The sequence below is a fragment of the Mustela putorius genome, unplaced genomic scaffold (assembly GCF_011764305.1).
Source record: "Mustela putorius furo isolate JIRA1106 unplaced genomic scaffold, ASM1176430v1.1 tig00003845_pilon_pilon_pilon, whole genome shotgun sequence".
Taxonomy (NCBI): domain Eukaryota; kingdom Metazoa; phylum Chordata; class Mammalia; order Carnivora; family Mustelidae; genus Mustela; species Mustela putorius.
The window spans coordinates 14458733-14747090 of record NW_025421998.1 but is presented as its reverse complement, the minus strand read 5'-3'; the positions used below and the strand labels follow the sequence as shown (position 1 = coordinate 14747090).

The following is a 288358-nucleotide window of genomic DNA, read 5'->3' as shown; positions in this document are numbered from 1 at the left end:
TGATGTAGTTAAGTCGTGTACCAAAAGGTACTATAGGCTTTCATTTCACTGAACCAAAGTGAAATGAAATTTTTACAGTGTCTTTGGTCATAAACCAGTAGTTCAGCCCTTAAAAATGCTATGAATAAAAATAGATAAAGGTCAGAAAGCCATCTAAACATTAGAACACCGTCTTCACCTCTTGAAGTTAATATATTTCTAGAGTAAGGTGCTTTGATTCCAAAAATTGTTTTTACTTCTTTTGAGCCATGATGGCTAAATGATGACACCAAGCACTGATCCATGGTTGGTTCATGGAATAATTACTCCAGAATGCAGGTAGTTCCCAAGAGCAACTGTCAGGAAATGTGGAGAAAGACTTTCAAGTGGGTAAAAAAGATTATTGGGTGTCATCTCTAACACATTTTTGGTTACCTCTTTGAATGAACTACTTTATAATGCTGCAAGTTGTAGCATATTTTTATAGCAAGGCAAGTCTTCCTATCCTTAGAAATGCAAATTTGTCCCTGGAAATGCAATTGAGAATTGTCATGCAGACATTGAGCTGCTTCTACCATTCCTGATACTTGTAAATATGCCTGTGTATGCTGAATTCTCTGTTTAACTACTTGTTACATTAACCTGGTTCCCTTGTGGGAAAAAAAACTTGGACACATGTTTATCTTTTTATTTACACAACAGTCACTATTTACCCCTTTCTTTTTAACAAAGTATTGCTTCACACAGCTGTCTATTACAATGTTGCCTTTGATCTTTGAAATGACACGGTCCGACTCTGGTATAGATGTAATTTAGATTTGTATGAGGAAACATTAACCTGCGGTGAATCAGAAAACAGATTCTCTTTGGTGCTTTAAACATGTCAAAACTAGTTCTAGTCCTTAAAACTGAATATCTAAGAGTCAAAGTCAGTAAAGCACGTGGAGGAGCAACTTGGTTTTGGGGTGGTGATAACAAGTGTCTTGTCAATCCACAATAGCGTGGCACCTAAAATCAGAGTCATCACTCATGTCCCAGTGTGAATTAGTTCAAAGCAGCTAACGGTGGTGCACTGGCCGCCTGCACAGTTCACCCTCGAATGAAACTGCTGGAGTCAGGTGTGCTCTGCTCCTCTCAACGCCCTGGGTGAGTGTTGGGCTGGGCAGGTGCTCCCACAGCTGCTCCCTTTGGCTGTTACAGGCTCACACAGTGTGTCCTTGGCCTTCCAGGGTCTGGCATAAGGACTTTGACAAATGGCTTGAAAGGCCCCGTTGGGCAAAGACAATTCAAGCACAGTGTTCTGGGTAATTTTCATTGTAATTTAATTTCAAACTTAGGGAAGAGTTTTGAGAGTAAGACAAAAAATTACTCTCTCCCCATATTGTTATTGCTAGTCTTTGTTTTCTGGATCCTAATGCTGTATTTGCCCCACTTCCTTTACATTCTTCATTGCATGTTTCTAAGGAGCATAGACATTCTCTCGCCCAACACTGTACCATTATCAAAATCAGAATATTTAACTCGATACAATACTATTAACTAATGCACTGTCCTACAGACATTGGCAATTGTACCAACAGTGTCCTTCATAAGTATTTAAGTTTCCTGTCCGGCACCCGACACATGATCACAAATTGTCATTATTTGTTTGCTCCTCTTCGATTCAGAAGAGCTCATCTGCCTTCCTTTGCCTTTCTTGACCTTGACATTTGCAAAGATCACAGGCCATTGTGCGGAGTGTCCCTCATGGGACGATGGTCAGATGTCCTCTCATGAGTGTCAAAATGTTATGGATTTTGGAAGTAACAGCAAAAGCCATGTGTCCTCCACAGTATGCCATATCAGAAGACATATTCTGCCCATCTGCTCCTGTTTTGGTCACTGTTGTAAGGGCAAATACATTTTATTTGTGTCATAAATACAGTGGAAAAAGTTTAAGGGTCTCATGACCAATCATCTTTATTGGACACAAGAAGTGATTATTGGACACCAAAAATGGCATTTGATGATAAATCCATAATATGCAAAAGAAGAGCTCCATCCCCCTGCTCTTGAGTCACGTGGACACATGTGGAAGACATGGCGACTGGGGAACTCTTCTGACCTCACGCATGCACACCCAGGAACACTGTCTGGCCAGGTTTAGGATACGTACAATGCCAAGCTGAATGGTTCCCTGTGTCTGTGTTGAATAACAACAGAGTAAATGAGACAATTTTTCACTGTAATGAAAGACTTCACAAAGCCGACTTCTTTTTTCTCATTTTCCTTTTTTTTTTCCTTAGGTTTCTTCCTTTTCCTGCCTTCCTGTCTTTTTTAGTCTTAGATTCTATTTATAGTTATTCCTTCAAACACTCTTAAAATACAATTACGAAATAAAAAATGCCACTTGCCCCACGTCTATGCAAATCCATTATAATTTGACTATAGATTGTTCTATAGTGTCTTTAAAAACAATTCTAAAGGTTTGCTGATTTGCACTGCATTTACTCTGCAAAGACAAATAGTGGTTGTATTAATTTTGATTTAAGGTGATGCATTTTGTTCTGATTTAATCTGAGAAGCAATGAGTCTCCCATCGATATGTATCTTATAAGAGTGTGATTTCACCAAGAAAGCCCAGCACAGCAGCTTTCTTCATATTGATGAAATATTAATTAAAAGTAGTCAAATATATTTTGCTTCCAACAATGTGTAGAGAGAGAATTAGTTTTCCAATGTACCAACTTCGAGCATGTTAAATAGCTAGATAGTCATGAAATTTTATGCAAATAATGGTTAGGAGCTAACTCATAGGATATTATATATGACATACCTAAAAGTGGATATAAATTACATTCAGCCTTCTGGTGGTATCTGGGGAATGAATTTCTTATTTAATTAGTTCTATAATTTCTATTTCAGAATTTATAAGTGTTGAAAATCATCCAATGGTGGCAGATAGCTTTCAGCTGATATAATTTTATTCAATTTAGCACCCAACATTTTGAAAAGAATTTTAAACTAAATATTATATAACCACATGAGTCCTCTTCTCTAAACTTTTTGCTAATAGTCTTTAAAGCACAAGTATTTGAAGTTGTAAGAGGAAACATTGTCCTTTATGTTATGAAGCATAAGGCATTTCTCATTAATTTCATGTAAATCGCATTCACTAATATTTTTAAAAGTCATGATTCATGGGAAACCGTGTCTTACAAAGTGAAGAATGTGCAGTTCAGCCTTTCTGATCCACACACACTAAGAAAACACTGTACTAGGAAAGACCAGCGTTGCAGTGACATTTCTCTTTGACACTGTGAAGGAGCACAAATACGTCTAGTTCAATTTAAATTGTCTCCGTCTCCTAACCACTGTGCTACTACAAACACACATAATATGTTTGGAGAAAAATCTCTTTGGGCTCTAGAGGAAAAGTTTGAATATCTTTCTGTAGTAGACAGAGTTATATACAAGCCTGACTCGGCAGTGACTTTGTCAGATGTGATAGAAACTCAGTAGGACTTGTCCGTCTTTCAGTGATGCCAACCTCTCATTTTGGAGGTACATTTCAGGTAAGGAGTCGCCCACCTTGTTTTTCTGGCTGCTATCACTCTCCCTTGGTCCCTCACCTTTCATTGGTTCCATCTGCTGTGTGACATTCTACCTGCCTCAGGATAAGTGGGTCCAGTGGGAGGTGGGACTTGAAGTTAGCTGCCCTTGTCCCCTGCCTCTGTCTAGATTTTTCCAACAAGCTGGTTAGCTGCTAAAAGTCACTGCATCACCTTGAAAGAGACAGAGAGAAAGAGAGAGAATCCTTGGCTCTGATGACAACTATTATTGTGTTATTTTTTAATAGCAGGAGTTACCTAAAAAGATTTTCCAGGGAAAAGCTATCTATCTGGTCATACTAGGAAGGCAAGGGCAGCCTGGGCAGCATAGAGGTTGGTGTCATCAGCTTGGACCCAGGAAGCTTATCCCTATGTTAAGCTGTGCACCCCAAGGGAAATGACTCCTGCTTCCTTCTCAGAGAAGCCAGCTCAGGAAGCAGCCATGTCCGTCCAAGTAGGCACATGTGCTCCTGTTCACTAATGCCTTGGGCAGATCCCTACAACATCTCCAATGGACCAGGAGGTATGGAGAACCCTGGGTTCACAGGGGCCTGGACACTACATGCCCTGTCATCCCACGGACCTGCTTTCTCCTGAGGAGGTGGACACTGACAAGAGAAAATGCAGATGACATTGTAGACACAAGGAGCCTGGGGGTCCGTCCAGAAAGGTCAAACCAGTTCATTCAGTCAGTGTGTCTGGGGTGTTCAGTCAAGGCGGGGATGAAGGATGCATGTGTGTGTGGGCGTGTGTATGGGTATGGGTGGGTTGGTGGGTGTAGGTGTGTGCTGTGTGGTGTGGGTGTACGTGGGGGTGGGGAGGCAAGTGGGACTGAAGGTGGGACCAGAGGACTGGCTTGTGATTCAAATAGTGAGCCTTTACTAAATTTGCCTGGTAAAGAGCTCTGATTTCTATTTTAAGCTGGTTTGTGACCTGTGGGGTTCAGGTTAGAGAATAAACATATTGTTTCTTCTCTGCCATGTTCTCTCCAGTACAAACAATGCCAGTTGCTCTGGTGTTACTGCTGGTAATTCTAATTATTCCACAATTTCATGCTCGTCCAGGCAGATGCAGGAAACCTCTTTAATTAAGTACATCCAAGGAAATTCAGTTCAGCAAAGTCATGACAGGTATAAGACAAGGGCCTCGGGGCTCCCCAGGTCGTCCACCAGCCTCGCCTCCTGGAGAACAGGTCTGACCCAGACCTTGTGCTTACAGCTCGGACATGCTCGAAGGGGATGGTTTGAATGGTTTTCTTTCTTTTTTTTATTTTTTTAAAGATTTTATTTATTTGACAGAGAGAAATCACAAGTAGATGGAGAGGCAAGCAGAGAGAGAGAGGGAAGCAGGCTCCCCACTGAGCAGAGAGCCCGATGCAGGACTCGATCCCAGGACCCTGAGATCATGACCCGAGCCGAAGGCAGCGGCTTAACCCACTGAGCCACCCAGGTGCCCTGGTTTGAATGGTTTTCTAACCTGTGTCTCCAAGTTCCTCTCCTGGAGGAACTGGCCAGCTGGGTTTGGGGCTAAGACCCGCCACTTCCCCGGGTCCCCTCCCCAAACAGAGCAGGAGAGCATACGAGTCCCTATTTCTCAGCCTCTTAGTTTAGCTTCTATTCCAACCAGGTCCCTGTGTTCACACATCTTGTCTCCAGGCATATGAAGACCATTAATTAGACTATGCTCTTTTTATAACTTATCATGACTTAATTAAAAATCTTCCTTGCTGTTTTGTCTTCTTTTCCCTGGGATAATGGGGGTGGGGATTTTGTGTCCTGTGGCTATCGGTATGTGACCTGTCACTCTTTGCTTGTGAACCCTGAAACAGTGTGAACCTCAGAAGCCTAAAGGAAGGCATGGCCTCCCCATGCACCCACCCCCACCCTCCGATACCTGGAAGTGAACCTCTGTCAGTTGGATGCCTCCAAAGCAGGAGGCTCACAGAGCACTTGGAATTCATGCTGGGGGCAGGGACGAGTCCAATCACTGTGGGGCTGTGCACCTGCCTCACCCTTGCCTGTGGCATTGCACAGACAGGTTTCCTACAGAACGGGGGGAACCCTGGCTGAGCCCTAGATTTCTCATCCACCTGTGAGTTGTCTATACCTCCCAGTTAATTTCTACCTCCGCTCTGGAGACTGTTTCCAAGGCTAATAGTCAAGAAGCCCCATGTTTGCAGAATTCGTCTATGCTGAAGGTGATGTCATCGCCCTGACGGCATCGGACTCCGCATTGGAGTCCTGGACCTGCATCCTACGAGGCGAACCCTGATTTTGCAGATTTGAAAATGTCTTGGTGGAGCCATGGAACTACGGAGCCTCAGGACCAGGGTTCAGACGTGGGTCTACCCACTTCAATTCAAGTCAAGAGTATTAACTCAGGGGCCCCTGGGTGACTCAGCCATTAAGGGTCTCCCTTCGGCTCAGATCATGATCTCAGGGTCCTGGGGTTGAGCCCTGCATTGGGCTCTCTGCTCAGCCTGAAGCCTGCTTCTCCCTCTGCCCCTCCCTCGACTCATATTTTCTCTCTCTGACAAAAAAATAAGTAAATAAAATCTTTTTAAACAAAGAATATTAACTTAAATCCTCTATTCTAGTTTTTTATGGGGAAAAAACATACAAGTTGTTGGAACTGTTTAGAAAATAGCTAGACAACTAGTGGAATGGAGTGCCGACAGAGATTTCATGCTTTCCCTGTCACATGTGACTTCCACCTGCAGTCACAAGAGTTCACACCCCAGCCCCACCCCAGATACAATGGCTCTGGAGTCATCTTCCAACCATAACGGTAAGCCTGGTTCTCACGGGCTCAACACATCACCATCTTGATTCTTCCGGCTCTTCCTACACTCTATGCCCCGGGGACAGCTAGTATCTGACATCACAGATGAGTCCACCTAAGCCTCAGGGTCATGCATGGTCTGTGAAAGAGGGAAGCAATAACCCACATGTGTCTGATTCCTGATCCTTGATGTGGCCGCCTCCCCACAGGAAGGCCCTGTAATGATCTATTCATGCCATGCACAGCCACTGCAGTCGTCCTTGGCCAACAGTTACAGAACAGGAGTGATCCCACTCCAGCAGTCCAAAACTTCCTCAGAAACTCTCCAAACAAAGAAGGATGGATGAAGTCAATGCGTTGCTACGCTCTCCGAGTTGTTGCTGTTTATCCTTATTAAGAAATGGTTGCTTGATGTCACTCATTCACTCAAATACACACAGACCGCCTTCTCTGTACCTGGCCCTGTCCTTGGTCCTGGGGGATGCGATGATAAACCAGAAAGAAACGGTCCCTTCCATTCTAGCCATGGAGCAAGGAACAGACTCTCTCAGTGTGGAAGGTGAAGGAAGGGAAGGTGCACGCTACAGACTGAACACTGCTTGGGACACTCGTGCAAAGTAAGAAACGTACACCGTAGATGCATACAGGGAAATACTGGAAAAAGTGTACATATCTGCTACAGGTAACACATTATATGTCAACCCAAAAAAAATGTCATGAGTCTTCCAGTCAATGCTTAGAGACAATTTCCATTTGACTCATAAGCAAAATAAAGGCAAAAATGAAGATAAACTTTGGGGGTAAAAATAAAGATGTGAACGTTGACCAAACCCATGAGCACAGAAGAGCAGAGACAGTCTGGGAAGAGAACAATTCAATTTTTCTTACAAAGGGAAGATAATGTCAGGACTCTACAGTTTGTTGACACTGGAATGATTTTCCTAGAAACAGGAGGCAGTGAGGGATTCACATCTGCAAGGCTTCAAAATAGCTTTTTTTTTGGTCTGCTTCTCGGGAGTCATGTCTGAGTTGGCCCCAAATGCAGCTTAATTCCTTTCTTATTGTTTGTGCTGCTCTGTGAGCTGCATCATTTTTTGCATTCTTACAGGGCTTTTGGCCTTATCTTTGTCGACAAGGCACAAAATGAGAGGACTGCACATGCGTGGGCAGAACCTTTCTAGCCTGCCTGGATACTCCCAGCCACTCTATTGTTGTCGATGACCCTGGCCAGTGGAGCCTGGTGTTTGTTCTGTCCAGAAAGCATGTGCACCAGATAAGGTCCCTTTAATTAAACTTGAAATCAAGAACTGAAGGAGACGCTTACACTAAGCCCAGCACGGATGAGCTCAAAGCTGTTGTCTTGAGTGAAGGAGCCTTACACATAAATTCATCCTGGATGTGCCCATGCCTACAATGTTCTAGAACCAGCGAGTAAGGTCAGGGCCCCGGCTGGCGCTGAGGAGGAGTGGGGGGTCAGGGATGTGGCAGCTGCTCAGATTTGATGGAGAAGACCTGACGAGTGGGGTCTGTGGGTCCACACCCTGATGCGGGCAAGGCTGCCCCTCCCCCATTCTGCCCACAGCTGGTGATCAGGGCGAGGCTCTAGGGCAGACCATTGCTGCCCACTGGGAGTCTCCTACCAGAGCAGCTTTGGCTTCTGGACTCCCCACGGGGCTGGCCAAGAATCCCCAGCATGACACTGCAATGAGACTCCCACAACTCCCTACGCCTCTCGCAGGATCAGAGGGCACCGTGGTCGGATGGTGTCTCCTCCCTTCGTCCCTTCCCAGACCTTCACCCGGCAGGTCTCTTGCATGTTTGGTCCCATCCTGGTTCCTCTTCTCAGAAGCCCACACAGACACAGTGATGGAAGACAGAGCCAGATTTCTCATTAAAAGAAATGTTGTGACCAGATGCTGAGACCTGGGTCATTCTATATGCACGTGGAAGTCTGCAGGAAGTAGCAGGTGGACATTTGCAACTTTCTCTAAAAAGTATCCGAAAGGGACACCTGGGTGGCTCAGTTGTTAAGCGTCTGCCTCCGGCTCAGGTCACGATCCCCGGGTCCTGGGATTGAGCCCTGCATCAGGCTCCCTGCTCAGTGGGGAACCTGCTTCTCCCTTTCTCACTCCCCCTGCTTAGTTTCCCTCTCTCACCCTCTCTCTCTCTAAAAAAAAAGAAAGAAAGAAATATAAGAGTAAGAAAAAGCAAGGTTAGTGATGTTAACAGTGGAACCCAAGCAGAGAGAGTGATGGATTCTTTCGGGAGTGTTGGGAATGTTCCCCTTGGGCTGGGAGGCTGGTGCCCACTGGTCAGGACATGATGAAGCAGGAACACTTCCTGGCTGCTCACTCTCCAGCGGGAAGTAGCAATCACTTGCAGACCCTTGGAGAATGCAAGTGGTCCCAGAGTTGGGCTGAACCCTATCCCTCCAGAGGCACCCCTCTTGGGAATGATCCAGGAGGCAGAGGCAAAGCCTGAGCTCTGACCGTCTGCTTCTGATTCTCATCTTCCTTGTGAAACTCCATGCATATGGGATGAGGAGAGCAAGGGTCTATGCCCCTTTTTCCCATCCTCTTGGGCATTCTGCCTGTCAGGGCAACTCACCCCAGTCAGCCACAGAACTGCTGGCCATGGCTGAGGGTCCTCCAAGCTGAGCCCAGCCTGGCTGTTGGCGGGTAAGGGGCAGATTCTGCATGGGGTGTCCTGTGGGGTGTCTGGGGCCAGTGCAGGTCTTCTTTAGCCCAGGATGTGAGGGGTAGTCCTCTGTCCACAAGTTCTCAGGTTCCCTGACCATCTCACCTGTGACACACACAGGGCTGTGGGTGGCACTCAGCATTGGTCATCATCACAGTCAGGGGCAAGTTTGAAAAAAAGGAGAGCAAACATTGCTTCCTAGCCACACACTTCTTGTCTTTGCTTACCTGAGAGCCTGGGGGGATCACTCCCGGTCATGCCCAGTGCCGCTGAGTTGCAGGGTGGAGAGAGCTGGGGCCTCCCTCCATGCGGGGAACCCCCCATCCCGTGGGCAACACAGCCATTTGGGGGCATCTGCTGTGTATTTAAGACTCCCTGGCATCCTCGTAGCCTTGATCAGGATGCAGGACATGGTGCTCAAGTTGCACACAACTGAAAACAGGCTGTCCTGGAAACCAGGACCCAGCTCTCTTTGTAGTATCACTGCTGAAGGGCAAATCAACCTGGTGCAAAATTGACCCTTCGTCCTTGCTGTGGCAGCGGACACCTGCCGACTGGATGGCAGCTGTGCTCATGCCTGGGGCCCTTCAAATGTTCCACCAAGTGTCTCCACCAGCAACAGAGCTTCTCGGGGCATGAGCCCGTTCAGTGCCCCCCAGTGATCGCCCAGCAGGTGGCCCCATTCACGCATTTGAAATCAATAATCTAAAGATGGAAAAGACTCAGAAAACTGTCTGGGCTGGAGGAAAGGCACATAAAGGAAGGGGAGTCAGTTAAGGGTGGACAAATCTGTTAATCAGGATCTCTCCTGCAGAATTTATGCCTTAACTTTCTTTTATTTTTCTTTCCCTTTTCTTTTCTTTTTTGGTAAAATACCTGAACAAAGCCACCTTTGCACAGCAAGGAGATTTGGAGATAATAGGGAAAAGATTTCAAGCCACTGTGAACTGCTGGGAAAGAAAACTCATGCCAGCCACCTCTAACACACACACACTCACACACCCTCACACACACAGAGTCACACACACACTCACTCACACACACACTCACAATCCCAAACCAGCTTGTTGCCCCTGTAACTGCAGTGGGGCCAGCTTTGTTACACGGTAAGGAAGGAAGAACCATGGCATGTACCAAAGGGCTCTCCATGGCTGGTTAGGCCTGTAAACCTAAGCTCCTCCAACTCACAGGGCTGGAGTTCAGTGAGATGCTAGACATGTTTCCAAAAGAATACAGTTGAAAGACATTTACAGGATAATAACACCATTCCTGCACATTAGGCATTTGGCATGATTAAAGAAATTCATATTAGTGTATTCCCAGTACAAGACACTTTAAAGTTGGTGAGCAAATTTTCAGCTCTAATGCTAATAAAATATTTATCCTTCAAAATCTCAGATAAAATATGAAATAGATTAATGATGTAGGAGAGCACAGACTATGTATGATGTTCTGCTCTAAGCCTCCGGCACGTCCCAGCAAGGCTTGAATGTGATCATCACTCCTGTCAGTCACAGAGCTCCACAGGCAGCAAAGTCAGGCAGAGAGAAGTGGGGAGACTCAGGGGCGTGTTCACTCCTGCCAGGTTCAAGGGCACGTGTGTTGCACATGTGTCCCTCAGCCACTTTACCTGGGGGTGGTCTGGTGCTGCATGGCCATGGACGCCGGTGAGGGCAGACTGCTTCAAAGGGCTCTGCACCAGACGTGAGTTCCCGCCACTCTGTGACTCATCCCAAAGCACGCCCCTCCCTTGCGCTCCTCCCGGTAGTTGAAGGTCAACTGAAATCACCCTGTGCATCCAGCCCCGAGAATTCCGCGGATGGGAGCCTGTGAATTTCATAAGGGGTAACTCACTTGTCATGCTTGACCTTCGTATTTGCAGTAAAACCTTCTCTGTCTTTAAAATCAGATAGGGAGGCCTGGGTGGCACCTTGGTTAGGCCTTTGGCTCTTGATTTCAGCTCAGGTGAGGATCTCAGGGTAGTCTTGAGATCCAGACTATCCAGACTCCTGTTGGCGCCATGCTCAATGGGGGAGTCTGCTCTAAATTCTCTCTCCTTCCTCCTCTGACCCTCCCCACTGGGCACACACATTATATTTCTAAAATAAATAAATACATCTGTTAAAAAAAAATAAAAATAAAATCAGACCACAGTATTGGTTAATTCAGCACAAGGAGCCTCATTTAATTGAGCCCAGAGTGGTGCTGTACTCTTACAACTTCTGGTATCTCTTTCCTCTTCTTTTCACTTTTCACAGCATGTGCTAATCACCATTGAAAGTTGCTCAAACTTTTGTCTTAGTCATATGTAATACATTCCCTTGTTCGTCTAAAATTCAATGACATCCCTGCTCTGGGCCACTGTGGTTTGTCTTCTCTTCTCTAAATTTCTTGAAAAGTAAATTATATTTTATGATTAGATGGATTTTTTCTACATCTAAACATTTAAAATATACTTAAGTGATTTTATAAAGTACTGGATATGCCATCATTTTGCAGAGTTCCCCAGAAAAAGGTTATTTATATGAGCATAACATTCATAATATTTATATTTCACTCTATTAATACTATTTATGCAACCTGGATCTTAGCTTTCTGTCCAAACTTACAAGGATGGCCCTAGAAGCATTGGTTACCAACCTGGCTCTCCTAGATACTCCAGCTTTTTTTAAATGAGGAATTCTGCATGAATGATGGCTTCTGCCATGTGATGCTCTTTTATCTGTCAGTCACAGACATTGCTGGGGCACCCTGAATGGCTTCACTGTCTCCAGGGCTCCTCTGATGCCCACCTGCTCCTTCCTTCCAAAGTTGGAGGCAGTCGCAGGAGGCAGGACACACAGCCCCACCTCCAAAGCCAGCATGCCACTCACTGTTGTGCCCTCTCCTGGCCTGACCCTCAGGAGAATGCTACTACTACATCAGTCCCTCCAAGCAACTGTCCAGTGCAACATTTTTTCCTCCAAAAAGCTCTTTTCAGAGCTTACGCCACATTGCCCTAGGTGGATTCCAGAGCTGGTCTCTACATCGTGAGTCATTACTTTGTGAAGGGGGTAGATGGATGGTAAAGATTTGGATATATTCCTCTCAAATGTGTTACCAGACTCCATTCAGTTTTATCTGGTGAACATAATTTCAGTCAGTCCTCAGTCTAGGCCAATGTAGAGACAGCACAGAGATGCTCATCACAACAGTCAGTGAATACTGGGGAGATGCCCAGTATAAAGAAATTCTTAGTAGCATCAGCAGCTGGAGGTGAGAAGCAGCCCCAAGACTTAAGGGGATGGTAGAGCTGTCTTTTCAAACAACAAGCACTGCTCAATACCCTCACAGCTAACTTAGCACATAAATCCTGAGTGAAGATGAAGTACCTGGAAATATGACGTGGGGGGATGGTTCGAGAACACTGTTGACAGCTGCTCACCTCAGAGTGGGACAGCGGTGTGTGCGGGTTACAATAGCAAACCCACAGACTTCCCCTGTGGTGTGTATCTTGGTGCCAGGAGAAACCAGACAGCAGCTCAAGTTAGCATAAGAGAAAGATCCTCTGAACACCCGGGATCAGGGAGATGCCCGGGAGGCAGGAACGGGGTCAGGCTACAGCTCAGGTATCTCGCTCCCTGTTGGAACAATGCCTCCAAGAGCCTTGATTTTCTGTCCAACAAGCTGAGGTCAACCCAGCAGCTGAAGCCTTTTCTCACTTACTCCCAAGCAGGCATCGGAACAGTGAGAAGGACCTTCACTCCTCCCGCAGGCCCAACATAACTGAATTACTGTAAATTAACCCCACGCTTAGAAGAAAAGATTTAGAAAATACCTCCTAACCACAGGGACCATAGATGCACATTTCCCCACTCTCTGGGCTCAGACTCACATTCTGTCACATCCCAGCCAACCGAAGGAACAGAGGAGACCGTGCGGCCATCTGGGTATTCACTTACACTGGGCAGTTTCTAGTTCTCCGGAAGATCAGGAAGGAGTATCAAGAAAAGACAGTACCGAACCTGTGAGAATTATATTATCACAAAGAAAGTGAGAAATAATGGGCAGCCTTAGAAAATTTGCTTTCAAAAGTTTTGCTTTTAGAAGATATTCACATTTGGGTTAGACGTACTTGGCTTTTAAAGCTCCTTCAGCTCCTACTAGTACTATCCCTTAGATCAATGGCTGGCCCTATCCAAGTCTTCACAATATCCACTGAGGCACTTGGGGTCTGTTACTCCTAGAGGGTCTTCATGAGAAACAAATGACACTGTGTGCGAGGGCTACTCGGCAAAAGGCTTGGTCACAGTCTCTGAACGCACAGCTGCCAGCTCCCCATCCAGGATGACAGGTGGATGAGCTTGTGCTTTCCACTTTGGTCCTTGGAAGCAGAAGGCGTTCATCAAATTCAGCTTCCCGTCAGGGTCAAATCTGACCCCAATATTGCCTTCAAACACTATTGCCTTTAAACCAAAAAGCATCTCTGTATTAGACACATGCATACCAAGACAAATGATTACAATTAAACACACAGCAAATTTCTAGAATAAGACCACTGTTGGAAGCAGCTAACAGCTGTTAATACCATAAAAAGTAAGAAATAGAGGATGGGTCCAAGAAACGAGTACTGAAATGCAGAATTAGCTCCAAACTATTACACAAAGAGCCACCCATCTTCTACTGGAAATGTGCTTTAAGTTCACAGCATCACTGTTTGCTTAAGAGTTACAGAACACCATTGATGGTCAATAGAGCCATATTTCCTTAAGGACAGTTGTAGAATATTTTAAGTGAATTAGCAAATTGCTGAATACCATCATGCATGACTCATTTTAAAAACATGTGCACAATTGATTGTGGTGTGTGTGTGTGCGTGCGCACGAGTGAGTGTGTTGTGTGTGTGTGTGCACAAGTGAATGTGTTATATGTGTATGTGTGTGGGCACTCAAACCACTTTTTAAAAACTGGGCTGAGAATTCTGGATAGGTGCAAGGAATTGTTAATTGTATAAAGAGATGCTGAAATAGACTTGGACATTTGATTGAGAGGATATTGCCTTGGCCACAGTTACAATCAGATTAAACCTTGGTAAGATTCCAAGTGGGCTCAAGAAGATATTACCAAGGCAGAAGTATGGGAACGGTGCTTTGAATGTTACACAGAGATCCACTTTCCCTAGTATGCTTTTATGAATGGCAAACTCTTCTCTTTTAAATTCAGTTTCTTCTCTATCATTTTGCACACACAAAATCTTTTTAGTAGAAAGCCCTGGAATGAGAAGCTTGTTGAATACCTCATTTGATTAAGCAGAGAATGTGGTGACTACATCTTATAAATAATTGAAAAGCCATTTTTGGTAAGCTTAGTGAAAACAGAAATAACAGATGTGACCTAGTAAAAACATTGGGTACATACATGTCATAATTTAAAACTTATTAAATCCAAATGACAAATGGTGAGCGTCTTTTTGAAGCTAAACCTTGGTTTCCCAATTCAAAATAGTAAATTAAACACGTATGTGGACATGTGGTTCCCCCCCCCTGCATTTTCCTCCCAATTTCCTATTGAAATGACAGAGATGATGGACAGAGGGATCCAGTCTGCAACTGGGATGACAATTGTGGTATTGATGAATTCCTGGTACCCCCTGGATTTTGTAGCTAGATGGTTGGAGGACATAGTTGACACAGGACGCAGGCCCCATCCTCTTCCCCCAACACTCACACACTCCCGTACCTGAGCAACGGGGGTGGATTGTGCTAACGGGGAAGGGAAGGAACCATGACAGTACTAGAAGACTGATTTTAGAAGGTCCTTGCATCATGACCTTTGCTCCCTTCAATCCTGGCATAAATGTCAACAGAGGTATTTATAAGAAACCCAGAAAGCAAGCCAATCTATAGATAGCTAGGTAAGAAATGAGCCAAGCCCAGAAAAAAATGAGCCAATCCTAAGTCTTCTGGCTCAGGACACACTAAGGGATGCAGGTTCAAGCCTTGGGTTTGGGGTGCTTTGTTGCTGCAGCGATAGCTAATTCATACAGAATTTTGGAATCATGGAGTCATCATAACTTCACTGAACTCAGTAATCCCAGAGCCCTGAGCAGTGTGGCCTCAGGAACCTCTCTGGGTCCTCTCAGAGGATCCCTATTTGACTTTCTAGAAAATCCAAAATGTGTGAGCACACTGGGGCTTGTGCTGGTGTTAGAACATGCAAGGGCATTCAAGAGAAATACAAGTGAACAGAATCCACTGAAATAAAGAGACTCCCATGGAAAATTGAGCTCAGTTTGCTTAAAAATGTATTGACAATGGGCTAATGTCAGATTGTTAAAAATAACATCAATGGTTATTTGATCTCAAATGAATTTTTCATTTGTAGCCTTTATTTTATGCCCAAATTACAAATGTGTCTTGTAAAAACTGTAACTCAAAGAGAAAACAAACCAATTCTTAGTTTAAGGATCAGATCTTTCAGTGTAACAATTGCTGTAAGCAATGCATTTTACTTGCACTAGATGCCCAGGAACTGGGCACAAATCCATGTTCTCAATTTTTCTTTCCCTAACTCATGTTAATTAAGTTTAAACTGTCTTGACATCTACCTTTGGGGATGCAAGTTTATGGTTCAAGCCAAGTTTTCATAAATTGCAATTTTCCCTTGGCCATGAGATTTCTTAATCTTTCATGACTGACACTTTTCTTAATATAGAGCCCAGGCATTGTAGGTCCTTACTAAATCTATTCAAACTGCACATATTTATTTCTGTATTTTATATTAAATATCTTATAGGAGCTAAGTGTAGAGGACAGCCATGTGCATCCAGCCACAGCAGAATAATTCAGCTCATTTGATCTGTCCATGCCATCAGTCACAGTAAAGGCAAAATACAGACAGTCCTTTCTAAAACTAATTAGACTGCAACTCAAAAATGTTTCTACCACATCACTGTGGAATACCAATTTACATTATAAGATATAAGAGTAGATCTTTAGCTCTTGATTTTCTAGGAAAAAATGAGGGAAAATACTACAGTTACCCTTTCAGGAGTTTGCATGTTGGAATTAACCCAGCCTGAGAGGCTCATGTCCTGTCCCTGGAAGGGCTCATGGGGAAGGGGAGCGCTGGTGCTCCCCAGAGCACTGCTTCCATGAACAGCACCTGTCCATAGCAGAATTGTTCCAAGACAACATGACCTCAAGACCCTAGTTTTCCCTTGTGGGAAATGCATCGCTTCTCAGGAGGGAATCCTGTATCCCAGTGCCCAAGGATCCAGCACTCAGAGACACACAGAGACTGGCTTCCAGGGCACCAGTCCCCTCAGACTCTGCTGCCTGGCACCTGGCGGCGGGTAAAGGGTCTGCAGGAGACGTCTGAAACAGAAAGGTCCTTTCTTGAATAGAAGGGCCCATTAAACACATTTCAGAAACAATAATGTCCTTCAATAAAGTTTCTGTTTACTGGCTAAATGACAGGGGTAGAAGCAGAGAAGATATTATAGTAAAATTCTCTTATTTCCTCTCATACCATGATTTTTTAACAAAAATTTCCTATTTCCTGTATTGAAAATGTGTGACTTTTATGTATTCAGTTCCTTCAAAACCTATCTCTATTTCAGCTGTGTGGAGAGAGGATTTCTCCCTGTCTCAGCATTTATATTTCCTGCTTTTATGCGTAAAATATGCCCACTTAGCACCTTTGTGTCCTTTGAATGTCCTCTTCTTCATGTCCTGTCTTGTATTTAAACATCAACAACCCTCACACAAAGGATGATGATCTGACAAAAGTAAGGCAGACGTATAAAACACAAGATGGTGCCTGCTCTACAACGGGTGCAGAAGTGGTCAACTTGCCTTTCAATTTTCCAGAATTTATGGTGAAGAGGAGTCTCAGCTATACAGCTGACCTGTGATGTGACCAGGTCCTCAGGTGCTGGGTGTTTGGCAGGCTCTCAAGTAAATGTCCTCTGTCAGACCTCACAGAATGGACCTTGAGTACAATACTGAGCAACATTTTAAACAATTAAGTGTACTCATGGGGTTGTTTCCTTTCCTTCCTTTCCCTTCCTCTTTTTCTCTTTCCTTTTGTCATTGGACAAATCTGCTTTGTGTTCACGAGGTTCATAAAACATCCCTCTCCAAGTCAGGTGATGGCAATAATAATGCAAAGATGTATTCCAGAAAAAGCAGATCTCTATGGGGCCAAAGTAACCGGTTCCCATTTAAGCTTGCCCTTCACCCTGCTTAATAGAAAACAAATGATCAGATGCACAGAAATAGTTGAATTTTACATCCTCTAGACCATCCTGAGCAATTAATTATTCTTTTTCAATCAACTTTCATTTTGTTCAGAACAAGAGTGACTCCACAGTCAAGAGCCCTGGGAAGAACGTGGCATGCTGGTGCTCTGTCCTACAGCAGGGGGGACGTGACCAGATGACTCAGCAGGCGGCCAAGCTCAGGGAAGGATGAGGTCCTCTTATGAGAGGTGACCACCAGGGAAGAGCTCAGATCTGTGCATGGGTGGTCCCCTGGGAACCTGCAGGTAGAGTCTCATCAGAGCAGAATCACAGTCACGTGTCCCAGGGCCTAGCCCCTAGGGCCAGTCCTCCCAGACATATCCACATGCGGGAGAACAAACGTATAGTTATGAGGCTTTTTCCCCATAAAACTTCATGGAAGCAATGAAACTCTCTGGTTTATCCAGAATTAAATGTATGTAATCATTGCCTGCATCAGACTTTGGATTTCGGGGAGCTTAAAGCCCACACAAGCACAGAAACATAAAGAGCAGGCACACGCAGGAGAATCTAGTGTTGCCTGATTGGCCAGACAGGGCCAGAGAAGGCCGTTAGACACAAACAGATTCTCCTTACTGTGATCCCAGCTATTTCACAATGAAAAGTGCCTCAGCAGTTGTAAAATACAGAACAGACAGAAGAGTAAAAACAGGAGTCTTTAAAGTGGAAAATACCCAGTTGTGACAGTCTTCTTTTTTCTCATTTTTCTATGGATGAAGTTTATCCATATTTTGATCTTTTTGTCACTGTACCAGAGTCCGATAAGACCTGGGGAAGGTGAGTTAGATGCCTGCGGCGAACCTGCCATTTTGTGCGCAGATTTCCCAAAATTGTGTGCGTAATGGAACCAGATTCTTCAGATATATGATCATGTAATGACAGGCTTTCATACTGGATTTCCATTCAAACATGAAAGAATATTTTATTCTTAATAAAGTTTCATTTTCTTAAAATAGTCACAAAATTTCCTGCTGCCTACTACATGTGGATAAAATTTACAACCATTCCCTAATTTCAGAAGCTCACCAAAATCCTTATCAAGATGAATTGTTCTCATCTTGGTAGACTCTCAAACTGAGAAGTTGAATTCGGTGATGGGTGTGTAGTTTGAACACTTTGAAGACATGAAGTCTGACTTCTTGGTTGTGGCTCGAAGTGGACAGCATTGATCTCCCATGCGTCCCAGAGCAGTGAAAACAATGACCTGTTTTGTGGAGGGCACATTTCCTCCCCCTAGTCTCCTTGCTCCATGTATCACCTCAGACTATAGGTCCATCTGTGGCTCAAGCCATATGAGTCGGGTAAATTTGGCTCACATATAGGACATGGGCTCCCGTACCATATCACCCAGGCATAATCAGCTCCAGCAGTGTATGGACTGTGTCTGTGATAACCAGCCCTCCTTCCCCAGGAGTCAAAACAAAACAGCTGAACAGCTGAACAATATTTAACACTTAAAAAACTCTACGGAGTCCTCTAAGGAAAACTCTGCATGTAGCTCCCAGGCACAAACATAACCTCCTGGACATAAAGAGTCACTTCTCTCAAACGAACTTTAATAAATTGTGAATTCAAAGCTGCTATTCCAGAGAAACTATTGCCCAGGTCTTGGTTATGAAGCTCTCTGATTTCCATGAATGCAAGCAACTCTGAGTCTCGTTCCCCACAATGTGAATTCTCTAGCTTCCAGTTGCCAAATAGGCAAAGAAAGAAACTTGAAATGAGCAGCTCAGACCATGCATATATAGGGCGTCTGATGGGGTGTAACCGCCATGGGGTATGCGAAGTCTGGCTACGCAGCGATCATCCTGATGGTGTGGGAGAGACCACAGTCCGTGTTGTTGGAAATGACTTTCCAGTTTCGAGGCAAACTGTTTCTACAGCTGACCTTCCAAAGTTAATTTACATAACTTGCATCATCTTTTCCATGAAAATAATTTCTAATACATATAGAATTTAAATAGTAAATAATAATATTTTAATGTTCAGTAAATCCTAGATTCACATGTCCAAAACCAAATGAAAGATGAAGAAATGACACACATTACATTGTTCTCAAATCATCCCAGGTCAATGAGCTCCTGACCCTGGGGGAACACGGTGTGCTCCCTGTGCTCCATGCAGCTCCTCTCCCATGCCCCATTCTCCCCAGGGGCAGGCTCCAGGGTGCACACTGATGGCTCGGTCCTGGCAGCAAGGCTCAGGGTTTCACCCACTGTTCAGTTTGCTGGGCATCAACTTCTAGTGACTCAGTGCCTGGTTCTGGAAGTGACGGGATCATCCTTTGTCTCCATTTCCGTCACAGTGACTGGAGAGGGACTCTGGGACCATAGATGAAAGCTTCTGAGGGACTCAGTGGAGATTCAGTTGATGGAACCTGCTACTAGGCACTCACTTGAGGCTCTCTGAGTGTCTCTGAGGGCAAGAGTGCTCTTTGCCTTAAATGATGAGGCCTCAGCATATCATTTCTTCCCCACTCATGTTTGCTGTCCTAGGAAGATTTATTTCTTTGAAGATTTATTTATTTATCTATCTATCTATCTATCTATCTATTTATTTATTTATTTAAGAAAGAGTGAGAAAGGATGAGCAGTGCCACGGGGCGATGGAAGAGGGAGAGAACTATAAGCAGACTCCCACTGAGCATGGAGTGTGATGCAGGACTCCATCTTATGACACCAAGATCATGACCCGGGCTGAAAGAGTCTTGGAGGTCCAACAGACTGAGCCACCCAGGTGCCCCAGGAAGTATTTTCTCTTCTTTAGCTGTTAATATTGTTCTTACTAATTTCCAGGGCTTCCTTATGCTAGGTGGGAGCATTTATAGAAACTCCATACTTTCCTACACCAGTCATTCAAAAATCCTAAAGGGCAATATTTACAAATGAAAATATGACAGTTTTTGTTCTTCGGTTGAAAAGTCTTTGATATTTACCAAAGGAAAACATTATTTACCATCTTAAAAGTGGGGATAGTATTTAAACTCTGTAATAACACAGAGCCTAAGAGTTTCATCTGCAAACTCAGACTGCCTGGGTTTGAGACTGGATGTATGCTGGGGTTTACTAGATGCATGACCCTGGCAAGTCGCTGACCTCCACCTCCTGGTGATTGTCACCACGCCTGCCTCACAGAGCGGCTGTGAAGATCAGATCAAAGGAAGGAGCCCCCTCATGTGCTCAAGACAAAGCGGGCTCCCAGGGACAGATTCGAGACCCCCGGGTGCTGACAACTGCACATTTTCATGTTACCACATAAAGCATCATCAAGGGTCTGACGATGGAGAACTCCAGAAGGAAATCTTTGTGGACTTTAAGAGGGAGCATTTTAAAGACTCACTAATTCATTTATTCTTTTTATATATATTTTTTTTTATTTTTTTATAAACATATAATGTGTTATTAGCCCCAGGGGTACAGGTCTGTGAATTGCCAGGTTTACAATCCATTCATTCTTTGATCAAACAGTTACTGGATCCCAGCTCTGTGCTGAGCTTTAACGCGAGTGCTCCATAAACACAAATAAATAAAAATTTAATAGAAAACAACCAAACACGTAGTGCTGGACTTGAGTTGTGGAAGTGGGAGATGGCAGGTGATCAGAAGATGGGCTCCTGAAGGTCCTGGACAGGAACGGCCCCCAGGGAAGGTTCATACAGGGTGGCCTGGGGACACAAAGCTGTGGGCAAGAGCCATCTGCAGACACTCCCTGGAATGGGTGGGAAGAGCAAACCCCAGGTGCCCTCCCTGCTGTCATTCAAAGTCACCACACCACCCGCCCATCAGCTAAGGAGCTTCCAGTCGGAGGCCACTGTTAGAGGAGCCTGGAGACTCACCAGGGTCCCCTCACTGCCACATTTACTGATACACAGCCCAGCGCAGGATGGGGATGGTGACCTGTGCCCTCTGGAGAGCAGAGACTCTGACAACCACGTTGTAAGATGCTGGGACACCACAGAAAAGCCCCTGCCTCACAGATAGAACCATCTGGAAACTGGGCTACACACAATAAAATTATATCCTTATTAGACTCTGGGAGGAATTTGGGTTCAAAAGAAAACAGTTATTACCAATAGGAATTCGAGAGCTATCCCGACTGCCACTGTGCTATGTGCCGCACATGTCAATACTGATCAAGTGTAATGCACCATGTGTTATTATATATCAATTAAACCTCAACGAGACTGTCAGAAGTGAAGCTCTGTTCTATTAAGTCACCTGTAGAATTTGGGTTCATAGAGAGAATATAACATTTCCGACTAGTTTATGGCTTTGTTCATAGATTAAAATAATTGGAACTTTTTGTGATTTGATTGAAATTTCATGTATTTAGAACCACGTGTACCACAATTATTTCTACATATTAGGTAGCTCTTTTATTTTCAGAATTCAATGGGGAAGACATTTAGACCTTTCGTGCTGAGTCAATAAATATCACTGAAGCATTTTGATAGTATTTAAACTTATTTTAGCTTGAAAACTTTGGGTGTTTAAAATTATCTAATGTTTCAAAATCAATAATAAATTCTAGGGGCACCTGGGTGGCTCAGTGGGTTAAGCCTCTGCCTTTGGCTCAGGTCATGATCTCAGGGTCCTTGGATCGAGACCTGTATCAGGCTTTATGTTCAGCAGAGAGCCTGCTTCTCCCTCTCTCTCTGCCTCTCTGCCTACTTGTGATCTCTGTCAAATACATAAACAAAATCTTTTTAAAAAATCAATAATAAAGATGAAGAAACACTATGTTCTCCACATTCTGAGAAGCATCAGATTTCTTCAGTGCTTTGACTGTAGCTACGGCTCAAGGTGACTTTTCTGGTTGACCTGATTCCGCTAGGCAGCTGGTTGTTTAACAAATATTTATGAAATATCAATTATGTACAAAATGCTACAGACGGAGGGGTGAAAACAGATACACCCCTACTCTCCTGGGACATATATAATTCAGATATTAAAAGGAGATGACACTGGTTCTGTATCTAAAGAGCCTGGAAGTCATCCCTCCATTCTTGTAGCAAGTATGGAGCTGGATACGGTCACGCAGTCAGCTCTTCCCCACTAAATCTATAGATTTAATGTATTTCCAGACAAAATCTCAGCAAGTTATTTTGTAGATATTCACAAACTGATTCTAAAATCTATACAAGGAGGCAGAAAGCCCAGAACGGATGATGCAATACTGATGGAGAGGAACAGGTTGGAGGACTGATACTATCTGAGTTCAAGTCTACTACAAGGCTACAATACTCAGGACAGTGTCATTCTAGGAAAAGAACAGGAAACAGATCAAAGGAACAGAACAGAGAGCTCAAAAAGAGACCTTCATAAGTGTAGTCAATGGACCTTTCACCAAGAAGCAAAGGCAAAATCCAGTGGAGCAAAGATGGTTTCTTCAACAAATGGTGGACGTCCACATGCAAAAAATGATTCTGAACACAGACCTGTCCCCCTTCACAAATATTAACTCTTAATGGATCATAGACCTAAATGTAAATGTGAAACTGTAAATCTCCTAGAATATTGAGGAGAGAAAATCCCATACACACAGGCAGCAAACCCTCATTACACTACAGACGAAGAGTGACTGTCACACAGGGCTACGGATGCAGCACTCCAGCAGGGGATGTCAATCATGGGGAGGCTAGGGGGCTGTGGGGACTGGGGATTTATGGGAAGCCTCAGTACCCTCCCAGAAGCTGTGCTGTGAGCTGGAAACTCTAAAGAGTAGGTTTTAATTTAAAAAATGCAATGACACAAACAGCTGTGTATTTGCAAGTTATGACAAATGCTGTCGAGAAAAAAACTCCGGTACTCAAGGAATTTTCCCTGAAGGTGATCACACTCTAGGCAAAGAGCCAGAGAAGTGCATTTCCTGAAGCCGGGGCTCATGGGCCAAGGCTGGGGCATGAAGAGTCTGGTGATGTTCCAGGACCAGAGAGACCAGGTCCCAATTGAGATGAATCATCCTTTTTCGCAGACGCACAAGCACTTAGCTGTTTCTGAAATCCTGCCATTTGCTCCTGCTCAGTGTACAAGCCATGGGCATTTTGCAAGCAAGTGGTTGTAGCTTCATTCATCCTGAATTCCGGACTGTTTGCCTTCGCCGAGAAGGCAGCTGCCAGGTGTTTCCAGAATCACCCTTTCAAGATGGGCTCTTCATTAGTAACTGAAGACTTCTTAATAACTGAAGGTAAGTGTCTCGTAACCAGGTTGTTGAGCCTTAATGAATTTCCAGAACAGCATTATGGAGGATTTTGAATCTACATTACTCCTTCCCTGTAATCTCGAAGTCATTCTCTGGTTTATGAACAGGTTGAAGGCTTCTCATAACTGTCTCGGCTCACAGCTCGCCGGCTGCACACTTCTTTTCAGATGTCTCAGGCTCATCTGATTCTTGAGTTGTTCTCACATCAGTTCTGCAAAGGAAGTACCGTCTCTTCATTCCAAAACATAAAATAAAACAAACTTTAAGGAAGAATCGGAAGCTGTAGCTGGTGACAGATGACACATGAAGGGACCGGAGGTTAATTCCCTTCAGACTGTCCAGGAGGAGTCTGAGGCTCTCCCTTTGATGCGGGACAGACACGTCGTGTCCTGCCATGTGCTGTGCTCATGTAGGGAAGGGCGAGGAGATCAGTGTGCTCCCGTAGACATGAATAACTTTTTTAAAAAGCTTATTAGATTGTCTTAATGTATTTCCAAAAAAGTCTTCCATTCGATAACATAAGCAGGAAAGTTTATTATAACGACAATTAATTATAATAAGCAGGAAAGTGTATCAAGCAATCTCCTGAATGATGACAGGAAGTTTTTCGGACAGCCTGGCTTACCGCTGATTAAATCATAAATAGTTTAGATAGCATGTAGAAGGAGACGTTCCCCCTTCCCTTTACTGCAGCTCAGTTTTTGCTAGAAAAGCTCGGCTGACTTGAAATCTTTCAGATGCATTTTACATGGCTTTGGGTTCACAAGTGTGGGGCCCGTGGCAGGACGGGAGCACCGGGGCAGTGTGACTGGCGTGCCCCTTTGGCCTCAGCTGAGTGGAGGCTGACAGCTACTCTGTCAACAGCTAAGGGTGAAGCGTTACGAACCCCCCTTCCCACGAGCACAAGCAGAAACCCAGATGGAAAGACCAACAAAGCTAATAAAGTTTTGGGAGGTGTGCCTAAAGGCAGCTCATCATGCGTGTTAACAAAGCCATAGCAAAAGTGATTGCAGTATTTTAAATTCTGTAATAATTGTAATTCCATGGGTTAGTCTGTCGAAGAACATTTGTATCCATTACCTACTGCCCTGCAGTGAATCACCACAGACCCGGGGGCGCACATGTATTAGGTCAGAATATCTGGGGGAGCCCAAACCCAGCTGAGCTAGGCTCTCTGCAAGGTTACAGGACACCAGCAGGGCTAGTACTCTCCCCAGGACTCTGGGCCAAGCTAGGAAGGGCCTGCACCCAGGCTCAGTCTGTCTGCAGGCAGAATTCACTCCTTCACAGTTGTAGGAACGGGATCCCATTTTCTTGGTGGCTGTAAGCCGAAAACCCTGGCAGTCTGATGGCTAGAGTTTACATCTATTCCTCAAGGCCACAGCCAGTTCTTTGCTCTGTGGGATCTGTAATAATGCTGTCTGCTTCATCAGAACCCACAGCAGAAGGAATGTGAGTCCCTTAATTAGAGGAGTCACAATCCTATGTATGGATTTCTCAACGGGGAGTCACACATTCCCATCACCTTTGCCATATACTATGGATTATTAGCATGTGACAGGTCACATCCTTGGGGAAATGGAAGGAATCCCAGAAGGATGAGAACACCAGGAGGCGGGGGTGGGGGGTATAGGACACACCTTTAGAGTCTGTCTGCCTCTGCTAATGGTGACTTTTTCTTAAGGGTGAACACAATAATCGTGAAGGGCTCGTCCATCATCTAGAGTTGCATGGGCCAGTATCTGAGGTTTCTTGTCCAATACTGCAGCCACAAGCCACACGTGAATATCTAAATTTAAATTTAATTAGCTGGAATTAAAAGCTTGGTTATCTGATCGCACCAGTCACAGTTCAAGGACTCAATGGCCACAGGGAGTAGTGGTTAATGTATTCAACAGCCAGGTGACAAAATATTTCTGTCATCACAGCAAATTCTATGGGAACCAGTTGTCTAGAGTGACTTTCAAATTGGTCTATTTTGTTTACAGTTCTGGACAGATGACACTGCTTTTCACAAATTATGAAGATTCTTTATATTTTATATCTTATTAGATCTCTCTAGACATATAATTTTTTTTATTTTTTGACATATAATTCATTATGAAATTTTCTCTCCAATTTAAATGTATAATATAATAACTCTAAAATAATAAGAATAAATAAAAATACGTATTTTTTAAAATAACAAAATACCACCAACTGTGCACTGTTAGCATATATGGGTAGAAGAATTTTAAATTCTGTAATATTGTAATTCCAAGTAGATAAAGTTGAATTCTCTCGATTTTCCATCAGTATTACAAACATACATAAACATATATTCAAATATTTCCTTCCTTCCCTCCCTCCCTTTCTTCTCTTCCTTTTGCCTTCCCTCCACCCCTACAAAAATATTTATGTAAGATCTACCGTAAACCAAGCTCTGTTGCAGCTTGGGACAGACACATCAGAGAACCAAATGTGCATTCTAGCGATGAGTAAAATATTTTCTGAAATTCAATGTCTTCCCTACAAGATTATGATGGGAAATGACCAAATAGAATAGAGCAGAGTTCCTTCGCCTGTGTCCTTTTCAGCTTCCAGATAGGCATGTCCCCATGCACGGAAGGAACCCTTCCAGCCTATTCTTCATGGTGCCTGGCCTTGCCCAACTGGGGAGACTCCTAGGGCACAGTTAAACCCCATTTCTAATGTTATCCTTATTATAAATAAGCAAAACAAAAACCCAATGAAGACAAGCAAAGAAATAAACAAAGGAGGTTTAACAGCTAAAGAGAGTCGATTTCTCAAGCTGAAACATCTCACAAAGTCAATGATGCCAAAGTTTTCCAACTTCACCATCACATCCCTAACTTCAGATCTGAATGAACATTGAGAGTCACACAAAGACCATTAGCAGTTGGTCCCTCACGTTGCTATAATTACCAGGAGTATTCCAAAGTATATTGTCAGTTCAGTTATTTTTAAATGTTTCTTGCTGTCTTGGGATTTTTTTTTTAATGAATTGAAACATAACTTTGAGATACAGGGAAAGGCCGTTCCAGAATACAGATGCAGCCTCACTTCACTGAGAGATGGGGAAGGCCTTGATCACGAAGCATTCTGTAGCTCCTTTTTGCTTCTCTTCGTTAACTGGTGAAATGTTCAGTTAATTCACTCAAGTCAAAATAATTTTGCTTATAAGAACATTGATTAGGGGAATTATTATAAGCCTCCCCCAAAACACCTAATACTTAAATGAAATGTTCATTCTGTGTAACACATAACAACAAAATAATAATACTCCAGGCAGGAGTAGATCACTGCATATGAATCTGCTGATTTTTGTAGCTTTAGTTATCATGTTTCTGGGTGAGGAAGAAAACTCTCTGAGGATAAACACTTTATCTGTATTCATCCCAATCCCACATAATAAAAGCCATATCATTCTCATATCCATGGAAACTTCCATTCTCAACACCAGGGTTGTTTTTTATCCACTACTTTCCAGTTAGGAATGAGTACAATCCTATTAGATGCCTGTGGCCCCCAGTCAGATATGTGTGCAGTCAGATAAGCACGCCCCGCAGGCAGACATGTGAGCCCTCCAGCTAGACACCCATATCTGCCTATTGAATATGCACATCCTCCGCCAGACCAGCTCAGCCTTCTGTTACAAACACAAGCTCCCCAGTTAGAATGCTCTGTCCTCTGACTGTACACGGTGGCCCCTCTGTTAGCTCTGCCTGCCCTCCAGTATGACAGACCCAGCTGCAGTTAGGTGTGTCCTCCCTCCTATGAGACTGGCACACGCTTCATGAAGCCAGATGAGTAAGCTGTGTGGCACACACAGAGACTTGAACAACCCCAGTAAAAGACTAAGGGTATCCCACATCTTCAGATGGCTGCTGAGATCTTTCAGAGCCCTTCATCCCTATGCCGAGACCTGTCAGAGGAAAAACTCCCCCGTGTGAGGGGGCTCAGATTCTCCAGCAGCAGAAGATGGTAGATGCGGGAGTTACATCTTACAGAAAAGGTGAGCAGCTGCATGTTGCCTAGTTTGAAGAGGCTCGGTTGTCAGAAGGCAAAAAACGATGGGGGGTGGGGGGAGGGCTAAAACCAAATCACCAAATAACATTAGCCGGTGCTTGGAGCATTTAGTAAGAATGTCTGTTGGTTGCTGGCATGTAGGTGACATTTCTCCTGGTGCCTCATTGTGACCTCTGCTGGTCCTAGGAACTTTTGCTTTTGTGGGCCCCTTCCTCCATAAAAGATACTAAAATTTATATTTTGCGATTATATGGATTTAAGGGTTTATGCATTTGAGTCTGAATTACTTTTATTTTCCATGTATATCTGTTTATCTGTCAGTTTTCCACAGAAGTTGCCTCTATCAGATTCTTTGGGCTGCTGTGAAAAATCAGTAGTACAAAGTTGGTGGCTTCAAACATCAGAAATTCATTTGCATATTCCCGGAGACCAGAAGTCCGAAGTCAGGGTGCTGGTAACCCCTGCTTCCTCCAAAGCCTCCAGAGGAGGGTCCTTCTTTGCTTTTTTTGGCTCCTGGTGGCTCCTCGTGGCTTCTGGTGATTGCTGGTGACTCCTCGATTTCCAGCACATTATCCTTATCTCTGCCTCTATTTTCACAGGGCTTTCCTCCCCATCTTCATGTGTCTTTTCTCTGTCTCTTATAGGACACACTCATTGGATTTAGACTGTAACTTAAGCCGATTTGATCTCATCTCCATCCTTAATTACATTAACAAGGACTGTACCCAAATGGGGTCTTATTCTGAGGCTCTGGGTGGCCATGAATGGTGGGGAGACCCTGTTCAACCCCCAACACTGCACAAAAGAATATTTTTGACCTTATGATTTTAGATGATGGAATTGTTATCTTTTCTGTGACTGTGTGACAAAGTGGCTGAAAATCAAAACGGAGGCAATACAGTAAAATTGTAATCAAAAAGGGATTTGCACTTTTAATACATGACCTGCCACTGATGTAAACAAGTTCCATTCATTTTTCTCATGGCCGGTTTTTTCATGCAGATCTTGTTGCCTCCACCCATCTGTCCCTTCCCTCTTGCTTTTCAACCATCTCCATCCGACTCCATTCTGAGACCTCCTCCATCTTGGCCACTTGTCCACACCGTTCTGTGGCCTTCGTGTGTTCAGATCCCCTGGGGAACTATGACCCATTCTGAGCGCAGTAGTCGAGGCGAGTGTGCCCTGGAGAGGTGTTTCCCATTGTTGACTGCCATGAGTTCATGGAGCTCACAGAGGAACCTCCTAGGTCCACTTCATAGACTCTGATCACGTCATGTTTTCATACTTTGTGTTTCAGACTCAAGGGCAGGGTAAGGATGTGTGTTAATACAGTTCCCAACACCAAGCAGACATTTTCTGAGTTGCCCAGTGCGATGTGTGAGTGTGAGCTTTTTATGTGTAAGACACCAAAAATGTTTCCTAGTATAAACGTGAAAATTACATGGAGAGCCTGTCTTTTCTTCCACTCTCCCCACTCTTCAGTATGTTTAGTACAACCAACCTGCCCACTGTGGCCAGTGGCCCCTGTCATGGCCCGCTGAAGCCTGAGGTCCCACGTGCTGTTCCACCTGGCCGGCTTCTGGGGATGGGAGCCATTCCTTCTCCTCCTTGCAAAATTCCTGTGTCCCATTTTCTTGCAGCCCCAGGAGATAATTAATATGCTAGCGGCACCAAATCAACTGGATTCATGTCAGTGTTGCTAGTAGCTTAATGTTCTTCTCCTCAGAAAGTATCTGTGCTGTAGTCACTTCACTTTCACGTGGGTCATGGGGGGATTCTAGAAGGAATCGCAACTCTAATACGTGAGCGAAACCTCACTGTGCACGCACACAGCAGACCCACACACAGATCAAGCAGACGTGTTGTCAAACCTCCTCCTAAATAAACCCAGTATCTGCCATAACTTGCATGAAGTTTGTGATGGGTTGTATTCCACAAGATAAAGAGGTTCTTGTTCAATGAATACCAATGTAAAGGTTCAGAATCATAATTCAGTCTTTTAGGAAAAAAATCCACAATGAATATTTATCTCTCAAATATTCACTTGCCTTGACATACCTCATAATTGACTGTAAAGCAAAGTATATGAAGGAAATTGCTTGAAAGATAATTTAGAAAGAAAATATTAGCAAAGAAGCTCTGTTATCAGGGAAAAGGCTAATGTATAATGTCACTTTTTTGACAATTGGTCTTGAAGAATCAGATATTTTTAATAAGTTCCTCATTCCATCACACACAAAACATCTAGGTAAAAAATGTATTAGAGAAACCTGACACTAGCTCATGATTTGTGGTTTTGCCCTAGAAACTATTCTGATACAATGCGTAACTTGTGTTTGCCTAAAATCAGAGTATAGGTAGGACTACTCACAGCCACACATAAACACTCATCGATGTAAAGTGATGTAAACCATCACTGGAGTAGACTACAGGGTGAGTCGAGTGATCGGACTTGAACTGACCATTGGTTATATGGTGATAGAGTCTGCTAATCGATTTGTAATGCTCAACCTCAAAATGACTGACTTAGGACAGCTAATTTAGCCTCTCTTGGCCTCAGGTTCCTTACTTACATAATGCTAATAATTAATAAACATAGTAAGACCCCACCCCATAGAGTCGTTCACGTGAGTGAAGTGAGTCAAAATACAGCAAAGCAGCACCTAGGCTATTTTAAGCAACCTATCAAGATCTGCTGTTATCGGGGTGCCTGGGTGGCTCAGATGGTTGGGCACCTGCCTTCAGCTCAGGCCATGATCCTGGGGTCCTGGGATTGGGCCCCGCTTCTCCCTTTCCCTCTGCCTGCCGCTCTTCTTACTTGTGATCTCTCTCTATCTCTCTATCCAATAAATAAATAAAATCTTTTAAAAATGTGTTGTTATTATTTGTGACTGTATCTGTCCCCAAACTAGAAGCCCTAGTGCTAGCCTTCACATTGCTCTTATATGCTTAATGAAACCTCGAGAATCTGTTGGCTCACTGACTCCTGAATTGTCATTCTCACGGACTGACCTAAGTCACATTTTCATTCTGGGTATCTGAGTCCCTCATTCTGATGGAAAGATCACATGTCTACAGGATATTTTCATAAATGAACAGGATCGAAATGTTCCAAGAGCCTGCACTGAGGTTGGACTGCACAGATGATCTCAAAGACAAGGAGGCTTGAATCAGCATCAAGGAGCGAATGGCAGACAGCTGGTGGAAAATCTTAAAGAAGAGTTTGCAGAGCATAGTCCTTGTAGGGAAAGGGAGCAGGGAGCAACTGAATATGGCAGGTGGCCCATGAGACTGGGATGTCAAATCAGGGGTCTGGAGAGGCCCTGAACCAGGCTCCAATGCACAGTCAAACCAGGGTCTCATTGGTCAAAGATAGCTTGTGAGCTGCGTCTGCATTAGGGCAGGTATAAATATTCCTAACAGGCAAGAGTTTAGCTGAGCTGGGTGCTATCCATCAGATGTGACAAAAGAGGAAATGTAAGAACGCTAGAGCTTTGCTAAACAGAAGAAAGAAATTGTATATTTATTCCAAATCCTGACCTTTGGGCACCAGCATGTAAGCCGGCATCTGATATCTGTTCATACAATGCATGTGTTATCATTACGTGAGTAGATTAGGTGGTATGTTTGCCTTATATCAAATCACCAAGTTTTATATTAGAGTGGTGTACTTGTAATGCTTTGCTTATTAAACCAGAAAATTCATCACACAAAGTCAATTTTTCACAGCACGTCTGGGTATTTTTTTCCTAGCAACCAGCCTGACCATGCAATTCCTTTCAGCATCACTGCCAAGCTTGGAAATCAGAGCATGCCCTCCGGGAGTGCTGAGCGCATTGTGGTAATGGCTTTCAAAGACTATTTGTTTTTCCAAAGTTGAGATGCTAGTTACAAAACTGCGTTATAGGACACTAAAGATGTTTATCTAAAATTGCACACAATGGTTGTCTATTTATATCCAGTACGAAAGCCCAGGTACTTTCCTTAAACAATTCTTGAATAAAAAGCAAGTGAGGGTTTAAGTTTAATATCAGGGCCTGACATTAAATGTATTATGTATGTTGTCACAGAGAATGGACTTTATTCCATAAATGTCTCCTGACACAGGAATGTAAATTTAAGGAAACTGTGTTAATAAGTTGGCATTTTCCATATTTTTATTTTCCTGGAACTGAGTTCCCTATATATGCAACTACTTTCAATTAAAATATACAGCTTAGATTGGAAAGAACCAATTAGGAGTTATGGGTTTATTTTCAGAATAAATAAATAAGCCCAGAACCCAATAAAACATGTCTTTACCTGTAACAATTTTTTTCTCTTTTGCTTTTTTCTTAGTTGCTTAATATGCAATTATTGAAATTTCTGCAACTTTGATTAGATAGAGAAATAGGTAGATGATAGAGACAACTGATTGATAGAGATAGATGATAGATAGATGTTGGATGGATGGATGGATAGATGGAAGACAATGGTAGATACAGATAGATGATAGACAGATGAAAGATAGATGGAAAGATGATAGGTAGATGGATAGATAGATGATAGATAGATGATAGGTAGAGAGATGATAGACAGAGGGACAATGGTAGTTAGGTACCTAGAGAGACAACAGGTAGATCTAATTGTCACCTCTAACTGCCTACTGTGGAACTTCACCCAGTTTGTCTGAGGTCTCAGTTTGCTTGGAAGAGTAAGAACACCAGGAATGTCTCCAGAGGAAAGAAAGAGAGAGACTAGGGAAACTTCCAGCTCTTGCTCTATGTAATGCAACGGAAGAGCCCACAGGGCACTCCTGGGCACCTTGTTCCTGGGGACTAGGAGAGCTCAGCTCCTGAGCAGAGCCAGGTGGCAGCTCATCAAACAAGCTCAGTGCCAAACTTCACCAATTCCTTTCACCTGTAGTTTTAACTGGTTTCCATTTTTCCTTCTTAATAGTATTTTAAGGAACATTTGATTTGTCACTGCCTCCCTGACCCTGATTCTGGAGACTTAAGAATAGAAAGAGAGCTAGAGCCCTGAAATGTATTCACAAGATTATTGAATAGGATGAATGCTTAAGACTCTCTTTTTATTTTCATCAGAATGCATTCATATGATGCTCTTCCCGCTCAAGAGTGTACTGAGGATACATATATACATAAAAGAGAGTGTTCTTTGAGAATACATTCCTAATGTATACATTATCTGTGAATAAGGCCTATAACAAGCATTCATTGATGAGGAGAATATATCCATGGGAAAACTCCACTGAGAAGAAATCCTCTCATTCATGAACACATTCATGTGAATGCATTTCTCTTCCATCCCATCAGCTTGTCTCGTTTCGGCCTCCAGCTACAGCAGCAGGGAGCCGCTACAAATAAAGTGGACATTCTTTAATATGCTCTTAACCTGAAAATAAGTCAACCCCCAAAAACAGAAAGAAACACATTCTGCCAAAGAATCATTCAACAGATTGACCCCATGGTGACCTGGTTTTGTCTGCTGGCCTGGGTATGAGCATGTGGGCCCTGTTGCTGCAGGACCTCCCAGGTCTGGAAGAGATGACCCTGAAGCACCTGGGGATAGTTGGCCAGATGGAGAAGTGGCTAGGTCTCAGGGGTCTGAAACCAGCAAGAGGGAGAAGCAAGGGGAATCAGGAAGGATCTAGGGCAGGCATCGCCCAGGGACGTTCCCGAGTCCAAGAGCAGGCCCAAACTCCGGTGAAGCCCCTGACCACCAAGACATCCAGTGACAGGCCATGTCCAGGGCACATCCAAGGACACAGTGACCCTGGAGGCCGCTTCCCATATTCACAACCCCAGTAATCCAGGGAAGATCCACCTTCCTGCCTCAAACACCCACATGAGAAGAGGGAGGGAAACTGTCTTGAGTCCAAACATTACAGCATGGATGGCCCTTGGCTCTCTGTAATAAGAAGCAGACCAGAGGTGGCTTGCTTTGGCCTTTCAGCTACAGACTCTGACCATTCAGTTTCTAATTTTTTTGATTGGGCCTTTTGAAGGTGCTAATGTTTGCATTTGTTTCCAAATCCCTGGTGGAGGCTAAGATGACCCACAAGTAGGAAACAGATGGAGCAATGAGTTCATTCAGTGACCAGACCATGCAGGCTCTTCTGGACACCAGTCTGCTCCCTCCACGATGCCACACAGTCCTCTAAACATGAGAGAAGTTTCTGGAAGCAGAAGATGAATTATTGACTTTCCTGGTGCTTTCATTGTTGCATTTTACAATTGCCCTGTTTCCTTCCAAGTCCAGGCCATGAACATTTAAATGAATTTGTGATGATTGAATCACAGTAAACGACTTTCATGCAGATTATCTGCCTAGTTGGAAGTTAAAACTGTCTTTTCCATCCCACAGTAAGTCACCAATAGGCAGAGGCATGTTTTTTAAACTGTTGACCTTGTTATTTTCTTTCTTGTTAGGTTTCTTGGCCAAGATGCTTCTTGGAATTTGAGAGGGAAAAAAGTTTTCGAGAGGCGTTATTTAGCTTTATGTGTTACAATGAAATTGCAAAGATGCTCTGAAAACTATATTTAAAAATATAAAAATAATGAAGTGGATACCCGTACCCCACACTGCCCTTCCCTATGCATTATTGCCAGCACAATAAAGCAATCCGCACATTTCCACGCAGCTGTTAAACCATTAGTGCCTCGTGCCAAGGTCAGGTGCTTTCTTGGAAAATATAAACGTCTGTTGACACTATCATCTTGCCTGCAGACTGGTTCCGTATTTGCAAAACATGGTTTATACAGTGGTAATAAGAGTGTCAGGTAATCTGTGGTGGCAAGACTGGGCCCATGTGTCCATCTGTGGTCAGACCAACCAGCAGGAAGTTCTCACTCTTGTGCTTCTCTGTGTATCCCTTTTTATGTAAGGTTATGACCCAGCAAGCCCCAGTTAAGTCTGAACTCATAAATAGTCGAAATCACGCTGGAAGAGGTCTGCTTGAAATTTACTCTTATTTCTGCTCATGTTCAATAATTGCCACATTATTTTAAAGAAGTATACATTCTTAGATGTCATACATCGGAAAATAGTCTACCTTGAAAGAAAACTTAACCACAGAAACAAATATTTCTATTTCTATTATCTGTAGAAAAAGTACTCACTACTAAGTTTCTGACCAAAAAGATAAAACTGGTGTCTTTCCTCATTTTCCCATAATTTAGAGGACACATCAGTATTGACACAAGTGCATAAAGCAATGCATACTCATGAGACTACAATGTCTGTTTAAAATAAGTCACTTCAAAATAAAATCAAAACCCACCTAGATATATAGCTGGTACTAAAAAAAAAAAAAAAAAGTATTTTCTTTAAGACTTGAATTTCTAAAAACAGTATCACACACAAGCTTGAGGTGTATCATGCGGCTTAACTCAACTCTGGTCACTGACAGGAACACGCCATAAACAGAACATGGATGAGGTGTGTTGAGGTCTCAGAGGCAGCTAGTATGGACGTGCCATTGGCGGGGGGGGGGGTTGCAGGGTTCTAGCTGTGTTTCCCATTCATTCATCATATGGCATGCATTCCTAATGAAAGGAAGGCTCTTTATATTCTTGCCTTAACCCCGTTTGTCTGTTTACTCATTGACTGATGAACACAGCTATTTTCACTCCCTGTGACTATCCAGACTCAGGTCCAGTGTTTACACCCTTAGAATGCACAGACTTAGAAAGGAATCCCAGGGCTCCCTGGAGGGCTCAGTGGGTTATGCATCTGTCTTTGGCTCAGATCATGATCTGGGGTCCTGGAGTGGACCCCAAGCCAGGGCTCCTGCTCAGCAGAGAGCTTGCTTCTTCCTCTGCCCCTCCCTCTCCCCTGTGCTCTCTCTCTCTAAAGTAAATAAATAAAATCTTAAAAAAAAAAAAAAAAGGAATTCCATCTAAAAGGAAGTAGAAGGAAGTAGTTTATCTCACTTTCTATGACATTCCCTTTCTTGAAAGGTAATTATTTTTTTTAAGAAAGGTATAGTTCTCATAGAAACACAAAGTGAACAGATGGCAGAGTTTTTATTCATTGCATTAGTTGATGAGGGAGCCTGCAAGGTGTAATGACCAATATGAAAAAGAATCAGAAGGACAGGCTATACAAAAGGCTACTAAGAATGCTGAAAGAATGTGCTTAAGAGATGTGGACTCGGCAGCTTTCATGCCAGGGGAAGAAAATCAGTGGCATTTCCACCTGACAACTCCTTCGCCCGCCGTCCTTCGCCCGCCGTCTCGGCACAAGGGCCATTTGCATGGCTCTGCAGTTATTTACGATTCACAGAATTGTGGAACAGCTCAAAAGCATTGAAAAGCAGGAGGGAGCGCTAAAGGACGGGCACTGAAAATGCTCAGTTTGAAGTCCTTCATAATGTGTTTCTTATAACTATTAATTATCACATAGGCATACACAAATTACATCATTTGGCTGCATAAATGGGGGGTCTGACCGAAAGGTAAGTTTCAATCAAATAAGCGAGTATGTGTGTGCTTAAGAGCCCTGACAGAAGTTCAAGTGCGAACTGACCCTTGGAAGAAATACAGCTTCAATGCAGCACATGATTCCAAGTTGGCACCTCTCTCTATTATATTCCCTTTTATGAGCACTTTCGTTACTAAGTGAAAATTACCATCAAGCAGAATAATAACCCCAAACCATGAAGCCTATCCTTAGGCAGAATGGTGAGGCAAAGGGAAACTACTTTATGTGATGCATTTTCTCGTTCAAAGATGGAGAGTTTACACTAATACATGTTTAGGGAAGTTACAGGCAGCATGCAAGTAAGTCTCACTCTTCTGATTGGATTAGATCATGTTAATTCACACACATTGAAATGCACCTGCATTTATTGGTCTGTCTGTGGGATGCAAACCATCTCCTAGACCTGCTCCCACTGTGGACCCTAAGTGACCCTCCAATTTTGCCGTGAACTGGATATGATGAACCATACCCTTATCCAGTTACCTTTAAGGCGATATATCTTTTCAAGCTCTGAAAATCCCCTAAACTGCAACCCATAATGGGATGGCGGAGTCTACCATGTGGGTTCTCCAAAGCCGTGGGGTTGATGAATGTCTCCGAGTCCCCACTAACCCACGTTTGAAATGGATTTGATTATGGACGCACCCTCTGGACTGCTGTGCCATTAAATGAGATCACCCACTTTAAAAGGTGAAGGGGTTTAGAACAAGTGTCCCCCAAATGTGCCACTTTGTCATGTGAATTGCTTAGGGCTGAAGGCAATCAGCACCCAGCAGATTCAAGAAGAACATTTACCTCTCCCCTAAGCTACCTGAAAGAATTAAGATAGGGGACTTGGTCCAGAAAAAGAACTATGACTAAGAGATAAATTATTTTATCTGAAAGACCTATCTATATGGCAGAGCAAATACCTAAGTACCCAGGATCTGGTCTTCTTATCAACCTGTGAATAATCTCCCTCCGCTTTGAAGTGCCAGGCCCCCTCCCATTCCTCAGCTCCCTCCCGATGGCACATGACCTTTGACTGCCCAGGTGTCCTTAGGTCACATTGTCTTTGTGGAGTAATTCACATGTGATTAAATTTGTTTTTCTCCTTTCCATCTCTATTTTGTTACTTTGCCTATAAATTAGCCTAAGAACCTGGAAGGATAGAGTAAAAAGTCTTTTCCTCCTAAACAAAGGTCTTCAAAGGATTTGACATTAATCACTTAAGTATTGTTATTGTCATTATTATCACTATTGTCCTCAGCTGAGAGACTGAATATACAAACCACCAATGGCCAGATAATATAGGACAAGAAAACTCTGACTCCTAACTCAGCACCACGTGCCCACTTGTATCCCTCATATGCTTTCTGAACCAGTAAGTAGAAGGGCTTCCTTCTACTTAGCCTGCCTCTAGCTTCTCTGTGCTAACAAGCTCCAAGGACAGCTTACCTACAACCTGACTTGTTTCCAACACCAAGTTTTCCCATTCTCTTACCTCCTTTGAGTGTCTGCAGGCACAGATGATGGTGGCTGACCTTCTGCCTCTAACGAGGCCCAATGGCCTTTGGTTGTTTTCATTGGGGTGATGGATCTCAGATGAATTTGTTGTTGTCTGCTCCTTTTTTTTTTTTAAGACTGTATTTATGTATTTGACAGAGAGATCACAAATAGAAAGAGAAGCGGGTGGGGGGGCAGGTTCCCCGCTGAGCAGAGCCAAATGCAGGGCTCCATTCCAGGACCCTGAGATCATGACCTGAGCCAAAGGCAGAGGCTTTAACTCACTGAGCCCCCACGTGCCCCCATATCTGTTCCTCTTTGCCAGATGGCTTGTGCCTTCCTCCCTGGTGCCATGTCCCATTTACCTTTGCATCATTAATGCTTAACACTTGCCAAGTCACCACCAAATACAATTTGCTGAATGATGGAGTACATCCCTGAAAGTACAGAACTCTGCATTTTCCAGTCCTTTAGTTCCTGAGCTAGGACTCAAGAGACCAGTGGCCTGTTCTACCTAATTGATGTAAAAAGAAGAGAAAAGGAAGAAAAGAGCAGAGAAGTGAAAGATCTGTTCTGGGGATGGAAGGGATGGGAGGGGGTAGTTGATGTGACTGTGAGCTGCGAGCTGGGCTCTGAGTGAGGTGGGTCCAGAAGCTTAGTCACTTCTGTAAGGCAAACAATAGAAATTTAGGTACAAGCATTGGAAGAGGCTGGTGCAAATGGGTGCCTCAAACGTAAGCCGTCTTAGCTTCCACGTGAATCTTTCTCCAGGATCTGTGGATGGCAGAGGTTAAGTTTTGTGAAACTGACACGTCCCTTGTGGCTGACTTAGCTTTGATGTTAAAAACTGTTAAAAGTTAAACGGAGGCATATAAAACTAGCAAGGGTTTATCTGAGCAAAAATCGATTCCAGTCGGAAAGCATGCAGTGTAGCAGATAGAGAGGAGCTTCAAGGAGTCATACAGAATGAAAGACCTTTGCAGGCAGAAGGAAATGGGAATGAGGCAGAAAAGCAATTGATTGTTGTTTGCTGAATTTCTTTTGGGGGATGACAGGGCATCTACCAGGCTGATGACCTGACTAACACTGATCAGGTGATTTCCGTCTGGCTGGTTTAAGATTCCATTTCTGGGAGAGACAAACCTCCAAGTCTTGGTTCAGTGATGTCGAACTTAGAATAAGCCACCTGTCCTGGGCCTGTCATCTTATTTTTACAGACAACTGCAGGTCAACCTGGGACCCTGTGGAAAATGTCTAGAGTATAAGAGGAGGAAGGCTACTGTAAACTGAAGGTGGCTAGCACCCTGTTGAGGTCACCTAACTCCCTGTTTAGAGTCAAAGTCCCAGGGCACTTTTTTCCTAACCTAGACTGCTTCTTATACCTTTACAAAATGTCTTGCAGGGAATATTCAGAAGTGTCCTGGCGCTAGCTCCAACAGCAGAATATTCACCTGTGGCCTAGGGAGGGATGCCAGGCAGTGGAAAATGACACTCGGCTCCTGTGTATCCCAGTTCCTAACCTTGCAAATGTTATGGCTGCGTGTTCCTTGCTTCCTCGCTGTTGATGATAACGAGTCCAGAACTCAGCTGCAAGGACGTCGTTGCTCTGGGAGATGTTTGTTTTCCTTGGTGTCTGCTGGGTTGTTTAATTACTTAGGCACCAAGTTCACAAAACACAATTCTTCAGTATAATAAAGAGATGCTCAGGAAGCAAGGGGACCCAAGAAGGAGATATTTTTTAAATTCCATTGTTTTTGCTGAAGGGTTTTATCTCTATTCTTAATTGCAAAGGAACAGATAGGACAGCTAGGATCCAGGGGACTGGGAGGAGTTACTTAGAGCTGTTCCTATGCCAGACCTTTTGGTTGCAAAGACTAAGGTAAGGTGTCCATCCTATCCTATGTTTGACATTAAGGCTGTTTACATCAAATCTTTTCAGAATGACACACAAACCATAAAATAGAACTCATCTGCTTATAATCAAAAGCCAAGGCTCCAAGCGCCTAAGCTCCTGCTCTTGGCCTGTCCAGTCAGATGTACCCATCATTGAAATACATGTGCTTCTGTGGAAAATGGCACCGTGTTTGTGGGAAGCACACCCTTCAGGTCATCTGACACAGACCCTGTGTTTGCGCTGAGCCTCTTACTGCCCCTGAGCTATTTAACAACTGAGAAAATCTCTGACAACTGAGGCTATGCTGAGGGATTCTAGTCCACAGACACTCAGATACACTCTTTCCGGTGGGAGTCCATGGACTCCCTCATTCTGGGGAGCAGAGCAAAATATACCATCCCCAAACACGCTTCTTTGACATAAATTTTATCTTGAACTGATTATTTTTAAGAAATGGCAGACACAGAAGAAGCTCCGAAAACTGAACACAAAGAGCCTGGGGACCCCTCGACTATAATTGGTATGCGGAGTGCAGGGCTTGGAAAAATTCAACATTGTCACCTGTTAACTCGATCTCCTATTTTCCGGGTTTGGCCTTTTATTGTTTTTGTTGACCATGAGAGAACCTGAACAAGTCATTCGACTCATCTTGAAGCTTAACTATTGAATTCATATTTAAAAATATTTCCAAGGGTAATTTCAATTTCCTAATTTTTTTTCATTTTCTTATTATTTTTTCTTGGAAAGGGATTTTACATCTGCATCATTTTCTTGAATCCCTTTGAGGATGCTAATTAGAATTTTTAATAAAACCATTACTTCTGTTGCCTGAATTATTGATCCTTCCCTAGGGTTCCAGTCTCCACTTTCCCTACCTTACAATTTCTCTTACATCTTTTCTGCTTAGATCTGGTGATCTCTGGCTGCACATTTATTTTTAAAACTCAAGGATTAGCGATCAAAATGAAAGAGAGGGCTTGAGGTTACTTTGCCCGCATATTGTGAGATTGAAGTGGGATGGGGAAAAGAGCTGGCACAGGTCAGGGGGACACATGGCCCCTGAAATCCCCATCTCAGCGTTGCCTCTGAGTGATTTTAAGGGAGGCAGCTTGGGTGTCTGTGCTGAAGGAAGATGTTTTCCCAAGAATTCCCTCCCCAGGTTAGAAGTCTGCCTGGAAACCCCATGGACGGGACCAGGCTTTGTTTTAAATTCTGTGGCTGAGCCACTGCTTCTTCAGAAACCCTGGCCCTGGAAACCAAAGTCTGCCACCCAGCCCGGCGGATGGTTCACAACATGACTTTGCTCTTCCCGTCTTCACCGACATTGTCCCAAGAAGCTCAACCATAGGGACCAAAGCTGCAGCGACCCCAAGGCTCATTCCTAGCACCCGGAACAGCCTCTGACCTCTCAGGAGCAAGCATCCATGACTTCTTTGCCACCAGTTCTGGGGTGGCTGCCCCGCCAAGCCCCATCATTCCCACAATCCCAGGAACTCCAGTTCCTGGATCCAGTTCCAGTTCCTGCACAGTGGTCTCTGTGCAGAGTTACCCTCCTCTGGAACAGCTTGTCTTCCGTGAGACTCGGTGGGCGCTGAAGGGGAGGACCCGTCCGTGTCTGCTACCGTTTTCCACCAACTTAGTCCGTGATGGCCCCAGAGTTTGAAAACTTTCCACAAGTCAGATTGTACTTGGACTCTAAAGAGACAAACTTGTGTTCATGTTTGAAGATACCAGTTAGTGATTTTCTAACCCTGAATTCCCAAGCTCACACTTTTCAAAGCCTGTGTGTTGAAAAGCGTCTGCAGCTCCACGCAGGCCTGTCTCTGTGATTAATGCTGGAGGGCTGTAGCCTCTGTGCCACCTGCCTCATTTCTTGTGCCCCACTCTCTGCCCGAGGCCACCCTCTGTGGATGCCAGCTAGGAGCCCCATGCCCTCTGGCCAGCGGGGACTCTGGCAGGAGAACAGAGAGAGGGAGAGAGTGGTCAAGCTGTTTGTTTCCCTAGTTCCCTCTCGGTGTGGTCGTCCCCAGCTCTGTCCCCAACAAAGGTCACTGCTGCTGCCAAATGGCCTATTCTACAGAATCCTCCTCCTTCCAAACTCTAGTGATCTCTGTCTGTGTACCTTTGAACCTGGGGTGCTGCGGCCAGCCCTGGGCCCCTGCACTGTCCTTCCCTGAGACCTGCCCCTACTTTATAATTAGGCTCTTTGGTAAATAAAAGCTTCTTAAGGAACCTCCCTGGTGTGTACCATCTGTTTCCTGTTGTGCATCTGACTGATACAGCAGACCAGTGAGAATTAAAAAATACCATTTTCTGCACAAGGAGAACACCACGCCTTTGGGACTGTCTGGGTGATAGGTGCACCCCATTCATTGAATAATGACAGGCCCTTCGCTTGGCACAGCTGTGGACAGTATCCTGTGTGTCCTCAGCTTTGTTCAGCTTTGGTGTGCACATCAGCACTGGTCTAACGCACTTACATTTCATGACAAAATGATGATTCCTCAAGTATCTTAGTATTTAAGCAAACGGCCACCATTTGCACTCATTACAGCATGAGTTTTTGCCATTTTGTTATTTTATTTACCCCATTGTCCATTTACCCCACTGCCATACTCAAGATCCAGGATTCTGAACTGTCGAACAAAGGCAAGGACAGTCCTGATTCCTAAGGTCCTTCCTACCATTGTACGATGCTCTCCAGGGATTGGGTCTTGGCTGCCCCCCAAGATGGGATAGCAAGCCTCATTTCCTCCTTCCTCTGGTCCCCACCTTCTCCTGCTTAATTTTCCCCCCAAACATTTACAACCCCCTGGCATTTAACTTGTTTGTTTGTGTGTTTGAATTTCTGTGATTCCCCACAGTGGAATGTGAGCTCTGTGAGGAGGAGGCTTGGTCTGGATTCAGCTCTATCCTGGATGCTCAAGACAGTTTTCAGTGTTATCATTTCAAAATCCCCTATTGAATGAAAGAGTAGTGGATGTGTCTCTGGAGCTCTGGAAAGAGAAGTGAGTTTTTGGAGATGAGAGAGAGAGAGAGAGAGAGAGAATTTCATTATCATTAATGAAGAAATGGTGGTTGACTATCACTGCATAACTGGCCACTCAGAATGCCTCTGAAGGCTGAAGACAGAGGAGAAAGAATGCTGGAGGTGTCCTAAAATGGAGCGGCCGGAGTAGAAGAGGGAATCTGGGGGTGCTGAGTGCTGTCATAGAAAGCCATGTCATAAGGAAAAGGCGTGGAGAAAGGACAAGCCACCTAATGTTCAAATGCAGCAGAGAGCCCTGGTAAGGTCAAGGGACATGTCCATAGGCTGGGGCTGCCTCACTGAGTGTCCACTGGGCACAGTGTGCATGATTCTTGCACACTGACCCAGGGCCCCTTCCTGGGAAACATGCATCAGCACCATCTTCCCTGTTGTCCTGGGAATGGAGAGGGGCTGGTCTAAATCTACCTCGTGTTCATGTGTGGCCAACACCGACTATCTTCCAGGTCTATGCACAGCTATACAGAAGGGATGTGGGGTCCTGGGAATCTTCCTGTGCCATGGCTGGTGGATGTGAGCACCCCTGGGTCCTGACATGGAAGTCAGAGGGAACACAAAGGAAGGAGAGCTGCCACTGCTAGGCAGCATGAGTGAGAAATAAAAATCAGACGGCTGATGCTTACGACCAGCTCCTCACAGCAGCAAAGCTGGCTGGTACTCCTTAACATGCACAGACTCTTACTCTGGTACCCACTCGTAAGCAGAAGACCGTCACCGGGTCAAGAGCAAGCCAGGCTAATAGGGTTCAGGCCTACAGTCCTAGTGAACAGCATGAGCCTGATACGACCCCTAATCAGTGATTATCAAATATTCTGTGGCCATATATGATGGGCTGGTTACATCTCTCTATCATGGGCATTTTTGGAAGATGTCCCACTCTAGAAGGTGAAGTAAAGACGTGTGAGGCACGATCATAAATTAGTAAAAATATAGACTCAAAAACACAGTGACTGACTGGTCATATATTAATATAATTGATTCATATAATCAATTCATTTATTCCAAAACAACAATGGGCAAGTTTGCTCCTCATCCCTCATTCCTCCTTCAAATGTATTCTGCAAGTTTCTACCAAAAGGAGCTCTTCTTCCTATCTCATGCTGGCCCCAAGCAGCTGAATCTCACTGGGGAAGGTCACAAGGGCTAAGCGATGCTGCTGTATTTAGTTCACAACGGTCCCAAATGGGCACTGAGGAGCTGCCGGAAGTCCTACTGTGCTTCTGCAGTTAGCTCTGTCTCCTGTCTGTAAAGAAGACGCTGTGACATATTGTCAAATTTTTTCAATGATCTCAGCCCGGAGTCATACTTCCCATGGGAAAAACACTCTCAGAAACATTGTCATCTTTCCAGTGGTACAATAATACCTCTCCATGTGTCCTTATCTTCCATCTTTTTCTGACTTTTATCATAAAAAGGAACATCCCATCTCAGATCAAAGAGGGAACAGGACTCTCAACTCTCCTTCCTTCTCTGGGGATTTGGTCCCACCCACTGCTTTAGGAGCAGGAGAATCTCCCACAGACCATGTACCCTGTAGGACCTGAGGTCAGCAGCGAGCCAGATGCTGGGGGCAAGGGAAGGGTGGTGGCAGCCTTGGACTGCAATAACTCTGCAGATGGCAGTGCTCTGGACCAACATAGAACTTACCAGAGGAAGAGGGAATTAAGAATTCCATTTTTGTACGTCTAGGTTTCAAGTTGTCTCTGACCTAAAATGAACATGCTTGTCTGAGGAGGTTCCAGTGGAATTTATTGAGAGGCAGAGCCCGAGATGAGTTACCCATGGACACAATGGAGCTACAGGAGAAGATCCCGGAGTACTGCTGAGAGCCTCTGACAGCCTGCAGTCAGGTGATGGGGAGTCAGCAAAGTAGCCTTAGCAGGAGCTGGCAATCTAGAATAGAAACCAGAATCTGTTGGGCAAGTTCTTCTGGACATGCTGGGTTCAGATGATGTGAGTTATCATCACTAAGAATTGGCATCTCAGGCACCTGGGTGGCTCAGTGGGTTAGCCGCTGACTTCAGCTCAGGTCATGATCTCAGAGTCCTGGGATCGAGTTCCGCATCGGGCTCTCTGCTCAGCGGAGAGCCTGCTTCCCTCTCTCTCTCTCTGCCTGCCTCTCCATCTACTTGTGATTTCTCTCTGTCAAATAAATAAATAAAATCTTAAAAAAAAAAAAAAAAAAGAATTGGCATCTCTGCTGCCCTAACCCAGATTTCAGAGGACCAACAAGAATACTATTCAAGAGCCTCAAGAGTGTCCCTAAAACCCCATTCATCCACATTGCGTCTAACAGGCACATTATAAATAATGTATTAGAGCAGTTAAGATGTGGGAGTTTAATTAGAAATTATAGGCCTTTACTACTCACACCCAGGAATAGAGAAAGCATCAGAGATGTTGGAATAGAAACCATCCATAAAAAAAGTCAAGTAGGCCCAGCTGCAGTCAGCATGGGCAGGGAATACCGCCTGTACCGCGTGACCCAGTCCAGGAGCCAAGCAGGCTGGTCATGCTCTGTGGGGGGCTTACTGGACCTTGTTCAGACGCTGCTTCCTCTGACCCCAATAACGTGAATCTTACAGAGCCATGTGGGCAGGGAAGTAGCTCTGAATAGAAACTATAAATGATCTGCTTGTTAATTCACAAATTCCAAGATTTTTCGAAGCCTGACTAATATGGAAATATGTAAAGATTTGTTATATCTATACAAAGAGGGAGTATACAACAAAAAGTATATTTTATCTATTGCATCAGAAAAAAAAAAAAACATGGAGGGACACCTGGGGGGCTCAGTCTGTGAAGCATCTGCCTTCAGCTCAGGTCATGATCCTGGGTCCTAGGATTGAGCCCCACATTGGGCTCCCTGCTCAGTGGGGAACCTGCTTCTCCCTCACCCTCTGCTGCTCCCCCTGCTTGGGCTCTTTCACTCTCTCTAGAATAAATAAACAAAATCTTGAAAAAAAAGACTGTCTCAAAAAAGATATAATCATAACTTTTGTGCTATATGAAAATGAATCTCTGATTCCAGGTTTGGGTCTAGAATGGAAATGATAAAACGACCCAGGAAATCATGATTCCTCTCCATGCATTTGGAGATCAGCTTCTCTATAGCACAAAGTGACTCAGAGGTTTGGTAGTTACCCACTGAATTTAGGCCATATAACCTATCAAAATAAATAATTTAAGATACATTTATTGCAATAAAATAACAAATTATATTTTATTATTACTACTTTAAGTAAGTAGGTAAATCTGTACATAGAGAAATATTCAGGGGAATAACCACATCTACATCAGATTTAACAGTATCTCCTGATGGTTATTTTTTTCCTGTTTTATCGACAATTGACATACATCACTATATCTGTTTAAGGTATACAGTGTGAGGGTTAGATTTACGTACATAATAAAGTGACCATCACAGTAGGTTTGGTTAACATCCATCATCTCATATGGATACAGTAAAAAGAAAAGACAAAAATTCTCTCTGTGATCAGTTTTTAGGATCTATTATATTGACTTTTGAATGTTATCACACAGCAGTGCGAGCCCTGGTCCTCACATTGTACACTGCATCCCTCGTACTGATGCATCTCGCTGCTTTTTGTTTGTACGTTTTAGCCACCACCCCCGGGTCCCTTCCCCAGCCCCTGTCCTCAGTAACCACGCATTTGACATTTTTCTGTATGTGTTTAGCAGGATTTTTCTGTTTTACTCTGTACTTTTTTTTTTTTAGATTTCACACACAAGTAAGATCATGTGGTACTTGTCCGACTTATTTTCCTTAGCATGACACTTCCCAGTTCCATCCGTGTTGTTGCCAGTGGTAGAGCATGTATGTGTGTGCATGCGTGTGTGTGTGAGAGAGAGCAGAGTGAGAGACAACTGCTTTATTCATTCACTCACTGACGGACGCTTAGGCTGTTCTCATGTCTTGGCTATTACAAATACTGTCGCAGGGAACTTAAGTATGCAAATAACTTCTCAAACTAGTGTTCTCATTCTTTTGGCTATATTCCCAGAATGGAGTTGCTGGATCATAGGACAACCATTTTGCCGGACACTGTCACCAGCATGGGATAATATCCTATGTGGTTTAATTTGAATTTCCCTAGTGACTACTAGTGGTGGTGACCATCTTTCTATGTAACTTAGCCACCTGTATGTCTTCTTTGGAAAAATGTCTATTCTGGTCTTTTGCCCAGTTTTTAATTGGATTTTTTTTTCTGTTGAGTTGTATGAGTTCTTGAAGTATTTTGTCAACACTGGGTACTATATCCAGTAGTAAATTGGGGTATAAATAAGCTTCCTTCCTCATCACAGTCAGATTCTCAGTGGTTGAGCCCCACAGATTCTCCTGCAAACCCTGTGGTGTGATGTCAGAGAAAGTGACCCACAAAGTGATGCACAATGCTGGGAAGGCATCTTCCTTCTCTTCCCCCCTCAGGGTGGTCCTTGCCAAGGGGTGCTGCAGTGGCCTGGAGGAGGGGCAATGAGGTCAACGTGTAGCTGACCCACTGCCATCTGCCTTTGTCTAATTCAATCTGCCTTTGTCTCTGTGGTACAGGGGAAGTTTCACCCTCACGCCTAGCTCTAGGATTTTCTCAGCAGTGTCTTGATCATAAAGAGTTGTTAGGTGTTCTTGTGAGTGGGAGCAAAGTCAGGCATAACATATGATCCTATCTTGGTGGCATTACTTTCCTGGCAGTTATTAGAAATAAATTCCCAAAAAGGAGAAAATCATGACTCTCATAAACAAATAAAATAAACCTGTGTTAAAGATTTTATTTAACTCATTGGTTAAATGGAATAACCAAGCATAATGTACACATGAAGGCAACACAGTTTTGTTTTGTTTGTTTCTGCATTGGAGGTGGGGGTTCTCCTTCAGGACCAAATTCACCTGCACATCTCTAGACAAGAATTATTCTGTGCTACGGCTTATTAACTACAGCTTGCAGAACTCTAAAATAGCCCCTATGAAGTCAGCATCTGGTTATCCAGAAAGCGTGCTCCACAGTGAACGCAGACTTTCTCATTGAGGCACAGGTCTTCTCTACACGGCCCGCATCGCAGGAATGCTCATGAGGAAACTAACCAGGAGGCCGTGTGGCATGTGCTCTGCTCTGTCTGCTTCATGCCCAGCCAGCCTTGGCTGAGGGATGAGAAGGTGGCTAATGCAGCAGTGAGCAGTGTAATTCTGAGAAGGTCTCATCTGCCTGCCCACCATGCATTAACCATGACAGCCTGGTGCCTGCAGACTAAGAAGATTTCCATGGAGACCCTCCAAAACCTGCCAGAAGCTCCTGGGATCCCTTAGATGGCAGACGTTTGAAGAGTTCCAGAAGGCACATCAGAAGAGGGTCTGCTTGTAGGACTGGTCACTGTTACAGAAGACAATTCTTTTTTTTTTTTTAATTTCTTTTCAGCATAACAGAATTTATTGTTTTTTGCACCACACCCAGTGTTCCATGCAATCTGTGCCCTCCTTAATACCCACCACCTGGCTGCCCCAACCTCCCATCCCCCGCCCCTGCAAAACCCTCAAATTGCTTTTCAGAGTCCATAGTCTCTCATGGTTCATCTCCCCCTCTGATTTCCCCCAACTCCCTTCTCTTCTCCATCTCCCCATGTCCTCCATATTATTCCTTATGTTCCACAAGTAAGTGAAACCATATGATAACTGACTCTCTCTGCTTGACTTATTTCACTCAGCATAATCTCTTCCAGTTCCATCCATGTTGCTACAAAAGTTGGGTATTCCTCCTTTCTGATGGAGGCATAATACTCCATTGTGTAGATGGACCACATCTTCCTTACCCATTCATCTGTTGAAGGGCATCTTGGTTCTTTCCACAGTTTGACGACCGTGGCCATTGCTGCTATAAACATTGGGGTAGAGATGACCCTTCTTTTCACTACATCTGTATCTTTGGGGTAAATGCCCAGTAGTGCAATTGCAGGGTCATAGGGAAGCTCTATTTTTAGTTTCTTAAGGAATCTCCACACTGTTTTCCAAAGTGGCTGCACCAACTTGCATTCCCACCAGCAGTGTAAGAGGGTTCCCCTTTCTCCACATCCTCTCCAACACACGGTGTTTACTGTCTTGTTAATTTTGGCCGTTCTAACTGGTGTAAGGTGGTCTCTCAATGTGGTTTTGATTTGAATCTCCCTGATGGCTAGTGACGATGAACATTTTTTCATGTGTCTGATAACCATTTGTATGTCTTCATTGGAGAAGTGTCTGTTCATGTCTTCTGCCCATTTTTTGACATGATTATCTGTTTTGTGTGTGTTGAGTTTGAGAAGTTCTTTATAGATCCTGGATATCAACCTTTTGTTTGTACTGTCATTTGTAAATATCTTCTCCCATTCCATGGGTTGCCCCTTTATTTTGTTGACTGTTTCCTTTGCTGTGCAGAAGCTTTTGATCTTGATGAAGTCCCAAAAGTTTGTCTTTGCTTTTATTTCCTTTGCCTTTGGAGACATATCTTGAAAGAAATTGCTGTGGCTGATGTCAAAGAGGTTACTGCCCATGTTCTCCTCTAGGATTCTGATGGATTCCTGTGTCACTGAGATCTTTTATCCATTTGGAGTTTATCTTTGTGTACGGTGTAAGAGAATGGTCGAGTTTCATTCTTCTACATATACAGAAGACAATTCTAATTCCCTTAGATAGCAATGTCTTGAAGGAAAGCACCACACAGTTCCTTCCAGTATGACAGCCTCCTGCTGAACAAAAGATGGACTGGATTTGAGGGCATAGACAATGTTAGCAGCCACGTACCATCGGGCATGCATGGCACAGCTGTGGACTCTGCAGACGATGGAGTGGGAAGCAATCACCGCAGACAGACTGCATGTTAGCCTCACAGTGAACCCCTCAATCCCCAATGGATTACTGCTGACTCCTAAGTCACATATTCAGAAGGAATATTGTAAGATTTCTTTTAAAAATAAGAATTATTAACACATAAGTTCCAGGAGTCAAGGGCTAGGGGTACTAGCATTAAAGTTACACTTTACTTTTTCTGGTTCTGAGGTTCTAATCATTCTGCACCTGTTAAAACCAAGAAATAGATGAGATGCATTAGAGCATGGCTTTGCCTGGACACCTACTGTGTTTTTAAAAGAAAACAAAATTATATATTCAACCAGAAACTGGAAAATTTTCAGAAACCCTTCCAACAGAAAAGCTTTGTTCTCAATAAACAGTGCATGTGACCAGGAAACTTATTACACAAGCCTATGTTTAAGTGCTGTGAAACCCATTATGTAAATAAGGCAAAGTCAGTAATAATAATATTGAGGTCTAGAACTATAGTGGCCATTCCTTTGATTGTGGCTGGGGTCACGGCCACATAGATATAATTTGATCTGTGAGAGAAAATGGCTATTATGAGACATATTTTACAGACAAATGTAAAATGCCAATTCCCTAACAATGTTTGGGAGACACTGGGTCAGAAAGAGGGGAAATATAGCAGGTTTCCCCTGAAAGCTCCATGAATTGATATACTTTGCAAAGCAAAGGGCAGGACACCTTTTTGTACCATGGATGGACAGCATCTTAGTACCATGTTCCTGCCCCGCTTTGCCTGTTGCTAGGATCTAGTGGCTTCTTGGTCCTAGAAGGGGTCCCCTTCTCTCCTTCAGTAGGGTCTGGACTCTAAGAACCAGGTGCAGAGTAATGATTCTGGAGGCCAGTGCACAATGGCTTCTTGTAAAAGAAAGATGGCAGGTATTCAGAAATGAGTGGATGAACAAAGATGGAGATGTTTGTTGGAAGTTCCCAGGCTTGTTCTTGCTCTCCTTTCTGGTTCCCATGTCTGTTCATCCTGCTGTACAATATTTGCCATGATGGGAGTGGGGGAGGTCCCAGGACTCTTTAGTCAATTCTCAGTCACCTGGTGAGTCCAGATCATCCTCCACCACACCCACACCACACATCTCAGGAATGTTTCTCTTGCTGGAAGTCTTCACAGTGGGGCTGTTAAACTCATCTGACCCCCAAACACACTGAGATGCACTGTTTCTTCATGGCAGAGTGAGGACCTCAGCAAACCGCTCTTCCGGGGGAGGGGGAGGGAAAGAAAAGAAAACCAACAAAACAACAAAATGCCAAGCAAACAATTCAAAGGCCAATATATTTATGGATGCACAGAATTGCTATTTTTTAAAGTTATGCCTGCTGTGATGCCTTTAATGCCAAGCATGGCCACTGTCTACACACTTGGCTTAGCCCCTGAGAATCTGCTTTGTCTGCCAATGACCATGAGTTATAATTTCTTATTTCTGTTTCTATGTATAGCTCCTCATGAATTCAACTTCCACTAAATACAAATTATTAAGATACATGCTTGAGGGTGTACAATAATGAATGGTATTGCACAGGGTCAGCTCACCCACCTCCAGAGACCCGTTGAAGAGCACCTGAATCGTCGACAGAGATGACCTCCAGCAGCTCTTTCCAGGTGAGTCATGCTGAATCGTCGATGGGGTCAACCTCCAGTAGCTCTTCCAGGTGAATCGTGCTGAATTGTCGATGGGGACGACCTCTTCTTGGGCAGTTTGTGCTGAATCAGATGTCAGCTGATGTGAAACAGCAGAGGCAAAAGTGTGAAGAAATTTAACCTAAGAGAGGAAATGTGTTTTTTTCCTATTAATTAGGAAAATGCCAGTCTCCTCAAAGTTAGTTAGCAGAGCACTTCTGTGGACATCACAAAAAGTTAGAAACTGAGAGAACCAGGGCGATTTCTGGACTATCCGAGGAGGGTTGTTAATCTTCTCTAACCCCAAAATACACTGAGGTACAATTTCTTCAATGGCAGAGTGAGGACCTCAGCACACTGATCTTCCAGGAAAACAAAACAAAACAACAAATGCCAAGCAGATTATTCAAAGTAACTAGTTTTGAATTCTGGAAATGAACGCAGTCACAGAACAAACCAACAGCCGTCTGTCCAACAGAAGCCACTGACCTTTGTGAGACAGCGGCATCTGGAATGTTCTAACCCCCACCTCCTCGCACACTCCCTCATCCCACGTTCTGCTCAGCGGAACAATGCAAAGTTGGCTGGACGTGTTAACATTTAATAAGACTGGCCTCGTACTGAACGTTGATTAATGTCATACACCAGACTGATAGAAGGAAAAACAAACAAAAAACAGAAGAAGCGTGATAATCTCAATAAATACATAAAAAGAATTTGACAAAATGCATTACCCACAAATGATCATGCAATTAAAGAAACAATTACATTTCAAAAAGCATAACTGAGAATAAAATACCTAGGAATAATTTTAGCAAAAGAGGTGCAATACTTGTACACCAGAAACTATGAAGCTGTGTTGGAAGAAGTTAAAGCAGGTGTCAGGAAACAGAAAGACATCCCCTCTCGTGGACTGGAAGGCAGCATCATCAAGGCGGCTGTCTCTCAAATGGGGATGCGGCTTCACTGCACACCCTACCAAAATCCCAGCTGTCTTTCGTGCATAAATAGACAAGGATGATCCCAAAATTCACATGAAATGCAAAAGGCCCAGAAAGGAAGAATTAATCTTGAAAACAAAAACGAAAACAAAAACAAAAACAAAATAAAGGAAAATTTAAGGTCTTGTATTTCCCAATCTCAAAACCAGCTACAAAAGTACAGTGACCAAGAGAATGCAGAACATAGGTAGGGACAGACACAAAGACCAAGGGCACAGAACTGAGAATTCAGAATGAAACCCTCATTTTTATCAATCAATTTTTGACAAGAGTGCCAGGACCACTTGATAAGGAAAGAATAGTTTCCTTAACAAGCGGTGCGGGGAGAACTGAATATCCTCGTGCAGAAGAGTGCACCCCATCCCCCCCTCACACCATGCACAGAGACCCATTGAGATTGGGCCACAGAGTGACACACAGGAACTGAGACTGTAGCTTTCCAGAAAAAACACAGGAGTAAATCTTTGTGGACGTGGCTTAGGCAATGATGGGCACTTTCTTAGAAAGTTGAGCGTAGACTTAGCATGGGACCCCGCAAATGCACTCTTAGATGTACACCCAAGCTTACTGAAAACCTACGTCCACACACTGTGGTGTGGGGTCTGTGCACCAGTGTTCCCAGCAGCTTCATTCCCAACACCCAAAGGGTGGAAACTCCTCAATGTTCAGAGGCGGTCCATGGATACACAAATCCTGCATCCATCCAATGGGCTCTCAAAACTGGGCCACAAAACTGGAGGCCACAGGCACAGCCCTCTAGACTGCCCCGCCTGCCCAAAACAGCAGACACCAGCCCGAGTCTGGAAATCTCTGAGGCCCTGTTCACTTCAGAGCGGCTACAAGCTTGCGTGTCCCTACAGACGCATTCAGGTCTGGTCACTCTGCTGAAATGACCCACAGAACTCAGGAAAGTGCTCTACTTCCAGTTTTATTATAGCAAAAGGGTAAATCAGAACCAGCAAAGGAAGAAACATACACAGTGGGTCTGGGACAGGGAGGGTTCCAAGCGTCAAGTCCTCCGAGAGGTGCTACCCTCCTGGCATCATGTGGGCAGAGTGCACTTGGAGGACTGTCTGCCAGGAGGCACTCAAGCGTTGCTGTTCCGAGGGCTTCCTGGGGCTTTATCACAGGGACGTGATCGACTGAGCCACTACCGACGTGACTGACCTCATTCTTCAGCCCCAGTTCGTTTCCAGAGGTCAGGCTGACATCATCTGGCGCATCCTGTGAGCCCGTCCTGAGACTGTCAGTGCAGCCAGCCCTACCACGAGCTGTCTGGGAGCAAACTCTAGCAGCTGTGGTGTGAGGGGACCCACAAGGACCTTCTAATGCTTGGGAAATTCTAAAGATTGGGAGGTTGTCCCCCAGGAGCTGGGGACAAAGGGCAGTGAAATTCCTTATTACAGAAGCCGTAGGATGGAATGAACTACCAACTCATGCCACAACACAGATTCAGCCCAAAATGCATGATGGTAAGCGAACAAAGCCCGATGTCAGAAGCCACATGTTGTGAACCTCAGCTTCTATGAGATGTCCAGGAAAGGAAACCCATAGAGAAAGGCAGTAAATCATCATTGCCAGGGGCTGGGGGAAAGAGGCATATGGGGAGGGACTGCTAATGTGTCCATGGTTTCTTTGCTGGGGTGGGGGTGATGGAATGTTCCAGATTTAGAGAGTGGTGATGGGTGCACAACTCTGCGTGTACACTCAACACAGGTGATGTTCATGCACTTGAATTATCTCTATAGGAAAGAGCACATAATTCAACAATTCTGTATTTAAAATTTACCTATTCACTAAAACTTACTTGTCCCCCAAAGTCAATACTTACGCTGCTTTCAAGCCATTCATTCACAGACATGCGCAGGGCGTTGAAAAATTTGTCACCTAGCGCACGTGTTTCCAGCTGAGTGACAATGGGGCATGGACAGCTTTCTTGTCTTTGCTTTCAGACAGAGATGGACAGAAGACACAGACAGCAGGGAAAGCACAGTGTAAAGGAGGCACCATCCACTCTGACACCCGCTCGGGGGCGGGGGGTGGCCTCAGGCAACTCCTTAACACTTCTGAACCCTCCTTTCTCTTTCATTAAATAAAGAAAATCAATGCATTGCTCTTAGGATCTAAGGTTTTAATCTATGGGAGGGGGGTGTTTGTGTGCATGTGCACACATCCACAATTTTTCCTAGGGGAGATGTTTCAGTATTCACTAATGCAGTGTTCACTATGACTGTGTAGAACATGAGGGCTAGGAATAAACCAAATCCAATGTACGTATTGGGTTCTCTCTATATATGTATATATATAAAACCACATGTGTATCTTTACACACATGTGTCAGATATGTGTCTGTGCCCGGAAGTCTATTTTAGCTGATAGTGGACTGCTTCCTGCTGACGAACATGTGTGCGATGCAACATTCTTCATCCTTTTCTTTCCAACCTGCCTCTATTATTATATTGAAGATGAATTTCTTATAGACAGCATGTTTCCAAGTCTAGATTTCATTCCATTCTGCCCATCTTTTTGGCATTTGGTATTTTCATTGTCTTATTGTAACCAGTTATATAAAAATAATTCCTTTTGTTAGGGCTTAAGTCCATCATTTAATTTTTGTGTCCTGTTTCTTCTCTTTAATTTTAGTTTAGTTTTTTTTTTAACCCTTGCTCCTGCCTTCCTATGGGTTTCTTGAGCATTCTTCTAGAATTCATGTTGATTTATCTCATTAGTGTTTTGGAGAGTGTCTCCTGCATAGCTTTCTACTGGCCGCTCCAGGTGCTACATTTTTTTTTTTCATGATAAAGAGAGAATTTTATTTTATTTTATTTTATTTTATTTTATTTATTTATTTTTAATTTTTTCAATTTATTTATTTTCAGAAAAACAGTATTCATTATTTTTTCACTACACCCAGTGCTCCATGCAATCTGTGCCCGGATGTGGAGAAAGGGGAACCCTTTTACACTGTTGGTAGGTGCTACATTTTACACACATCAATGACTGGGGTCTGCTGTTGAAATGAGGTCCTTTTACTCTTCCCCGTTATACTTATCTCAGACATTTCCTAGTCACGCTTTTGGAAATTCATCACACTGTGTTGCGATTTTTCCTTTCACCGTCCAATGTAATTTAAATAATTCAAAGGGAGAACAAAAATCCCTTGATCTGCCCATATTTCTTTCTACTGTGTCCTTTTTTTTCCATCCTGGTGTTTCAAGGTTTCTTCTTTTGTCATCCACTGTGTAGAGCACTTTCTTCTGCCATCCCTTCTGCTGTCCCTAGTTCTGCTCTGACAGACAGTCCTGCTTTCTCTGTCTGAAAATGTCCTGATTTCCCCTTCACTCCTGAAGGACGTTTTGGGTGGACAGAGAATTCTGAGTGGACAAGTCTTTTCTTCCAGTACCCAGGCAATATTATACAATTTCCTTCTGGACCCCACGGTTGCTATAGGAAACCCCCCTGCTTTTGAAGTGGTGTTGCCCCGAGGGGAGGTGATGGTTCCCTCTTGAGGTTTTCTAGACATCGTGTCTTCTGTTTGGGGGAGATGGACGACATGTGGTGGGTTAGAATTCTTTGGGTTTCACTGGCCATCTTGTCTCTACAAGTTTATATCTTTTGCCAAATTTCAGAAGTTTTCTGCAAGCCACTGTTTCTTTTTCCTTGCTGAAGTGCAGTTGGCACATAGAATTGTGTTGGTCTCGGGGGTACCACAGTTGCGAGGATGCCCTCACCGTCTGTCACCGTACAGTCATTACGAAATTACCGACTATACTCCCTGCACTGTACTTCCCACCCACAAGTTCTTCCCTTTCTAACTGGAGGTTTGTACCTCTTGATCCCCTTTTTGCCCATCCCCCACCCCTCCACGCTGGCCACCGTGAGTTTGTTCTCTGTATTTAGAGGACCGATTCTGCTTTTTATTTGTTGGTTCATTTGTTTTGTTTTCTAGATTTCGCGTATAAATAAAACTGCACGGCCTTTGTCTTTCTCCGGCTGACTTAGCAGGTTACTTCACATGATACTGTCCAGGGCCATCTATGCTGCTGCGAGGCTGGTACTTCTTTGAATACTTTTTCAGCCCGACGTCCTTCTGTCATCCTGAGGCTCCGAGGACACATACACTGGAGTTTCTGTTACAGACCCACGGGGTCCTGAGTCTGCATGCATTTTTTCAGAATGCTCTCAGTCTCTTGTCCAAACTGGCTAATTTCTATTTTTCTCTCTTCCTATTCGTTCATCCTCCCCTCTGTTATTGTGCCATGCCCTGAGCTTTTTATTTTGATTGTTATATTCTGCACTTCCAAGTGTCTCATTCGGTTCCTCTATAAGTGGCCTATTTCTCTGCCAAGACTGAACTACGAGACCTAACTGTCTTCTATTTTGTTTCAAGGGGGCTCATAATTGCTTGTTGAATTTCTCATATGCTAGCTTATTTAACATCTCTGTTGGATAATTCTAACGGCTCTGCCACCTCGGCCTTGACATCTATTGACTGCCTTTCCTCATTCAGAGATCTCTTCTGGTTCTCAGCATGACAAATGGTTTTCTTCTGAAGCCTGGACAGCTTGGGCATTATATTGTAAGACTCTGGATCTTATTTAAAGCTACTCATCAGTAGAGGAAGAGGGGAATGCTAGATTATGTCTGCCAGGTGGGGGCAGAAGGGCAAGTTCCCTATTTGTCTCCCTTTAGCCCCCATCCCATGAGGGGGTCCTCATTACTTTTAGGCAGGGGTGGGAGATGTGGCCGTACACTGAGGCCTGTGTCATACTTCCCTGGCTGGGATAGGTGGTGGCGTCTTGTGACTGGTGCCCCATGGCCTCCAACAACATGCCTGGGAGGAGGGTTGGCCTTGTTGGATTTCCCTAGGCACCTAGGGGAAATTCCAGCCATTCACCAGGCCTCCTCCCCCAGCATCCCTGTGGGGGGAACCTTGCTGCTGCTGGGTGGAGGAGGGAATCCAGGCTCCCATGTGCTTTCTGCACTAGGATTTTGGAGGATGGAAGTCCTGACAGCTCAGCAGACCTTCGTCGACACTACCCTGGTCATGAGCCTGTGTTGGGACAGTGTATGATAGCCTCACGAGGGAAGTCTATGATCTGCACCTGACCCTGCTGGCATGTTGAGTGGGACTATGGGTTTCCCTGTGCTGTGATCGACAGTGGAACAGTTACCTGAAAAGTTTTCTTCCCCAATGGGATGCCCCCTCCCCGTTCCTTTGGTTTGAGAGAAAGCAGGATTTCATAAGGGCTATGTGTGTGTGTGTGTTAATTGTAATAAAAACAACACACCACATAAAATTTTCTACTGTAACCACTTTTAAGAGTCCTGTTCAGATCAATCATGTTAAGTATATTCACCTTGTCATGAAACAGGTCTCCAGAACATTTCCATGCTGCAAACTGAAACTCTGTACTCACTAAACAATTCCCCTTCCCCCCCATCTCATGGTAACCATAATCCCTAGCATTTGTTTCTATAAATGTGGCTACTCTAGGCTCCTCATACAAATGGAATCACACAGTATTTTTATTTTTTGTGACTGGCTTATCCCACTTAGTATCATGTCCTCAAGGCACATCCATGCTGTACCCAATGACAGCATTCTTCAATAAAACTGAGGGTTGTTTTTGAAAAGATCGACAAATTTGACAAATCCTTAGCTAGGTTAAGTAAGAAAAAAAAAAAAACAGAACACTCAAATAAATAACATCAGAAAAGAAAAAGAAAGAGGGGACATTATAACCAGTGCCACAGAAGTAAAAAACGGTTATAAGAGCATGATGTGAAAAATGGTTTGTGCAGTTTGCCATTTCAACTGGGTAATGAAAAGAAATGGAAAAATTCCTGCAAACTCACGACCTATCAGGGTTGAATCATGAACTGGAAGATCTGGACAGACCAATAAGTATTAAGGAGCTTGAATCTGTGATCAAAAACCTTCCCACAAGGAAAAGCCCAGGACCAGATGGCTTCACTGAAGAATTCTACCAAACAATTAAAGAAGAATTAACACCAATTCTCTTGAAAGCCTTCCAAAAAATTGAAAAGGCGGGACCACTTTGAAGCTCATCCTCAGAGGTCAGTATCACCTTTAGACCAAAGCAAGACAAAGAAACTGCAAGAAAAGAAAATTACAGCCCAGTTTCTCTGATCAATATCCCCCAGAAAATACAAGTGAACTGAATCCAACAGCATATTAAAGGGATTATACACCACAACCAAGTGGGGTTTTCCCTGGAATAGAAGCATGATCCGGCACATGAAAATCAATTGTGGTAACTCACCACACTCTCAGAGAGAAGGTCAAAACCACACAGCCACCCTGGCTGGTACAGAAAAGGCATTTGACAAGATTCCACAGCTGTTCTTGGTGTATAGTCTTGGACCAGGAACCTTCAAATCCCGCCTTTTTATTACCTTTGGCTTTATTATCAAGAATATGCCTTTTTTTTTTCCTTAAATATGTGGCTTACATTGGAAGTACTTACTCTTCAAGTAAGGGTAGAACTTGAGTCCACCAGGACTTGGACTTCGTGAGAGGAGTTTTGACTACTGATGTCTGGGGTCCTGGCTGGGATGCTTCCTCCAGAGAGGAAAGGGCCACCCAGTCCAATACACTCCACACCACCCACTGCTGAGGTTGTGAGGAAGAAACAGACATAGAGGATAGCCTTCCAATGCCTCTCTGTTCCCTGGGCCCTTGAACCCTGTAGAGGGAAGGATTGCTGGGCCCTTGGAGGTGTCACTCGCTAGCTGTCCGAGCTCAGCCCAGAACACCCGAGATAATCTCCCCTGCCACGTGTGCTCTTTTGGTTCACTACTGGTCTTCTTAGAATGGAATCTCTCTTTTTCAGTTACACCCCTATCCGGACTCTTGCTGCCAGTGTGAGAACCTAGAACAAATGAAGTAGAGCCGTATGCAGCTACCATGTCATTAATATCACAGTTTCTAGATTCACCAGCTTATCCACATGTTATTAATTCTTTTTCAAAATTCTACGGAGGTATCAGTATTATTATTTTGAACTATTTTCTTGCGGTTTATCCACATATTTAACTCTGTGCCCTTCCTTCCATCCTGCATCTCAGACCCTGCAGTTGCAACAATTGCTGTTTTTGTGCTCAGGACACATCCTTTGACCTGTGTTGACCCACATAGTAGCCGTTAGTCACATGTGGTTATTTAAATTTAAGGTGATTTTTTAAAAAGATTTTATTTATTTATTTGACAGACAGAGATCACAAGTAGGCAGAGAGGCAGGCAGAGAGAGAGGAGGAAGCAGGTTCCCTGCCGAGCAGAGAGCCTGATGCGGGGCTCAATCCCAGGACCCTGAGATCATGACCTGAGCCAAAGGCAGAGGCTTTAACCCACTGAGCCACCCAGGTGCCCCAAATTTAAGGTGATTAACATTAACATTAACATTAACATTAACAAGGGGTTCCCAAGTCAGATTAGCCACATCTTACATGCTTATTGATAACCACATGTGGCAATCGTCATAGAAATTTCTACTGAGCCAGGTTGCTTTAAAATGTCATTAATGAGGAGCGCCTGGGTGGCCTCTGGGTGGCTCTGTTTATATTGAAAAAAGATACCCAAATAATCACTTTCATTCCCATTTCAGTTTACTTTGTATGTATGAGATCTCCAAAGCCTTAGCTGACTCAACAGAAGCAGTAAACTAACAGACTCACTGTAGGTTAGGGGCTGCACCAAGCCCTCCCAAGGGTTAGGTCAGTGCTTATGAATATGTTTGTCCTCCCAAAACATTGTAATACCCATATGTGGGTTTAAGTAGCCCAAAGATCTAGCACTAATAACATTTTTGTTCAGCTGTAGTATTTTCAACATGTACAGAATCTTCCAATGCCCTAGAGCTTGAAAACAAGCCCATGGTCTACGGGGAGCCGTGGACACATATACAAACCAAGTCCATTTCCTCATTTGGAACGCAGACCACTTCATGTTTGTCACTCTCTTCCTAATCCTTCCTTCCACATTGCCATGCCTGACGAGCCAGGCTGGTGTAGAAGGAGACCGCCAGGACCATGGAGAGCACCGAGAGACTCCTTACCATGTTAGTTACATGCACTGCGAACAACAGATTAAGCAACCCTATAAACGTGTTCATTCACTATGGGTCCACGGCCCCCCGCATGGGAAGATGGTCCATGCCCCCCCGCCATGTGGGAAGATGGTCAAGCCCCCCGCCCCCGCCCCCGTGTGGCAAGACTATTTCAACATCCCAGTCGCAACGTCACCGTCAGTTTATACCCTATACAGGAAAGCACATTCATCGCCTTTGTCCTCCTTCAGGGCAAGAATCATGAACTTTATATTTTATCCTTAAAAAATCCACGGAAAACAATTATCCACCAGATGTTCTGTAAGGAAAGAAAACAAACAAACAAAAATTCCAGAAGTGCTGATTATTCTACACGCAGAGAATGCCCCAACATGTTTTTCTCTATGGCTGCATAATGCTGGGTGGTAGTGAAGGGGGCTTTACTTCATCATGAAGTAAGCAGGGGTTCTGAAGTTCTAGTCCCAAAAGTAAGTGTTAATTATGTACTATTTTCCTTTACCATTTTGAAATAAATCTTGGGGAATTATTATCTTTGAACATTTATTTCATAGAAAGATGTTATTTGCAAACTGGGATTTGTACATTTATAGTGCTCTAGAAACCTAGCTCCAGGAGGAAATCTTGTGTAACCTGTTTTGAGTACATAGTAAACATTCAACAAATAACTTACTGGATGTTAAATTATTGTTCTCTGGCAAAGGTATAAATACCTACTTTCATAGGTACTTTAAGTTGTAGTAATCAGTAAATACTAGGCACTTTATGTTTTACTTTGTGTTTGACGATTTAAACACCTTCACAAATCATATTAACAGAGCACAGTACTCTCTATATAGAGCAGAGATAAAATAATACACACACCACAACAGAATATATGCATTTGCACAATTTTTAATATTTTAGGAGAAAAACAATATAGTTTCATAGTTCAAATTGCATTTGATTTCTCTTAAAAATATTTTCCTAATTTAATTCAAAAAGGTTATTTCATTAACAAATAAGCAGGTAAAATTTACAAATCAGTAAAGTGGGTGATTTGTCACTGCAGTTTTGTACAAATATTTTGTTTTCTCTTTTAAAAAGAGAGCAGAATACAGTAAATTTCATGATCTATAAATCTGCAAAATGCCAGCTACCAAAGTGAGGAACATTTCCAGAACTTACCATGATCATTTGTTAAAGTCGTAGTGATTTCAGGGTGTTAACAGTCAGCTGTGCATTAACTAGAATCTATCATTTTTGTGCTGAATCCTTCACTCTGCATAAGACTTTTGGGGGGTGGGGGAAAGTATGTATCCTTCAGCAAAGTAGGTTCTTCATATATTACCCTATTGAGACCCTGGAAATCCTTCATTCTTCACTTAAAGAAAGTTCAATATAGTACTGTGGTAGATTAACCTTCACGTGACTCCCATGATCTCAGCCTGCTGGTTCGAGTCCTTCTGTGATCCCCTCCTCTTCAGTGTGGGCAGGACCTAGGACTTGCTTCTAATCAACTGAATTTGGCAGTGGGGATGGGCTGTCACTCCCATCATCACATTACAGTGTATAAAACTCCCTCTTGTTAGCAGACTTGCTCTAGAGTCTCTTTCTCTCTCTTTCTCTCTCTCTCTCTCTCTTGCTGGTCTCGAGCAGAAGCAGGCTTCCAGGAATATCCCAGCAGTAAGGAATGGAATGCTGCCCATAACTGTAAGACCGAGGACTTCCCCAGCTGAGGACACAGTCCTGGGTGATGCCTCAAAGCAGCCTTGCAGAAAACACGGTAAACCTGTGCCCAGCTCCTGATCCACAGAAACTATGAGATCATATATTGTGGTGACTCGTCAAACCTCATAGAAAACTAATATGAAACCATAAGAAAAAAGGGTTGGTGTTTGGTTTTTTGTGTTTTGTTTTTTAAGATTTTATTTATTTATTTGACAGACAGAAATCACAAGTAGACTGAGAGGCAGACAGAGAGAGGAGGAAGCAGGCTCCCGATGCGGGACTCGATCCCAGGACCCTGAGATCATGACCTGAGCTGAAGGCAGTGGCTTAACCCACTGAGCCACCCAGGCGCCCCTGTTTTGTTTTGTTTTGAGAAAACACTTAGTACAGGGAATATCTTTTTCTATTGTTTAAAAAAAATCAGAAAAATAGGCATATACTTAAAGGTCATAGCAAGGCTCAGTGTATGGAGTTCTGGGTGGTCCTGTTGTGGTCAAAGGAAGCAACGTGATTCCTGACAGGCACGTGGCAGGTGGCTTATCAAGACCGTAGCACATTTCACTTAGAAATGGCTAGTAAGTGCAAATGGTCAGCTCTGTGCAATTATCCTCTGACCCCTACCACAAAAGTCGTTACTGGAACAATTCCTGTGGTTAATACAAATTCTTTGTGCCCCGAATATGAAATGAACTGGTGAATTCTGGGCGCTCTGGTGGAAGACTGTGACTCCCGAGATCCTGGATCCTGACCAGCGTGATAGATTGGGTCCAGATCCCACAACCTGCACTTCCCCTGGCATCAGCACCCTTCCCCCGACATTCCAAACAGTGACTAGACTGAGACGGTATTTCAGGGGATGACTTGTCTAAATTGCTCAGAATTTAGATAAAAGAAATGGAGAGCAAATAGCATGGAGGACATGGGGAATTAGGAGGAGGGAGTTGGAGTAAATTGGAAGGGGAGGTGAACCATGAGAGCCTATGGACTCTGAAAAACAATCTGACAGGTTTCAAGTGGCGGGGGCAGGGTGGAGGTTGGGGTACCAGGTGGTGGGAATTATAGAGGGCACGGATTGCATGGAGCACTGGGTGTGGTGAAAAGATAATGAATACTGTTATGCCGAAAATAAATAAAAAATAAATTTAAAAAAAAAGAAATGGAGAGCTTTTGTTCAAAACAGGGCTTTCCCCAAGTAAATGAAAAGATAGTCACAAGACATCCAGTTGTTATGACAACCTTCAGAACAAGAGAACCACAAGGCTGCAAAGAATCCTGACCTTAGCACCCCACATTTGAAAGAAACAAATTTAGGATTAAGTTCATTCTGATGAAAGGGAGGAAGGATACATATGCAGTGTTAAGGACAGAATTTATACCTGGGCACTACTTCAGTTAGAAAATACACATGTTGGGGAGATCGTCAGCTGATCTTTATCATAATTTACAAAGATTAAAATGGTGAATTACAAAGAGAAAAAAGCAAAGTAGCACAAACTAGAATGCTCTACACGCTTTGCTACCTATGAATTTTTCTGTTCCTTAAATGAACCGAATACTACAATTTCATAGCTGAAATTCATTATTCATTTCATCACTAAAAATGTATGCAAACTGACTAAAAAGAGACAGATAATAAAAACAATTGGCAAAAAAAAAAAGTGTTTTTTTCTTGGTTGCTAGTGCACTTTTGGCCTGTGGGCTCTGGTTCACACGGAGATAGAAACGCACTCCAAGACCATCAAAGAAGCACTTCCCGGCTTAGAAGCATCTGCAGGTGAACGATAAAGGAGGCAAAACACAGATTTCCACACATCACACAACACTAGAGTCCAACTTTGACTTTTATAAACTTCCAGGTCTCATTTTTAAGAGAGTAGGACCACAGCTCACATCCTTGTTCTCACTTCAAACCCAAAGTCATTATGCAAACCACGTGTGAATTTTCGACAATGTGGCCAGACCGTCAAACACCGCCGCACAGGGGTTAATGGGCACAGCTGAGTCCTTCTACACACACAGGTCATGAAGCAGCACAGAGCAGAGCCTCCCAGGACCGCACTCGAGCAAGCTGATGGCACTGCAGGATTGCCACCTGTCTGGCGGGTGCGGGGGTGGGGGGCTTCGTCCGCTGGGAGCCCCTTGCTTAGCGAGAAAGTCCCATCACCAGAGCCTAAAGTGAACCGCCGCTGCCCTTCAAAAGAAGTACTCTCTCTGGCTCTCACTGACTGAGCTTTGCACATTGAGCTCACTCTTCAGAGCCGTCTCAGCGCTGTCTCCAGCCGGGGGAACAGTTGACTCGTTTTTTTGGTACAACCACCTCTGCTGATAAATGCGTGCAGCTATGGTGGTGAGACAGAGCAAGACAAATACCACCACCGCTATCACACCTGGTGAGAGAAGGAGGAGGCGCAGTCAGAACACAGACTTGTAACAAGCAGGACTCACGTAGCTGATAATAAGCTCAAATACCTCACACGCGCATAGTCAGGAAAGTGGGCACTGGCCTACTGGAACACTGCGTTTACTTCTAAGTCCACACGCTCTTTGGATATAGCAGTTTTACATCTTTAGGTTAAAGATCTACTGGCCTGGCTTTCACTTGGTGCCTGCCTGTTAAAATTCAGAACCACAGCATGGCCTCTAGGTCATGGCCCCACTTCATGCTAACAAGTGAGCACGTTTTCATTATTTTAAAAGTGTATAGACTTGCCATGGAATAATTAAATGCTTATGTACAAGTACATTAAGAAGATTTGCTGCTGACGTTCTGCTGATTTACAGTTCTGTGGTGAGTACACCAGTTCCTTCTATGAGGCTAGAAGAGTCTTACGTGATCTCTGCTGCTGGGGGCCATGTCTTGTGCGTGATCCCCTTCAAGTGCAGATGCTCAGAACCTCTGGAAAGGTTCTTAAATAGCAACAAGTAGAACAGTCATCACGTTCACTACAACCTGCACCTCACCTGACAACAAACAGTTGCAGCTTTAATTACTCTTAAGTTTTGTTATAGGACTTTGCTTTGAAGAGCTACACTGTATCCAATTTTAGTGTCAGGGACAGGAACTCAGTAACAGTGATCAGACCACTTGATTATCCAGTCACTGTCACCGTTGCCCTCAAACACCCAGGATGTTATTGTGTATGTAACTGAGTACTAGCTTGTTTGTTCTGTGAGACTTGGTAGGGTCCTATAGCAACCTCTGTCTTCATCCGCTCTCTGAAGAGACTGAGATGTTGTGACTAATGCATCCAATGCCTTCCATAACCTTCCTTTCAGCAATCCCAGTGTGAATGTGTTTGTGACAAGCACTTAGGTCTGTCTACCTCTCCATCCATCTACACATCTGTGTCCTTCTGTGCCTGTCCATCAACACGATGGATCTCATGGCAAGAAACACTCCCTGATCTCTGGTGTACGAGGTTTGAGCATGATTTAGGTTAATTCCCCTTCCTGTATTGTTCCTGGTGTTTGCAAGAGGAGAGGTGATGGAGGGCAGCACGTGGAGAAATCCACCTGCTGGGGTGGTTCTTTAACCCGACTAAGTACTTTACATGTGGTGCAGTCTGTGGTCATTCAGACACAGGGCTGAGGATTCCACCCAGGATTCTATACTGCAGCTCAATACACTTGGCAGCGGACACACTGCTCAGCACACAGGTCGAAGGCAGAGCCACGTGAGTTGCAGGGGCCGTAACCTGAGCTGTTACCTCCCTCACACCCATGTGCTCTGATTCTCCCTCAGTCTATCAGGAGTCAAGCAGGATTTCTCAGGGGAAAAATATAGGTGCAACTTACTTACTTTGAACAACTTGCCAGTGATATTTAACCAAAGGCGATAAAGCCCCAGAGACCATGCCTTCTGTTCTAGCACCAACCTGACTACCATCGTTGCTCTCGCTAAACATGGCACCAACTGTGACATTTTGCATTTTTGGACTTTGATTCCTATTTCAAAAATATGAATCACATTTAATTCCATTTATTTTAAATCAGCTTTTTGCTTTATACTGAAGTTTTCTCATTCAAAATAAGTGAGAACAGTTCAGGATTAAGACTTGATTTGTATTTTAACACAAAAGTATTCCTTTTAGGTGTACATTATAAATAACACATATGTTTCTTTGTTCCTGGAGTTGTGAAATCAGAAGATCATGTGCCTCATTCATTAGAAAAACAGAAGTGGTTAAGATAGGAATGGGCAAGTTCACATTCTTACACAGATTTGGTCAGCATGTGAAAATGTCTGAGTACCTTCCTAATAGTCTGGAGAAAACTGGCATCTTGATAAACAGAAACCCAATGGGCAGATGCAGTCTGGTCTGCTTGAGAAGCAGACACCCACTTGCATCCCACAGCTTGGGGACGACCTCCCTTATCTGGAATAGCCTTGGAACGGAGAGCAGCTCGCTCTCTCCTAGCCTGCAGAGTCTGCAATGGGCACATTCCAGTCGTCTAAGTAAATAAATGTAAGAATTCCCTGAATCATACAGATTAAAGCAGGCCTAAATAAATTCTGTTTCAGAGAATACAGTGGGAGATATTTAAGATGGAACTACCTGTACCTCTTCAAATATATGTAAGTACATAGAAAATATCAATATACTTATATGTGAATATTTATGTAAATACATGTATGGTTTATCTATAGGACTTTGCTTTAAAGAGCTGTGTTATATCCAGTTTTACCGTCACATGTATAGAACACATGCAACACTGAGCGTGTATATATAATACAAATATATGTGAATAGTTACATTTAGAAATACAAATAAATATATATAAATCTAAGATAAGACTGACACCAGGAAACAGTTCTGTATATTTATGTTTAGAAAACTCTTTAGGTTTTCTATCTTTATGTTTATGAAAATGACCATTTGCCTAGTTTAGGTCGTTCTAAACTCACTTAATGTTTTACTTTTAGTTTTGGGCGAATGGACTGAGAGGTTGTGGCTATTTTGGATCAAAGAAGTAAAGGTGAATATGTCATATACGTACATGTGTATATATGATCTCCTGAGATATATGAATGGGTATTTTCAAATGAGAAACCTTATTACTCTGTAGTTCAGCAACTATCCTTTAAAGAGTGTCTCGGTCCTACCATGGGTTCCCTCCACTCAGCCCCCCTGAGCCCCTGCAGAGGCCTACATGGGGGCAAGCCCGTGAAGAACGCCCGCAAAGGGGTGTCCTGCCATTGACCTCGCCCCTCAGCTCGGACTCCCGGACACGGGCTTATGCCCGCGGTGACAGCAGCGCAAGGACCAGGTTGTTCACAGCCCTGTTACCTCCGATGACAGCAGGGCCACTTCTGTCAGTGCTAACTAAGGGCTCTCCCCCGTCTGTCGGTCCAGAACCACCTACAGCAGAGAAAGGGAGAATGACAGAGGCAGAGCGAAGAGGACTTTGGTTACATTCGCAAACGTCCGACAGGAGAGCAGAGCCCTGCGCGGGCGGGAAGGAGCAGGAAATCCAGACCAGAGCTGGGCCAGGCGACCCCACCTAGGGCCTGGGAAGCCCTGGGGTGCAGACGGGGTGGAGGACCGCGGGCGGCAAGCGCGACCGCGGTCTGAGGGGCACGCACCTGCGCCACCTGCGAGAGGGCGGGTGGCCTCCCGCGCCGGGCCTCCCGGCCCCGCGGACTCCCCGCAGCTGGACGCGGCGGCCACGTGTCCGCGGACTGTGACCACTACGGGGCCGCCGGGGCGCAGCGCAGCCTTGAGCGGAGCAGCGGGGCCGAAGCGCACAGCCGACAGGCAGCCGGTGAAGCCACGCAAGCCGGCCCGCAGCGTGTCCGGGTCCGCGCCGGGGGGCTCTGCGGGCAGACAAGCGGGGCACGCGTTAGGGCGCGAAGGGCGCAGGCCTGGCCTGCGTCTGCAGGGCTGCCACCAACTGACCCTCCCTCCGAACCCTTGGCCCTTCCTTCTGTAGGGCAAGACAGGCAGGACTGTCCCTGCGGCCCCCGCTAGTGACCCGCGGGCGCCAGCTCTGCCTGTGGGCAGGCCGAAGCGGACCCCGGGTGCAGTCCCGCCCAACAAAGGATTCCACTCTCTGCCGTTGCAGAGATCACGTTACAGAGATCACGGCAGTATTTTGTAACAGGGTCTGTGGCTGGTAATGGAGGTGGCACAGTGAAATGTTACCCGCGCGGGACAACGTGCTCTGGGGCGTTCTAAACCTCCCCATTTACATTTGACTCTGGCCCCCTTCTCAGCCCCACAGAGGCCCCGCCCTAGCTGTGGCCACTGGGGAACCCCACCTCCCGCGGCCTTTCCCCCCGTCACAGCGGTGGGCTCTGTCCCCTTCCCGTAAATCTGGGCTGGCTCCCCGTCCTAGCCCCCGGCCTGGCTCGGATCTGACCAAGGGTGGTTAGCAGGAGAAGGGCCTCAACGAACCCACGAGAGCAGAGCACCAATCCCTTCACCTCGAGGACGATTAGCCCCTACAATGCACTTGCTCAGTGAGCCCCAAATCTGTCCGGGCGCAGTTACGTGCAGGCTTCGGACGTTTCATGGATGCGAAGGGAAGCAGCCTCAGTGTGGGGACCTGCGGCATCTGCCTCTGACTCCCTCCCTGCTTCAGTGTGTCCACTGGCCAGCTGACACCTTCTCTTACCAACCATACACAACAACCAAGAATTCACCCGGTGCTTTCCGCAGGCCGGCCACCGTATGGGGTCATTTTATTCCCGCTGGAAGCCAGTTCACATTAGACTTCAGAAATGTCTGAACATCTCTCACGTGGGGCGACCTGGATCCAGGCTGGTCACGGGAACCCCCTTTTCAACAGGATATTCTCTCTTTATCCTGCCAGTGGCTTTTGGACATATTGGTAATTGCTCACATTAAGGGAGGAGCAAATGGGGATCCTTACACTATTTTTAGAATGAATGCTATACCTTCCGCAGAAGAGATGCGCGACTCTACAAGTCTTTTTGGTTAGCACGACAGCAGGTCTTAAAGTTCACCCTGAGGATCTCAGCTGTGATCCGTCCCTCTTGATGTTGTGTATAAACTCTTAGGGGTAGTGTTTGCTTCCTTGGAGATTTGAGGGGCGCTCTAAATGCTATGGAAAAGACCTCTGAAAGCAACTAAAACGAGGGGCATGTTTACATTGCTACAGTCCTCATAAAGAACTCTCTGAAACACACAGCTCTTTTGGCTGGGCTGGTCATATGAGGCATCAAGGTGGCTTATGTATGATGAATTCCAGGTAGATCCTCACAGTGAAGTAAGCCAGCTAGAGACAACTCAGTTGAATGATCGTTTTAGATTGAAGAGCTCTTCTGGGTGGCTCCGTTGGTTAAGGGTCAGCCTTTGACTCAGGTCATGACCTGGGATTGAGCTCCTTCCTGCTCCCTGCTCTGCGGGGAGTCTGCTCTTCCCTCTCCAACTGACCTCCCCCCACCCGCAGCCCTTCTGCACTCCTCTCTCCCTCAAATAAAAAAAAAAAAAATTAAAAACAGAGTTCTTTAAAGATCACATTTTTTTTTTGCATTCAGACAATATATATTGCATAAAGAAAGGCATCCTTGCTTGAATATACTTAAGAGAATGTCAAGAAGAACTAAAACAGAAAACTCTGTGATAGTAACATAGGACTGCCACAACGCTAAAATACTAAAAACAAAAACAAAACACCATAGACCAATTGAAAGTCCCAGCCACTGATCAAAAAGAGGAACCGGACAACACTCGCTTTCCTGGTCAAAGTCTGACATGAGCGCTACCAGGCTAGGGTCACAGAATCAATCCTGGGCAGACATGTATCTTACTAATTAACTGGACTAACTTTGTGAAATTAATTTTAAAGATAAATTTAAAAATGTCTATAGGCAGTGCTATAATTCAAGAACGGAATGCTGGTAGAACACAGTATTTCAGTCAAGAACTTGTACTTGACATTTATACGTACGGTGGATTGTGGGTATGGGCATGTGTGGGTGGGCTCATGTGCGCCCATACCCTGTTATTAACCCCACAGCTGTAGCCATGACTTTGTATGCGTACGGAGTACCAAGAGGCATGCAAGTTTACTGCTCACTGCTGCCTGCTGCCTTCATATTTTCCATCGTGAGGTCATGCTTGTGATTCGTTCTTTGACTGGAATAATTCTCTAGTATTTTCCTCAGATGGGAGGCACAGTCCATATTTAATCTCCATCCTTCCTTGTTACCCAAAATATCTTTTTTTTTAACCTTGTCAAATACATTATATATTAGATGCTTGCATTGTGGCTTATTTCTCAGCCATACTAACGATAATCCACATCTTCTTTTTATCCTGCTGTAACAAATGAGACATTAGATGCTGATGCCACAATCATTATTTTTTCATTGTAGTAACTTCTGTCTGGAAAGTCTGGAGGATTTTTCTCTGTGGGTTTTGCAATTCAGAAATGTTCCCAGTTGCATGTCTTTTCTTGTCGGAATTGATGCTTTCTTTCAATCTGCAACTCCAGTTTTCCTTTAGCTCAGAGAATTTTTTTTTCATGCATAATTAATGTCTTTACTTCCAGTTCAGTTTCTGGACCTCTAATTATTCCCATTAGGTTTTTTCTTATTTTCCCTTCTAATTTCTCTCTCTTAATCTTTTTTTTTTCTCTGCGGTTTGAGATAGCCCATCTCTGTAATGTTCCAGATCACTGTCTAATGAGAGCCAATGATGATTCTCTCCTTCAGATAACCCTGTGAAATCGTGAAAACCTGTATTTGCTTTAACCCCCAGAGTTGGTGTGTGACTTTTTCAAGTGTCTTTGAGTGCCAAGTCTCATCGCAGTTGTGTTCTGTCTTCTTTAATGGCTCCATTTTGATGTGGGAATTGTAGCTGTTGTCTTCAGTCCTCCTCCCCATCTTCTTAGGGGAGACATCATCTTTTTAGCCATTGATTTATGGGTCCGCTAGTGAGAAATCTGTGGCTGAGAATCTTAGACAGTATGGGGGTCCTGGCAAGCTAGAGGTTGCATTTTTTCTGCCCCATACCCAGCAGCAGACCTGCAGGCTCATGATCTGGTCCCAAACAGAATGTAGGAAGAAGTCTCTCTCCCTTACCACAGCAGAAGGAACATGGCCCAACCATCCAGCCCACCCCCTGCTCCACAAGGGGCACTGAGGATAGGCATAACCATGCTTAGCAATGCTGACCTTCCCTCTGGAAGTCAAACCTTTTTATTTTTTTTTTTTTTAATTCTAGATAAATGACATAATTAGAAAAAGAGTAGAAGACAGACTTTTCCAGTCCATCTTTCCAACAATTCAGAGCCAAGGGGCCCTGATTTTCAGAGTGAGAAAGAAGTGATGAATTATTCCTTCCTCCCCAAAACACATGCTCACCAAGCACCAGGCTCTCCCAGCGCTTGCAGCTAACACCAGAGAAGAAATCAGGGGTAATATGGTGCCTGATGTGCCCAGAGCAAGCAATGCCAGTAGGCACTTCCTGAAGCACTAGTCCTTAGTACATAATACAGACTCTTCATGTAATGACATTTCATACAAAATAAGTCATACATAAGTCATAAATAAGTCAATATTTATCCTCATTTATCCTCATAAGTCATAAATAAGTCAGTATTTATCCTCATTTATTTAGTATCATGTTTTCACCCATTTGTAGCCTGTGTTGCTACTTCATTACATTTTATGGCCAATATTTCACTTTTGTTTGTGGCATACGGTGAAACACTGTCACAAAACCTAACACTGTATCACTTAGTTGATAGCCACTGGGGTTATTCCCACGTTGGGTTATTAGTGGAGAACACAGCTATGGGGATTTGCGCATACCTTTCATGTCTGGACATATGTTTTCAGTTGTCTTGGGTATATACCTAGGAGTGGTCATATGGTAACTCCATGTTCAACTTCCAGATAAACTGCCAAATTGTTTTTTCCACAGTGGCCACACATTTTACATTTCTATCACCAATGCACAAGCACTCAAATTTCTCCACCTCCTCCACTTGCTACGGTTTTTTAGTGATATCTTGTGGTTTAGATTTGCATTCCCTTGCCGGCTAATGATCTTGAGTGTCTTTTCATATTGGTCTTTGGTAAATCTTCTTCATGTCTTTGATTTCGGCCTTTAACCAGATCTTTTGCCCATTTTTAAATTGGGTCATTTGTCTTTTTGTTTGGTTGTAAAAGCTCTGTATATACTCTGAACAAAATTTCTTGTGAAGGTGGAGCAAACAATCCTAAAATTTATATGGAATCAGAAGGGACCCTGAACTGTTAAGGAAATGTTGAAAAAGAAAAACAAAACTGGGGGCATAATGTTGCCTGATTTCAAGGTTTACTACAAAGCTGTGATCACCAAGACAGCATGGCACTGGCATAAAAACAGGCACAAAGATTAGTGGAGCAGAGTAGAGAGCCCAGAGATGGACTCTAACCTTTATGGTCAAAAAATCTTCAACAAAGCAGGAAAAAATATACAGTGGAAAAAATACAGTCTCTTCAATAAATGGTGCTGGGACAATTGGACAGCTATATGTAGAAAAATGAAACTCGACTGTTCTCTTACACCATACACAAAGATAAACTTGAAATGGATAAAAGATCTGTGACACAGGAATCCATCAGAATCCTAGAGGAGAACATAGGCAGTAACCTCTTCGATATCAGCCACAGCAACTTCTTTCAAAATATGTCTCCAAAGGCAAAGGAAACCGAAAATGAATTTATGGGACTTCATCAAGATCAAAACTTCTGCACAGCAAAGGAAATATAGTCAACAAAACAAAGAGGCAACACATGGAATGGGAGAAGATATATGCAAATGACAGTACAGACAAAAGGTTGATATCCAAGATTTATAAAGAACTCCTCAAACTCAACACACACAGAACAGATAATCATGTCAAAAAATGAGCAGAAGATAAGAACAGACACTTCTCCAAAGAAAACATACAAAAGGCTAACAGACATATGAAAAAATGTTCATCATCATTAGCTATCAGGGAGATTCAAATCAAAACCACATTGAGAGACCACCTTACACCAGTTAGAATAGCCAAAATTAACAAGACAGTAAACACCATGTGTTGGAGAGGATGTGGAGAAAGGGGAACCCTCTTACACTGTTGGTGGGAATGCAAGTTGGTGCAGCCACTTTGGAAAACAGTGTGGAGATTCCTTAAGAAATTAAAAATAGAGCTTCCCTATGACCCTGCAATTGCACTACTGGGTATTTACCCCAAAGATATAGATGGAGTGAAAAGAAGGGCTATCTGTACCCCAATGTTTATAGCAGCAATGGCCACGGTCGCCAAACTGTGGAAAGAACCAAGATGCCCTTCAATGGACAAATGGGTAAGGAAGATGTGGTCCATATACACTATGGAGTATTATGCCTCCATCAGAAAGGAGGAATACCCAACTTTTGTAGCAACATGGATGGGACTGGAAGAGATTATGCTGAGTGAAATAAGTCAAGCAGAGAGAGTCAATTATCATATGGTTTCACCTATTTGTGGAGCATAAGGACTTGGGGAGATGGAGAGAAGGGAGTTGGGGGAAATCAGAGGGGGAGATGAACCAGGAGAGACTGTGGACTCTGAAAAACAAACTGAGGGTTTTGGAGGGGTGGGGGTGGGAGGTTGGGTCAGCTGGTGGTGGGTATTAGGGAGGGCATATATTGCATGGAGCACTGGGTGTGGTGCATAAACAATGAATTCTGGTACACTGAAAAGAAATAAAAAATAAATAAATAAAATGTTATTTGTCAAAAAAAATTTCTTATGAGATGCCCGACTTGTGAATGTTTATCCTCATTTTGTAGATTGCCTTTTTACTTCTTTAGTAGTATCTTTTGAATTACTAAGGTTCTAATTTTGAGGAAGTCTGACTTATCTATTTTCTTCTTTCTGCTTGTGCTTTCAATAAACGATGATCTAACCCAAGGCTTTTGAGAAGCCTTCTCTAAGAAACCAGTGCCTAAGCCAAGGTCACAAAAATGCACAACCATAGTTTGGTCTAAGTGTTATAAATGCAGCTCCTACATGGAGGAGTATCATTCATTTCGAGTTAATTTTTCTAGATGGTGTGAGGTAGGGTCAACGTCACTTTTTTAACCTGTTGGTTCTGTCTCATCTGTTTAAGACACTAGTCTTCCTCCACTGGATGGGCATGGCAACCATGTCTAATGTCAACTGACGATAAATAGTTTGACTTCTCAACTCTCAATCTACTTTGTTGGTCAATATGTTTGTCCTCATGCCAACAGCACACAGTTCTGACACCATGGCTTTGTACCAAGTCTTAAAATATGGGCAAGAACTCTAGCTTCACTCTTCTTTTCAAGATCATTTCAGCTAATTGCAGTCCCTCGCATTTCCATATGCATTTGGGATCAACTTGCCACTTGGACTTGGATCAGAATCGGATTGAACCTGTAGATCAATTTGGGGAGCACCACCATCTTAGCAACGTTAACACTTCTGGTCCATGAACATGGATGTCTTTCCATTTGTGTGAATCTTCCAAATTCCTTCCAGCAGTGCTTCATAGTTTCCAGCGTATGTGTCTCACACCTCTTCTGTTCAAGTTATTCCAAGGTATTTTATTCTTTCTGATGCTACTTTAAGTGGGATTTACATTTTGGTCTTCATTTCATTTTTGTATTATGCATTGCTAATATAAAAATACAATAAATTTCTGTATGTTGATCTTATATCCTTGCTCCAACTGTGTACTATCTCCATTGGCTTTTTTCATGGATTCCTTACAAGATCACATTCTCTACAAATAGAGATAGTTTTACTTCTTCCTTTTTATTCTGGATACTTTTTACTCTGTTTCTTACTTTGTAGCCCTCACTCAAACCTGTACTACAATCCTGAAGGAAGGTGGTGAGAGTAGACATCCTTATCTTATTCCTGATCTTAGGGAAAGATTTCCATTATTTTCCATTAAGTGTGATGTCAGGCATGGAGTTTTTGTAGATGTCTTTTTTCATGCGAGGAGGTTTCTTTCTATTCCTACTTTGTTTTTTGGTTTTATTTTTTTATGAAAGCACAGTGGATTCTTTTCAAATGCTTTTTCTGTGTCTATTGAGGCAACCATGTGGTTTTTGTCCTTTATTCTATTAATATGCTGTTTTACATTGATTGTTTTTATCTGCTTACCCAAACTTAAATTCCTAGGATAAATCTTATCTGGTAGTGTATAACAATTTGTTTATGTTACTGGATTAGATTTGGTAGTATTTTGTTTAGGATCTTTGCATTTGTATTCATATTGCTGAAATAATATAAACTTTTGGTGTCTTCCACCCTATGACTTTCCTCCCAAATGAGATAAATTCTTAGGCAGAGCACAGCAAAGACAAAACATACATCACAGAAGTCAATGGAGCTTTTAATATCTGAACTGTAGTCTGTCCATGAGGGCATCAGTAAGTGACTCCTACATTATTTATAACCCAATTCTCATATATGGAGTTCCATTTCAACACAAGATCCTTCAGTGGGTTTCTTTTCCCCACTAAGGTTTATCCGTATGACAGTACTGACTTGAACTACCTTCAACATATTGTACTCTTTCCCAGGAGGAAAGAGAAAGGCACATCTTTACTCTGCACCCTTCAAAACAGGTTTTTGTTTTGGTATTTTGGGGATATTTGCTGTTGCTGCTTTTTAATGCAAAAAAGACAAAATCCACAGAATACCATTTACACAAAAGTCTTAAGAGAGATAAAACCTAGTGAAAATGCCAGGACACCTTACTGGGTTGTTGTATTTTAAAGCTCTCATACTTCAGGGTTACAGGCCACATCCGAGTCAAGACTGGACAGAAAATTAGAAGCCTAACAATCTTCACTTAAACTAGGATTTTACTAAAATTATTTTATAGTAACCGGGAGCACTTGACCTGAGTAGTCGTCGTTAATAAGACTACTGAAGAGTGGGAAGAGCAAGAGCAGCCTGTTAATCTAGAAGATGACCCTGAACTGCTCCCCCCAGTGCGTATTAGGGTAAATAATAATGATGATAAAGGAGATCCGTCATGAACACTCCTTTATTCTTCATGTTCCCTATTGTCCTGACAGCACTTTGAGGGCAGGTACAATATGTCTTGTTTCTAGGATTCAAAATGCCCAGGAAAGTACAAGTGCACATCAGGAACCCTCAGAGCTTTTTTACTGAATGGACAGGTTGTTGAGTCGAGGGAGCTCACCAAAAATAAGCGGAGGACAGCCGTCTTTGGAAAATGAATGGTCTTCACTAGCCAGTCTGTTGGTCTATTTTACTGCAAGTTTACAAAAGGAAGCTCAGCTTCTATTTCCCAAATCTGAACACAAAATAGTCATCTTCTCATAGTTACTAACTGCTAAGTAGAAGTTATCCTGAAATAAAGTTACGCAAAACAGGAAAAGTTTTATTAGCCTTAGATCAAGATGTGTACCTCTAGGTACAGATGAGATGAATATTTATAATTTTATTAGACTCAGTTGCTTCAGGCAATAAACTTCATTGCTGAATTTCAACTTTAATTTCTACAGCCTGAGAGAGATGCTTTTTGACTAGACCATTCTTGAATAGAAACATTAACATCTTTGATTCCGTGCTACTGCTCTCTGCATATGAACTTGCAGGAATATAAAAATGTATATGATAAAATGTATTATTCTCCTTTTTATTAAAGTAATTCCCTTTAAATAAGGCAGTTTAGTTATTAAATCAGTTTCCATAATCCATGACCTATCATTTTACAGATAATACATCCAAAGCTAAATTGTCTTTAAAAATGTTTGTCAATTTCACACTTCCTGTTGGCAACTTCCTACCTGGTGCCACAGTCACCTCTGAACCTGCCTCATCTCTCCTGTCAGAGCCAGAGTCACTGAGGGTAGGCACTTGTGTGCGGTGTGTTCCTTTTGTTCCTTGATCCGATCTGTCCTCCTGGCTGGGAAGAGTGGCCACAGACACCTGCCCCAGCAACAAAGGAGGGATGATTCTGCTGGGGGCAGGCCAGGACATCCCTGCACTCACAGACCACACCTGCATGTAAGCAAGCTGAGCTCTGAGGCTTGCACACCCTTAAGATGATCTACTCCTCACTCTGTTCAAGCCATGAATGATAACTGTCAGGCCAGAGAGTGGAGCTCAACAGCACATAAAAAGGGAGTAAATTCTTTTCCACTTGGATATTAAAAATTCTTTTCCATTTGGATTGTATGAAAATTTACACTATTCAGCTGACAGCCAAGGATGGGGCTCCATCCCACTGTCCTGTGAAACTCAAAAAGGCTTTGACTTTTTAGGAACTTCAAAACCTCTTCCCGCTAATTGTATACTGTTATTTTCATGGGTCAAAGCCAGAGAAGAACCTTATCTCTTTCCATTGTTTTCCCAGTTCTTGTGGTTTTTCTATACTATGTCACTGTTTTTGTTTGATTTGGTTTGGTTTGGTTTTGGTTTTGGTTTTTAAATTTATTTGACAGAGAAACAGTGGGAGACAGAACACAAGCAGGGGGAGTAGGAAAGGGAGAAGCCAGCTTCCCACTGAGCCGAGAGTCCAATGCGGGGCTCGATCCCAGGACCTTGGGATCATGACCTGAGCCAAAGGCTGATGGTTAATGACTGAGCCACTCAGACAAACCTCAACTTTTTTTTTTTTTTTTGCCACTGTTCTAAGTAGAATTAAAAAAAAAAAAAAACTTACTGGGTGTTGTATCTAACTGATGAATCACTAAATTCTATACCTGAAATTAATATTACACTGTATGTCAGCCAACTAGAATTTAAATAAAAACTTTTTTAAAAAGAATTTTAAAAATCTACTCATATCACAAAAACATGGATGTCCAGAAATGCCTAGAAAACACACCTGAAGTCATACATTAGAGACTGAGCTGTTCCACTCCCTCTCCCATTGGCTGGATGAGCTATAGACTTCTCCCAGCGCTCTAGGGGAACAACTGTGCTCCTCTGCATTTCTGCAGCAGCTGCTGGAGACCCACTCTGCATGTGCGGAGGGGGCAGGAACAGCGAGCCACAGCAAAGCCTTTCTGCCAACACACCATGGGGCCTGACTGTTTATCCACCTAAAGCACAGTTAGAAAGCAGGACCACTTTGGCCCAAAGTTGGTGTCCATTACATGATGCCAAGACTATGTTTTCACAGCAAAGAACCCCGAGACCCTGCTTCACTGGCTTAACCTGCACATGTAACTCCCAGGACCAACACAAAGCTTCCCGTCCCCTCTACCATCTAAACGATATGCATCTGCATTTCAAGAACTCATAATTTTATATTGTCCATCATCTTTTAGAAAAATGTCACTGTTTTAATAGTTACTGTGCTTCTCACCCTATTTTGAACATGTGCTTATGGGCTGTCTCTAAATCTCCAGCATCTGTAGGATGTTTTCTGTGTCAGGGATGGAATAAATGATCAAAGAATCAAGGTACAAATGGTTGAAAAGGTAGTAAAGAGTCCATGAATTATCTCGGACTAAACACAGCCAGATGAGTATCACGTACCAGAGCAGGAATTCTACCCAAGACCACAAGAGGATTTCTCCCAAATAGCTTTAAATATCAAGAGCACATACAGTTTACAATATAAACAATCAAAAGAAAAAAATACCTTCCAAACTTTATTTTTATTTCAATTTAACTCTTGGTGACAAGAGGGAAAACAAAGGCCTAAATAATTTGATGCTTAAGCAGTCTGGTATGCTTTTACTCTGCTACTTTTATGGAGAATAACTCACAGCCCTAAAAACGGGGTCTTCAGAACCTGACCTTCCAAGGGTAGCTGGGAGCACTGAACACATTTCAGAGCAGGGCCCAGCCTACCACTCAACACGTACTCACTTGCTCAAAGAAAATGAAAGTCCCTTCTTCTCGTAAATATAAATCTCTATTTACTGTTGGGTGATTTCTGCATTTGACCGCCGATTAATATACAATTTGTGAACATGACACCTGCTTTGATTTTGCCTTTCCTCAATTGTTATAAAAATACCAAGTTTCATTCTGTTTGATTCCCAAGCGAGTAAGCACCTGTGGAGACACTTCTCAGGGGTCACTGTGGCTCACCTAGCAGACAGCCCTCACTGGTGATTACAGGCACACTTGGACAAAAGGGCTGCTTCTACCTTGATTGTCACTTGCTGGGAAACCATGAATACGACAAGGAGCTTCTTTCAGCCTCATGAACCCTTCCCGTGTTTGCAACCTGACACTTCTGATCCATGTCGGGGGTTGGGGGTGGGGGGTGGGGGGGACGATGCTCTTTCTGAGACTTACCTAAAATTGTCCCCAGCATAAGGGATTTGACAGCATTGAATTCTGTCCCTGATGACAGGACGACTTGGCTCCTTGCACTCTGGTCAACCTATTAAATATTCCACAAGAAGCAAACATCAAAATGGCGAGTAATTTTGGTGATAAGAGAATGGGGGTCTGAGGGAGACCAAGGAAAACAGTAAAAACGAGCCATAGGTTCGGCTGTCACAAAGATGAAACGGTTTCATAGCAATTTTTTTAATACCTCGGATTTCACACCACCCATTGCCTATTCTTTTCCCTTTATTTGTCTTCATGGTTTAGGGATCCGTAATTGGTATGATCCACAAAGAAATGCAATAAGCTATTTCAAACCTTAAAGCTTTTGCTTATTTCAAACAGAAATCAGTAACACAAGCCACAAAACGTATTACTGGCACAGAGTCAATATATAAAGGTTATTCTTCAAAACCCAGTGACAATGAATAATTGAAACATGGAGGCTTTTAAAAAATGTATTCCCGCTTTCAGCAAAATCTTGCTTTTCCCCTTGTGTTTACATTTCTGCCACCTTTGCTCTTTTGTAGTCAGATGGAAGTAGGCTCTTATTCTCGTTAGAACGTCTCCAGTAATCGCTGGGAAAAACTGGGCAACATTCCCCTATGGAGGAGGACACCTTGGCATTTTTGTGGTCAGATATTAACAGGAACCCTTTCAGCCTCTTGCTAAACAAACAAATGACACTGCTAAAGAAAACACTTTGACTACGTTTTCTGTCCCCAGGACTTTCTGGGAAGACTGCTGAACGTGCATCTCTTTTACTAGGATTTATTCTCAAAGCCTTGCTGGAGGTCATACACTGAATGCCACAAGCTTGGTTACTCTTGCTGCTGTGAATCTATCCCTTACCTCCACAAAGACCACTGCCGCTTCTCTGTGAATCGTCACCTGGTGAAGCTGCCCATCAGCGAAATTTTTAAAACCAAAGTTAAAAATATCAGGTTCTTGGTGCCTGTCCAGCTTATACCGGATCTGCAAACTTCCTAAACAAGATCAAAAAAATGAAATTTTTAACTAAAATGGAATTTTATAAAAACCACCAATACATGTTCTAAAGCACACTTTGTTTTTGTTTATTTCCTATAATTTGACTTTATTGAGCATTTGCTTAAGGACACTGTGTGTCTCTTTTCCTGGAAGAGGGATCATTTATGTGCTATTCCAGGGCTGAATTCGGAATCTGATTACACTATTTTAAAAGTCAAGCCCAAATGGTCTTTTCCCAAGTTCTTCCATTTTCCTTAACAAAAGGAAAAAAATTCTAAGTTAAGCATATGGGAACTCGGAGTTAGGCTCAAAGTTAATTATTCATGTGGGATTCATAGCATTTAATGGTAAAACCTCAAGTAATATTGCATTAACATTCAGTTTCTATAAGCATCACTTCTTTTAATGTGACTTATTTTAATGCATTTTAATGTATTGCTGGCATTTGCATTTTTTTTTTTTTTTTGCACAACTAGAATTTTTTTTCTAATGTTTCTGCCATAATCAAGAAACAGAAGAAAGACCAATGATTTGCTATGACATCTAAATCTCCTGATGTCCTTCACAGGGATGCCCACTGCCCCATAACCCCGTACTGCCTGGAGCAGATCTTCCAGAAAGTAGGTCTCTGTCCTTCCGCTCTGTGAAGCGAGGTTACAGCTTGGGCTAATGCTCCATTTGCAACAGTCTTGGAAAGACTTGGTGGCCATGAGTTGGGTACCTCTCATCCCACTTTTCTTCATATGTAGATATTGCCATGAATGGCTTCCCAGCCACCGATGAGTAAAGATCAATCCTGTGCATGTGATGTGTAGGAATAGTGGATTTTAGATAGTTTAATATACTTCTTTACTTTGCTGAGAAGGAGGAGGAAATATTTTCCATGTACAAAGTGAGCTATCTTGTTTCAAAGTGAATTGCAGAACTAATTTATTCACGTACAGAAGGAAAGACTTCCCAGAATAGCAAGAAACCTAGAGACACATCAAATACCTAAAATTATCAAATTTCCATGGGGGAAATGTATCTTAAATGTAATCATGGAAATGTGAACTTTAGTGATAAACTTGAGGGTTATCATGAACTAGTGTAACAAGCATGGCAAGCCATGAAATTGTGTTTCCTTCTCGTAGTTAAACACCTAATGGGTCCCCCTCATTGTGGTCCTTATTTTCTAATTCAGCCTCCTTGTTCTTATAGTCTTGACACTCACCGTTGGGGGTGAGGATCACGGACAGGTACTCCTCGTAGAAGGAGCTCACGTAGAGGAGTAAGCTGGGCATCCCTGTGGTCCGGAAGCTCAGCGTGGCCACTTCTCCAGCCAGCGTCAAACCCTCATGAAGTAAAGCTGCAAAGGAGCTTGAGTTCTTGCTGGCGGTGTAGTTAGAATGTTCCTGAAAGTCGTAGATAACCGACGAGCCAGTTCCAAAATACGCAGAAATCTCTGGAATGACACTCATTTTTGTTATGTTAGCACGAAGTCAAGGCAAGGCTCTTTTCTATGTGTATTTACACACCATCTCTAACCCTTAGTCTCTCAAGACAGAAAACAAGAATGTCACACTTTGCTGTTTTATTTTTAATTTAGAAATATTTCAGATTAAAAAGATAGTCAAGTATGGATAAAAAGATAACTTATCCCCGTGTATATTCGCATGATGTTGAACTTACTAACAATATTTTATTATGGCCCACAAAATGCTTCATCTCAGAGTTACACAGCATTAAATGCCAAGTGTGAACATATACTTAGAGTTATTGTCCATCTCATTGTCACATGAATGATGCTGAATCCAACAGAAGTCATCATGAGCTTCTCAAGAGCAGAATCATAAATGGACAAATTTGGGAGAGAAACAACTCTCCTTTAGCTGATCAGAGAGAACTGCCTTATCTTTTCATAGAGAAAGGGTCAAATGCCAGAAACACGAGGCAAACAGCCAAATGAGGTGCCTCCTTCTCCCCGTCCTGCCCAGGGTACACTCACCGCTCTTGCAGAATGGCCCGTCATACGCAGAGACGGCACAGTCGCAGGTGATACCCCTGGGTCTCTCCCTACATCTCCCTCCGTTGTGACACAGGTGTCCGTAGCTGCTGCAGTGTCCCGGGCAGCCTGGGTCCACGCCTGGAGTCATCGTGGCCCTTTCTTCCAGGTCCAGGGCCAGGCCGTTCAACCGCAGTGACCGAATGCACCCCAGGAAGCCTCTCTGTCTGGTGGCCGTCCCACCTACAAGGGAAACAACTACAGCCGTGCCCTGGGGTTCTTGGTGGCATTTCCACCGCACGTCCAATCGTGCTGGCTGACCAATCGCATCAGAAAAGGGACCCGCCGGAAGCTTTACAAACACACATGATTTTGAAAACCTAGGCTGTGACCACATACTAAGAATCATCAAACGATATCGAATAAACCATAGATGGAAATATTTTTGGAGTTGAGCTTGGTAAATATTTACTCTAAAAAGTACGTCTTCAAGTTCTATTTAGAAAGAGTTGTACATTTTTATGTTGATTTGTACATTTTTAATCCTTCATTTAAAAAAATCTCTCTTTTTAAAATGTATAAAGTTTTTTTCTCCTTCTTAAGTGTATAAACTGTGCTGGGCACCATAAAGTTAGATACTTGAAAATCTTTGCAATACAATATATATTACAAATTTGTAACATGCAATGTATATACATTGTAGAGAGTTAATATGTAATATATATTATAATTTGTATATGCATTTGTCATACATATTTTGTTACATATTTGTTATATATAATACATATATTACATATAATAACAAATTATATATGTAATACAATCCTTTCTTAGAAATGCTCCCATTAACAATGCCATGAAAAAGGAATTGAGGAGTGGGCAAAGAAACAAAGTAGTGTTGACATTAAAACCCAGGCTTGGGGCACCTGGGTGGCTCAGTGCGTTAAGCCTCTGCCTTCAGCTCACGTCATGATCCTAGGGCCATGAGATCGACGCCCACGTCAAGCTCTCTGCTCACAGGGGCCTGCTTCCCCACATCCACCTGCCTCTAGCCTACTTGTGATCTCTCTCTCTCTCTCTCTGTGTCAAATAAATAAATAAAATCTTAAAAAAAATTTTTTTTTAAATAATGATACCCAGGCTCAGGCCTGCCTCGCTCCAGCCTGCCACCTCTGAGGTCAGGAGGGTAACAGTCACTAAACACTGAGTAGCTCTCTCTCTTTCTATCATGCCTCACACAAGCCTAATCTCAAATCTGGGGGCGCGGGGGTCACCTGGAGCACTTGCTAAAACAGAGTTGGGAATCATTCCTAGGGATTCTGACTCGGTGGGCCTGGGGCACATAGATCAGCATTTTCCACAAACTCCTCACACTCTGGAAACCTTGTTTCTGTGAGGATATCAATTCCGGGTAGGTGTTCATGCCAACTTTGTTCCTAGAAATTCCATTCCTTGATCCTCGGGATTACGAATCAGAAAACAGAATTGTTTAATTTGTGTCACAGTTTGATGACTTGACGTGAAGCCTTGGAGTTTTCTGCATCATGGGTTGTGTGTGTGTGCGTGCGTGCGTGCACACACACACACACACACACACACACACCTCCCTGCATTGCACAGCCCCCAGAAGCTGTAAGTGTCCTCTGTAAAGCAGACTGCGGGCTAATCTGTGATTTAGATTAGTTCCTAATTGGACCAGCTCCTTATTTACTTGAAAACACATAAGAAATGACTAAGGAAGAGCTACCTCATTGGTTTGCTTGCTTTCCAAATTAGAATAGAGTTGTCTGAAAAGTAATGTAGCAAAACTTATCTCTCCCTTTGAGAAAAAGAAAATAGTCTTAAAAAAAATATAAGTGAGTAAATGAAACAGAAGACTTCCACTACCCAGAGCTTTCATCCCTGAAGCACCGGCAGCGAGAATGGAGCCAGCCCAGTTCTGAACCCGGTGTCTGCAAGGACCGGACAGCAGAGGAGGGAGACACAGCCATGTGAGTCCTCCTTCGGTCTGTGTTAGAGGGGACACAGGAGAACTCAGGGACAGTCACACGACAGCTTCTCCGACTGCACTGGGAAGTGAAGCTGGGAGTTCTGGATGAAATTTGTTAACCGTTTTATAAATAGCATTGATAAGAAGTCACTAAAGCAAACACAGGTCATCAATACTGTTGAGGTCCAGCCTGGGAATCCACCCACTGAGGACTGGGTTTCTCTTCTATTTCAGTTTCTAGACTATGTCACTCGCTCTCTCTCTGGACCTCCATTATCTCATCTGTGACCTGGGAAATCTATAGAAACCATGATCCTGAACAACACACTATGGAAACTGTATTAACAAACATCTGTGGTTCCATCAACAGATGAATGGATCAAGAAGATGTGGTATATATACACAATGGAATACTATGCAGCCATCAAAAGAAATGAAATCTTGCCATTTGCGACAACATGGATGGAACTAGAGCGTATCATGCTTAGCGAAATAAGTCAAGCAGAGAAAGACAACTATCATGTGATCTCCCTGATATGAGGAAGTGGTGATGCAACATGGGGGCTTAAGTGGGTAAGAGAAGAATCAATGAAACAAGATGGGATTGGGAGGGAGACAAACCATAAGTGACTCTTAATCTCACAAAACAAACTGAGGATTGCTGGGGGGAGGGGGTTTGGGAGAAGGGGGTGGGATTATGGACATTGGGGAGGGTATGTGCTTTGGTGAGTGCTGTGAAGTGTGTAAACCTGGTGATTCACAGACCCGTACCCCTGGGGATAAAAATATATGTTTATAAAAAATAAAAAATAAAAAAATAAATTAAAAAAAATTAAAAAAAAAAAACATCTGTGGAAAGAGAGCCCGACTCTTGCTGGAGCTCTTGGTCCCCGGTACCGACAGGAGCCGCGTGCACCTGGTGCCATCATGGCTGGATGGCTCGCGACTTCTATGTCCACCAGCATGGCCCAGCCAGAGGGCAGCCACACTCACCCACGAAGAGCTGGCTGTTGAGCTGCAGGCGGGCATGGCCGTCCGCGGGTGCGGCTTGCGTCTTGCTGGGGAGCTGGTCCACTTGAAGGGTCGCCTCCTTCACGTTCCTCTCGGCCCTCACGTGGTGCCACCGGTTGTCATTAAAGGGAGTAGGAGATCGCACTGTGACCTCACATCGCCCATTCCCCACATCGAAGGAAAAGGTCACTTCTGCAGGAGCTGCAAACACAGAAAGGAGAGTAGCTCGGCTCATTCTGCAGGGAGGAAATTCGGTCTCGAGAGACAGGAGGGCAGCACCACAACACGCTCCTTATGAAAGCGGACGGTGACACTGCTGCCGACCAATGTCATTCTGAGCTGGCTAGGAGGGCAACAGAAATGTGTGTCCTGAGGGAAGAAAAACAAAGCCATTTTACCCTATTCCTCCTCAGAGAATGCTCATATTGCTAATCCTTAAGGAGTAGAGATCTTTCCCCACCAGAGGGAAACTGGCGTGTGACCTGCCTTCTTATATATCAGTGAATTTATTTCAAAGTGGGTGGAATCCTCATGTGCTTTATTTAAAAAGTCCTCCATGAAATTTTGAAGTAAGGAACCGAGCTTTGCATACATGCGTGAACAATGTAGCGAGTCAATTACATGAAATGATTCTGCAATTTAGGGAGTAGTTATCGGACCAGTTTCGTTTAAAAGATCCTTATTGCACACACAGTTAGGGCAGCACAGAATTGGACAGACTGTGTGTGTTTTGTGAATCACTGTTTTCCTCTCTATTAAAAATAAGGATTTAAAATAATGGAGCTTTAGGCGCTCCTGGGTGGTAAGGTTGGTTAAGCGTCCGACTCTTGGTGTGAGCTCAGGTTGTGATCTCAGGATCATGGGATCAAGCCCTGCACTGGGCTCCATGCTCAGTGTGGAGTCTGCTTAAGACTCTGTCTCCCTCTTCCCCCCTCCCAACCCTGCTCTCTCTCTCTCTCAAATAAATAAATCTTTTTTAAAAAAGGTATTAGAACTCTAGTATGTACTAAAGGAATACAAGTGATGAAGAAAGCATAGCAGTACTTTGAGAATTAGGTTCCCAGAAGGATTATTGCTATATACTGAGGCCTGGTGGCTTTGCCCAAAGGGCTACTCACTGTGCAGCTCTAGCCTGATGAAGTCTGTGATCCCCAGGTTCTCTACAAACACCCCAGAAGGCGCTGTCGTCTTAAAAAAGAAAGACACGTCAGCACTGAGCTCTCCACGGAACGTAGGGAAGTGAAGGTATGAGGTCTCAGTGTTGAAGGAAGCGGAATTCCAAAATGAATCTGTTTCCAAAAAAAAAAAAAAAAAAAAAAAAGACAGTGACGATAGCAAGGAAACAGAATAACAACCATATTTTGCATTTCTAGCAATTTTTTTTACCATTATTGCCATTTTTACCATTATTAAATGCATTCATTATCTATGTGAGCCTTCATCTGGGGGTTTTTCCAAACATACAGCCACGATGTGAATATCCAGAGAGTGACTCTTTCAAGGATTAAGATGGACAAGACTGCAACTGAGTGGACAGATAATCACTGGAAATACCCTACGTTTCTTAGAAGACAATATTATTTATAGATTACCATTAAGTCAAATTGACTTTGGGGGGGGACATACAGTTAGATGAACTTTTACACACGCATAGGGTTGTAAAAACACCACCAAAATCAGGATAAAGGACAGCTCCATCTCCCCTCCTCCCTCAGGCTGTTCTCTTACAGTCACATCCTCCTCCTGCCCCTAAGCCCTGGTCATTGTGATCTACAGTTGTGCCTTTTCCAAGTGTCATATAAACGGAATCACACTATAGGTAAACTTCTGAGGCTGGCTTCTCTCACTCAGTAGAATTCGAGGTTTATTCATTTTGCCATGACTTATTGTGGATCAGGCCACCATTTCTTTGTCACTGGAGAAAGTCAGTGTGATTTCTAGTTTCGGTCGTTCATAAACAGAGCTGCTCTAAACATGTCTGCCGATCACACGTGTATCTGCTTTCCAACCTAGATGCCCTTCCTTCCTTCCTTGGTTACTGCACTGGCTAGGATGTCCAGTGCGACTGATGTCACAGAAAAGAAGCGGTGAGATTGAATATCCTTATCTTGTGCCCACTCCTGCAGGGAAAGGGTTCAGTTTTTCACAAGTAACCATGCTGCCAGCTGTCCGTATATAGATAATCTTTATTAGGATCAAGAAGTTCCCTGTTATTCATAGTTTGCTAAGAATTTTATTGTGAGTGGTATCTGATATGAATGTATCATGTTAGTTCATGATATAATCATAGTAATTCAAACAATCGTGTTCATATCAATTGATGCAAAAAAAGCATCTGGTGTGATTTTTCTTCCTTAAACTGTTAATATGGTAGATGACATTGATTGATTTCCAAATATGGTCAACCCTTGAACAACAAGGGGCTTGGGGCACTGACCTTTGCACAGCTGGACATTCACATGTAACTCTGGACCCTCCAAAAACTTAACTACTAATAGCCTACTGGACAGGTTGACTGGACACCTTACCAAGAAGCACCAACATTTGATTAACACACACTTCACATGTTATAGTATTATATACTATATTCTTACAATACAGTGAGCTGGAGAAAACAAAATATTATTAAGAAAAATCACAAGGAAGAGAAAACACATCTACAGCATGGTACTGTATCTATTGAAAAATATCTGCACATAAATGGATCTGCCCAGTTCAGACCCATGTTGTTCCAGGGTCAGCTTCACTGAGTCAGCCTTGTGTCCTGAGTAAACCAGTTGGCGATGGTGTATTATTCTTTAAATGTTCCTGGATTTTTTGCTAATGTAGTTGAGGATTTTTGCATATGTGTCTGTGATGATGCATAGTTCTCTCTTAATTCTTTTTTTTTTTTTTTTTTTGCATTTTCTTTGTCTAGTTTGGGTATCGGGGCAATGTTGGGCCCTCATAAAATGTTGGAAAGAATTTCCTCTGCTATTTGCTGAAAAAGATTGTGTAAACATGGTGTTATTTCTTCTTTGGTGGAACTCACCAGTGAAGTCATCTCTGACTGAATTCAATTCTGTCAATACTTCTAGGTCTCTACTAATTGTTCAGTTTATCTTGAGTGAGTTTTAGTAGTTAGTATTTCTCAAGGAATTTGTCTGTTTTAACTATGTTGGAGAACTGACATGTGCTGAGTTGTTTGTGGTATGCCATTATCCTATTGATGTCTGTAGGGTCTGTAATGATACTCCAACTTTTACTACTCATATTGGTAATATTTCTCAACAATTTTGCTAGAGATTTATCTATTTTATTGTTCTTTTATAAATATTTTGTTTTTATGGATCTCTGCTTTTAATTGATTTCTCTTATCTTTATTATTTCCTTCCTTCTGCTATTTTGAATTATTTTTTCTTCTTTTTCTAATTTCTTATGGTAAAGGCTTAAATCATTCAGTTGAGATCTTTTTCTTTCATAACGCAAGCATTTAATGCTATTACTATCTTTCCAAGCACTGACATAACTGCCTCCCACTATTTTTGATATGCTGTATTTTCCTTTTCATTCAGATCAATATATTTTATAATGTCTGTTGAGACCTCCTTGACTCATTTAATATTTAGCAGTTTGGTGGTTAATTTCTCAATTTTTTTTTAAGATTTTATTTATTTATTTGAGAGAGAGACAGTGAGAGAGAGCATGAGAGGCAAGAAGGTCAGAGAGACAAGCAGACTCCCCATGGAGTTGGGAGCCTGATGCGGGACTCGATCCCAGGACTCCGGGACCGTGACCTGAGCCGAAGGCAGTTGCTTAACCAACTGAGCCACCCAGGCGCCCTGGTGGTTAATTTCTAAGTGTTTGGAGACTTTCTCACTCTCTTGTTCTTTGTTTCTAGTTTAATTCATTTATGTCAGGAATGTTTTTGTGTGCTTTATTTGATATGCACTCATTTGTTTGTGACACAGAATATGGTATATCCATGTGCAATTTAAAAGAATGTGTATTTTACTATTGGTGGGGTGTTCCATAAATGTCAATTAAATTCGGTTGCTTTGTGTTGACATTAGATTTTATGTACACTTTGCTTGTTTCCCCCATTAGTTCCAAAGATTAATGAGAGAGGAGTACTGAATTCTCTAATTATAATTATGAACTTGTCTACTTCCCCTTTCCATCCTGTCAGTGTTGCTTAATGTACTTTGAAGCTCAGTTATCAGTGTACACATTTAAGATTCTCATGTCTTCTTAATCGCTTTTTGTATCTATTAATTTTCTATGCTTTCAAGCAAAAAGTTTAATACAGAAACTCCAGCTTTCTTTCAATTAGTGTTTGTGTAGTATATCTTTCCCTGTCTCTCTTTTTAAACTTGTGATATCATGATATTTAAAGTGAGTTTCTTGTACAAGGTACATAACTGAGTCATAACCATCTGTCCTTTGACTGGTTTGTTTAGACCATTCATATTAAATATAAATGTTGACAAGTTTAATTTAGTTTTATCATTTTATTATTTTTTCCTGTTTCTTAATCTTTTTTGTTCTTTTCTGTCTCCTTTGGGGTTAAATATTTTTTAGTATTCTATTTTTGTTTGTCTATAGCAGTTCCTTGGTTGGTTATTATAGGAGTGACAATATATACACTTACCTTTTCAGAGTCTGCTCAAAATCTACATTTTAACCACTTGGACTCATATGTCAAAACCTCGCCAACAATTCTGTCAGTTTACTGAGTGCCTTTTATTGATTCCTGCCAAATGTATGCCATCTGTAAAAACTAAGAGCTCTATAAAATAATGTATTTTTTGCTTTCAACCACAAGTATATTTAAAATAACTCAACAGGAGAATAGTCTGTTATATGTACCCTGATATTTACCATTTCTCATGCTGATTTTATACCCCTGAGGTCCCAAATTTCCTTCTGATATCTTTTCCCTTCTGTCTGAATCTTCCTTTAGAAAGTCTTTTAAAGTATCTTCTGGTAAGGAATGCTTTTAACTTTCCTTCATCTGAGAATTTCTTTATCTTCGTCCCTGAAGGAGGTTTTTGCTGAATATGGAATTCCAGATTGACAATTTTTTACTTTTAGCCCTTGAGAAATGTTTTGCCACTTCTTTCCTGGCTTCCATATTTCCCATGAGAAAGTCACGGCCATATAAGTAGGAGTTCACCTACAGATGATTCATCACTCTTCTCTCTGGTTGATTTCAAAACATTCTTCATTGCCTTTGTTTTCAGCAGCTTGATAATGATGTGTCTGGAGGTGAATTTGAGTTTATCCTGTTTCAAGTTCATTCAACTTCTCAAGTCTGTTTTTTTCCAAACTTGGAAAATTTTCAGCCTTTTTTTTTTTTCCAATTTTTTTTTTCAGCACACTCTTCTGTCTGCTCAATTAATTACACGAATGTTAGATCTTTTGTTGTTGATTCAGAGTTCCCTGAGGCCCTGTTCATTTTTAGATTTTATTCTTTCTTTTGATCAGATGAGTCATTCCCATCATTAAGGCCACTGACTGTCTCATCTCAGATCTACTATTTGGTCCACCCAGGACATCTTTTATTTCAGTTTTATATTTTTCAGTTCTAAAGTTTTCATTTAGCTCTTTGGATATCCTATTTCTTTGGTGAAATGTTCTTTTTCTATTTGCTACAAAAGTGTTTATGATCACTTGTTAGAGTTCTTATGTAATAGCTGTTTTAAACTCTTTATCAATTCATTCTAACCACTGTGTCACAATTGCATTAGTATCTGTTGACTATATTTTCCTAAGCCAGCTTAGACTTTTCTGGTTCTTTGTGCTAAGTAATTTTGGATGACTTCCTATAAATTTTAAATATTATATTAATAAATTCTGGGCTTTGTTTAAATGTTGTGAAGCATGTTGATTTCATACACACACACACACACAACACACACACACACACCTATACATATATACAAATTTTATTTTTTGTTTTTAATTTATTTAGGTTTTTTTGCAGGTTCTTGGCCTAGTTAGTGTCTGGCCACACATTGCAACCTGCCTTCTGTGGGCTGTCTCTAATGCCAGTCCAGTTTCCAAAGCCTTTGCAGCATGACCCAACTCTGCCTCACTAGTGCACAACCCAGTGGCCAGCCTGGGTCTTGGGTTATTGACTCTCCGTTCAGTTCTCAACTTCTTTGGTCTACAATTAGGACCGGATCCATGCATGTGTTGCTCTGGGATGATCCCAGGACTTCATAAACAACATATAGTATGCTTTCCTGAATGGCTGCCTCCCTCTGCTTTTCCAGGTACTTTCTGGTTCCCTGGTCTCCCTTGTCAGTCACGGAACTGGAAAACAGGTTCAACTGAGACTGCTCTATAACGTTCTCCTATGCAACTGTACCTGGTCCATTGCCAAGCGATGGGTGAGTGGAGGAAGAAAACAAAAATAAGAGGAGTCTTCCCACCATCTCTGAACCACAGCCACCCTATGCAGAGCAAAAGTCCCCTTCTAAAGTCCTGGCTCTTGTGCGTTCCCTGGGCAGCTTCTGCTGCTATAGTCATGGGTCTGCCTGGATAGAAAAAGAGGGAAATGGGATTCCTGCATTCCCTGAGAGTTAGGAACTTTCTGTTCTGGCCTCTAGCCAGGGCTCAAGGGCTTCTCCTGGAACCTTTCTGTCTGTGACCCAGTGCCCACATCTGGGTTGACTGACAGATGCTGGAGGGAAAAGTAAATGATGCCTTCTGGTTTCTCCTCCTTGCCTCTCCTGGCTTCCCAGAGCCCTGAGATAACTATTCCAGGCATTCTGCCCAGGTTTCATAGGGGCAATAATGTGAGAGATGAGGTGGGCGTGCTTAGTTTGTCCTATCTGGACACAGAGTGTGGTCTGATGTCTAAGGTCATGAGTGGGAAGAACAATTCTTCATACTATCATCCGTCAAGGCATGTTCATATGTTCTTTACACTGTGACTATCCACCTCTCAATATTTTTGTCATCTGAAGTAGGAAACTTCCTTTTTCTGAATGGCAAGGCTCAGAAATGCCAGGATTTCTCCACATGGCAACATCTCCTATGCGACCTCAGGAAGGGTTGGCCACCGCAGCCTTGGTAGACGTTGTATTTTGGTCTCTGCTCTGATACTAGTGCCACTGGAGAGTCTGGGCCAGAGGACTGACGTGCCCTGAATTTTCCCTTTGGCTGTTCTGCAGCGTCTCCGCTAAGTGGGCAGAAGCAGCTGCAAGCAGGCCAGTCAAGCCACTGGGAGGGGGGCGCTGGATCTGGTTTTGAAATTCAAAGCAATACAGTTTGTATTTGTGGATGAGTCTGATGTGTGTTAAGAGAGGAAAGAAGTTGTGAGTGGCTGTTACGTTTTCCGTCTAAGCAAAAGGAAGCATGGAGTTGCCATGCCCTGAGTTGGGGAAGGTTGTCATGGAAATACTTTTTTTCCTTCTTTTGGACAAACTGTTCTGAAATGCCTTTTGAGGCAGAGAGGTACAGCCTAAGCAGCTGGGTGGCAGGGGTGGGAGTGCAGGGAGATGGCCTGGGGTATAGAGATGGCAGAATCATTGACCTCAATGTGGGAACAGCTCATCTCTGGAGAGCAGAGAGATGGAGGGCTGAGGACACAGGCTGGAGGCACCACAACAGGATAATGCCACTGACACAGGGAAGGAAGGAGGGAAAACCCAGACTTTTGTAGGTAAGCTGGCAGCTGAACAAAGACGTGAATCAGGGTGAATGAGGACAGGATACCAAGGTCAGGTCTGATGCCACCTGAGAGCAGAGTGCAGGTTTAGCCGGGTCGGAGTTTTACTGACGCCTGGAAAAGGCAGATTTTAGGGAGTGATGGAGAAGGCCTGAAGAGAATATATTCAAAAGGGATTAGAAAGAAGTAAGTTCAAGGTAGAATGGATGCGCTCGATTTCAGTTAGTTTGGGAGCGGGAAGGCTTCGGAGAAATCCACATGCAGTGGGAGGGGTGAGGACAGTTAGGACCATTGAGGTTCGCCAACTGTCAGAGGGTGACAAGAAACAGGCACGTGATAGCTTCCGTCACCCCGTTTCTCAGTATCTTACCAGTTTTAGGCATCTCAGCACTCAGCCAATACTTACTCCAATTAATTTATTATCAAATCACTAGATTTTGCTGACTGGGTGATCAGTGTTTCAAATCACCCCACCAACATTCACAGCAATAGTCCAACTCAAACACTACACAGAGGACACACACTCCGAAGGTAATACAATATTCCTCATTTTTTTCTCAAGCAGAACGCTGATATACACTTCTTTTGTAAGTTAACACATTCCCAATGAGATGTAGAGTATTAGCATAGAGAATGTTTTTACGGACTCAGGCAGCTACATGTCTCCTAAAACACTGACATGCATTGTCAAGACAGTTCCTCTTGCCACTACTTACTGTCCCCCGAGCAGAGCAGAGGCCCCAGTGCATAAGCTGCTTCTGAATGTGGTCGCCCTGTGTCTCTCATCACAACCTGAGTGACTGGCAGGTGCTCCTTATGGGAAAGGACTACTGTGTCGCTGGTCCTACAAAACAAATACGACCACGTTAGCGTTATTCTGAACGACATCCAAAGAAGGAGCAAATAGTCTCTTACTGCAGCACAAGACATGATAAGCTAAATTTGCAAATACATAACAATAAGGAAATCAAGGGCTCCTCTGAACTCTGACATAGTAACGTACTTAATAAAGTCTGAGGATTGGAGCTCCTTGTCTGTCTGTGTGACCATAGAGATAACAGCGGGCAGGGCTGAAATCATCACCGTCGGTGCGAGTATGAGGTTATGTTTCCCTGCAATGAAGCAGCCCGTGGCCCTTCCCCATCTGGCCGCCTTGTGAGGTTAAATGCAAAACTTACACGCACAACATCTGCCTGACTTCATTATAAAAACAAAACCAAACCACCCAACTGAAAAGATTTAGGTTTTCAGTTCCCAGATTTTTCTTTTTTAACTCAATTTTCTAAAATTCCTATCGTGGTTCCTAAGCATTTCCTTACATATTGATGCCATCCATTAAAAAAGAAAGAAAGAAGAAGGAGGTTGATTAAACCAAACTGAAGGTATGATACAATGTGCTCTTAAAATTAATGCGTGGGGTAATGCAGAGGAAGAGCTCGTTGTGACTGTCACTATCCGTTCATTCAGCCAACATTTGGTGCACAGCGACTCCTTGCCAGGTCCTGCATGTTGGGGGCATGGGCATAAGACCCACCATCAGTGTCCCCAAGGAATCTAGTGGATATTATAAACAATGACAAAAATATAATTGTAATATAATAAAATCACATAAGTGAATATTTGGGACAGAATATCCATGGTTCCAATGTAACCAACACCGGACTAGAGCCAGAGGTCCTGGTAGGAAGCTAGCTGTGCCACCAACCACCGCTCTGGGCAAAGAAAGAAGATTCTTCTGCACCTTGTGAGCTGCTCACATTTTTACATCCTGCTTCAATTACATATGTGCTTTGGATTTAGAACAAATAGCAGTGTGTCTACTCTATCCTTCAGGTGCCCTGCATCTGTGTAGAACCTAGGAAGTTTTGGTTTCTAACAATTATAAAGCCCCTACTAGCTCTGATGTATACAAATGGAAGCATCTGAAACTGACATTTTTGCAAGTCAAAACAACCAGCAATTTCAAATGGTTCAGTCTAATAGCTTTGCTTCAAAAAGACCCTGCATCACTTAATAGTTAATCATTCCAATTCTGTTGAGGTATCAAAAATATTCTTTAGAGTTGGGAAGTTTAAAATTATTAGCATTTTTATTTTGCTTTAATAATGTAACAAAGTGACTGCCAGTGCGTATTAGCAAGATATCAAAACTTTGAATTAAATATCCTGAAGTTCAGAAACAATTTTTTTGGAATCAGATGGTTTCCAAAAATCAGACAGAACAAAATCCCAGAGCTTTATCAGGGTGAGGCCCTGCGACTTCTGTGCTTGGAAGCACACAGTCAGATCATCCCAAACATGGAACACCTGGTTTGTTGGGACCGGGACAGGTGGTCAGTCACAAGCCAGAAGGTGGCGTGGATCATGGGGGAAGTCAGTCTGAAAAAATGCTTGTTATAAATGTGGGGCTAATACATCAAAATTAATTCCTGGTGTTAAGTATCAGGAAATGTTACAAATAAGCATTTTCATTCCTGTCATTGCTATTTTGGTAGAACATCTAGAGGGAAAATGTAAGTTCATTAGTTATTCATTGAGTAACCTTGAATTTTAAAGAACCATTTAAAAGCTACATTTATAATGTAGTGAAAAGCTACACTTTTATTGTTTTTAGCAATGACAAAGCACAGAGAGCTCTGCAAAAAAAACCTAAAGAAAATCATAATAGGTAATTGTGTGTGTTAAGGCAAATATCATAATACGTTCTTTTTTGATTCTGTTGTTTGCAAAGTAACTTCCTGAGCCTGAGGAAATATTAAACAGCTCAGAACTGAGAATTCTTTCTCAGCACAGGTCATTCCCAAATGCCCATACTTCATGAAGGACAAGATTCATTGCCAGGGTCACCAGACTCATTGGAAATCACTGAATTTAGTTACATCTCAGGTTTTTTCTTGCCTCTCCATCTTTCTCTCTTCTCCCCGAAGGCTGGGAGTGTTGCTCTCTCGGCGTGATGACTCTCACCGTAGGTTCTGAGCACTCAATGACGGGACTTCCAAGGCCACTTCCTCTTGGTCTTCAGTTCCTGGCGCTCTAGAGACGCTTCTAGCGCTGGCTGTTTCGCAGAACACCTTTTCGCAGGTGCAACACAGCCCACCGCGACTCCTGAGTTCTGGGAAAGGCTGCAGGGAACAAACACTGGGTTGGCTATCACATTTCCTAATTCTTCCAGAGAAAGGGAGCCTGGGGACCATGGAACCATTGCTGCCCAGAGTTCCCTGTTTTGAAAGCTCCTGGGCTCGCTCTCGGGCTGTGCTGTTTCCTTCGCTGATCCTGTCAGTAAACGCCCTCCATTCAGAGCCTGTGGTCCCCTGATGCTCCAAGTCCTAGGGGACCAGTCTCCCGTCCTTGCTTCCACCTTCAGGACCGCCATGGACCACTGCTTTCCCACGTGCATCTTCCCAGTGCGTCACCATCCCAAACACTCAGCAAATGACTGGCGTTGGAATGAAATGGAATCAAGAAAATACTGATTTTTTCCTACTCATGGCAGTCATGTGATATCTCCATTTCAATACATCTTCTTATCATCTCATAATAAAACGTAAAAGTTCTGCATATTTTTATCTTTCTTCCAGGATCTACCGTCTTCATGCTGATTTTGCAAGTGGTTTTCATGATATTTTCTAATGGAAATAAGCTCTTTGTAGGAATTCAGTTATTCTAAGATTCAGCGGATAGCCCTACTAAATTCTCATTAATGTCAATAATATTTCTGTCTATCCTTGGGATTTTCTGGTAGGCAACCATATTTTCTATGAATAATGTCATCTTCATTTCCTTGTTTCTAATCATTTGTGGCTTTGAAATGCCTCCTATACTTTCATCCCTCTGCTATTCACTTCTAACCTAAATGTCCTGTAATCAGAGAAACTGTCCATAGCAAAACAACTACTATAAACTTTTTGGGGTTTTGCTTTATGAAACATTAGGAAAATCAGTTTGTAAAAATGTGCCATGTGTGCTTGAGAAAATTATATATTCTGTAATTTTCAGGGCCTACCAAATCAAGCCGTTGATTTCATATAAAAATATTCTGTATCCTTAATAATTGTCATCCGCATGATTTACCAGTTGCTAACAGATGTATGTCTAAACCTCTCCTTACGATGGTTGCTTTTTATTTTCCTTCTTTCAATTCAGACAATTATTTTCTATTTACATTTTGAGTCATTTTTGTTAGAAACATACAAGTTTGGGATTATTAGGGGTTTTTTGGTAAAATTAAAAAGCATCATGATATGGTGATACTAATCGTTCTATATTAAGACTTCAAAATTTTGGGGTGCCTGGGTGGCTCAGATGGTTGAACATCTGACTTTGGCTCAGGTCATGAATGATCTCAGGGTCCTCTGATGAACCCCAAGTCGCTGGGCTCCCCACTCAGCAGGGAGTCTGCCTCTCCCTCTGCCCTTCCCCCCCACTTATGGGCATAGGCACCCTTTCCCCCGTCAAATAAATAAAATCTTTAAAAAAAAAAAAAAAAGACTTTTAAACTTTAATTACTTCTGTTCACATTTGCTTGCTAAGTTGTTTTAGGATTTTGCTTTTAACATTTTGGGGTGTACAAACAAGATATACTTATTTTTAATTCAAAATGACCTAGCTGCATTTAAATGGCTATTTTTGTCACATTTATTGTGCCTCATTACTCATAATATTCTTATGTTATTTTGTTGTTCATTGTTTTTCTCTTCCTTTTTAACTTTTCTCCTACCTTCTTTTGAATTAACTTTTCTTAAAATCCTGTTTTTCCTTCCTTCCCTCTTTGGATTTGAATATTACACTGTTTCTATTCTTCAGTGCTTAAACTTGAAATCTTAATGCGTGCACTATGAGCTGTTTAATGCTGACAAACTTCTACAAAACAAGTTTCTAAGTTCAATCATATTCTTATTTCTAACCCTGGCTGTAGTCCTCTGTGATCACAATCATTTTGTTTCCTGGTCAGGATTGCTCCCTCCTGTTTCTGTATGGTACATGCCTGACACATGACTGGTGTCTCATATTTGCCTCTTGTGTTTCTGTTAACCTCTGAGTTTACACATCTCTTTCCTTGATGTTTCTTCTAGCATCTGGGACTCTCCTTACCAGATCACCCACGTTTATTTTGAAAACATTCTTGAAACTTTGTCTTCTGGAGTCGGCTGGTGGTGCATTTCTTCTGTGTCTGTCTGTCCATCTGGGTGTCCCTGTATCTTGCTGGGGACACACTTGGAACCGGACAGTTATGGTACTTACTATTACACAGTGAGGGGAGTGCTGGCACTTGCAGGCTTTGCTGGATCCACAGAGGGGGTCTTGCCTGGCTACAACAGTCCTTGCTTTGACACCTTCTGGTCACCTCTGCTCCCTTTCACATTCTCTTTAATCTTCCTTGATTTCAGCATGTTGCTTCTACAGATGAATTTACTCTTATTTATCCTGCCTGGTATCCTAGTATTTTCTCAAGTCTGGCCACTTCTTAGCTATGTTGGCCCTTAATTATCGCCAGTCTCCTCTGTTGAAACTTGACTCCGACCCCAGTTCTCCCCTCCCTGTCCCCCCTTTTTTTCCTCCCATGCCCGTCTCCCTGGCCTAGAGTCCCTGCCACTTATCCACACTCATTTTCTGTTTCACCAGTGTTCTGATCCCGTGTGTCTAGTATCTGACCTGACAAGTCTTAAATTTCAATGAGAATATTTTCATTTCTAAATGTTCACTCAGTTCTTTTGTAAGTTGCCATCACCTTTGTTGATAGTATCTGGTTGCTTTCTCAATCAATCCCAGGCCTTATTTTTCCAACAGCTCACACATTTATTTTATCTGATGTTCTTAAGGTATCCGTGATCTGGGATTTTGGGGCATCTGTTTACTCCGTGGTTTCTTCTGCCTCCCACTTCTGTCCCCTGGGGCTGTTTAGCCCTGATTGTGAGCTCCTGTTTGGTGGGATTTTTATCTGTGGGAATTCTCGAGGAGGGCGGGCCTCTAGCAAGAATGTCACATACTTCCATGATGAGCCATGGTACTGCTGACCTGTGGCCACACTAACTTAATCCAAGGACCGTGTAAATTTGAACTCCGGATCTGTGTGAGGGCAGGTCTTTGGAGGTGTGTTTTCAGGGAGTTATTTCTTGCTACCTGGGGGGTTAGCTGGAAGATCGGTCCCTTTCCACCTTCTCTCTGGGTTTGGAAGCCTTCTGAGACCTCCAGCAACAGGGAGAGGTTTGTGTCCCATAATCCCCTTTTATGCACCCTAGACCCTGTTTTATTTCCCCTATGAGGCCATTTAAAAATGCAGCTGGCAGTGAGGGAGGTGAGCAAGCATGCCGGGGTTGGTTACGGTGCCGTCATCATATCTATCAGGTTAAACTTAACGGTAGGAACTCTGATAATGGTACTTTCAGTGAATGGGAAAGATTAATCTGGTATTCCTATCTTGTCTTATTAGGAAAAAAATAAAATGGACATGATTAGTTACTCACAGGTAAGCAGAATTAGCTACCTTAACGCCTCAGTCCTCAGATTAATTACCCTATACACATCAAAGCTTACACCTCGAACTGGCTGGGGAATACTTTAATCTATTCTCTTTATACAACTGTCTTGTCCAATGTCTGCCTAACTTACACAGTTTAAGCAACACAGAATTACAGTTTGCACAGGGAAATCATATGGAAATCACCATTCATTCCGGGCGGCATCACAGTTGCAGTGATATTGAGAATCAAGGCAGTTCCCCTGTAATCCACAAGCACATTTTTGAGCACCAGGCAGAGAACCTCCCCAGTAAGTGTGTGTCTCATTGGTTCTTCCAACCCACCAGCTCACTGGGGTTCCATCTGAAAGACAAGTATGAGAAAGGTGACGCCTAATTTGCCCCCCACTGTCTGCCTCCCCAGCATAATCATTTACTCCCCTCTGTCTAAAACACAGATGAGCAGAGGTCAACAGAGTCCTTTCTAAGAGGACTTCCAAAGGTTTAAGACATATTTCCACATCTAGACGTACATTCTCACCATATGTTTTACTTTTATTAGAAAACGAGCAAGATGTCCCTAACTCATTCAGGCATGATATCTACACATTTCTCTTGAGGACTCCAATGACATCATTTATTTGGACACAACACTGAAAGAACTGTCATTTAAAAAAAAGGAATGAACAAAAACCAGAGTAATTTGTACACTGCATCCAAAAGCTGTTTGAGAGCCATTGGAAGATGTAGTATTATGAGACAAAATACGGATTTCTTATCTATTGGACGAAAACACTGGTACTCTCCTGTCATGTCTTCCAAGTCTGCTGGAAGACTTTGTACTGACACGTTGGCTTTGTATCTGGAAACCACAGACATGGCCTGACAAGCCTCCCTCGTGCCCGAGGTGGGTCCTGGGCTCTGGACAAATGAGGCCAGTCTAGCTCAATGCTCAAATGCTCCAACAGGGCCAAAAGCCACCTCAGCTCTGCTAGACTGTGTCCTCTGCTGAGGCCCCAGGACAGACGTGCAGGGTCAGGGTGACAGGGAAGGAGGGTCCTCAGGAGGGTGGAGGGGAACAGTGCCTCATAAACAGAGAGAGACAGAGCAGGAGAAATGGAAGGGACCTCCATCAGCCGCCCGTGAAGATGCCTGTCCGTTTCAGCATGCTCCCTCCCTCAGACCCTCAGGTTGTCCCACCCGGCCCCCACCGGGAGTCTGGAACATGTCCCACCTTCTCCCTAACTTCTGGCCACCACCACTCCTTACAGCTCCCTGTTCAATGAGCCTTCACCTGCTGCCTACAGCCTCCCAGTGGGCGCACACGGGCCGCACTCACTACCACCCACTGCAGGCCCGCTGGGTGAATATGCGCCAAGAAATCAATGTCAGCAATGTTTGTTTTTTCCCCTCAGTGTGTTGAAAACTTATCTGTAGGGGGTGGAAGATCTTTTCCACTCAACAGATATTTTTTGAAAACACCATTTTAAACACAGGATTATTCAACATTCTTTTCATAGATGGAGGAGCAAAGAAATCATTGCCCACAGATGCACAATTGTTTGTTTACATCTGAATCTCTCATTTCCTCTATCAAGTAAGAGCCAGCAAGTGTTGTACAAGGTACAGAATGCATTTGGCTCAAGGTTTCTTGGAGCAATCCAGAGAGTTTGCAGAAGGATCATTAAGAACAAGGTGAAGAGGAAGAAGAGGCTGAAGGGAAGGGAACAGGGCTCCCCACACCTCCGGCACCCGAGCCCCTGGCTGGCTGTTCTCTGCTCCGGCCACAAGGGCAATCCTCAGGGACCTTAACGCTCAGGGCATGGAGACTGAACAGTGTCCTGGGATCAGCACTTGCCGACCTCAAGCTCCTCCTAGGCCCCCAGAACCACAGCCCCCGAAACCGTCTGCAGCACAGAGACCTGCCAACCACTCCAGGCAAAGGCCGCGGGGCCCTCACACGAGCTGAGGCCCATGGCTCCCCAGCAACCACCCAGAACACCACAGGAGCCAGGGCTCTACCTTCTCCCCTCTCACAATAAAACCTGGGGACCTGTTAACAACCGAGGATTTGAACACGGGAATTCTTGGGGGAAAAACTCGATTCTGACACTCCCGTTCCCAGTCGGCTCCATGACACTCTTAAGCTCCCAGTCGCTGCCTAGGGTGGTTTCCCACTACATAACCTTCCACTGAGGGCTCCTGGGGAAGGCTCCTTGTGTCCATTCGTGCCCATGGATGACACACCGTGAAGCAGTGCAGCCCTTTAAGTGTCAGGTGGCAGTGTTTAGGCCTCGCCCACACTGTAATAAAAGGCTGCTGGGATCACGGGCTGGACTGCGTCCATCTAAACGAGGTTTGTGCGAGTTCTGCAGCAACAGCCCACGCAAGTGCTGCCTCCAGCCTGTGTAGTTATGACGTCCCTCATTCCATCTCCACCCCAACCCCAGTTAAAGCCTTGGTTTGGTCGCGGCTGTGGCTGCATTATTTACTGCTGTGGGAGGGAGCACAGCCGAGCAATCCCTTGTGAATCAGATAGGGAGAGGCCTGCCCTCCGTGCGGGGATTCTCTACTGACCCGGGCCGTGTGTCCAGGCTGTGGCACAGACCACATGCCAGCGTGCACAAGTTTGCTCCCAGATTCAAGGGGGTTTTGCTTTCCAACCCTGCTAGCGGCTGGCGTCTACACCGCTCTGCCTTCGCCTCTTTCCTGGTCCAGCAGCCCAAGCCGCCCTGAGTTCTTCCCCCAGAGGCTGCTTTCTCCATCCTGGGAGCAAGGCAGTTTAGCTCGCTCATCTGTTTGGCAAGAACCCAGTCACAACGAGCACTGAGCCCCCAGCATGAACTACACAACGAGCACTAAGCTCCCAGCACAAACCACGCATCCACACGCTACAGCGAGGCCAACGAACGGCATTTGCTTCACACGTTTCATCGACATTGTGCAGTTCAGTCCCAGCAAGGTCAGTGTCTGAGCACAAAAGTCTTGGGGAGATGAACCCTGGGGCTGCTGAGCGGCAGGCTCGGACCCTGAGCTCAGAGGACCCTGACGACCATTCTGACAAAATGAGGTATTTCAGAGGAAGAAAATACGAAACCAAAAATAGAATTTTCAAGAACAGAAGTGCTATGAAGAATGAGCCACTAACCGGTGTGCCGTGTGAGAGGAGCTGCATGACACCGACAAGGCTCCCTATTAATAATGACCGAGAGACTAATCTCACTCAGCCCATGACGAAGAATCTCTGGATAACTGAGCCCACGTGCTGTCTCCTATCTATCTAAGACCAAACATTTCAGAGGCGTGGCCGCCCTTCGTGGTGGTTGAGCACCTGGCGTCCCACGGCCTCGTGAGGGGCTTTCACTGATCCGTCACCCACTTGAGTCGAGAAGAGACTTCCCACCTCGTTCTCCACTTTGAGCGAGGAGCCACACATTCGGACCTCGCTCTTTGCTCCGAGGAAAAGCATCTCTGTAATGCCCCGATCGTGACATGGGCACCTGGGTCAGGCCCCTGCCACTGGTGGGCACGGCAGCTCGCGATGGCGAGGGACTCCCACTACTCACCATGGCCAGCTGAAAGCCTCGACTTCTTGCAGCGCAGGACCAGCTCCTGTCGGCAGTCGTCCGCACCGTTTATGATGGCTTGGAGCTGGTCAGGGCTGGCTGTGTACTTGAAAAACACGGGCTGGGGGCTTTCTCCATTTGAGGTTTTGACCTTGGCCAACTGGGAGCCATTGTGCTGTACCGAGGTCCAGGTGGTGTCCTCTGGGCAGAAACAGGGTTGGGAGGGAGACAGGGACTGTGACTAGGTTAGAGCAGTTAAACATAATGTGAAAGTCAGAAGTCTCCTTTATCTGAATTAGGGTTGTTGTTTTTTTTTTTAATTTATTTTTTATTTATTTTCAGCATAATAGTATTCATTATTTTTGCACCGCACCCAGTGCTCCATGCAATCTGTACCCTCTATAATACCCACCACCTGGTATACCAGCCTCCCACCCCCCGCCACTTCAATCCCCTCAGATTGTTTTTTAGAATCCATAGTCTCTCATGTTTCACCTCCCCTTCCAGTTTACCCCAACTCCCTTCTCCTCTCTAACTCCCCATGTCTTCCATGCTATTTGTTATGCTCCACAAATAAGTGAAACCATATGATAATTGACTCTCTCTGCTTGACTTATTTCACTCAACATAATCTCTTCCAGTCCCATCCATGTTGCTACAAAATTTGGGTATTCATCCTTTCTGATGGAGGCATAATACTCCATTGTGTATATGGACCACATCTTCCTTATCCATTCGTCTGTTGAAGGGCATCTTGGTTCTTCCCACAGTTTGGCAACCGTGGCCATTGCTGCTATAAACACTGGGGTACAGATGGCCCGTCTTTTCACTACATCTGTATCTTTGGGGTAAATACCCAGGAGTGCAATTGCAGTGTCATAGGGAAGTTCTATTTTTAATTTCTTGAGGAATCTCCACACTGTTCTCCAAAGAGGCTGCACCAACTTGCATTCCCACCAACAGTGTAAGAGGGTTCCCCTTTCTCCACATCCCCTCCAACACATGTTGTTTCCTGTCTTACTTATTTTGGCCATTCTAACTGGTATTAGGTGATATCTCAATGTGGTTTTAATTTGAATCTCCCTGATGGCTAGTGATGATGAACATTTTTTCATGTGTCTTAGGGTTTTAATATTTGTAGCTATCAGGTCTCTTTAGTGTTGGAGTCAGCATAAGAGACACTGTTAAACTATTAGGAATGGGAACTCTATTGGAATTCGTCTTACCCTGAATGCAGCCAACATTGTCAAGCAGCCAATTCTTAAAATTCTGTATTATAATATTCAAAGTTATAAATAAAACATTTTGTCCCTTAATTTATATCTTTCCATTACTGTAAGAAGAAAGCTAAATTGTTACTGTGTGTGTATATACCCTTATATTAATATACATATTACTCTTCACTGGACTGAGCATTTTTTCCTGTGGTAATCAAAGAAATGCATAAGAGACACATGAGGGGAATAAGCAGCTCACATGATCATGCAAAACGATAGGAAGTCAGTATTTTTGACAAAAATTGATCGTGTGTCAGCATCTCGTTCAGTGCTCAGCCCTAAATGAGGCGCCCGTTGGAGTCGCTAACACAACCATTCCTGTCAGGAACATGACACACTAATGTCTGCTGGCAAATTCTGACCTGTTTCTGTTCCATTGACTACCAATATTTTTAAAAGAGATTTTAAAACAATGGATGAGCACTCCATGGTGTTTAAAACAGAAGAGAAAGAGCCCCCTTTCTTCTACCTTCCCCCCAAACCTAGCTCCTCCCACAGTGTGAAAGGGCCACAGTTCAGGGGCCAAAAGGCTGGCTTCATGTGGTCCTAACCCAACTTCATTTATAACATCAAATCACATATAACTTCCTCTGGAACACGCATCTGGTACAGACACAATCGGTCGACATATTTCCAAATTATACTGGCTGGAAACAGTCACATGAGGTTTGTTCTTATTACTTTTAATGGCTAAGACCTAAAGAAGGTTAAAAAATCAAATCGATGTTACCAGGAACCCTCAGAGCCCTCCCCACCCAGCCCTCCCTGTCCCGCCCCAGGAAAAACCTAACAGCCCCACTGGAGCTCATGGACCCATTTAATACAGTCAGAGACCCAGAGCAGAGAACGCCCAGGGGTCATAGCTCGAAGCCTATGAAAAACACCATCAAATATGCAAAATCCAGCAGGGACAGGAGCAGACTGTGAGTCAGCATGACTAACGCAGTCAGTCAGTCAGTCAGTCAGGAAGAAAAGGCTTCATAGATCATCCCCTCTCTCCACTCGTTTAAGGGGCTCTGAGTGTTCCCATAGCAACTTGAATCCCACAGGTTTTTCTCCCCCTTTTAATCATGTTTTCACCAGACATTTTACACTCCAACATTTTCCTGGAAAATTTCTTAAACGGACCTGGTGTTATTTTTTCCAGTCACCTACTCACATTCCCGGTGAGGGTTTCTTCCACCAGAAAAAAGGGGGTAAGAGCACCGATGGAGAAGCCAGGGGCTGGGCTCGGGGATTCATGGGTTCTAACGCTGGAGGGTAATTTATGTCCATGGTTTATGGCACAAAGAGAAACGCTGTGCCTGAGGGGCTCCCACAGGCCCGTGGCCCTGTGAGGGACTCATGGTCATGCATGTTACAGTGTAATCAGAGAACTCTTGCTTGAGTGGAGAGAAGGGAAATCTCAAAGAATCTCCAAGCTGCCTTTGAATAAAAGAGAAATTTCAATCATGTCCTTTCTAGAAGTATCACTTGCAAGGCCCCAGCAAGGGCTTGTTATGTTTCCTCGATGTGGCACAACGTGGGATTTTCATAGGTTTCCGACTGTAGCTGGGAAGGCACCCTGGAGAGGCAATATAACGGAAGCTCTTGAGGATGAGGAGACAGATCAAGGAACTGAAGGGACCAGCATGATGGAAAGACACTTCACTGTTATGCACTGTAGCACAGAGCACAAACGAGATAGGGGGAAATTAACTGTAATGGGGAAAACTTAAAACAGGACTTTCGAACTGTTAAATGAGGCCCCATCATATCACGTTCTCCAGCTCAGCGGAGCCTCTTGTCTGCACACGAGCAGGGAGGCTAACCAGGGCTCCTGGCCCATTCGCTTGGGCAAACCAACCTACATTAATGTGACACTTTGGTGTGATACGCAGGATACAAAAAAATAACACTGACTCACCATATCATATGGCATCCCTAGTTTCTCTTTTTTATTTTGCCAAATTATATCCACTTGGCAACCTGCAACACTTTGTACACTGTGGATTGTATCTCTGAACTATATAAGGCATCTTTTAAGGGAAAGCAGGTGGTCGAATGGGGAAAAGGAAATGAATGTGTATTTTCCACGGTCAGGGAAATGTGAACCCAAGGTGTGTCTGCTATGCTTGTTTTCATCTCCCCAAGGAAAAAGAAGAAAAAAGGCTTGATTGTAAAAACCCCGATGCCTGTGTAGGTGGTTGGTCTGTCCCTCACGAGATGGACATTGATCTCCAGGTAAGGGAAGTCAAGAATCGCCTTTCTGACAGATGCCTGAAATGAAGTCCAATCTGGGTCCAACACCACCTCTTTGGAAATGAAGCCAGATGCCTGCATGTCTTCTGATGGGAAGTGGGTGCTCGAGTTCAAAGACGAGGAGGAAGGCAACATGTGAGGTGGTGGGACATGCAGAAGAAGAATCAGTGGAGGACGGGCACTCACAGTGACACAGGATAGCAGAGGGATGGGAAGACTAGCAGGTGTCCCTCGAGTCACCAAGATGACGTGAACACTGTGTTCTGGGTGGGACAGCCCCAACCCTTCTCAGGACTCCGCAGCATCACAATCCAGAGGGAAACACCACAGCAGGTGGCTCCCATCTGTCTCACAGCCCAATCCTCCTGCTGCACAGAAAATGGAAGGGAAGCCTGGGAACACCCACTCACCCAACTTTAGGAAACTGTGCCACATCACCAGGTAGTGTGGCCACTAGGCTTTCTGAGGTGCTCAAGTTCTCAAAGAGCACTGAGGCCCATGACCTTTCCAGAGTGCCTCATGCACCTGGGTCTTATCCTGGATTTCAAAGGAAAACACTCCCAGGAAAATAGAACCAGATCATGGGCTATGATGGGCACCTATGTGCACACAGGGCTGGGAAGGCCAAGCAGCTGCTGTGAATGTCCAGTGGGGGCCAGAGGGAGACAATCAGTGGCTCTGATCTGCCCCTGCCCTAGACCTAGGAGGCACCGGCCCTGCCATGTTGTCCATGTGCCAGAGCCCAGGATTGGATGCTTGTGTTTCACCAAGGAGAGGGATGGCTCCTTGCAGCAGGCTGTCCCTGGGTCCTGGGAGAGGCCTAGATTCTGTGCTGTCTCAGCCCCACCCCTTTGGGTCCCTCCGGATCAATATTTGCATTAGGGCCCTTACAAGGGCTGCCGTTCTTGTCACAGTTCAGAGGCCTTGAGCTTTGCATGATTTACTTTAATATTTCTCCACATAAGACAATGCTCTGAGACACAACTAGACACCCCCAAGAAGTGTAGCTACTTCACAGCCTTCTCCTGGGGCTTCAGAGGGTCATCCTGTCACTTAATAGGTCATACTAAGTGTAGCTTTATGTGTCCACTCAGTCATTAGTGTGGACTCCTGCTGTTAAATGTGGATCAGGCTGTCCGTGGAAGCTGTGAAGGTAGCACTGACTCCTCTGTCTAGCCTGGAAGTCCTCTATTGCACTTTCTTCCCGTGGGAGGCTCTTGCATCCACCCTGAAAATCTGCTGGTCAGTGTAGCCGCCTTTGGGAATGATCTCGATCTTCGGATCTTCTGGATCTCCTGGTCACTTGCTACAGCTCCCATGGCAGAGCGTGCTGCTTCGCCTTGCGCTTTCGTGCCATGGACGTGGCCTCCTTCCTTAAACCTCAAGCCCGGATCTCTCCTGGTGTCAGGCTTCGCCTGCAGCTTCCTCCCCTCTCTCTGCCTGCACAGAACCAGAGAGAGTGAGGGCCTTCAGCTTTGGAGAATGGCATGGCTGGCTGGAACTCTTATCCACTAAATATTCTCTGTATCAGCAATAAAGCTGTTTCACTTTCCTATCATTCATGTGTTTACTGAGGTAGCACTTTTAATTTCCTTCAGGAGATTTCCTTTGATTCACAAGTTGGCTAACCGGCATCAGAGGCCTCAGCTTTCAACATGCCTTCCTCACCAAGCTTTAGTCATGTCTAGCCTTTGGTTGACAGTGGGAGGTATGCAGCTTCTCCTTCCAACTGAACACATAGACTGCTGTAGGGCTATTAATTGGCTAAAATTCAGTACTGCTGTGTCTTGGGAATAGGGATCCCAAGGACAGAGAGGGACCTACGTGAGGAAATGGCCAGTCGGTAGAGCCATTTACCAATGAAGTTCACAGTCTTGGACGCACATAGTTCACAGCGCCTGAAAACAACCCCAATAGTAAAGATCATTGATCACAGACTGTCATAACAAATATGATGGCAACAAAACAGTTAGAAATACTGTGAGCATTACCAAAATGTGCCACAGAGATGCTGAGTGAGCAGGTGCTGTTGGAAAATGGGGCTAGTAGACTTGTTTCACCCAAGGCTGCCACAAACCTACAATTTGTTTAAAAAAAAAAAAAAAAAAAAAGCAAATCCCTTTGATCTGAATCCAAGTTCAATAAAGCAAAATGCAATAAAATGAGGAAATGAGGTATGCCTATATTTAAAATAGCAAATGCAAACTTATAATAGTCATAATATATTCAGTGAGCTGAATTACATCTGTCCCCCTTTCTAGTCTGAAGGTCAACGGGAGATGTTTCTCCCTCTTCTTACTCAAATTCGGTGTGGCCCCTGGAAGCCCGCAGCACAGCTCTCAGGGGTGAGCATGAGTGACCAAACACCTCAGTTGAACATCTGACTGAAAAGGGAGGTGTTTGACTGGGCTGAGACAGAGGCTGTTACAGGAAAACAGAGGCAAAAGAAACAGAAATTCCAAACAAATCCACAAACATAAAAAGCACAGCAGGATGCCTTGACAAGTGCCCATTACGTAGAGAATTTCCTTTTGAAATTAATGGGCGAGTATGCAAAGCAGCTGACTGGCTGTCCTCCATTCTACCATGACGCTGGCTGGAGGCCACTCGCAATTTGTCACAGGAAGAAGGAGGCTGTTTAAGAAACATGGTGGCTCGGTCAGCACAAGCGTGACAGAGTCCATGGTAAGTGGTGGATCACTAACACGCTGAGTCGATGAATCAGGATCTGAGCCGGGCAGCGGGCAGGTGTGCAGCTGACCACGCCCTCGGCGTGTTCCTCGAGCCCCTGCCGACTCTTATGAACCTGATGCAGAGTCATAGCTCTGCCTTCATGCCGTCTCCCTGAGACAAGTTCTTCCACGGTGCCGGGTCTGGGGACCAGTGTTTGGAACACGACTAGGAACACATCAGAGGACAACTGCGGGGGTGGGTTCCAGGGACACAGATGACCCCACTGTCCCTGCGGGCAGAGCCATCGAGCTCACGTTTCTCATCCCGCCATCACTGAAGTTAGATTTTGTCTCTTCTGCATAGGAAGGCGATCGATCTGTTAACAAACTGCATAAACAGTCCCTTCAAAATAGTTTCTTTTTTTTGTTGTTTTGGTTGCTTTTATACTAAAGATACTAAAATTTATACAGAATATATTCAGAGTACATTCTGGCACCAGAGTTTGGAAGGCTTTTACCAAGTATAGACTTGCAGCCATTGCTTTAGAATTTTGTTTATTGAATATTTCTCCAAGTGTGAATATTTGTTTATAATAATTAAAGAATACTTCATTGTCCATGGGCATGGTAGCTTCATGGAGAAGGTGACCTTGCAGCGGAAATACTTCCCTCCTGGTAGAAGAAGGCCATGATCTGTTCTTCCACTGTCACGAGGTCTGTTGGGGGACCTCATGGGACTGTAACTCTGGGTCCTTCCTGGATCACCTTGGATTGTTTTAAACTTTTGATTAAAAACTTTGCAATGTAGCTTCTGGAAATATTTGGCATCTTTGAGTTGGCCTCTGTCTGCATTTCTCTGTCTTTAGTGTGGCGCTTTCCTTATGGCTTTGAGTTTCATAAAAACCCTTGGCATTTAACATTATTTGGAAATCCTCTCCGCAGTATTTCTAACAAAGCAGGATGTGTGTGCGTATGTGTGTGTGTGTGTACGCATGCACATGTGTGTGTGTATGTGCATGCTTGCGTGTTCCATGCTCCAGCTCAACCCTAACTCATGGAACTTTATGACATTTATTCATCACATAGAATAAGAATATACTAACCTTAGGGGTTTTCATTTATGAAAGGCAGCTAGAAACATTTCTAAAAACTTAATTACCCAAAAGGTCTTGTGATACAATGATCTATACTTTGCTTGGTCATTTGCAAAGTAATATGAAGGTGTACATGGTTTTTAAGTGTTATCTGATAATAAAAACATATAGCAATATCAATCATTAAATCATTACCCTAATGTTCATGAATTCCTACCAGACACGCACATGCACGCTTTAAAGCTCTAAGACTTTCCAAGATCAAGTTAGAGAGTTTGGAAGATGTTTAATTTACAGAATTCATGCCTTCAATATTATCTTAATGCATGTGAGCGATTCTGCTGCCTTTGTGGATGCGGTGATCATTAAATTCCACCAATTTTACAAACGGAGCAACAGAACCGTGGTCTAGACCAAGAAATGAACAGTGGCACCGAATTTTACAGCTGCATTGGCTCTATTTCTCCTTTCTGTGATGCCCTTTGCCCTCTTTCCATTTTAATTTTGGTGGACACATGGCAGGCTGTGCCAATGAAACCAAAGATCCAAGCCCCATGGCCATGGCTTCTGAATCTGTATGTACATCGGAAAATCTCAGGGAGCTTCATAAAAACACAGCTTTTCCTGGGATGCTGCCACAGAACCCGATTCTGCTGAGAGCAGAGCTGCCCTTCCGTGGACAGTAGACAAGGGTGTGGGGACCCAGAGACCTATGTTGCTGTGAGATGAGGGACAGCATCCACCAGCCACCCCAAAGCAAAGGGGATCCTGCTGGTCTGTTCAATTAATGTGTAAAGTCACTCTCCAAAATGTGTTTTTAGAAGTTTGTATTGCCGAGGAGATTCTAACTACCCAGCGGGCTTTCAGATGACACACTGCACTTGTTTTTATGACCAACAGGTCCCCACTAACTATTCGCACAGCTGGCCACCCAAACCTCAGGTGTTCACTGTGGGGATCCTGCTGTCCTCTACAGACCCGCCTCTTCCCTCTGCTAATACCTGCACCCTCCTTCCAGGGCTCGGATGCAAACATGGAAGATGTTCCAGATGTCTGTCTTCCTCCAGCCACATTGGTCCATGGTTTCGGCCCCCAAATCTCTCCCCTCCTCCATTCCCACCGGCTCCACCCCATCCCCACTAACAGTCTCCTTGCTCCTGCTGGGCACAGCCTGGTGGCCAAAAGCCCCAACTACTCTGCCAGTGGGAGTCATGGACCTGTCACTTTCCAGCAACGTGACTTGAGGGTCCCCCTCAGGTCCCCCGCCCCGCGTCTGTCCAACAGATTAGGATCCCGGGAACACTCCCTCTGCTTGAAGGCTTGCTCGGGTTTTCTGGAAGCAAACCTAACTTTCAAACTGAGTGCTTCCCTGGATGGCTCTATTTAAAATTGTGACCCCCTCCCCCCATCCATGGCCTGTGCGCCCCGCCCCCACCGTATTCAGCGTCACAGCACCAGCCGCCATGCACCAACCCCCTACTCCAGCAGCAGCTCTCAGGGCTCTGGCTCTGCGCATGGACCTGAGCACCGCACACCGGAGGTGGGGAATGTTCTCCTCCGCTCCCTGCCGCGGTTACCGCCGTGCCCAGCGCACAGCGGGTACTGAGGACACAGGAGCTCCGTGTTGGGAGGCACTGTTTTTTCAACTCTTCAATGTGGGGCATTACTTGGACATTTCTGAGTCACACCTGGGAGAAAAGTGATTCGCATCTTCAGGAGATAGTCCGTAAGGCCTTCCTCTTATATAAATTGATCAAGAGATTTTTTACCTTTTAGAGGCTCCTTTTTGCCTCCAGGATAAAAAAAAAAAAAAAAATCCCTGGCTTATATGTCATCGGGTATTTTCTTGTGTTACCCAGAATCAAAACCTGAGATCTGTTCTTGCTTTCTCTTCGCACTTTGACCGTAACTACTCTTCCCTCTGCTAGTGAGCTCACTCTGAAAAGGCAGCAGCAATGACAGATCATCAAAACACATCAGCAATGTTATGAAATTTGTATTAAAACAAGTGTCTATGAGCCAGCGGTACATTCCAAAGACACTTTATAAATATGCACAACGAAAGCTTCCTGGTGAAGCCTGGACCATGTGTCCACTTGCATGATTAAACTATTTTTCTTTTATTATAACCATACACTGCAATCAGGCAATTAGCTGTCTGTTATGCCTTTTGGCAGCAAATGGCTTTTTTTTTTAAATAGATATGACCTCAGCCTTACCAACCTTGCCAGCAGTTAATTATCAAGAAAACAGCTTCAGTCATTGAAAACTTACTCATCTTTGCAATGTGCCAGCTGGGATCATTTTCACTTTTTTCCAGATCTCGAAATTTTTCAGTGTATAAGGAACTTTGCTCATAGAGCAAAATATATTAAAATCTTTAATAGGTCCTAGACTTCTGTGATAATTAGACACGTGATTGATAAAAGTAGAATGTATTACTGGGATGCCAGCATCTTTATTTAGTTTTCTCTGTTCTTGGCATTCACTCGAGCCATGAAAACCAAGCAGAAATTGAGTAAGTTGAAGGCCTGTTACAACCACTGGAGCCCAGGATATCTAGAAAGATCTTTACATACATAATACATTGCATACCTTTCAATAAAGTAAGTCAATATATTTACCTCCTATCCCGTTGCAATGTTTTGGTCAGTTTCTATGATAAGATGCTTGCCCCAAAGTCCCCAACAGTCATACATCCATCCAATGCAAAGTTGGGGGTAGTTTTGGGACTGGAAGATATAATTGATCCAATTCAGATCAACACTAGATCCACCACCACCAAAATGCTCAGATTTTGTGTATGGAGTGAGAGTAGGTGTAGAAACCACAGCAGAACTTCCAGCTTATCACAAACCACCATTGTCAATTCCCCATAAATGACTCCTTCTATCCAGAAATTGCAACCCTATTGGGGTAACACGTAGCCAGAGCAGAGAAAGCAAATTATAACCAGGACAGGGTCACCTGAGAACCATTTTACAGCTGACTCTTTTCTGACCAGTGTCTCAGACTACGCAAGGTCAAACTCTAAGGTTGTCGAAGTCCCCGCCAGGTCCACACCACTAGAGTAGCATGGGAAGTTTGTAAAGGAGGGTTGTTTCTTCCAGCGAAATGTGACATGAGCACAGAAGAGAGGATGTGGCCACCAACACACACACACACACGGAGGCGTTTGAATTTGCATCAGTTCACGGGCAGCAGTCATTCACCACGGTACATGCACTGATCCTTTGCAGAACTTGCCTACAACACACCTGTATCCATCCGCCATATATAAATGGGTTTCTAGGGAAAATGAAATATTGCTTATATATAGTTGCACAGGAACACACACGTTACTCGACGGAGCTAAACCTCGTGGTTTTGCACACAGCAACCAATCACATGAGCTTAACGGGCACAGTAAAGCATATCATTAGCGTACCTGTCATGTTGCAGTACACAAGAGCAGGTCCCAGCGGGCCACTTCCATCTGAATCAATATAGTAGAATCCTGAGGAGTCCCCTCTGTGCCTGTGGGCGTCACAGGACTGTGCAAACAGAGCTGCAAAGGACAAGGGTCTCAGAAGGGCTGCAGTGGGTTGGATCCCTCCCTGTCCTTAGTATGGGATGCTTTCCCCAGTGATACTCGTTCTGCCTTGCTCTCTGGGATGATTTCTCCAGGGGAGTGTTCCCCTGTGTCAGGCATCATGAAGACCCTGAAGCTTGGAGCAAAAGATTTTAAGAGGTTATCACCATGTGTATCTGAACCCTGCCTGCTCTAGCAACGAATTCATTCCAAAACCACGGTAACTGGCCTCACGCTATCTCTTTCTATTCTGCCGCATGATGTTTAAGTCTTGGAAGTGCACTGGCTTCGACTCCCTAAGTGATCTGTTATTATCTAATAACCACATTGATGTATTAAATTACTCAGTAATTATATCCTCTGTTTACTTAAAATGATCTACTTGTGCAATGCATTACTTTCCAGAAGAGTTTTATAAATCAGCAACTCTCCTTCACTCCATTTATAATGTGTGTTTTCAAAGGAAATTTCCTGAAATGCTTCACAAATGATTATTCAAGCAAACTGAAAGTCAAAATTATATATATAATATATATATATATACACACACATGAAATATCTCTCAGTAATTTCAACATATCCCGATTCTTAGTTGAATTTTTTATACAGCAATAAATGTTTTGCTATCACAAGGCAAGTGACTAACATCGGTAAATGATGGACTTAATCAATGTTCGGAATAAGTTTAAATGACTAATCAACTGAGTAATAGCTCCCACGTTTCTCACTTATTTCCTTGACAGGAAAGAGCCTTTGAAAACCTGAGAAGTGGCTAATGGCATCCAGTAAAGAAGGACAATGTGGACTGGGTCCCTCAGTCCTCCTAAGGCTGAGACCTGGCATCCATGAATAGAGACCTGCAAGTACCAGGCCAGAGCCACAGAGCAGAGTGATCCTAGCAGGGACAGAGGGGGCTGAGCATGAGTGGAGAATAGACAATATTCTAAGCTCTCTGAATTATCTACCTTTTAAATCTCTGCCTCTTTTGAAGAGAAGAGAATCCGGGAGAATCAGGGCAGCCAGGGCAGAGGGATTTTCTCCTTTCTCACAGAAGAAGATCAAAGTCATGTCTGCCTGCCCAAGGATTTTACAAAATATGGCATTCTTTTATAAATTATGGCTGAGTATCAGTGTGTCAAATTAGATTGGCCCCCATCTGTCACACACCTAGTACCACCATCCTGGCCACCATGGCCACAGAGACAACACGGATTGCTTTCCCAGAAATGCTGGCAGTTTGCCCACTCAAGTTTGTGTTTCTGCAAATACATAAATATGCTCATAACTGCCTAGGAGGGTGTCCAGAGGGACAGACATAAAGTGCTAATGGTGGTTACGATTGGGTTGGGGCTGGGCCTGCCTAGGCACCAGAGGCAGAGAAGGAAACACTAGGAAGACACCTGCTATATGTGTGAATGCAGAGACATTCGCTGGACACTTACACCAAAATCTGATGGTCTCTGATCCCTTCCTTTGGCTTTGGAACTATCCAACCTTCACTTCCGTAGATAGAGAATCAGAGTAAAGTCAGTTCAGTCATCCGACCAAATCAAATTGTGAAGGCCACGAGTGAAAGACCCTTTTTTATAACACTTGGGACTTTTTCAATCTGAGTTGTTTGGAGCAATGTTTAAATCAGAGTTACTGATAACTCTTTAGCAACTCTGCCTTAGTCATTAAGTCTGTGTAGGACACCTTGCTCGATGTGATGGGGAGACACTGTAAGTAGGAGGCCACCCCATTCCTAGCTGCAACTCTAGACTAGTCACTAAGCCTCAGACTGCCCAGATGCCCAGCTCCTTATAGTTACCTCAGCAAGTTCTTACCTGGCACCATAATAGTAAATAGAGATGCAGGTAGAATTGCTCTGGTTGAACTTATGGGATTTTGGGTTGGGGGGTGACCTCCCAACCTCTGGCTCCTCTGCAGAACCCCCTGGGCTGGGGACCGGGCCTTCTCATCCCAACAATGATGCCTGCTTCCCTGGGGTTCCATTCACTTAAGGTTAGATACAGGATAATCCAAGCTTTGCTTGGGGAATTTTCATGTCATGCTGTCTCTCTAAAGGCCCAGAGAAGGGAGACATGCTACAAAAGAAGGGACTTAGAAATGGTGGCAGCCACTCTGGAAAACAGTACAGAGGTTCTTCAAAAAGTTGAAAATAGAGCTATCCTATGACCCAGCAATTCCACTACTAGGTGTTTGCCTGGAAGATACAAATGTCGTGATCCAAAGGGGCATGTTTGCCCCAATGTTTATAGCAGCAATGTCCACCATAGCCAAACCAGGGAAAGAGCCCAGACGTCCACTGACAGATCAATGGACAAAGAAGATGTGGTGTGACAGAATGGACGACATCTTGCCATGTGCAACAACATGGATGGAACTAGAGGGTATTATGCTCAGTGAAGTAAGTCAATCAGAGATAGACAACCATCATGTAATCTCACTCAAAATTGGAATTTAAGAAACAAAGCAGAGGAGCATAATGGAAAGGAGGGAAATATAAAATAAGATGGAATCAGAGAGGGAGACAAACCATAAGAGATGCCTATGAAAACAAATGAGGGTTGCTGGAGGGGAAGGGGTAGGGGGATGGGGCCACTGGGTGATGGGCTTTAAGGAGGGCATGGGATGGAATGGGCACTGGGTGTTACAGAAGATGGATGAATCACTGGCCTCTCCCTCTGGAACTAATAATACACTATGTGTTAATGAATGGAATTGGAATAAAAATAAATTAATTTAAAAAAAAAGAAATGTCACTGATACACAAAAAAAGGAAAAAGTAGAATAAAAACATAGACAAAAAAAGCTAGTAATTAGAAAGCAGTGAGGATCTCGGGGCTCTGTCGTGAGCTTCTAGTAGTAATGAATTAGGGGTCCATAAAGTGTGCTTTGCTGTGAAATTGAGAAAATAACTCTCCAGGAAAGAGACTGGTATTCAAGGTGGAAGAAATGGAATGGAGAGATGGTCGAGAGCCCTCGTTGGCAGTGGTGTCACCACGGTCAAAGGAGCTGACCTCTGTCTTTCCTCAAGCACACAGTGTGGAAAATAAAGCACTTACCTTCCAGGGCAACTCTAAAAGAGTTGAAATGTGCAGAACTAGACAGAGTGAGGGTCACACAGGCACGCAGTAAGTCCCCAGTGTGTAAACCACCACCATCATCAAAGAGTATCAAGATTGCAAGGAACCTGAACGTTTGCCTGGCTTCTGGCTGACATCTAGAAAACCCCTCCTCCCATGATATTTCCCATCCTGTGCTCGTCCAGAGACTATCTCCATGTGGTTTTATAAATACAGACCATCAGTACTTTGTCCTCTTCACTTTGGCAGACAGGACTTGAGAACCAAAGTTGGGTCCAACCCAAGGAACAGAACAAGTAACACCACCATGCCATCTAGATTGCCTTTTGTATTGGGGGAGGGACTTGTTTTTTTACTTTTTGTTATATTTTATCTTCCTATACTTATCTTCCTTTGCCTCCTATTTTATTTAATTTTTTCTGTCCTATTTGATACTATGGATTTCTGTAAGCTGTCATAACATTACTAGGAAATAAAACTGATTAAAAATAAACCAGACAAGGGCACCTGGGTGGTTCAGTTAGTTAAGTATCCGACTCCTGATTTCAACTCAGGTCATGATCTCAGGGTCATGAGATCGAGTCTGATGTCAGGTTCCATACAGGGCTGGGATTCTCTCTCTCCCTCTCCCCCAGCCCCTCCTCACCTCTAAAATAAATAACCAAACCAGACACAAATTAGTCTCTAAAATACCTACTGGTTTTGTTGTTTTCCACCACACGGTTGCACAGATACAGACACATATACACCAAATCACAAAAAGGAAAAAGAACTGCATGGAAATTGGGACAACGAGGTGTGAGGCTTACAGGAATGGCAGGTCGCGCCCGTGTATCCAGTGTGCGTGCAGTCACAGCTGAAGGTGTCCCAGGACTGGAAGCATTCGCCCCCGTGTTCACAGTAGCTGGGCAAACACCTGCAAGAAAACAGATACACTGGCTTTTCCCCACGTTCTGTCAGGAGAAAATGTGTGTCTTAGCACTAACCTGCTACAGTGAAACATGGTACCAACAGGGCCTTCGGGAGAAAAATGAGACCATGGACAAAACCTGCTGAGTCTGTAAAGAAGGTTTCCTAATGCAGTACCCACCACAGACTAAGAAACCCACTAGATGCTACCAATTGTTCTGTATTGGCAGCAGATCAATTTTTTACACATTGCATTCTACCAAAAAAATGTGTTTGATTTTTCACAAATAAGGCAAGATTGGTTTCATCCATGACCTGAGAGACGAAGTGCTAGCAAAGGCCAAAGGCGGCCAGCTGCACCTGTTCCCCTCCCGGCCTCCCTGTCCTTGCAGTGGGACCTGCAGATCCTCCCACTGAGAGGCTTAGCTTTCTTCAATCTGGGTTGGGCTTGGGACCTGCTCTGACAAATGGGGCATTAGCAAACTGAGACATCAGGGCCTAGAAGAGTGTTTGGGGGTGAAAGACCTCTACCTGGAAAACTATAATATATTGATGAGAGAAACCAGAGATGACACAAACTGACAGAAAGACATGCTATGCTCACGGATTGGAAGAATTAGTATTGTTAAAATGTCCTGCTGCCCAAAGCAATCTACCTATTGAACACAGTCCCTATCAAAAGGCCAATAGTACTTTCCAAAGAACTAGAACAAAAAAATCCTAAAATTTATATGGAACCACAAAAGACCATGAATAATCAAAACAATCTTGAAAAAGAAGAACAAAACTAGAGGTATAATTCTAGATTTCAAACTATACCTCCAAGCTACAGTAACCAAAACAGTATGGTACTGGCACAGAAACAGACACAAAGATCCATGGCAAAGAAGTGAGAGTGCAGAAATAGACCCTCAATCATATAGTTAATCTACGGCAAAGGAGGCAAGAATATACAACGGTGAAAAGGCAGTCTCTTCAATGAATGTTGGGAAAACTGGACAGCCACATACAAAAGAACAGAACTGGACCGCTTTGTTACATGACACAAAAAAAATAAACTCGAAATGTATTAAAGGCCTAAATGTGAGACCTGAAACCATAAAACTCCTAGAAGCAAGCATAAGCAATAAACCCTTGCCCATCAGCCTTAGCAATATTTTTCTAGATATGCCTCCTCAGACAAGGGAAACAAATGCAAAAATAAACAATTGAGACTACATCAAACTCAGAAAGTTTTGCCCCATCAACAAACAAAAGGGCAACCTTTCGAATGAGAGAGGATATTTGCAAATGATACATCTGATAAGAGCTTAATAACCAATATATGTAAAGAGTGGATATAACACAACATCAGAAAAACAAATAAAAAATTAAAAAATGAGCACTGAATCTGGACAGTTGTTTCCCAAGAGGCCATCCAGATGGCCAACAGACACATGAAAAGATGCTCATGACTCATCATCAGGGAAAGGCAGATCAGAACCACGATGAGATCTCATCTCACTCTGCTCAGAATGGTTAGTATCAAAAAGACAGGAAATAGCAAGTGTTATAGAGAATGTGGTGAAAAGGGAAGCTTTGTGCACTGTTGGTGGGAATGTAAACTTGTGCATCAACTATGAAAACAGTATGGAAGTTCCCCCAAAAAGTAAGAATATAAATGACATATGATCCAGTAATTCCACTTCTGGGGATTTATCCAAGAAAAACAAAAACACAAATTCCAAAGGATACATGCACCCTATGTTTATTGCAAGCATTATTTGCAACAGTCCAGACATGGAAGCAACCTGAATAGTCATAACAGATGGGTGGACAAGGAAGATGTGGTATATAAACACACAACGGTAGACTGCTTGGCCATAAAAGAGATGAAATCTTGCTATTTGGTAGAACATGGATGGACCTAGAAGGTATTATGCTCAGTGAAATAAGTCAGATGGAGAAAGACAAATACCGTATGACTTCATTTGAATGTTGAATCTGAAAAAAATAAACAAATGAGCAAATAAAAGACAATAAAAAAGAGAAACAGACTCATAAATATGAGGACAAACTAGTGGTTTCAAGGTAATAGGGGAGGGGAGAAGGGCAAAATATGTGAATGGGATTGAGAGGTACAGACTTCTGGTTATAAAATAAATGCCAGGGATGAAAAATACCGCATAGGAAATATAGTCAATATTATTGTAATAAGTTTGTGTGGTGACATGTGGCAATGACACCATTCAGGGTGAGTGTTTCATAATGTACGTAACAGCTGACTCACTCTGTTGTCCACCTAAAACTAATACAATATGTCAACTACTTTTCAATTACAGATTAAAAGAACCTCAAGTTAACTCAACTTAGATCATAGACCTAATTATGAAATACCAAACTGTTAAACTCCCAGAAGAGAACACAGGAGAAAAATCTAGCTGAACTTGGGCATGGCAATGACTTTTCAGTTACAGTCTATTAAAGAAAAAATTGATAATTCGGGCTTCATTAAAATTTAAAACTTAAGGGAATGAGAATAGAGACCACAGACTAGAAGACTGCTTTTGCAAAATCCATATTTGACACAGGATGGATATCCAAAATATAGATAAAACTTTTTAAAATTCAACAATAAGGTCAATGAACAACCAATTAAAAACTGGGTCCAAAGAGTCAAAAGATCTGAACAGATGCCTTACAAAAGATGACCAGACAGAAAATACACGTATGTAATCATGAACAGATGCCTTACAAAAGATGACCAGATGAAAAATACATGTATGTAATCATACTCGACATCATTTGTCATTAGGAAAGCTCAAATCAAAACCACAACGAGATGCCACTTCTCACCCACTGGAATGGTTCTCATCAAAAAGACATCATAACACAGATAGGCAGGGATAAGGAGGATTTGGACCATTCTACGTCACTGCTGGGAATAGAAAATGGTACTTTGGAAAGCAATCTGGAAGTTCCTCAAGCAGTTAACACAAACTCACCCTTGACCCAGCAATTCTGCTCCTAGGTATCTGCCCAAGAAAACCACAAACACAGGTCTGCACAAAAACCTGTACATTCATGTTTATATCAACATTATTATTCATAAGAGTCAAAAAGTAGAAACAACCTATAAGTCCATCAAACAAGGAATGGGTAAAACAAATTTGTTAATGTCCTCACAAAGGAATGTTATGCATCACAACTTTGTCAATGATGTAGAACTGAAGACTAACATCAATTTAAAGGCAGATTACTTGGGTCCTGACAAGGCACATGGCCTTCTTGTTATACAGTTAGAGCTCTCAATATAGTCAAAAGTCTCATACATTTGCAGGAACTTACATTAAGTACTTGTTATCCTCTGGAGCTCAATGCCTATTTCTCTCAAGGAGTCAAAGGAATAGATAACTCTGGGTTCCTTGTACTCCTATGCAGTTAGCACTCCTTTGCTATTTAGGAGGAAGGTGCTGGAAATGAGCCCAATATCTTTCAAAGGACATACAAAAACACTCTCCTGCCAGGTCTTCTTGCATTTGAGTGGAAGACACCTGATTCCATGCCAAGGACTAGAAGTTGAGCTTCTTGGGGAAATGGAAGAATATCTCTTCACCTCCAATGATTATAGAGCAGGTCTGTTTGTATCTGGGCCCTTCCCTCAGTGACTGTTGTCCCATGTCCTTGGCCTATTTAGGACAGTTTCCTTGACTCTACACACCTGAGGTCAGCTTCCTTACCCCAAACCTCTAACCTTCCTGGCAGGACCCAGCATGCACAAGGAAGACCAGAGAGAGGCATCAGCTGTAGCAAGAAAATTAAAATGGTGGCATACTCTCACATTTGTGATTGTGGAAATCACAAGTCCAGCATGCTGGTGATGCTTACACACAGATGAAGTGAGCTTAGCCTGCACCAGTTTCTTTGGGAAGGGAGGTTATGAATCCTACATATCATGCATGGACCAGGTCCCTTCCATATTTAGGGAAGATGTTGACCACAATTGGTGCAGAGGAGGGCAATCAGGATTGAGATAGTGCTTAATGCCTTGACCTCTAAACAATTGCTAAGAGAACACATGGTAGCCTAGAGGAGAGCCAATGAAGGGAATTCACTGAGTATTTCTTGGACTATGGGGGTAAGCTGTGTCTAGACTTAGAGCAGGAAATACGAAGATTCGTGGTAGAAATCTGGGTGGAAAAGAGGACACTGATGAAGCATTTGGTGAATGGGCAAGGGTTTCATTCCCAAAAGATGGAACAGAAGCAGGATTCTCTTCTCTATGGTGAGAAAGAGATCCCCACATTGAGACAGAAACTTCAATAGATGTCATGCTTAAGATTCTTCTCAAAATTTAGGATTTTGCACTTCTATGATTCCCAAAATATCTTCAGATTTCATAACAAGCCTCTTGACTCTGTGCCTCCAAAAATTGTGCTTCTTCTTTGTGATACCACCTTTTATCCAGATGTCTGAGCCAGAACCCAAGGGTCATCCTGACCGGTCCCTCTCCATCCCCCCATAGCCATGCACTCATCAGCTTGCACTTCTGTTCACCAAACACCGTGTATGTCATCTACATTTTTCTCTTCCCTACCTCAGGCTATCATCCCTTCTCTCATGGGTATGCATCCCCTTACCTGGCCTCCAGGCCACACACCCTCTCTCTGTGGCCCACACCCAAAGCATCTTCCCCCGTCAGTAGTATTGCTTAGCTGTGCAAGTGGCTTCCTAGCAGAGCCCTCAGTGACTTCCTGGGGAACCTTAGATCAGTGTCTGGATTTTGAGCTGGCCACCAGGCCTCTGTGGTGTAGCCCCTTCCCAGCCAGGCAACCCCATCTCTTGCCATCCCTGCTGCTCGTCCTCAGACACCCAATTTCTACAGTAGCCACGTTCAAACAGGCAGACTCATGGCAGAACTTTGGCTTGGGCTCATGGCTGAAACTTCACTAGATGTCCATCCTCTCTCACTCAACTGACATACTCACCTTCCACCCCAGGGTAGGTGTCTCTCCCTACTCTCTGATAGCCCTGCCTTGTCCCAGCACAAATTAGGCACCCGTCCCGCATGTCTCCACAACCCCCGCCCCCCACAGTTCCACTTCAGTCTACTGATCTCTAAAAAACAACATGTAGAGCACGTGATGTTGCATTTAGCATCTTGAAGATGAATGCTGGCCAAAGTCCACAGAGGTGGGCAAAGCGGCCCCATCAGTACAGTCCGTGCCTAGAGATATTCAAGGTGGCATTCCTGTGATCCTAAAAGGAACCTGGAAAGGACTGTGTAACCTGAGTTATAGGACATGAAATTCTAATGTCCAAAACACGATTGCTATAAGACATGATCCCTCACCACAATAACCCCATTCCCGAAGCCTTGTCCCCAAGAACCCACAACTTTCCCAGTGCCATGGGAGCCTGTGGTGCACAGAGCACCATATACATGAGTCCTTGTGCAGCTCAGGAAGGTCTCCTGTATCCCCAGCTGGTTTTAAACATCTTTTCATAAACTGCTGTGCTGTTGGGCCAGGAATGCTGTTATACATCATGAATTATTAACTCCTTTGCCCGACAGATAAGAGTTACAAAATCGCCTGCATTTCAATCATAAATCTCAGCTTCACCTGAGCACAAGCATGACTGGCTCTGGACAAGCAAGGTGCAGGCTGGCGGACAGCCGGGCTCAGCACAGAGCAAGTGCCTGGCAAGAGCCTGGCATGGATGGTTGCTCTGTCATATTTCCACATGAATCTACTTCGTGGTGCATTGAACATGGAGGTGGAGGTATGGCCTGAAGCACCAAGAAAGAGTGAACATTTCTAACAGTGCAGAGTAAGGACATGTTTTCTGATGTTAAACCACGAAAACCATAAAAATTATAATTATTGGCTACATCAGCCAAAGTGCCAATGGCTCTTTCCAGGCCCACGTACGCGGTTGCCATGAACCTCAGTTTCTGCTTTGAGCGGAGAAGGTAACTTAGTATCCCAGATCCCAGAGGTCCCTATCCATTGCTGGTACATACTTCTAACAACCATTTTTCGGTGTGATATGGGAAATCTTTCTATTTTGGTGATACACACACACACATACAGAGGCATACCTCATGCATACTTTGTTGTTGGTTTTTTGTTTTGGGATTTTTTTGTGTGTGTTTTTGGCTAAAGACCTTTCTGCACAAAGGCTCAACATGCATTTCTTATGTAAGAGAAACACTGTGATTGCATCATGCTTTTGTGCGGGAATTCCCAGGGCACTGAAGTAAGTTCCTGTGAGCTTCATGAGCTCCACAACTGAACAACAACCCGACCCCTGACCCCTGACCCTGCGGAGCCACTGACAGCCATTCCCATTGGCGAGGGCTGTACCCTACCTCCAAGCGAGCGTTTCTGAACACCCTCCCAATACTAAGAATCAGGATTCCAGAGCTGGCAGAAGCTCTAATTTACAGACAAAGCCAGTTCCTATGCCAGCATACATTTCACAATCTGAGAATTAGGATTCAGGGTTTTTGCCTAATTCTTTGACTCTCCTTTTGCCCCTACAAATGAACAGAATATAAACTATACCCATGAACATCCGCATTAAGGAAAGCAAGTTCTTATGAGTTAATATTTTAAGCTACTGGAACTTACGGTTTTCTAACACACTGCCAAATTGCAACACAACGTGAACTTTTTTGACACAACATGGGGTTCCAACTAGTGCCGTTAAACTGGGAACAGATTTTCTGCACAAAGCGCTTTGCACAGCGTGAACGTGGAAGAGGCTGGCCACACACAGATGTGGGAGGGTGTCTGGAGCATGCTTGCTTATTCAACAGGAACGTAAGGCAGTCCCGCTTCAGGAAGGGCAGACATACCAGGCACAGAAAAGATTTAATGTCATCAAACTAAGCCATCCCTTTTGTCTAGAAAACCTGAAAGCCCAAGAGTGTGACAAACAAGACAGTTTGAATAAAGTTGCAAGAATTCGCGATTTTAACGTCCTACAGTTTCAGGGGTTTTCTTTCTTTCTTTCTTCCTTTATTTATTTCTTTCTTTTTTTAAATTGAGGTATAATTGACTTATAACATATTAGTTTCAGGTGTGCAATAGAATGAGTCAATATTTGTGTATCTTGTGACGTGATCACCATGATAAGCCTCACTAACATCCAGCACCACACACAGTCACAAAAAGTTCTTTCTTGTGATGAGGACTTTCAAGATCCTCCGTGACTTTCAAATATGCATGACAGTATTCACTACAGTCATCATGCTGCTTGCTACGTCTCCACATTTGCTTATTTTAGAGCGGGAAGTTTCTGTCTTATCCCTTTGCACTCGCCCCCCACTATGTCCTCACTGACCGGTACCATGCTCAGTGTGGGGTAACTGGGTTCCCTCCATTCCTCCTTGTGTTTATGTGACTAGGAATCCCCGAGGCTGAGACCCTTCTAGCAGAAGAGTTACTTTTCATTTTCCATATAGAGAAGGGAGCGTGGGGTGAATCCCACTGACCACATGTGGCTTTCAACCTCCTGGTCCTCAATGATTCATCATCTTCCTAGAATATTCTAATCTGTTTTGTGCCATGGAAGAATTTTTAGAAGTATTTTTACTCATCAGTATTTACACTCATCAACAATTACCACACCATGAACAGGATTCTGTAAAAACTAAGTGACTTGGGGACACACACAAGGAAAACTCACGACAGTGCATCTTCTAAGAAGACACCATCCGAAAGGAGCAACTGTTTGAAATTAAACAGGGTCATTTTCTAGTCTTCAATTAATTATAGTTTTCCATACGGGTTGGCTATCGGGAAGAGAGAAGGGGCTAGAAGGAGGTGCTCTCCCTTAGCGGCTCATTTGTTCTTTAACCCCCTATCCAAAAATTTTGAAATCAGGAATGCCAAAATGACGTGGGATGGCTTTACCTGTCGGTGAGGCCACAGGTATCTATCTGGAGGTCACGGAAAGTCCCCAGTGACCCCTGCTGTACCGTGATGGGGTCCACAGCCTGGTCACCAATGGAGATGAGCCTCAGGCAGCCCTGAAACCCGGCCAGGGGACCTCCGCATCCAGGGCCAGAGCTGTTGTCAGGACAGCCTAAATGAACATGGAGACACACAAAGGAGAAAGTCAACAGTCGTAACCAAAACAGCCGTCAGTATTCTGTACGTGCAAGTTTGCCGCCTCCTCACAGACGCCTGAAGATTATACTTCCTCATGGATGGGGTGGTGGACGGGGCAGTGGACAGCTGAGAACAGACACTACTGGTTTTGGTAAAGCACAGAAATAACAACTCGAGCCAGGCTGGTGGCTGGCCAAAGGTAGCCGAAGATAGACTCTACCAGTAGAGTCAAGGCCCATTTCCTCTAAGCTGAGTTTGATTTCTTTTTCGAAACCGCCCGAAGAAATTGGCCCTTTCAGCATGATATTAAATTCTCTAACGTAAAGACCATGGGATAACAGAATCAGAAAGAAAAAAATCACAGGCTTACTAGGACCTATGAAATTTAAAATGCTTGAGAAATAATTATGTATGTGAGATTCCTACTCTGGGCGTGCGTGTGTGTGTGTGCAAGCACAACACAGTTAAAACAAGGTTTGACCGTAAACAGTCAGAGACATCTAAGGACAATGTAAATGACTTACATTTCCAACTGTTTCTGAATGAGGCATTTTAGTCAAATACCTTTTCACACACACACACACACACACACACACAGAGAGAGAGAGAGAGCTAACAAGTATCTCAACGATACAGCCCTGAGAATAACAGAGAAAAGTTAGCATCCTGGAGCACCCCATGCAAGAAGAAATGGGCTTTGACAGTTTTCAATAATAGAAAATTTTTACAACTTTGGCTGCATTCACTAATTGGCTTGCTGTAAATTACTGTTAAATTAATGAAGGAGGGACGCCTGGGTGGCTCAGTTGGTTAAGCAGCTGCCTTCGGCTCAGGTCATGATCCCAGCATCCTGGGATCGAGTCCCACATTGGGCTCCTTGCTCAGCGGGGAGCCTGCTTCTCCCTCTGCCTCTGCCTGCCATTCTGTCTGCCTGTGCTCGCTCTCTCCCACTCTCTCTCTGATAAATAAATAAAATCTTTAAAAAAAATAAAAATAAAAATAAATAAATTAATTAATGAAGGAAAGAGGCCATCAGACCGCGGTGACTCACCAAAAGCTTTAGGGGCCCAAGACAGCAAACCAGAGTCTGAGGCTATAAATGAGTTTGATTTCTGTGTGCCTTCATGTGGCTCGTCAAGGCTCTGAAACTGGAACCTATGGACAGCGGCCCCAGACAGCCACCCCCGATTTCAGCTGGAGCCAATCAGTAGTTCCTCTCCCTGCTGCCGCTGTCCTTTCCGGGAGCCCTTCCCCCACTCCTGCCCACGGAGCACTCCTGACCACTTCTACTTCGGTGTTGTGTGATTTGGATCAGTTTTTGCTCCAAAACACCCTTAAAAATTTGAATCAGGTTATCTTCTACCATTACAAACCACAATGCCTAGGCGGTGTTTTATTGTATCCCCCTGGTTTCCCACGAAGACAAGGCTCTTATACCCATGATGAGCAAGGACACATCTTTGAAATCAAAGTCAAAGCCGATTGGGGTTCAGAGCTGCCTCCTTCCCCTCGTGGGGTCAGCAGGCTGGCAAGTGCTCTCCCACCCTCTGCGAGCTGACCACAAAGCAATCACAGGTCCTTTGATGTGAGCGCTGCCAGATTCCCAGGGGACAGGAAAAGAGAAACATACTCACTGCAAATGCTCTGGTGAAAGGCCATTATGTGGAGAAATCTAAAGACACAGCTTCATTTCCATTTCACACACACCCCTCATTTTGGGGAATGAGGCTGAGGTTCTCCCCAGGAACTGCCCTGGCTATAGGGAGCTGAGTCTCATGGGTGGTACCCTCCCCAGGGACGGCCAGTGCCCACGGATGCAATGGATGGGTCAGTGACCCACAGCCTCAACTGGGACGTCCCTGAGGGGCAATGCTTCTTCAGAGCTCTCTTGAGGTTTCTATGCAATGGCATCACGCCTCGCCTTGTCTCTGCTCATCCCAGCTGCTATCTCCCCCCCCAGGCAGGGGTCATTCCTGAGAACTAACCTCAATAACCACCGTACACACAAGTCTCCCAAGAAGAGAGCCAGCTTCCTGGGGAACCTAACTGTAGCCACGTGGGATAAAATCTAAACGCATTCACTTGACTGAGTGTTTTATTTTCAGATGCAAACACAATATAAGCACATTTTTTAATAATTTAATATTCTTTTAATTCCAAGAAATTGTGAAATAAATTTTACGCTTCCTGAGAAACTCACCTATTTAATTCATTCTGTGCCTTATACAATTATGTCTCATTGACATCATTTCCAGAAGAATGTTTTCTTTTAATTTATTAAATACAGAGTCATAACTATTAAATCTTTCTAAAAAAATAATTAAAAAATCATCTTCCAAGCATTTAAATATTAAGGAAGTTTTTGGTAATATTTACAGGTGGGATTTGAGGTTACTTTAGAAGTCTCTTACATTTTAAATGAAATGGAATCAGTAATTTATTTTTTTTAGAAAGATTCTTTTATGTGAGAAAAAGAGAGAGAGAGAGACAGTGACAGCATGAGGGGAGGAGGGACAGAGGGTGGGAGACTCAAGCCGGGAGCCCAATGTGGGGCCAGACCTCACAATCTTGAGATCATGCCCTGAGCTGACATCAGGCATCAGACATTGAACTACGCTGCCCAGGTGCCCCTGGAATCAGTAATTTCATAAAGGTTTTACTCATTATACCTATATGTTTTTCATTCTCATCTCTCTGAACTTTTGTCATGAGGGTCACTGGTGCACCTTCAAAGGGCAGGGACTGAAGACAGAGCCTCCTCTCGTTCCTGCCCAACGGCCATAAGCTTGCGCCTAAGAATTTCCACAAGATGCACATGGTCATCTTTCCTCTTCTTTCAGTGACTGAGGCTTTGCATTCCTGACAAATATACCCCAAAACCAGCCAAGGCCTTCGTCTGGTGAAACTCACTGTTGGGCACAATGAAGCCCCATAAATTAGCCTCATGGAGACACTGACTCTTCGAATGTGGTGTTACATCACAAAGAACGGATAAACTGTCCAGTTTCCCTTTCCTTTTTCCTTGTTTTATGTGAAAATATGCACATTTCTGTTTGTAAAAGAATTTCTGGAAGGTTGGATATATTTGGAAGACACCTGGTGTATCTTTGTGTCTTTATAGGCGACTTCTACTGACAGTGCTTAGGGACTGAGAACATTAGGATACAGGATCAGAAAAGTTCAGCCAATAAACTTTCTGGAAGGTTGGATATATTTGGAAGACACCTGGTGTATCTTTGTGTCTTTATAGGCGACTTCTACTGACAGTGCTTAGGGACTGAGAACATTAGGATATAGGATCAGAAAAGTTCAGCCAATAAACTTTCTGGAAGGTTGGATATATTTGGAAGACACCTGGTGTATCTTTGTGTCTTTATAGGCGACTTCTACTGACAGTGCTTAGGGACTGAGAACATTAGGATACAGGATCAGAAAAGTTCAGCCAATAAACTTTCCCCCTTTCTCCAGATCACAAACTTCAGACGCATCTAAAATACAATGCAGTATCTGGGGTGCCTAGTTTCTCAGTCAGCTGGGTGTCCAACTCTTGATTTCCTCTCAGGTCATGATCTGAGTTGTGGGATTGAGCCACGTGTTGGGCCCTGCACTAGGCAAGATTCTCTCTCACCCCCTGTCCCTCCCCATCCATCCCCACTCACATACACACACACTCTCTCTCTCTCAAAAAAAAAGAAAATGAAAAAATAATACAGTGTAGTACCTAAGTGTTCCTATAAAGACTCAACTGAATCCAGCGGTCACAAAGAAAATTTTCTCAAAGTGGAATATTAAGAAGGAAAGGTCAAACCACAAAGTCCTTCCTTGCTCCAGTTATGAGAGAGAGGTTAAGAAGCAAGGGGTGCCATGGCCCAAGACAAGCCCAAACCACTAGCTGTCTGTTCACCCACACAGATTGCCTGAAGTCCCAATGGTAAGATGGCAGAGGGTCATTCCTCCATGACATGATTCAGGATGGACAGTGAAAGTGGACAGGGGATAGTTATTGCTAAGTCAATGGAACATATCCATCACCATGGAAAGAGTCAGAAATTTAAGGACCTCTGAGGATGACAGAGAAATTGTCACTGGATGTCAAGACCCATAAGAATAAGAATGGGTCATGAGGTGAGACCTCATTACAGCCGTCATTGTTCCCTGGTCTGCTAAGGCCTCACACACACAAGGACTCTCAAGAGATTCGGAGCATAATTTGATGTTTCCCAGCTCTGCAGGGCATGTGTGCTGGTGGACAGCACGACGATTCCACAAAAGTAATCCAGAGAGCAGCAGCTTCCCACTACCTTCCCCAGCAGGCACCGAACTCAGTGTACTGTACAGTAGAGCAAAACTGTTGTCAGAAGAATAATTTACAAACAAAGCTCACACTGAGGAGAAATAGAAAAGGAAAAGGGGGAACCTGCATTACATGTAAAAAGACTATGAATCTTTGAGAGGAACTTTGTCATGAAAAGAAAGCCAAAGAGCCCTGCTTTAAGCCTGCTGTCTTGCCATGCCATAATTATTGAGATCATCCCCGCCATTTACTAAAGCATCCTGGTTTGGACAATAAATCATATGGCTACCCTAACTGTAATAGGAAGATGTCCTAATCTGTCCTTATGGGAAAGCACAGCAAAAAAGAGTTACTGACCACATGGTGAGCAGGGACTTGCCACTGAACCTCCATCAGGAGAGCGGGCTAAGGAGGGTCTTGGAACATGGGGCACTGGCTGCCATGAATACCGCATACTGCTACAGAGCATGGACTGGATAAAGTGGATTTCCCTGTTAACACAATGCATATTCTGGTCCCAATGGATGTCCATTAAGAAGAAAATTTGAATTTACACATTAGTTACAGATAATATGCTGTGATTACAAGATCTTACACTATTTTTGCCACTCAGTGCCAAATTTTAATTACAACCAAAAAATAGCAAACTGGTAATGAAGAAAAGTCATTATACTCTCTCATGGGATGTTTAAACTTTGTAATGCTGCTCATCTTAGAGATACAATTTGTTATTGGAAACTATACTAATGAGACAGTTTTTCTACACATCAACACAATTTTATGAAAACATGTTTAAAAAGCCTATTATGCTTTTTTTTCAACACATTGCCTCCAAATCTCTAGGGTCCTTTCATAAACCAAAGGCTGGAAACAACTAAATGTTGTTTCATTGAATTGATTATGCATATTAGGAAAGCTTGATAGTTTGCACATAAGGAAAATTTAAAAATCACTGGCAAGATGATTCTTGGCAGCTGTAGGATATTTATCACATTTTTTATAATAGCAAAAAAATAGGCACCATCAAGTTGTTGCTCAACAGTAAAACAGGACGGCGGATTTAATAAGTGAAACATGATGTCGTACACATCAAAACCAAAGGGCAGTAAAAATTAATTAACTTTATCTATAAATACTTACAGGGCTGGATCTCCAAAACTAATCTAGAACAACAGTGACAGCAATAACAATAAAAAGAACCCAGAAGAAGGCACACAGTAGTGCCCTATGCATAAACTGAAAAGCAAGGGAACACAGAACACAAAACACTACTGTGTGAAGTCACCTACATGGATATAGCTTTAAAGAAAAGCAATACATTAGAAATTACAAACTTTCATTTGTAAAATAAATAAGTCATAGCAATGCAATGTACAGCATGGTGATTACAGCTAATAATACCTTATTGTCTATTTAAAAGTTGCTAAGAACGTAGACCTTAAAATTTTCATAACAAGAAAAAAATATAACTATGTATGGTTGTGGATATTAACTAGTTATTGTGGGATTATTTTCTAATGTATACAAACACTGAGTCATATGCTCACATCTGAAACTGACATGGTGCTACACGTTGATTAAAACATAAAAAGGTGATACAAAGATTAGTAAAAAGGGGGGCAGGGTAATATTTAACTGGGGGAGTGAGAATTTAGAGGAGAGAGGGAGACATTAAAAGCACTGTAGTGTTTAATTGTGTACATTAGGGGGTTAGCCCACACATGCTCTTTCAAGAAACATGAGTAGTATTTTAAAACGCATACATGAATTACATAGTGACTTCATATCACATCATGTGTAAGTATTTATGGAAAGTACCTGTTCTTATGCAGCTGTGCGTTGCACATTTGGAACATGCCTGAAGCTCAAATATGAGAGAAAACTCTGTGTTTTTAGAAAGGTGTCTTTTTTTTAATACAAAATAACAAGCATTCCATTTTGCATCATTAAACATTACAGCGAGGATTTTTCTTCCTGTCCCTTTTAGTGCTTCAAAATCTCTTATGTTTTAAGTTACAGCTCCTGGGTAAATTCTTAATTTAGTTCTGAAGGGATCAGCTCCTCTGCAGAGCTCTAAAATCCGTCACAAGCATAAAGGTTTAAGAAACTGTCTGGGTCAGAGGTGCACCGTATTTGGCAGGGGTAGAGCAAGCAATCCAATGTTCTAATGCTCCTGGCGCCACTCCATGCTCACAGTGATGCTTGCTTCAGGGGGCTTGGAAGATTAAACGCCCTGTGTGGGCTTACTGTCAACTCTTTGGGAGGATTTTATATTTTCTTGTTGGGCTATCAAGTTATCTCCACCATGACCTCAAACTTATTTTGGAAAGAAACAACCATAAAATGCGAAATGGGAGTAAGAGCAAGGACGGCTTCCAGCCACGATTAGAAGGACATCTCACAACTGACAGGCCTAAGCTTCTTGTGGCTAAGACTCTTCACACGGATGCCTCAGAACGGACATTTGTTACCTTCAGGAGCCCCCCTCCCTGGCTGCATGGATCCTGCACAGACTCAGTTGAAGTTCTACTAAACAGGCAAACCCACCATCTCCCACAGTCCGGGTGATGGCCTGGTGTTGTCTTGGTAAAGTTCACCACGAGGTAGTGAGTGAGTGTCAGTAGCCATTAAGTTCCTCTCTTGCTCTGGTGTAGGTAACGGCGTCTTTGTGCGTACACAGTGGGCAACAAAATGCTTCCTGAACATTTAGGGCAACAGAGCAGCTGGGGATCTTGGGGAAATGCAGATTCTGGCTCAGGAAGTCAGGGGAGTTACGTCTGCACCTGTGACAGGCTTGAAAGTGGTGCTGCCATGGGTGGCTCCCGGGCCACACCAGAGGACCTGGGCCACCCAGGGAGGAGAGCAGCTGACAAAAAGAAGACCACCCACATGCAACAAGGAAACTTGCATAAAAACACCTGAAAGAAATGTTCTAAGGGTTATTTGGCCTCCCAAAAATACTCTACAGTGAAGCACAAAAGGTTAGAGACAGAGAGCAAGGACCCTCAGAGTGGCCTGCACAGAGTCACCTGGAGAACCCACTTCCCAGGCGTCAGAGCCAGAGAAAGCAGATCTCTAGGGACAGAGACAGGCCCTAGCATTCTGGAAGCTTTCCAGGTGACTCAATGAAAACAAGTGCTAAATTCAAAATCAATCTTAGCAAATGCACATCGAAACAAGGCCCCCCACAGACTTGCGTTTTAAGCCATAACTTACTGCCTTTGTCGGGGTGCCTGGGTGGCACAGTAGGTTAAGCACCCTATTCTTGGTTTCGGCTCAGGTCATGATCTCAGGGTCATGAGATTGAGCCCATGTCTGGCTCTGCACTCAATGGGGAATATGCTTGGGATCCTCTCTCCCTCGACTTCTGTCACTCCCACTCATGCTCTCTCTTTCTCAAATAAGTAAATAAGTCCTTAAGAAAAATTTACTGTCTTTGCTCAACATTCTCATTGACTAAACTGAAAGAGAAACCTCACTCTTCAGTATTAACCTTCATTTAAAATTACTGGTTGTCTCAGAAAGCAGGAGCTAGAAAGACAAGGATGGTTTGATTGCCAGCACCACCAGTTCCTTTCACTTACCACCCAAATAATAGGTCTCCCCTGAATCAATCTGCCCATGCAGGGAGTGAGCCACAGAGGCTGCCTCACCATCCACAATCACATTCAGGTGATTTCCTTTCAACGAGAGGGACACTGAATGCCACTGTCCATCACTTAATCCAGCACCTGGAAGTAAACAAAAGTGGGTAAGAAATTCCTAAAAACCCTATAGATGCAACTACATAGAGCCATGCTTGAAAATAATACAATCATGATCTTAGACACCCTACCAAACTTCACCATGAACCTACCTGAAACCCCCCAGGTTATTTAGCTGGCTGGGCAATAGAGACCCACCACAGAGGATAGCTGGGCCTCTCAGAGAGAAAGGGAGAGGCTTGGGACAGATGTGAGCTTGGGGGTTTCTTAACAGGCAATGAGATCACGTGGTATCCTGGTCATGTTTATCTAGGAGGAAGGGGTTACCTGTGGAATGAGGCTCATTGAGTAAATGTGTGGTTCCAGAGGGTCCTTGCATCTGACCTCCCACAGTCATAGATTGACCAGTCATGTTCTAACACAAATTAGATTCTAGCAAAAACTACTGTGGTCAGTTAAGAGTATTAAGACATATGTGCACATGGCAATGACTGTGTTTCACTTTCTCATCACTCGGTTAAATCAGAAAAGTACAGGGAGGAAAAAAAAGAGAAAATAAAGAAAGCTGAATTGAAGGGGAAAGGAAAAATCAAGAGTGGACAGTCCAAACATTCTGCCTTGGACAGTACAATCCTAGTTTCTCCCAGTGCTAGGCCTTTAACGGACTAACATAAAAGGATCCTGAACAACCTTAACATGATCAAATATCCTAATCCCCTGGCACAGGGCGTACTTTCCCCTCTTCTAGTTTGTTAATATTTTAGGATGTTGAGAAGCATAAAATTTTCCAAAATTGTTGTTATAAATTTAAAACCTTGTCCCTACTTTCATGTATTATTACTATATATAATCTTGGTAGACTATTTAGAAAAATATATCATATATACCAATATAACTCTTTAGAAAAAATGTATCAGCAACTTAAGTATTACTAAAATATAAAAATTCATAGAACAAAATGTAAAGTTTAGAAAGCATCACATTAAAGTATGTGTGTCTTCATACTCAATCACTATCTAAAATTGGACAAAAACCAGTAGGAAATATTTTTAAATGTTAACATTAACTTTGGATGAGGGAATTGTGTTTGCCTTCATGCCCATATTCCATTGGCCAAAGCGAGTCATTCATTCAAAGCCAAGGGACTCCTCCCCTCCACGGGGAGGTCATGGCCACTGTCGTGGCCCCAGAGACACCTGCTTCTCTGAAGGAGCACAGTAAATAATTGGAATCTTCAGAAATTGTCTTGCCTAATAGGCAAACAGGTCATAAACAAACACTTCAGCTCATTGAAAAACAACAAAGTGAGACTCTTTTTATTTCTTTGATGTCATGCCCAAGCTTGCGCATGACCCTGCCTGACTCTAATTTGATCATCTTGGGGAATCGTCCTGATAGATTAGCCTATACCTCTTGCAAATGAGAAAGGCGCCAACTCCTTAGAGCCCTCTAAGTTTGGAAGTCAACCTGCAAGGGTCAGAAGTTATTTTCTAGCTCATGGGGTATCAGCCCCAAAGAAAATATGGCCATGTTTCTGGTGGAAAGTTAACCAGGCATATTTAATTTAGTATCAGAGTTTGGCCCAAGGAACCCAATCAACCCCATAAATCCATGTCCCTCCAATGCTCTTTAATATGTCAACGATACTGCAATTAAAAATGAAAATACAGCTTTTTTGGTCTTGGCTTCATTTCTCATCAGTGACATTGACATGGATTCAAGACCCATGTGCATGGGAAATATGTTTCTGGCCTGACCCAGAAGGTCATAGACCCTACTGTAAAAATCGCAATGCCTCTGCTCCTCTCAGACTGTGAAATAGGAGCGATGGTACTTCCCAGCACTCCCTTTCAGAGACTTTAGCTCTTTGCCATGTACACCGATCTTTCACTTTCTGTGTCACATTTGTGAATCCAAAACTGTTGCAAAGACCCCACATAGGTTAGGTTCATGAGCAATGATGAGAAAACTGACAACAGAATCCAGAGGATTGCGGTTAGATACTCAAGACCTACATTATGACACTAGTCCTAAGGGAAATCCTCCAACCCTGGAGCTGAAGGATTCCACAAACAAGAACCTGGGAGTGTCTCTTCCACTCTTGTCATTCGGTATTTATTTTGAAGTTTATCTAACATTATCTGTCAGGACGGAACCACATCCACCTAAAATCTGATGTTAATGGGGCACCTGGGTGCCTCAGTGGGTTAAGCCTCTGCCTTCAGCTCAGGTCATGATCCTGGGGTCCTGGGATGGAGCCCCATGTCAGGCTCTCTGCTCAGCAGGAGCCTGCTTCCTCCTCTCTCTCTGCCTCCCTCTCTGCCTATTTGTGATCTCTGTCTGTCAAATAAATAAATTAAATCTTTAAAAAAATAAAATAAAATCTGATGTTAAAATTCACTCCTGTCCCCTCCCCCGCTCCACCCACTTGTCTAGGACTTAGAGTTATTTCCTGGGAGAACTTGTAGAAAACACTCCAGAATATCTCCTTGAATGGGTAATAGATGCCATTTACCTCTATAATAAAAGACTCTTTTTAATAAAATTCAACATTCTCATTTAAAAGTGAAATGCATGCTCTTATGATCATTCTGTTTCTACCCATTATAATTCTCACCCTTTGTGTTTCTTTTGTGTGTCTTCTACCCTCCCCACTTCCTCCCCAGGCAGCACTTACAGTCAAAGGATGGATGGAGAAGGGAGGGGAGGGGGTGTTTTGATTTGTGCTACTGGGAACATGATGCTTATTCTCCCACCCACCCCCAGCTCCACAAAGGCTTCAGTCTTGGCAGGGAGTGGGGGGTGGTGATGGTCTTGGGACTAGTTTTGGAATAATGAGAACTAAAGGTTTTGGAGAGACTGCTGACTAGCAGGCACTGGGCTCGTGGTCTGTAGGCTCAACATCATTGCTTCTACCATCGGTCACAATAGTGTCACTCCAACGATGAGGACCGGAGGCTTGGGGAGAACACAGGTGGCACTTTTCGAGCCCATCAGCCCTAGCAGCAGAGAAGTGGTTCTGGTAATGGGCCTGGGAGGTGAGTCCTCTCAGGCAGCCCTCCCACCAGCTTGTCTCAAATCTGTCCTGATTGCAGAGAACACTGCCCTGAGCAGTTGAGTCCCTTCGGGAAAGGGTGGACTGTGTCTTTTCCTACAGAAAGGGACGGCACGCTGCCCCCCCCCACCACTGACCTTCTATTCCCAGCACGCTCTGCTGGCCCAGCTCCACAAGCACATGGACACTACATTGTACACTCTGGACCTTTCTAGATACCTTCACAAACACACTGAGGTAACTATTCAGAAATAGGACCCAAAAGCTGGAAGCAGGATGAACTGTGACCGGGTGTCCTTTCCTGGCATCCGGCATGATTACATCTCACTCAGCCTTTAAACTTTAGTTCTTGGTTTGGTAGGTGCTTTCACACTTCATCCAAGGTTTGGAGTGAAAACCAGTCGCCATCTGTCTCCTCTTCTTCACTTTCTGTGCCTCGCAGACACCGCGCCTTTCTCCAGCTGAAGGCTCATGGCCCCCTGCCCGAAGCGCATCTCTCAGGGACATTTTTCCAACAGCATCTGCTCATTCTGTGCCTCTGTGTCACGATCCTTCAGACTTTTTCATCACTGTGACATTTGTGATGCTGATCTGTGATCCGTGATTACAACTCACTGAAGGCTCACATGACACCATTTCTTAGCAATAAAGTATTTTTTTAATTAAGGCGTGTATATTGTTTTTCCAGACATAAAGTTCCTGCACATTTAACAGACCATGGTATACTGCAGACATAACTTTTATATGCATGGGGAAGCAAAAAAAAAAAAAAAATCAATTTTGTTCACTTCATTGCAATATTTGTTGTTTGGGGTGGTCTGGAACCAGACCTGAGTATCTCGGAGGCAGGCCTGTATTTCAAAGTTTAAAAAAAAAAAAATCACCCCTCAAATACTTCTAAAAAAAGCAGCAAGAAAAATGCACCTCCAGGGGCACCTGGTTGGCTCAGTGGGTTAAAGCCTCTGCCTTTGGCTTGGGTCATGGCCCCAGGGTTCTGGGATCAAGCCCCGAGTCAGGCTCTCTGCTTGGTGGGGAGCCTGCTTCCTCCCCCACTCTGTCTGCTTCTCTGCTTACTTGTGATCTCTGTCAAATAAATAAATAAAATCTTAAAGAAAAAAAAAAAAGAAAGAAAGAAAGAAAAGAAAAAAGAAAAATGCACCTCTGGTTTGCTTCCAAAAGTTAATACGTTGTCCAGTGAAAGCTTAAAAAATCAAGTCATTAAAACGTTTCTATAATATTTCAGTGTCTGTCTTCAAAAAAAGTTAAATAATTAATCCCAGTGTGTTGGAAGGGAGAACGGTGTGTACTCACGTGAAGCAACAGCAAAACACCATCTCTTCATTAATAAGGCATGCAGCTTGTAAATCTACACAAACCAAGATTGAAGCGATTTCCAAAATCTGACTTGACATTCCCGGTTGTGCTCATCTCAGGTCCACAAGGGAACTCCCTACACCGGTGGTCAGATTTTGTCTTTTATTTATAAAGAGAAACAAAGAGCTATGTTTCATTCCCGGCTTTCAATCCCAACCTGGTAACCTAGGTCAGGCAAGGCTCTTCTTCTGTAGTCAACACTCGTGGAATGACACCTACCTGGCTTTACATTTTCACCAGCACTCTAACGCAAAACAGCCCCCAGACTCCAAAGATAACATAACCCTGGAGTGGGTCCTTCTTGGAAGCCAAGCAGAACATTCACCCATAGTTATAAGAAGCCTTATCCAAAACAGAGATTCCCAAAGGAACAGAAAATCTGGGAAAAATCATAGGCTACTGTTCTCTAGTGTTTCAAGCGGACTGCCAACTCCCCACCATCAGTTGATAACTAGGTTATTTTTTAAAACTTTTAAAAAATATTTTATTTTTTTATTTGACAGAGAGACATCACAAGTAGGCAGAGAAGCAGGTAGAGAGAGAGGAAGGGAAGCAGGCTCCGAGCTGAGCAGAGATCCCAATGTGGAGCTCAATTCCAGGACCCTGAGATCATGACCTGAGCCAAAGGCAGAGGCTTTAACCCACTGAGCCACCCAGGCGCCCTATGTTTTAAACTTTTTGAGAGGTATGTGTGATCTGCAGCTAACTTCGGGTCAAACTGACTCACACACCAACAGCCTGGAGATACCTAGTTCAAAGGTAAAAGAACTCTAGTTCCCTCTAGAAGGATTATGAGTATCTTACTGATTCAGTTGCTCGTTTAATACAGAGATGACAGGAGGACCGTATGGTCACAGCAAACATCTATTACCTGCTGTGACGTCCCTCGCCGGATGTCCGGGCTGGGAGAGACTCAGTCTGAGTTTTCCATCATTAAGAACGAGGACTAGAGCCACTGGCCCATGTTGGAATTGAGTGGTCAGCAGCAGCCCTGCCCTGTTCCACGTTCGGAATTGGAAAGTGACCGACACCTTGTCCTCTCCGATGGTGCCTGGCAGAGCCAAGTAACTCCTGGAGCTCAGAAAAGTCACAGGCACAATTTGTGGGTGTGAGCACGAGAAGGACACATTTCCCTGTGAATACAGTGGAAAAGGATTTAGGAAGGGGCAGAAGGGGCAGATGCTTTCATGAACAACAAGCTTTCCAAGAGGTGCAGTTAGTTTCCTATCAACCTTCCTGCAAGCAAGGACCTAAGAACTAGGCTTCCCCATCCAGCTGCAATCCAGATTTACCTGACAGGTCCTTCAAACCATGACACTGCCCTGGCTGGGAAAACCTCCTTCTGAGGCTTTTAGGGCAGTTCTGTCTCCTCCATTTCTGGGCATTGGCAAAGGAATCCCGAGGCATGTCTTTCCCAGGCCTTGTGCTGGGCGCAGGACACAACAGAGGTGACAGATTTCTTTTTGTTGTTGTTGTTGTTGTTGTTTTGTTTTGTTTTATTGTTTGTTTTGTTTTTAATTATTAATTAAATTTATTTATTTTCAGCATAACAGTATTCATTATTTTTTCACCACACCCAGTGCTCCATGCAATCCGTGCCCTCTCTAATACCCACCACCTGGTACCCCAACCTCTTATACCTCAAGGCACTGGCTGTTTACTTGCAGCATGAAGCCCAGCACCACGGACAGCGGCTCTGGGAACCTTCCTGCACTCCCCTTGGTTCTGTGAACGCTTACATACCTGTCACTCAGGGGACACAAACATCTGGCTCAGGCAGGCCCTGGGCTTCCGCTGTCTGAAGCAGGGGTGTGGCTGGCCTGAGCGGGCTGCCCACTTCTTAGAGGCTCCCATGGGCCGTGTCAACCAGCACGCTCTCCCCAGCCTGACCTCTGACCCGCCAGCTGCCTGTTGCCTTTACTTCATTCTATTTTATTAAAAAACACACCTTTGAGCTTTAGATTATCTCTGCTGTTCCAGGAGCAAACTTACCTTTAATCATAGTGTTTGGGAGGAAGGAACTTAAGTTCTTAAAAGAACTCCAATTAAGTGGGGCACCTGGGGGGCTTGCTTAAGCCTCTGCCTTCACCTCAAGTCATGATCTTGGGGTCCTGGAATCGAGGAATCAGCAGGGGGTCTGATTCTCCCTCTCCCTCTGTCTCTCACTGCATGTGCTCTCTCTCTCAAGTAAATAAATTCTTTTAAAAATTTTTAGATAAATTTTCATAAATTCCAGAGGAATATGTGCCCAAACATTGCCCTTCCTCTCCAAAATATATACCATAAAAGCACTGTAATCAAGTCAATACGGCATTGGTATGGAGTAAACACAGCAGCGGAGCCCAGTGACTGACCCACAGAAAGATCTGAGACCACAGGTACAGCCAGTACATGGTGAGAGGTAAGATTCAAGCCTGTGCATGGAGGTTGGGTCTGGTCACTAAACAGCTCAGGCACAAATGGGTACCCTCGAGACCCAAGATAACTATGATCTGCACAGAGTAAAGACCATACAGTCGAAGACTTAATTTTTTTTTTCAATTTTAAAGTAAATAAATAAATGAAACCGCCTTAAAACTTTTTACAGGAAAATCCTTGAGACTGTACCTAGAGTCTAGGGTTTCAGAAGTATTTTAAAGCAAGACCAAATACTACGAAGTTATTTAAAAAATACATTGAGACATTGGCTATGTACCAATAAAGGCATTTATATCCTCAACATGGCCCATAACATTTAATATAAAAGATATGATATATGATATATAATTATATTATAACATGATCAGATTAACATAGTTAATCTGAGAAAACATTTGGATCATGAATGACATAGGGTGATCTATCAAACCTAAAACTTTCTTATAAATTGGGACACCTGGGTGGCTCAGTTGGCTGAGTGACCGACTCTTGATTTCAGCTCAGGTCATGGTCTCAGGGTCCCGGGATCGAGTCCCATGTGGGGCCCCGAGCCCAGTGGGGGGCCTGCTTGAGAGGTCCTCTCTCTTTCTCTCCCTCATGCTCTCTCTCTAAAATAAATAAACCGTTAAAAAAAAAAAAGCATTCGCACAGGTTTCGCTGAGTTGGAAAATGGAGATGGAGAAAAGCTCACATAAAACAATCCCATTTCTGTAAATCATGCTCGATATGGAGGTGTCAGTGTTCAGAAAGCTGGGTGCACTGATTGTAGATGATTCGGGTCTAAGGAACCAAACGTGGAAGGACAGACGCTAGCTCAGTAACATGCTGGCCCGGGGGGATGGCCGGCAGCCACCTGGAGGGACAGAAGCCTGACAACAATCCAACCCATCTGAGGGGTCTACCTGCCTCAAGATAACATGCTCCTTATTCGCTGACCTAAGTCCCCAGATCCACAGCAGACAGACCCCTGGTCTTGGGACGAGAAGGTCCCAAACGTGCCCAGTCATCTGTTCAAAGCCACATCCACCTTCCAAAGAGTCAAGCAAGTTTTCTGGCAAATCTTTTTCTTTTTTAGGTCACAGGACTGATTTTACTAACCTCCCTTTGTGTGTCTGTGGGCTTTGGCCTCCCTTTGCAGAACAATAGGGCATTCCTGCATATCAGCAAACAGGCACTAGACCCCTGAGGCACAGCCCCTGAGCACAGAGATAGGGTTTGTGGCAGGCACCAAGGAGTCAGCCCAGGATGGAGCAGACCACCTCCTCCCTTTAGCGACTCACTCTTAACCCCTCTGCAAATCCCTGGGCCAGGCAGAAACTCGGCAGCTGGCTTTTGCACAAGAGTCCACCTTCTCCCCAAGTTCCTGGCCTCAAATTAAATTAAGCTCAAATTCCTTTCCAATCCAAATTCATCGAGTACTGGTCTTTCCAGCAAGCGACAGGCACTGAGCTAGGAGTTCAGTAACAGGAGAAAGGAGCAAGAGGAAACCAATCCCAACAGAGTCCCTGCCCCAAAAAGTCTTTATTCAGTGGCGCCATGACACATTTGCAAAAGCGTGCCTCTGTTTCCACACACCTGTAAAAATTAAGAAGCTGGTGATGGGGATGGAGGAGGGCACTTGTGAGGAGCCCAGGTGACACAGGGAAGTGCTGAATCCCTGAACTGCATACCTGAAGCTCATACTACACGGTGTGTAAGTGACTGGCACTAAAATTTTTAAAAGTTAAATTTAAAAATCAAGTTAATTATTTAGTGAATTAAGTCAAAAACGAACTAAAAGGCATACATGACTGGCACTTTCCCTGCCTTCAGGAGAGGCACATTCTAGACTGGGCCCATCGGACAAGCTGCAGTTCCCTGCTCCGTTGACCTTGCGTGTAGCACTCTTACCGTGACAAGGATCTGTGGTGTGTGTTTCTTGGACAAATCAATGATATCCACTCCATTATAGTAGAGATTTTCGAAGCAGCCGTGAAAGTCTTTTTGTGGGAATGCCACTGATTTTCCATGTCCAGGAATCCCCCCAAAGCTGATCTTAGAAAGAAAAAAATGACATAAATAATATTGTTTAATGATTTTCTGATTGTCTGCCTAAAACACAGATGCTCAGCGGGTATAGCATAATTGCCTTCAATCTATCTGGCATTATTTTAACATTATCATGTTATTTTCAGGTGAATTTTTAGATGTAGATATACCGGTTCTTTCTTTATTACATTTATATAAGTAGGTTAAATACCCCTTCTCGCAATTTACTACTCAAAGGGCTATGTCACTTCAGCTGACGGGGAAAGTTGTACGTTCATTTCCATGGTCACTCTTGATCTGGGTGACAATGCAGCTGACCGTGATGACATTCTACTTTACAAACCTTCCTAGAACCCAGCTTCAGGGTCCGAGTCTTTGTCAGGACACTGCTGATGGGTTAGAATGATGAAGGCATCGATAATCTCATTCAGGACCAGGCTCTGCAGCTGGCCTTCTCGGCTGAGGCCACTTAACACTAAATGAATGTTGAAATCATTCCCTTTGCTTTGATAGATGTGCTGAGCAGAACTGGCAGAACAAAAGGTATTCTCCAGTGCTGGTTACATACATGCGGGCTACATGCTGGGGATGTGTTAAGCCTTTAAATGTTCCAAGAAATGGTATTTTGAATCGCCTGACTTTGGCCCTCTCATTCCTCAAAAAAGCAGGTTGGAATGTATGGTGATTTCTTCTCCAAACACCCTAGACTGCTAATTCTGCTTACGATCGGTCTAAAACACAGAAATCTCCAAGGGAACGGGTCACAGCCAATACCAGAGGTAACATGGAAAGCCGTCCAGAATTGTGTATTTTACTGTACCCCCTGTCATACTGATAGCTCTTCATCTACACACTTTCCGAATTCAACGACTACTTCCTCCCAGGGGAGAACTCACACCTATGAGTGACACAACATCTCAACAATGCACGTGGGTCTCCTGCTGGGCTGATGTCACCCGTAGGAAACGTTTCACCAGAATTCCAAATTACTAGCAAAGGGAATTTCTCTGCATAGCGGTATTTTCTTAAAAGGTTATGTTGCATTTAAATAACAAAATCTGTAATACTTGAAAAGAAATGTTCACACCTTATAATCAAGATCCAAGTAGTCGCACTCGCCCTCAGCCTGGAAATGCTGACTGTGCCTGTCCACAGTGAAGTGGACATGCGTGTTCCCGAGCTCGATGAGGACAGAATGCCAATGCTCGTCATCCAGCAGGCTGCCCAGGGTGAGGGTTGCATGGGCGTCAGGGGAGGGCAGGTTAGCACGGCCTACAAGGACAGGTGAAGCAAATGAACCACCCCATCCAACCCAGTACCATGGCTGCCATGTGGGAGGCCAACTCAGTACTGTGGCTACCTTGTGGGAGGTCAACATGTCCCCCAGTCACTTTCCTGGCACACTTCTATCTGGAGAGCTGGCCAACTGCCTTTACCTCAGCCTCATGTACAACCTTCTCTTACTTGGGAATGATTTCTTCTACCTTACTTGTGTTTATTATTATTATTGCATTTTCATTTTTCTTGGAAGTATCTTCTTCCAAGAACCTCACGAAGAGCACCGCCTCACGGGTTGGAGATCCACCCCTTGTCTTTACTATATTACCAGGTTGTTTACTGAACATGTGCAAATGGTCTTACACACTAATTGACCTATAAAACTTGTTACAGTAAAGTACATTCGGGATACATGCATGTTCTCCGTAGTACACCTCAACTGTGGAGCGACCACACTTCTATTTGCCTAGACCGTTCTGGGTCACACTTCTTGCTCCAGAGTAATTATTTCTAGGGTCTTCTTTCTTTCTTAAAATGTTCTGGTTTCAGGATAAATTAGCTACTTAACTGTGAAAAACTAAGCATAAAAAGATACATCCATCTAAAGAGGCATATTTTTGAAAACACCCACTGGGAAATTTTTACCTGAATTAAGCAATAAGATGAGCTTTCCTCTAACTAACTGCAGGGTGACGTGTTTGCTGTTTTGTCCTTCTCTGTGGAGTAGAATCCCGTCAGTCTGCCTGGTTTTAAATTTCAAAGAAATAACATCTTTTGCTGGACTCACAGATTTCCGATTAAACGTGTATAGCAAGGAGCTTTTCCCATCAAAGTTAACCATCTCGGATCCTACAGTAGGAGACATTAGAAAATAATCAAAGTAATCAAAAATAATCTTTATTCAGGCAAGTTGACACAAGCACACGCACACATAATTATCTCTGGTCTGTTTAGTGCAGAGGGGATGGTGCTGCCCATCCTCCCTGATACCCGTAGTTAAGATCCCTAACCTCCACTCTTTTTCTTTTCTGACATTTTCCCTAACATGTATCAGCTAGAAATACTTCTGTTGACTAAGCCCAATTGCTTCTGCCTTTGTACTGGCCACTTCTCATCCTGTAAACAACGAAGATCGGTAAAACAGTTGAAGTCACTCCCCACAGCGGCACATCATGGCTATGAAGCTGTCACTGTCCTCAACTCTCCAGTAGTCTTATTTTTCCCACTATCAAGGTCACTTGCTTTCTCTTTATTGAAAAAGTTATATTTTATCATTAATGTAAAAAGAACACTGGTCAAAGAAACCAAAGACAGGAGATACACAAAGGGATTCATACTAACTACCCAGAAGAATCTCTCGTATTTCTCATATTTCATAAGTAAAAAGACAAGATGTTACTGTCCTTAAAAAGTTAAAAACCATATGATTTTACTCAAATGAGGAATCCAAAACCAAAACAAAAAAATGAATAAGCAAACAGAAAGCAGAACCAGACCTATAAATGCAGAGAACAAACTGGTGGCTATTAAAGGGATGGTGTGGGAGATGGATAGAGTGAGTGATGCGGAACGGCAGGTTCTGGCATCCGGTCATGGAGTGAGTGAATAAGTTACGGTGTGAAAGGTACGGCCAGGAAAATAGTCAACGATATTCTAATCGAGTTGTATGGGGACACGTGACAGCTATGCTGGTCGTGAACATCGTACAACCCGTAAAATCATCAAATCACCATGTTGTACACCTGACGCTAATGTAACATTGTGTGTATGTTGCATTCAAATTTTTGAAAAAGAGGTTTTTTCAAATGTGTGTGTGCAATAAATGAAGGTGCAAGAGGAAGCCAAAGAAACAGGAAGCTGATGTCTTCTGAGCCAGTGATACAATGTTGGGTTATTTAACCTCACAAAAGCGTGGGACCAATGTACATAGGACCTGCATTTCATTCAGACGAACTAAAATATTTACAGCAAACCCTTTACATTCACTACTCTAAGGAATCCTTTATTTCATGCAGCCACCTTTTGAAAATTCAGGAGTTTGATTCCGGTTCCCATACATGGTGGAAAATATATAAACACAGCAGTGTGTCTAAAAATCATGGAAACAAGCAATTATTCCCCATTGCATAGTTAAATGAACATCTGATAAAAACATATCCCTTTGTCAAATTTAAATGATGTCCCTTCTGCAGTTAGTGAAGAAGAAACGTTTGTTCCACAAATGATTTTATCAGGCATCTTTTGACCAGATCAGGTTTGTCCCCAGCTTCCCTGTTGCCACTATAGCTTTGTAAGAGTAACATTGGTCTTCTCAGGATGAGGACGTCCTTGTGTGTTGGGTGAACACAGAATCCGACCCCATCCCAGAACTGCGACTCTACTGGCCTGGGGTGAGACCTAAGAGTCTGTTTTTCTAACATGTCCCCTAGCGATGTTGACAATGCTGATGCCACTGGTCTGGTGACTACAATATGAGAACCACTGCTCTACAGAACCTAGATTATATTTCCTGGAACATTCCCCTGAGACAAAATGGAGTAGTGAAAAATTTATTGGATTTATAGAAACACATAAGAATGGACTGAAAATCCTTTTGTTATAATGTTTTCGTTTCCTCTCCACTGAGATCCCTAACACTCATACCTAGAACAATCAACCACAAGCTAATCATCACATTCTATCTTACGAGGCACATTTAACGTGTTTTGACAGGTTCTCTAAGCCTAGAAGGAGACTGAGTTAAAATCTGGAAAGGTCATTAATGGAGTAAAACAAAACCACTTCAAACAATATATCTTGTAGTAGTCCTGGTGATTTCACTAAAATCTTAAATGGTAACAAACGTAAGCTCAGTGGAGAGGAGTTAAAACAGCACAGATAAAAATGAGGAATTGCTTTCAGAAGTCTGGAATGTGAGGCTGCTTTCTCTTCATCTGAAATGACCCACATCACTCTGCAGCCTGTACAGCCCATGAGCTAATTTTTAAACGTTTGTTAAAAAACAAAAAATGAAGGATTGTGGCAGAGAGTACAGGTTCCCACAGACCTAAAATGTGTGCCGTCTGGCACTTTACAGACACCTGTCATCCCGCACTCAGCGCCATGAGCCAGTGATCCTTTCTGAGCCAGATTCCTGACTGCTTACAGGTGGCCGTGATAAGAACCAGCTCACCGCAAGACATGTGGCGATCCATCTTTGATTTAAATATTAAAAACCCTATTTTAGATGGGAAATCAAAAAATTTAATTATTTTTGTTGATCTACCTGTTGCATAATTCAATACACTTCGTTTGTGGCTTTTCATGAATCTATATTTATGAGGTCAAAAAATAGGTAAATATTATGGCTCCTGTGGAATAATAATACAGACCATCTTCTGTAGCTTCAGACCCTGCCTTGGCAGGGATTTGGCTTTGGATAATACAGCTTTGTTACTAAAAGACCATCTTCCCCATATTCCCTTCCTCCCCAACCCCCACACTGCCCTGACTTAATTTCCATTTGTTCCCTCAAGTACACTCTATTTTCATTTAACATGGGTGTAGCACCCACTAGGTGCTGGGATAAAACCCAAGAGGACAGACATGGCTGGGCCTTCCCAGAGCTGACAGTGCTCCCCTCACCTTCTCACTTCAGCTATCATGAAAAGAACACATTTCAGCAGGAGTAGCCCAGTCTTACTGCAGGCTGCTTAGGAAACTAGAGATAAGGAAGCTCACAGTCAGGAAGGAGGAAGTGGAGCACGGGGGAGGTCTTCTCTGGGGAAGTGTCTGGAAAGAAAGAGGGTAAGACCTTCCCAATCATATGGCATGTGTCACACACAATTTACAGGTAGGCACCCAAAAGCAGCCAACACGGTTCAAACAACGGGCCATACTGTTGATCAAGAAGCCCCTCATGACAAATGTGAAGCCCACATGATAAGTAAGAGTGTGCCCTGTCACAAGGACGACTTACAACAGGAATGTGTGCACTGGAAACTCAGTTTCAGGCCTCGTCAAAGAGAATCAATTCTACAGAACTTTGTTCACTTACAAACATTCATGAATCAGTCTGAATATCTGAAAACAAATGGACATGTCACTAAACATAAAATGACATTTTTTTAATATTTTATTTTTTATAAACATATATTTTTATCTCCAGGGGTACAGGTCTGTGAATCACCAGGTTTACACACTTCACAGCACTCACCAAAGCACATACCCTCCCCAATGTCCATAATCCCACCCCCTTCTCCCAACCCCCCTCCCCCCAGCAACCCTCAGTTTGTTTTGTGAGGTCAACAAAGCTTTTAAGTACAAAGCTATTTACTATATTTTCCAAACCTGAACTATAATGCTGTTCAAATTAGTATGGTTTCTAGAATGAAAATGTACCTTTCTGAAGTCACTTAACTGATAGAACAAGAAAAAAAGGACATTTAATTCAATAAGAGCTGTCAACAAATGGACATTTTTATTTTTTTATTTTATTTTTTTTTTTTTAAAGATTTTATTTATTTATTTGTCATAGAGAGAGAAGCGAGAGAAAGCACAGGCAGACAGAGTGGCAGGCAGAGGCAGAGGGAGAAGCAGGCTCCCCACCAAGCAAGGAGCCCGATGTGGGACTCGATCCCAGGACGCTGGGATCATGACCTGAGCCGAAGGCAGCCGCTTAACCAACTGAGCCACCCAGGCGTCCCAACAAATGGACATTTTTAAACATGTGTCACTCATACACCATTTTTAAAGGCAATAGATTTTTTTCAAAGATTTTATTTATTTGACAGACAGAGATCACAAGCAGGCAGAGAGGCAGACAGAGAGAGAAGGGGAAGCAGGCTCCCCGCTGAGCAGGGAGCCCGATGCAGGGCTCGATCCCAGGACCCCGGGATCATGACCTGAGCCAAAAGCAGAGGTTTAACCCACTGAGTCACCCTGGTGCCCCAAGGCAATAGATTTTTTAAAAAAATTAAACCAAAACATCATATTGTGGGACAGAGAAGACTTAGCTCAGTGAGTTTGCAGCGGCTAACTCTCCAAGCATGGATGGGGGACAGCCCATCTGTAGAAGTAGAGGTTCCCTCACCTTCATACCCATGTTGGTGATAGCATCAAAATATAGCCCCAGTTAAGAAAACTAATAATTACAAATTGAAATCACATAAATTGGAAAAACACTTCGTATTTTCAATGAAGTATCATATCACATTTTCCACTTTGGAATGTAGGTTCTGCACTCTTGCAATGGACAAAACTACTGGTTCTCATTCTGATTCATAATAAGTGATCTCCATCTCAAGACCCCAATAATTTAATCAGTTGAATTACATACAAACACACTTTTCAGGAGCCTTCTTGCTAAAGTTAAATGTGATGGGTAATTTAATGCATTATTTTGGAGTTTTTATTCAAATAAAAATATGTTACAGTTGGCTATTTGTATTAATCATGGACATTTAAATTTTTATAATATTTATATTACATATATTTATATTTATAGAAATATATAAATATCAAGGATGTTTTGAGGTTGCTAAACAAAACCTATAAATTTCTGCTGTAACAGTCAGTACATTTTTAAAATAAACACAATATTTTAATTTTTTTTAACTAGGCTCCATGCCCAGCATGGAGCCCAAAGTGAAGCTTGAACTCATGAACCTGAGAGAGCTGAGCTGAGATCAAGAGTCAGATGCTTAACTGACTAAGCCGCCCAGATGCCCCAGATAAATGCAATGTTTTAAAATGGCCAATTACATGTTTTACTCCCAGTTTTATTTTCATGCCTGACTTGACACAGGAACTGCCTACGTAGTCCATATTCCCAAGGACTCATACACTCCTTTCCTCCCTCTTCTCTCCTTCTGTCCTCCCCTTATTCTCTCTCTCTTCCCTTATTCAGACAAACAACACACTAATGAACACAAGACGACACTACACCACCACAGGATGGGACTAGTACAAGCTCAAGGCAATGCTTGAGAAGACACAAACCATGAACACAGGAGTCAAAGCAGAAAAGAAGGAGCAGAAGTTGCCCCAGGGAAGAATAACAGTCAAGAAAGAAATGAAGGAGGATGTGGGGCCAGTGTCGGTGTCTGTGGCTTACAGAGACCTACGTCGAGGATGTCAACGTGAAACTGATCAGAGTGTGTAAATGTTACTGAAAATTTAAGCAAGCAGAGGACACCGGAACGGAAACCTCTTCAGAGTGGAATACAAAGCCTAGAACAAGTTCATGGGGAATATAGCCCTGGACATTCCCCTTCCTCGGAGCTGCTGGAGGGGGCATGGGACTCTAAGAAGACTTCACACACACACTCCATGTGCAGTCTAGGAGCTGGGGGAAGGGGGGATTTCCAGGTAGAGAACGTGTGTGTGCCACCCCAGGAAGCCATGAAGAATGCCTGGTGTTCGTAGGAACAGCAAATATGATTGTAATTGGAGTTTAAAGAAGTGAAACCAGAGAGAGAAGCTGCATCTAAGAGACATTATATGCCACGATAAGCAATCTGGACATGTTCCCAATATCAACAGAGCAGTGAGACTAGAAATGGGGAGGAGGGCAATGATTAACACTTGGGGCTATAAATCATATCGTATACAATTACTGTCAAAAACAAAGGGCAAAGCTCTATGCTTGAACAATTGCTCTTATTAATAGTAAGAATGAAGACAAGACAGAAGCTCCACTAGTAAACCACGGATGCCGTGTAGTTTTGCGAGTCACTGTGACTGTTATTGGTCCATGGTTTTAGGCTAGGAGGCCCCCATGGCGCATAGCTCGTGTTTGCTGACTTTAGGGTGCACTCAGGTCTTTCCCGGGACTAGGCCCGCAGCTTTGATCTCCCTGGGACTGACCTCTCCCCCAAGGAGGTGGTACCGCCTCATGAAGAACATCAGGCTAACGGCAAATCACCATCAAAGACCTTGTTCTGCTTTGAAGTCAGTAAACCTGAAGGAGTAATGGGAGGAAGGAGAAGCTGATTTTATGGGATCAAAGAGAAAACGGAGTATCGGGTGTCCCAGCTGTTTGCAGGAGTAAACACGTTCACGGATCTCAGACACAAAAGGAGGGAAGGTGATGGCCCGTGGAAAGAGGGGGGAAAGGGCGGACAGCATCACGAAACCATCTCCACTGAATGTTGCATGGAAGGGCCAACACAGAGGCAGGGTTTGGAAATGGAGTGAAAGCAGAGCCTGTCAGAGCTCAGGAAGATAGTGGAGCTGAGGCCAAAGGGGACGCTTGAATCTAGGACGGGATCACTTCTGGGACAGTGATCCCCACATCCAGAAGGTCTCCCGGCCCCTGGGATCAGCAAAGGGGCGATGGTATCCTTGCTTTGCAGCAGCTCCCTCTGCCCAACAGTGCCCACACCCTCCCAGATCCCAAGACCACAGAAGCCCAGAGTCCCAGAGCCACCGGGTGCATGTTCCTGCCTTCCTCACTCCAGAAGCCCCTCCCTACCCCAGCTCACTCTGCAAGCCCTTCACTCAGAAAACTGACTGGCTGCCCTCCTCCCTAGGCCCCAGGATCGTGTTCCAATATTTCACATTTGTTTTGTACAATTTTATGACAATCTCCTTACAAAGAAAACCAATCATTTTAGAAGGGCCCCCTACATCCAGTCCCTAACACAATTCTTTGCAAATAGCAAGTGTCCGGTAAATTCTGACATGGCATGTGAGGGAACAAAGAAATGAAAGCCTGCATAATATAGTAATTATGAGAACCAAATTTGGGGGAAAGACAGTTTTTAAATCCTAGGTCCAGTATGGAATAGCTCTCGCAAACATCTCCATGTCTCCATGGTCAAGTTCTCCCTCGAGGCCATACCAGATCCATCTGGCCGGTCTGGTTGTTGAATGAGAAAATGTCTGCTAGCAAGGATCTGACATATTAAACATTGTGCCTGTGACAGATCTCACTGACACTTTTCGGCAAAGCTAATGCTCTGCTCAGGTATGAAATGAAGTGTGACCAAAAACCCAGCCTCCCACGATGTTCCCAGCCAACATACTCTTTGGGCTATTCTTCAGTTTTCTAGAAATTTTTCATTAATATTTTTTTTCTTTTTGTGCTCATTTAAAAAATTCCAACATATTCCAAATCATCAAAATGGCAACGGTAGAGTCGATTTCCCCACAGACGTCACTGAATGTGTTTCTGCTTGTGTTGACGCTCACACTGGCTGTGACTTTTGTCCCTCTGCACATCAGTGAGGAAAAGAGGGAAGACACAACACATAAGTGATGTTCAAGCAAAGATTCACGTCGAGAATGTGGGGATTTGAACAGCGAATATGGGAGAAGCCCAGAGTCATTTTGGGTTATGGGGAAAACAAGATCACCGGCTGTCCCCTTCATCCCCACACCAGGGTCACCTCAGTGCCCAAGAACGGCACCATCCATCACAGTGAATTGCTGTGGTTGACTTGGACCTCGTTGTTTGGATGACACACCCACTCTAAAACAGGTACCCCGCTCTCTCCTGGGACTCTCCGATTCCGAGGCTCAGTTCAGGTCCACCTCTATGTTCACCTAAAGTAACTAAAGACAGCAGTATCCAGGCTTTCCACACAGACACACAGAGATACCTAAAAAGTTAGAAACAAGTCAAGCTCGGTTTTCAGCCTGGCCATGAGAGCATGTCCCCTCTGTCACTGATTTTGGGGCGGGGAGAGGGGTAAACAGCACTTACGGTATGTGCATCCGTACACTTCTATCCTCATCCCAATCCTGCCCTTGGGGCTCCAGGCTAAGGGGAGGAAGCGCAGGAACCTGGCTTCAAGGGGAGGCTGCAGTTGGTAATGCACCACGCTGTCCGCGTTTGTGTTTCCTGGAAAACCCTGGGAGAGAATGGAGAAAGGATCAGTGTGTCTGCAGAACTCGGAGCCCCTAGCTCTTCTCCTGTGGGTTTGGGACAGAGGCTTCACTCTGTTCTTATGCAAAAGCCTGCTGAGTGAAATAAGTTAAGCAGAGAGAGTCAATTATCACATGGTCTCACTTATTTGTGGAGCATAACAAATAACATGGAGGACATGGGGAGATGGAGAGGAGAAGGGAGTTGAGGGAAACTGGAAGGGGAGATGAACCATGAGAGACTATGGACTCTGAAAAACAATCTGAGTGTTTTGAAGGGGCCGGGGGTGGGACGTCAGGGTACCAGGTGGTGGGTATTATAGAGGGTAAGGATTACATGGAGCACTGGGTGTGGTGCAAAAATAATGAATACTGCTATGCTGAAAATAAATAAAAAATAAATTAAAAAAAAAAAAAGAAAAGCCTGCCTGCTTCATAGAAAGTCTGCTAATGTTTAACAGGGATGTGACCACATTTCCTCAGGGCCTGGATTAGTCACCATTGTTCTAAGCTTTCCTTATTTGCAGGGTGATTTACATTTCAGTGGCACCAATAAGCTGGCTGGAATCCTGCCACCCCTGAAGGCTTGCTCTTCCCCTAAAGCCTTTCCCTCATTCCTAAGCAGCAAAGACCTTTTCTTGCAGCCCACATCCAAGGCAATCAAGCACGATGTTAACTTGCCATCCATGCAGGAAGAACCCTCAACTCGGGTATGAGCACTGGGAGGGACCTACACAGGGTTCTAGTTCCAAACCCTTCATTTATAAAGGCAAAACCGAAGTCCAAGAAAGTAGAATCTGCGGCGGTAGGACAGCAGCTACCCGGCAGGGCCACGACTAGATTCTGGGCTTTGGATTTCAATCGCAGTGTTCTTAGTGTGCGGTCAGGTTGCCCCCAAGATAGCCGCACTTTGGTAGCACTGGGGAGACCCACAAGACAGAGGGGTGCCCTTGCCCGGACACAGGCACCTGGCCTCAGGCTTGAAAAGGCCAGTGTGAGCACAATAGACATTGTTACAGGGGACATGTGACTCGTTTCTCACCGCATTGATTTCATGTGAAGATCAGCATATGGGGAAACCCAAAAAAGAGTGATGCTCGCATATACACATATCGATCATGTCACTGGTGATTTAATCTATTTCAGACAGCTGTGTCACTAATGATTTGCCCGGTTTCTCAAAGGTAACATACATTCAAGAGGAATGGGAGAACTGAGACAGACTCCAACACCAGGAAGTGCGTTCCCATGCAGCCTCTCCGCCCTGACCTGAAACCTCTCTTGAATGCTCCTGAAGTGCTCCCTACTTGCGTCTGGGAAGAAAAAGCTGGGTGCGCTTCTGATGACATGGACTTCGTTATTCCTGTGGCAAATCCGCTCCCCTCACCCGTATGGTCCTGCCTTCCTCAGTATTAACTCCTGCACAGCGATCTGGAAGCTAGAGTGTGAGCCACAGGACCACGGTTCTTGTGTAGAGTGTAAGCCACAGGACCACGGTTCTTGTGTAGACAATTTGTGCCTGCGAAGTCCCCTGAGATGCTGGGCTCCTCTGTCCTGCCACCCGGGTCTCAGAACCTCCTATAGCCTCCTTCGCAACAAGATTTCGACGGGATCTTCCTGCTCTTCAGTGTCAGTGTCGACCCCCCAACACTGTATACCCCCTTTTAAAACTGATTCCATCGACTCTTCCTCAGATTGTCCATCAGTTTTCCCAGAGGACCTATGCAACAGCAAAGCCATAACAGCCTAAGGGTTTCCAATCGTAACACAGCATCTTATCAGAAAATGCTGCCCCATCCAAGGACCTTACCAGTCTATGCTCTGAAAACAGACAGCTATGGTGCGTCTCTTCTAAAAACCTGTGACAACTGGTAAATCTACCTCAATGCTATCAGTTCTTTGGAACTTCCCATCAAAAGCTCAAGTTCTGCATTCTTTGATCTCTCCAAGTTTTATCATCCAGAGGGCCAAAGATGTTCTCGTAATACTCCTTCATATAATAGTAATAAAATGAGGGAACAGAAGACATGACCCTTTCTTATGCTCCCTTGCACCAGAAGGACACACTCTGCCTCCCACCACAGTTAAAAGGGTCAGACATACCAACGCCGCACCAGAGCAAATCTCGTAGTTGGAGCAAAAAGAATGCCCATCTCGTTGTTTTGCTTTTTGAAACCCTAGACCTGGCTTAAGACCCAAACCCAACCAAACCAAGCCCGTTCACTGCTCGGGCTTGTAAGCCATGACAAGCAGGTAGGAACAGACAGAACCAAGAATACAGAAAACTCAAATGTGGTATCAGGGCCAGTCTCAGACCCTATAACACTTCCTCTTGGCTAGTGAATGAAACATCATCTGGGAAGCCCTCCGGCCTCTCTCTCTTGCTCAGTGGAAGCACCATTTTGTCCAACATCACCAGTTCTTCAAGGGTTGGCAACCGTTACACCAAGAGCAGGCAAACCCTCTCCATTGACTCCGTGCTCCAAATGGGAAGTCGGGAATGTGCCCTCCCTGCCCCTAGCTTCCTGCAGGAACTGCAGGCTGGCGTGGGTAGGAGCTGCTTTGTACCAACACCACCACTGTCCAGCACACGATCCTATTTTTACAGGCTCCCAGACCCACTGCCTTCATCCACAAAACCAGCTTGGTCCAGTGAACTCTGAAGGTTGAGGAGCTATTACATGAGATAATACCTGACAATCATGTTCCCACACCTGCCTGGAGGTAGGCGGTCCACGAGCACCAGCCACAGTGGCCACAGCCTTGGCTGCCATTTTGGTTATGGTGGGTGCATCTGGCAGAGGCTCCTCATCTGTCCAACTCTGCATCCCGTTCCTTAAACTCTGTCTCAGGTTCAAGACCTGAGACATGCAGATCCCTGTTGGCTCCCGCATTCACTGTGATGCCAAGGTTACAATTCAACCTCAGAACTGAAGTCCATGTTTATCTGAGGGTAACTGACAAAAACTAGGAAAGGTATTTGAACAAATTGTTTTATTTTCCTTGGATATCATTACTTCCTTCTGAAGCACTTTGTCCGTGGAAGATAAAATCTGGACACTGTCATTCAGACCGTGTGATGACAATGCCATATAGCAAAAGGAATTTCTAGTGCTGTTTTAATGGAATTTAGACAGAATACTATTTAAGGAATATTTCAAGTGTCAATAATGTCTTAATAGTCTATGAAAATAAGAGATTCAGAAGGCACTCTTTAAAACTTCTGAGAATCTGTATATGAAGCATTTGTCACACACGATTTTAATTACATTCAGATATTGGAACATATATATGTATGTGTGCACAGCTCTGTGACCATGTTAATTTGTTCTAATTTTTAGGAATCACGTTATTTTTGTCTTACATAGAACTATCACCAGTCTCTTTGTGTACAAATCAATCATGTGTTTCTTTTTTTTTAAGGTTTTTAAAATTTTTTAATTAACATATAATGAATTATTAGCCCCAGGGGTACATGTCTGTGAATCACCAGGTTTACACACTTCACCGCACTCAGATAACACATACACTCCCCAAAGTCCATAACATAATTAAGATTTTCAAAACAACCCTAGTTTTCTTTTTTAAATGTTTACCATATTCACATCAGCATCGTATTTCTTTGAGTTTTTATAGAATAACGAAATTCATCTAAATGCTACTGTATTTTTGAATTGTGATAAAATTATTTTGTCAAATCAATAATAGTATTTATTTCCATTTCCATCCTAAAAGTAACACATGCTCATTACTGAACATATTACAAATCAAAAAAGTAATTTCTGTTTGTGTATATGTGTACCACATAATTTCTAAGTAACATCCCAGGGAACTCATTTTTGTGACCTGATAGTGTATTTTCAAAACTGTAGTATCTAGAATAAATGTATGCATCTATGAGTGTTAAATAATAAGAAAGTTGAGGAAAATTTATAAATGTTGTAACCTCTTTTATTGACCTCTTTATCTCTTTATCATTATGTAATGCCCTTCTTTTATTGCGGTCTTTGTTTTAAATTCTATTTTGTCTGATATAAGTACAGCTACACCAGCTTTGTTGTTGTTGTTGTTGTTGTTTGGCTTCTGTGTGCATGTCATGACTTTCTGTTTGCATTTCCTTGGATCTGAAATGAGCTTCTTATAAGCAACATATGGATGAGTCTTATTTATTTATGCTTTCCGTACCTCTGTCTTTTAATTAGAGATCTTAGTCCATATATATTTAAACTAATTATGGATAGGTATGCAATTACTATAATTTTGTTTACTTATTTTTTGGCTGTTTTTTAAATTTTTTTTATTTTTTATAAACATATAATGTATTTTTATCCCAGGGGTACAGGTCTGTGAATCACCAGGTTTACACACTTCACAGCACTCACCACAGCACACCCCTCCCCAATAGCCATAACCCAACCACCCTCTCCCAAACCCCCTCCCCCCAGCAACCCTCAGTTTGTTTTATGAGATTAAGAGTCACTTATGGTTTGTCTCCCTCCCAATCCCATCTTGTTTCATTCATTCTTCTCCTACCCACTTAACCCCCCATGTTGCATCTCCACTTCCTCATATCAGGGAGATCATATGACAGTTGTCTTTCTCCAATTGACTTATTTCACTAAGCATGATACCCTCTAGTTCCATCCACGTCATCGCAAATGGCAAGATTTCATTTCTTTTGATGGCTGCATAGTATTCCATTGTGTATATATACCACATCCTGATCCATTCATCAGTTGATGGACATCTATGCTCTTTCCATAGTTTGGCTATTGTAGATATTGCTGCTATAAACATTCGGGTGCACATGCCCCTTCGGATCACTACATTTGTATCTTTAGGGTAAATACCCAGTAGTACAATTGCTGGGTCATAGGGTAGAGAATTTCCAATCATGTGTTTCTTTAAAGACACAGAAGTTAAATGAAATGACTTTGGCACAAGATGGATCCCTACTAGCAGGTCACTCTCATTTTCGTGGCTCATTACTGAAATGATCTCATATATGTTGGTGAAGCTAGTGTTTATCTCTTAAGAGGTGGTGTGATCTGTTCCTTGCCATATGTACTTTTGCTTTGGTTTTCCAGAACAGATCTGGGTGAACAGGCCACACAGCCTTGCAGACACAAAGGCCCACTCTGTGTTCTAGTAAGTGGGAAGATGAGCGAAGGCCCACTCTGTGCTCTAGTAAGTGAGAAGATGAAAACCCCATCTTCCCTATCTCTCGTGACAGGAGTAACCTTGGGGAAGCCAGCATTTTCATGTGTAAAGTAAGAACAAGAAAACCTCTCTTAGAATTTTGATGAGTTAGTGGGAGGAGTTCCATGGGCCTGTCTTTCTGGCATCCCTCTTGGCTCGCTGGCACTAAGAAACACACCAACGAGACTCTCCCCACGACTGATCACAGGGACACTTCATCTGGACATGGACTCAACATCCGGCATCATGTTGAATCCTTTGTCCACTATTAGGAGCAGACGATGTCTGATGAAGTCTTCCGTTTCCACGTTAGTTAGGTTGAAGGTAACCCAAGTCCACAGCTTAGGCTCCACTCACATGCTAGAAACATGTTTCCGAGATAATTTGTTTTAGGAGTCGGTGGATTTTCTAAAAAGCTTCCAACTCTGCACTGATTTAGTTAGCAGTCACGTTAGTAGACTCTAAATCCGGAGAAGGTATCATTGGGAGACTCCCTTGGAGCCATGGTCTCAGTTGTAAACTGAGTCATCACAATTCCGCATTGGGGTCAACAAATGACCTTCAAGATGCCTATTATGTATTTGTAATTTCAGGTTTGAAATGTCTGTGTCATAAGTTTGGCTTTTATACCAATGCCTTCTTTCCAAACACAAGCGGTGTTGCCTATAGAAACAGGTCTTGGGATTTTAAAAATAAATAAATATTAAGCCTCTACTGCAGGACCCTAGGAAATCTGAACTTCATTATTCACTCACCACTATTCATTTAAGACCTCTGAAGTAGGAGGAAGGAAGTTGCTGGGATCAAGAGAGAGCGCAAGAATCCCCAAGCTCTACTTCTGGCCATTTTAATTATGGGGCCATGATGGTCTTGGACAAGATGCTTAAATCTCCCCACATCTCAGCTTCTTCATGAGCAATGGGGGAATAATAATAATTACTGTTACTATTAAAAATAATATTTTGTCCCCATTATTTCCAGAGGTTCACCGACCATGAAAGGACGTACTAAAATTATTTCCTATAGTTAGACCACATCAAAATTGTAGTCAGGTGCTTTAAAGTAAGTGGTCTTGTTATGAATTATTTTTAATATTTGAGTGAATTAGAAAGTACCATAACATTTACACATAGATAAATCAAGGAAATCCTCCTCCTGTCATTTTACTGAGCGAGTTGGACTGGGATGTCAGAAGTATGACCCGGAAGGAGGGCCTGACCCCTTAAATGTCAGTCAGCCAATTGCCTCATGCGAGGTGAGCACTAGAGTTTAACTCGTGCGGATGAGTTGACTTCAACAGTGTCCTGGAAAGTGAACGAATAGTCTCCGTTCTCACTTAAAACAACCAGACAGGCACCTGATGCGCATCTTCTGATGTGACAATCTCAGTGTGTCGCAAAAAAATGTGCACTTAGTTAAGCATTTCCTAGTTTCTTTCATGGATTCAGTGGAAGCAAGTCACACAGTCAAACCAGTGACCAAGCAAAAAGAGACGACCATGTCTCTGGGTCCCAGCACCTTCCTCTACCTGGAGAGGGAACCCACCCCATGACTGAGCACAGCTACACCTCCCAGAAACCCATAGCACCTGGCCCTGGAGTCATCCACATCCTGGGGCCAAAGCAGGTGCAGGAAAGAGGGTCCCTAATGCTGCTTTTCATTAACGTGCTTCTGTAATCTCAGCTGTATAAAAGGATAATATAAACATTACCAAAATATTATTAAAATGAAGTATTTTTAAAACACATTGAGAAGTTGTAGGCCTTTACTGCTTAATTTTACCTTCTGCTTGAAATATGAACCCAGCAGACAAGACAAGACAGGTCTGACTCTGCAGAAAAACCAGTAGGGTTTCTCAACGCTCCTCCCTTCCCTATCTTCTTACGTGATGGGGAGAAATACATTTTATAAGCTATCTGGAAGGCCCACTGGTGTTGGCAAAGAGGTTGAAAGTAGAGAAAAAGCCAGAAAAAATATTTCTAATAGCAAAAAGTTCATATTTTAAAAGCAACGTAATGTTACTGAAAACAATACCAGAACATCACAAAAAAGGTGTGTGGTTTGATATGTGGCACAAGCTTATTTTCTGGAAACCGAATTAGCTTTCAGTATTTGAAGAGTGACACCAAAGAACAAAAGGAGGTCTTATTAGTGTTGTAAGAAATGCCTCAAATGAGTGTTTAATAGTGTGCCTCTCCTATCAGCAACTTGAAGGAATTAAATAAGTTAATTGAATGAGAAGAATTAAATATATAACTTGACTTAAATATAAACTTGACTCCAGGCACAGTTTTGGGGCATTCTTTTTTTTTTTTTTTTAAGATTTTATTTATTTATTTGACAGAGAGAGATCACAAGTAGACAGAGAGGCAGGCAGAGAGGGAAGCAGGCTCCCCACTGAGCAGAGAGCCTGATGCGGGACTCGATCCCAGGACCCTGAGATCATGACCGGAGCTGAAGGCAGTGGCTTAACCCACTGAGCCACCCAGGCACCCAGTTTTGGGGCATTCTTTAACAACTCAGATTATTGGAAAAATAGCACGATCCTCTTAGCCTCCTGCATATGTTCAAAATAATGATATATCAAATGGGTTATTTGTACAAAATTTAGATTTCTTATCGAGAAGTACCCGTGACTAGAAGAGATACCATATGTATTTAATTCAACATTAAAATACTTTATAAAGTAGGGAACCTAGGGTGCCTGGGTGGCTCAGTGGGTTAAAGCCTCTGCCTTTGGCTCAGGTCATGATCCCAGGGTCCTAGGATGGAGCCCCATATTGGGCTCCCTGCTCTGCAGGGAGCCTGCTTCCTCCTCTCTCTCTGCCTGCCTCTCTGCCTACTTGTGATCTCTGTCAAATAAATAAATCTTTAAAAAATCTTTAAAGTAGGGGACCCATATAACTTGCTGTGATGGGCTGAATTTTTTCCCCCACCCCTAATTCATATGTGGAAGCTTGAACCCCCCATAGTTCCGAATGTGACTGTTTGGAGACAGGGTCTATAAAGAGGTGATCAAGGTAAAATGAGGCCATTGGAATGAGTCCTGATCCGACGAGCCTGGGTCGTTACAAGAGGAAATCTGGACGCACAGAGACCCCAGGGAACGTGCGCATGGAGAGAAGACCCCGAGAGTACCAGGGAGATGTCACATGTAAACTGCAGCACAATAAATTGCGGGGGAGGGGGATTTCACACCAGCATTAGATGTCTTGAACAAAACTCCCCATTTTTAAATAACTTCTGAGGAAGACTGAATACCACTGAGAAACTAAAAAAATTACTTCTGAAACCTTCTCTGCGGCTTCCTATTTCTTTCAAGAGGTTAACTGCCAGGTGCCTGGCCAGCTCAGGCAGAGGAGCATGCAACTCTTGATCTCAGGGTCTTGAGTTCAAGCCCCACTTGGGGTTTATTAAATAAGTTACTCAGTAAATAAACTTTAAATAAATATATATTTTTAAGAGGCAAATGGCCCGTTTTAAATATTTTGTTTATTTATTTGACAGACAGAGATCACAAGTAGGCAGAGAAGCAGGCAGAAAGAGAGGGAAGCAGGCTCCCCGCAGAGCAGAGAGCCCTATGTGGACTCAATCCCAGGACCCTGAAACCATGACCTGAGCTGAAGGCAGAGGCTTTAACCCACTGAGCCACCCAGGCGCCCCAAAATGGCCCATGTTAATACAGGGGAACAAGCAAACAATCCTGCAGTAGTAGAATGAAAATGTTTTCCAAATTGAAATTCTGAAATGAAAGTTCCGAATGAAACGTTTTTCAAAATTTTCTTCCCCAAGAGAGATTTGGATTTATCCTAGACTGTTTATAAGGGAAACACACTCACCCTCCCAAGATTCCGCAGTCATACATACAAAAAATCAGAGTCACTTCTGAGTGATAGGCACAACTTTACATTCAAAGAAAGTGTTAATTTATATAAGATTTAGCCAAATAAGTTAAAAATTGTATCAAGATCAAATAGCTGTTTTTCAACTAATCATCTACCTGAAGTTGTTTTGGTCATTTTAGAAACCCCTCACCCCCCAAAATGCTCTTTTCTTAGCATTTTAAATTTGAGTCACCAATACTGTTAAACCAAAATGATTAGGGTCTCTATGAGTTCAAAATTAACTCTGACACAAGAATTATGCTTAGAATAGGATAAAAGCAATACATATCTGAGAAGTAAGTCGAAATGAGTATGAAGTAAGTCCTTTGCCACATCGACTCACCATTTTCCAGGGATGATAAAAGGCTGTGGGGGCCAGAGCAGAGGGAAGACAATTCTCCATGGGTTTCTCCCATTTCTGCACTTCTTATAGAGTGAAGCCCTGTCTTTTCTTCTGAACTGTCTTGCAAGGGCATTTATATAGAAAGCAGCCCTGTAAGATCATTTTTTTTTTCCTTCTAGGCGAAGGGCAGGCATGCTTCCTGCACAAAAGACTCAGGTTCCGGGAGCTCTTATAACATAAGCCCCTGAGTGTGCAGTCATCCACCTGGGCATGACGCACACTCAGATGACACAAGTTTGACGTAGGGTCAAGGGGAACCAAGACCAGGATGCGATGCTGCCTGCCAGTATCTAAGTCAGTCCCATGCTTCCCGTCTCTGACCCAGGAGTCTCCCATCTCCTCCCACATCCAGGAAACAGGTAGGCAACCTTGTTGCAAATAGAGCAAAACCTCAAACACCTCACAGTTCTAGACAGAAAATTTGAAGTTCATCTCTCCGCAGACTTCTGAGAACTTACAGGAAATGGCGTAGGACTAAACACTACTTCATTCAAGCCACTATGCGAACATTTGTACATTTGACTATATTGGTCTGTTATGTTGTTCTCTTTTGTTTGCTTTTATTAATATGAATCCAAATTATTTTTTAATTTATTTTCAAGTGCTACATGTTACGCTGTTTCTTAATAAAAAAAAAAAAATACCAAGGAAAACCAAAATGTGGTCTCTGTTCTCACTAGCAAGAAAACCCCTGTTGACAAGGAAAATAAATGAGAAACATAGATGGCTTTGGCTGGAAAAGTCAAATAGTGCGGAAAAGCTTAACATGCAGAAGCCACTCTTCCTGCCCCCTCCCTGTCCCCAGTTAGCCATTGTTTATGGTTTATTTTAATTGTCTTCTGCATTTACTACTTCCCACTTTTTTTTTTCCCAGATTTTCTAGTAGGGATCCCCGTGATTAGAGATGGGCAGACATGAGGTCCCCGGCTGAGGCACAACAAGGGCCATACTTCTGCCACAGAATCCTTCCCATCACTAACCATGTTCTAGAGAAGCTCTGGCTGACATCCCGGGCACTGGGGGAAATATTAGCAGATACTGCTCATGCCTCCCCCCAGCAGGGAAGCAAGCTGGGATCCACAAAACACCAGTCCCTGACACCTGGAGACACCCTCCTCCCTTCTCCTCCAAAAGGTAAGCAGGGAGGAGAGATCTGCCCAGGTCCCAATCTTCAGAAAGACCGATCAGGAGCTCATGTTTGATTTAATCACTTAAGCCGGATCAAGTGAAGTCACATTAGTAAACTATTTACCCCTCATTTTAAATCAACACGTGGCATGATAAGAAAGCATGCCTCTCATTACCTACACATTGCATTTGCTCAATGATAAGTTTGTGACACATAATTGGTCTCCACAGTTTGTCTCCGCATAAAACTTCCACCTACATAAAATTTTCACAGAATTGGAAGAACTATGCATTATGTTCTGTGTACAACCCAGATCTTTTCCATTTCAAAATGTTTACCTCTATATTTCAGTATGCTTGACGATCTCATTTATGAGTATGTTTTAGACTTTTAAATATGCAGACTAAACTGGAATCTGGGATTCCAGAGACATAGGGGGTGATGATATTATGGTCTGAGCTCCTGCTAGTGTCAGGGAGGAAAGACTTCCCATCTCTTGGAGAGGGCCCTAGACAAAACCAACGAGAAGCAGATGAAGAGGAGAAGTGTGTTCATACAGATGGGAGAGGAGAAGCTAGCTCTGGGCTGAAGCTGGAGGCTTATCAGACCTCATTTAGCAGGGAAAGAGGGAGGAGACAGGGCTCCTAAGTGAAGAACAAATAGTTGCTTTAAGAAAGACAAATGGGTTTTAGGGAGAATGAACCAGAGATGGGGAAAGTTTGTGGTAAGATTTGTTTATGCAGGTGAAAGAGGTTTTTCTTTTTCTGCACCATGAACAGAGGATGTGGCAAGGATTTAGGGTAGGTTTATCTCAGTCTCCCTCCTGGGAGTGGATCCGCCTCAAGGAGGGGACTCACGGCCACCTCACCTCTTAGAAGTGGCTGCTTTGAGTCAGATTAGCACCTTGAAGGCTTCTTTCTGCAGCTGTTCCCCAATGCCTTTGGGTTAAAATCTTCTTCATGCCAGTTCGGGGTTCAGAGAGGGTCCACCTGCTATGAGCCCCTCCCACTGTGTCCTCACTATGGGCTCCCTCCCCTCACCCCATGTGGCCATGATTGTTCTTTACTCTGCACAAAGGACAAAACTGGCTGCCCCGAGGTCTGCTGGCCAGAGGCAGAGTGAAGTTCCTCCCAGGGCTGTCGGACTCCAAAGCCCTTTGAGATCCGACCACTCGAGACATTTCAGAGCCACCTCGATCCAACCCTTCTTGCAATCTTCAACCAGTTTGCCTCACTGTCAGCCACTACCTGAGATTCTGGACCATCTCCTTAGCCACGCTGTGCCTGTAAGAGGACAGCAGCACTCACTGCTAATCATGTTACCTCTACTGACTATCATCCACATTGTAGACAGCAAGTCCTTCTCAGAAACGCCCGGAGACCAAGCCTGTCCTGAACCAAGAGACACCTGGCAGCTGTTGCTGCTGGGCTGTGACCAACACCATGGCAGGGGCCATGAACACTCCGGTGTGAACGGGGGAGTGGGGAGGGCACCCTGAGGGCAGGCATCCTGCACTGCTGACTCCTATGAGGAGGATCTCCTCCAGAAGCTTGTGCGCACCCCACTACAGACCACGCTAACCCCCATGATGTAGGAGCTTTGCTATGCATCATTGCAACCCATTCCTGATGGTGTTTGGCCACTTACAGAACGGAAGACCATCAGTTTTCAAAATTTCGTGACATTTACATTAACTGAAAATCTTGTTTTTTGGACTCTATTTTTTTTGGGGGGGGGGGAAGGGCAGAGGGGGAGGAGCAAAGCAGGAAGGGAGAAGGACAAGCTGACTCCCCACTGAGCGGTGAGCCCGGGCTGCCAGATCTCAGGACCTGAGATCATGACCTGAGTTGAAACCGAGAGTTGGTGCCTTAATCGACCTAGCCAGCCGGGTGCCCCTGAGATTTTTGAACTAACTTTCGAAGTACGTGAGAGAGGAGAAAATACATTACCGAAGGATTCACAAAATGGTAATGATGGTGATATCCTGTGCTTGTGGAGGGTTTCCTCCCCATGAAGCCCTGAGTCAGGACCCCAGCTTTAGAGCACCTCGCTCACAATCCTAACACCTCCTCTAACCTCTCCCCTACCCCTCCTCTAACCACTCCCCTAACCACGCCCAATAACCCCTCCTCAAACTACTCCCCTAACCACTCCTCTAACCACACCCTCAACCCTCCCACCTTTGCATGAATCAATCCATGTAACTGATGAAGAGCAGGAAAGTTTGTTGCTGTTGTCTGCTTTGTAAAGGAAGGTTGCTTGTTGCCACCTCTATTCCGGATTATTTCACAGACATTAGACAAAACTTTAGAGGAAAGTTCTCCCTCATCTAGGAGAGTGGATCTTCCCATATTTTATCACAAACCTTCCCTACAAACATTTCAGAAATGCCAATATAATACATAGTATTATCTACAAATGAATAAAAGCAAAGATGTATCTCATTCATGTAAATGCTAAGAAAGCAAGACAGCAAATTAATGACTGAAGCCTCACACCTGAGGCTTGCGCAGACGAGCAGAGACCTGCAGCCAATAAGCTACAGAAAAGGACGTCGACTTTGCAATCACGGGGAAAACTATGATGTGGGATTTGAAAAGTCCTAGAAAAGGTCACTATCTTTTAAAACATCCCTCCTATTCTTTCCCACATAGTCTGAGGGGCCGGCGAGGCCTCGAACTTTTGATTTACCGTGAGTCGTAAAACTTTTCAATCTGGAGAAGTCCCTTTCTGAAATGGAACTACCCTTTTGTGGCAATCTTTTAAGTCAGGTTCTCTCCTTCATTTTTTAACCCAATCATATTTGTCAAACAGCCAGGGTCGGCATGGAGCCTGGAAGAAAACCCCCATCAGCCTCTTCTGGCTTCAACCAGACAGACAGACAGACATCCGAAGAAAAGGGCTCACCTGTGCTGAGCTCTGTTTCCAGGACACTAAATGTGATTTTTTTCATAAGCAGGATCTCAATAAATCCATGCCATCACCCTGTGTGTTAAGGTTAATCAGGCTGTTTTTTATAGAAATAAAGAAAAACAGAGGTTGAGGTCGGGAAAGATTCTTGGCCAAGGGTCATCCCTGGAGAGGCCTGCCCCTGAGACTGAGAGTGGGAGGTTTCTGGAATAACGTCCCCCACCCTAGGGCGCACACTGGGAGGAATCCACTTACTGACGAGTGGTTTTATCTACACATACTCCTCAGTTTTCCTACCACATAGGACTGCTGAGTGATGGAAACACTAAGTAGGAATTCTCAGGGGAAACGCCAAGAAAGAAACATTGAGACTAGGGTCCTGAGTGACTGACTGTCTTAAGTCAATCCTTCATCTCTCTCATGCCTTCAACTACGCCGTCAGCACACGGAGGGTTTGGACAGATGGGCTTAGAAGCCCTACAAACTCCGACTAAAAGAAAAACCCCATGACAAGATTTCACCAATGCCCAGGAGTTTAAAGGATAGCAGAGAGCGCCAGGGTTCCGCATCAGAAGAAGCCAGGGACATCTGGAGGAGAAAGGTACAGCTTAGCCCCTCACAGGCGTGCTTCACATGGAAAGAAAGGCAGAAAATTCTGGCACTCCTTCCCATAAGCATCTAAAGACCATCCTTCCTTCACTCAAAACCTACCACCCCAAAAATCAAATGAACAAACAAACAAATGAAACATGTGGAAAGGCTGAGCCAGGGGCAGTGGTTTCTACCCCAACTATTCCCAAGTTAGTATTATGGTCTTACAATACCTCACTTTTATTGTTTAACTGTCTCTGTTCTGAGTACATTTCAGAGAAAATTCTTAAGTGAGCATTCAAGTGAAGCCATAAAAATGTTCTGTGCTGTGATCAAGCAGGCGTTTTAACGATTTATACTTACACTTCTAATGTAGGAAATGCTCCATGCCTCCCAAGCTAAGCTTGTTACGAGTCAGACAGATTCATGAATGTGTGCAGTCTCTGTTATATTTCTGTCATGTTCTAAATGTTTATAGCTGCTTAAGCAGTGATTTAGAAAAAATACTTTGACTACTTTTTTTCACTCTACAAACCCACTTCAAATATTGTGGAAATGTTAAAAGATATAATTCTCCCATTCCATTCTTGTGCCTCCAACCCTTTTAGTTTGAGAACGCTGTGCACTGAAAGTGATGTAAGTGTGCTGGGTGTCCTGATACAAGGGTGGTGTTTTCCATTCGATGATGTTTCTTGAAGGTTCACGTCAGCACAGAGGAGCCGCTGACCTCTTCTGCGGCTCCTGTGCGGGCTCCTGTGCTCCTGTGTGGGCTTTACCTGTCCCATCACTGGGCTTACTTGCCCAGCTCTGTGCCACCAACAGTATATGGGACCATTGGGGTCCGTGTTCTGGGATCCTGGCTTCTCAGGTGGACCCACTGGGAGAGCCCTGGAGACTATATGATCTGCCCATAGAGTCCTACCACCGCCCAGGGTAGTAACAGGGAAGATCAAGGGCAGTGAGAACGTTTAGCACTTCTTCCCCTGGGCGTCCTGCGCTCCTCTCACCAGGGCAGGACCACACCTCAGCTCCCGGCCACCCACTCCCAGGACGCAGTGGTGACTGCTGCAAACTAGGGTTATAAGAGCCTTCTGCCCACATGTGACATACATGTAATCTTAGTGAGGCAGAGACAGACCCGGGAAGAAAACAGTATCTGCTGAGAAGCTCTAACGCAGAGTTCCCGCCTGTCCTGCAGCGTCCGTGCATGAATCTGTGACTCTTCATGGACTTCCACTCTTTCCATGTGAAATCGAGGGGACGCTGATGCCCTGGCTAGCCCCCACCATGGAGGAAGGAAGGAAAGGGTGCTTGTGACTTATAGACTGAGAGAAAGCACACGAATCCCAGAGTCAATGATTTGTGGAATGAGGCCTGGTAGGAAGAAAGAAGTAAAAGAAGGAACAAAAACAGAAAGGCACAGTGTCCTTTTCTTTCAGACACTAAAAGATGCACCGAGGAGTCTGAAAGGTGGCCAGGAGCTGGGGTCCAGGGCCCAGCGGACACCACAGACCCCTGAGCCTCAGCAGAATGTACAAATCTCAGTTCCACGTCACCATTAATGAACAGAAATGTTTCCTCTCTATCAGTTTCAGGTGATGAAAGACTGTTTATATATTTTGGAACTGTCCCGGGCAGTACTAGAGTCTTGGTTCTCTTACCTGAGAACGAAAATAACGTTGAAAATGAGAATAAAGGCTGAAGACTGGATCGTAAATTGTTAGCATTTCCTCTCTCCCTGATGACTCAACATCACCACGCAGAGACTGTGAGTCCCCTCCCGGACCCATCAGGGCGGGCAGGCAGGCTCCTGTCACAAGGTCCCCATTTTGCCCTCCTCTGTCTGTGACCCAGGGGCTCCAAACATACCAGTGAAATCCCCTCAAGGCTTTGTGGCCATCCCAGCCCAGAGTACAGGGACCTGCCCAGGGGTTCTCAGTGGTTCAGGTATGCACCTGCTGGATAGGGTTACCACCTGGGCCCGCCTGTTGTGCGGCCACCAGCAAGGAGTGCCAGTTTTGCCTCCCGCTCTAGCACCTGTGAGCATAACAAATCCGGTCATTTCTTAGCTTTCCTGCACGTGACTTCCATAAAAACACTGGAATGTTCCTTAAAGACCCCACAAGGGAGACTGACCTACCCCACTCACAACACAGTGATATTGGCCAAAAACAGAATCTTCATTACAAATACATGCCATCCGGGAAAGCTAACTGATTCACTAAGCCAGACTTCTAGAAAGTGTCCTGCATCCTAGATGCTGATGAACTCAGAGAGCCAGTTTCCTGCACAGTGGATCACAACAGCTCAGTTCCTCTGCGCCCCAAATCCTTGCTTCCCTGCTCATGACTGACCCTGTTCTCATGACTGTCAGCCAGGGCTTAGGACTAGTCAATTCCAATTGTGTAAAATACACTAGAAGGAGAACCTTGCATGACAAATGATGAGACAGAAGAAGTCATACTTCTGCCACAGTCTCTTAAAACACTAAGAAACTTCTTAAACCATGAATCAGAAGATGTCAGGACATCTGGCACAGGAGGCTATGCAGCTCCATCTGAGTGGGCCAGTCCCTCAGATCACTCACCATCTGCGACTGATTTTCAAAAGACAGTGTGTGCTAAGTAAACGTAATCTAACTTATATAATTTTGGAATGCTTTACAAAAAGGAAAATCACAGTTCCCGATATTATCTTTTTATGATTATGAAAAGAGTTAGTTTGACCTTTGCTAGGGGTTTATTCAAGTATGATTTTTAAGCCTCATTTTACTAAATGAGATGAACCATAAAGCTATGCGATACTGTAGCATGAGCAGTTCAGAAGTCCTGAACGCAGCTGGAAGACGAACCTGTGCAGAGAGGATCTAAGGGCAGGGGACCGGAACAATGAGCTTGTGGATGTTGTCACCATAGGCTTATGTCACACACGACTTTTCAGTCTTACAATGAATAGGGTTTTGTGAATTCAAAATTATTCTGCAGAAGCTGTCAGAGCTGTCCTTGCCTTCCATCATCACTCTGGTGACTGGACACTAGGAATCCTGTAAAATATTTTACATCAGCCCTGCCCACCCACCAGTGATAGAACTACGAAATGCTCTATGCACAGGGAATCATTTAAAAAGGTTATTTCTATGAGATGACAGATGCTTTCACCTGGAAATTTAGTAAATACTTCCTTACAAGATTCCAGTGACTGACAGGTGAGGAAACACACTGGGCACTGAGTGCAAGAGGCCGGAGCCAGGCTCTCAGGGCTGCGCAGGCAGGGCTGTTGGTGGGAACCAGCACCACCAGATCGGGAGCCCCAGAGCCCAGTGTCCACAGGGAAATGCAGCAGGTGCATTCCTCGAAGTCAGGGAGTGCTCCCTGGAGGAGGAGGTGGTGGATGCAGGGTTTTCATGGCACAGAGTTTAGATGGAGGCCACCAGAGCTGGGACGACTGGGGCAGGGGACACCTGCAGGGAAGACACCAAGCTGGAAGGAGGCTGCGGGGAGCTGGCATGCTGCCCCCAGAACACAGGAGGATGTTTAGGACACAGAATGGCCAGGGGACAAGCCCACAAGCTGGGTCAGGTTGCCGCACTGTGAAGGACCCTGAGTGTCCGAGCCAGGAAGGGTGACGCGGTCCCCAGACAAGGGGCACCCAGAGAGGCGTCAGGGCGCCACACACCTGCTCCCGTGGGACAACCCCACAGGGCCTGGAGTTGGGGAGGGGAGTGGGGCTGCTGCGAACCTGGGCCGGGAATCTGTCTCTACAGACTGTATCTGAAATGGAGCTAATTAGTGATCAGAACCAAGTCAAATGGAGGAACACCAGTTCTTGGAAGGTTGCAAGGTGGTTTGCCTCCTGGTGCCCAGCCCGGCTTTCGTTGTTGTCAGGTTTCCCTTCTCTTCCAACCACTAGTCATGAAGTCAGCATCTGGCAGAGTTCCTGTGACTAGCTGGACATGGGTGGGGGCCGTGGGAAGCAGGGTCCCCATCTCCACAAGTGGATGCGGCTCCCCCAGGGCTCCCCAGGGGGAGGGTCAGAGCCCTGAGAGTCTCACGTGGATCCCGGGTCCTTCACCCTCCCCAGCCTGAGGTCGGAGAGGGGGCTGTTCCTCCTTCCTCTGGAGGGGGCGCCTTGGAGCAGGCCCTCAGAGGGGGCCTGTGGACCTGACCCTTCTTTGCCAGTGGCCTCCCTGCTGCACTTGTTGGGGCCCCTGGGCTGTGAGGATGTGCCCCACAGAAGTGGTCATTTAATGAGCCTCCAAGATGGTACTGCTCCCACCTCCCATCATGGTCACATCCATCTGGCCCTTAGGAAACATCTGACAGGAAATGGGAAGTGCGGGTGCCTAAAAATGGGCTAGATGAGGGAAGGGCAGAGGGGTTTTGCAGAGCCAGCAACGGAGGCACAACAGGACACGGCTAGAGGTCAGCAGGGACAGGTGAGGAGCCTGAGTGCTGGTCCCAGCTGGGGTTCCAGCTGTCCATCAGTGTCACATGCTGCCCACAAACCTCCCCTGAGGAGGAAAGTCTGCTTTGGTCGCTCCATGTTATTACAGTAACTGTCACTGCCTGAGCACCAGTGGAACAGTCCCTGGTACCCAGGAGCCTTGGCAGTGTCCTTTCATGCTGTGAGCATCCAGACACACGGTGGTGTTTCCAGCAGCATCTGGAGAGATGGATACCAGCCCTCAGTGCAGGAAGCACATCTGTGTGCAAGGAGGAGCCTCTCCACTCACACACTGTCATTCGGTCTCTGTAAAAGTGACCGTATCTCTGTGCAGTTTGAAGGTCCTCTTAGGCATCACACATATCAGGCTGGCTGGGTAAAGACCTCTTCTTCCACCAGTGACTGGAACCCACTCACACTGTGTTTTTATTTTAAAAATATGGTAACTGGCAGATGAAAATAACAGAACATGAAGATGTATGTACCAGCACATGTTGAAATAGACTGGATATTTTAAAAACTTACTTTAAAATTAAGGAAAGTGATGTCAGCAAGATGACACATGAGAAAACTCCAGACCTCCCTCCACAGAAACACTAAATACACAACTAGAGACTGACCAAAATAACATGGGAACTATGGGAATGGCCAAAGAGTCACAGAAACCAAGTGAGTGCCCGGTCAAGAATGAGACACATGTGGCAGGGCAGGAAATTCCGTGACCTTGCTGGGCAGAAGAGCTTGAGCACAAGCTAGTCTCCTCTGCAAACCAGAGCAAACAGAGTGGACTCATCTGCAGCCCTTTGATTTCTAACCTGTCTAGGGGATACCTGTGGGACTGGTCTTGGGATACCCAACACAGAGTTCAGACAACCAAAAGTGGCTCACACCACACAAGGGGGGAAATCACTGGAAGCAGCAGGTATTACCTTTACTGTCCTAAAGGTAATTACAGACACAGACATCTGAGGCAAGTGATTACTGACTGAGGAATACAATAGAACAGCCCCCATCCCTAAAATGAGCAAGGGTGTGAGCCTAAGAGAGGAAGACATTAAAAGCAGCCATACCAATGAGAGACCTGGGAAGAGAGCATGTGCACAGATCAAGGGACAACACAGGCATGAGAAAAATGCATGCCAGGCTGATCAGTAAGGGTTTCCTCTGTAAAACTATCAGTGGGTTCCTCGGGCATAAAGGCAGATCAGGGAGAATTCAACATTAGGCAAATATCCTGCAAAAATTAGGTAGAAAGAAAGACATTCCCAAATCAACAACAAAAACTGAGGATGGCCACATTACCACTAGATCTGCCATTTAAGAAATGCTAAAGAGAGTCTATCAAGTTGGAATTAAGGATGCTAGATGGCAATTCAAAGTCATATGAAAATATCAGATTCTCAGGAGAGACAAATACATAGACAAATATAAAAACTAGCAAAGTATTATTCTAATTTTTAATTGTTACTCCTTTCCACTTTTATTGAGAATACTGACATACATAACTCCAATTTTTATTCTTTTACAAGATTTTCTTCTACAACAAAAGCCATGAATGTATACTTAAGTATATATAATAATTATAAATCTATGCTACTAAGTACAAAATATATAAAGATGTAATTTGTGACATCAATAAGGTAAAGTGTGGGTGAATAAATAAATAAAGAAAGAATAAGGTGTGGGTAGAAGAGCTAAAAGAAGGGGGTTTGTATGTAATAAAGTTAAATATCAGGTAAAAACAGGTTATTATAACTTTAAGATATTATATGCAATCCCCATAGAAATCACAAAGAAAATATTTCTAGAATTTACAGAAAATGAAATGAAAATTAAATCAAAATGCATAAAGCAAAACGAGTAAAAAAATTAAATACAAAAGAAGACAATAAAGGAGAAACAAAACATTTAAGACATAAAGACAACAAATAACAAAATGCCAATAGTAGATCACCCTACCAGTAACCACTTTAAATGTAAGTGAATTAAGTTCCCCAATCAAAAGGCCTATATTGGTAGAATGATACCAAAACAAAACAAAACAACATAGGATCCAACTTTATTCTATCTATGACATACTCATTTTAGATGTAAGGACACAAACATAGATTTAGAAGTAAAAAGGATAGAAAAAGATATTCCATGCAACTAGTAACCAAAAGACCAGGATTGGGTATACTAATATCAGATAAAACAGACTAAGGCAAAAAGTGTTACAAGCAATGAAGAAGAATATTATATAACGATAAGAGATCAATTCACCAAGAGGATATAAGAATTATAAAAAAATGTGCAACCAACATCAGTTCACCTACATATCAAACTGACAGAGCTGAAGGGAGAAATGGATTGACCTAGATTAAAAGAAGGAGACTTCCAATACCACATTTTCAATAACAAACAGAATAATCAGACAGATGATCAGTAAAAATTAGGGGACCTGAACAGGACTGCAAGCCAATTGGTCAAAACAGAGATTTACAAAATACTCCATCCAACAACAGTAGAATACACAACTTTCTCAAAAAGACATGGAACATTCTCCAGTATAGACGAGATATTAGCCCATAAAACAAGTCTTAAAAATTTTAGAAAGATAGGGATCAGGCAAAATACCTTTTCGTCAAAATGAAATGAAATGAAATGAAACCAGAAAGATTTCAGAAGGAAAACTGGAAAATCTACAAATATGTGGAAATTGAACATGACCTTAAACAACAAATGAGTCGAGGAATAAATCACAAAGGAAATGTGAATATTTATTAAGACAAATGGGAATGAAACTAGAACCTAGCAAAACTTATGGGATGTAGCAAAAGAAGTGCTAATAGGGAAATTTGTAACTATCAATGCTTACATTGAAAAAGAAGAAATATCTCAAAGTCAACAACCTAACTTTACACCACAAGGAACTAGAAAAAAAAAAAAAAGAACAAATTAAATCAAAAGCTAGCAGAAGGAAGAGAATAATAAAGATTAACAAAATAGAGATAGCAAAATAAAGAATAAAAATAAGATAAACAAAACAAGATAAGCAAAATAGAGAATAGAAACAGAGAAAATCCACAAAATCAAGAGTTGAGTCTTCAAAAATCAAAAATTGACAAGCTGTTAGCAACACTGACTAATTAAAAAAAGAGAATACTCAAACAACTTAAGGCAACAATGAAAGTTGGTCATTATGACAGATTTTATAGATAGAGAAGGATTATAAGAGAATACTGTGAACACTGTATATTAACAAATTGAATAACTGAGATGAAATGGATTAATTCCTAGAAATATGAAATTTCACCAAGACTAACCCAAAAAGAAATAGAAAATATGAACAGATCCATAACAAGTAAGGCTGCTGAATCAGTCATCAGGTCTCCTTACAAAGAAAAACATCGGACTTGATGGCCTCACTGGTGATTTCTACCAAATATTTAAAGAAGAACCAACACCAATCCTCTTAAACATCTCCAGAAATATGAAGAGGAGAGAGATCTCCCTGACTCATTCAGTGAGGCCAGCATTACTCCATAATCCAAAGATACTACAAGAAAAGACAACTACCGACCAACATCCCTGATTAAGACTGGTGCAAGAATCGTCAACAAAATACTAGCAAACTGAATTCAGTAGCATATGAAAAGGATTATGCACCGTTACCAAGTGGGACTAATTCCTGGAATGCAATAATGAGTCAATATGCAAGAAACAATCAGCGCCATAGGTCACCTTACAAAAGGAAGGGTAAGTCACATGATCATCTCAACTGATGCAGAAAAGGCACTTGACAACATTCAGCACGTTTTCAGGATAAAACATTCAACAGACTAGGAATAGAAGAAACTTTGTCAACATAATAAGAGCCATATATGAGAAACCCACAGGGTTTCTCATCATTCTCACATCATACCCACATCATACCCCACAGGGAAAGGTTACAAGCTTTTCCTCTAAGATCAGGAACAATTCGGGGATGCCAGATTTTGTCACTTCTACTAAACATAATACTGGAAGTACAAGCCAGAACCATTAGGCATGAAAGGGATCCAAATTGGAAAGAAATACATAAAATTATCTCTGTTTGCAGATGGCATGTTCGTATACGTAGAAAACCCTAAAGATTCCAGGAAAACAGCAACACTTTTAGAAGTAATCAATGATAGTTGACCAAAATCAACATAAAAAATCTGCTGCAATTCAATAGCCTAGCAATGAAGGATACTAAGGAGACAATTTTATTTATAACAGCATCAAAAATAATAAAATACATTGGGATAATCTTAGCCAAGGGGTAGTAGAGTTGTACACTGGAAACTATGAAATGCTGCTGAAAGAAATGAAAAAATACAATTATAATTGGAAGGCTACACCATGTCCATGTTTTGGAAAACTTGATATTTTTAAGATGTTAATGCTTTGCAAAGGGATCTACAAATAATTTTCAACATGTGTGCCAGGATTATTCAAGAGGGAAAGGACAGTTTTCCAACAACAGAGGCTAGGAAAATTGGATAATAGTATGCAAAGGAATAAAAATGGACCTTCACCTTATACCGTATACAAAAATTAATTCAAAATGAATCAAAGTCCTCAGCATAAGACCTAGGACTATAAAAAGTCTTACGGAAGAAAAACAGGACAAAAGCTTTATCATGTTAAATTTGGTGATAGTTTTAGGATAGGACACTAAAAGCATAGACAACAACGGGTAAAATAGATAAATTCGAATACATCAAAATTTAAAACTTTTGTGCATCAAATAATGCCATCAGCAGAGTGAAATGGCAACCCACGAATGACAGAAAATATCTGCAAATCGTCTATCTGATTTGGGGTTCATATCCGGAATATATAAAGAACTTTGTACATCCCAACAAACAAAAAAGTCAAACACCTTGATTTTAAAATGCACAAAGTACTTCAATAGACATTTATCTAAAGAAAACATACAAATGCCCAGTGAGCACATGAAAAGATGCTCAACACCAGAATTCATCAGGGACATGCAAATCAAAACTACACTCACACCTTTTGGCTGTGTTTTCAATGGGAAGTAAGATGTGTTGATGAAGGTGAGTTGGAGACATTGTGCGCTGGTGGGAATGCAACACAGCAAAGCAGACAGCTCTTCAAAAACTCAAAAACAGAATTACACAGAATCCAGGAATTGCACTTGTTGGTACACACCCAAAAGAACTGAAAGCAAGGTCTCAAAGAGATATTTGTTCACCCAAATTTATCCCCTACAGCCTAAAGGTGGGAAAGTCCACGGATCCCTCAAGGGAAGAGCAGAGCTGGCATATACATGCCATAGAACATTCCTTAGAATTTGACACACACCCCAGAACGGATGGACCTGGAGGACATTATGCTGCATGAGATCTGCCCGTCAGGGAAGGACAAAAATGGTACTATGCCACCTAGATGAGGTGCCCGAATGAGTCAAATTTATGGAGACAGAAAGTGGAACAGTGGTTGCCGGGGTCTGGAGAAAGGCAGGGATGGGGAATTAGTATCTAGAAGGCAGTGAGTTTCCATTCGGGAAGACGGCAAGGATTCTGGGGAGACTACAGTGTGAAAATGCTAATGCCATTGACCCGTCTACTTGAAAATTGTTACAAAGTTAACTTCTATGTTGTGTCTGCTTTACCACAATAAGAAATATTTAAACAAAAAGTGCTCTTTCATTAATGTGAATGAGACCCAACCTGATTTGCAATCCAGTGAGAAACCCAATTCCTGCACATATACTCCCTGAGGTGATGGGGAACCCCACCCACCCCCAACCCCTAGTGCCGATCTCCTGCTCACCCTGTGCATCATCCACTGTGCCCACCCCCAACATGACAGCAGTGACATGGGACCCATCTGCCATCGTGCCTCATTTGGAGTCACAGAGTGGCAGGACACTTGGCACAATTTCTCACCTGTCCTTACACAGTGGGAATATACCCACCACCCGCTTCACACAGTGAGGGCCCCAAAATGTCCATTCTGGTGTTTCTTTCTTTTTTTAATATTTTATTTATTTATTTGAGAGAGAGAGAATGCATGTGCACACACAAAGAGAGCACACGAGCAGGGACAGGAGAGAGTGAGAAGCAGCCTCCCCACTGAGCAGGGAGCCGGAGACTGGGATCGATCCCAGGACCCCAGGATCATGAAGTGACCTGAAGGCAGACACCTGACTGCCTGAGCCCCCCAGGTGCTCAGAATGCCCACTCTCTTAACCTAAATGTAGCTGGCACCACCACATTTCTTCAGGGTAATGAACTCTGTCTGACTCATTAATCCACATAGAGCAGTGAAACACAGGTAGTTACAATCCATGACTCCACTGGGATAAAAGCAGAGGCTCACCCTCCCACCCCCTTATGATTTGCGCCGGAGCAGGTCATACAGCTGAGCAGTCACGTCTCACTGAAACTGCCTCCCACCCTGAGAATGGGGAGCAGCCTCTCCCAGAAGGTTGTCTATGAGCCTGTCCCCACTAGGCTTCTTGGGGACCTCAAAGCAGGAGCATGACCATCTCCAGAGGCTGCCCAATAGGCTAAGCAGGACTGAAGTAACAAAATCCGCCTTCAGCAAACAACATAAAATGTCTAATAAAAAAAAAAAAAGTATAACTTGGAAGTCACAATGCTAACATCAGGAGTAAAAAGCAGAAAGCAAAACCGAAGCACATTCAGCCACAAAGTGTGAAGGAGAAACTTAAAATGAGAGTTGAAAATGAAATGGAATTGCTGAATGCCAATTGCCTTGGCTCTGGGGTGCTGTCCCTGCCCAGGGAGTTGGGGGGAGGCTGGCAGTCAAGTGGCAGGCATCTGAGGCTCTGCACATGGAGATGGAGCTGGGAACTTCCAACTGCCTCTCCCCTGTGTCCCATATCCTGATCTCTCGATTCTTCTGATTCATGCTTGGCCCATGGTAGTTCCTCAGGACCAGGCTCCAGGATTGGAGTGATCCAGAGAACAAGAGGTATAAGGGCTGGAGAGGAGTATCTCCTATGGCAACGGCTTCAGAGAGAAAGGATATGAAAACCAGAAAGGCAGAGAATTGAGCTCAGAGACACTGTGTCCAGACAAGTACCAGAGAAAACCAGAGACTTCTAGGATGGCCATCTTCACTGCCTTGCATTTCCCTGAACCAAGATGCCCCGAGATGCTGAGCAAGTCCCCAGCCCGGGATGAAGCAGGCAATGGGTTTTCCCAATGCTGAGAAACTCTCTTTGCTGGTGCCCAAACCTGGAGGGAACTGCCATGCCTACTCTGCATCTCACTCCCACCGGAGAGAAACCGTAAGTAGAGGCACTGTGGGAGAACTCTGAACAAGATGGCAGAGCTCTTGGAACTGAGGCCCAGGCAGAGCTGGGACGGCAGCCAAACCACATCATTCTGGAATGCCACAGAGGATCCCAAGGGCAGCAAATCCCCAGACATCTCCTGACCACTGTCCTTGGGTGCACCTTCACCTGGAAAACCCAAGCCTTGGGGGACCCAGATCTGCCTCTGGCCATCCTCTCGTGTTTCCTCCCCAACTGTTCAGTAAGGCTTTCTTCTGCATGTGCCAGAAAGCAATCTCAAAGCAGGTAACAAGAACAAAAAGGAAAATAAAGGACTATGTTGACCATATCTAACACTACTCCAGGATAGCCCTGAAAATGACCATTGTGTAACTTGGAGCTTCAGTTTCTCGTTCTGCAACATGAAGACACCTGCTGAACAAGATGAAATGACATAAAGCACCTAGAATCCTTAAAACCACGCCTGGCTCATAGTAAATGCTCACTAGATGTCGGACGCCAGCCCCCGGGCATCAGCTGGCTCACACACCTGCTTCCCTCTCTGGGTCCCACTGCACGTTGCAATTAGGGTGCTGTTTGCTCATCTTCCCTCTTCTTCAAAAGCATTTTTCTTCAATTCCCTATCAATTCCAGATTATGTTCTTCTTCCCTTATAAAAAATGGTCACAACAGACAAAATGAGAAAGTCTCTCTCCTCTTGTCTAATAACTTTCACTTGACTACAGCTGTCTTTGACCTCCCAAGCCATTGTGATATTGGGATGTGTTGGAATTCCAGTTCTGGGACCTGTGAATGTGACCTTGTTTATTATCTGGTCTTTGCAACAGTCAAGTTAAGATGAGGTCACTGGGATGGGCCCTAAATCAGTACAACTGGGTAGTTTATAAGGAGAGAGACGAGAGCAGAGGGCAGACAACAAGAAGACACAGGGAAGATGCCACGTGATGACTGAAGCAGACATCGCACTGATCCATTTACACGTCAGTGGCCCCAAGAATCACCAACAACATCAAACCATTAGAAGGACATGGAAGGTTCTCCCCCAGACCCTTGGGGGTAGCATGGCCTGACAACAGATTGAGTTTGTACTCTAGCTCCAGAGTTATGCAAGAATAGATTTCTGTTGTGTTGAGCCCGAGGCACTTAGTAACCGTACCTAGGAAAATCTTACAAGGATAGACTTAATTCCTTCCCACCTCAAGGTGCCCAGGAGTGTCTGAGAGGCAGGTTTTTCAAGAGAGCCAGGAGATCACTGTGTGCCTCCTTAATAATCGATAAGCAGATTTATTTAATTTAAGGGTAGAAAATCTTTGACAAGGTGATGAATGCATTGAGCATTTCACTTGTTATTATTTGGAGGCATACAGAAAAAAAAAAAAAAGCACTACCACAGTAACTTCGCCTTCCATTTCAAGACACTTTTCTGCTAACCCTTAAGTTTCCTCCCAGAAAATAGGAGCTTGTGCTGGGTCTGAATCTTCCCTCAGTGGGAACTTCCCATAATAAAGCTCTTTTCTGCAGAAGGTGCCTAGCTCCCCAGGGGGTCTCTTTCCATGGTCCTGAAAATTTTCTCTTCTTCTTTTAAAAAAGAAGGCTATTGAATCCTTACAGTGATCAAAGCTCTGAAAGGAAAACAAGCCACTCAGGTTTGAATGATTAAGACCATTAAAAAACAATCTGAGGGTTTTGAAGGGGCGGGGGGGGGGTGGGAGGTCGGTGTACCAGGTGGTGGGTATTATAGAGGGCATGGATTGCATGGAGCACTGGGTGTGGTGCAAAAATAATGAATACTGTTATGCTGAAAATAAAAAATAAAGAAAAATACACAATAGAAGATGGGATCAAATCCAAATAAAGTGCCTTTGTCTTATTCACATCAAATGGGGAGGATTTTAAACTTCTCTCTCTTGGTCACAGACGTGACGTGAGGCAAAGTTCTGGGACATCCGCTACCTGCCCTCTTTTCTTGTTCACCGCTCCTTGAACTCTTTTTCAAAACTGGGCTCTTTTAATAGTTTTAATTGATTTCTCCTCAAAGGCATGAGGAAAAAGATTATGCCAATGAGAAAGTAAAAAAAGTTTTGAACACAGCACAGCATCACAGAGACTATGACTGGCAGGAGGTCTGGTATCTCAGGCATGGAGCTCAGCTGGTGGACAGGAACGGGACAGACAGACACGCTCATCTCCATACACATACCTCTGTACCATAATTCCAGAGGCAGCTTGCCCTTTTATATGTAAGATGAAAATCACCTAAAGAAGTTTTCCTTAAATTGGAATAGTATCTATTCTTATCTGTATCATCAAAAAGCCTATATTAGGAATATAGTCACAGTGGAGATGACTTAAGATTCTATTTACATGAAGGACACTCAAGCCTAAATCCTCATTTCAGCTGACAATCTCAAATAAATAGCGAGCATATTTTTATTTTTTTATGTGTAATAAGAACAGCATGAATGAATATGCCTTGTAGCCATTAGCCTGCAGATCTTAGAATCGACACAATTTATGTCAAGGTTGGGGAGAAAGGCCAACACAGAAGCACCATGAAAGAGGGAAATCAGTAACTAGAAGTTTCCAAATGCCATCAGGGAGAAACTGGGCATCATGAAAGTCATGGTCATCCAGGAATATAGCCAGGAATGACACCATTTTGGGAGCCATTCACCCAACAGAGAAGTTGTGGCTTTGTGAATATGGGGTCGGCTCATCACGCCTTCTTGAGAACCACAGAGATGCAAAGGGTCCTACTGCTTTAGAGGAAAAGAGCACAGAGCTTGGGGGGATCCACACAGAGTGAGAAGAAGCAAACCTGGACTTGGTCTGGGGAGGCAGCCCCTCAGCTCTCAAGGTCGCTATTCTGACACACCCTGAGAATGGCCTCTATTAACCACAGCCAGGGTCCTGCACTCCTGGCACACCCAGCAAGGACATGTGGGGCCACTCAGGGTCCACCGGGGATTACCTGTCCTTACAAAGCTCAAGGGTAAGAGAACCAATAAACACACTGTGTAGATAAGAAATTAGAACCCTTGTGCACTGTTGGTGGGAATGCAAAATCATGCAGCCCCTGAGGAAAAGAGTTTGGAGCTTCCTTAAAAACTTAAAATAGAATCACCATATCCAGCAATTACACTTCTGGGGATATGTCCAAAACCTTCAAACCAGGATCCCCAAGAGACAGGTGCACACCCATGGTCAATGCAGTATTGTTCACATTAGCCAAGAGGTAAAAGCCCCTCAAGGGGCCATTGATGGATGAAGGAAAATCTCGGTCCGTTCAGGCTGGTAGAACAAATCACTGTAGACTGGGTGCTTTCTAAATGACAGAAAATTACCGCTCACAGTTCTGAAGGCCGGAAGTCTGGGGCTGGTGTACCAACGTGACCAGTGAGGACCCTCTTCTGGGCCACACACGTTCACTGTGTCCTCACAGGGCAGAAGGGGGTAGGCATGTGTCTGAGCCTCTTTGATAAGGTGCCGTCCATTTCTAGAGGATTCTGCTCCCATGACCTAAGCACCACCCAAAGGCCCCACCTGCTAATATTGTCATCACCATTGGGGGTTTGGGTTAAAGCAGTGACTTCAGGTGGGACACAAACATTCAGATCATTGCAACAGATAAAAAGAAAAGATGGTGTACCAATACAATGGGATATTATGCAGCCATTACAAGGAAAGAGGTCCTATCCCGTGTTACAATGTGGATGAACCTCAAAGACCTTATGCTGAGTGAAGTAAGGCAGCCACAGCTAGACTCATGCTATAGGATTCCACTTACACGAAGCACCTAAAGCAGTCTAAGTCCTAGACACAGTTAATAAAATGTGGTTTCCGAGGGCTGGGGAGAGGAGGAAGGAAAACTTCGTGTTCAGTGTGTTCGGACCTCCTTCCATTTTCTAAGATGAGAAACTTCTGGAAATGTGTAACTCGACGGCATGAATATACCTAATATATTACTTAATATAATTAACTTCAGTAGTTCTACTTAACACCTAAAACCCGTTAAGATAGTTAATTTAATGTTATGTGCTTTTTACCACAATAAAAATTAACTGTTTTTTTTTTAAAAACTTTCAGCACCCAGTATTTAATCGAACAGCAATATATACATGTAGTTTAAAAATAACAATTATTGTGTATTTTTAGCCCCCAGCCCCTTCCACAGAGTGAGAAGTGCTATTACTAATTTGCTGTGTGTCTTTCCAGAGTTACCGCGTATGTGCACAGTCATCTCGGGGACCTTGGATGGGGGCACAGTGTGTACATCGCTTTTCCTCACTTTAAACTAGCGTTTCCTGAAGCTCGTTATCAACAGATTCACCTCCCCCTTTTCAAAGGAAGGCACTTGATGCAATACTGCTCCATAGCATGCTTTATCTCTGCACTCACCAGCGGCAGAGAACCAGACGGTGACTGTGAGGACATGACACTGTCCTCACAGGCGTATTCTGTGTCGCTCACGTGTCTCTGTGGGATTCGTTCCCAGGAGTGGAGTTTCTACTCGGTGTAGACGAAGCACTGAGGGGACTTAAGGTGCTGCTCCTTCTGGACTGTCATCTTCAGAGCTACACAGCAGGCATTTGGGACTCCCTTTACTAAATTTTTATGGAAATTGCCCTCCAAGGGTTTGTGAGAGTGAACAACTTTTCATGCAATTATAAAACTCTCTCTTTCATTTTGTTTATAGCCTATTTCTATCTTTACCCAATTTTTTTTTTCAAGATTATTTATTTATTTGTCAGAGAGAGAGAGCCGAAGCATGGAGAGCAACAGGCAGAGCAGGCAGAGCAGGCAAAGGGAAAAGCAGGCCCCCCGCGGAGCAAGGAGCCCGGTGCAGGACTCAATCCCAGGACCCTGGGGTCATGATCTGAGTAGAAGGAAGATGCTTAACCCACTGAGCCAACAGGCGTCCCTATCTTTACCCATTTGAAAATGATTTTTTAAAATCATACCCATTTATTTACAAGAATGCTTTACAAATGAAGAAAACCCATTCTTTGTCATATATATTTAAATTTTCCCCAATTTATGTTTGGTGTCTTCTCACAGCAATTTTTTCCACACATCATTTTAAAATTAATCTGGTTTATCAATCTTTTTTTTTTTTTTTTTGCAGCATCTGTGTTTCCCATTTTCCTTAGCATGCTCTTTCCAATAATCCATACAAAACATTTTCTAATTGCATCTAGCCCTTTCTCTGTGGCTGACTTATTTTAAATTGTATCTATTTAAGGTATAAAATAGGGATCCAACTTTATTTATTTTTTTTTCCAAGTTGTCCCAGTATCATTTATTGAATAGTCTATTTTTTGTCACTAACTTGAAATGCCACATTTTTTGCTAATTCTGTAAATATATTTATTAGTGAATCCTATTATGTTTCTTCACTAATCTTTGCATTAATATGCTTATATAAACAATGTTAATATTAAGTAGTTTCAAACAGCTACATTTAAGCTTTGTAAGGCATTTTAGTAACTTAATAGGAATAATTTCCTTTAATACTATTCTTTTAATAAATTGCTGTGGCTACTTCAGCATAAAAAACATTTTAAAAATTTTTATTTATTTATTTATTTGACAGATCACAAGTAGAAAGAGAGGTAGGCAGAAAGAGACAGAGAAGGAGAGGAGAAAACAGGTTCCCCACTGAGCAGAGAACCCGATGCAGGGCTTGATCCCAGGACCTTGAGATCTTGACCTGAGCCGAAGGCAGAGGCTTTAACCCACTGAGCCACCCAGGTGCCCCATAAAAAACATTTTGAAATAAAAGTAAGAAGACCTCATTTCAGGGGCGCCTGGGTGGCTCAGTGGTTAAGCGTCTGCCTTCAGCTCAGGTCATGATCCCAGGGTCCTGGGATCGAGGCCCGCATCAGACTCCCTGCTCAATGGGAAGCCTGCTCTCACTCTCCCAATCCCCCTACTTGTGTTCCCTCTATCACTGTCTCTCTCTCTCTCTCTGTCAAATAAATAAAATAGAAAGAAAGAGAGAAGGGAAGGAAGGAAGAGAAAGAAAGACTTCATTTTATTTTATTTCAGGGTTAGTTAAGGATGAGCATACATCACACATCATTACACTACCAAGTCTTGATACCTAAGGACAAGGATTAATCTCACTTTTCTTTGATGCCCCTCAATGGTGTTTTAAGTATTTTTTGGAACATTTCTTGTCAATTTTATTGTTTGTGATTCTATTATAAATGAAGTCCATGGTTCCTTTATCATTTAACTAATTACTTATAGGTACAAAGAGAAATTAATTAATTTTGGAAATTACTTTCATGAGGAGAAACATTGCTGAGTTAATTTATTTTTTTTTTAATTCTTTCCCAGGAGATTTTCTACGGTTCTCCAAGAACATATAATGATAATTTATTTTCATTTCTAATTTTTATGCCTCTCGTATTATTTCCCTCTCTATGTGAATGCACTTCATAACTTGAGAATGCAAGGTTAGAGGCTTAGAAAGGAGAGCTTAACACGTTCATTTTTTAAGGTCAGGTGGGATAAGTGCTTTTAAGAAGCCCTCCAAATTCTCAAAAGTAAAGGAAATCCCAGATTGACTATCTCTGAGACAGGTTCTGAAATAAGGCAGAAGTAGAAGCTTAAAACTGAATCCAGAGATGAACAAACAATAAGGGGAAAGACTACTTTTAACCTAAGTAAGACAACCCATTATGAAGACAAGTCACCCATAAGACCTCATGACAGAAATGTGAAAAACACTGGTCTTCTTCAGATTGCCGAGCAGGTGTCTGTTTTACATCCATGCTAATCCTGTTTCCTGCCTAACACTGCTCAGTAAATGATACTGTAGCAACTAGGCAGCCATCTGGCAAAATCCATGAGCACGGCTCCCTACCTCATGCCTTAAACAGATACAAAATGGACTAAACCAGGGATCAAGTAACATGTAGCCCAGAGCCAAATGCAGCCAGTGTATGTTTTTGTTTTATTAATATATTTATATTAATATATTAATATAATTAATATATAATTATATAATTAATAATATAACCATAATTAATATATCAATATATTTATTAATATAACAATAAAGTTTTATTAGAACACAGCCACACTCGTTCACTTACACAATGCCTCTGGCTGCTTTCACACAAGGGAGGAGCTACAACAGAGACTGTATGGGCTACAACACTGAAAACATTTGTCATCTGCCCCTTTACAGAACAAGCTAGCAGACCCCTGGAACACACCTTTCTAAGGATTGCTAATCAGAAATCTTCACCATTTTGGAGTTTTAAGACCAGCTACATGAACATTTTTTTAAATACTGAAAACCTGTCGTCCTCTTTTGCAAAATAATATAATTTATTTCATTGCTGCCTTTGTCTACACAAATTTACAAAATGTGCTCTGCATCAAAGGCAGAAAACTTTCTAACTGCAGGAGAGCACAATTTCTCCAACTTGAAGAGATACTGTTTGTATACAGAATGCATAAGTACACACCACACTTGCGCATTCTGTATATTTATGGTATCTGCAAGTTGTAGAAAGTGTAGAGTTAATGGTCACTCCACCTGAGACCAACTGTTGGTACCATATCCTCTGAAGCTCTGCTGCCTGAGTTGCAAGGGGCTGGGAAGACTCTCCAGGAGACTCTGCTGGAGATTCCCTGAGCTTCCCTGAGTTCTGCCTCCCCAAGACTCAGCTCAATGACGGTTCCTTTCCATGACTGTGCTACTGCAGAAACTTTTCTGTAAGAACTTAATTTTTCCATTGTTCACTTTTCCTGCTTAACACAAAAAGGATTTTTTTAATTTTTTATTTTTGTGTTCTTCCAAGAAATTTTTTAAAAATCCTACTTTTAATGAAGTAGGTACAAACGATAGAGAAACAAGCCAGAGACCCTGACGCTAGAGCTGATGTGAAACAGTCACGAGATGAATGACTGGAGTGAGAATAGTGTGCAGGACATGAGAGACTAGCGTGCAAGACATGAGAGAGTGGTGTGCAAGACAAGAGAGTAGAATGTGGGACATGAGAGAGTAGTGTGCGAGACATGAGAGAGCAGAGATTGCCCAAGCAATTTCAGCACAGAGTGAAGGCTTTCGGGCTGGGGAGGATTGTCATTGACAGAGAAGGAAGGAAGGAGGGAAGGGAGGGAGGGAAGAAGGACAGATTTCCAGGATGGAATCCCGCTTTTATCTGCTGTCACTGAGACCTGCAGTTAAGGGCACACCGGAGACCACCTTAGGCTCAATAGGCATCATCCATGTACAATGTTGTGGGGAAGCAGTGTTAAACTTCTCACTCTCATATTTGGCACCAAAAGCCTCCCACTGCATAAGCCACATCCCATGGGTGGCTAAGGTTTCCATATCGTTAACTACCCATCTGGCTGAGGCCTATTGGAGAACAGCAACCTTCCCTTAATTCAACCCAACAGCCCTTTATCGAGAAACCATAATAGGCCTGGGCTTCCCCGGAGATCAGTCCCTGACCTAATGGCCCTCAGAGCCCAGGAAGGGAAGACACGCATAGAAAATCCAATCGCCGTCCACAACAGTTAAGTGCCATCCACACAGAAGGGTCGAGAGGGGCTGCTGTGGTGATCAATACGCTGTAGGTGAGCAGCAGGACGGTTAAGCGGGAGAAACCCATGTCCCCGCAAGGCTGAGTACACGGAAGTGACCCATAATGGAATCGTCAAGTGCTGCTCCCATTCTGCTATAAACCGACTGGTCTCAGAGCCGCACTTGGACCTGGTGAGCCTGGCATTGGCCCAGACCCAGTCTGACCTTGCAGGCCCTGCACACCCTTTCTGCAACTGCCTACGTGAGGTGGGGCTTGGTTCTGTCGGGTCGTCAGCTCAATAGTGAACGTGCACACCCAGACCTGAAATAAACTGGCACAGACTTAGCGACTGACCTCACAGGGGCTGCGTCCAACGAGTTTCCACTTCAGCTCCCAGCCAAGCTGCATACTCAGCAGAGTGCCTACTATCTTGCTCACATGCTTCCTTATTTCTGATTCAAGTTGATCTTATTATGATTGGACATGGTTCTTATCTCTTTTTATTCTGAAATCAGGTACGGGTCTCATGATTTTTCTACTTACACCAAGTAGCCATGGTTCATTTAAATCTGAATTCAATAGTTTGAGATTTTTTTCTGGTGAATCCATGTTTCAAACATATCCTGAACTACAAACACATGTGCCTGTGACCTGGATTTCACAAGCAATTATTTTCCTGTAGGCGCACCAGCCCCTTCCCTCAAACACACGAACCACTGCAGAAGTAACTGGCGGCCCCATCCCATCTGCTTTGCTCCCAGCATTTTCCTGTCATTTCTTCTACCCTAAACCTTTGGAGTCACCTCTGTCACTCTTGTAGAGCACTACGAGATTGTCCTGTCTTTCCATGTAATGTTACTTAGCCTCACTAATCAGTCAACACTTTCTGCTTGGTTCAGGTTGTAAATTATCCAAAGTAGAACAAAGTTTCAAATTCTTTGCTATTTCGCGTTGGTGGTATAGTGGTGAGCACAGCTGCCTTCCAAATTCCTTGTGATTTCTCTTTTATTTTCACCCAAGGACCTACTGATACACATTTTCTCAAGGCAAAAGAAATCTATTCAATAGAATTATTATACTAGATCCTATGTTCATTTCAAATAATTTCTGTTGTTGTTTTTATTTCTCTAAATCCATTTACCAGTCTATCCTTAGACTATGCCTTTCTCGTGCAAACATCCTGCAGAGGAAGAAAATGCCACTTAAATTCTAAGTTGTCAGTATGTTCCGGGCAACAGCCCAGTCTTGAAATCCTAAAATACATAATCTTTGAACTTGAGTTCTCAGGAGTTAAGAATAAAGCCCTAATTAATGCAAAATGTACAGGTTTAGGAAATAATCTATTTCTCAAAGATGGTACTAACTTTAAGCACTTGGTCATTGTTGATAGAAGCAACGAGAAGACACTCCGGGGTTTGTTCCAGTAGGTTGGTGACTATTGGGGAGAAAGCGAGTGTCCTGCAGCCAAAAGACAATGGAGTGAGAGTCCTAAGGACTCATTAAAGGGAAGAACATGGCTCAGGTTAACAGGTGCCCGGGACAAGCTGTATCCTCCAGCAGGTTGTAATCTCCTGAAATCCAGGCAGGTAAAGTCACTAAAGGAGCAGAACCACTTCTCCCACAGATTGGACATGGGTCTTTTCAGTCAGCACTTCTGGGATCCTCTGGGAATCTTGTTAAAATGCAGATTTTCGGGGTGCCTGGGTGGCTCAGTGGATTAAGCCTTTGCCTTCAGCTCAGATCATGATCTCAGGGTCCTGGATCACATTGGGGGTCTCAGCTCAGTCGGGAGCCTGCTTCCCCCTCTCTTTCTGCCTGCCTCTCTGCCTACTTGTGATCTCTGTCTGACAGATAAATAAATAAAATCTTTTTTAAAAAATGCAGATCTGGGATCCAGGAAGCCAGGATGGGGGTTGAAACCCCATTATCTCTGTCAGGATCCCAGGTGATGCTGATGGACTGTAGGCCTCCTGTTGAGTTGTAAGGCCCGTTGTCATCCAGGTCCTCTCTCTTGCAGAGAAGGGGAGGACAGGAGTAGAAAGACGCAATGTATAGGCAGAGGAAAGCAGATAAATGTAAAAGAAAGCAGAGGATCATAAAGAGAGATGAAGACTAGGAGATTTGAAAATATGGCCCTCCCGGCATCCCTCCCTTCTTAGTCCACGGCAGCCCATGAGGGTGGCTGCAAGCCTCTACATGGCTCTACCCACAGCCCAGGCTGCAGGACCCTCAGTGCCTAGTGTGGAGCAGGTGGGACCACCCAGTGGCAAGGACTCTTCCAATGACCACAGATGGGAGTTCTCAGATGGCCCCTCCGCCAGAGCCAGACAAGTCTGAGCGCCTCCCCAGGCTTCCGAACCCATCCATCTGCACTGGGGAAAACATGCCAGTAGCTGACACAGGGAAGGCGGGGGGCAGGCCTCCCTCTTAGGTTCAACTGAGCCCGAGACCACCTGAATCCTCCTCTTCACAGTGGTCGGACTCCTAAATCACCTAGACCGATTCAAATCTCAAGGCTGGTACAGTCCCAAGACCCTAATAATGCGAGCAGCTCACTGTGCCTAACGTTTGTGCGAACAACTCATTTACACTCAGTAACCATCGTCCTGGTCGGGGTCTTGCAAGGAGGGAGCCTGTGTGACCGGCCTCCGATAAATGCCCAGGCTGTTGAGTCTCTAATGAGTTTCCATGGTGGACCACACTTGGCGAGGACAGTTCTCACTTGTTCTGGAGGGAACTTAGCACGTTCTGTACGGCTCTGCTTGGAGAGGACCCCTGGAGGCTCATGCCTGGTTTCCTGCAGACTTCATCCCATCGACCTTTTTCCTTTACTCTTTCCGCTTTGTACCCTGGACACATCATAGTTTTATGACTATGCATTGGTCCCGTAAGTCCCCCCAGTGAATCACAGGACCTGAGGAGGATCCCAGGGATTTCCAGACATCCAGAAGGGGAAAAAGTGCAGCTCAGCCAACAGCTTACCCAGAGGACCCAGCCAGGTGCACCAGACTTCAGATCTACAGAAACTGTGACCTAACAGCTCTGTCTCGTAAAGCGCCTGATCGTTTTTTACAGGAGTAGCACAAAACCAGGAAAATGACGGTATCTCTTCTGCTGATAAAGAGGGTAAATATCTCAAGGAAAGTTTTTAGAATCATAGTTCACTCTCAAATGTCAGGGAAGCACAGATTAAAAACCAGCACCTAAAGAGTGGGAAGGGCCTCCGGGAAGGTACGTGCTTTAGGGTTAAGAGCAGGTCCTCTGGGGGCACCTGGGTGGCTCAGTGGGTTAAAGCCTCTGCCTTCAGCTCAGGTCATGATCCCAGGGTCCTGAGATCAAGCCCCGCATCGGGTTCTCTGTTCAGCAGGGAGCCTGCTTACCTTCCTCTCTCTCTGCCTGCCTCTCTGCCTACTTGTGATCTCTATCAAATAAATAAATAAATATCTTTAAAAAAAAAAAAAAAAAAAGAGCAGGTCGTCTGTGTGAGAGGAGCCAGAGAGCAGCCAAATCCACCTGATCATCTTCAAGAGACTGTGGGTAGAATCTCCTAATTATCAGCTCGTGGGACTTACTGTGGCCAGAGCCAGCCGTGTATGCAGTCTGGGGTGGAGACAGCACCATGTGTCCTGTGGGGAGGGCTGAAGGACTGCCTGAAGGAGCGCCTTTCCTAGAGGAGACTGAAATGCAGAAGAAATTCCTGCCCCGGAGGAGCTTTAAGAAGCCCTGAGCCGAGACGAGGGCCTCAAAGGGCGCAGAGCAGGGAGCTCAGGAGAAGCGTCCTACCTCAAGGGAAGGTAGATTCCATCCCTGCACTCATCCAGCAAACATTTACCAAGGCGGGTCTCTGTGAGCGAGCTCCCCGGGTGTGGGAGGGAGGCCACCACACCAGTCATGACCATGCGACGGCCAGTGGGACCGAGGAGTCCAAGCATCCATCCTCAACTGCGTGGTCTAGGGTCAGTAACACCACTATGCTTGGTCCTTACTTCCCTGGGCTCCTGGAAACAAGGTGCCACATGGTGATGCTTGGGTTTGAATCCCCCAAAAACCTCTTAGCTAAAAAACAGGAATGGTCACAATGTCACATCCTTGTACTGGGATGGGATGGGGGTAAAAATATGAACCTTGGTTAATACAACTAAGAATAAGCACGCGTTAGTGGTCCATTACCTGATTTCGAAAAGCAAGATTTAATTTGGAACAAAAGCTCTCTATAAGGTAAATGCTTCCTTAACTTTTAACTGTTGTTCATTCTTAATTAATGTTGGTCTTAAACCTGGTTTGGACCTGGCATGCCTAGAATTAGCTCAATGTCGAGATGTACTTCCAAACACACACTTGGCAACTGCCTGTTTGGGGTATTAAAGTCAGCTGGTCCCCTAAACACAAATTCTCGCCTATTTTGTTCTTTTACCCAGTGTTAGACAACTGACTAGTTCTTCCTAATTCAATTTAAATCAACATCTATTGATGAACTAAAAGAGGTCCAGAGATAAAAAATTAAATAGGCCATAAGCTATGAAGTTATACTAAGTTACAGAGTTCTAAGGGAGTTCAAATGAGTCCAATTTGTTACCCAATAGTATTATCATTTTGTCCCTTGTTAGTGTTACAGATAAGCTAACGAGCTACCAGCTAACAAGTAATGGCTTTTTCGCTGATACCTCCCCTCTTACCATGACAAGACAATTTTTTAAGACTTACCTAAATATCCTTACCTAAATTAAATGGAACCTAAAATGTATTTTTTTTTAAATTGTGGATAAATTGTCCTAATATAAAATTCACCACTTTGGCCACCTCTAAGCATGTCATTGTGTACCACTAACAATCACACGGCTGGGCAACTGTCACCGTCATGCACCCCCAGAACTTTCTCATCTTCTAAACTGAAGCTGTCCCCATTAAACAGTAATTCTCCATCCTTCCCATCCCCTAGCCCCTGGAAACCATGTAAAGTGTATTTTTTTAAAGATTTATTTATTCATGAGACAGAGTGCATGGGAACAAGGAAGAGGGGAGAGCAGAAGGAGAGGGAGAGAGAGAATCTCAAGCAGACACCCCACTGAGCATGGAGCCAACAGAGAGCTTGATCCCAGGACCCTGAGATCACGACATGAACCAACAGTTGGAAGCTCAACCAACTGAGCCACCCAGGCACCCCTAGTGTATTTTTAATTATAAGAAAGTAATTCCTTCTCCACCTGAGAAATCTTGAGGCAACAGCCCTGCCCCGTTGCCCCAACAGCCAACAGCAACACAGCAGACGCTTACCCCACTCTATCTTCAGAGCTCCTCCCTCAGGGAACACTATGATCTGAAGACTCAAAACTCTGAATATCTGATAAAGTCCATATATTTTAATATTCAGAAAGTCAGGAGAGCGAAATTTAATTCTTCTCAAAGAAGAGCGGGTATGGAATCAGAAGCAGAAAGCACATCCCTGGTGTAAGATAGTTTAAGTCATTGTGACTCCAAAGAATCCCTGATATCTACCCCCATGAAGGACAAGGGACCACACAAGTGCCCAGGTTCCTGCTAGAGCCAGACATATGTCCCTCAACATGCCATCGTCCAAACGGAGACTGCCCATGATGTGTGTGTGTCAGTTTCTGGAGACTTTCAGAAATCTCACTTAACTGGAGGACTTGGAGTAACGTATTTACTCAGCTGAAGAACTGACACCATCTTCTGGGCTGCACATGACCTCACCCCTTCGATCACACACTATGTCCAGGAACAGCGGGGAGACATTTTCAGTGTTTCACTGTAGCACAGGGCTATTTGACTTAGTGCATAGATCATACAGGGCCACACGCATCTTATATTCACTTGAAAACACACTCAGGTACTTTGGGGGGCTCTGTCTCTGTGCTCAGTCTGACAGATCCGCAGCAACAGGGAGTGACTGGCACAATTCATACCGAGAGACAGTTCTCAGGAAGGAACATACCGAGACGCTTTCTTCTCGCCGGTACTGCTTCCAGTTCCTCCCGCCGTCACTGAACATGAGGACGTAGCTGGTCACCCAGTTGGAGCTCCCATACCCTCCCTGCGTGGCCACAGCTGTGACCTCCATTCTCTCTCCAAGGTCGACCTGCAGCCACTGGTATTTATCTGACACAAGTGGAGACCAGCCACCGGCCCCTTGAGGGGAAACAGAAGTGGGAGAAAATAGTAAAGGGAGAGAAATCATTAAGATCTGCATTATCCTGTAAAGAAAGAGATCATAAATAAAACTTACAAAAATCAGAGTTCCAAATTCTGGAATGTATAACCCCCCATGATCACACAGACAGATACACACAGACACGCATTCAGAACCACGGGTTAAGTAAACAGATGAATCCTACATTCCTCATGAATTACTCTGATTTCTCAGTCATAACCCTGACTCTTGGGTGTCCAACGGTCCCAGGCGACATGTGGCCGACCAAACACCAGGTCACCGCATCCGTGTTTGAGACTAGTGTCTCTGCCCGTCTGTATGTATGACATACCTTTGGCTGGATCTGAAGGAATGCATGCAGACCATGGTAGAAATAGAAAAGCTTAATTCTGGAATCCCAGCATGAGGAAGTGCCGTACCGAATGACAGGATAGGAAGGGTGGTGATGGCAAACCCTACACTTGATACGCTTACTGGTTTATGCGAGAAACAGGCATTTCGAAGAATCATCTGAAACACAGAGCAGCAGTGGTGGACGTGAAGGTTTTCCTGCGCAGGGGGGGAGAGCCTGAGGGGCAGCGGGGAGCTAGAGGGAGAATACAGAGCAAGGGAATAACAAGGATGTCCCAGGTTTTCAAGACAACAGGTGCAGAGCAGAAATCACGAGGCTTTGTCTTGTCCAGTGAGAAACAGACAAAACACCGCCTCAGAGGAGACTCCCGGAGGCTGTGTTGGCTCCCGGAGGCTGTATTTTGTTCTTTCAGGTCCCAGAAATGTGGGTTTTGAATGTGGAGTTAGACATCACATTGAAGTTTCTGGTTTTAAAATAATAAACAATTAAAAAACTGGAAAATAAGCTTGAAGCACATTCTGGAACCGATATTTTGCCAATTATCCATGTCCAGAAAACATGAGGCATGGAAGTCGTCTATAATATGATAAGAGCGGTTTTGGAAAACAATTTTCCCCACCGTCGGACACCTCACTTGAGGTTCTCATAACGAGGCCTAATGCATTAGACCTCATTGACCGTCCTCCTGTGAGGGGCTCTTACTGACCCCTGCACTGGGTTTGCTAAGGCCTGTAGGGCTGGGGTATGTCAGGAAGTGTGAGACATGGTCCCAGTACAGCTGAGAGGGAAACAGAAGTGGGGCGCTTGCACCAGGACTGGGGGCGTTCCCAGGGGGTGGGCACAGATGTCTCTTCACCAGGTCCTCCCTTCGCCACCTCCCCCCTTCACCGCACGTGTTCAAGCACGGCCTTCCGGAGAACCCAGGTTCTTTCTCATTTCTTTCCACCCAGATTTCCCAGACTGAATCTTTGTTCAAGTATTCCAAATTTTCCTCTCAATGTACCGCAAGCGCAATGCCTTTTTCTTTGACTCCGAATCCAAAATGTGCTGCATTTTGGGTTGTTCTGTAATGCATCTTTAACTTTTTATTCTGAAATAACTTCCAGTTGCCCAAAGAACTACAAACGTGGTAGAGGGGATTCTTGTCTCCTTTGTACCAGTTTCCCCCAAAGTTACCATCTTATATCGTCATGGGACTTTTATCAGGATGAAGGTATTTACACGGTACAGTATTAATGCAATGGCAAACGTTATTTCAATTCCCCAGTGTCCCCACTAACCCCATTCCTCTGCACACCGAGAGGCTGTTTGCACACCGAGTCTCCTCTGCGTCCTCAGCCCATGCCAGTTTGGCTGCCTATCCTTGCCTCTCATGACAAGATTGGTTCTGCTGCTTTGTCCAAGGGCCCCGCTCGCGGCTGATGACTGGAAGTCCTTCTGTATTCTAGCTGAGAGCCACTCACAGTTGGAGGGACATTCCTTGGCAGCTGGGCATGATTTTTAGAATTGTCGCAAAAATAACCTTAAAAATTAGGTGTTGGCATTCAACAGATCATTTTAACGTGGAGATTCCACATTTGAAATTTCCTACGGATCAGCTTAGATCTCTGAGGGACTACTGACGTCCTGTATCCAGGCTCATCCTAGTTCGCAGCAGAGTCCTGTAGAAGGTACTGATGATACTCTTGCTGGCATTTTGCCATGTTTCCCTGTGAATTTTAACCTCTCTCGAGGCCAGGAAGTATCACCAGCATGGCGTCACCCATGCGGGGAGGCAAATTCAGTAAACAGATCACGATGCTGCTGGCATGTTGCCCCAGGACCAGCCTCTCCCACAGGTGCCACTGCCTACCTGCCAACCAGCCTCCCCCACCTGCAGGTAATAGACCCCAAACATCTCCTCCTGACCTGCGGTGAGGACGTGCTTCTGGCATGCATGCCAAGCCATCTGATGAACTTGGGGCAGCGACAGGCACGGAACGGCAGAATCCCCTATGCCGGGGGTGGTTCGCTCCAGCAGGCTAATGAGGTCCCGTGCCCCCAGATCGCTGCTAGGGGGTGATGCACAGGGGGAGTGTGTATTCCCCCACCCCCGCCACCTGCCTCTCTCCCACCTCCACCCCTTCCTGAATACAGTGTCACAACCTGTACCAAGGAAAACCTATCTGGGCCCCCCACTTGTGCAGAGAAAACTGCAGGGCCTGGAAGGTCACCACGCAGAACATCCTTCTCCCTCCTGGGGACAGTGTGCTAGCTGTGTGTTGCAGCACTGCGGGGGACGTGACAGGAGGATGTGTGCAGCACCCAGTGTCATCCCTCCCACAGGCTGCTGGGTGCTGGATGACAGTCACCATTACAACAGGCCATCCCTGCCATGGCTTCCAGGTGCATGAGGGGCCGTAGTCCCAGCGCTGAGCTTTCCAGTGACCTTATCACTGAAGGTCTGTTGCCTGTGCTTCTTCCCAAAGGTAAGACGGCGAAGAAAGACAAACTTGTCACGCACGTGTGATGGGCCCAGGATCTCACCTGGGGCCCCACGTGGGACCCCACAAGCCCCACACCTAGCAAGCGGGACCAGCGTAACAGTCCCTGCTCCACTGATGAGGAAGACGCAGCATTTGAGGTTCCTGTGAGGGTTTGAATGAGAGCTCGGCCCCTTCCACTCTGGACCCCTTGTACGGACATCTCCCCCCAGTTCCTGGGTTATTCCAGATTGTCTGCTGACCACCAGCCAGACTGTATTTAAATCGATCTGTTGGAAGGTTTCTATCTCTAGTTAATCCTGTGTGACTGCCCCCCCACCCCCCCTCCCCCACTTTGGTGGCTCCAACAGCAGCAGGGACACTTCCTCAGGAAGAGGAAATGTTGGCTAGGAAACTCTCAGCGGGGCCTGAATTACTCTGTCCACTGATGGTGATGACCGTGACTACCTACCCTGGTGCAGGTTATATTTTTGAGTTGGGATTATATCTTGCACACCCTTAGACTTGATATCTGGTTGAGGAAGGGCCGCTGGTCTGCAGTTGTCTTTATCTTGTCTTTTTGTTGTCTGTGTATTGTTTGTTGTGTTTAAAAAAATGGAGCAAGTGGGGAGTAAGGGACCTGTGACACCCCTAAGTCTTGTTCTCCAGTATTTCAAGGATTTTCAGGGTAAAGCCACCCAGTCGGGTGACAAGGTTTACCCGGGAAAACTAAAAACACTCTGCCAGTTAGAGTGGCCCACTTTCTCCACAGGGTGGCCACCGGAAGAAACATTTGCCTTGGCTCAAATCTACTCTACCCAGAGTAAGGTCTTCAATCTCCATTGAGACCAAATACCGTAAATCGTGGCCCTCCTTAAGGTGCGGTGTACACCCTACTTAAACAAGATGACCCCATTTGAAATAATGTTCGGAAGACCCCCCGCCACCACTCTAACCTCAGCCACAAAAGGTTGCCCTAGTGGAAATATCTGATCAGTCTGTACTCTAGTCACTGCAGGCACTACAGTCTGTCTTAAAAAGAGCCCACGCAGGGATCCGGACTGCCCATAGTGAGACGGAGACAGAGATGGATCCATATCCTTACCAACCTGGGGACTTGGTTTAAATATGCCGCCACCAAGTGGGAAACTTGAAACCTTGCTAAAAGGGACAATTTACTGTCATCCTGACCACCCCCACAGCAGTAAAAGTAGAGGGCATCAGGGCCTGGATTCACGCAGATCACATCAAATGAGCCGAGAACGAGGACGCCCCCAGAGATGGATGCCACTGCCGATGGATCCCACCAATCATGGACTAAAGTTAAGACTCAAAAAACAATGAATTCATTGAGTTCACTGTTGCTCCTATTGTTACCTGTTTATGTAAAAACTTCTGAGTCACCTCATCAGACAGAAAAGTATAGATAGAAAATTAAACAAATGAAATTACTAAAAGTGAAAAAAGTTATACAAAACAGTGAATAGCTAACTTATCAGCTGACTGTGCAATTTAATGTAACCATATGTCAACTGGCACCTGTAACCCCCTGCATCGCGTACGTCCCTTATTACATATGTCCTAGTACAGGGGTCTATACAGAATATGGGGGGGCTTCAGACTATTATTGTACATGATGGGGTTGTGAGACAATAGCCTCTGACTGGGAAACAAACCATAATCCCTACATAACTGTAGTACCCACCAGAACAAACAACTATGTAACACAAAAAAAAATTTGTTGGAAATTTGGCTGCGGGGATCTTCCCCTCAACTGCATCCCACCAATATGGGAGATTTTGTACAAATATATCTATCACAATCATCAACCCCAAAGACCGTCTTTGGGAGTATGGCCGATCTTGGGGCCTCAGATATTATAAAGCTGGCACAGACAGAGGTGGGCAATTCACCATCCAAAAAATAAAAATTAGAGAACTACCCCGGTCTATAGGGCCAAACCCAGTTTTAAATCCTCCCAAGCCACCAAATCCAACCAGACCACCCCAATCCCAAAAGAGGCTGTCATAGAGGATTAAAAAAAATAAAAAATGTTGACAGTGACAACAGCGCCACCAAAGTTTTACTCCCATTGGTAGATTCAATGTTTAGCTTTTTAAATACTTCAGACCCTAATATTACTCGAGACTGTTGGCTATGCTTAAACCCTCAACCCCCATATTATATTAAAATGGGGGCTAACATTATCATAGGGACTTGGAAGGGACAGATTAGAAATAAAAGTTCTTATAACTCTTGTGAGAGGAAAAAGGTGCCTAGACTAACCCTAGGAGATATAAAAGAAAAGGGACTTTGCCTTGTCTCTCTCTCTCTCACACACACACACACACACACACACACACAAAAGCAAGCTTCCCAATATAAAGACCTATATGAGACTATAATAGTCCCTACTGTCTTCACTAACTTCCTTAAGGCCCCTGCTGGGGCCTGGTTTGCTTGCAGTTCAGGGCTCACACCATGCCTCAATCTTGCTTTTTTCCAAAACTCTTCCTGGAACAAACTCTATATAACTGCCCACATCCTTCCCCAAGTAGATTATTATGAGAAACCAAGGGGTTCCAACATCTTATTGCAGGGATAGAACGAACAAAGCGTGTGGTTCCCATCCTAATTCCAGCACCCCCTGGTGGCAGGGATAGCAGAGCCCACAGCAGTAGGAACCACAGCCTTAATAAAGGAGAAAGTAGATTTTGAGGCTCTTGGGTCCCAAGTAGATGCTGACCTACACTGTATACATAAAAATATAGACAAGCTAACTGATTCCTTAAGCTCTTTAGCTGAAGTAGTACTGCAAAATAAAAGAGGGCTTGACATACTATTCCTTAAAAAAGGAGGTCTCTGCGTAGCCCTAAGAAAGAAATGCTGCTTCTGGGTAAATCACACTGGAGTCATTAAAAACAGTCTGGCAGCCATTAAAAAGAGACTAGATGAGTGCAAACAACAATGCAGGAACTCCCAGGGATGATGTAAAAGTTTATTCAACTGGTCTCCATGAATAACTTCCTTAATATCAGCAATTACAGGCCCCCTGGTTTTACTATTACTGATGCCACTTTTTGGCCCCTGCATTATAATAAATGCCCTAATGTCATTTGACAAAACAGAATTGGGGCGGTAAAAATGTTAATCTTATAAGCTCAATATAACCCCTTACAACAGGAGGACATAAAACTGGCTAAAAAGTCAAGGATTTGACTAATCTCCAAAAAGGGGGGGGGGGTGTAAAGGCCTACTTAGCCAGAGTGACCTCATCTCAGTAGAACAGCCATTTTGTTGTTTATGAAGTGACCTTAAATTGACCCTGCCCTCCCAGAGGAACTTACTTAGAAACAAGTCTGAGAAACCAGTAAAATATGGCCGACCAGTCCCTGATAACGGAGCCCAGATACATGGACGGGTCAGGTCAGGCAGAGATAACAAAGAGCCCAGATGCAAGGACGAGTCAGGCCAGATGGAGGTGTCCAATTAGTAAAGCGCACACACTATCTCCCTAACCACCAAAAAATGTAAACCCCGCCTTGTGGGTGCCAAACTGGGGCGCCATTTCTGATCAAAGTGATAGGCTAGTTCAAACAGCTACTATAGGGTAAATTGTAATTCAATTGGCCACCCTTGTGTGACCTAGCATGACTATGCAGCTTTCTCTGTGTGTTACAATCTCATTGGCCAGGCTCAACCACATGGCCTTTGCTCTATAAAAGCTGGTCTGTGAGGCTGGGCAAGGTTGCATAAGAGATGGTCCCGGCTGGTCAGTTTGATTCTCAGTGCTGGCATGAAATAAAGCTTTGCTTAACCTTCACTTTGTATCAGTCTTGATCCTTTGATCTCGGACCCCATCAGAGCCCATTGCTGCCTGCCCCAGGAAGACGATGGGCATCCCCAGGAAGTTGACGGGTGTCCTCAGAAAAGAGGGGCCAGCGGGAAGACAGGGTCTGGTGACAGTGTTGAGGTCCCCCTGACCTCCCCACTCAGGGGTCCTAGGGCTGGATGTGCTGAAGCCTGGGTCAGACGCTGCTATTACTGGGGGATTAAGGCGTTTGCTGAAATTTTGATTCCTCAAGAGGCAGCACCAGCTGTGTCCAGGTGGCATTCCGGCGACCAGTACAGAGTAGGCCCAGAAACCCTGCGTTGGGGCCCCCAGCTCCCCTGCCTGTGTGCTTCCTGTACTGCACTAGGAGCCTCAGCCGGGAGAACGGGACATTTCCCACAAAGGGCACCCGGAGGGGAACAGTCACCACAGCTGCCTCAGTGTGAGCCGGGTTCCTACATGCAAAGACGCTCGAAATGGCTTGGTAAACAGACCCTTTGACAGTCAAATGAAAATACATGCTCAGTGCACACCAATCACCCTGAGTTTGCTTTAAGTGCCAGAGATATTGAGAAAGAGAAAGCACCCCACAGGGATTCACATGTGACCTCCCCAGGGACTGATTTCCACGCCCTACGCACCAAGCATTCTGACTACAGCTCTGTCTGCATAAAACAGACAAAAATGGGTCGATCCCTTGTGTTTTGTTTTGCTGTCCTCACAAAGACTCCTGAACGGGTCATGGAGACCCAATGAAATCTGACTAGAGGCTCTCAGCTCTGACTCGTTGGAAGTTCTGCCCTGGCAAAACATGAGACGGTTCTGATGATTTCCCACCATGGAAACAGAGCAAGAATTGCCCAGCAAGCCTGTCACAACCCGAACAGGTCATAAATCCTTCATTTATGACCGAATAAAATGTGTGACTGAGCTCATTCATGTCCCGTGAAATCTCTGTTTACAAGGAGTGCGGCTCTGGGACGTGTCCTAATTCTAGGAGGGCATCCTTTCAGCAGCCCCCTGACTCATGCAGAACAGACGGGATATCAGATCACTCCTGAGGCCATCAGAACAGGGGCACCTCCCTCTGCTGTGGGCAGACCCCTGGGGAGTCCAGGGCCCAGAAGGGCAGGAGGCCAGGCCAGCCCACTGTTCCCGACAGGAGCACAGCTGCATGCTTTCAAGGCAATGTCTCCTTTTTAAAAAATCTAGTATGGTGGAGGATCATGTCAAGAAATGCGGGGGTGGGGGAGGTGCTTGGAAAACAAAAGCATGACAACTAAATTAGCCACCCATTTGTGACTGCTCAGTCAGCCAAATGCCTCTGGGGAAAAAGAAAGAAAATTCCGTTGATGCTAAAACTCGAGTTCTCTTGAAGGACGCTGCATGGCTTAATTCCTAACTGTTCATAAGCATGCCATTAGAGCCTCTGATGAAAAGAGTCGAGGACCAATTACCTGCTGTAGGAAGCAGAGTATCCTAATGAATGCAAAAAGGAGGAGGCCTGAGCATCACGTGATGTGAGGAGCAGCAAGGGGGGGGGCATTCAAAAGATGGCATGTGAATGTGTCAGAGCAAAGCCCACTCCCCCGATTTCTTCAGAGGGAACACAGCAACGGGACAACAGTCAGGCTGAAAGGATGGCAGGAAAGAGAACAGGGGGCCCTGGGATCACCATCCCCCCATCAGCCCCTAGTCCAGGCAGGTCTCCCTTCACGTTCACGGCAGCAGAGCAGCTGACCATGGGGGGCCCAGAGAGACCCCAGTAGCCCTTGTCCCTGACTATGGTCTTCCTGAGTCACAGGTTAAAGGAGCAGTTCAGGACTCCCGTGTCAATTTCAATATGGCGCCTGTGACCCATCAGGGATCCCGGTGCCTCGGGAAGGATTGCTAACTGGACCCCACTACTTTGGCAGACAGGAAGGCCACCTTAGCTGGTGAATCCTGAGCCAGGGGACCTGGGCAGAAATAAAAAAGGAAATTCCTAGAAGGGGCAATTCAGATAAACATGGCTGGATGGAAATTCAATGTAGAGATTAAGTGTTTATATTTTTCTTAGGGAAGTGATCTGAATCACAGCCTTTCTTCTTAAGTAAATTCTCAGGTGTTGATCTGCGCTCAAGTCATGATCTGGAGGGCGTGAGATCGAGCCCCGTGTTGGACTTCATGCTCAGTACAGAGTTCCTAGTCCCTCTCCCTCTGCTCACCTCACTCATGTTCTCTGTCTCTCTAAAATAAGTAAATAAAATCTTTAAAAATAATAAAAATAAAGAAACTGTATGTACTGACTGCTGTCTTACTACCTTCTACATAAGGTAGATGCAGCGATAAGCTACATACAAAATCCCTGGCAGGAGCCATGAGGGTTCAGATAGTTCTATTTTTCCATAAAAATATTGAAAGCTCAGAGACTGCTGGGCAAAATAGAGAGGTAAGACAGACACCTTCTTTACAACCTCCAGGTACCATAATATAGACCAAGGACATTTTAACCACATAATCAAGTTGTCTAACATGGCTTCCATCACCAGATCTTGTGCCAAATTTTCAGAAAAGATACAACTACTATATAGGAAGAATCATCGTCATTATTATTATAATCTTCCAGATTTTATACAATCCAAATTTTACATTGTAATATCCTAAACTGAACTAATCTGTTCTCTAGCATTTACAAAGTCAAAAGAAATTCCAGGAAAGATTCCGAGATGTTGGCTTTAATTTTTTTTTAGATTTTATTTATTTATTTATTCAAGAGAAAAAGAAAAACAGAGAGAAGACAAGCGGAGTGAGGAGGAGAGGAAGAAGCAGGCTCTCCTCTGAGCAGGGAACCTGGTGCAGGGCTCAGTCCAGGGACCCTGGGATCAGGAGCCCGGCTGAAGGCAGACGCCCAACCGACTGAGCCACCAGATGCCCCTGGGATGCCGGCTCTCAACGGAAAATATGCATAGATAATCCTTCAGAAGGATATTGAGAAACAGTGCTGTCTGAATCCTGCCTTAGGAATGGGTATAAAATCAGATGGCAAAATAAAGGAGTATTTAATGAAATATGTATTTTATAAAGTCAGAGTAGCAACAACCACAAGAAAAACCTCATCAGTTGATTGCCATGCTCTTAAAAAATTAATTTAAATCTGCAAAGAGTGATCTGACTATAGTAAATGCATTTTATACTGACCATTTTACAATGGCTGCTTACGATAGTCTAAGTTATTGATTTTTTAATTAAATATAATGGAAATAAATTCATCTTAAACACTGGGATTTTCCTTCTGATGCTTATAAACTTCCCAGTGCCACCACACACTGACAGGACCAGAGGCCTGAATCATAAAGATATCCTGTATATGCACATCAGAAACACAATACACAGGCCTCTTGGGATCCTTTAAACTAATTAAGGATGATGCTTATTTGGTTTTTACAGTCTTTGGGCAACCATTGGAAAGTTTAGATGTTAAGCTGGTATTAGAGGAACCAATAGACCAAAAATAGTAAATTTGATCATTTAATTATTAATTGAAAACCGGCTTCAGTGAGAGGCTATTTTCACCAGAGGACTGAAAGTCATCATGACTGATGCTTCCTAACTACCTGGAGGAGAAAATATCTGGCCAGAAATGGTTTTTCATAGTAAAAGGTCATGAAGGTGGTCCTCAGCAGCGTGATCTCTCCACCCCCCCCAAACTCACCAAAATCCTTCCCTGTGTCTTTATGGGGCCCCATCAGTCTATCTGATCACTTGTTCCTGCACTTGACTTTTGAGGACACAATAAAATTCAAGCTATACTTAAACTGTGATCTTAGAAATACCGAATAAAGGGAGGCAAATGCTCTGTTCCATTGTAATAATCTTCAGAATTTACATTTACCTGGGACACAGTCAATTTAAAATTTTACTTTCTGAATGGATCATTCACCAAAAAAGTTAATCTATCCCTTTCCAAGGTAGTGAAACATCTGTGTTTTCAGTGCATGTATTACTCAGTCTGCTGAATGACTGTTTGTGCAAAAGTGAAAGCAACTTCATCCATAAGTCATGGAGCAAGAATGAATGAACGAACACCTCCCCACCCCGAGAAAGGAGCCCTTTAGCTCCCTTCCCATGGGTACAAACGCAGTCTATTTTCAACAGGAGGCTTTGCCCCGGCTCCTTGCAGGCCAGGTCCTGGGATGGGGCTATTTCCCCATCAGTACCCCGTGGCAGCTTCCCATCTCACTGGGGTCAGCTCGTGGCTTGCTGGGTGTTGCCAGTGCCCATGACATTGGCTCATTCATTTGTTGTTGGGTTTTTCTAAGACTTTGATCATTTATTTGAAAGAGAGAGAGATAGAAGAAAGAGCAGGAGCTGGAAGGAGAGGGAGAAGCAGGCTCCCCACCAAGCAGGGAGCCACATATGGGGCTCCATCCCAGGACCCCGAGATCACTGAGCCACCCAGGAGCCCACAATAAGCACACTTGCTAGTGTTTTAGTTACCCACAAGAAGCACACTTGCTAGTCACCCATCCATGGAGTGCTCTGAAACTAAAAAGGGATGACAAAATAGGAAATAATCTGGAGCCTCCAGTAATTCCTTTCTGATTCAGGTCTCATTTATGACCACTTGCTGACCATCAGCAGGGACGGGAAATGTCAGAACCAACAGAAAAGAAGAACGCTACAGACGCAGGAAGCTGGAAATGACACATCACTGAACCTGCTTCTTCACTTAACTGCGATATAATTACTCTTCGAGCCACAAAAATGAATATGAAGTAAGAATGGTCGTTATTCTCCCTGAGAAAGACTTGTGATGGGCTAAAAGCAAGACAGCATCAGACTCACCATCTCTGCGATTAAGACTTGCGAACCCCGGGCCATGGCTCCTGGACAGCTGCGATGAGCAGCTGAAGGACTCTCGTGGCAACGTGGACGCCAGCGGGACATCACAGTGATCTGTGCGGAAAACCCCAAATTCAGATTAACCCCCTGCTCCAGGCATTCCCCACTTCTGCCCTCCCTGCCTTCCTGCTTCCTTCTTCCTCTCCCTCCTCTCCTCCCTCCTGTCCTTGCTTTCAGTTAACAGGCCAAGAAAATGCTAGAATCTATGGCAAACATCGGTCTTGATCAGAGGTGTGTTAGTCGGTGGCAAAGAAAATAAAACCCCTGATTGGCAGCATTTGCCATCTTCCGTGGTGTACATACTCCCATCGTGGGCAATTCCCAGCTGTCAGCATGATGTCACCAACCATCACAAGGGTAAGAGGGTCACACATGTCACTTCATTATACAGTGTTTCCACCGTGCAGATTAAGAGATTAAAATAACCTCAAGAACATAGACAAGAGTGAGATGCCATGAAAGAGAGTAGTACGCAGTGAGTTTGGAGAGTTTACCTTGGTTTTTAACATGATTAACTTAACTATAACTTTATACAACTTAATCTTTAATAATGACTGTGTTTTAACAACCGGCTTACAAAATTCTTGAAAAGTGAATGAATGGCTCTTGCTGACTGCTAGAAGTTGGTTCCAGCCCGCTGCCCCTCAGTGGAGAACTATTAGAAGAATTTCCTTTAAAATCAGGAAGAAGACTTTAACAAGCATCAAGGCTTCTGCTGAAAGCCACTCTCAAAGTCCTTTCAGTACCTAAGAGAACATTTCAGAATTAAAAGCACAGAATTGGGAAAGAAGAAAAAAAAAAAAAGCAACCACCATCACTTCCAGGTGATACAACGGCAAAGACAGAAAGTCCAAAAATCAGTAAGTGACTGGTTTAGTAGCTCAATATCCCAAAACTGATTTCGTCTTAAACTCTAGGTGGGCGCCAACGATAACTAGAATAACAAATAACAACAAAACACACAAAGTATCTAAGAATGAATCTTACAAAACTGTGCAAAACACTTATGAGGATTATTATAAAAACTATACTGAATGACCTTAAAGAAAAGCAGTAAAATACAGACTCTCGCAATCACAGACAGGAAGACAGTATTTTTTTTCTTTTCTTTTTATTTATTTATTTTTTTAATTTAATATAATTTTTTATTTTTTATAAACATATATTTTTATCCCCAGGGGTACAGGTCTGTGAATCACCAGGTTTACACACTTCACAGCACTCACCAAAACACATACCCTCCCCAATGTCCATAATACCACCCCTTTCTCCCAAACCCCCTCCCCCCAGCAACCCTCAGTTTGTTTTGTGAGATTAAGAGTCACTTATGGTTTGTCTCCCTCCCAATCCCATCTTGTTTCATTTATTCTTCTCCTACCCACTTAAGCCCCCATGTTGCATCACCACTTCCTCATATCAGGGAGATCATATGATTGTCTTTCTCCGCTTGACTTATTTCGCTAAGCATGATACGCTCTAGTTCCATCCATGTTGTCGCAAATGGCAAGATTTCATTTCTTTTGATGGCTGCATAGTATTCCATTGTGTATATATACCACATCTTCTTGATCCATTCATCTGTTGGTGGACATCTAGGTTCTTTCCATAGTTTGGCTATTGTGGACATTGCTGCTATAAACATTCGAGTACACGTGCCCCTTTGGATCACTACGTTTGTATCTTTAGGGTAAATACCCAATAGTGCAATTGCTGGGTCATAGGGCAGTTCTATTTTCAACATTTTGAGGAATCTCTATGCTGTTTTCCAGAGAGGTTGCACCAGCTTGCATCCCACCAACAGTGTAGGAGGGTTCCCCTTTCTCCGCATCCTCGCCAGCATCTGTCATTTCCTGACTTGTTGATTTTAGCCATTCTGACTGGTGTGAGGTGATATCGCATTGTGGTTTTGATTTGTATTTCCCTGATGCCGAGTGATATGGAGCACTTTTTCATGTGTCTGTTGGCCATCTGGATGTCTTCTTTGCAGAAATGTCTGTTCATGTCCTCTGCCCATTTCTTGATTGGATTATTTGTTCTTTGGGTGTTGAGTTTGCTAAGTTCTTTATAGATTCTGGACACTAGTCCTTTATCTGATATGTCGTTTGCAAATATCTTCTCCCATTCTGTCAGTTGTCTTTTGATTTTGTTAACTGTTTCCTTTGCTGTGCAAAAGCTTTTGATCTTGATGAAATCCCAATAGTTCATTTTTGCCCTTGGGAAGACAGTATTTTTAAACTCTCAGTTGTCCCCAGTTTGAGGTAAAGACTCATTAGAAGTCCAATCAAAAGCCCAAGAGGGTTTTTCATAGAAACTGAATCGGGGAACCATGACTCAGCAGTTCATAACATGGGGTACAGATATGATTTAAGGGGCCTGCGAAGATAGGGAAAAGCTACATCTTTATTTTCATTAAACCTCCAGCTAAAATTCAGCATTTTCTTTAATCATGAGCATAGACAAACCACATCATCTTCAGTAGTGCCCATGCTTTTTTGTTTGTTACCATCATAAGTTACAGACAGTCTTACAGCAATCTTCACGGATATCTGGAAGTATCATTTATGTTCCTCCTTACTTCCAAATAATCGTATTCAACTCAGCACTAGATTTTGTTATTTAATGAGCTAATAACAAAGGAGACATTATATTACAATTTCTGATTGATGGATATCAGCCCTTCACTGTAACTGGCATATATATATAAATGTAATGCATTTATAACCATTGCTATGAGAAGGGGACACAGACTTCAGTGAAGTTCCAAAGGGGTCTGTGGCACAGGAAGGCCCAGGAAGCCCCTGTGATGGGTGTGTGCACAGGAACCACAAAGAGTTGGCCTATTACTGGGGTATGATTAGTACTTCAGAAAATTCCAGAAAAGGGGTGTTATCTACATGTCATGGTCAACAGAGCTAACTCGAGTGTTAGCCTAGAAGTTTCTCAGGGTCTAGAACATTGAGCAGAACAGGACTGTATTAGTCTCCCTATACACAGGGGGTCCTGGGGACCTCACCACCACCTTGAAATCACACAGCAGATTGACAGAAAGAGAGGGCTATTCCCATTAATTGTGTGTCTAGTGAAGCCTGCTCTCTTCCCAGCCCTGGCCCCACACAATCTCCTTTAGGGGTCTGTCCTGATGCTAGTCCCCTCTGCTCACACTGTTGTCATCTCACCACTGAAGCTAGCATAGATTTTGCAACTGGGCTTGGGTGGGACTGGCATTCACCAGCCTTGCCGACTCTTGGGTATCACTCACCCTTCACTAAGCCTCGGTTCTCTCCTCAGTTCAATGGGGAATCACATGACTAGCCAGTGATGATATCACATGATTATGCAGTACAGTGAGCCGTTACACAACAATACAAGGGAACGCACACAGCAACATGGCAGGGAGTACAACAGGGACTCACTCACTGAGAGGACTGCTGAGGGTTGAAAGTATTTGCTTTTATTCTTCTCACTCTGCTAAGACAAGTCAACACTTATTAAGTTCCTTCAAAAGATGCTATAAACACATGTTCCCCATATAGAGATGTGAAAGGCAGTGTTCAACGTTCCAAACCATATTGTCATTTTTTATTCTTACTTCAGAGAAGGCATATGAAGCTTAGTCTTTAAAAAGAAAAAGAAAAAAAAGAATAGCTTTTGTGCTGTAATCTTTTTTTGGAAGAACAATTTATAAAATTTATTTTTAAATGACAATGTTTTTTATAACCCTAACTTAAAGGCTTCAAAACCAGTGTTTCATTTTACGCCAAGGTAGTAGAAGCCGAGGACTTGTATGCCTAAAAACAAGGCAGTCACATCCTTATAAGGTACCTGGAGAAGAGAGGTTCAGAATTTGGACAGTGTTTTCCAGGCATTCAGTGTGTTTCTAACTGAATTTAATCCATGTAAGGTGAAGCCTCCAGAACCATCCCAAACCTCCATTAACTACTGTTTTCAACCTGAAATATTTATGTTTTCTACTACGATTCCTGAAGCAAAAATTGTCAAGACCCAATTTAATTTTCTTTTTTCTTTGCATCATTATGAAATATGTGAATCCTACTAAATGAGTATCATTCTCATGAATAATCTGATAAACATTATTTGTACCCCAAAATAAAAATGATGATTCCTGAAATGTTTCAAAGGTACAAGAATTATTCACAAAGTATGGATTTTGACAAGTTAAATGGCAAAACAATTTTAAACAACTACTATTTATCACTAGAGGGAAAAGCAAGTTGAGTACAAATAATAAGCTTATGAGAATTAACATATGAAAATAGACAGAGAATATTGCAGTTAAGTAAGCTAATGCAATTTTATTTCCCTTCATAATAACCACCTGTATTAATGAGAGTGAGTCCATGGAATAATCTTAATTTTGAGATGCACTCATCCTTCAGTGGTTCAAATGTACTCCAAGTGAGGTTCTCAGAGGGGCCTAAGAATGCTAAAGGAAAAGTAATGGTCCATTGTCACGGGTTTTAGAGAAAAAACAAAGACACCACAATTGTTCATGATTTTTGTATGACTCAGATCAGAGTGCTAGAGACATCCTTATGTGCATTCTGATATAATAAATCCATATTTATGAAATACTCAAAGCTTGTCTCACTAGGTGCACTTAATACAATACCATTTTAATCAAAAGCCTATTGTACGTCTTACCAGCAGAACAGCCTTAGACTGAGATTATAAAACAATATTCCAGCTTCTAATTTTTAAAATTATATATATTTTTTCCAGGTGAAATCTTAGAAATTTGGAACTTCTCACACCTGGAGAAAATAGAGCTGGCTTAGCCTTCCCACTCTAGGTGAGCTGATCTGGGGGTTTTCTAGGCTCTTGATCTCCTTCTAAAATGACTTAAATCTATCCTTCCCCACAGACAGAAAACAAGCCCAGACAGACTCCATCAGTTAGCCACAGCCTGTCCTTAATACATTTGCTCTGATTTCTTCGACACTTCAAATTCAGTTTGTACTCAATTATGTGTAAGTGGTATCTTTTCAGGATGCCTTATCTTCTGGATAAGATTAAAAATTCCTCAGCCATCAACAGATAAATGGATCAAGAAGATGTGGTATATATACACAATGGAATACTATGCAGCCATCAAAAGAAATGAAATCTTGCCATTTGCGACAACATGGATGGAACTAGAGCGTATCATGCTTAGCGAAATAAGTCAAGCAGAGAAAGACAACTATCATATGATCTCCCTGATATGAGGAAGTGGTGTTGCAACATGGGGGCTTAAGTGGGTACGTGAAGAATAAATGAAAGAAGATGGGATTGGGAGGGAGACAAACCATAAGTGACTCTTAATCTCACAAAACAAACTGAGGGTTGCTGGGGGGAGGGGGTTTGGGAGAAGGGGATGGTATTATGGACATTGGGGAGGGTATGTGCTTTGGTGAGTGCTGTGAAGTGTGTAAACCTGGTGATTCACAGACCTGTACTCCTGGGGATAAAAATATATGTTTATAAAAAATAAAAAATTAAAAAAAAAATTCCTCAGCACAGAAAATTCATGTTTGTTTGTTGCTTGTTTTTTTTTTTTTTGTTTGCTGCTTGTTTTTCATCCTTCAGCATATCACAATGGACTCCAGTCCCTGGAATGGAACAGAGAGTATGATCTAAACTCCCCTCGACTTCTGGCCCTACTTGCTCCTCCCACTTGGGCAGCAGGAATCAAGGCCCAGAGGCACACAGGGGTGCCCAGTTGCCACTGGACTGGCAAGAACATCTGAACTCAGAAGAGCCTGAAGATACCTGGGAATCTCTCTCCATCAGGAGGAATGAGGCCTGGAGCTAGGCTGCTGCTCTAATATTCCCCGATCGCTGGTGGCCCATCAAGGCCACTGAGAACTTTGTGAATATCTGGGGCCCCCACACCTCCCTTCCCGAGGTGGGGGCTTAAAGAGTCCCAATCCGTACAGGCTCCAAACCATGCTGTCAACACTCTGGACAGTGGTACTGACCTTGGCCAGAGTTCAAAGGCACTGGCCAGTCTCCAACCCTCAGGTGTACACACCTGTGCACGTGTGTGTGATGGTAATGCCCCCCTAGAAGTGACGGGACATTCTGTAAGCATGGCATACAGGGTGCTCTAGGGACCCGTGCCTAATTCTCCAAGCCCATCTCAGCCACCCCGACCCTCACTTGCCCCTGAAAATGTGTGCTGCTGTGTACTCAGGCTGGCCATTACCCCTTGTGGGACTATACTTGGCCACCAACTGGGCATCCCATGAATTTGAACCACTGTGAGTCTGAGTTGCTTAGTTTCATGATCGTCAAAGCCCAGCCTGTTAGGAGCCCAGCTGAAGGAAAGCAGGGGTGATTTCAGATCTCTTGTCTGTTCCAATAAATTGTGCATGCTAATTATAGAATACAGTCATATCTCTGTGAGAACCAAGTCAGAAAGGGCAAATTACACCAAGTTACTGGCTAATTTATTTATCTCACCCATGCAGAGAGTGCTAATCTTCCCATTAGCACAGTCCAAAGTTAAGCACTCTTGTTTTTACTTCTAGGCTTGCTTTCCTATCATAACCTATGTTGTGAATTATTTCAAAGGTTTGGTTTATGTTCACTGCATTAAATGAGAGCTATTTAGTGATTAGCTCTAGATCCAGATGTTGCCTGTAAAATTATTCCTCAGCATTGAAGGATTCACTTTTTTTTTTGTAAGTCAAATGGTAACACTACAAAAACAATTTACCATTAATTTTAATGGAATGATATAGCAAATTAATACCCATTAATTGCAACTATGATTAAGTATGAATTTAAAATAATTATTGTTCTTATAATTAAATAATACCTCATGTTCCCTCCAGCTGAGTGAACTCATACTGATAGTGTTTCCTTTTTTAGATCAAAGCATTTGTAAAATGTCTTACATATTTTTGATAAAATTCTAAATTACAAAATAATATATTCCAAATGCTGAATCCAAATGGTAGAGAAGATGTAACTGGGCAAATATTTGTTAATAAAAAGTGCTTCCTGACTAATGATCTGGCTTTGATCTTCCAGAAAATCTGCAACTCAAAAGCACAAAATCACTTTTGAAAGTCTTCTTGTTAGAGTACCAATCAATAAAGTTGAAAACAGGAAATCAATCAAATTGAAATCATTTACCAACCTTTGAAAAGGTCAGAAAAGATTCTTGCCAGGCTAGCTTAAAGAGAGAGAGAGAGAGAGAGTGTGTGTGTGTGTTCACAAATTCCTAATAACAGAAATCAAGGAAAGAACATCACTACAGATCCCGCAGACATTAAATGGGTAATAAATAAATAATATGAACAGCTCTACACCTAAAAATTTAATAATCTAATTATCAAATATGGACTAATCCCTAAAAGAAACAATCTGCCAAATCCACACAAGAAGGAAGACAATCTGTATAGGCCTATATCTATTAAAGAATCTGAATCTATAATTAATAACTTTCCAAAACAGAAAGCACCATGTCCAGATGGCTTCAGTGATAAATTCTACCAAATATTTAAGGAACAAATGTTACCAATTATCTACAAATACTTTCAGAAGCTAGAAGCAGAGGGAATACTTTCTAATTTGTTTTATGACAACTGAATTACCCTAATACTAAAAGCAGTCATAGATATTAAAAGAAACCCATAAATGAATATCTCTCATACACATAGAAGCAAAGTCCTCAACAAAGTATTAGCAAATTGAATCCAACAATGTACAAAGAGAGAAGGTGTAATTCATCCCAGGTATGCAAGGCCAATTCAACATTGAATAAGCAATTAATGTAATCGCCCACATCAACAAGCTAAAGAAGAAAACCACACAATCGTATAGAGATGCAGAAGAAAGTATTTGACAAAATGCAACACTGTTTGTTGCAAACACTCTTAAACAATGAACAGAGGGGAACTTTCTCATCTTGAAAAAAAATATCTACCAAAAACCTAAAGTTAAATCATACTTAAAGGTAAGAAACTTGACACTTTCCCACTGATATTGGGAGCAAGACAAGGTTGTTCCCTCTCCCCCTTCCTTTTCAATATCCGACTAGATGTCTTAATTAATGCAATTAGACAGGAAGAGGAAATAAAAGGGATACAGAATGGGAAGGAAGAAATCTTTGTTCACAAATGACATGATCATCCATGTAGAAAATCCAAAAGAACTGACCAAAAACCTGGAACTAACGTGATTATAGCAGTAGAGAGGATATAAGGTTAATATACAAAAGTCGACCCCTTCTTATATACCAGCAATGAACAGGTAGAATTTGAAATTAAAACACAACACCATGGGGCGCCTGGGTAGCTCAGTGGGTTAAAGCCCCTGCCTTCAGCTCAGGTCATGATCTCAGGGTCCTGGGATCGAGGCCCACGTCAGGCTCTCTGCTCAGCAGGGAGCCTGCTTCCCCCTCTCTCTGCCTGCTTCTCAGCCTATTTGTGATCTCTGTCTGTCAAATAAATAAAATCTTTAAAACACACACACACACAACACCATTTACATGAGCATCCAAAAGTATAAAATAATTGGGCATACATCTAACAAAACGTGGACACAATCTGTATGAGGAGAGCTACAAAACACTGATGCATAAAATCAAAGTACTGCATAAATGGAGAGATAGTCCATGTTCAAGGACAGGAACATTCAATACTGTCAAGAGATCAGTTCTTCCAATTTCATCTATAATTCAAGGCAAATCCATAAAAATCCCAGCAAGTTATTTTGTAGATATCAACAAACCAATTCTAAAGTTTACATAGAGAGAAAAACTACCCAGAACAGCCAATAGAATATTTAATTTGGAGGACTGACACCAGCTAGCTCAAGACCTATTACAGAGCTGTGGGAGTGAAGACAACGTGGTATTGGCAAAAGAATGGACAAATGGGTCAATGGAACAGAATAAAGCCCAGAAGCAGGCCCACACAGTAGAGCCGACTGATCTTTGACAAAGGAGCGAAGGCATACAATGAAGCAAAGACAGGCTGTTCGACAAATGGCGTGGGGACAACTGGGCATCCACGTGCGACATTAAGGGTCTAGACACAGACTCTCACCTTTCAGAAAAATTGACTCAGACAGATCACAGATCTAACTGTAAAGTACAAAACAATAAAATTCCCAAAAGATGCAGGAGAAAATCCAGATGCAAATGACTTTCTAGACGCAACACCAAAGGCATGATCTATGAAAGAAAGGATTGACCTGCTGGTGTTGATGAAAGAATTTTCTGCTCTGAGAAAAACACTGTCAAGAAAATGAAAAGATAAGTCACAGACTGGGAGAAAATATTTGCAAAACATACATCTGCAAAGAACTGCTCTCCAGAATATAAAAAGAACTCTTAAACTCAATAATTAAAAAGAAAACAGGAACTCCATATAAACATCGGTCCAAAGACTTCCTGGCACCTCAACAGAGAAGATGTGCAGATGTCAAATGAGTAGAAGACAAGAGACCCAACATCACCTGTCATCAGGGAAGTGGAAATAAAAACAATGGGTTATCACCACACACCCATCAGCATGACCCACACCTGGAACTGGGCCGACATAAAATGCCAGCATGGACGAAGGGCAGCAGGAACCCTCACCCATTGCTGGTGGGAGTGCAAAATGGTATGGTCTTTCTGGAAGACAATTTGGCAGGCTCTTAGAAAACTAAGTATACTCCCTCCGTGCATTCCAACCACTGCACTCCTTGGTATTTACCCAAAGGAGCTGAAAACTTACGTCCACACAGTAACACACGCTGTTTCTAGCAGCTTTACTCATGGATGGCCAAAGCCTGAAGTCAAACAAAGTGTCCTTTAGTCAGTGAATGGCTAAAGAAACAGTGGCACAACCAGACAAGGGGATCTTTTCAGCACTAAATAGAAGTGAGCTATCAGGCCATGAAAAGACATGAAAGAACCTTAAGTGCATATTAATAAGTGAAAGAAGCCAATTTGAAGAGGCTACACACTTGGAAAAAGTGAAATTACAGAGACAGTAAAAAGATCAGTAGCTGTCAAGAGTTTTAAGAGGTAGACAGGAATGAAGGGGGGGGGTAGCACCGGGACTCTTAGGGCAGCAAAGCTACTCTGTAGGGCACTGTCGTGGTGGATATAGGTCTTTATACATTTGGCAAGTCCCATAGAGTGTACAACACCCAGAGTGACCCCTCACATGAATCATGAGCTCTGAGTGATAAGAGTTCATCAGTTTGAAAGAAGGAAGCCTCTGCAGTGACTGCTGGCAATAGGGGAGGCCATGCATGTGTGGGGAGAGGAGGAATATGGGAAATCCCTATACGTTGCATAATTTCACTGAGAACTTAAAATTGCTCTAAAAATAATGCCTCCTAAAAAGCAAAGGCTTTCTTTTTATCAACAACTGAGAATTTACTTAAGAATAAAGTCTGTGATCCAAATAACTTCCCTGTGACAAGACACGTACAGTTCATCTTTACACTGATTTTATTCCAGCTCTATGTCAGGAAGACTGAAATTTTGCTCTAGCGCTTGGCCAAAAAATTCAAATCTATTCTTTCCTGGTTTTAAAATCATGCAAAACTGTGTGACTTCCCAACCTCAGAGGAACCGCAGCCCTGGGGGAGAACTGTCCCAGGTTTCCCATGAGTTGTCCTCCTTCTGCACACTAAAGAGCCAAGAATTTGCACCTGTTTGAAAGGCAGAATTTTAATGATCCCAATTATTATCCACTAAGTTCCCCCAAAAAACTTATATTCAGCAAAAGGCATGGACAATCAATGGTGACTGTGGCTTCAGCATTACAATGACACCGCTTTTAATGACTCATCCTGCTTCTCATGGAGGATCTGCAAGTTTTGTAAAGAACCAATATTTATCTTTATTTCCTCATCTTCTAGCCCACTGCCTGGCAAGGGGCAGGCATCTGATAAACGTGCTGAATTCAACTGGGCCACGAGGTGGAGAGCGACTTTCTGAAATCTCCATATCTAAGTTCTATTTCATCTCAACACATGTTGAGCTCACGCTGCCCAAACAGCCAAGTTCGTCCTGATAGGAAAAGCCTGCAGGCTTCATTTCCAGGCACAGCAGCTCCACGGGCCACCTGCTGTCACGGGAGCAGCCAGGTACCCGTGCTGTGCTCTGTGGGTGGCATTTAAACCAGGGCTGGGGAGTTAGCAAGTAAGAAACACGACTGCAAGAATCCGGAACCCTCTCCTGCTCCTACTCAGAGGGCCGCACTTGAGAAAGTCAGCTGTCGACTCATGTGGACATTGATGTGGCCCTAAACCTTGAGTTTAAAAAGAATTTAACTAGTCGTAGCTCACTAACTGGAGACCTGCCTTGCTGACCCGTAAATCTGAACTATCCATTTCGAGGAGCAGAGTCTAATATCCCACAGACTCTACTCACATTGTTAAAATGGCCACAGAACAATGGAGTGCGCCTGTTTTTAATTTTTGTTCAGATACTTTTCCCACACCTTACCAAAATACTGTGATTATCATAAAATCATGTAGCTCCATTCCATAGATGGTGCTCCTCCATAAGCTGATTCACAGAGCAACAGCTAATAAATATTTCTTGGGGGAATACATAATTTATTTTGAAACTTTTAGGCAATTTTTTTAAGTTTCTCAATTTGCACCACCAGAAATTTGGAAACAACATTATTTCATTCCCTCTCTACTTTCTGACAGTAAAACAATCAAAAACGACAGGACAGGGCACCTGGGTAGCTCAGTGGATTAAGCCTCTGCCTTTGGCTCAGGTCATGATCTCAGGATCCTGGGATCGATTCCCACATCGGGCTCTCTGCTCAGCGGGGAGCCTGCTTCCCTCTCTCTCTCTCTCTCTATGCCTGCTTCTCTACCTACTTGTGATCTCTCTTTCTCACTGTCAAATAAATAAGTAAATCTTTAAAAAAAAAAGGGGGGGGGCACCTGGGTGGCTCAGTGGGTTAAAGCCTCTGCCTTCGGCTCAGGTCATGATCCCAGGGTCCTGGGATCGAGCCCCACGTCGGGCTCTCTGCTCCAAAGGGAGACTGCTTCATCCCCTCTCTCTCTCTTTGCCTGCCTCTCTGCCTACTTGTGATCTCTCTCTCTGTGTCAAATAAATAAAATCTTAAAAAAAAAAAAAAGCGACAGGACAAAGTTTTAAAAATTTAAGAGGACACACGAAAGGATTTAGATGTTCATTTATATTTTAAGGAATGTTTCTCCTGCAAGTCCACGTGACTAATCTTAACCAGAAAAAAACAACAACACTCTATCTTATTTGACTCATAAATATTATCACTAATAGGTGAATTTTTAGGACAAGGCTTAGGTGACTCGAGAACTTACTATCTTGGAAAGAATATTTAGTATTCAGGCATTTTCACTGGAAAGAATTTAAAACAACAAATACAAAATAACTTAACATATTCCCAAGCTAAAAACTCACTGCTTCATGAGAATGAGAAACAGAATACATGCCATTGCAGAGAAATATGCATTTTGTGCTTTAAATAATCAACTGGGAGGCTCAAAATCTGGTGTGACCACCAATGAAAGTCTGGTCACAAGCTCTGCTTTGCAATTTGGATCCACCTGCATTTTGCTCTCTCTCCTGCCTCCCTCCATCCTCCTCTTCTTCCTTGTCTCCCTCCCTCCCTCCTTCGTTCCTCTGACAGTCAACAAGGACAGTTGTTCAAAAGAGTCTGCAGTTGGTGGCAGCAGGTACAATCAATGCAGCCCAAGCACGAATATTTGTACATGACCCTTCCACAAAATACCATTTTCCCCCATTTTGTGGAGGGAGGAAAACACAAGGCAGTAATTTCTTTGTAGAGCTCCAAGAATGTATACGAGACACATGGGGGGGAGGAAAGTTTTTATATTATGGGATTTGATATATTATGGGATTTAGATGATTCTGAAAGTTTCAGTACAATCCCCTCACAGTTAAGTATTTTCTGGAACAGCCCACTGAGGTCCTGGTATACAACAGCGTTGCTGTTTAATGGAACATTTACCTAAAAATTATTTGAATTTAAATAGTAACAGTTCACTGAAAACTTGGGTCTCTGTCCAAAAAATTTCCATAAAACAATCATTTTGTTTAATGGTTCATGTTTATTCAAAACTAGAGGCCACTGCTGTTACACAAGTGGAAAATCCAATCATTTTTAGGAAGCGTGTGTGTGTGTGTGTGTGTGCGCGCGCGCATCAAGCAAATACAAACTTAGATCACCATTGAATAAAACAATACATTTTCCAGTATCTCATTAGACACACTTACAAAGGTAATGTATCTATTTGGTGTTATTTCCAAGGGTGCAACTAAACACTTCTTTTCAAAATTCACCCAAAGAGCATGGGGTTTTTTCACTCTTCTACTAACCTTTTGAGCCATGCTGAGATACAGCGCTCATTTCAAAGACATGGGAAAATGCTGAAATGTTCAGCAACCAGTAGAGATTTAAAATTCACAGCATGTGTCGAAACACACCGTGTATATATACTGCCTTTTCTTTTATAAATCTCTCAATCTTCATCATCTAGGCATTATATAAGACCACAGAACTTAAAATTAGTTTATAAAAGATACAAATCTGCTAACCTCGGGGAACTCCAGATTCTAACAGAAAAATACATGATAAAATCCAGTGTTTTGTTCTGTTTTAAAATATGAGAAATAAAAAAAAAAATATGAGAAATAGCTCGAGATTTCGGACACCCGTAGAAAAATGCCTCTGTAATTTATCAGCAGTAATTGTTGAAACTTAATAACGTCGCAAGTATACGAGTAAAGTGCTACGAGCATGAATTAAATTGTGCCACCTGCATCCACCCACGGTGCCAACAGCCACACTTAGGATTATCACTGTAACCCTAACAACAGTCCATAAGCAAAGGAGATCAGATGAAAACCCACACATTTTAAATGATCCCATTCACCTGCTTTCGAGCATAAACACATTTTCTTTGTTTAATCAAGAATATTCTCGGGGCCCCTGGGTGGCTCAGTGAGTTAAGACTCTGCCTACAGCTCAGGTCATGATCCCAGGGTCCTGGGATCAAGCCCCACATCGGGCTCTCTGCTCAGCAGGGAGCCTGCTTCCTCCCCCTCTCTCTGCCTGCCTCTCTGCCTACTTGTGATCTCTGTCAAATAAATAAATAAAAATTTTAAAAAAAGAATATTCTCAATATCAGATAAGAGACAAATGAATGAATAAACATACAATCATATTAAAATATGAAACAGGCAACATTTTTTCCAAAAGAGGAAAAATTTCACAATGTTGCACAGCATGCAAAATATCCCATTTAATTCATTTTTCACTGATTATCCTCCTATTTTTAACACAATGCTTACTCTCAATTTTTGAACAATGCCTTGAGTGAAATTTTACTTATTTCCCAAAGATCATTAGCAAAAGTTTACTCTCCCTTGTCATTCTCCCCACTCATGACTGTAAATTTCCAATGAAAGTTATTTTCTCTCATAACTTATATCTATTTCCGCTTTTCCTTTTGCTTCTGATCTTACTATTCCAATGAAGTCAACCAGCTCTCGTTTCATTATAGCAAATCAGCTTATGCTATTATCTTGGGTGACCAAAACTGGGACCATATTTCCCTGTTTTTTCCACTTCCACAATCTTCAGTCAACAATTCCCATTATTGTGTTCCATTTATTTAACTCGGCACAAGAGCTTCTGTAATCGGAACATATTATTCCTCTTCAGTTTTAGGAAATTTTCTTCTACTTTTAAGTTGCTAATTATTTCAAATTTATTGAAACTAGGTTTGATTTTGGGTTTGGGTTTTTTTTTTTTTTTTGGTCAAGTAAAAATGTAAAATTATTTACTTTTTAAATATTTTATTTATTTGTTTGACAGAAAGAGAGATCACAAGTAGGCAGAGAGGCAGGCATAGAGAGAGAGGAGGAAGCAGGCTTCCCGCTGAGCAGAGAGCCCGATGTGGGGCTAGATCCCAGGACCCTGGGATCATGACCTGAGCCGAAGGCAGAGGCTTTAACCCACTGAGCCACCCAGGGGTCCCAAAATGTAAATATTCTATATATAGTTGAAAGCCTGAATAATATTATCCAATATATTCTATACTCAAAATACAAAAGCTGGAAATAATTTCTTCAAATCTCTATATCGTTATCACTTCATTACCATTTATTTTATGTACTTGTTGGCCTATTTTATCCAAAGCTTTCTTTTCTTTCTTTCCCTCTCTTCTTGCTTTCTTTTGAATAGTCTGAAATCTGTCCCCCACCTAGTCCTTTTTTTTTATTATTCTATTGGTTTGGAAGGTATACTTCCTTTTACAATTCTTCTTGTGGGCCTCCTTAAAATCTTATACTACACTCTGGTTTACAATTTAACAAAGCCTACAATCAAACAGATTTTAATTCTCTCCACAAAATAATGCAAGGATCATAAAAACACCTTATTCTGATCACTCCTTTCCATGTTGACCTTCCACTGCTGATGTAGACTTGTCTTCTTTCTTTTCATCGCACCAACTGTACCCTGACGTTGTACATTCAGCTTTATTGTTGCTCAAATGTGTGATCGGATTTGCACACTAGCTACTAGATTTTTACATCTCATACTGCCCTCTGTAATCATTTCCTTTCTTGCTAAACTTACCCCTCAACATTACTTTAGTGAAGCTTTGTTGCTCTTTCATACTTTTTTGGATTTTATTTTTTCTATGCATGACTTTATCTCACCTTCATTCTTGAACCATAAAGCAACAAGTCTACACTTCCTGGTTGGTAATTATTCCCTCTCACAAACTTAAGAGTTCAAGTCCCTGCTTTTATTGTTTGTCATTTGTCTCTCAGACCACTCTTACCAGCTTCTCTCTATTCTGGTGTTCAACAGTTCCAACATAAAGTGTTGCGGTGCATGGTAATTTCTTTGTTCTTGTAATACTAGGGATTTGAAGGTCTTCCTGAATCGAAAGATTGGTGACTTTTCAATTCTGGGCAATTTCTATAGATGGTCTCTATGGATTGCCTTTCTATAGAAACACTTCTTAAGTGCTTCTTCTTTCCACATCTCCTCCGAGAACTCCTATCTGACACAGAGATCTTGTTGTGTTCTTCTCCATGCCCCCTGGCCTGGTTTTCATATTTCCTGCTTCTCTGTCTCCCTATGGAACATGCTGGTTTTTTATTCCATGACTGTCTTCTAATTTGCTAAGTCTCTCTCCACCTGTGTCTAATCTGCCATGTCAGCAGCCACTGAATTCTTTACACCAATGATAAAGAATTTCATTTCAACACTGTTCTTTCTCAATTCTGCTCAATCATTTTGATCATCCTTATTCTCTCCATTCTCCCCATCTTTTATTTCCTTACACCTATACAACAAATTGTATATTATAAATTGATTTCAATATCTACATTTATTTTTATCTGCACAATTTCTCATTTCTTCTGATTCTCCCTCATGGTGCTTTGTTTCTTCTATGTGTTTTGTTCTTATTTTTATTGTAGGTATGTGTTTCCTGGACATGGATCCATGAGCCGAGATGATCGCAGAAGCAAAACACATTCAACAGGAAGATAAGACATGAGGAGACAGAAATGGAAACAGGTGTGTGTGTGTGTGTGTGAGAGAGAGAGAGAGAGAGAGAGAGAAAACCCTGGTGAGAATGCAGTGAGGTGTCTGTAGTTCATGGTCAGTTAAAGGAGGAGATGAAAGCAGTGAGTGAAGAGAAGGGACCTTTCAAGGAGTGTGTGTGTGATACGAGAAAATACATGAAAGTTTTACCAGGGAAAGTAAGATAGTCTTTAGAAAGATTACTCTGGCAGTAGAATAAACTGAATTAGGAGGAGGTAAGCTGGCGACAGAGAAACCATGGAGACAACTATCGCACACCAGTTCGAGAGACATGGAGGGCTTGAACAAGTGGTGGAATAATTAATGTGGTGGAACAAATTGAAGAGAGAGTGTTAACCCTAATCTTTCAGAATCAAGCCAGAATGCTCCCTCTCTAGAGGCCCACACCAGTGTCTTCATACCCATTTTAACTGAGACTGCATCCCAAAGTGCATACAGATACGTCTGGCTTGGAGACTAACACTCATTTAACAATCACAAAGGTCGAACCCTCTGTATTGATGGCCAGATACTATGTATCCTAGAAGACTTGTGAAAAAAATAGCCAGATAAAAAGTAAGGTCAGTTGGATTATACAATCCAATACCAAATAAATAGATAAATAATGTGATTAAAAATGGGCAGAAGACTTGAATAGACATTTTTCCAAAGAAGACATCCAGATGGCCAACAGGCACATGAAGAGATGCTCAAGGTCACTCAGCATCAGGGAAACACAAATCAAAACCACAGTGAAATCACCTCACACCTGTCAGAATGGTTAAACTCAAAAAGACAAGAAACAGCAAGTGTTCATGAGGATGTAGAGAAAAAGGAACCCTCATGCATTATTGGTGGGAATATAAATTGATGCATCCACTATGCAAATAGTACAAAGTTCTTCCACAAAAATAACAAAAATAGAGGTGTCCAGGTGGCTCAGTTGGTTAAACATCTGACTTGTGGTTTCAGCTCAGGTTTTGATCTCCTGGGTTCTGAGATGGAGCCCCACGTCAGGCTCCATGCTCACCAGGGAATTTGCTTGCAGATACTCTCCCTCTGACTTTCCCCCTATTTGGTTTCTCTTTCTTTCTTTCTCTAAAATAAATAAATAAATCTTTTTTAAAAATTAAAATTAGAAATACCATATGATCCAGTAATCCTATTACTAGATATTTAAAGAAAATCAAAACATTAAAAAGATCTATGTACCCCCCAAGTTTATTCCAGCATTATTTACAAAAGCCAAAATATGGAAGCAACCTTCCTGTCCATCAATAGATGAATGGATAAAGAAGAGGTGATACATTGGGGTGCCTGGGTGGCTCTGTGGGTTAAGCCTCTGCCTTCAGCTCATGTCATGATCCCAGGATCCTGGGATCGAGCCCCACATCAGGCTCTCTGCTCATCAGGGAGCCTACTTCCTCCTCTCTCTCTCTCTCTGCCTGCCTCTCTGCCTACTTGTGATCTTTCTCTGTCAAATAAACAAATAAACTCTTAAAAAAAAAAAAGGTGATAGGCATGTGTAATGTATATATATATAATGGAATATCACTTAACCATAAAAAAGAATGAGATTGTGCCATTTGCAACAGCACGGATGAACCTAGAAGATATCATGCTAAATGAAATAAGCCAGACAGAAAAGACAAATGCCATATTATTTCATTTTCTAGGTGGATTCTAAAAAACAAAATGAACAAAGGCAGAAAGAGACCCATGAATACAAAGAACAAACTGGTGGTGGCCAGAGGGGATGGACAAAAACGGGAGCAGGGCAGGGCGGGTCTTTTCCCGTTCCAGAATGAGTAAGTCATGGGATGAAGGGTACAGCCTGTGAGTAGTCAGTGACATTGAAGTTGGGTTGTCTGGTGACAGATGGCCACCCCCCTCCCTATAAGCACAGCATGAAGGAGAGAGCTAGCCAGTCACTATCTAGTCACTATGGTATACATGGGTACTGACCACACTTCAATTAACCTCCCGCACCTCTCTGAAAGTATGGTCAGTGTCTTGAGGACTCTTGTTGAGTTTTAATTCTGTGCTTCTTAAAAGGACGCTGCCGGAGTCAGCACCGTGGAAATGGTGCCCCCACTATGTCATTCTGAAAACAGGGTCAGAAGCAATCTTCATTTGAAAGTAGAGATATTCTCTAGGCACCATCAAGCCCTCAAGTCCGTGAGTCATAAACATTTTCAATAATAGTAACAGGTTTTGTTGACTGGGAAGATCCCCCAGGCCAGACCAGGGGAGTCAAGCTTGAGACCCCACAGGAACTTGCTCTGGGTGTGCTGGGTTCCTAGCCACAAGTCCACAGCTGCCATGCCAGAGACAGCTGTGGCTCAAATGAACACAGCCTCCTGGCTGCCCAGACGGCAATAGACAGCCACACTGAGGTGAAGGGGCCATCTATTGGCCTCCCTATCCTCTGCCGTGTTGTACAGTCAGCCTTTCCCACTGGTCTGACATACAACTTCAAGCATCTAGTGGGTGGACCAGGCTTCTGGGGACCTCCAGTGACACACTGCTCCCAAGCATCTCTATTTCACACCCCAAATATGGAGCCCAGCTCGGGCTTGATGTAGGATCTCCCTAGAAAAAGACATCTCATCCAAAGGCCCTGCCCAGAGGCCTCCTTGTTCCCACACATTGGTCTTGGGTAGTGTCCCTGACACCTGGCCTTTTCAGTGCCCACTTAGGGTCCCAGCAGCTTTTAGAACATGCACCATGCATGTTCTAAATTTCTGGCCTCAGGCCAGAAATTTTGTCACGCATTTTTTAACTGAAAGAAAATGAAACATTCGAAATCAGCTAGTGGGGTCTTTCCATGGGCAAATGATGAGCTCAGGGATGCTCGTGTAAAAATTAACTTTTTACTGGGCTACCTGCAGAATGATTATAGAATCCCCATGAGGATGCTGCATAGCTTCTGTATACTTTCAAAATAGCGTATTTTCAATATATTAATTTCTTCTTTTCTTGGTAAATACTTAGTGAGCACCATCAGCCAGGCTGTAGGGACAAATAAATGATTCTGTTTTCAGGAACTTTAAAATCTAATGAAGGAGGCATACACGTAAGCGACCATCTGCTATATGAAGCAGATAAGAGCCTGAAAGCCAATGCTTTCATAATAGATGTTAAGCTAATTACCTAAATGGATGGTGCATTTCGCTTCCTTGTCAGGATGATGCAGGCAAAGCACCTGGTCAGGGACCGAATCCCAATCCCTCGCTGGCTCCACCCCAGGTGGGTCAGAAGACCACCCCTTCCCTATTATAGTCCCCTGGTAAGATCGGCCGCACAGCCCAGCAGAGACAACATAGACAGCACAGATCTGGGGATTTGGCTGGAAGTTTCGGGAAAGTGAATCATTGGCCTGTTTATATGCTCAACAGCCCACTGTCTCTCAGAACTACCCTATCCCCTCAAGAGGTCCCTGCTTTCCCGGAGCTTGGAACAAGGGACAAATAAGTAAGCACGCACCGCTCTGAAGTGATGAGGGCTGGAGTCCAGCCAGGGGGGAGCATTATCCCCAGCGGTGTGGCTGGGCAGCCCAACCTTGGCCATGGTTCTGCCCAAGCACCAGGCCGGCCCGGGATGAGGAGGAGAGACCAAGTCTTCGGGCACGGCCTCACCTGCTGGCCCTAGCCCTGCACTAAATGAAGCAATGGGAGCCCACAGTTCCCCTCCTGGGGTAAGTCCATGTGATGGGGTTTTCTGCCACTTGGAACTGAAAGATGCTTGCCAGGGCCCTGGTCCGGACAGCTGCGTTTCTCACCGGTCTACACATAAAGTCCAGCAAACACCGAGTCCCAACAAGTGTCCCAGGTACTGCCCCCTTGCACTCAGTTCTGACCCCAGCAGCAGGAAGGAGGGACACCTCTGGGCCAGCCCAAGCCCGCATGTCAACCCAGGTGGTCACTCGGCCTCACTGTCGGCGCAGACAAAGGGAGAGGAGGAGGCTTGTGGAGGCTCTGCAGATGACAGCTGCGAAGCGCTCCTTGCCCACCCATACACGCACATGCGCGGACAAGGACAGGCACAGACACGCACACATGCAAACATGCACACCTGTGGACACACACACCCGTGGATAGGCACACGCGCCGACATGCACACGCCAGACACGCTGCTCCCCCGCCACCCTGGCCAGGCAGGACTCCCACGCTGAGAGCTTAGCTTGAGCTCTCCTGGTTGCCCGGGATTCACAGACGTTAAAATAAGAAATAACTGGAGCCATGAGTCCTGCAGGCAGGGTCTAATTTAATGTCCCCAGGGAGCAGGTCACGCCCACGGTCATCTGAGCTGGCAACTTCCCTGCAGGCTCACAAGCCCCAGAGAAAGTGCCCGCGGCGTCTGAGCAGCCCAAGCCAGGGGACAAGGGGATGGCAGTCCGAGCATGGGGGGCATTGGGTCTCAGGCCCTCGGGAGGTCACCGAGCCCCAGCCCCCACACGAGGGCCGCCAGCACTGGCCCCCGATGGCCCGGTGAATGCATGGCCTGGAACTTCCTTCTCCCTGGCAACAACCACTAAATCGGGGATGGAACCCTAAACCATAGATTCTGCGAAAGCCACATCTCAACCATACTCGGGAAGCCAAAAACTTACAGCTTGTCATAGTCCCTGAAAATAACACGTGCCAAAATAATTTATTCTCCAGTTCAGGAAGCAGGCTTCTCCACATTTCTCTGCAGGAGTAACCCAACACCTATACCTAACATCCCCCATGACTGTGTAACTCACGGTACTCAACAGTAGTAAAATACCTCACCCAGATGAGATACATGACACCATTTCTTGTCCTACAGCAGTGCAACAGTGCAATAAACCTTCATAGTTACCACCTGTACCTGAAAATAAATCAGTGTAACATGTACCGTCTTAGTGTCTAAGCTCTGATCAAATGGGAAATGACCAAGTCAGCCATGCTGCCTTATTTGGAAGAATTAGACAATCGTGTGGGCCTATTGAGCAATGCTCAAAGGGATGGTACGAAGGTCATGCTGTCTTACTCTCTTTCCACAGTATTTACAAGTTGTGTATAATTCTTCTCAACACATGATAAAAAACATCTTTAAAGCATGTCATCCTACACCAAAGAATTCAAACGAGGAATAACAAGTATGTCTGTTTGGATGGTCTAATGCATCTCAGAAATAGGCTGACATAAATAATTCAGTCTTTAAAAGTTACTCAACACAAACCAGCCGTGCCGAAAGCAGCAGCATGGCAGTAGCCACGGGTGGCCAGGGGAGTGGGATCCTGCAGAAGTCACTCTGAAGCATTTTGTATGTTGAAGCCAAGACTTTCAAGGCTCTAAAAAGTTAGTGGGGAGAGGCCTTTGGCTCTGCTACTTCCAAATTGTTGGAACTATTTTATACTTTTATAGTCAAAGAGTAATTTTGATTTAATGGGGAAAATTCAACTTGAAATTTGCTCGGTTCATTGAGAGGTTTATGTTAGTGAATAGGTCCTTTATGAAGTACTTTTGAATGATTTGGGGTTTTTTTTCCCCCAAAATCAACTCAAAAAAGCAGATTTTCATGACCGCCAGTCCTCTCCCCAAAACCTCCTTCCAGGCGTGGGAGGGTGCCTGATGACGAATCTTCAGGTCATTCTTTCTATTCTGCATAGGGGGTCTCCCAGGATTGGAAGAGCTGGCTCTGCTCTTGCCCACCACTCTGTGTTGATGATTGCCACGGACTGTGTGAGTTTTCAGTTTGTTTTCTCCGTGTTCCCAAAAGCATCCTCACCACCTTGGTATTTCTGGGAAGTGCATTCAAATGCTATAAATACGGGTCTGTTTACTGGTTTGTCACAGGCTCTTTCCAGACTGTCTGAACTCCGCTGCGCTGCAGCATGCACCCATCTATTCCCTGCTCATTTTGCCCAACACGCTTCACTGCTGCAGGAGCGGACCCCCCTTTCCCTGCGCCAGGGGCACCCCCTCTGACAGGCTCCCTTCCTGCCCCAGCTGATGAACACGGAAGACTGGGCTCCCTCCAGACAAACACAGAGCAGGCTACTGAGGCAGAGAGAGGCCAGAACCAGTGAAAACCCTGGAAGGAGTTTAGCCCACACTGGTCAAGACGAAATGCCTTGACAGACCATATGGAGCCTCTTACCCTCACGGCCTGCCAGAGATCGCGTACGCTCAGACAGTAACAAAGAATGTCTACGACACTTAGCAAATAATTACAAGAATCCATGTCGGCTGAAAGAACAAGGCTCCTGAAAAACAAAACCCTCGAGAAGAGACACATGACAAATATGTTTACTTAAATGAACGCTCATGGGGCACCCAGGTGGCACAGCCAGTCCAGCGACCAACTCTTGATTTTGGCTCAGGTCGTGATCTCTGGGCCGTGGGATCAAGCCCCACATGGGGCTCTGTGTGGAGTGAGGGGTCTGCATGGGATTCTTTGCTTCTCTCTCTGCCCCTCCTACATGTGTACCTGCTCACTCTCTCTAAAATATAAATACATACTTGTCATTTTATGCCTCTTAGTAATTACAGAATTATGTCCAGTTACCAGGTTCCGCAGGCATATTTTTTATTCCAGATTACTAAGGCTCATTGTGTCACCAGGTTAGGGTGATTCAAAGACTACAAGGGCCTCGCTATTATACCAAACTGGGCATGTTATTTATATTTGAAAGGGATAATGCTGTGTGATCATTTCTGTTACAGGATTATATTCCTGCACCTGCGTCAGAGAAGACACAGTATGGCTTTCGCGCATAAAGAAGCTGAGGCTCGATGAAGGAAGGGTTTGACTCTGGTACAAATCTTCCAGCTGAGATGGCAACACTACGAGGCCCATGGAGACCGTGATTTGGTTTCCTGTGGCTGCCGTTAAAATGGGCTTGGTCCACACTCCCAGACATGGTCAGATATCTCTCCTGTGTATGTAGGGATTTACTGCGGAAGAGGACAGGTGTCAGTATATGAAAACAAATTTAGATGATCACTCCTAGAACGGAAGTGTGGACCCCACCTGTAGTGGGCCAGAAATAGATCTTTCTTTCTTGCAATAAGAAGGGCACTTTGGAAAGGAAGGATTCAGAGGAAGCTTCTAGAGAAAATTACAAGCACTGAGCTTTAACAAAGTGAAAACAAGTCAGTCATACTCACTAAACGGAATCTTGGATCTGTAAAAATGTCATCACTTGTGTCAAATCATCACCATCAATGACTGAAATTTCTCACATACGCTTGGGTCCTTTTCTGGTGGAGATGGAAAGGGGGCAGTAGCTGTCAGCTCTAGCTTATACTTATATATGGGGAAAATAATTCAGCTGTGAATTGCCTTCTAATTGTGTTGTTCCCAGGTGGGGAGGGGGTACACATGACCCTTTAGAGCAATGCACAATCTGGGAAACTGGTTGACAACAACCAAAATGTTGACCGTCTTCATACTCAGATTATATCTCTTCTCCCTCCCAAAGGGTCTTGGAATTCATAAAGGAATTGTGGGCTCACCAGCATAGTTCTAAAGCAAAAAGCTATCACCTTCTTCCATTTGTAGCTCTGGGTAGGAAGTAAAGGAGCCAACAACAGCCTACATAGCAACTTCGAGAAAGCAGGGCTCTAACTTGGAATCTATATCCTAACTTCCCTCATGAGTTATTTAAGAGGACAGATCTGCCTTAGAACACTCTCATCTTGACTTAGGACAGAGAGTTCTAGAAGGCAGGCCAGGGAGATGTTCACATTTTTAAAAAACCAGGTCCTAAACCCTGTTTTGAGGAATGCAGCTTGTTTTATCTTCAAAAAGATAGAGAATACAGAGCAACAAAACAAGCCCATGGTTATGGCTATTTAGAAATATTTTTTCGGGGTGCCTGGGTGGCTCTGTGGGTTAAGCTGCTGCCTTTGGCTCGGGGCATGATCTCAGGGTCTTGGGATCGAGTCCTGCATTGGGCTCTCTGCTCAACAGGGAGCCTACTTCCTCCTCTCTCTCTCTGCCTGCCTCTCTGCCTGCTTGTAATCTCTCTCTGTCAAATAAATAAATAAAATCTTTAAAAAAAAAAAAAAGAAAAATATTTTTTCTCCCGTGTATCATCTTCCTGATATAAAATTTCCCACTGATTAGAAATGTTCATACTGCACATGTGTAATCTCTGAGATGTCAATTCTTTCAAACAAGTCCTGTTCATTGAAAGGATCTGTTGGGCTGACCCCTGGCTGGGCTGCTTTACTACTGACAACTTGCTCTAAAGAGAGTAACTCTGTCTTTGGTCCATGTGGGCGAAGACCTTTGTCTTTTTTTACTCATATACAACTCTCATTAATTTCTAGTTAGTGCTCAAGAATATTTCATGTTTGTTCATTTTAAAGTTCTATCTGAAAGGATTATTTGAGTTTTGAAAACACTAAAACGGGGCAGGGGGGGGCAAGGAGGAGAGCCAACAAAAGATTTCAGCAATATTCATGTTCATGATTTCTTGTTGGTGCCTTAAATCCCACGCTGCCAGCAAACTCCTCGAGAATTTCTCAAATGTTGGGGCAGAACAAAAAAGACTACCTTGACTTAGTAATAATGGATTGCAAATACGTGCTGACATATTTTGCTTGTACACACATTACAACACACACGCCCCAAATAGCAGGAGTTAAAGAAACACCGATTTGGTCAAACTAGCAAATCTAGACATGAGAGAGATTGACCATTTACATCTACTGCTACAGATTTTGTGGCCAGAGGAGATTACTGAGAAATTATCAAAGGCCATCTGCGTGGTCTCTATGAATCTTTAAATCTGCAAAGTCATTTAGACATATACTCGATGCTTGAAGGGGTCATCTCTGTGGTGATCTGATCATGGACTTTAGTGTCTAAGACATCCTTCCACTGCAAATGTACATGCACTCTTGAGTTTACTGATCTCTTCTTAACAGTACTAAACATAGCTAAACATGCAGGCTGAAAAGCACAGACTAGTATCAGGACCTGGAGAGTCAGCCTGAGACCCAGAGGGGCTGAGCCCGGTCACCCAGCCTGTCTCTGACCCGAGTGTCTGCACGGATATTCAGACACAGAACATCCCAAAGCACAGGATTCCGAAGAAGGATGTTCAGTGTGAAAGAGCCTGATAACCTCCCGTGGGTTTCAGGGAGTAAAACACTAAGTGAAAGTAAATACCACAACAACCGATCTTGTCAATACGCTGTAATGAGCACGACGGAGACGAGAATGACAACTGGGCACTCTGCTCTCCCTCAGGAAGGATATTTGAAGCCCCTTTTCCTTTAAGTAGGAGTGACCTCCAGTGACTTTTTAATGGGACCTCAGAGCAGGATGTGAATCATCCTACAATTTACTAATATCAACGGATTGTTAGCAGTGGTCGTTTTTAATTTCTTAGCAAAATGACAAGAGCTCTATTGCAGGATGAGGATCTGATTTTACCTAAATGCCCCCATCTTAATTAAATCAGAGCAGTTGTCCTACCAAGCTAAATTAAAATTGTGTCTGAAACACGGGGCAGTATTTGCTAAAAGGAGATTAAGGCTCATTTTGAGGAGTGACTCATACCTGATATGGCATTAAATGAGCCAATACTAGATGATGATACCAGAAAATCATCATGCCCTCCGGAATCCACGGGTGAAGGAGTGGGACAGTGACTTCAGGTGGAAAGCTTTTTCACTTTAGCCAACTTCCCGGTGAGGGCAGAGTCGGGCCGCCCTGCAAGGGCTGAATCCGGACACCCCCAGCAAGGTCAGTTTCTGAAGGAGCCTGCTAGCCCTTTCTGGAAACGCACCCCAGCCTGACCTGAGCCCTACACCTGATTTGTTTTTATTTTATTTTTCTTGAAGGGAATAGGGGCCAGGAGAGAAGACAAGAGGGGCTTTCTTAAAACCCCTTAAGGGAAGAAAAGCCTCGGATGGCGATTTCAGTCTGAGCAACAGTCTTCCAACTTTTTCTGATTGTTCAGAGTGAAATCCCCAGAGGGCAGAGCCTCTGGATGTGCAGCGGAGTCTTTGGACCGGGTCGGCCCGAGCTCGCCCGGCGCCCGCAGGCTCTGGCCTCGACGAGCCCTGCACCCACCGCAGCGCGGAGCCGGACCTGACGAGAGTGCGGAGGGCAGGCTGCTCTCCGGGGGGCACGAGGGGTCCGGCCTCCCGGAGCTGCGGGGCTGGTCCCGGGCGGGCTGCGGGCTCCCGGGCGCGGACTCCGCAGGGCGCGCCCTGCAGACGCGCTAATGCAGGACTCGCCGCAGGTACCCGGCTCCCGCAGCCCGCACCTCCGGCGCCGGAGGGAAACGGCCCCGCCGGCCTGGCCCCCCTTGGGCGCCAGCCCCCGCCTGTTCTCGAACGGACCCTGGGCTCCACCAGAACTTGGGCTGTCCCCGAAAGACTCCGCTCCCGGCAGGGACACCGCAAACACCCGGTTAGCTGCGCTTGTGACTTGGGGGACGCGGCGCGCTGCCTCGGGACGCCCCTTCCCCGCACCCCGCAGGGGCGCCTCTGCAAACCCGCGCGCGCAGGAGAGCACGAACCCCAAGCCGGGCAAGTTCCTGGAGGACGGGCGTACTCACGAGCTTCCCCCGCCGCCGCCTGGCTCCCGGGCCGCACCGCCCAGACCACGAGCATCCCGAGGAAGGCCGCCGCGCCCGGCTCCATGGCCCCGCGCCCCTGTGCCCGCGGCGTCCGGCGGCTCCGGTGGGCCCGCCCGCAAGCTCCCGGCCGGGGTGGCGCCGTCCGCTCAGCGCTCTGCTGGCCCGCGCGCCCCGCGCCCCGCAGCCCCACCTGCGGCCACACCCACCGCCGCCCGCCCCGCGCTCGCGCTGCGGCCCGCACGGCCGCGAGCGCCCCTGGCGGCGGCGGGCGGAAGTGAGCGCGGACCCTGGCCCGCCAGCCGCCGGCGCGGCGCTGCTGACCCCCCGGCCGCCGCTGCCCACCCGGCTCGCTTGTGCGCGGTGCTCCCCCCGACCACTTGGCCCGGCCCGCCACAGTCCGAGGAGCGTCCGCCCCGGCGCCAGGGAAGGGTTCCCTGCAGCTTGGGGGTGGGTGCGCGGGTGTGCGTGTGCCGCGTGCGGGTGTCCGGGGTGGGAAAGGCGAGGTGGGGAGAGAAACAGCTAATCAGCTACTGGGGTCGGAAGACTACGTTTACGTGAATGGAAACTGTTGTAAAGAGGACGTCTTGTCTTCTGAACTCATGTAATGAGAAACACCTCGTGATCTCCATAGGCAGGCCAGACTGAGATGAAATTGTGAACTTTGGCGGGGATCTGTGTCCACTTGTAGCTCAATAAGGCTGGGGGGGGGGGTATACACTCACACATTTTTTTTTTTTAATTTTTTTTTTTCAAACGCTCCCCCACTTGAGCTACGGGTCAGCATTTTACTATGGACAGCCCTGTTTGGAGATTTGAGGGCTAAGACCGACCGACAGAAAAAACCACAAACTGCTCCTTGGCAGGAGGAATGTTGTTCCAAATGCCATGCCGAGCTGACCTTATACCGAGTAGGTGCACTGAATAGATTTAACTGAAGAGTGAAAGCTTTTGAAACAACTCGTGTCTACTGTATGTACGTTGCTTTCCACTCAGATTCTCTCATAACAGTTCCCCGAAGAACATATTTTTTTTAAATGATGGCGTATTAAAGGAAAAGCTTATCAAAGGGGGCGGGGGCTTCACGGCATAAAGATAAAAACCATTAGCCCACGGAGGGAGAAGCGTTTCAAGACCTGTGACCTAGAACTCAGTTGGCAGCTTAGTGGCCTGTCTCCTCCCTGAAAGGACCCCCTAGCAGGTGTAAATCCCGCAGTTAGGAGGTCAACATCACAGATCAATACGGTCCTAACACTGATCAGACTCGTGACTAATGTGCTGAGATGGGGAAACGCTCCAGGCATCCTTGTGCTGCCCAAAGTGACTGGAATACGAAAGGAACTTTAACCTTTAGCAAACCCCCACTTGCCTGAGAGCACAGCAAGCAGAAAGGGTATTTTATTGGTTATTTTGCCTGGGAGGTGGGGGGGACAAAACCAGAAATGGAAAATTTAAATAGCCTTGCCAAAGTCATAGTATTAACAGCTGGAAGGACTGAGAATTAGACCAAATACAGAGATTCTGATCTCAACTTTATGGCTTCCTCCACCCTCACTTGGGCCCCTGGGAATCAGGAACCCTCTCCCCTCCCCCGGCCCCAGCAAAAGGCGGTGACAACAAAACCTGTTCAGAAGGTGTGTTTGGAAACTTGCAAAAAAGCCACAGGAATTGCAATGACCTTCCTTCGTTCATCAGACACTTCTCCAGGGCCTTCCCGGAGTTCCGGGACTGGGACAGTTTATTTCTAATTTTGTAAAGCAAATATAAATTAAGGATTTACATCAAGGGTCTAATACATTTCTTAAGCGACCTATAACCCAAACATGGTAAGTGTGTATTCTTAGCCTAAATAAATGGTCACAACATTCCTCTGAAGTAAATACTAAGCCCTGTTGACAGATAGGCTGGACCTCCGAGAGGGTTAGGAGTGTGCCCAGAGTCACACAGCAAGCCAGGATAGGAAGCCAGGTTCACTGAACTCTGAGAACACCTTCTCACAGAGACAGTGTCTCCATAATGGAGAAGTTGTCACCCTGTGAAAACTAGACTCCTTTGGAACACTGAAAAAATTAAATTAAATTAAAAAAAAAAAAAACTGTACTCAGTGGTTCACAGGAAACCCATTTAGAATGCCTTGGTCAGCACCTCAGTAATTGATACCAATAAAGCCAGAAAGGACAGTGATGCTAAATCACTTGAGCGGGGATTAGGATAGGTTTTTACAAGTCAGATAAGACCCAGCAACAGGAGGGAGTGAGACCCTTGGGTGGCCTTCCCCCTTCAGAGCACAGCATTGAGCTGATAACAAAAATTCATCTGAGTAAATTTTAAAGTCTATTTGACTTTATTAATTGATTCAGGAATCCAGCAACATCCCATCTAGCAAACAGAGGGGAATTCCAAAGGGCTCTAGAACAGGAAAGGTTTTTTTAAGGACGAGGGAGTCATAAACAGAAAAAGAAGAAAAAAAGGATTATTTGGGGTAGGATCATCTTCCTTTAGGGAAAAGGGATGTTATTAGGTGGATTACTTCATCTTGCTTTGGGGGTTGGAGATTGTCACCCATGTGACAGATTACCTTTATACGTTGTTGATCCTGACCAGAGAAGCCCAGATTGATCAGATAAGACTATATTTTGATTAGGTTAGGTATTAAGCCCTGGTTTGGTGGCTTTCTCTAGCATAAATGACTCAATTTGGAGCTTGTGGTTTTCTTTTTAAAACTACCCAGGGCACCTGGGTAGCTCAGTTGGTTAAGTGTCTGCGTTGGTAACAGGTCATGTTCGGGTCCCAGGTGGGGGTCCCTGCACAGCAGAGCCTGCTTCTCCCTCTCCCTCTGCCACCCCCTCTGCTTGTGCTCTCTCTCTCTCTGTCAAATAAATAAATAAAATCTTAAAAAAAAAAAACAATAAAAGAATGCCAGACTGGACATCAACACTGGGATCACAGCATGACCTCCCAGGACAAGGGCAGCCAGGGTGAGCAGTGCCCAGAGCAGAGCCCTGTGAGCAGGTGACCAGTGCAGCGTGTCCATTCATCCCTCTCTGGCTGTGTCCTCCAGGAAGAGACTGAGTGGCTTGCTTTTTGGTTGTTTGTTTTGTGTCATGGGAACCACAGGCTGACCTAGAGCCATTAGGGAATCACGGGTTTGAAGCCCCCACAGAAGTCTGGAGCCTGCAGTGTGGATCAGCTGCAGAGACCAGCCTTGGCAGCCGGCAACAGCCTTGGGCCCCTGCCAGCTGCTCAACACCTGGGAGCCTCAGTCCCCCAGTCTGTTCCATAAGGTCCTCTCCATGGAGGACAGCTCCAAGCACTAAAGGAGAAAATGTGTATTGAAGCTTAATGTTCTGTGCCTGTCCAGAGGGCACTGGGTTGGATAGCCATGTCACTGGGAGCTCTGGGCTGGGAAGAGAAAACACGCCAGCCCTGGGACCGCCAACAACGGGAGCTAATGCACTCCATTCCCTGACCCTTCTCCATAGCTCTTTGCTATTTTAAGTAGGAAAGATGAAAAAAAAAAAAAATGTGGAGATGGAATCTGGCACGTTGCTAGAGCTGATGATTCAGACCCCCAGACTGTGAGCACACACGGTCGTCAGAGTTTGTACCAAACACAAAAGAGAACTTAATCTCAGCATGAGTCACAACAGAAGACAAGAAATGACTGCTCACGTTCGGAGGGGTGTAGACGCTTGTGTATGTCACTGCACACAGGCTGCCTAAGGAAATACTCCAAGGGAAACTGAGCCCCTAGCATTTCCTGGCCAGTGTCCTCGGTCCTCCCTGCACACCTGGGTCACCTCCGTCCCTCAGCAGAGAAACAACCAACTTGCCTACCACAGTGAACATTCTTCTGAAGGCTGTCCACAGACTGAAACATGACGCCATTAATTCCCCTCTTCATTCAGCAATTTCTTCCCTATAAATTCTTATTTCTGCGTTTTATTTAAGTCTAGAAATACATTTAACTTTACCCTCATAGTGGGAACAGATTTGTCATTAAATCCTCTGAAAGTTATAATACTGTGAATAAAATATAATAGTATTTCTATTAGGAGTAATTTTTCCCATAAGCCCCTGAGCAACAAATCCTGAAGAACAATTATCAAGAGACAGACTCCAGGGAGAATAAATGTCCCACATGTGATACAGGGCACACTGCACAGCATCTTTCCAGGTTCTCTCTGATGAGCTGTGTTCCCTGTAATTAATCCTTGGAAAGCTGGGGTTTTAACAGCCAAAGGGTTGTGCATCTGATTACATAAATCTCAGCTACAAGAATAGTCAACCTCATACTTCTTACAAATTCTGCTTCAACCCAGTAGGACCTTTTGTAATGACCACTGGTGTCTAAGACAACCTACAATAAGCCCCCACCAAGAACTTGGAGTATAAAAACAATGCTGTGTGGTATTCCTCAAAGTGTGTGAGGAAACATTCCACATGATTACTCCCAGATCATCACACACAGTTTCCCTGATGTTCTGGCTTGGATGGAATCAGAGAAGCTTAAAATTAAGATGGTGCCCAGAGTCAGGTGGCCAGCACTCCCCCCAGTTCAAGCACTACCTTCCCCAACACCAGTCCTTCACATACTGACCAATGGGTGCCAAAGGCCAAGGCACACCGTTTAGGAAAGAAGGCAGATGCTAGAATTTCCTCCAATCACAACCCACCGGCAGATACATTCACGGAATCAATGACATGAGTTTCCACAAACAGTTCTTTTCTTCTTTAAAAAAAAAAAAAATTACAGAGATCTATTTGTACCTTTGCAACAAAATTTCTAATTTTATGGAAGGCACGAAAGGTACCTCTGATATTTTCCCTCACTTCTTTGGGGCCAGGAGGAAGGAGACAGCATGTAATATATCTAAAAAGTAGGGGTTTTTTCCTCTTAAGATTTAAATCAACATCTGAGCTTGACATAAGAATTTTTAGAGTCCTTCTATGGGAAAGGACACAATTTTGAAATACAATTTTATACATTCAAACTAAATTGTACCTCTTTCAATATGGAAAGTGAAAATAAATAAATAAATAAATAAATAAATAAATAAATCCATTTGGGTTGAGAGATTCATTTGCTAAATGAGCTTTTAGGGCAAAAACAAATGTCAGTTAATATACTGCAGTTTGAGGAGAGTTTGAGTAGAACCCAAAAGGGAGTTAAACATTTTTATGAGTTTAGCTCTTGAAATTTTCAGGCTTAATGGTGAAAAGCTAAGAAACTCTTTTTCAGGAGCACATACTTAACCTCTAACTCGTGGTCATCACAAACAAGTTAAGAAAATTTAAAAAATAAAACAATAAAAAGGTGCCTGGGTGGCTCAGTCCACTGAGTGACTGCCTTCAGCTCAGGTCAGGATCAAGCCCCAGGATCAAGTCCCACACGGGGCTTCCTGCTCAGCAGGATGTCTGCTTCTCCCTCTGACCTTCCCCCTCTCATGGCCCCTCAGTGTCTCTCCCTCCCTCCCAAATAAATAAATAAAATATTTTTAATGTAAAAAATCTGAAGAAAGAAGAGAAAAGAAAATGTGGGCAGTGTGAAGTCTTGGTTTTATTACAGGGTAAGACGAGTAATAAAGACGTCTTAAGCATCCAATTCCAGGTACAAAACACACTTTCTAAATTTGGTTGAGAATGAAATTGGCTCTGGTCTCAGTGGGACGTCTACCAGAGGGCCCTGATAGCGCCTCTATACCATGTTTTGTATCCTGCCATCAAGAATCATGAAGTTTGTTCTTCAGAAAGTCAGGAAGCATGAACATTGTTGCATTTTTTTCCTCTTTTAGGTTAATACTTGAATAAGAAGTTGTATTGATTCCATCATCCTTTTTTTTAAAAGATTTTATTTATTTGTTTGACAGACAGAGATCACAAGCAGGCAGAGGCAGAGGCAGACAGAGAGAGAGGAAGGGAAGCAGGCTCCCCGCTGAGCAGAAAGCCCAATGATCCCAGAATCCTGGAATCATGATCTGAGCTGAAGGCAGAGACTTTAACCCATTGAGCCACCCAGGCACCCCCCCTTTTTTTTTGGTTAAAAGGTTTAATGTGCTTTAAGGAAATGATGCTCATAAATGCAATTTGTATTGTTGTAATCACTGGTGATAAAATGTTACCATTTTTGATAAATTTGTATTTGAAACTTATTTTGACAATAAAGCATTCTCCAAACTGTGTCAAATTTAAGAATACTGAGACTCACAATAATAATAATAATAATAATGGTAGTAGTAGTAGTAGTAAAAGACAGGGAATAATAAATATTGGTAAAGAAGTAAACTAGGAGTCCTTGCCCACCCCTGCAGGAAGGTAACCTGGCAGAGCTGCTTTGGGACAAAGTCTGGGGGGTCTTCCAGTGGTTAAATGTGGAGTGACTATAACAATGCGACTACCAGCTACACACTCGAGAGACATGAAAACGTGCCCCCACACGAACTTGAGCACAAATGTTTGTAGCAGCATTACTCACAAGAGCCAAAAGGCGAAGACAACCCAGAAGCCAGTCAACACATGAGTGGATAAACGAAATGTGGTCTATGCAGACAATTAAATACTATCTCACCTTTAATGGGAAGGAACTTCTGATGTATGCTCCAACATGCGAGAAACCTGAAAGCATCATGCTGAGTGAAATAAGCTGGTCCCAAAAGACCAAACAGGATATGACCCCATTCCTCTAAGGGCACTCTCTGAGACAAGTGAAAAGACAGAAAGTAGATTAGTGATCACCAGAGGCTGTGGGGAGGGAGCACGGGGAGACAGTGTTTCATGCACACAGAGCTTCAGCTGGGGAAGATGAGAAAGTTCTGGAAGGTATGGTGGTGAGGGCTGCACAACATTGTGAATGAAATGCCCCCATATTGCATGCCTAAAAATGATTACAATGGTGAACTTTACGTTATGTATATTGTATCTTGGAAAAAAAATAAGAAAAAATATAGCTTTGTCAATACAAAAGTTTAACTATAGTAGACTTACAGATCTTGATTTGGATGAATTCAGTCATTAAAATGTTGAGTGGGGAAGAAACCTACTGAAGTATTTGGAGGAACCTTGAAAGCATGCTAAGTGAAGGTCGGCCCCAAGGACCAAGGATTATATAAGCCCATTGATAAGAATTTCTCAGAAAAGACAAATCTATAGAGACAGAAACTAGACTAGCTCTTGCTTAGGGCTGGGTGGGGGGAGAGGGAGTAGGAAAACAAGAGGATAACAGTTAAGGGGAAAAAGGTTTCTTTGGGGAGTAATAAAAATACTCTAAAACGGCGCTGAATGTGGCGCTGAATGTACAACCCATTGAGTATATTAAAAACCCCTGGACACTTTAAAGAGGTGAACTGGATGGTAGGTATCTCAAAGCCATTTTTAAGGAAGAACACAGGAACTCTAAAAATACAATGAACTCATTAACATCTACTCGACCACAGCTATTTCAGACAGAAATGTGACTGACAAATGAGAGGTCACATCCATAACCCGCTCATCAGCTTGTTACTGTCCTAGTAATGCTGTCAAACAGCCTCAGACCTGAGCAGGAGACACAGCCACACTGAGCGCTCCCAGGCTCAAGGCCACACCAGCTCAAGCAGGTGCTCTGGACTCACCTCACAGGTGTTGGGGACGCCGGCCGTTGGCCGATCTAGAATGGCCCCAACTGGGATGCCTCAACAAGGCCAGCCTACAAGCCCAGCACCTCTTACAATGGGGTGTGGAAGCAAGAGGAGAGATGCAGGAGAAGATGCAAGTCTGCTCCAAGCCCTTCCTCCAGCACCTTGGCGAGCACTCCACTGACCAAAGCAAATCTCATGGCCAAAGGCAGAATCAAGGGCCAGGACGGCAGATCTGGCTTCACCTTCATGTTCTCCCCATTTCTACGTACAATGGTATCCAGAACTTTGAGATGTCTTGCTTTATTTCCATCTCATTTGATTTAAATATTAGCCGCATTTAACATTTTTATAATTCAGCTCGAACAAGGGCCACATAATTCAGGTAGATGGAAAAGTGAATCGAATCTATTTGCAACAGCAAGCTCTGAAATGCCCCTGGACAATGCTGTACATGACGTGAGCCTCGACTGTGTCTGGAACCTTCTCCTTAAAGCATCTTTGTAGCAGACATCTTTGCTGCAAGTGTATTCACAGCAGGCATTTTTGCTGCACAACCAGCAGAAGCAATTTTGCCATAAAAATTTTAAAGGACTAAAAAAATGGTCGGATGGCAGTTTGGTTTGACAGTTTGGTTTCGTTTCTCCATTGACATGCTGCTCTCATCGGCACAGCATGTAAATCGTAACCCCCACAGTGGCCCACAGAGTGGTGTGATTCCGAACCGACATTGCTCATAGAGCTTTGGAACGTCTATCAATGGGCACATTGGCAATATGCCAAGAGCAAACAACAGTATGGAAGGCTTTCACACATGCCATGGAACTCAGTTACAAATATGTGTCCTTGTCTTTGAAAACTGATATTCCTCTTAATAAAGGATGGAATTTTAGTGGGAAAAAACATGTGATGCCCAATCAGGAGACAACTCGACAGCCAAAAAAAAGAAAAAAATATGATCAAAGAGGTTAGAGACAAGTGTTTAGGTACAATCCAGAAGATCAAATCAGTTATATGCAGTGTTGTCATGAATCTACACACATTTTAAGTGTATTCAAATAATTTACACTTCACAGCAAAGTGTTTTGAATTTTGCTATTGATTTTTCATGTTTCCTGGTGTCCTTTTCAATGAATGTGTCTCTTTCATTTTTTGTGATTTTTATCTTTTATGGCAAAATAGCCCTATGGTCAATTAGGAACGTGGAGGAAGTGTTTGCTGCGAAAATGCTCACGGCCAAGATGTTTCCGGTGAAACTACAGAGAGCCCAGCTTGATGACTTGCCTTTTAATTATTGGAAATTTTAGCTTTTGCAAAGATAACTACTTTTAAAGTGCTTTTCAGAATATTCTTCTCTTATCGCTGACATGCATGCCTGTATGCACAAAGAATAATTGGAACAGGAAAATGTTAATAACGACCCACAGCACGCGCCCGCACGCACACACACACGCACACACATGCACACTCCCACTGCTCTTGCCTGTGGGTGAAAAGTACCAGGTCACTGATGAAACAGACAATAACTCTTTCTTTATGCGCATTTATAAGACTGGGTTCATTTTATTTGTGTTGTAATTATGCTGTGACCCATCTTGTCTGGGTTTGCACATTTTACTTCCAGAGAGGCTTCATATGTGGAGAATGAAATCCTTCTCTGGCCTGTCAGTCTAAAATGACTTTGAATCATAAATGGATCTCACATGGTCTGCCTTTAACACACTCTTTTTCGTTGTTACAGTTTCTGCATGACAGACTGTATTGGTCACATGAATTATGTAACAAATGCCCACCTATATAGCATTGGGCACACTTTGTATCCACAGGCAAGATCAGAAGAAAGAAATGATTATATCATTAGAGTCTTTTTTTTTTCTTTAAAGTGGTGGCTGTGGCTGATTTAGAAAGATGTGATTTAAAAGTGGTGACTCGAAGTAGGGCTTAAGAAATTGTTCCTGCCAGGAAAGAGACCAGGTTCTGCTTCTCACTCCCTCCCCCTTCCATGTGTTTCAATTACCGGGAAGGTTAATGGTACGGAACCGCAGAGGTATGAAGGCGCCTTTCATTACCTTCAGCATCAGAAGCCCCCCAAGCCTCTCTGCCTTCCCTCAGTGTTTATGGGGAAAGACAGAGTGTTCTCTCACATGCCAGAGAACATGAGAACTGACTTCTCACAGCTGAGCAGAACTTTGCCAACACTTTCCAGAAAACAATTCTGTCCCTTTCAGAACTAGCCTGGAATGTAATTTGAACTTGAGTACAAAGCAGAAAGTCCTTTAAGATGAGCTATGAAATCCCTTAATCTTGTGAAATCAGCAAACTGCCTTCTATGTTCCCCCACACGTGATCTCCAACAACACCTTAGTTACTAATCAACCAGAGTAGACAAGTAGGGTGTCTCTTTGAATTTTTTATACTGAATTAAAAAAATAATTGGGATGTTAAAGACAAGAGGGTCGTGATGGGCAGAAGGCGCCAGGGCATCTGCAGCGTACCATGATGCTGTCACTGTTGATGTGTAAAGCATCTTACGGATGTCCTTTGTGACCTCTCCTCTTGAAAAACCACCCTCCTCCATTGGGATTAACCTTACGTAAAAATAATCCGATACCTTTGAGCAGGGCAGGTTTTCAGCGAATGGAAGGCAGCTATGCTCACCACTATACCACCAATGCGGTTTTCAGGGAATGGAAATGAACTTCTGAACCCCGGAATCTCTCTTGTTTCAGCACAGACTTGCTAATACAAAAATCTGGTTTCCTTATCCTCATTATCATTTTGAACACATAACAAAGGCAATTCACTGAAAGGCAGGCAGTGTTGCCTTAAAATCTCCCTCCTCGGATCCTCAGCTTTAATCTGGGGAAGGACATCAAGCCCCAAGGAAGGGTGACAAAGAAAAGAAAGGATCACTGGAGTAGGGTTGCCAGGGAAAATGCAGCACACCTACACAAATTTGAATTGCAGAGAATCACATAGTTTGGGGGACATACGTGTGCTAGACAGAAATCTGGCAACTCTACATCAGGTGTACTGAGGAGATGATTTTTAAAAAAGAGGTCATGGAGAGGATCAGAGACTAACATGATACTTCACAGTTCTGTCTAGGGCCAAGGTCAGCGAACTCTGGCCTGATGGTCAAATCTGGTTTGCCCCTGTTTTAATAATGTTTTCCCAAGGGGCACCTGGGTGGCTCAGATGGTTGAGTGTCTGACTTCAACTCAGGACATGATCCCAGGGCCATGGGATCAAGTCCCACATTGGGCTCCCTGCTCAGTGGGGGGCCTGCTTGAGATTCTCTCCCTTTCCTTCTTCTGCTCCTCCCCCTGCTTGCATGTGCACTCTCTCTCTCTCTAAATAAATAAGTAAACAAAATCTTTTTTAAAAATGATGTTTTGAGGCACCTGGGTGGCTCCAAAGTCATGATCCTGAGGTCCTGGGATCCAGCCCTACACTGGGCTCCCTGCTCAGTGGGAAGCCTGCTTCTCCCTTTCCTGCTTCCCCTGTTTGTATTCCCTCTCTCAATGTCTCTCTCTCTCTCTCTGTGAAATAAATAAATAAAATATCTTAAAAAATAAAAAACAAAATTAAATAAAAATAAAAAACAAAAATAAATGAAAATTAAAATTAAAATTAAAAAATGATATTTTACTGGAAACTCAGTCACATGCAGTCATTGGGTATAGTCTAGGGATGCTCTCATCCCACAATGCCAGAGTTCAGTAGTTACAACAGATACAGTATGTCCTCCAGAGCCTGAAATACTTATCATCTGACCCTTTACAGAAAAGGTTAACCAAACTTTCTTCCCAGAAAAAAATTCCCTAAATGACAACTGCCATCCTAAATACTTACCATTCTCATCTCTGATGAAATGTTCCTTTCCATAGGCATGCCCTTGACTTCGAAGCTGAAAATCTGTTAGGTTATTAAATACATGATACTATTTTACTCGATGGAATTAAACATAAGAAAATCAGGTTATTTCAAGAAAGACAACTTAGAGAAATTTTTATACATGTCGACAATTGTGTTTCAGAACTCCAGATGGCCTCATCGCAAACTTATTTCTCAGCACAATGAAGCAAAGAATATCATGGAAGATTCAGGGAAATCCAATCCACCCACCAACTAGATCTTCCAATCTTCAGGAGAACATTTCCTACCCAATGTGGTTCAAAGTGGCTTAAAGAAGCAATTGTTGAATTCCCATGTGGATAACTATGTCTCTGAGCAATTTGATACTTATGTCAACTGTTAATCGCAGAATTAATCTCCAAACAGTGAGAAGAAAAGCTGGGCTCACAGAGTCTATAGTGTGCCAGTGAGTAGCTGAAAGGAAGCTACTCCTTCCTTGGGATTTTTGAAATGTTGGATTTTTTTTTTATTTAATTTTTTTTCAGCATTCCAGAATTCACTGTTTATGTACCACACCCAGTGCTCCATGCAATATGTGCCGTCTTTAGTACCCACCACCAGGAAAGTCAGATTTTATTCCTCAGAACAAACACACTGTTGAAGACACTTGGTGGGTGGATAATGTGAGAGGGGTCTGCGGACCAAAGTCACACCCTAGCCCCGGTATATATGGCAGACAGAAACAAGACAAAGGGCACACAGCAGCCCAGGTTTGAGAACCTAGCTTGCAGATAAAGAGTGCAGAGAAGAAAATTCCATTTCTAATTGACCTGTAAGCAGTGTGCATTTAATTTTCAGATTGTGATGTGTCCAGAGCAGGACCAAGTCTAGACTGTCATACCTGACTATGAAGCAGCTGCCAGGGTTCCCTGATGCAGCAGCTATGCAGTGACAGTGAAGGAGAGAGACCAGACCATGGCCAGTGCCATGGCCACAGACTGAAGAACACAAATGAGGGGTTTCCTGATGTGTATGGTCAATAACCCCGCGGGCAACTCCTCCAGGCCATGACCTAGATTGTATATGAGAAGCAAGAAGAAATAAAGAAAGCTGCCGGTCGGCACTGGGCAGAGAGGGCCAGATCGGTTCCAGTGGATGTGAGGTTCCCAAGGGGGGCTCTGTGGACAGAGATGGTATAGAGTCCAACAAGCCTTGACATGGTACCTTGGTGCTCTGGGCCTCACCAGAGCACTGCAAACCTCAGTCTGCACACATCCAACACGAAAATAAAATCACCTTTTATAAAAATTCTTCATAGAAAATGGCCGGGGTCAGTAACATAATAATTCCATAAATGCATGTTATTAGTAATAGAAATAACCATAAAAGTCTCCTAAGAACATATTTAATAACCTAATACAATTTGGTTCACCTACTTCTACCCCAAGGATTTAATCTATCCTACCATTCATCTGTAAAGTCCCTTGCATTTGCCTGGGGGCGGCAGGATGAAATGTTAGGGGTTTGGGTCCTACAGTCCTATCTATAGTTTCTAGTTGTTACAGATGGATGTTCCTCGAGAGTACTTTTTTTATGAATAAGCAATTAAAAGTGAGAAACATTCCTATGAAATGCAAATTAACTACTAAAGTGTGAGGAATTCTAATTTAAAAATGAAAGAGTTAGAAATGAGACTTTGACCAATGTGCTTTTCAGAAGCCACTATCAGACCTTTTCACAGTGGGAAATTGTAAATTGTGATACAAACATTCCCTATGGAAATCACACTTGACAAAAGAACCCCAACTAAACATAAGATCTCCCATCCAAACACATTTCTTAATAACTACGTCAGCATGGAGTAGGGAAATTATCAGATGGGACTGGAATTTGTCAGTTGGTAATTTCTCAGTGAAGCACACCTGAGTTAATCAAATGTCCAGCATCAAGCAAGAAGACTATCTTGACAGACTCTTAGCCGTAGTCAGATGCAGGGATTGTGGGAGCATGTTTGTAGGGTTTGGAGTGTGAACTCAAATGGTTTAAGGTGGACTTTTCAAGATGGGAATCTGTCTGGGTTTGGGAAAATCTTATGATGTAAGAGTAATGGTTTGGAGGCTCATTATGAGGCATAAAGGCAATTCAGTAGAGAAAGGATAGAACTTTCAAGAACTAATGCTGGAGCAATTTGATACTTATGTCAACTGTTAAAAATAAACTTTCATTTATATTTCATACTTTATACAAAAACTAGCTCAAAATGGATCATAGACTTAAATTTTAAAGTTAAACAATACAACTCCTGAAAGAAAATATAGGAGAAAATTTTTATGACCTTGGATTAAGAAAATATATTTTTTTAATATTGTGTTATGTTGGTCTCTGTACAGTGCATCATTAGTTTCTGATGTCATTTTCTGTGATTCCTTGTTTGTGTAGAACACCCAGTGCTCCATGAATACATGCCCTCCTTAATACCCATCACTAGGCTCACCCATCCCCCCACACCCCCCTTCTAAAACCGTGTTTATTTCCCAGAGGCCATAGTCTGTCATGGTTCATCTCCCCCTCGACTTCTCCCCCTTCATTTTCCCCTTCCTTCTTCCAATGTCCTTCATGCTATTTCTTATGCTCCACAAATAAGTGAAACCATATGATACATGATTCTCTCTTCTTGACTTATTTCACTCAGCATAGTCTCCTCCAGTCCTGTCCATGTTGATGATTAATTTGGTTTTTCATCCTTTCTGATGGTTGAGTAATATTCCATTGTGTATATGGACCACATCTTTATCCATTCACATTTTAGCTATTGTAGACATTGCTGCTATGAACATTGGGATGCATATGGCTCTTCCTTTCACTACATTTGTATCTTTAGGGTAATTATTCAGTAGTGCAATTGCTGGGTCATAGGGAAGCTCTATTTTTAATTTTTTAAGGAATCTCCACACTGATTTCCAAAGTGACTGCACTAACTTGCATTTCCACCAACAGTATAAGAGGGTTCCCCTTTCTCCACAACTTCTCCAACATTTGTTGTTTCTTGAGATTAGGGAAATATTTCCTAGATATGACACCAAAATCACAATATATAAGAAAACTCAATAAATTAGATTTTACCAAGATGAAAAATGTCTGCTCTTTGAAAAAAGCATTCAGTTAAGAAAATAGGAAGAGAAATCTTGAACCAATCAGAGATACTTGCAAGTAACATATTTGATTTTTTAAAAACTTTTATATATAGATAACTGTTGAAACTCAATAATAAAATATGAACAGACCAATTTCTGGTAAGGAGACTATATTAGTATACAAAAACCTCCCAACAACAACAGCAAAAATGTCCAGGACCAGACAGTTTCATGATGAATTATACTGAACATTCAAAGAAAAATAATACCAATCCTCAAGCTGTTCAAAAAAACAGAAATGAAGGGAACACTTCTCAATTCATTTTACAAAAAATAAAGTCCCCTGATACCAAAACCAGACAAAGGTGTCAAAAAATAAAATTAGAACTCAATATCCCTGATGAATATGGACACAAAAATTCTCAAAAAAAAAAATTATCAAAGCAAATGGAACAACACATGAAAGGGATCATACGTCATGATGAGCGGATCTTATTCCAGGTGCAAGACAGCTCAGTACCTGCAAACCAATCCATGCACTTCACCACATTATCAAAGAGATGTGCAGACCATCACACGGCCTCCCAGTAGATGGAGCAGAAACATCTGATAGTGTAACATTCATTTGTGATCAGCATCTCAGGAAAATGGGCCTGGAAGGAGCGTAGCTCAACAAAGACAGGGATGAACATTGAGGACACCATGCCATCACACAGTAAATGCAACAGAGAGACACAAATAATGAATTATCTCATTTACATGGAGTCTAAACGCAACAGACATTGAAACAGGAGCTCGTGCATGCAGAGAACAGATTGGGGCTGCCAGGGTGAGGAACTGTGGGGGAGAAGCAGGCAAAGAGGGGTCAAGACCCACCAACTTCCATGTGTAAAATAACTACGTCCCAGGTGTGTGATGTACAGCACGTAGATTATGCTCGATAATGCTGTGTCATAGATTTGGAAGTTGCTGAAAAAGCAGCTTGTGAGGGGTGCCTGGGTGGCTCAGTCAGCCGGGCTCCTGACTTGGGACCATGGCTCAGGCCCTGATCTCACAAGCTGTGGGATCCAGCCCCGGTGGAGCGCTGTGTTGGCTCCTCGCTTAGCAGGGAGTCTGCTTGAGATTCTCTCTCCCTTCCCCTCTGCCCTTCCGCCCACTGGAAAGGAAATAAATAACTCTTAAAAAAAAAAAAAGTAAGTCCATTTTTAAAGTTCTCATCCCAGGTTTTTTGAAAAAAAAAAAAAAAAAAAACCGTGTGCATTCTGCATGGTGTGGGTTTAAACTAGGCTTACTGCGATGACCACTCTACAATATGTACAAATATTGAATCATTCTTGTATACATCTGAAGCTAATATAAGGTCAAAGTGTATCAAATATGCCTCAATAAAAAATAATCATTGAACAACTGAACTTTTTATAAAGGGGACAACTTTGAAGAGAAGCTTCCCCCAAGATGGATGGAGTGCTGACTAGCACAGGAAAAGATGCTTGGAGTCACAGATGTTAGGAAGATGTAAGGAACATTCACAGTGGAATTACTTTAAAGACACGCATACCAGCTACAAATAAACAGGGGCGCCTAGGGACTGGGTCGCTGAAGGGTCTGCCTTCCGCTCAGGTCATGATGGGATCAACTGATCCTGGGCTCCTGTTCCTTGGGGACCCTGCTCCTCCCTCCATCCCTACCCCTGGTCATGCTCTCTCTCACTCTCTGCCTCATACTATAGAAAATGTTTGTGGTTTTTTTTATAATTATCCCAACCTGGGAACAACACAAACATCTGTCAGTAGGAGAAGTATCCCTCAGTACACAAATTGGGGTGTATCTATACAGTGGAACACACAACAGCAAAAATACACATGTTGTAGACAAGTGCAAGGAGGGAAGGACTCACAACATCCTCACCCACAGTAGAAGAAACCAGGTGAGTACTTTGTGACTCCGTGTCAAATTCTCCATGCAACACAAACCAAACTACAGTGGCAGAAAGTAGATCAGTGCTGGTCCACTGATGAGCATGGCAAGGACAGGGATAAGAAATGTTTATAAAGGAGCAAGAAATATCTTTGGGGAGATAGTTATGTTTATTTTCTAGATTGAGAAAATGATGTTATATACATATATATGTATACATATATGCATATCAAAACTTGTCAAATCACACACATGCAGCTTAGTTCATTTCGATTATAACTTTCTGAAGTTGTTTAGAAAGAAATACATTCTTATCAAAAAAAAAAAAGAGAGAGAATCTAAAATATTAGCCAATGAGCATTATGATTTTTACTGTTGGAATTCCCAAAGGCACATGGTCAGATGGTACTTCTTCTGTGAGATGTTCCAAGGTGTCCTCTGTGCTGTGGGAAAAACAAAACAAAACAAAACAACCTCCTAAGAAGCATTTCAAGATACCAGGTCATACACTCCACTTATTCTTTGTGGGCTATGCTGCTCCATCACCACACACACTGTAACCGATAGCATAAAAGGAGAGAGAAGACCTGGAGTTGAACAGTGGTGTAGAGAACGCGCAGCCTGTCCTGCAGCTCCTGAACAATGCAGCCTGGGGTGCTGATGGAAAAGCAGCTGTGGAGTGTGTCTTACACTTAGAAAAATAAACCACCACACTAAGCACAAAGTTTGTAGAATTCTAGCACCAAAATGAAAACAAGAAGCTCATTGGAATTCAATCTTGAGAACGACAGCATCCAGGAACCTGTCCTCTTTGCAGACATGTGGTTGAAATAAAGAACATAATGTAGCTTCACTAATAAACACTCAAAAAGGATTCCTGACAATGGGAATGAAACTGATACTTCCTGCCATAGGGCAGAAAACAGATCATTCCTTCCCCATGTATTGGAAGGAGCTGAAATATTAGGGAAGGGGATCAGGCTATGCCACCCCCCGAATATGCCACATTAACATCAAGACTGTTCTGAGCTAAAGGCAGTTGAAAATCAACAGAGGCAGCAAAAACCTTCCCTCCCCTTTTCTGCCTAAAATCAGAGCTTTACCTTCCCTTGAGAGAGTGTATCTGCTTCTGTACCAGGCAGAAGAGAGGGTCTGGGGTGACAGGTCCATAAACAAACCTTACCAACATAACTCTTACCTGCCATATATTTTTCTCATCCATTTCCTAGGCTCTTTCCTACCATGTGTCATCCCTCAAAGCCCAAATCCTCTTTCCTTTGTTAAAAATGGATATAAGCCTCCATGTCTAACTGGTTCTTTGCGTTTCACTCCCTTTTTGTGGAACCCCATACATAATAAAAGATTAATAAAAATTGTATGTCTTATCTCCCATTAATCTGTATCTTATTGGTTTAATTTGCACACCCCCCAAAATAGAGCCTAAGAGGGTGGAGGAAAAGGTTTTCTTTTGTAACACTGGCGATAAAGGAGAAAACGTGTTTTAGTGGTGAGATCAGAGTAACTCTGGAGTTGATCAAATCATCACATTGGTCACAGGGGTCTTCTCTCCTGAGCACCATCCCTTGGTATCTTTTTCTTGCCTCTGCCTTTTATGGTACCTGGGAGAGCTGCAGTGTCCAGAAACGTATCTGCTTTTTGCAACCTGGGTCCTATATACAGGTATTATTTAAGAAACTATTTCCATACTTCCCTTTAAACAAGTTCAAAGTAAAGCCATTAAAATCATGTTTTAAGCATGATGGTAGCTCAGCACAGATGGCAGACCCTTGAGAAAGCACAACGTGCCTATGGATTTTGGGTATGGTGTTAATATGGGCCTCAGGATTATCAGAAGACAGAAAGCACTGCACTGCCTCATATTGGCCAATGTTTCACTCTCTTCAAATGATGCAGCTCCCTGGAGTCTGTGACATTTTACCAATACCATGCTTTCTGAGAGCAGTTTCTGCCCTCACTCAAAGTCACACCCTACTTAGTCTGGCTTTTTTTTTTTTTTTAATCATGTGAACAGTTTTAAGATTCATTGTTACAGTGGGGCAGCTGGAGAATACATCTGGGAGTCCCTTCCCCAGGAACACGTAGTCTCCAGACACTTGTGGGTCAGATAAGCAAGAGAAAACCCCTTATAAATAGGCATTAAGAAAAACTATCCAAGCACCTGGGGAGAAGCTAAAAGATTTCAGCTTGCTCTTTGTCGGGATCAAGCTAAAACTTGATTACCAGGTCTGTCTGAGGGTTATCTGACTCTCAAGGCATGCACTTTTTCTTCTTTGTTTGTCTTGCTGTTTAATATTGCTAGTGCTTTGTTAGAACTCTGGAAGCCTCGGTCCTCACTTGTAAAGAAACAATTCTTGTCCGGAAGCAATTCAAAGGAACTTTGTCCAGGGGGTAAAAACGATTCCTGTCTGAGAGAAAAAAATAACTTCTAAAGTTTAGGATTTTGACTGGTTTTCACTACTTAGGTGATTTTTTACCTAAAATTAATGATCTTATGGAATAATTCTCTCTTTCAGCTCCTGTAAAGGCTTCCACTCCATCCCACTTTCTCCAACCATAATTACCATCATGCCGGTTCTCTTATTAATGAGCTAATTAAATCTCTGACATATACTCATTTTATATTTGCATAAGAGTCATGGGTTTAATTTTTGAAAATTGTACTTTAACAAAGAGCCCATGTGAATCATACTGCATAAGCCAGTCAATAAACAGTGGTGCGTGAAGGGAGGGTCACCTGCATGGATGCACAAATGGGAACACTGGTCACTTTCAAGCAGCAGCTCTGCAACCACTTCCCTGCTTTGATCTGGGTTCCTAAGAGCCAGGATTTTACAACACCTAGCATATTTGTTAGGCTTCTCTGTTAAAAACTCTTAGATCCATATTTGTTGTATGCCATTGAAATTTCAGACTCTTGTTTCTCCTAAGGTAGTTAAGGCCCAGCACTTTGTGTGCAGGTCTGATATTGGGCTCTCATATGAAGCTGAGATGTGAACTAGAAAGTTAGAGCCTAAATCTCCATCTTTCCTGAATGCTGGGATACCATCCCTCAGCACCACCTCCTCGCCCTGGCTCTTACTGTTTTCCCAGAAGAGAACAATTCTTCCTTCCCTCTGGTCCCAGGGAGGCTGCGTGGACACCTCTGCATCTTCTCCTCCCTCCACGTAGCTATCCTCCTCCAAGTCCCAGTGTCTTCTTTAAAGGGGCTCTTCCCCTTGCAAGCAAGTTCATCGCAACTGTGCTGACTGGTAGATACCATCAAAAAGAATGAATCAAATACCTGAAACAGGAAGAAATGGATGCATTTCTAGAGACATATAAACTACCACAACTGAACCAGAAAGAAATAGAAAACCTGAACAGACCCATAACCAATAAAGAGATTGAAACAGTCATCAAAAATCTCCAAATAAGTCAAGCAGAGAGAGTTAATTATCATATGGTTTCACTTATTTGTGGAGCATAACGAATAGCATGGAGGACATGGGGAGTTAGAGAGGAGAAGGGAGTTGGGGAAAATTGGAAGGGGAAGTGAATCATGAGAGACTATGGACTCTGAAAAACAATCTGAGGGGTTTGAAGTGGCAGGGGGTGGGAGGTTGGGGTACCAGGTGGTGGGTATTATAGAGGGCACGGATTGCATGGAGCACTGGGTCTGGTGAAAAGATAATGAATACTGTTATGCTGAAAAGAAATAAATTTAATTTTTTAAAAATCTCCAAACAAACAAAAGCCCAGGGCCAGAGAGCTTCCCAGGGGAATTCTACCAAACATTTAAAGAAGAATTAATTCCTATTCTCCTGAAACTGTTCCAAAAAAAATAGAAATGGAAGGGAAACTTCCAATCTCATTTTATGAGGCCAGCATCACCTTGATCCCAAAAGCAGACAAGGATCCCATCGAAAAAGAGAATCACAGACCAATAGCCTTGATGAACACAGATGCGAAAATTCTCACCAAAATACTAGCCAATAGGATCCAACAGTACATGAAAAGGATTATTCATCATGACCAAGTGGGATTTATTCCAGGACTGCAAGGTTGGTTCAATATCTGCAAATCAATCAGTGTGATACAATATATTAATAAAAGAAAGAACAAGAACCATATGATACTCTCAGTAGATGCTGAAAAAGCATTTGACAAAGTACAACATCCCTTCCTGATCAAAACTCTTCAAAGTGTAGGGATAGAGGTCTCATACCTCAATATCATCAAAGCCATCTATGAAAAACCCACTACAAATATCATTCTCAATGGAGAAAAACTGAAAGCTTTTCCACTAAGGTCAGGAACACGGCAGAGATGTCCATTATCACCACTGCTATTCAACATAGTACTAGAAGTCCTAGCCTCAGCAATCAGATAACAAAAGGAAATTAAAGGCATCCAAACTGGTAAAGAAAAAGTCAAACTATCACTCCTTGCAAATGGTATGATACTATACATGGAAAACCCAAAAGACTCCACTCCAAAACTGCTAGAACCTATATAGGAATTCAGTAAAGTGTCAGGATATAAAATCAATGCACAGAAATCAGTTGCATTTCTCTACACCAAAAACAAGACAGAAGAAAGAGAAATTAAGGAGTTAATCCCATTTACAATTGCACTCAAAACTATAAGATACCTAGGAATAAACCTAACCAAAGAGGCTAAGAATCTATACTCAGAAAACTATAAAGTACTCATGAAAGAAATTGAGCAAGACAAAGAAATGGAAAAAAGTTCCATGCTCCTGGATTGGAAGAACAAATATTGTGAAAATGTCTATGCTACCTAAAGCAATCTACACATTTAATGCAATCCCTACCAAAATCCCACCCATTTACCTCAAAGAAATGGAACAAATAATCCTAAAATTTATATGGAACCAGAAAAGACCTCGAATAGCCAAATGAATATTGAAAAAGAAAGCCAAAGTTGGTGGCATCACAATTCCAGACTTCAAGCTCTATTACAAAGCTGTCATCATCAAGACCGTATGGTACTGGCACAAAAACAGACACATAGATCAATGGACAGAATAGAGAGCCCAGAAATAGCCCCTCAACTCTATGGTCAACTAATCTTTGACAAAGCAGGAAAGAATGTCCAATGGAAAAAAGACAGCCTCTTTAACAAATGATGTTGGGAAAATTGGACAGCCACATGCAGAAAAATGAAATTGGACCATTTCCTTACACCACACACAAAAATAGACTCAAAAATGGATAAAGGACCTCAATGTGAGAAAGGAATCCATCAAAATCCTTGAGAAGAACACAGGCAGCCACCTCTTTGACCGCAGCCACAGCAAGCTCATTCTAGGAACATCGCCAAAGGCAAGGGAAGCAAAGGCAAAAATGAACTATTGGGATTTCATCAAGATTAAAAGATTTGCACAGCAAAGGAAACAGTTAACAAAATGAAAATACAACTAACAGAATGAGAGAAGATATTTGCAAATAACATATCAGATAAAGGGCTATTGTCCAAAATCAATAAAGAGCTTAGCAAGCTCAACACTCAAAGAACAAACGATCCAATCAAGAAATGGGCAGAGGACATGAACAGACATTTCTGCAAAGAAGACATCCAGATGCCCAACAGACACATGAAAAAGTGCTCCATATCACTCAGCATCAGGGAAATACAAATCAAAACCACAATGAGATATCACCTCACACCAGTCAGAATGGCTAAAATCAACAAGTCAGGAAATGACAGATGCTGGCGAGGATGCGGAGAAAGGGGAACCCTCCTACACTGTTGGTGGGAATGCAAGCTGGTGCAACCTCTCTAAAAAACAACATGGAGGTTCCTCAAAATGTTGAAAATAGAACTACCCTATGACCCAGAAATAGCTCTACTCGGTATTTACCCTAAAGATACAAAGGTAGTGATCCGAAGGGGCACGTGCACCCGAATGTTTATAACAGCAATGTCCACAATAGCCAAACTATGGAAAGAACCTAGATGTCCACCAACAGATGAATGGATCAAGAAGATGTGGTATATATACACAATGGAATACTATGCAGCCATCAAAAGAAATGAAATCTTGCCATTTGCGACAACATGGATGGAACTAGAGCGTATCATGCTTAGCGAAATAAGTCAAACAGAGAAAGACAACTATCATATGATCTCCCTGATATGAGGAAGTGGTGATGCAACATGGGGGCTTAAGTGGGTAGGAGAAGAATAAATGAAACAAGATGGGATTGGGAGGGAGACAAACCATAAGTGACTCTTAATCTCACAAAACAAACTGAGGGTTGCTGGGGGGGAGGGGCTTTGGGAGAAGGGGATGGGATTATGGACATTGGGGAGGGTATGTGCTTTGGTGAGTGCTGTGAAGTGTGTAAACCTGGTGATTCACAGACCTGTACCCCTGGGGATAAAAATATATGTTTATAAAAAATAAAAAATTTAAAACAAACAAACAAAAAAACAGTGATTTCCCTGATTTCAAGACAACCTTGGCTCCCCTCCCAGCCTCCTCCCAGGCCACGCCTGCTGCCATCTGGGCAAGCGTCACCCTGGAACGCCCAGGTGCCAGCAGGACCCGAGGCAGGAGTTGCAGCTGTGTGTCCCCGAGGAGGCACCGAGGGAAGCGTGCAGGAGCGTCTCCCACTTCTCAGACACACCAGGATGATTTGGCATTGCCTTTCATCTGCTTGAATCACTTCCAAAATCACTCATCGTTCATAAATAATGAAAATCCCAAAGGTCACGGAGAACCTGGAGGACTAAGAACCAAAAGAAGCAGCTCACGGTCTGAGTTTGACAAGTGTCTCCGTAACCTGGGGTGTTTCCCATTCAGGCAGGTGACGCAGGCAGGGGCACATCTGGATCTGGAGCCACAAGGAGAGGCTGCAGGAATAAATCCTGGCACCTCAGAGAACACAGACTTACAGGACGCCAACCTCTCAAACTCAGGTGAAAGGTTACAGGATTTTAGAGGGCCCCCAAGAAAGGGGTGTGGACAGAGGACAAAGGCCTCCTCCACATGAGATCTTGCTATTTACAGGAGGGCAGGAGAGGCCACAGAGAAGGGCAGCTGGGGAAGGCAGTCGGGAGCACACAGGACTCTTGAAGACACTGAGACCAAATATCCAAATGGCCCATAGCCAGACCATAGACAAAAAGCACTGACTCCTAACCACCGTGACCTGCCAGGAAGCCAGTCCCTTCTCTCTACCTGGCCCAGTAAGGCTGCCCACTGTAAGGCAGACTCATAACTCTGTGAATAATGCAGGAAGCCCAACAATAACTTCCATAATGGTGAAGCCGAAACAGCCAAGAGCTGACTTGTAACTGGCAACTTTCCTGACTTTTGGTCCCACATCCACCTTAGGATCAACCAGAGAAAGCCAGCAATGCTGCCCAATCCCCACCCCTCGGGATGTGCACCTGCTAGTTAACTGCCCCCAGAGGCTTCTGCTTGGGGCTCCCCTGAACCTTCCTTTTGCTTCACCAGAAAGTTCTCCCACATGCCTGTCTGTCTTTGCGACTCTGCCAGACCCAAGTAATGGAGGCTGACTCCCTCGCTGGTGTGAGTTCTGGATAAAGAGCTTATACTCATTTGGCTGGTTCTCATTTGCTTCCCCGCATGATAGGTGAGCATTTTCAGAAGGCTGGAGTGTTTAGCTGGGTGCACGGGCTGAGTGAGACAAGGCGGGAATGTGTCCCCTGTGCTTGGCAACACGGAGGTCATGGGCACCATGACTTAGCAGGAGCATGGGGACACCAGCCAGATCTGAGTAAGGTGAAGAACTAAGAAGGGCTGGAGAGAGTGGATGCAGCAAACATGGGTGATGATTTTGTAAACACTCTCCCGAGGAAAAGAAAGGGAATTCAGAAAGTAGAGGTGTGGAAATGGGTGGTTTTACAAAGGACCCTTTAGAAGATTCTGGAACATGACTACATTGTGTTGGAAATAAGATGGTTTAGAGAGGACTTCCGGTGATGCCAGACACAGAACAAGTGACTGAAGACAGGAGGTCGTGACGCGGTGAGGGGGCAAGGGACCCGGAGCAGGAGCGGGAGGGCGGAGGGAAACTTTCTCCTTCAAAGTGTTGGCAGACGATGTGGGCAGTTGCCAGCAAGAGGAAGACCTGTGGAGAGAGAATCTGCCAAGTGCTTCTATTTTCTTAATGAAGTAGGAGGTAAAGCCACCAGTGGAGGGGTACAGGAAGCTCGTTGGCAGGAAGCTGTCACAGACAAGGAGCAAGGAGCCTGCTGGAAAGTGTGCTGGGATCCCAGCATGGTGGAATGTGGCTGGTGAGAAACCAAACACTTTGGGAGAGTCTGGTGAGCTCAGTGCTTAGATTCCCTCCTTCTGTTTTGTTCACAGGAAGGTCTGCATTGGTGCTAAGTGGGGCTCGGTCCAGCCAGGAGGCAAATATGGGGAAGCAGAAAGGATCTAAACTGCTGGGGGTGGGGGAGGCACATGCCAAGAAGGGAACCTATTGTCCATCGATGGCAGAGACTCCTCTAAACAAGGAGGAAAGAACTATTGGAAACCAGTCCCAAAATGTGGGGTCTGGCTTCCCAGTGACACAGATGACCTTGAGGCGGGGACACCGAAGCAGTTGAGCTGGAAGGGTATAAAATGTAGCTGACATTTGGAATACTGAATGAGGGGATGCTGGAAATGGTGCTCTGTGCATTGAGGATCCCAGCTCCAAGGTGGTGACACGCAGGAAGATGGCGGAGGTGAGCAAAGCCAAGGACAGGGAAGCGGGACGGCTATGCATGGGAGTAGTCAGAGTATCACAGGCTGGGGCACAGGTGTTGGCTTAGACTTCCAAAGCTCAGGGTGCAGGAAATGTTATAGCATTTTATGGCATTTTTCCCCCTATAAACACACTTGGGTGAGATTCCAGGCTCTAGCGCAGAAGAGGATGAAACTCCCCATCCTTCTTGTCCCATCTGTCCCTTCCAGCTCCAGAGCCACATCAGGACTCCTGCTGCCCCCACCCCTGTGCTGAGTTCCCGGGAGCCCCATCCCTGTGCCTCTCTGCAGGTGCACACACCACCTTCCTTCTGAGATCTCATCACATCCTGGCTGCTGCCATCCCCTGCCCTGACAGCTCCCCTCTCCCCTCGCCCTCAGACACACCAGAGTTGCTCCTAAAGACAGTGGGGCTGGAGCGTCTCCTGTGTGGAGGCCAGTGGGGGGCCCCAGGCGAAGACTGACAGAGTCGGGTTACCAGAATAAAACGAGGGAGGAGGGGAAATGTGAGCAGCAGAAGCACGACTTAATGTTTCCATAAATTTTTCTGGGAAAATTCCAAAATTATTCTTGGTGTTTGTGATGATATCTGCCGTATTCTGAGTATAGTAAGTGTATTCCAAAATGTAAATTGACATCTGTTGAAATAAGCGAATAAGGGCATTTTAGGTCTCATTATGACTTTTCGGATGCCTGTACAAAAAGTCTGAGCACACAATGGTTCCATAATCAAATATTATTATTTATTTTATTTATTCATTACTTTTAGTTCAAGTCATTAAAGAGTAATTTTCTTTCCCACTGACATATTAACAGACGCAAACAAAAAGGAAATGTGATTTACTTGAAGCTTGTGTTCACTTTAGGATGTGGAGGTAATTACAAAGCATGCATTTAATCACTGGCGTCCCCCACCAAGGGGGGCCAGGCAGCAGCGGTGTAATTACAAGAACAAAAGCTATTCTCATGGTGTTGTTTATATTGGACCAAATAACCATCCACCAAATCTAGAAACTAAAAGGCAATTTACTTCTCAGGAGGCGTCTGCCTCCCCCATCCCCATCTTTGTAGATTCCTGGGGTTAGTTCATTCTTCTCTGTCCTTTAGAAGGAATTGGACGAGAGTTGTAAATAAAAAGTGTGCCCTCAGTACTCCGCCATGGCTTGGTCCTCGGTAAGGCTGTCCCATTGCTGTTCAATCTGCACAGTGCCCCCGTCCTCTGGGGGAGGGTTTGGGGGATCCTGACAGCCGCCAGGGGCTCCCAGAGAACCTGCCAGGTGTCACAGTACCAGGATCATGACGGGTAAAAAGATTGTAACCAGGAGGTGTTAAGCTGTGCCCAATATTCTCTAAAATAAAAGTAATCATCGGAAAATGAATACATACGGTGCAACACTGGGAAGGGCTTTGCAGGGGAGAGGACCGGCACCTATGAGGCCTCTGGGACAGGGAAGAGTCCTGCAGAGCCTGCCTGAGCCCTCTGGACTCCGGTCCAGCTCTGGGTGCTGCTCACAACCACGAGGGCCCCTCAGACACTGAGCTTCCTTTTAATTAAAAGAATCTTAAGTACTGAATTCTGGAACACTGAAAAGAAATTTCAAAAAATAATAAAATTTTTTAAAAAAGAACCTTAAGCATCGAGAACAATTTAGATTTTCTCTGGTTTAAATGGATACTTGGTGTCCTCCTCGAATCCCAGGGATCATTGGTTCATGCATTGGCCTGACTTTAATTTAGCTCTATTTATGCAGATGGATTTGTTAACAAAGGGTATTTAGTGAGTCCTAAAATAGTCATGCAAAAATAATATAAATAACACACTTCTGAAGTTAACCAGAACCCAAAAAGTAAAATTGTTGCCAATGTACTTTTCTCTCATAATGTCCCCCTTTTATGGACAGGAGCACCAGCTTGGGAAGGCTTCCTTGCTTTCCCTGTAAAGTCTCATATGTGAGTATGACCCTTTTCTTACCCTCTGGGATGTGTGTCTCTGTGTGTCTGTGTGGTGCCATCATTTCTGACAACCAAACCAAACTGCAGGTAGAAATCCATCCCGTCTCTGCAGAATGTTGGAAACAGCTAGCTCTGGGAGTCGTGCTGGGCGGCTCCGTCAGTGCAACATCCGAGTCTTGATTCGGGCTCAGGTCATGACCTCAGGGTCCTGAGATCGAGCCCTGTGACAGGCTCCATGCTCAATGGAGAGTCCACTTGAGATGCCCTCTCCCTCTCCTTCCCCCTCCTCCCCTCCCTGCATTCATGCAAACGCACCCCCACTAGCTCTCTCCAATAAAGAAGTAAAGGAAATTTATTTAAAAACATGCCTATTTTACATGGCTCTTATGAAGTTAAAGTCAAGAAAGCCAATGTAAATTCTCCATCTTTGTAGGTGTCCTGTGTTAAACCTTAGTTTGCATGGCCTCTCCTTTGCTCAGAGACACACCCCTCGGTTGAGGCTGAGTGGGTTTAGGAATCCAGAACTCTGGAAGGATTCTCCATTAAGTATGTTTTCTTACAAGACAAGGAAAGGATAGCAGCAAGTGTGTGCCCTTGTACTGGGGGCCTCGTAGCCTGTAAAGTTAGGTGAACTGCAAAAGTCTTTGTCTTTGATTGATGTGCTTTGGATGGTCCCAGATTAGCTAAGCCCAGGACAACGGCCACCGCCAACCCCATGGCAGCGTCCCAGGACACCTTCCTCCCTCCCGATGCCCCCAGAAGCACTGCTTCCTGCTTCCTCCCACCCACACTTGCGGGTGATGAAGGTGACATCTACCATTTCCAAAGTTTACAGCCTGTCCCTGTTCCATTATTTCACATTAACACACACAAAGCAACACAAAACCCAAGAGCGTACATGAATGAAAAAGCTGTTCCTGTGTCAAAACAGACTTTTCAAAACCAAAGAAGGATAACGGTAAAAAGAACTGCTTTAATTCAGGTTCCTCATGAGGAAATCCTGCATACTTGAACGTGAGGCTGAGCACCACCAGACGGAGCTGTCTGTCAGCATGAGCGGGAGATGTTAGAGGAGACGCCCTCAAGCATGTCTAATGCACCATGTGAGTATCGACGACCAGAATATGGATTTTTTCATTATTTTCAAACTATTCTTCCTTCTGAAGAATTATACTTTCAATATCTATGGTATTAGAGTCAGTTAATTAAATATTATTAATACATGTAAGTTACTTTGTTGGTTAAGACCCAGGGATAAGTCTGTGGTCACCAGAGATTCGTCCCAAGGGAAGTTCTTGCTCATATTGAAAATACAAATGGGCCGGGCCCCAGGGCTCAGTCAGTTCAACATCGGACTCTTGGTTTCAGCTGGGGTCATGATCTCAGGGTCGTGGGATGGAGCCTGATGCCCAGCTCCCCGATCAGTGTGAGTCTGCTTCTCCCTCTGCCTCTGACTCTCCCCCAGCCCCTCTGTCAAATGAATAAAATCTTTTTGAAAAATGTGAATGGGGCATGCCTCTGTAAGTGCTACATTGGGAATCATTATTATTGAAATTAATAAAAGTTAACACGGAATTCATAGACCACCAATGAGACTAAAAAATATTTTCAAACTACCTAGTTTTAATGAAACAAACAAAACACTGCATCTGCCTTTTGTGAAAACATATCAAAGAATAGCTTTTTATATCACATTCAAAAATTAATTCTAAATACCAGTTTCTTATGTATTTCTATAATTATTATATATTTGTAAATTTTTTTGATACTTATAAGATTTTTTAATTTGTTTTTTATTTTCAGCATAAACAGTATTCATTATTTTTGCACCACACCCAGTGCTCCATGCAATCTGTGCCCTCTATAATACCCACCACCTGGTACCCCGACCTCCCACCCCCTGCCCCTTCAAAACCCTCAGATTGTTTTTCAGAGTCCATAGTCTCTCATGGTTCACCTCCCCTTCCAATTTCCCCCAACTCCCTTCTCTTCTCTATCTCCCCATGTCCTCGATGCTATTTATTATGCTCCACAAATAAGTGAAACCATATGATAATGTAATTTTTTTATTTTTCAAAAATATGGCAGTGCTCTAGAATTCCAAGAATCAAATGATATTTGTATATTTTGTTACTAGCCCTCTATCAGAAACATGTCTTTGCAAATATTTTTTCCCAGACCATGGTTTGACTTGTCATTCTGTCAAGTGTCTTTCTGTTAGAGAAGAAGTATTTCATTTTAATAAAGTTCCACTGATTTTATATTTATTTCCATGATGTATTTTAAGTTAATATACGTGAAAGGTATGAAGTCTTTCTATAGATTTTTTTTTTTTTTTTTTGCATACACATGCATTTGTTCTGGCACCAAAACCCACAGGAAGAGAAAGAGACAATCTGAAAAGGCCTAGGTCTACTGAAGAATTTGAATCAGTCATTAATAATCTACCAAACAGAAAACACTAGGGCCAGATAGATTCATTGGTGAATTCTACCAAAAATTTTAGGGGATAAAATTATGCTTATTCAGTAAAATATCTTCCAAAAAAATAAAACCAAAATGAATACTTGTAAATGTATTCTATGAGGTTGATATTATCCTAAAATCAAAAACTTATAAAATATTATTTAAAAATGCAAGACTGGTTTGCAAGACTGGTTTGATGTTAGCAAATTGATGAGTGAAATTCGCCATTTCAACAGCCTAAAGAAGAAAAACTGAATGATCATATCAGTAGATGTGGAAAGAGCATTTGGCAAAGGCATAAAAAATATACAGATTGGAAAAGAAAAAATAAACTCTCTTTTCTCCCAGATGACATGATCATCTATGCAGAGCATCTGAGACAATCAACCAAAAATTCTGGTAAGGAAAAACAATTATGGCAAGATTGCAGGGTATATTTTCATATATAAAAGTTGATTGCTTTCTAATATACCAATAATGTACACTTGGGTTTTAAATTAAAAACACATCATTTACATTAACACCAAAAGAATGAAATACTTAGGTATAAACCTAACAAAATAGATATAAGATTGACACGATCAAAAGGACATTTACACTACCTGATTTCAAGCTTTACTACAAAGCTGTGATCACCAAAACAGCATAGTACTGGCATCAAAACAGACACATAGACCAATGGAACAGAGTAGAGAGCCCAGATATTGACCCTCAACTCTATGGGCAAATAATCTTCGACAAAGCAGGAAAAAATATACAGTGGAAAAAAGACAGTCTCTTCAATAAATGGTGCTGGGACAATTGGACAGCTATATGTAAAAGAATGAAACTCGACCATTCTCTTACACCGTACACAAAGATAAACTCAAAATGGATAAAAGACCTCAATGTGAGACAGGAATCCATCAGAATCCTAGAGGAGAACATAGACAGTAACCTCTTCGATAATCAGCCACAGAAACTTCTTTCAAGATATGTCTCCAAAGGCAAAGGAAACAAAAGCGAAAGCAAACTTTTGTGACTTCATCAAAATCAAAAGCTTCTGCACAGCAAAGGAAACAGTCAAGAAAACAAAGAGGCAACCCACGGAATGGGAGAAGATATTTGCAAATGACAGTACAAAGAAAAGGTTGATATCCAGGATCTATAAAGAACTCCTCAAACTCAACACACAAAACAGACAATCATATCAAAAAATGGGCAGAAGATATGAACAGACACTTCTCCAATTAAGACATACAAATGGCTATCAGACACATGAAAAAATATTCATCATCACTAGCCATCAGGAAGATTCAAATTAAAACCACATTGAGATATCACCTTACACCAGTTAGAATGGCCAAAATTAACAAGACAGGAAACAACATGTGTTGGAGGGGATGTGGAGAAAGGGGAACCCTCTACCACTGTTGGTGGGAATGCAAGTTGGTGCAGCCTCTTTGGAGAACAGTGTGGAGATTCCTCAATAAATTAAAAATAGAGCTTCCCTATGACCCTGCCATTGCACTACTGGGTATTTACCCCAAAGATACAGATGTAGTGAAAAGAAGGGCCATCTCTACCCCAATGTTTATAGCAGCAATGGCCACAGTCACCAAACTGTGGAAAGAACCAAGATGCCCTTCAATGGACAAATGGATAAGGAAGATGTGGTCCATATACACTATGGAGTATTATGCCTCCATCAGAAAGGATGAATACCCAACTTTTGTAGCAACATGGGAAGGACTGGAAGAGATTATGCTGAGTTAAATAAGTCAAGCAGAGAGAGTCAATTATCATATGATTTCACTTATTTGTTTGTGGAGCATAACAAATAGCATGGAGGATATGGGGAGTTAGAGAGGAGAAGGGAGTTGAGGGAAATTGGAAGGGGAGGTGAACCATGAGAGACTATGGACTTTGAAAAACAATCTGAGGGTTTTGAAGTGATGGGGGTGGGAGGTTGGGGTACCAGGTGTTGGGTACTATAGAGGGAACAGATTGCATGGAGCACTGGGTGGTACAAAAATAATGAATACTGTTATGCTGAAAATAAATAAAAAATAATCTTTTTTAAAAAGGACATTTAAATAAATGGAGAGATATTTCATCTCCCTTTTACAGGAAGATCAAAAACTGTCAAGATGTCACTTCTCCTTAACTTGGTCTATTGATCCAATGAATCCAGATCAAAACCTCAACAAGTTATTTTCTGGATATTGACAAATGTATTCCAAAGTTCATAAAAAACTGGGAAAGCCAGCACAATATTGAAGGAGAAGAGCAAAGTTGGAGGACTGCCACCACCCAACATCAACACACACTCTAAAATTACAGTAATTAAGATCATGTGGTATTGGCAAAAGAATGGAGGACGAGATCAATGGAGCTAAACAGAGAGCCCAGGAACAGACCCACACAAATACCGTCAACTGATCTTTGACAGAGGAGCAGAGACAAGGCTGCCTCTAACAAATATTAACTTGAAAAGGGTCACAGACCTAAATGTAAAACACACATCTACTTAACAGAGGAGAATAATCCAGGTCATCCAGGGCTGGGCAATGATTTTTAGACACAACACAAAAAGCACACTTCTTGAAGGGAAAAATTGATAATTTGGATTTCACTAAATTAAACACTGCTAGAAAACCACAGACCGGTGGGCCTGCAAAATGGTATGGCTGCTTTAGAAGACAGGATGGCAAACTCTTCCAAGATTAAACTTACTCCAGTCATATGATCAGCAATCACACTCTTCACATCTACCCTCAGTAGATGAATGGATAAGCCAAGGCAATATTCAGACAACAGAATAGTATTCCTCAATTAAAAAAAAATGCTATCAAGCAAAACAAAACAAACATAAAAACAAAACATAGAGGAACCCTAGAAGTAAGTGTAAGAAGACTGTCTTAAAAAGCTATATTTTTCCAACCATATGGCATTGTGGAAAAAGCAAAACTATGAAAATAGTAAAAAGATCAGTAGCTGCCAGGAGCTAAGGACAAGGGAAGGAATGATGAATAGGGAGGTTGCAGGAATTTTTAGGGCAGCCACACTCTGTAGGAGAATATGATGGTGGATACATGACATCATGCATTTGTCAAGGCCTCTAGAATGTACAACACAAAGAGTGAGCCCTAATGTAAATTTAATTAACAACAATGTTTCGGTATTGGCCCATCAACTGTAACAAATGTACCACTCATACAACATGTTAAAAATAGGAAAAAGGGGATGGAGGTGTTGTAAGGGTGAGGGGAGTGTATGGGAACTCTGTACATTCTGCTCAGTGTTTCTAGAAACCCCAAAACGCTCAAAACTAAAGTTCTTAAGTTGAAATAATAATGGCAGAGAGAGTTGGAGATTTATATGAAAGTGTTGACTCATGAACATTTACAAGATTTGAACAAAGTGAATTAGTAGTGACTTAGTCTCAGGGGCTTGAGGAGATGTGGGGTCATCTCCCAAGGCTATGGGATTCCTTTTTGAGGTGATGAAAAAGTCCTGAAATTAACTGTGGGAATGATTGCCTTCTCTGTGAATATATTAGAAACTACTGAATTGTGCACTTTGAGCAGGTGCACTGTGCAATATGTGAATCGTATCTCATTGAAGCTGGTGAAATGAAGATTTGTATCATAAAGTTAAACAAGTCACATTTAATAGTTTGTCTCTTGATCTTGATGAAATCCCAATAGTTCATTTTTGCCCTTGCTTCCCTTGCCTTTGGCGTTGTTCCTAGGAAGATGTTGCTGCGGCTGAGGTCGAAGAGGTTGCTGCCTGTGTTCTCCTCAAGGATTTTGATGGATTCCTTTCGCACATTGAGGTCCTTCATCCATTTTGAGTCTATTTTTGTGTGTGGTGTAAGGAAATGGTCCAATTTCATTTTTCTGCATGTGACTGTCCAATTTTCCCAGCACCATTTATTGAAGAGGCTGTCTTTTTTCCATTGGACATTCTTTCCTGGGAGACAAACCATAAGTGACTCTTAATCTCACAAAACAAACTGAGGGTTGCTGGGAGGAGGGGGTTTGGGAGAAGGGGGTGGGATTATGGACATTGGGGAGGGTATGTGCTTTGGTGAGTGCTGTGAAGTGTGTAAACCTGGTGATTCACAGACCTGTACCCCTGGGGATAAAAATATATGTTTATAAAAAATAAAAAATTAAAAAAAATTTTTTTTAAAATAGTTTGTGTCTTGTCAGAGTGCATGCTCCAAGGTCTTAACATCTGACTTCTTACCAGAAAGTCAATACTGTTTAAAAGTATAAAACTCCAGAGTGAATGTCCATGTTTTACTGATTTCAGTGAAGGTTAGGAGAATCACAGGGGCAGAGACCCTTAAAACATTTTCCTTCCAGACCATGAATGGTTTCAATACAATTTTTAAGTGTCATTGTTAATGCCAAGGAAACTGTATGAAATGTTAATTTGGGCTGAAGTTTTGAGCATTTATCTTAGAATAAAAACAATTACAGTAATCCCCCACCCCACCCCCAAGTACACACAGGCAGAAGAACACATCCTCCTTTTGGAGCTACCAGCTCAGCTGAACACCACTCCAAAGAAGGGAATACAAAAGATAAGAGCACTGTACAAACAGCCAGCACTGCCATCAGCCAGTCACAGTGGTGGCTCTGTCCTCAGAAGTACTGGGAAGAATGAAAGAAGAGATGGATGTCCAGATTACCGGGATTCACAAAATAAGCTTTGTGTTATGTGGAGGGCTTGCCAAGAAAAGAAATGAGACATCAGAAAGAAGAAACGTGAGAGCCATAGAGAGAGGAAGAATGTTTGGAAAATTATTTCTCCCAATTATTGTATCTGGCTGTTTAATTCTATGGCATGATTCTGGCAGTTTGCACTGTATTGAGGACAACGCACTCTGACATAAGCGAAATTGAATTAGCATGATTCTTTTATATGAAAATTGTCTTATAAAAGAGTTTAAGATCTAAAACTGATAATATGATTACTTGCTGATGATTTTTAAATATCACATGGGAACCTAAATTCTAATAAGGATGTTTAGACAGCAAGTGTTTTGAGGTGATCTGTACCCTTTTATAGTCTCCTGTTCATCTCCATATCAAGTGAAAACCAGATTTCCGTGTACTCTTCAGCTGTATAGGACACACACACGCACCCGAGCATGCACGTGCGCACACACACACATACACACACATGTTGGGATTAAACCTTAGGTCCTGGGGGACTTGGTGTAAACTTGAAGACCCACACATAGATGGTTTGGGAGCATGAATCAATTACCTGTTTGAATTTAAGAGACTAAGATAACCACTGGCAATGATGTCACTGAGAGGATGTCCATGCTGGACACATCTCCCATGTAAGTTCCACAGGTGTAACTTCACCCAAACATTATGAGGAAGACATTCAACCACTTGACCACAAAGCTCTGGTACCATAAACTCTAGCTGCATTTGTCAAATGTATTACCCTACAAACATTTGTACAGACCACTGCATTTCAAAAGCACATTTTAAAAAGCTTTCTTATTACATATGCATATCGATCAATTAATTATTTATTTTCTGAAAGGGATGGAAGAATTTCTGCATGGAAGTGCAGACTTTATTTTTTTCTTGGACATGTTGGAACAGGCACTGTAGACTAAAATTGGTACTGCTCATGCATGGACAGTCCACACCAGGCAAAATGCAGAGTTTCATATGTTTTTATATCTCATAATCCATAAAAATTGACATGAGGTAACTGAAAGGTAAACAAAAAATATTAACTAAATTAGGTTTGTAACACACTGAACATTATCTATTAGCATATATGTGAAGAAGACTGACTCGCATAGGAAGTATTTCCAGGGAAAAGACTCATACATAATGTTTTACAGAATAGAATAAAATCATTTTCATAACACATGTGTGTATTAGCCAAAATCCATTTCTAAATCTTTATTCTATTCATCAGACTCACTACTCCTCTTCCAAAAAGATATTTCCGTGTAGAGTCAATAAGGATCAGCTCTTGAAACGTGTACATTACCTGTGTAGAAGAAATGAAGGTGCATTATAAGCCATAGTCACCAATTTAAATTCATGTTTCATCCCATAAAGCGGACTGCATCGCATTACATAATATTCCATAAGTATGAAATATGAAAAATTAGAAATTTGTTTATCTAGATGATACAACTGACCATGAGGAATGACCTGAATTGTTATGAATAATTCAAAAAGAAAGATCATTTATAAAGCCTTTTTCTTTTTTTTTTTTTTTGCTGCTAAACATTTAATTTATTTATTTATTTTTAAAATTAAATTTATTTATTTTCAGCATAACAGTATTCATTATTTTTTTATCACACCCAGTGCTCCATGCAATCCGTGCCCTCTATAATACCACCCTTTTTCATCCAAAGTCCAGATCTTACAATATGGGTAATCTTCATTTAACATGTTTTTAGTTTCCTGCTTTTCTTTGAGAAAAAATAGATAAGAAATTCCTCAAAGGAAAAACAAGGAAATGAAACAAAACCAAAACAACACACAAGTTAATCCAGTGTATGTTAGGCCTTGTTTTACTATATCTTACTTAATTTAAAATCAACTTGAAATCTGCTGTAATATGTACTGCTTAATTAAGTAAAAGCAATTAGAGAAGTCGTGTTTCAAGTAGAGGTGTGCCCAGCCATTCTGGTAATTCTATTTAAAGATGCATTGAGACAATAGCTGAGATTCCTGAATAGAATTAAATTCAAGGAGTTCTGGCTAACAAGAAGGTCACTTCTAATAGCTTGTGTCCAGTCCTATAAATACCAATTCAAAACACTGCATGCTAGAGATCTTTGGATTAAATTTTGCATCAACTTTTGCAAGCATAATACTGCAACTTTTAGGCCCAGCAAAATATAAAGGAAGCAAATAAACCTCTATTCAACAGGGATTTTTAAAAAAATTTTTAGTCACAACACTGAAAAGAAATTTTAAAAATAAATAAAAATTTTTTAAAATGTCAAAATCTTGAATTTTAGGAAGATTTTGAAATCACTTGATGCTTTGATAAATAAATACACTGATACAAAATCTAAAAAAAAAAAATTAGTCACAAAAATAATACAGGTACATAGTTTAAAAAGTCAAATAACACCAAAATGGCTACTCTGACCATCAGCTTTTCACAGCAGGTGTGCCACCTTGGACAAGTCATTTAACCTCTCTGTCGGCTCCACATCTGTAAAGTGGGGCAATAATGCATCAAACTCAAAGGGAGGCTGAGAGGATTCAAGCAGTGAAGGACTCAGGAAATCCAGCCACAGCAAGTGGCTCCTGCGACCCGCCATTATTGTCAATGTTTCCGCTCTCAGCAGTGACCCTGTCGACTCCCTCTAAGTAGCCCCCATCTCGCTTGGAATGGGCCTTGAGTTTCTTCTCTCACTGTGGGAAGGGTGTAAAGAATCATCTCCGCCCCAAATCCTCACCTGACTCAAGTCATGGGTGTTGCAGTGTCATACTTAACAGCGAAGTTTTGTGCCAGAGCCTCCTCCGGTGACGAAGGACAGATGGCAAAAATCAGACCCCACAGAGGCAGCTGTGAGAGCAGGATCCCGGGACCCCACCCACACAGCCTTTAATGAGAAGGATTTTTGTTCCAGGGAGAGGCTGGTGTTCCCTGGAGATAGAGTTTCAGGCTCAGTTCCTGAAAATAGATAATTCAATGGCATTACAGACTTCCCAACTGAGGATAGGGAAGGTGTATATGAAAATGCCCTTGGGACATGACTGAAATTCTCTGCAGCCCTTTGATGTCCTTCAGGTTCCTGAGGTGTTCATCAAAACCCCAGAGCCACAGAGCTCCTTTATGTTCCCATCATTGTCCCACTCAACTTCTGTTTTAACTTACAGATATTGAGGACATACACCGTGATTTCCTCAATTGTGAAACTGCGAGGCTGGCCCCAAATCGCAACCCTGGTAAACCCCGGACTATAGATGTTGCACTTCCTTGTGGCAGGAAGGGTTCTTAGCTGCGAACAATGTAATGTGACAATTTTTCTTCATAAAAGGAGGGTTTAGTAAAGGATACAGTGAGCTCACAGAACCAGTGGGGAGCTGAAGGGCTTTGCTTGGGAGATGAGTAGAGACCAAACACCCTGAGTCAGAGTTGGTGGGGTACAGGGGCAGAAGGGCCATGGTAGTATCTTGGGGAGAGCCTGCCACCCCCCCTTATCTTTGCCCAGTTAGCTCCAACCCAGAGCTATTTTTAACTTTTTGAGGAGTGTCCCCCACCGGGGAGTACACAGCCAAAGAACTGACCTCAAGGTCTCATAAAGATGTCTGCACTCCTGCACTATTCACCACTGGGAAGACACGGAAACAGCATAAAGGACACCCAACAGAAGGATGAATGGAGATTCAGGGTGTGTCTATCACCGGATGCCAATCTGCCTTCACAAGAAGGAAGTTCTGCCATTTGTGACAACCTGGGAGAGTGTGAGGGACAGCCTGCTAAGAGAACTAAGCCACACCCAGGGGGACAAAAAACAGCACAATCTCATGTGCTTGAGGAATCTCGAATAGTCAGACTGAGAGAAGCAGAGGGTGGGATGGTGGAGGCTGGAGGCTGGGGGTAGGTGGAGAGACGAAGAGGATTTAGTCAAGGGTACAATGTTCAGGGCTGCCTGTTGACTTAGGCCTAGAGATTGCTATACCGTGTTGTGCCTACGATTAAATACAGTGCATTCCAAAATTTGCTAAGGGCTCCATCTTAGGTCAAGTGTTCTTTTTTTCCTAATTCTACTTTTTATTTTTCAATTATGCTTGGTTAGCCAACATAGAGTACATCATTACTTTTTGATGTAGTGTTCAATGATTCATTAGTTGTGTACAACACCCAGGGCTCTTATCACAAAATAAGAATAAAAAGCAAAGACGGTGAGAGGGGAAAAAAAAACAAAAACAAAAAAAGTCACCCCAGGACAGAGCGTGAGCTACCCCCCCCCACACACACACACATACACCTGGAGGGGGACTGAAGTGACGTTCATAGTGGCAGGCAGCATGTTGATTCTCAATAGGAGATCACATCTGGGGAATTTCCTCCAAGCCAGGAGGCGGGTGGGGGCTGGACAGTCAAAAAAAAAAAAAAAAAAGCATGGCTTCCTCACATTCATACACATTCTTATACACTCTTAGAAATTATAATTGTTCTTGGTTAACATGGTATAGTTATCTTTCAAACAGTAAAGACTGCAACACCTCTGTGTCCTGCCCCAGTCCAAGCATCACTGGGAACCACCCAATTCTTTCCTCCAAGATGGCTGCAGGCACATCTCCATCCTCTGAAACCCGCGGAGTAATGGTGGGTTTAACCGTCCCCCGAGGAAGTGCTTACATAAGTGGTTTAACAAAGCAAGAGGAGGCCAAGGGTAGTTATTTCTGGAGCAAGGAAGGAAATGTGAGTCAGCATGTGCTTCTGCAACAGTCCTGGCATTATGACATGATGCCCTTCAGTTGTTCCCTGTCCCATGCTCACTTCGCTCCCAGGTAGCACTTTGCTCATCGCCTTCTTTACCCAGTGACCTAAACCAGACCTCCATTTCTGGGGTCGCTGAGACCTTCATAGTCCGGCCAGTGCAGTATTGCTGCTACCTCATTGATTTTGATAAGATATAGAATGTAAGGAGGCTAAGACCCAGGACCCCCTGATAACTGGAATGGGTGCCTTCTGCCCCATCCCATGACCCTTTTCCCCCCAACTTGCCCAGGGATTTGCAGAGACCAGGATACCAGAAAGCAGTCTCAGCCTCCATGCAGTGGGGCCACTGTTGAGCCTGCTGATGGAAGCAGACCTCCCACAAGTCTGACAATGTCCAAATCCAGGGTCCTTAACTCAGTGGCAAGAAGAAAAGTACTCGTGAGCATGTGATCACACCGTTCATAAGTGAAAGCAACAGCGGTTGCTAGTTCAAGTCGTAACCAGGTCCTATAAAATAGTATGCCAAAGGATCAGCCAGGACGCAGCCTGGGGCACTGACAGTCCAGCTTAGCTGCCCTGGACATGACCCCATCCCCCATCCAGCCAGCAGGGCCACTGTCCCCACATGCTCCAGTAGCCACCAGAGAAGTCTACTGTCACCATGACAAAATGCCGCTGCTCCTTTATTTGCCTCGCATATTCCCGATCACGTCTTGGGTTGGGGCATCACGTTTGCTGAGCATAAGACTTGTGCCTCCTAGCTGGCCATCAGAAGTGCCAACAAGGTAGGATCTGTCCCCTCATCCATTAGCAGCATGAAGTCATGTCTCCAGAATATAACAGTCGGTCGTGCAGTTGGCAAGTTCATTCCTGATTCCCAAACAGTCCACAGAAGCAAGCAGGGAAGCACTTCCGGCCATGTGCTCTCAATTTTCTTCTTAGTACCGATGAGACAGACTCCAAGGGGCTCACGTGGTTCATTCCCTGTAGAACTGGAATTAAGATCACACCCTGAGAACATGTGAACACCACACAAGCTGGTTATTCAGGTCATGTTGCAAAAACAGAATCCTTATAGGGTTTTCTTCTGTGACAGTTGGCAGAGAAAAAGCACATGGAAATAGCTCCCTGCATCTCCACCTGAGCTCATGAAAAGCACTTGGACAGCCAGACAACTGCAGGTAGGTATTTTAGGGAAGGTACTCAAAATAGGAAAGAGTAATCCTCCCCCATATTAGGTCAAGCAGAGTTTCCTTTCTAAGCTACTTTTTAAGTAATTTTGATCCCCCTAAGAAGTAGTGGGACAGAATCATAGCGTATGTGAGCCGAATGGGCTCTGGGCCCAGCCGGTCATGACACAGATGGAGGGCACAGCCTCGGAGGCCAGCTGCCCGGTGGGCTCGTCCCAGACCTGGTTTCCAGACACTGTCTCAGGCCCACACTGATCCAATGCTCACTGCTTGCCCAGCATCACATTAGAGGTTACAGAGACATAACAGTCCCCCATCCTGCCCTGTTACGGAAGGTATTATCGTGACTTTATTAGTGGGAATGCATTAAAACATCATTTTCTTAAAAAAAGATTTTATTTTTTTATTTGAGAGAGAAAGAGAGCATGAGTGGGGAGAGGGATAATTAGGCTTCCCATGGAGCAGGGAGCCCGATGTGGGACTTGATCCCAGGACCCCAAAATCATGACCTGAGTCAAAGGCAGGTGTTTTAACTGACTGAGCCCCCCAAGTGTCCCTAAAATGTAAATATGTGTCCCAATGTGTCCCAAGTGTCCCAAATGTAAATATGAACATGTGAATGTTTTCGGTTTTGAGCACTCAGTAACTCTGAGTTACTGAAGGGGTACACTTAAAGTGGGGGGGGGGTGACGCTCTCCTTTCTCCATAAAAATGTGTCTCAGAATAACTGGGCTTACAAAATCTTGGAATACAAAGGCTAGTGATGAAAAATATGTGATTGAGATCGCTCCAATTAGAGACTTCTAAAATATTTTTCTTTCTTCTGACTAAAGTATTTTAAGCTGCAGAGAAGCTTGTTAGCTGTAATGGGACTCATTGAGGGCTGATTCTTGGGAGAGAGACAGACCCAACCTACTGTCAAGCACGTGTGTGGGGGATGCTGTCCGCAGCCCCAAATCTGGCAGAGAGCACACAGCCGTGAAGCTGGTGTGTGAGGACACAGGGGGACGTAGGGGGAGGAATAGAGGGCGGCTCTCAGGGAAGATCACAGGTCAGGGACTGAGTAATCGTGGACTTGACGTAGTCCCCAGTCCTGGGAAAACTTGGAAATGTCACAGAATCTCTTCAGAATCTCTCAGAAAATGTCTCACCATGCAGGCTCAATTCTCCACCAGGTCTGCAGCTCTGTTTCCAGGACTGAATCCATTAACCTCAATTTACTCTGTAAACTTTTTATATTATTCATTAAATCTCAGAAGCATTGTACTTGTCAGTTAACTTGACATCAGAGCTCTGCAAAATTGCCTAAATTAATGAAAAATTTCATATGGCATGATACTGTGTATCTTAAGAGAGTGCTTTTCTGTCTGAACATTACTCATCGATTACTAGATTTATGTGCACATGGTTAACCTGTCTCAAAAGTGAGCTAATATTATTCAGCATAGTAATATTTCTAATGCAGTGGGTCAAATGTTACAATAAATTCTCCCTGAAATATAGTCTCCTTATAAAAATCGTGCTTCTCTTATTATGTTACCAATGATAAAATGACTGCCTCAAAGTTGAAATGTCTTGAACAAGTGAGCATTCTCAAAAAAAAAAAAGAAAGAAAGAAAGAAAGAAAGAAAGAAAGAAAAATACTTCTATATAGACTTATTCTTATTTCAGCACATTACTTTTTACAATGTTTTGTTTTGAAATAATTAGAGATCACCAGAAAGCTGCAAAAGTAGAGCAAAGAGACTCAATGTAATCTTCATTCAGTTTTCCCAACTGGTTACATCTTACTAACAATAGAACACTGTCAGAACCAGGAGACTGACATTTTTACAACACACAGATGATGCGTGCTGCCTTCACTGATATCTGGATACACACTTGATCCATCACCACAAAGATCTTCCCCCGCCTCCCTTTCCCAGTCGCACACCTCCTTCTCAGCCCACCCCATCCACCAGCCCTACAAACTGGCACTCACTCATCTCCTTTTTTTTTTTTTTTTGCCATTTCTTCATTTCAAGAATGCTATATAAATGTACTCATTCACTATGTGCCCTTCAAAAGCCAACTCTAAGATAAGCTTTTTTCATTCAGCATCGTGTCTTTGAGATCCGTCAGAGTACATGCACGCAGCAACTGTCCATGCATTTGACTGTGGAATAGAGGTCCACAGTATCGATACACTATGCTTTGCTTAACCATTCACTTATTCTGAAAAGTTTCCTAAAAATTTAGTTGATTCCAGTTTACAGCTATTAAAAATGAAGCTGCCATAAACAATGACGTGCCAGTGGATGCAGGGATTTAAGCTGTAATTTCACTTGGACGGATGCCTAGGTGTGCAATCGCCAACACAAACCTCACTTGGACGTGGTGTATAACTTTTTTGCTATATTGTGAATTTTACTTGCTAAGGTTTTATTAAGGATTTGTACATCTATGTTTATGAGCACTATGGATCTACAGTTTTCCTGTACAGTCTGGGTTTTTTAAAAATCATATTTAAATTTCATTTAGTTAACATGTAGTGTTATGTTAGTTTCAGGTGTGCAGTGCAGTGATTCAACATTCCCATACAACACCTGGTGCTCATCACAAGTGCACGCCTTCATCCCCACCCCTGCTTACCCCATGCACACCAACCTCTCCCTTCCGGTGACCATCCCTATGCTCCCCAGATCACATCCCTGCTTCCCCCACGTACCCCAAACTCTCCCCTCTGGTGACCATCCATGTGTTCTCCAGAGTGAAGAGTCTGGTTCTCAAATCAAGGTAATACGAGCTGTATAAGATGAATTGGGAACTATTCCCTCTTCAACTTTCTGGAAGGGGTTTTGTAGATTGGTGCTACTTCTTCTATAAATATTGGTAGAATTCTCCAGTGAAAACATCTGGGCCAGGAGGTTTTGGTTTTGGAAGTTTCTTCAGTTATGGTTTAAATGTCTTTAATATTTCAGGCTTTTCAAATGGTATGTCCTATATTGGATGAGTTGTGCGAACTTCTCGTTTATGTTTGGGTTTTATTGAGAATTGGTCTATTTTCTCTAAATTATCAAATGTATGTGGGTGGAGTCATTCACAGAATTTTCTTACTACCATTGTCATGTCTTCAGGGTCTGTAGTGATGTCCCAAATTCCAGATATGGATAAATTGAGAGCGCTCTCTCTTTCTTTCTTTCTTTCTCTGTCTTTTCACCAGTTACTAGAAGTTTGTCAATTTTACTGATCCTTTCAAAGAATCAGCTAATTTTCTTTGCTTTTCTCTATTTTTCTTTTTTCTATCTTTTTTCATTTCTGCTTGTATTATTCCGTTCCTTCTGCTTGCTTTGGTTTTATTTCGTAATTATTCCTGTGGTTATTCCCCCACTTCTAGAAGGTATATTTGGAATCAACATAACTTAGCAGCTAGAAGAATCCTTACCTTTGTCCCCTGACCTGGGGAGTGACTCTACAGCTGCAGGAGAGGCCAAGTGGGAACCATTAGAACCACTGCATCTATCTAGGAAAGTAGAATATCAAGAGAACCACTACATTCCTGGAGGGACTGGGGGGTCTGCACACCCATCAAGGACATTCTATGTGCCTTGGAGAATGGCAGTGGATTATTGTATCCTTAACGAGACAATGATTCTCTAAGGCAGCTGCTGTGGCAGATGTGGCTTCATCGCATGAGTGATTTCCCACATGCTCTGGTACCCAGTAGGCAGCCATTCTTCCAGCCAATGTCTCTATCTCCATACCTGTCCATCAGACCCACACCAGGGGCAGATTTCTCAGCTGGCAAGGCCAATGATGCATCTTCACTGTCCTACCTCAGGGCATATCAACTATCCAACCTCATTTAGTTCTCAGGAGTCTCGATGGCCTCTACCTTCCACAAGACATCTCACTAGCCCATTATGCTAATGACATTATGTTTACTGAACCTCATGAGAAACAAGTAGTAACTTTACTACTCTAGATTCACATGAGACCTCTGTGTGTCAGAAGTGGGAAATAAATGGGACAAAATGCAGAGGCCTTCTACCTCGGTGAGATTTCTAGAGGTCCAGTGGTGTGGGGTGTGATGAGAGATCCCGTCTCAGATGAAGGCAAGTTGTTATTATATCTGACTCCTCCCACAACCCTGAAAAGAGGTGTGATACCTGGTGGCCTTCTTAGGATTATGGAGGCTACATGTTCCTCGTTTGAGTTTGTGAATCATACTGTGTTGCTGAGCTACACAAAAAGCTGCTATTTTGTAGTGAGACCCAGAATAAGAGAAGGGTCTGCGGGAGGTCCAAGCTGCTGTCTGAGTCGGTTGGCTGCTTGGGCCTGTGATGCTCCATTTGGGCCATATGGTGTTTGAAGAGCCAGGGGCAGATAGGGTTGCTGTTCAGAGCCTTTTGAAGGTCCTTCTAGATGCATCAAAGAACAGGCCTTGAGGATTTTGGAGCAAGGCCCTTCTATCATCCACTAGATAACTTCTCTCCTCAGAAACAGCTCTTTGCCAGCTTCTGGGCCAAGAGACTAAACACTTGACTATGACCACTAAGTTACCAGGTGACCTCAGCTGTCCACCATGAACTGAGCACTACCTTACTTATGAAGCCACAAAGTGGGGCTTGCACAACAGCACCCCATCATCCAAAGGGAGTAGCATATATATATAATCAGTACAGAGCAGGTCCTGGAAGCACACATAAGTGACATGGAGATGTGACCCAAATACCAGTGGTCCCCACTCCTGCTACGCTGCTTTCTCTCTCCATGTGCACATAGGGCCTCCTGAGGAGTTCCCTATGATTCATTGTCAAAGAAAGGGAAGACACAGTCCTGGTTTACAGATGGTTCTGCTTACTCTACAGACCCAACAGTAGGCTGCCACAGCACAACAAACCCTCTCTGGGACATCCTTTGGGACTGTGGTGAAGAGAATCCTCCCCATGGACAAAATTTCAGGCAGTTCACCTGGTTGAAAGATAAATTCCTAGAAGGAGAAATAGCCAGACATGTGGTTTTATACTGGATCGTGTGCTGTGGCCAGTGGTTTGGCTGGATGGTCAAGGATCTGAAAGGCACAGGATTGGAAAATCGGTTTTAAGGAAATATGGGGAAAAGGAATACAGACAGGCTTCTCTGAATGGGTCATAAATGTGAAGGTACTTGTGTTCATGTGAATTCTCAGCAAAGGGTAACCTCTGCAAACGAGGATTTTGATACTCAAGTACATGAGATGATCGGTTCTGTGGATACAAGTCAGCCTGTCTCCCCAGCCGCCCTTGTCATTGCCCAAGGAGCTTATTGACTGAGTGCCCACAGTGGCACGATGGAGGTTATGCCTGCACTCAGCAATGTGAACTTCCATGCACCAAGGCCAACCTGGCCATGCTCACCACGGAGCACTTAATCTTCCAGCAGCGGAGTCCAGCACATCTCCAATAAGGCCCACTGCCCCTGGCGATAAGCCTGCTTGTCGGTAGCATTGATAACACTGGATAGCTTCCATAGGGAGGGGCAGCATTTTGTGCTTACTGAAATAGACACTTGCTCAGGATACAGATTTGTCTTCCCCACATGAATATTTCTGCCAAAACTGTTATCTCTGGACTTACAGAATGCCTTATCCATTGGCATGGTATTCCACACAGCACTGCTCCTGATGAAGAAACCCATATCACAGCACACCAAGTGTGGCAATGGGCCCACACTGGTGGAAGCCATAACCTTCCCATGTTCCCCACCATCCTGAAGCAGTTGGCTTAGTAGAACAATGAAATTTGAAAACTCAGTTACAGTGCTGCCAGCACAGCTATAACTTGCAGGCAAAGCTCATCCTGGGCCAGGGTTCTTCAGGGCGCCATATGTGACCTGAGACAGTATCTGATACATGGTGCTGCTTCCTCCACAGCCAAGGCTCATAGGTGTAGGAATCAAGGGGTCGAAATGGAAGTAGGACCATTGTACCCCTGCGAGCCTTTAGTGTTCTCATAACCTTTTGCCCTGCTGGTCTTAGCTCCAAAGAGATGAATGCTTCCAACAGGAAACACAAGAATTCCATTTAAATGTGAGTTAACACCGCCATTCAGCCACTGTGGGCTCCTCATGCCTCTGAATCAACAGTCAGGGAGATCAGTTTTATTGGCCCTGACCACCAAGGGGACTATTTGCAGACCACAAGTTCCATGTTAAAGGTGAGGGGGTGTGTGTATCTGGAATACAGGGGGGTCTCTTAGGGAAGTGCTGGCAAAGCCTAATGCTCTGGGATTGGGTTCAATAGAAAATTTACAACAGCCCAATCCAGGCGGGACTGTCAGTGACCCAGACCATTCAGGAATGAAGCTGTGGGTCACCCCACCAGATGAAGAACCACAACTAGCTGAGGTGCCTGCTCAAGGCGAAGGGAATACAGAACAGATAGGGGAAGAAGGATCAATACCAGCTACAATCATGTGACCAGGTACAGAAATGAGGACTACAAGTGTCTAGGGGTATTTACTCTTTTTTTGTTATGAATGTGTGGGGGGGGCCTACGCTCTTATTATCACATAACATTAAGATGTATTGATTTTATGTCCTAGTACATAAGCATTATTGATTTTTACATTAAGTTAAATTACTCAATGACCTTACCTCCTCTTCTGAGGATGGGGTTGGTGCATTTTCTGTTGAGTGTCAGATTGTTATATAATGTTAGAGTCAGGTAGAAATATGACCTTCTTATTGTCCTTATTGGAGGTTAAGTATGGTTTAAGGAGACTCATGTGTCATGGTGACCTGGGGTTTATTATTTGTGATGGCTAATTTTATGTGCCCATCTGATTGGCCACACAGTGCCCAGATTAAACATTATTTCTGGGTGTATCTGTGAGTTTGTTCTAGATGAAATTAGTGTTAAAATTGATGGACTCAGGAAAATTGATTTCTCTCCCCGATATGGGTGGGCCTCACCTAATCTGTTGAGGGCACGAATAGAATAAGAGGCAGAGGAAGGAAGAATTTGCCCTTGCTTTTCACCGTTGATCTGGGACACCTCATCTCATCTCCTGATCCTCGGACTAGAGTCTACATGACTGGTTTTCCTGGTCCCCAAGTCCTGGGTATGGGACTGAGTCACCCCAGCTTTCTTGGGTCTTTACCTTGCAGGCAGCAGATTGTGGGACTCCTCAGCCTCCACTGTGGTGTGAGTCCATTCCCCATTACATGCATGCACATGCACACACACACACACACACACACACACCATGAAAGTTCTTCTTCTTTGGAGAACCCTGACTAATACGACATGTAATCACCATCATAATCATACAGAATAGTTTCTGCTCCAAAATCCCCTGTGTTCTACCTGATCATCCCCCTCTCCTCCCAAACCTCAGACAGCCACTGATCTTTTTACTGTATCTCTGGTGTTGTCTTCCAATGTGTCACACAGTTGGAATCACACAGCATGTAGCCCCTTTAGATTGTCTTCTTTCACTTGGTAATATGCATTTAAGGTTTTTGTATGTCTTTTCATGACTGGACAGGTCATTGTTTTTTATCACTAAATAATATTCCATTATAGGAGTATTAGCATTATAGGAGTATTTTGCCCACCCACTTAGGAAGGACATGTTGGTTGCTTCCGATTTGGGAAAATTATGAATAAAAGTTCTACATGCATTCATGTGTAGGCATTTATGTGTGTATAGGTTTTCAACTCATTGGAGTATATACCACAAAGTTTGACTGACAGATTCCACAAAGTTTGGTTGACAGATTGCATGTTAAGTCTCTATTTAGTTTTTTTGAGAAACTGCCGAACTGTCTTCTGAAGTGGCTATACCCTTTTGTGTTCCCTCCAGTAGTAACTAGAGTACCTGGATTTCCCTATCCTCACCAACATTTGATGTCATCACCGTTCTGGATTTGGGGCATTTTAACAGATGCATTGTGATATTTTATTGTTGTTTGAAGTTATAATTTCCTAACCATATATGACATTGAGCATCTTTGCATATGCTTACCTGACATACTTGTATCTTCATTGTTGGTGTGTCTACTAAGATTTTTTGCCCATTTTTAAATCAGGTTGTTCAATTTTTTTTTTTTTTAGTGTTTACCCTTAAGAGTTCCTTGTGTATTTTTATATGAGTCTTTTTATAAGATGGTACAAATATTTTCTCCCTCTCTTGCATCTGTCTTCTCATTCTCTTGGTGTTCATTTCTTTTCTAAGTCTCTAAAATTTTTCTTTGTGAGTTTCTTTGGGATAATATCACTTGATTTTTGTTCAAGTTCACTGATTTTTTTCTGCAATATCTAGTCTGCAGTTCATCTCAACCTGTGTACTTTTTATCTGAGCTTTTTTCATTTTAATCTCTAGAAAATTGATTTGCAACTTTTATATACCTCCCTTGCCTCTACTTCACAGATTCAATCCTTCCTGTAGCTTCTTGAAAATATGGACTATAGTTATAATATATGTTTTAATTTCCTTGTTTAAAAATGCTTTAATCTCTCCATTTCTGGATCAGTGTTAATGGATGGTTATTTTTCCCTCTAACTGCGGTTCAATTGTTCTGCTTCTTGGCATGCCCAATAATGTCTAATGGATGCCAGTCATTGTAATTTTTACTTTTTTGGAGCTGAATATTTTAGTATTTCTATAAATGTTCTTTAATTTGGTTCTGGGATGTAGTTAAATTACTTGAAAATAATTTTATCCTTTTCGGTCTTGATTTCAAGGTTTTTTAGGTGGAGGTCCAACAATGTGTAGTTTATGTTGCTGTGTTCCCCACTTTTCAGGACTGAGAACTATTCTGAGTACTCATGTATTGAAGTTTTCCAATGCTGGCTGGAGAGACTGGGCATTTTTCTCTGCCCTGTGTGAGTCCCAGGGATTTTATTTTTAAATTTGAGAGAGAGAGTGCATGAACAGGGAGAGAGGCAGTGGGAGAGGGAGAGAGAATTCCAAGCAGACTCTGCACTGAGCTTGGAGCCCTAGCAGGACTCCATCTCAGGACCCCAAGATCATGACCCAAGTCGAAACCAAGAGTCAGATGCTCAATGGATTGGGCCACCCAGGTGCCCCACTTCTGATGCTCAAAGGTGGTTCTTTCCCCTACCTTGGTAACTGTTCTTAGAGGAGTATGCTGGTCTGTGCTCGTAAACTTCCAGACCTAGTTTCCACTTACCTCTGCCGCTTCCCATCCCCGTCCTTACTCTGCCACATTCACGCTGGGGTTTGTCCAGTTTCTAGAACAAGCCTGGCTCTTTGCACCATTTTTTATTCCTTCTACCTAAAATGTGCTTCCTCTGCCAGACTCGACTGCCTCCAACTGGCATCCGGCACTGAGCTCCAATATTGCCTTTTCTTATGCAAATGTGATTCTCTAATTTTCTCTCAAATGCTGTTTCTTACCTTCAAATCGTTTTGTGGTTTAAAATAACCAGTTTGTGTATTGTGTGTGTGTGTGTGTGTGTGTGTGTGTGTGTGTGTTTAATGTGCTTTCCTAAGCTGTCCTATCCAATAGTTGATAATCATATGGGGAAAGGAACTCTAAGCTCTTGTATGGCACTGGACTCCTTGTGTCCTGGTAGACAGACACTTGGTTAATTTCTGTCTGATGTGGCTCTTCAGCTTGATCACCGATTAGAAGTCTGCATCTCTCAACTTTTGAAATGGTGTAAGCCTTCTACTGTCTCCTTTGTGATATCAGCATATTTGCAATCCACAGGAATGGTTTATTATTCATTTTCTGCAAACTGGCGCCCTAGGTCTGCATTCAGTAGTGATATTGAAGTGACAGTCCAGCTTCATATGTCAGAGTCTTTGGGTTTTCCACTCGTTGGTTACGGAATTTTAAATGTCATGGAAATAAATTTGCTAGAGGCAGAACTATATGTTTCCTGAAGATATTTTGATATTAAACACTAATAATACATTTTTCCATTTTTTTCTGATTCCCAAAAAAAGTCACCATTCTGAAAGCCTCCATTAAAAAAACCAGATCTTGAATTGCTAGATTGTACACCTGAAACTAATAAAATGTCATATGTTAACTACCAGGATTTAAAATAAAAACTTTAAAATCTTCCAAATCAATGGAAAACAAACTTGACATTGAAATTTTAAGATTTAAGAAGATATTTTCTGCATTAATTATGTTATTGCTCTGAACAAATTATCTTCTTATCATTGTATTTAATTTTGGCTGGGAATGTATACTAGTAATTGGCTTTTTGTAGGCATCTGAGAAATCACATTGGTTTAAAATATCTGTTATTCCTATTACTAAAATTTAACTGCAAATAGGTTAGGAAACTATGGATGTAACTTTAGATATAACACAATTTAATTAGTGGAAAAATACTTTGCAAATACCGAGTAAGCCTGTTGGACCAGCTCTTCTAGCTCTGGACTCCACTTATTTCTTTTCCTAAAGAAAGAGGGAAAATCCTTAAAGCAAAAATTTATTAATATTTTTCCACAATGCTGAAGAACACAGTTTCAGAATTATTTTGACTTTAGGGATTATTCATTTTATAGGCAACAATGATGCCTTTTACTGGTTTTATTGGTATCAAAGAGACGTTGGAATTCCTCATTAGACGGTCCTCCCTCAGATGGGAAATGCAGCAGTGATGTCTGTCTGCAGTGTCCACCACTCCTCTAGCAGGAGGCACACAGCTTGCTGTACCTGATGGAGTTATTTCAGTCCTATCCAGATAGAAAAACTTGGATGCAATATTGATTCCAGGAAGGAAGGGAGATTATAGAGGAAATTCGGCTAAGTGAATCCTTTTTCCTCCCTCAAGGGGGATCAATGTGTTGATTCCAAACGTGTAAAAACAAGTAAGCAAATACTTACTATTTATGTACTCAAACTAGATGGGCTTCGCATGCTGGTGGGAAGGTCAGATTTGGGGATAATTCAGGACCTTTGGTCTAAAGATGTGCTTCTCTTTTCAAAGCACACTATTCAGGAACCCATGTTTTATGCCAGATACTCTGCCAGGTGTCAGAACCCATTTTCTACATGTAGATAACAGTGAGCACGTAAAATCTTCTTTTTACAAAGATTTTATTTATTTATTTTAGAGAGAGGCAGATAATGACAGAAAGAGCACAGGCAGGGAGGAGAGGGAGAAACAGGGCCCCCTGAGCAGGGAGCCAGATATGGGTTTCGATCCCAGGACCCAAGATCATAACCTGAGCAGAAGGCAGACGTTTAACCAAATGAGCCACCCAGGTGCACCGAACCTATAAAATCTTGACTGGTATATGTTACTAGTTAATATAATGTGACATTTTTCCAAGTTTATTTATAGTTTCAAGAGTTTGACCTGTCTCTTGTAGAGGCAGGGACACCTCCCTCTTCCTCTGCCTGCCCCTCCCCCTGTTTCTGTGCTGCACATGGGCTTTCTCTCTCTCTGTCACGTAAATAAATAAAATCTTTAAAAGACAAAAATTCTGTAAGGACTTTAAGAGGGACTTCATACAACTCCTTCCCACCCATGTCGCTGAGTGTATTTTGTTTGGCTAGGCCAGCACCAGTATACCACAGGCCGCCTTCCTGCTCCTAACCAGGGTCTAGAGTCACCTGTCTGGCCTTGAAATCATCTGAGTGTGAAAATGAGACTTGCTTCAATCTCCTTCTGTGACAGAGGAAAAACTTAAAGCCCAACTATGTCAGAGACTTGCCAAAGGTGAAGGGACCGCTTTGCGACTTTCATGGGTGTCGTAGTTTCTTATGGAAGCTGTTGGCAAGTCCATAAACTCAACACCTTCAAGCAGCCAAAACTGGTGGTCCTATGGTTTTGGAGGTCAGATCTCTGACATGAAACCAGGCATCAGCAGGGCCGTGTCCCTTCAAAAGACTCCAGGGGAGAAGTGACTGTCTTCCTTTTCCAGCTTCTGGAGGGCACCCTCCTGGCTTGGCTTGTGGCCACATTCTCCACGTTGAAAGCGGGCCACTCTAAGCCCTGCTTCTCTAGTAACATCTCCTCTCCCTCTCTCCCAAGCCTGCTCCATCAGAGGACCCTGGAGATCACACTGGGTACTCCAGGATCATCCGAAAATCCTTAATGTGCAAAGTCCTTTTTGTCCACATGGAGTCCCATGGACACAGGGTCTGGGGAGGAGGGAGGAGCAATGCTGGAGCCGTTATTCTCACCAGCTGAGTGAGCATATTTGCACCATGGACTATTTCCTCCATTAGAAAGTATCAAAAGTTCCATCATATGACTGTATTAGTATAAAAATTTAGTTGTTTAATATATTCATTATTATTTATATTCACTTTCTTCCTCATAATTTTAGAAGAAATTCAAGTCCAGCCTTTTTGTCAGCTGTACCTCATGGATAAGGAGGTCCCGGATGAAAAGGCTGAAAATGCGACTTGAGCATCGAACTTCTATTTCCTTCCTCTTCACACTCGATTTCCTAGGTCTGGCTTGGAATTTTGGATGAAACTGTGGTTCTTTCTGAGCTGCTTTGGAATGCGCTACCACCAATACCTTTCTTCGACTCAATGAAGAGTTTAGTTGGTAACGCGGCATTTTGGCTGATGCCTGCTGTCATTGAGGCTGTCCTTAGACAAGATCCAGCCAGCATCCTCCCACCTAGGGAAAATAGTCATCACACCCACACAGGTCTTTCCTCATCAGAAAACACTCTTCCGGAGAGGTGTGCTAATCCATTTCCTGCCTCCCACGCTCTTCTACACATTCTGGCTTATGCCAAGACCCAAGAGGAAATTAAATTTTCCTCCAACATGAAACTTTACCTTCTCCAAACTGCTGACTCCCTTGCTGGCCCACAGTGTGAGCCAGGAGTCAGCCAGTTTATTATATGACATTGTGGCTGTCTACGGGGGTGTGCTCCCCCAGCTAAGGAACCATGATGAGATGGCCCCAGGCCTCCAGCTACATTGGGTTTCCTGAATTCCGTGATTTAATAACCAGCCTCCAAGGGCATGAGCTGTACTCCCCACAGCAGGAGAGTCCATACTTCCTCACCCTCATGCCAGGTACAGCTTTCTTTAGCTTGTCTTGACCCAGTTTTGAGGCTCCAACTAGAGGTCCATCAGTGACTCTTTTTGAGCAGCTGGTTAGTTCCACACCTAGCCATTCCCCCTGGGTGCTGGGCTCTCATGTTCTAGCCCCAGGCCATGGGCCAGGCAGCTTGGGACAGCCCCTCTGCCCTACAGCCTACTGACATGGTTCAAACTAGCCAATCCCAAGACTGCCCACCCTGCCTTGCCTGTTCTGTCCCATGGAAATCCCAAGATAGTTCCTTGTCCACATTTTCCTTTCATCCCCTCTGCCTTTCCACCTTAGTCTCCTGACACCCATGTGGCCCTCGGTGGTGCAGACCCCCTCCTGTGGGGACCTCGGAGTATAATAAACTCTCTTCACAATGGAAGTCATCTTCTGATCTGTTGGCTCACTGTGAAGACACATACATGTCTCTACCCCAAGCACCCATTGAAATAATGAGAGTTTTCACAATCCCAACAGTTATGTACATACACAATTCTGTAAATCTGACAATGGGATGCGTGAGTTGAAAGAGAGACACCTGAATGTGTAGAGTAAACCCCTTCGAGTGCAGAGATGATGAAGGTGTGTTTGAAGAAAGAATTGATAAACAAGATCTGATTCACAGTCTGCCTGCTGGGAAGGCAGACAAATGCTCCCTTTATGGAATATAAGTCACAGAAAGCCCTTTGTAAGGCCAGTCTTATTAACCCTCACTGTGAACACACAAATTGAGGGCTGTTATCTCCTTAGTAGAGATTTAGAAATGGAGGTTTGAAAAATGTAAGTAGTTTCTTAAAGTCACATAGTAAGTAAGTCCTGTAGCCAGATACTCAGCCAAGTCTGACTCAGCAATGCCATTAAAAAATGCAACATTTTTCAGAGTCCATAGTCTCTCATGATTCACCATCTGAGGGGTTTGAAGTGGCGGGGGGGTGGGAGGTCGGGGTACCAGGTGGTGGGAATTATAGAGGGCACAGATTGCATGGAGCACTGGGTGTGGTGAAAAAAATAATGATACTGTTATGCTGAAAATAAATAAATGAAAAATTAAAAAATTGCAACATTACACGTCTAGGTTTCTGCAAATATTTTTGCAAAATAGGGGTTGGGAATGGAAGCCAGAATTCGCAGTTGCAAGTTGAACATGGAGAAAAAAATAAAAAGTACTTAAGAAGATGCCAGAATTGGGAACTCATCTAAAGAGAGAAGAAATTGTAAAGTGTGCTAGGTTTGGCAGGAAAAAAGGTGATCTCCACATCCTCACAGAAAAGTCAAGGGCTCTGGTCCCTTTGAAGCATGTTTACTTTATCTGTGAACAATGAAAGCCTCTAAAATTGTAAGGCCAAGGGTAGGAAACCCGCTGTTAAGAAATGTCTAGTTTTCTGTCTTGTCCTGCCAGTTTCAAGTGACTCAGGCTTTGACATTTTCATTTCCATCGTGAGGACACTGTACATAAAACGTGCAACTGTCATGATCTCAATCAATTCTTTTCCATTAAAACTCCCGTCTATAGCCACTAATTCTTTGATCAAAGGCTTTGCAGTGCAGGGAAAATACTTTGAAATTTTCACGTCACTATTTGTAGCCCACTAATTTCAGTTCTTTTCTGTCTTAATTTTGTAGAAATTACAGATTTATCATTCCTTCCCTGTGCGATATCATATATTATGTTCCTGAGTCCAGTTTGTGTCACGGTGCCTTGTTTGACATGAGGTCATTCCTCTCCTCAATTGGTTAACAATTATCTGAAGTCCTGGAGGTTTAGATTTGTCCATTTTTGCCCAGTAACATCTTCCACTACATGTAGTTTAATCTCTTGTCAGTATTATTTCAGGTCAATTATTTCTATCAATTATAAAAATTTCCATATTTATTATTACCATTTAAAATATTATCAAAAAAAATTATCATCAAACTGGGTAGCTCAGATGGTTTAATGTCTGCCTCAACCCAGGTCATGATCTCAGGGTCCTGGAATCCAGCCCTGCCTCGGGCTCCCTGCTCAGTATTTTTATTTAAAAAAATAAATGAATAAAATATTATCAAACTATGTAACCTGACAGTATTTTTATTACAACCAAATAACAGAATCAATTCCAGTTTCTCTTGAATTCTTCTACTGGCCCAAATTACCATGGATTGGTTAGTTTTAGGTATGACCAGCATCATGTTTTTATGACAAATATCCCAGACTGTTCATAAATGATTTGCCTTGATAAAAGTTCCCATATATATTTTCTTCAGATGAGAAAAAAAAAAAACAAGCTTTACAGACCTAATAACAGCAAAATAGAATTCTAATTTCATGACATAGTAATTGTTGGAAACAACGGTCATACCATCTGCCAACTCTTGATCAAGAGAGTAGCCTCAGACGTGAACCATCTCCTTGCAGGAAACAGGAGCCCTCCTAGCCTGTGCCACCTTTCATCTTGTTTGGGACTATCTTTTGTTCCCGGCTTGACATGCAATTCTTTGTTCTGCTTCAGTGTGTGTAGATATCAGGTGGCACCTGGCCAAGCCCCCTGCTCTATGTTCTTCCCACCGGGTAGGAAATGGGGTGCTACCCCTGCAGCTGAAAGGGGTGCATGAAGACCATGGCCGTGCATGGGCTAAGGGGTGAGACATGTTCCCTACTAAAGCCGTTCTTGCCCAGTCCCTTCTTAGAGGAGGAAAGCATTGCTCCATGCAGTGCCTGTGTGGGTCATGTCTTCTTGGGCAGCCCCCATTCATGCAAACCGAGCAGGGACTGACATATCTTGAAAGAAGTTGCTGTGGCTGATAATCAAAGAGATTACTGCCTATGTTCTCCTCTAGGATTCTGATGGATTCCTGTCTCACGTTGAGGTCTTTTATCCATTTTGAGTTTATCTTTGTGTACGGTATAAGAGAATGGTCGAGTTTCAGTCTTCTACGTATAGCTGTCCAGTTTTCCCAGCACCATTTATTGAAGAGTCTGTCTTTTTTCCACTGTATATTTTTTCCTGTTTTGTCGAAGATTATTTGACCATAGAGTTGAGGGTCCATATCTGGGCTCTCTACTCTGTTCCACTGGTCTATGTGTCTGTTTTGATGCCAGTACCATGCTGTCTTGGTGATCACAGCTTTGTAGTAAAACTTGAAATCA

General features: G+C 43.5%; 1 protein-coding gene across 5 annotated transcripts; it reads right to left on the bottom strand.

Moving 5' to 3' along the window:
* Positions 1-59328: 59328 nt before the first annotated feature.
* Positions 59329-232111, bottom strand: LOC101689647 (contactin-associated protein-like 3). 5 transcript variants are annotated; one of them, XM_004739486.3, is made up of 24 exons: positions 231887-232111; positions 204701-204811; positions 193012-193205; positions 152493-152640; positions 144452-144655; positions 143616-143800; positions 142391-142534; positions 138954-139215; positions 133534-133680; positions 125458-125629; positions 117457-117563; positions 113415-113534; positions 102704-102904; positions 99345-99501; positions 93398-93525; positions 86143-86313; positions 85007-85225; positions 82027-82266; positions 81253-81483; positions 79902-80035; positions 79014-79101; positions 67345-67575; positions 67049-67120; positions 62106-64147 (listed from the first exon to the last, which is right to left on the bottom strand). In XM_004739486.3, the coding sequence occupies exons 1-24, from the start codon at positions 231969-231971 to the stop codon at positions 63954-63956; spliced, it is 3945 nt and encodes a 1314-aa protein (XP_004739543.1). In that variant the 5' UTR covers positions 231972-232111; the 3' UTR covers positions 62106-63953. The 5 variants fall into 5 exon arrangements, with proteins under 5 accessions (XP_004739548.1, XP_004739543.1, XP_004739544.1 ...); XM_004739487.3 differs by lacking the exon at positions 67049-67120; XM_004739491.3 differs by lacking the exons at positions 62106-64147; positions 67049-67120; positions 67345-67575 and adding an exon at positions 59329-60351.
* Between the last annotated feature and the right edge of the window lie 56247 nt (positions 232112-288358).

What these genes read in the sequence shown, in the direction of transcription:
- LOC101689647 (XM_004739486.3), bottom strand. Translation starts at nt 231,971, where the DNA reads ATGGAGCCGGGCGCGGCGGCCTTCCTCGGGATGCTCGTGGTCTGGGCG. An exon ending in CATCTTATTGCTTAATTCAG is followed by an intron (nt 143,801 to 144,451) that starts GTAAAAATTTCC and finishes CTGTCCTTGTAG; the next exon opens with GCCGTGCTAACCTGCCCTCC. An exon ending in GGGCGCGACCTGCCATTCCT is followed by an intron (nt 113,535 to 117,456) that starts GTAAGCCTCACA and finishes TGTCCTTTGCAG; the next exon opens with CTCTGTTTGCACAGTCCTGT.